This window comes from Ursus arctos, unplaced genomic scaffold (genome assembly GCF_023065955.2).
Source record: "Ursus arctos isolate Adak ecotype North America unplaced genomic scaffold, UrsArc2.0 scaffold_25, whole genome shotgun sequence".
NCBI lineage: Eukaryota > Metazoa > Chordata > Mammalia > Carnivora > Ursidae > Ursus > Ursus arctos.
In genome coordinates, this window is record NW_026622930.1 from 9,132,707 (window position 1) to 9,419,083 (window position 286,377).

Here is a 286,377-nt window from a genome sequence, read left to right on the forward strand (position 1 = left end):
AAAGAGTCTTGCCATCACACTATGTGAGCCATTGTCGACATTTGCAGGGGACAGTCTTCAGCTAATTCCAGCCCCAGCTGAATTCTGATGCGCAAACAGCGTGGAAGACCTGAAGCAAGAACCCAGCAGCTAAGCACAGACAAATCCCAAACCTCACGAAATACTGATGCATCCTTGTTTCAAGCTCAAAGCTGTGGATGGTTTGTTACATACAGCAATGGGTAACTGAAACACCTGTGGGTAAGCTTTCAAGGCTCTTTGGTTAAAGAGAAACTGGGATAAGAAAGGAATCAGGGCCCCTCCTCTGGGCTCCCAGGGCCCCAGTGTGATCACAAGCAGGGTATCTTGAACCCACATCATTTCTTTATTTGTCTGTCCCACGAGACTGCCATCCTGGAGGGAAGGGAATATGTGAGGATGCTGGGGTTGCCAGCAACAGAAACAAACACTGGTTTACTTAAGAAGAAACAGAATGGATCGGGAGAATTTGGGAGAGCTGGAAGAATTCCAATAAAAATCAAACACTGGATTCAGGAGAGAGTGAGGAGCCCTAGGGATCCAGGTATCAGGGACACAGGTAGGGTCTTTTTAGGTGCTATAGATAACAAAACACCCTATCAGATTCATGTCACTCTGTTCAATATTCAAATTCCAGGGGGAAAGTCTTGGACCACAGAAGGACATGCCCACCTGGATGACAGCCCCACCCAAGCCTTATCCATTGGGTGGGACTGTCCCCTAAACAAAATCAAAGGTAGTGACACCAAAAGAATGGGGAGTGGGTACTGAGCAGGCAAAGCTGGGTTATCACACTTCCCTTAGCAACCCTGGTACTTCACTCAATGGCCGGCACATAGTAGGTGCTCAGGAAATTCTTGTTTACTGATTAAACAGTCCAAGGAATAAACGTACATGAGTGGATGAATGAACAAGTGAATGAATGCCTGGACAATGACTGGGCAGCGTGCCAGCCTCTGGAGACACCTGCCGCATCGCATTTGAACTCTCCTCCACCCAGCCGACTCTTCTTTTCTTGACAGAGTTTCTAAGCCTGGACTCTGGAGTGGACAGAATTTTACCCCCTCACCCTCTCTCCTTGAGAACATTATACACTTCGAACAGGGCCTGTGATCCTTCCTAAAAACACTCCTGGAGCAGGGACTCCACAGCCCTGCTTGATTTTTAATGAAGTTTTCAGGGACAGGTGGTGAAGGAGACAGGTGTGAGAGGGAGTTGGCTCTGAGGCCAGAAGCTGGGAGGTCTGGTGTTTCCTGTGCTGAGTCCCCCAGCTGTAGCAGAAGACAGCTGGACGACGCTCAGTCCGCTGGAGGCTACACTTCCCCCAAGGCAGGTGAGTGTCCACACATCTGCCCAGAAGCTGCCCGTAAAGGACGTTAGACCCTGGTGCCTCAGCCCTTACACAGTCTGCTGAGAGTTAATGGTTGGACTCGACCAACCCCTGAGCAAGGTCCTGCTGCTTCTGTTGTTTGACATGCTCATGGACGCTCATCCTAAGTGTATAATACGAAGTAGAAGTGAAAGGCTGAGTTTTTGTAATATCGAGTAGAATCTTTGATGCCTTTACTATTCATTAAAACACACACAATTGGAGAAAAATGAAAAAGCAAATTGGCTCAGAGGGTATTGATACCTAGAACCATCCTAACTTAATTATCTGGTGGTAACTTAAGTCAACAGCTGCACCTTGGACAGGAAGGAGAGGGGATGGGGAGGGAAGGTCATTGGTGCTGAGCACCTACTATGTGCCAGATGCTGTGCAAGGCACTTACACCATACTGTGTCCTCTTATCCCTGCCACAAACTGGAGATTCGTATCCACCCCATTTTAGAGGGGAGGAAACTGGGTCCTGAGAGGTGATCACGCAAGGTCATGCAACAGCTAAGGGGCAGAGCCAGGCTTGGGTCATAGGTCAGACTAAGCAATCCATCTCCATTTTGCGGGGTCACACAACCTCCCAAGGAGTCAGCAAAGGAGGCTCTGGAGCAGAGATTCAGGAACTTTACTCACTGCTTACTCTTGGTTTTACACAGTCCTCACAAGTGTGATCGTCTGTTCTCCTGGTTCACAGACAGACATAGCAAATAAGTGGGAGGGACAGCTCCACGGGGAGGCACGCTGATCGTGACAAATAGTGAGACAAGGTTCCAGCTACAGTACACAGGGGTTCACTTTAATCAGACTCACTCTCCTGATTATCACAGTTAAAATCTCTGGACAACACATTCTTATTTATTTATTTTTAATTTCATGTATTTATTTTTAGAAAGAGAGAGAAAGTGCATGTTCACACATGCATGAGCAGGGTGGGGAGGGGCAAAGGGCAAGGGAGAGAGAGAATCTTAAGCAGGCTCCATGCCCAGTGCAGAGCCTGATGCAGAGCTTGATCTCATGACCCTGAGATGATGACCTGAGTCAAAATCAAGAGTCAGATGCTTAACTGAATGAACCACCCAGGCGCCCCAGACAACACATTTTTAAAAACATCTGAAGGGGGCGCCTGGGTGGAGCAGTCGTTTAAACATCTACCTTCGGCTCAGGTCATGATCTCAGGGTCTTGAGATAGAGCCCCCATGGAGCCCCACATCTGGCTCCGGGCTCAGTGGGGAGTCTGCTTATCCCTCTGCCCCTCCCCCCAGCGTGTGCTCTCTCTCTCTCTCAAATAAATAAATAAAATCTAAAAAAATAAAAATCTGAAAGCGCTGGAAAGCAACCGAAACCAGAGGAGAGCCAACTCTTGAAAAAATAGGAAGCACATCAGTTCATTGCTCTTCTCAAAGAAAAAACATTTGATTTCATTCTCTCTTCTCTTCAGTTTTCAACATCACTGATTTCTAATTTATTTCATTATTTCTTTCCTTTGACTTTGGGCTTAATTTTTCTCCCTGTTCTGGTTTCTTCAGGTGAGAGCCTAGGTCATGGCTTTCAGAACTTTCCTCTTTGCTAGCGGCAACTGGTGCTATAAATTTTCCACTAAGCACTGCTTTAGCTGCATCTTACAAATGTCGATCTGTCGCATTTTAATTTTCATTCAGTTCAAATAACTTTCTGGTTTCTCTTCTGATTTCCTCTTGGCCTATGGGTTAGTTAGAAGTGTATTATTTAGTTTCTGATATTGTGGAATTTTCCAGATGTCTTTTGGGTATTTCCAATTTAATTCCCCCAACACAGAACACACTTTATGTACCTGGAATCCATAGACATGTATGGTGACCTGGTCTGCAGCCCAGAATGCAGTCTGCCTTGGTGTGCGTTCCATGTGCATTTGAAAGGAGTGTGTATTCTGCCATCCATGAGTGAAGCGTCTGCAAACATCAAGTGTGTCATGCTGGGTGATAGTGTCCCATTTCTTTTTTGACTCCTTTTGGATTGTATTTTTTATAATTCCATTTTATCTCTTTTGATTTCTTAGCTATAGTTCTCTGTTTGCTTTAGTGGTTGCTTTAAGGTTATAGCATGCCTTTCTGACTCGTCACAGGCCCCCTGCATGTGATATTATAGCACTCCACATACTGTATGAGATCTTTAGAGCAGCAAACTCCCATGTCCTCTCTTTGTGTGCGAATGTGTCAGATGTTTTTACTTCTATATGTGTTATAAGCTGCATGCTATGTTGTTAAGTGTTTTTACTTTAAACAAGTATCTTTTGTTTTTTTTAAGTAGGCTGCATGCCCAATGTGGGGCTTAAACTCACAACCCCGAGATCAAGAGTGGCATGCTCTACCAACTGAGCCAGCCGGGCGCCCTGTAGTCCCGTTTAAAGGGCTTCTTTAAAAGAAGAAAAATTTATATTTACCCACATATTATCATTTCCAGTGCTTTTCATTCCTTTAAGAAGACGGACTATACCAAGTACTGCCAAGGGTGTGGAGCAACTGGAACTCTGCTCTGTTGGTGGGAATATAAAATGATATAACCATTTTGGAACACACTTTGGTGGTTTCAAGCTAAACACATACCTGTGTCTGATCCAGCCATTCTCCAGGGAATTTATGCACAAGAAATGCAAGTCTATTTCCACTCAAAGACCAATACATGAATGCTCACAGCAGGTCATTTTTTTTGTAATAGCCAAAAACTGAAAATAACTCATGTCCATTAATAGGTGAATGGGTAAACAAACTGTGGTATATCCATGTAACAGAATACAACTCAACAATAGAAAAGAGTGCATTATCGACCCCTGCAACACTGTGGACAAGGTGCAAAATAATTATGCCATAAGAAATAATCCAGGCAGAAACAACAACAACAACAGCAACAACAGTACATACTGCCCAATTCCGATTATATGAAATTCTAGAAAAAGCAAACTAATCTGTAGTGACAGAAAGCAGGTCAGTGGCTACCTGGGAATGGAGGGGGAGAGATGGGAATGGATTACAAAGAAGAACAAAGAAATCTGGGGGGTAATGAGTAAATCCATTTCTTTAACTATGGTGATGGTTTCATGATGGTTACCTATGGCAAATTCTTCAAAGCTTACATTTTAACTATGTGTCATTTATTATATGTCAATTACACGTCAATAAAGCTGTAAAAATGTATTGAATGGACTTAAGCAGATTGGACATAAGAGAAGAAATAATCAGTGAACTTGAAGAAAACACAATAGAAATTACCCAAACTGGATAGTTAGTAGGACCTAACAGCAGGCTATCACATGTTCTTCTGAAGTCTCATAAGAAGAGAACAATAAGGGACAGAAAAAATACAAGGAGAAACGATGGCCTCATTTTTTTCTTTTCAAATTTCCAACAAACTGCAAGTCCCGAAAAGGTCAACAAACCCCAAGCAGGAAAAAATATAAAGAAATCCACATCACAATCAAAATGTCTGAAAATGAAAGCTAGAGAAAATCTTAGAAGCATCCAGAATAAAAAAAAAAAAAGATACATTAAGTACAGGGCAACAATAATGGAAGTGACAGCTGCCTTCTCAGTAGAAACAGGATGACAGAAGATAATGGATTTACAGCTTCACAAGTGTGAAGGAAAGCGTCTGTCAACCTAGAATTCTGTAGCCAGTAAAAGTTTTCTTCAGAAATACAGGGAAATGAAGACATCCTCAGATAAACAAGAGCCAAGAGAATTCGCTGCTGGCAGATCCACACCACAAAGAATAGTAAAAGCAATTTTTCAGGCTAAAGGGAACAAAAAGATGGAAATACGAATCTCATGGAAGGAAAGAACAGTACTGGGAATGTTAAGTATGACGGCAAATATAATGACGGTTTTTTCTTAATTTCTTTAAAAGACACTTATACCCTTAAAGCAAAAACGTTTAAAGCGTTTTGTAGGGTTTATAACTTATGAAGAAGTAAAATATATGACAGGAAAAGCACAGAGGACAGGACAAGAGTAAACAGACGTCTGCCATCCATTGCAATGCTTGCATTTTACGTGAAATGGTGTAACATTAATTCACGGTGAGCTGTGATAAGTTTAGAGTGCATGTTAGAATACTTAAAGGAACCACTAAGAGGTAACGCAAATGCTAAAATGAAACACTAAAAGTATTCAGTTATCTCAAAAGAAAACCCAAAAGGAGAAATAAAGAAACAGAGGGAAAAAAGACAAAAAACAAAAACAAAAACAAAAACAGAAAAACAAGTAGAAAATGAAGACCTGCATCTGACCATATCAGTAATTTCTTCACGCATAAAATAAACACTCCAATTGAAAGATAGCAATTGTTGGACTGGATGAAAGAGTAAACAATAAAAAATTAAAGCAAGACCCAACTCTACATTGTTGACAGGAAAGAACTCTCAACTTGGGAAGAAAGCAGATGTGAAATTCAAATGATGGAAAGAATGCATAACATGGAAACACGAAGCACGAAAAGGCTGATGTGGATATATTCATACCAGACAAGGTTGAGTTCAAGACAAAGTATATTCCAAAGAAAAGAGGAACAATCCATAATGTTAAAAGGACCAATTCATTAAAAAAAGAAAAACCATAATAACCTTAAAGATATATGCTTAAAATATAACCTTAAAATTAAGTTTCAAAGCAGGTGAAGCAAAAATTCACAGAATTAAAGGGAGAAATAAGCAACCTCACAATCCCACTTGGAGATTTTAACGATCACTCCATCAATAACTGATAGAACCAGGGCCAGGATTAGGGTGAGGCAAGTGAGGCACTCATCTTGGGTGCAAAATGTGAAGGTTCACCAACAAACTCTGTCATCATAATAAATAATATTTTAAGGCAATAAATTGCCTTTTTAAAAAAATCAAAAAAAATAAATTTTTAAAAAAATGAAAATTAATGCAAAAAAAATCCATGAGGAATAAAACACCAAAATTTTAAATAATAGCAATATCAGTATTTCTGATTTTTCCCTTTACCTCAGGCTACAGTATGGATCTGAACAGCAACATTACTGATCCTTCTTTATTTAACATTTTTACATTTTCTTCAGCACTTCTACACATGAGTCACAGAAGAAACACCAAAGGAATTAGAAAATATTTCAACCTGAATCATAATGAAAAGATGACATAGTGAGATATGTAGGATGCAGTTAAAACACTTCTTAAGCAGAACATGTTTACCTTTTAATGTCTATATTATAAAAAGAATAAAGTTTTAAAGTCTGGGATCTATGCTTTCATGGTACGAGCTAGGAAAAAAAGAGCAGATGGAACCTGAACAAAGTTCATTAGAAAGATGCATAGAAATCAGTGAAACCAAAAGCAAACAGACAACAGCAAAAATCAGCAAGGTCGAAAGTTGTTTCTTTGAAATGACGAATTAAACATATAAATCCCCAGCTAAATTGACAAAGAAAAGATAAGGGGAAAAAACCAATACAGCTTACCAGGAATGAAAGATGGAGCATTGCCGCACATGCTACAAAGTTTCATGGATAATAATGAATAACTTTATGCTGGTACATTTGACAACTTGGATGAAACAGACGGATTAATTGCAAAGCACATCCTACTAAAGCTGACTCGAGAAGAAATAGAAAAATCTGAAATTATTTAGTCCTGCTCTCTGATAGAGTTGGCTTTGCCTCCAGATCCAGATAATTTTTCCAGCCCCTGTATATCTTGTATATCAGGGTTCCCTGGCACCTGGCTCCTAACCTGGGAAACATGGTAATTAAATGTTGTTATCATTTGCTATATTTTATTTTATAGCTTTGTGTCGCCCAGTATATATTCATTCTTTTATTAATTCAGCAAAGGTTTACTGAGCACCTACTAGGTGTCGGGCACTGTACTGAGGTATCAGGGACACGATGGCTAATTATATTGATTGATGGTGAATTAATTTTAATCATTTGTGTTCATTCTTACTAAAATTGGGCCTTGGGTCCCTGGTAAGGGACATAGGCCATCATTATGACACTTTCTATGGAAAAATCAGATTTGTTGGACGTTATTTCAATGCAGTACCTTTGCACTGGAAATCAAGTTTATTACCAACTTGAGGGCTTGTCTGTATTCTGTTGAGGAGGTAGGGACATGTGTACTATGATTTAGAAAGATTTTTAGGGGCGCCTGGGTAGCGCAGTCGTTAAGCGTCTGCCTTCGGCTCAGGGCGTGATCCCGGCGTTCCGGGATCGAGTCCCACATCGGGCTCCTCTGCTATGAGCCTGCTTCTTCCTCTCCCACTCCCCCTGCTGTGTGTTCCCTCTCTCGCTGGCTGTCTCTCTGTCGAATAAATAAATAAAATCTTTAAAAAAAAAAAAAAAAAAGAAAGAAAGATTTTTAACCCAAAAAGCCCTAAAAAGGGGTCAAGGTTTTAAAAGGAGTGTCAGCTATCCAAGAAATAAGTATCCATAGAGGCTGATTCTTGAATGAGACGCTCTGGACTGCCAGTATCATGTGCCCCACCAGCCCTGGCATCGTCCCTCACACAGTGACCCGGAGAGGCTGCTGTTGATGCTGGAAGATGGGGAGTAGGGGAAGGAGCCCAGGCCCTAAGGTGAGCAGGTTTAAAATCCCAGCTCTGCTCCTTACCAGCTGCATGGGTCTGGATGATCTCTCAGGATGCTCGCAGGTCCCAGCACCTGGCACAAAGCCCTGTCAGTTGGATCTGGCTGGGTGTGGCTTATGCTGACCCAGCCACCTTCTCCGAACTGGCTGGGGGACCAGAACAGCCAGCCACAAGGGTCCTGAGAATACCTCCCTACTGTGCTGTGGTCCTACACCCAAGGGCAGAATCCACTCACACCCACCCAAGAACCACAGTAAAATATCAAGAGGAGAAGGAGGTATTTGTAGGTATAAAAGAATATCCATGCCTCTGCCTGTCCACGTACTTGACCACTTGCGAAGCCCCACTTCTTACCTCACTTGGTTTTTACAACCATCTTCTAAGACCCTGGGTGGGGTACAAATTGCATGCCCATTTCACAGAAGAGAAAACTGTTATCAGAGGGACGTAGTGACTCGCCCAAGGACCCACGGTAATCTCACGGTTGGGCCTACAGACCTACCCAAGTCTTTGTCCTCCGCATCCTGGGCTGCACAGGGTTCCCTCGTTCCTGTCACTGAGGGAGGCTGATATGCAAAACTGTTGTGGATGCCGGAGACCCAGCTGGGGTGTTTTCTCCCTATAATGGACACTTGTAAATATCCCTGGAGCCAGGTGGGGCCAGTAAAATGTTAAACAAATAAGGCCTATTGTTTGGGATCTGTTAAGTTGCTTCCTGGAGTCAAGGCCAAGCAGGTGTGGTAGGGGGCGGGGCTACCCCCTTTGCTGTAAAGGGGCCCAAAGCAACCCTTGGGGGTGGTGAGCTTCTGGGCATGGACCCTTGGTTTACTCTCCAAACCTGTGTCAACATCTGAAGGGTGTCAAAAAGGCTAGAGCGGTGTTTCCCAGGGTGATACAACTAGACAGAGAAGGAACTGGAAGGCAACTTGTACCACGGGAAGGTGGTGCTGAGTAGCTGTTCTGGCCCAGGGTTTTCCCACCCTGTCATCTCCCCCAGCTTTTTCTCCCTACCTGCATGAAACTTGCTTCTTTTCAGAAGCAAAAATCTGGGCATCGTTCTGCAATCTGTCGTCTCTCCAGCCCTGCTCTGGGGTAAATTTCTGACCTTTGGCAGCTCCTGAATTCCACCTGGGATTTCCTTCTCAAGTGCAAGGTCTACATACGCAGATCTACCCCAGGACTGTTGCACTGCCTTGGGTCGCACCCAGGGGGAGCCGCAGAGGCAGCTCTGGTTGGGGGGCTTAACCATCTCCAGCCCTGATCTCCACCAGCCTCCTCTCTCCCAAGCCACTCCACGTAACGTCAAGGAAGATGGTGTGCTTGTCCTTGGAACGGGAAAAGCTCTAACCTCCTCCTCCGCTGGCAGGGAGACACGTCCGCCTGTCCTGTATCGGAATTCTGGAGCTGCCACAAGCCTCCCCTCACCTCCAATCTATCCTCTCAAAACCCTGTGCCTCAGCCCTGTGCCTCAGTTTCCTCATCTGTAGACTAATAAGAATAATAGGACCGACCTCACTGGACGCCGGGCTGGCCTGCCCCTGTTCCATCCCGTGGCAGGGTTTCAAGGTGAGGCTAGGAGGCCACTCCAGCATGCCTCCCACAGCCTCGTCCAGACCTGCTCTTGGGGGCCAGTTTCTGCCCCTTGATGAACTCTCGGGCAGTCCTCCTGGCTTGTCTGCTCACTCTGGGACAATATCACCGAAATAATAATAACAGTGGTCTCCTGTCTCATTTTAGTAAATATTGTGTTCCTTCAATATAATGATCAAAACTCCTCATGTCATTCAGAGTTAAAGCTTCTCCTCCCTCAGCCAGGAAGCAAAGGGCTAGAAGCATCGCAGTCCTGGGGAAACGCTTCTGCACCCTTTGTCCCGTTTTCAACACGAGGACCGTTGCACTGCCCCCTCTAGACTGCCAAAGCCACTCAGCAGCCTCTCAGAGCCCTTGAGACTTCTTAAAAGTGAGTCACACCCCAGCGCACTGTGTTTCTGAGGCTGTGGAAGACACGCGACAGGCTCTCCGAGGCTTGCTTCCTTGAAGTCCCTCCCAGCCTAGCCTCGGGGAGAAAAGCACCACCCACGTGCCCCCCACCCATTGGAGGGAGGATTAAGGGTGGGGATGGGGAAGTGCTCACCTACAGGGACCACTCCATGGAAGGAATCCCCCCATCTTCTGACCTCTCTTTTGTGTTCTGGGGCAGATAAGCAGACAGAGGTCCTGAGATCAGTGGTCGGCCACCTCCTTTGCAAGTTCCACCAAGGCGGTCGGGGACCCACTCTAGAACGTGGGAGTCTGTGCATCGGAGACTTTATCTCAGGGCCTGGATAGAAAAGGAGCATAAAATAGCTCTGCCTAAACACGACAGGATACACTGTTCCCTCCATGTAAAAGGGCCTGGCACACAGCAACCACGCAGTAAATGTTGCTATTCAACTAACTGAATAAGTGTTACCCAGCGCTATTGTTACTAATAGTAATTACTGTCATTACTTGCCCAGGCTCAGCTCTTGCAAGTCTCCTCTCCATTTACCGTCTAAGCTCTGCAACTGCTTGGCAGTTTCCTGCCTTCGTCTATGCTCCTCCATTCGCCCTGGATACCTCCCTCTCCCACTCCCTGTCTGGGGAACTTGACCGATTCCTTCAAGCCCCAGGCAGCCTGTGGCCTCACTGGCAGGTGGTTTCCACCTCCCAGATGAAGCTCTCCTCTCTCTTCTGCTGGTGCTCCCTGCGGCAACTATCCTGCTTCTGTCCTGGCACTAATCCCACCCATTGCATGGCCTTTATCTGCTGTCATGCCCTGACCCCCCAACATGACTTTGAACTAGGTCTTAGGCTGTTACAGAGCTCTAGTATGCCTGTCTTCAGCAAGGATTGTTGAATAAATTAAGTCCTAAGTGAATGAATGAATGAATGAATGAATGAATCAAAGAATCAAAAAACCAAGCAACAAGCCAACCAACCAACCAACCAATCAACATGCTAGTAGAGGAAGTGAAAGCCTCCTCAGTGAAACTTGCCCTAAACTATCACTCCTGCTGAGCATTTCGGTGGGGCCTTGAGGCTAAAATGGAGCTGGGGATTTGTTCTGCATTAAAAAAAAAAATCTAGATTTTTCTTCTGTATTCACCTAAAAATAAAGACTGGTGAGTGGTAGCAAGAATGTGGTTCACTTCAGGTCTTCACAGCCAACCACCTGAGTGCCCGGACCCTGACAAACCCCAAGTTTCTGAGGCCATTAAAACCAGTACTTAGAGTGACAGTGGTCCCCTCACGTTTCACTGGGGTCCCCATTCCTGCAATTCAAGAGGTGTGACGGACCTATCCCCTGTGGGGTGCTGGTAGCTATGATGACGAACACTGTGTCTGACCCTGACCAAGTCCTGCCCTTGACAGTTTGTGAAGGGATGCCATTTATCCAGTCTCACTTGGAGTCAATAGTCCTTAGACGTCCAGTTTGCCAAATCCAGTGGTGAACTTTCATCCTCATCTTCTTGGCAGCATTTGACATGATTGATTACAATTTCCTCCATCTTGAAACACTTTCTTCACACATTTCCTGGGCTACCACATCTTCCTGGTTTTCCTCCTACCGAGCTAACTGCTCTTTACAGATCCCGGCTTCCCCTGGTCTCCGCTCTCCCCTCCTTTCCTCCTCTCCTCCTGCAATCACTCCATTAGTGACCTGTCCATTCTCATGGCATTGAATATGACTTTACCTTGATGACTCTAAAATACCTATCCTTAGCCCTGTCCTCTCTTCTGAGCTGCAGATTCACAAACCCAACTGCCTGTCTGACACCCCACCCTTCTCTTGAACGTCTCAAACTTTAGGCTCTTGGTTCCCACGGCTCACCTCTTTGCATGTAAGCCTGTCCCAGCCCCCTGGCTTCATCCATCTCAGTAAATGACAGCATTGTTCATCCAGATGTTCAAACCAACACCTAGCATCATTGTTCTTGCCTCTTTTTTCTCTTCCTCATACCTCCCATTGGCAAATTCTATTGGCAGCCCCTTTGAAATACCTGTGAATTCTGAGTACTTCCTTCTTCTCTGCTCCTGCCCTGGTCCATGGCATGATCCTCTCTTGCCAGGATGAGCAACAGTCCCCTAACCAGCCCCATTACTGTCAAACTCTGCCCTGTTTGCTCTTCACACAGCCACCTGAGCCATTTTTCAAAGCAGCAAATCATATCATGCCATTCATCTGCTTGTAATTCTCAGATGCTATCCTAGCCAATGCAATAAAGCAAGAAAAAGAACTGTCGTAAGAGAAACAACCAACTTGGATTTTGTGTTCATGTCTTTCCAGTCTCTGCCAATCTGGAATGAATTCTCATTCTTTCCCTACCTTTCACGTCCTCAACAAATCTGTGGGATGACCCTCCACTCGGGCCAGTCTGTTGTGTATATTGACAGGATATCTGTATATTCAGCTTCAATAGAAGCCACCTGGGAGTTTTCCAAAAAGGTTGTATTTGATATGCACTCCAGCCAGGAGTCACTGCACATCCTTATCAACACTTGTTATTTTCCGTTTTGTTTCATTTTAGCCACTCTGGTGGGTGGGCAGTGGAATCTCGACTAGTTTGAATTTGCATTTCCCTGATGACTAATGATGTTGAACACCTTTTCATGTCCTTATTGGCCATTTAGACGTCCTCTTTTGTGAAGATCCTATTCAAGAATTTTACTCATTTAAAAAATTGGTTTGCCCTGGGGGCTCCTGGCTGGCTCAGTGGGTAGACCGTGTGACTCTTGTTCTCAGGGTTTTGAATTTGAGCCCCACGTTGGGTATACAGATTACTTAAAAGTATAATCTTTAAAAATTTTTTTCAAAAATAGGTCTGTCTTTTTCTTAATGATTTGTGTGGGTTCATTAGATATTTTCAATACAAGTTCTTAAATGTTAAAAATAATATAATAGAGCATGAAAAGAAAACATAGGGGAATATCTTTATGATTTTGTGTAAGCAAAGGTATCTTTAATTGAATACAAAGAACGCTAACGGCAAAGAAAAAGACTGATAAATTGGATTTTATTAAAATCAAAAACTTCCAGTCACCAAAAGACACTTTAAAAAGCACCAAAAGGCAAGTGCTTCCTGCCACCAAAAGGAAGTGGCAGACCCTTGTAGTACCTACGTCTAAAAATCACATCTTTGGCCATATCTACTAAAGTAGACTATACATACATCTAATGAATGTATATAGACATGTTCCTAGGCATGTATCTAACAGAAATGCTTACATGTATGTATCAAAAACATGAACAAAAATATTATTAGCAGGATTTTTATTAAGAGCCCCGAGCTGGAAACTACTCAAATGTCCATTAATAATAGCATGGATAAATAAATTAAGATATAGTAAATGGAATACTATATAGTGAAGGGAAAAAAAAGAACCAAATTGCTACATGAAAGGATACGGATGACTGTCACAGACAAATTTGATCAAAAGAAGACAGGCCCAAAGAAATATATATTGTCTAATTCCATTTATATACGGTTCAAAATAGGCAAAACTCACCTTTCACTATGTAGACATTTATCACTGATGTGACTACTTCATTTTTGTGTACTTTATTGTATGCAATATACTTTGATTAAAATTAAAACAAAGATAAATAGCTGCCCCGTGGCTTCTGGTCACACTCATTATCAAGGCCATATATGATATGGCCCTGCCCGGGTCATGGACCTGAAAGCCTACCTCTCTGCTTCTCATTCATTCTAGCCACACTGGCCTATGGCTGATACTCGAATGCCCAGAGCCGGTTCCCATCTGTAGTAAACAGCACCCTGTCCCCAGTTCTTCGCCCTTCCCTCTCTGTACTTTGCAGTTGTACCCACTGGAGGTAGAGTCTCCTTCTCTGCCCCACTGGTGTTAAGCTTGACCATGTGATGTGCTTTGGTCCGTGAAGCTTGGGTAGAAGCCCCAGTGCGCTAGCTCCAAGCCTAAGCTCCAAGGGAGCTCCCCTCTGCTTGTCCTATTCTCTCTTGCCTCCACGTTGAGAACATGTCCTCCCTAGCATGCTGGTCCAAAGAGGATGAGAGACACAGACTTGCAGCCTTTAGCCAAGCCTGGCTGAGGCCACCCTAGATCAGCCAACCACTGACTGATCTGCAGAGGCATCATCAAGAAGAAGTAATCATTGTCTTAAGCCACCAAGTTTGGGGATGTTTGTTACACGGCATTATTGTGGCAATAGCCGACCAATTCATCATCTCTGGATCACCACCTTCTGCTGGAAAAGCTTTCCCCCCCAAATACTCACATGGTTCACATCCTCATTGTCTTCTTGGTTCCCATGTCGCTTCTTCAGAGTCCTTGCCTAGCCATGCTATCCATAGAGCCCCACCCCATCCCCTCATTCCGCTTTATCCCCTTGCCCTGCTTTATATTTCTTCTTAGCCCTTGCTGCCATGGGCATTTTATGAACGATGTATGCGTTTGTTCGTGCCACGTTCCGTAAGAGAATATAAGCCCCGTGAGAGCAGGCTCTTCATCTTTTCATTACTGGATCTCCAGTGTCTAGCATGGGGTCTGGCACTAATTGGAACTCAGTAAATATTTGCTATGTCCTTGCCCTTGTCCCCACACACAGTGTTGCTGGCACAGGGAGGAAAAGACGGACCCAAAGGTCATCTCCTTTCCCGGGCTTACCAAGGCAGGGCTAGCCCAGAAACACAAAGTGACCAGCCATGGGACTGGTACAGGGAAAAGAAAACTGAAGCAGAGAATCTGCAAAACCCACAAGCTGTCACACCAGCCCCTGGGAAAACTTTTCCAGCTTGATGGTGATTGGGCGTGAACTAGTGGAGCCCCGGAGAGCACACGTGCTCACTTCATCCCTCAGGAGGCCTTTTTGGGGCCTCGTTGCAGGGGAACATGTCCCCGGCAGGAAGCAGCAACCCATGGGCGCGTCGCGGTGCCTCTGACAAGTGCCACCCCCACACCTGATGCTTCCAGAGTCACCCCACAGTCCACAGAGGGCCAACTATGTGTCCGGCTCTGCCCTCCGCCCTTTGTGGGCTTTATAACGTCAATCCTTCCAAGCCCAGGCCAGGGAAACATCATCCTCATTTCTATTTACCAAGGAAACCGCAGCCGGGCCCCTTAAGAAGCTTGCGCAAGTGGCTGGCAGCGCCAGGGTTTGAATCCCAAGCCTGCTGCCGCTGAAGCCCGGACGCTTTCCACCACGATACCCGGTGCCCCTGCACAGAGAGGGGGCATCCGGGGACACAGCTGACCCCACGGCGCCGTCAGCACCTTGAGTCTCACCACATGCTCCTGGGTCTGGAATTTGATTTTGTGGAAGCATCCCATTGAACTTGACCTGCTTGCTGCAAATTATTTTTGAGGTTACTTAGGTGGATCGACAGACAGCCCTTGCTTGGAGCTTTAGATCCCTTCCTCTCTCTGAAAAGCTGAAATAGAGGCAGAAGCAAGAGCACCTACATGTGACTATAAATACAGGTGTAGACATAGTTACAGAGATACATCATTATAAAAAGAAGGAGGAAGTGGCCACAGAAATATTTAGAGGGAATGGAAATAGAAGGAGGAACGGGCATAAAAATTGCTTAGCCTTCTACAAGGAAATAGCACAGCAGAATATGCAGGATTACGTATGCAGAAGCCTCTGGCAAGAGAGAAAGAAAAATTGTTAAATAACTTTTCCAACTGCAGTGCAAAGGTCTCTGGGTGTGTGCCCGGCAGCCCGGATGGCAGCAGCAGGCAGGGCGGGGGGAGGGGGGCCAAGGGCAGCACAAACCCACGGGAACGAGCCCTTCAGCCCAGCGTGGTGTTCACCCACCTAGAACACCTAGAAGATCAGTCCTGGAAGAATGAAATCCGCGTGTGATCTCTTTGCGGCTCTGCCAGCCTCCCAGGCTGGTGGCCTGGTGTCGTGGCTGAAAGCGGCAGGCCCTCGGGTGATAAGCAGATCTGGTACAAATCTTGGGACTGACCTTAGCTGGCGGGGACACGGGGAGCAAGTGGCTTCACCAACCTGGGCCTGGAAAATGTAGACAATAGTATGTACCTTGCAAGACCACGTGGAGAAGTGATGTCTTCACATAACATGAGTGGGACTCAGACCCCAGAAGCGGGGGGGGGGGGGGGTAGCGCTGAGCTGCTGCTGCTTTGGGTTTCTTGCAGTTGGAGGTGGACCTTCGCTAGTTCAAGCCGATATTAAAAGCGATCTGCATCTTCTGATCTTGCACCTGGTGGGTCAGGAAGAAGCCGGTGCCGGTGTTTACTTTTGCATACTAAATAATAGCACTCCTGCTGCACCCCAAGAGCCTCCTTGTTTGCATCCTTGCTACTTGTCTGTCGACCCCGCTGGCATACGTTTCATAAAGCGAGCAAGGCTGTTGAGTCCTAAGAACCTGCCCAGTGTCAGCACACCAGAAGGAGCGCACAAGAAGTTTGGCGGTGTGAACATGTCTGAACGTGTGCCCGCCCAGAAGCCGGGTTAGAGCCTTTGGTGGGATCAGCCTTCAGGAGACCCTCACCAGTGTGCCGCCCGCAGGCAGTGCTTGGCCAGTTTGCAGTCCATGACGACACTCTGGATGGATTCAGGGTTCAAAGCTTAGCCACCAACGACACCTCCTCCTGGAAGCCTCCCTGTGCTTCCATGGCTCACGCTATGGGCTTTTTCATTCCACGGATCACGGCGGTCCCTTTGCAGGGATTCCAGGCATGACGTCAATGACCCCATCGCAGCTCCCCGTGGGGGAATGAGAAGCAGCAGGGCAGTTGGAGCAGAAAAGCAACATTATCTGAATTAAGTATTTGCAGGATCCATCCAGCTGCTGGGCTGAGCCTGCAGGGCAGTGGGGGAGCAAGGGACAGATGGCAGGAGATTAGTTGGGACACGATTGCAATAATCTCCATGAGAGGTGATGGTGGCAGGGAGGGTGGAGTGAAATTGTTGGGGTGCAGAATTGTTTTTTTTAAGGTAACACTGACAGGATGTCCCAGAGAAGCCAAAGACAAAGATCTGGAAGACCGCAGGAGGAGCTGGTTTGGGAGGAACCCGACGTCAGTCTGGGACGCGGTGGATGGGAGGTGTCTGTTAGACATCCAGTGGAGACGTCGCATAGGCAGCTGGGTGTATGCGACAGAAATGTGGGAGGTGTCAGGCTATGCATGATGTCTTCAAGCCAAGAGCCTGGATGACATCCCTGAGAAGTGAGTGTAAGAGATAAAAGAAGACAAGGAACTCACCCTCTCGACTCCACTAGGCTGAGCGCTGGCACCATGGCTGGCTCTGTAGTGGGAGCTGGGGAGGCACGGATTCGAATGAGACCCGATTCCTGTCCTCAGGGAGCTCGGAGCCTGGTGGGGAAGGTGGAGCCAGCGTCTCGCCCACAGGTCTAAGGAGCTGGGCAATGTGGAAAGATCTCTGACCAGGGCCAGGCCGACCTGGGCTGGACCCCCACCTGCACCCCCACCCACCGGCCACGGCTTTTCTCTGAGCCTGTCAGCATCCTCCTCTGTCAAATGGGGATAATTGTATGTCCCAGCTGAGGCCACGCAAGGAGCTTTAGCGAGAAGAAACGTGCTGGCACAGAGATGCCTGGGAACCTGTGCTCTTTATTATTTGCTAGCACGTTCCACCCCCCACCCTTGCCCTGGAGTCCCGCTGTCACACATGTCAGCTGGGTTTCCAGGAAGGGAGCTGGGGACTCCCCTCACCTGTCTCCCAGCCTCCCTCTGTAGCTGCTGCTGCCTTGTGCAGGCTGGGGACATGCGGTGGCAAGGTCAAGGCCACATTGCCCCTTGCAGTAATTGGAGATGACAACAGCATTTTGTCTCTCGCGGAGAGGGGTAGAGATCAAAGCCGGCATAAAGGAGCGGCTGTGACAGGCAGGAATGCCCCGGCAAATGCCACCAATTACCGAAAATTGGCCGCAGTTAGGACTATTACCATCAAGGGCTGCCTGACTTCCCCCTTTCTGCCCCAGCAGCGCATTCCTGACGGCAGGGGTGAGAGCGTCCCACAGGGCTGGTGGGAGGGCAGACAGAGTTCCAAGGGTTCCCATGAACCATGACTCAGGCTTCAGCACGGATTACTGGCCAGGAGACAGGTGAAAGGGGAGTTTGGGAATGTTCTCTAGGCAAAGAAGAAGCAGGGGTCCTGGAAAAGTATGTGGGGAGAGAAAGTGAGCTCTAGAGACCAATAAGGAGAAGACCCGTGGGCCCTAGGCTCTCTCACACCGGCTACTACTGTGCCTTGGCAGAGAGGTAGGCATCAGCCCTCTGCCCTCTGGTCCTGAGCATGGGGCACAGCCGTGTGGTGTGCCAGCCGAAGGCCTCCTCTGGGCATGGGAACAAAGCAAAGACAGAATGCAGGACCCTGAGCCAAAGTACAGGGCCTGCTGGTGTCCGATGCCCATTCGCTGCCTTCTTGTCCCAGCAGCAAATTTGGGGAAAGAGTCCCGAGGAAGATGGGCAGCGAGAGAGTGACTCACAGAGCAACATAGGGCACATAGGAAAATTCCAGCAGGTTCCAGGGACGAGAGGAGGAAGTGGTGAAGGAACGAGTTATCCCTTCAAGAGTGATTGACATGTCGTGGAAAGACCACTGTCTTTCTAGCCGTGAAATATGGATCCGATCTCTGCCTCCAACTCTTAGGAGCTGTGTGACCTTAGACAAATTACTTAACCTCTCCGAGCCTCATAGTCCACGTCTGAAAGTGAGGAAAGTAATCCTGACATCAGCATCATAGAAGGTGGCACTTTGAAATGAGGCCTGACATTATTATTGCCGGTAATAAAGAGTCCAAGGCTAACTGCTGCTTGGCGCTGTGCGTGGGTACACGGCTGTCTCGCGCGCTCTCACTCAGCGGCTCTGCGGGGGCCCTAAAGCGTCATCCCAAGAGTAAAAAATACAGCAACTCTGCGTTAGGATGCTTCTGGCAGCAAGTAACAAGATGTCCACCTGACAGTGGCTTAACAACGAAGAGAATGAGCTCGGCCAACAGCTGCGGGGGGCTCTCCTGGGACTGGAGTAAGAGCTCAACTAATCGGGAACCCAGTTGCTTTCTCTCCTTCGTCTCTGCCACTGCGCCAACCTGTCCTCTCAGCCAGGACCAGCGACACAGCCTGCAAGGCCCAGCGTGAAGAAAACGAAGGGCCCGTTGTTTAAAAAGCGGGATGAAAGTGCTGTGAAAGGTGCTAAAATAGAAAACGTTTTTTTTTTCTCTTGTCTCTTTCTCCACCTGCCTCGGTGTTTTTATTTGCTATTTAATGATACACAGGTGGCCAGGGGCGTCCCACCCTGCAACTGGGCACGCCGGCTGCTGGGCCTCTCTCCTGCCAATCACGGGACTGACCTGCGGTGACCAGGCTGGGGTCTGGAGCTCCAGGAGGTGGGGAGCAGGCAGCCGAGACCCGTCCTGAAAGGTGGGGAGGCAGGGGGAGGCAGGACCACGGGTGAGCGAAGGCTCCGACACATGCTCCATTGTCCCATCAGACTTCACTTAGAAAACAAATTCATAGATAAGATTACTCAGAATTTTAAGACGGTGACCCCAGAGCATTAGATCGCAGGCGTGGGGCGCTTCCAAGGGACTGCACTGGCCGCACCCCCACACAGCCAGCCTCTGCCTTTGCTCGGCACAGTGGGTCACAGTGATGACGCCCGCAGGTGGGAAGAACGGGGCTTTATTCACAGCCCCTCACCTCTTTTTTAGGGGCCAGTGAGACACTTGTACTGTCATCTCATTGGTCAGGGCTGGGCATGTGTCCACGGATAGCCACAGAGGTGTCTGGGAAAGTGAGGATCTAGAACTTTCAGATCCCGCAGGAGGAGATCGGCAAGGAAGACAATCAGCGGCGTGGGCCGCAGGCTGTCCGGGAAGTGTTCAGAGCGGGCTGCTGCGACCTCGGGCCGCGCTGGGCTGCTGGATGACCGGATGTCAGGAGTTCAGATCCACCGACCTCCAAAGGGACGGGCACAGGAGACCAGATGGGGGCCACACAAACAGTCTCCTGGACACAGAGCACCCCCCTCTCACCCCAGCCTTCACAGGAAAGGGGTATTAATCCCACTTTCTGCAGATTAAGAAACCGACACAGTTTTCAGTCCATTGTCCTGGGTGACACAGGAAGTGAGTTCAGTGGAAGGGGGAGAACGTGAACCTGAGCGTACCTAGCTCTGAAGCCGCTGCCCCGGCACTGGCCCGACCCAGTGCTCGCCCCGGATGAGGGCATGGGGGTGACCTGCCCTGGGGGGCGGGGGGCAGGGGCAGGACTGCAGACCAGGCTCATGCTGGCCGTACTCTGGACTTCCTCAGGTCCTTGCAGCCGGGCTGGCTTCTCCCAGAAGGTCACGGCTGAGTCAACTTCGCACCGTTCATAGGAAAATGAGGAAAGCCCATCGAGAAAGATCTCCACTGTTGCCTGTGACTATTCCCAGTGAACTGGGGGCTTGAAGAGCAGACCACTTTGCTTGACAGGAGCGGTAAAGACATCCCACTAAATAGGACTGAAGAGGGTGAGTGGCCACCCCGCGCGCGTGGCTACAGAGTCCCTCGGGCTTCACGGGACGCCGTCAGAGCTCTGCTCCGGCACCTTCGCCTCCCAGCCAGCTCCACGGCCACGAGGCCGCATGAATCCGGCTAATTTGTGCAGAAAAGGCCAGGCCCGAGAGGGCCTCGAATTGAGAGGAAAGAGAAGGACCAGACTCTGAAGGTAGAATGAGGCTGCCTGGGGGTGACAGTGGGGCAAAGGAGGCGGCTAGGGGCGGCAGCAGGAACCAAGGAGGGAGGGGCTCCCCTCGCACGCTCCTGCACCCTCTTCCCCAGGACAAATGGGCCTCGGCCCTCTTTAGTGCCTTCATCCCGTGCATGAGCCTGAAACTCCGGAGATGAGAAACAGAGCCTCTGAAGGGTTGAGCGGGGTCCAAGACCCACTCCTTGGCCAGACGATGCGGGCCCCTCGATTGAGAATCCCACCAAGGAAGTCAGGGCACTGCTATCAGAAGGAGCGGGAATCAGTGTTGGACGGGGAGAATGAACACATCTCTACTACGTTGCCCCTACCAGGGGCTCGGGTTCCCATCCATATAATGGAAACTTCGCTCTCTCCACCTGACGGGAAGGTGCTGCTGATTCCACGCAGCTGTGTGCCGGCTCAGAGCACCCAGCAGCTGTTCTTACAGCCCACGGGGGTCCCGGGTGATCAAGACCACCCCTCTCGACAGTCGCACAGTCATGCCGTTGGAACTGAGAAAGGACTCGATGTTCACGGCTGCTCCTGGGAGTCCGGAGGGGGTTTTCCTCCACTAGGAAAAGGGGCGGGCCATACAGGCATCCAGTCTCTCATGTAATCCCCCAGCCAGCCCATTTTCCGGATGGGAGCTGAGTGTCGGAGAAGCGGGATCGCTTGCTGGGGGTGGGCACTGTTGAGTCTGGCTCAGGTCTAAGCGGCTCCGAAGTCACAATGACGGTCCCAGTTTGGGGGCTGTGCGGCACAGCCAAAGGGAGTAGTCTGAGTCACGGGCACCCACGGGACAAGTGGTTCCCTCCGGGAGGGCCTTGCGTGGGGTCCCTCGATGAGTTTTAGGCCCCCTGAGCTCCACGGATGGTTCTGCTTTGCCTTTGAAAGGGTATTACGTGGATTCACTTGGAGTCATTTTTGGGGTGAACGAGGTACCAGATGCTGGCATACGGCCGCCCCCTCACTCTTCCTGAGAGGTATGAAGCTTTAATTTTTGCTTTTCTTAAAAAATAATGATTCTGGGGGCAGGAGGACACGTAAAATGAATAGGAAATTATAGGCAACGTGCAGACAATGCTTGGTTTCCAGATGCATGTCAACCAACGTCAGGAAATAGGCCCTCCTCACAGGTAGGGCTGCCAGAAACCCTTTCCGGCTTCGGAACATCCCGCCAGAGAATTAGCGAGAACTAACTCTACCTTCTCACCTGGGACCCGTCACTATATTTAGCGGCATTTAAGAAACAATCCCCCCATCACTGCTGATTAAGAGAAACATCAATTTTAATGGAGAGGTGTTACCAAAGCCTGGCCGTGTGCCCGAACTGGAAAGGTTACCTTTCTCAGTGTCTGCGTTCCTTTCCTTCCCAAATTGGGCGCAGGTATGTGGGAGGGGGCCAGCCTTTTCTCCTGAGTGGCTGGCCTCTGTCACCTCCCAGGACCAGAGATCCCCCTGACAAAGATCTCTGGTGGCAAGTAGAGCCCACTTGTTTATACAAGGTTATGGGTCAGGAGTAGGGTTACAGATTTTTCTGGTACTGAGGCCTCACCTAGAAACTCTGGGAAACATGATAAGCCCTCCCGAGCCATCTTTTCCTGCGTGCTATTTCGCGCCTGTGAGCATTTCCAGCAACCCAGCAGGTGAAGTACAGGCAAAATGCAACTTGTCAAAGCAGGGAAGTTGGACGTTTGAATGGAGGCCCAGGTCCCTTGGGCTGCAGGGTCTCTGCCCAGCCTCTTCCCCAAAGATTCCCTGAGGCTGGGGGGAGACTGGGTGGGCTTCTAGCAAGCAAGGCGTGGAGAAGGAGAAAGGTCGTACGGAGCCCGTCGGTCTTGCTTAAGTTCCACGGAAAGCTTCGTGCAAGTCGACCTGATACTATTATATCTTATGGAGCAAAAAACAAGGTATCGATAAGAAGATTCATTCTATGGTCACAGCTGAACACCCATGCTGGCCATGGAGCCAAGCTGGGGTGGAGGGGGTGGGGATGGAAGGAGAAGTCCGATGCAGGAGATGTGCCTGGATTCCTTTGTTCACTCATTTTCCCCAACCAGTTTTAATTGGGGGAAACTCCCAAGTACCAGGCAGTGTTCTAAGTGTTGAAATCCAGTGATGAGCGGGACGGACCAGATCCCTGCCCCCACGGAGCCGTGCCTCCGGGGTGCAGCAACAGGGGAAGGGAGGGGAGGGAAGGAACAGAAGCAAGTAAGACAGACCAGCTTGTGAGAAGTGCTAATAAGGAAAGGCCGAGGCTGGTGGGAGAGTAACTGGCGCTTCTTCAACTTGCAGGTAAATGCACGTGGATGGCACAGGTACAGAGATACGCGTATACAGGATCCGGTGTTACTGAGGAAACGGGGCAGGAAGAACTCCCGGACAGTAAGTACCAGTTACTCCTATTACGTGGCAGAAGCTGTATCGAGTGCCTGGTGTGTGCTTGTTGTATCAGGAGGGAAACTTGATTGTCCTACTGCGTAGATGAGGAAAACCGCGGTTTCAGAGACGTTGAGGCTCCTGCTTGAGGTCACACAGCAACGTGAGGCCAGGTGAGGGTGGACCCCAGGCTAGGGTGTCCCAAGGGGTATAGGATGTCCGGGCTCACTGTCCTTGTAGAGGGGGTGAGGTCTGAGTGGAGTCCTTTCTTCTGAAGATTTCTTTCTTTATGTTGAGAGAGGGGGAGAGAGAGACAGCGAGCACAAGCAGGAGAGGCAGAGGAAGCGAGTGAGAGAATCCCAAGCAGACTCTGTGCTCAGCACAGAGCCCGAGCTGGGACTCGATCTCAGGACCCTGGGATCACTAGCTTGAGCCGAAACCAAGAGCTGGACGCCTAACCGACTGTGCCACCCAGGTGCCCCCTCCGAGTGGAGTCCGGAGAGAGAAGTCGGGGTTTACCTGGAGGGGGGTGGTGGAGGGGGAGGGAAGGGCAGCAGAGGGCGAGTCAAGTGAGCCAGGAGGCTGAGTGTGAAGCCACCTGGTGTGACTGGAGGGGGAGCTCGGTGGTACCAGGGAACGGAGAGATAAGGCTGGAGGGTCGGGCCTTGTCTTCCTGGTCCTGAGCAGGAGCCGTGGAGGGTACAAAGCAAGGGAGGGACACGTGTAGGCCCCTTCTGATGATCTCAACCACTTGTGCCCGATTTCCCATTGGCCTGCGGTTCCCCAGCTACAGGCCGCGCACTCAGACAGCACAACCTGGGTTCAAATCCCAGCCCCACCGCCTCCTCCCTGGGAGGCCTCTGTCAAGGGACTTACCCTCTGTATCCTAGGGTCCCAGTGAGGTTTTTTTAAAATAGACTGACGTTTTAAAAGCAGTTTTAGGTTCATGGCAAAATGAAGCAGGAAGCAGAGATCCCCCATATGCCCCCTGCCCCCCTCCGCACACACAGCCTCCCCCCATCAACGTCCCCCATCAGAGGGGTGAGTTTCTTATACTCAGTGAAACTGCATCCACACCTTGTCACCGAAGTCTGTAGTTTACATTCGGGCTCACCCTTGGCGTCGTACATTCTGTGTTTTGACAAAGGTGTAACGACACGGGTCCACCATCGCGGAGCAAACAGAATGACGTCACTGTCCTGACCATCCTCTGTGCTCTGCCTGTTCATCCCTCCTCACCAGGAACCCTTATCAACCGCTCATCTGTTTACTGTCTACATAGTTTTGCCTTTTCCAGAATGTTACACAGTTGAAACCCACAGTAGGCAGTCTTTCCAGATTTAAGATTCCCCCGTGGCTTTTTATGGATTGATACCACTTTCCTTTCCTTTTCTTTTTTTCCACCGAATAGTATTCCGTTGTATGGGCATACCACAGTTGATTCATTCCCTGACCATGGCAGGTTTTCAACAAGGCAACACATGAACGGCATCGAGAACTGTTCCTACCACGTGGTAGGCTCACGGCAAGGACCGCTTGCTGTCCTTTGGGGCATCTGATAAGCACCCTGAAGGCCCATGTTGCTTTAAGGCAAGGGCAACCCTCTTCCAAAATCAGGACCCCTAATGAAGGCAGGACCCCACGTGAAGACAGGGTCCCCAGGTCTCCAGTGGTCTCAGAGCCTATTCAGTGGTGACAAGGGTCCCGTTGGAGCTGTGGTGTGAGGTATGAGGCCCCGGGGCCCTCCCGGATCCTTGAACTTAGTTTACAGAGAAAGGAAGGGCTTGTGTGGCCTTGGTCACGGACCACATTTCCTGCATACAACTCCTTTTACCAATGAGAAAGCATTTGCAACATCTCCTACCGTAATTAGCCAAGCCCTTTGGTGCCAGTGTAGCAAAGCTGTATTTGAAGCTCTCTGTGCCGTGGGGTGGGATTCACGATTGCGTTACTTCAAACAGCAGCCCCTAGGATGTAGGTTACAGTTAACTAGCCACCCACACTCACCCTGCAGTTTCCACTGAAGCACCCTTCTAAAGATGGTCACAGACATGTGACGAAGGCTTATTATGGGCTGCTTCTCAGCCACTCCCCTTCCTTCCTGGGGCTCGGGAACCGGCCTTCTCAGTAACTAGTCTCATTCCCTTGGGTTGGTCACAGATCTGGCTGGAAGCTGGCTGTGGAGGTGGGAAGGGGGGTTGGGAAGGCAGTAAGGAAGGACAGGCTGTGACAAAAAGGACGCTGGCCTCAATTGGGAGCCCCAGGCTGCCCTAATTTGCAGTATAGGATTGGAAGTCCCTTCGTCTCTTGAGAATCGGGCTCATCTCTTCTCTGAGCCCGTGGGCTGGGCTCGTCCTGACCTTCCTTGGACACTGTGGCCATTGCCCACAGGAGCATTGCCCTGGCAGCTGTGGGTCTGCCCTGGGGCCCGATCATTCCAGGACAGCCCTGTGCTAGCCAGGAGAAGGCAGGTTCCTCCTTGTCCCCTTGGCTCCCCTCCATCTGCTATTGCCCAGAGGTCAGAACCCCAGATCCTCCAGCTCCAGCATCCATGAGGGCAAATCCTAGATTTCATATGGGGCTGGTGGGGTGTTCCCTTGCAACTGTGAAGGAACATGTGTTCACGACACTGTGGGCATTGAATGCCAGGGACAACCTTGGGCCACACAGACACCCAGGAGGAGGGGATGGAGGGGAAGCTTGCTGGAGTGGGATGGGTGAACTTTGAGCTGCCCATGGAAGGATCCAAGGGCTGAGCTAGCAGAAGAAAGAAGGTAGGAGAGCAGCCTAGTGGGAGGAACAGGGGGAGCTAAGATGAAAAAGCTAAAATAGGACTAGTGAATTTGGGAGGTGGTGGAGGATATGGGGGTACCTAGCCTCCCAGAGATGGCCCTGTCTGTCTTCCACCAAAGAAGTGCCACCATTTTTCTAGGACTTCTCCCACCTTCTCTCTTTTCCTCCTCCCCTTCTTTTTTCTTCTCTTCTTTAGACTTTCTTCATCAAATATTTTATTAGTACCCATCACATCCCAGCCACTGTTCTGGGCATGAGCTGCATGCCTCAGCCCTTGTACGAAGAGTTATAGAGAAGTGAAGGAGGAAGATGATGAACGACCCGCATTACAGTCAGTTACAGGGGGGCCATGGAGGGAAATCTCAGGGAGGGGTAACAGGGAAGTTGTTCTCTGCAAGGAGTTGGGGAGGGCAGCAGGGGTGGAATGTTTAGAGGACATAGCCATAAGAATTGCTCCTATCCAGAGGTAGAGTTCATTTCTTTGGCTCTTGAATCTGGGCTTGGCTGTGTACTCGCTTTGGCCGATGGACATTAACAAATGTGACACAAGCAGAGGCTTCAAGGAGCTTGAGCACTGAGGCTGGCCCTCTGTGATGGGCCGTGGAATCCTGAGCCCATGACGTGACAAGCCCAACTAGCCTGCTGGAGAGGCCCCATGGAGGAGGATCGAGGTGCCCCCACCGACACTGGACCAGCTGTCACACATGTGAGCCCATCCTAGAGCCATCTGGCCCAGCCAAGGTGCAGAGACATGAGCAAACCCAGATGAGACTCCCACAAGACCCCCCCCCCCAAACTGGCAACCATAGAGTCACCGGCCAGTTAATGACTGTTGCTGTAAGGCACTGCGTTTCCGGGTGGTCTGTTACACAGCCAAGACTGACTGATACAACAGGAAAAGGATTCCCCCAACAAAGGAAGACCTGAGCTAGACCTGAACAACGGGCAGGAGTTCACCAGGGAAAGGCTAAGAGAGGGGGGAGAATTCCAGGTGGAGCAAAGGGTGAGTGCAATTGGCAGGAGGCAGAACTGTGCTTTTATTTTGTAACACTTTATTAAACGTACCCAGAAAAAATGCACAAATTGGTGGGCTGGCCATGTAAGGAGTAAACACAGTGTAACCAGACCCATATAAGAAACAAGACATGACCGGCACCCCAGGGGACCCCCTTCTGCCCCTTCCCAGGACCACCTTCCTCCCAGGCTGACCACCCCTGACTTGTATCACCACAGAGAAGAGTGGTTTTGAACTTCATCGACTGTTCTTGAACTTTTTACTGGTGGAATCCTATAGGACCCATTCTTCTGTGCCTGGCTGCTTCTGTTCCACGCCATGGCTCTGAGACTCATCCACGTTGTTCTTTCATCCTCATGATGAATTCCATTATCCATCCATTCTCCTCCTGGTTGACATTTGGGTTATTTTAGCTACTAAGAAGAAACCTGCTATGAATGCTTTTGGACACATATTTTGGGGGATCTATGTGCTTTTGTGTTCAGTATAGACCAGCAACAGAGTTGCTGGGGAGTGAAGCTTGCATATAGAGCAATTCTTTTGAGGAAGTGAAAGGAACAGGTGGATTGCACAGGGCAGGGTTGCTTTATAGAAAGAGTGAGACCCTGCGGAGCACTGCAGACATAGGAAAGTGAACGTCGGACCCTAGCTACGAGCATGGATTTGGGGAGATCACCGAAAACGGACAGGACTTGCTGGCTTGGATAAGACTTCTGCCCTTTCTCCTTTGGAATCTGCATGTTCAAATCCAGCATTTCACAGAAACCTAAGAACTGGCCCTGCAGAGGGCAAAGGAGAGAGTATTTTTGTTCCTGCCCTGCCAGCAAAAACATGCTGCTGTGGTCTTGTTTCCTTTAGGCCAACAATGGGCTGGACTTTTTTTTTTTTTTTTTTTACAGTGAATGTCCAACATGAATGGTTCCACTTAGTGACCTGGGCTCCTTCCAAAAGGTCAACGGTTACTGACGTGAAGCCAAAAGTTCAGACTCGGTTTCTGCACAATATGTGGGGTCAAGTCCCTTCTCTGTTAACCTACGACCTGTGTGACCTTGGGGCTATTACTGAACTTCTTTTTATCCTTAGTTTCCATCAATAAAGAGGATGATAGGACCTCCTTCAAAGGGTTGTGGGATTAAATGAGATAAGGCAAAGCACTTGACACAACCGTTGGCAAATTGTGAGCTCTCGGCAACTGTAAGCTGCGTAGCAGAGAAGAGATAGACAATACCTTTGTTGAGATCTGCTTGCTTGTGCGGGGAACGTGGGCGTGAGGGGCTGGCCCAGGGATTTTCTTTTCACCAAACGTTGGCTTTTAAATCCCCCTTTTAGGGATTATCATCAACAAAGTTTGTTTTTGATTCCAAAATGTTAAAAAATTATATATGTTTCTGCAGTGTTGTTGCAAACAACACTATGGGGTGTTTTTCTCTGTCCATAACACCCTCCCTCTCCCCACATCTCCGCATGGCCAACATCTCACATGTTCCATTTGCTTTACTGGAAAATCAACTGTCCTTAAATAGTGTTCTAATGCCTGAAAAAAAAATTAGCAGCACTGTCTCCAGGGAAGCAGCCTTTGACTATTCAAACCTGGAAGAAATGAAGGGTTTTATTTGTGGAAATTGGGACATCCGGTGCTGTCTACTTAGGGAAGCAGGGTTTTTTTTTTTTAACCACCCATCGACACCTACACATACCCCCAAAATTAATAAAATCCCAGAGAACACATTAATATTTTACATTACAGGTAATCTCCCAAGTTCAGGGGCAATTTTTCTTCTGAGTGTGGTTCATTTTATGCCATAGAAATGATCTGAATCTTACTGAAGAATCTGGAATAATGAAAAATCTTACAGAAGCATCTCTTCTCTCTTTGCGTATCTTGGATCTTACAACAATCCTGCGCAGATAGGGACTCTGGGCCCCATCTTACAGATGAAAGCACAGAGGCCCAGAGACGTTAAGAACTTGCCTGAGGTCACACAGCTCAGACCATTACTGTCTGCCCACTGTCCACTGCCCTACACACCTTCCCTCCTTTTTGCTTGAGCCTGATTCCTTCCATGCCTCAGCATCTCTCTCTACCACCAGCCTTTGCGTCGTGTCCTGCAGGATTCCTGGGGGCAGGTAGCAATCAATGGGGAATATTTAGCAGGAAAAAATCAGCAGACAGGTAGACACCTGGCATTCCTAAGGCACAGAGGAGACCCTCTTTTGGGGAGCCCAGGGCTCAAAAAGTTTTAAGAATTATTGCTCGGAGGAGTTTCAATATAATTTGTTTACTCACACTCCTGAGCTCCTGACCACACCTCTGACCCTCCCTCCACACCACAACGAAGGGGACAAGCTGACCCGTTTTAGTCCTCTGAAGGGTTCTCCTGTGACAAAGTCCAAACCCCTGAGCGGGTTCCCCCTCCTCACAGGCAGATTCTGGGTCATGTCTACTGTTGGGTCCTAGTGCAGGGCCAGGCCATGAGTAGATACTCGACCAACGTTTGTTAAGTGAATAAATGAACCTGGGGGTGTTCACACTACAGGGCAGCCTTGTGACATCATAATGCAGACCCCCCCACCCAGGAAGCAGTCTTGGTCTTTTTGAAGAATTGTCATTGGTGAATCTAGCTAGGATCTTAACTAGACTTAATGAAATCCCCACCAGTTTTGTTTTTTTTTTTAAGATTTTATTTATTCATTTGAGAGACAGAGAGAGAGAGATAGCGAGAGAAAGCAGGAGCAGGGAGGAGAGAGAGAAGCAGACTCCCCGCTGAGCAGGAAGCCTGATTGGGGGCTCGATCCCAGGACCCTGAGATCATGACCTGAGCTGAAGGCAGACGCTTAACCGACTGAGCCACCCAGGTGCCCCTCCCCAACAATTTTTGCATGCTGATGAGCTAATTAAAAATGTCAAGTAAACAGGACAATACAGAAGTACATATGACTAATACCAAATCACTAAGTGTTTGGTCCACAGCATAAGTCCCGCCGCACTTGGGATGGATATGGGCAGGCAGTGAGAAGCACAGTTCGAAGTCTGCTTTTGCCTCACTCTGTGACCTCGGGCCGGTGTCCGAGCAGCTTTAAGCCCCACCTAGAAGTGGACCTGCTTTGTCGGCCTCATGAGATGAATGTGAAGACCGGCTGAGCACTGGCCGAAGGGCTGTCCACACCCCAAGTGCCATGCACAAATACAGGATCGTGACAATGACCAGAGCAGGCAGCTTCCCTCTGGCTGGGACCCTCACCACACCCCTCTCCTGCAAGGGGCTGGGGGGTACACTGGGCTTATCTTAGTTGTTCTTATTTTTCCCAAAGGGGGTCTGGGATGTGGACGTGCAAACCCTCCGTCCAGATCATCTGCGGAAGTCATCCGTCCCCACGAACAGAGGCAGGTGTTTCAGAGGACCTTACATAGGGAGGGATGTTGGACTTGATCTCTGAGGTCCTATCCAGGGAGTCTTTGAGATTCTCTGATTCCACGTCCTTTCCCTTGGCAGAAGTCGGTTGTAAACAATGGCACAGATTCCAGTGGAATTGGGAAATTTCTAGAAAATCCCTTTCTGGAAACTCCCGGGAAGCCAAGCCTTCAGGCAGAGTACTTTTCCTTCCCAAAAATAAAAGTGCGAAAGATAAATAGGACTCTTAATTCAGGCAAGAGGGCAAATAGCCTGAATCCCCATGGAAGTCCCATGCCCTTCTCTCCCCACCAGGCTTCTACACACCCAAAGAAAGTACAGCGTGGCCCTCGCTTGGGGCCTAACTTTACCCATGGCAGTCGGCAAACATTATTTTGACCGCCTCTTGGGCCCAGGACATGGGGATTAACTATTTGTCCTTTGGTCCTTGCTCTGTGAGTTCAGGCCTATGATGAGCCATTCATTCTCATCAGCCACTCAATGTCGAGGCCTCTCTCTGTGCCAGGCACTGGGCTAAGTGCTCAGATAGACGAATCCATGAGAGCCTTGTCCTCAAGCACTTCAGCTTCTGCGGGAAACCATCGAGAACACATCACGTAACGTGTTAAGATAGGGGTTCATGGGCTGCCACGAGCTTGCACTGAATATTATGGGAATTATAGAAGGTGGGTCCTCAGCTGGGCTTAGGGCATTTGGAGGGGCTTCTCTTGAGAGAATGTGAGTTAGCAGTGCTGTGCTAGGTAAAGGGGAAGTGCAGGGAACAGGGGAGGGGAAGGGCATTGCAAAGGGAACAGAGTGAGCAAAGGCCTAGAGGTGACTGGGGTGTGGCCAGGACCTGGAATTCCACATCCTGGGTGGAAAAGCATAAAACCAGGATTGATGGGCAAGGAGGTGGCACAGGGACCAGTCCGGGAGGGCCAAAGTTCATGGAGAATGAAGGAAAGAGGCATGATAATGACACAGTAGCTCGGTGACTATTCAAGGGCCTGTTAGGGGCTAGCCTTGTGGTTCGTGGCAGCTCACGTTCCTACACCATCTTGAAAAGCACCTAAAATTCTCTACACCTTGGTATAAAGAATTTCTGTACACCAACATTTAGTATACAGCTGGTGCTCAATCAATGGTGATCACGGCCCCTCTCGGCCAGGGAGTTGTTACTGCCTACACAGTGTTTCTCGAACGATGCAGCCTTCCATTCACGGGACAGACATCTTTGTATCCTGAAAAAGGGCCCATCCCTGCAGCTGACATCCTCCCACCTCATTGTTTAAAGCCTTCTGCTCCCTGAGACCCTGCTCTTGATGGAGAAGAAGCCTGATTTTCTTGGCTCTTTGCTTTGTAAAGAAAATGATTTTCAGCCTCACTCCCCTCTCCACAGCACTTATGAAAAATAAACTGAAGTGAAAAACGGGAGTTGGCGAGCAGATGGGGCAAAATGAAGTGATGCCCGCTACTAGCACCCTGCTCCGGACGACACAGCAGCAGACCTTGCTCCCTGGAGTGTGACATGAACACGTGCTTTCAGACCCGGTCAGGGAGAAGGCAGCTCCTGCCTCGAGCCCCCAGGCCTGGAGCCCGGCACCCAGGAGCCCCCTTTGGCTCCACTGGCCTCCACTGGGCGTCTCAGCCGGCAAAGAGCTTGGAAATACAGGGTCTTGAGAGGTTGAAGGAGAACCTGTTGGTTTTCTGCCTGATTATAAAAATATGTGCTCATGGTGAGAAACTTGGCAAACAGAACAAGAAGAAAGAAAAAGCAATCCAGAGCTTTGCACCCTGACATTATATTCCTGTTTATCCTCTGGTTAAACTTGCCCACTGCTATGGTCAGCTCACTGGGCCGCAGTGTCCGGTCCCTGATTATGCCCCTGGCATCTAGAAACAGGCCGGGCGGGACACAGGACGCCACCCCCGGCCTCCATCCACTGACCCTGCCCAAGTCACTTGAGAAGTGGTGGCTCCCTTCATCCTCTGGGTTCAGCAACGAGGTCGGTCCCCCGGAGATCTCCCTGGACCCTTTCCCCATCTCTACTACCTACCCCCCGTGGATTTTCTCTGTTCTGGAAGTCACTTCCGTTTACATTATTTTGTTTCTTGGTTGTCGTCCCCCGCCCCCTTCCCCAGGAGTCTGAGTCTGAGGGTCGATTCACTCACGTGAAGGCCCCACCTCAAGAGCACAGGGTCTGTTTACCAGTGGAGGCTGCGTAGTTATTAATTAATGAAGTAGCCCATCCACCTGGGTTCCTAGCAGCTCAGAAGCACCAACGCGCCAATGAGGAGCATAACCTACATTGAAATGTTCCTGGTGGGAGACCTGCCCGCCATTTTTTTTCTCTTGAATACCCCATCTATGAGCCATCCCTTTGTGTGTTGGGGGGGGGGGGCGCTCCTGTCCCAGCACTCAGGAAAGGGTCAAAGTACTGAGCCAGGGGCTTGGATCTCATGCCCCTAACTCATTCTTCCGCCTTGGGTAAATTCCTAGATCCCAGGACCTCACTTTTTCCGTGTTTGTGAAACCAGTTAAGAACTTTGTCTGATGTAGTAGTGAGCCTAAACAAGGTAAGACCCTGCGCCTCTCAAGAGTTAAAAGCAACAGTGAAGAACACCCCCAACACACACACACACCCCCGAAGGAAGGCCCATACTCATTTCAGTAAAGCCACAGAGAGGGTCACTTGGAGAGTCAGTGGCCCAGGACTGCACGGGGTGGGGGTGCAGAATCTGGGGTCATCTCTGGACGGGATCCCCAGGGAAAAGGTTTCCAATATCCAAACCCAGGAAAGAAGTCCTTCTCGCTATGGCTCCCCAATCTGGAGGGAGATGAGAGAGAGTCTCCCAACTCCATCTCTGCATTCCTTCCCCCCTACCCAGGTCCTCGCCGCTCCCCCATGTGCCCACAGGGGCGCCTGGCCTGGGCGCGGGTCCCTCCCCTCCGCGGGGGTGGCCTCTCAGAATCGTGCGGAGGCAGGGGATCTGAGGTGGAGGGGTGTCTGCGGGGGTCGTACCCGGGACAGGGGTGCGTGGAGGCGCCCGGAGCTGGGTGGGAGGAGGGCCCTCCCGGACCCGGCGCTGGGACCCGCGGGCTCACCCCGGCTGGCGTCGCCCCGCCCACCGCCCCCTGAGACATCACAATCTGGGGGCCTGGACCCCGCGCCTCATCACCGTCCGTTTGCAACCAAACAATCCACCCAACAAACGCCCCCGGGGGAAAAAAGAGAAACCGGCCGGAGCCCAGCCTCCCTCCCCCCGCCCCGCCCCTCGCCCCCCGGGGCCCCCGCCCCCGGATGGGGGAGTGAGCGCCAGCCGGGCGCCCCGCACCCGCCGCCCCGCGCCCGCCCGCTGCCCGCCCGCGGCGGGGGCGGCCCAACCGCGCGCCCGCCCCGCCCGCCGCCGCCCGCCGCCGCCGCCGCTCCGGCTCCGCGGCGCCCTCGCCCGCCAGGCTCTCCGCCCGCCGCCCGCGCCCGGCCCCGGCGCCCCGGCCCGCCGCCCGCGCTTCATGGCTGCGCACGAGTGGGACTGGTTCCAGCGCGAGGAGCTCATCGGGCAGATCAGCGACATCCGCGTCCAGAACCTACAAGGTAAGGCGCCCCAGCCCCCCGGGGAGGGACGCCCGGTCGGGTGGCCCCGGGAGCCCCGGCGCCGCTCCCGCCCGGACAGCGCCGCCCCGCGCCGCCCCCTGGCCCCGCCTGACCCCGCTCGGGTCGTCGGCCTGCGGTGGGGGGGCGGGGAAGGGGGCTGAGAAGGCGGCCCCCAGAGCCCCAGCCGGCGGCCCGGCCAGATTCGCAGTCGCCCAGGGGGTGGGGCGGCACGTGTGTGTGTGTGTGTGTGTGTGTTGGGGGGGTCCCGCTTTCTTTAGAGGGGACGTCACGACTCTCCTGCAGCCACTGCTGCGAGTTTGGCCAAGTTTGAACGTGTGGGCTCTTGGGGGCAGTGGCCCAGGTCAGGGAGGGAGGAGAAAGTGCGACTGCGTGTGTGTGTGTGTGTGTGTGTGTGTGTGTGTGTGTGTGTGTGTGTGTTTGCGCGCGCGTGTGCGCGCTGGTGAGCTTGCACACCTCCCGAGTACCTCTGAGGCTAGGGGAATGGAGTGGGGGGCGGCGCCTGAGGGGCTGGGCTGGGGACCGGCGGCCGGGGCGCGGATCCCGGAGGCTGGGAGGGCTCAGGCCGGGCCAGCCACTTGCCGCAGGGAGCAGCCCCTGCGCTGGCCCCGGGGCTCCACTGGGGAGGGGGCCTGTCGGCCGCGGGACACTGGGACGGACGGGCGGCTACCTTGAAACAAGGTGAAAGAGAAACTCGGGAGGCCAGCGCGTCTGACCAGGGCTAGGGTTGGCTCCCGCCACACACGAAGTGTATTAACCTTTCAAGAGTTTATTCATTGTGGAAACTTGGAAAGCACAACAATATTTACAGGGAAAAAGTCACCCACAAGCACCGTCTAACCCACCCACCCAAAGAAAGCTGCTTGTCCCGAAGGTGTATTTCTAGCCTCTCTCTTTTCCTACGTGGGCTTTGCAGAACTAGACAGAGTCCCACTTCCGGCCTCTCTCCAGGCACGGAGACCTCGCTGGCCAGGGGAAGTTTCTTGAGCAGTTTCCTGGGCAGGCTGGGGTTTCTAGAGATTCCAAGGTTGGGGGCACTGCATAGAGAGCTGGGAGACCCGGACAGAGAGAGAGATGGTGGGGTGGTGGGTGCCCTCCTACTGGGTACCTGCCTTTCCTGCTGGAGGGGAGGGAGTCCCAGCGGGGAGGGAGGGTGCAGTGGGGGGTGGGGAGGGTGGGGGTGGCCAGTCAGTCAAGTTTAAATATTATACCTGAGAGACTGTTTCCTGATAGTCCATGCGGGCCTGCTCCACCCCTAGGCTATGCAAGGACAGTGCAAGCAAAGGTGACCTCACATGGGGTGGGGGGAGCCTGGTTGCAGTGGACACTGGAAACTGAGTTTGCTCTGGGCTGCCCTGATGCCTTCTGGTTGTGATTTGTGTAAGAGGAGAGGAACAGGCTGGAGATGTTGTAAATGATCCCTTTTGATAATAAGCCTGGTATCTGGATCCTGTTGCCCCAGAACTGACATCCTATTTGGGGGCGGGAAGTAGCATCTCTTGCTGAGATGGCATGTGGTTTGGGCTGTCATGGTGTGTGTGTGTGTGTGCGTGTGTGTGCGCGCGTGTTAGGCGATCAGTGGGTGTTTAGTAAACACATGCTAACCAGTTCTCAATGCAGCAACTCCCTGCATTCCTCTCAGGTCAGCTCCCGGCGTAAAGGGGACCGACTTTTGTGAAGGGTTGTTCAGCCATAGGAGCAGTACACCTGGAGCTCTGAGACAGGGCTTCACTACATGGGGCAATTTGAGATGGGTCCTGCAGGTTCGGTAGGAGTTCACTGGATGGGCTCTCCCCCCAGCTCCCAGTGAACTTTTAGGCAATGCCAGGTACAATTTGAGCATCAATGGGCTTTACCATTTAAAGAGACAAGCTTTTACATTTGTGTCTGTATATTATGCGTACATCTTATGTATGGTTACGTATGTGTAGAAAGCATGCATTAATCTTTGGTGCCAGCCCAATGAATTTTAACCTGTGGATAACCCTGGTAACCGCCATCCAAATCAAGATGTAGATAATTTCCAGTGCCTGGATGGTTGTCTCGTCTCCTTTCCCAGGCGGGGACTCCCTCCCCTGCTACACACATGCACACACGCACACACACGCACACACGCACGCACACACGCATGCGCACACACACGGCAGCTACTACTCTGAGCTTTGTCACTGTAGTCTTGCCTCGAGAACGTCCTATGCAATGGAAGAGTACAATACATTCTCTTTTGAACTGACTTTCTTAGCTCCTCGTGATGTTGGTGCAATTTATCCACGTCCTTGCCTATATTTTTTGAGAGGTTTTATAGGCCGCTTTATTAAAGTATAATTTACGTATCATGAAATTCACCTGATTTAAGTTTACAATGCAATAATTTGTAGCAAGTCGACAGAATTGGGCAAACCTCCCAAGAGTCCAGTTTGGGCACGCTTTGACCACTTGACAGAGCTCCCTGGTTGTCGGCATAAATGCATGTCTCAGCCCTGGGCTCGGGCAACACGCGGGTCCTTGTTACTGTGAAAACAGTTCTGTCCCATGGCTGTACCCCTGTCTGTGGGGCTGCTCGTCGGTGAGGGACATTGAGGTTGTTTGCTGTTTGGGGCTATCATGAAGCTGTTTGTCCTGGGGCGGGGGGTGTTGGCACCGTGGAGGTGCCTGTCGTGGCTTTGTGGCTGTTCGGGGCAGGAATCCATCTACTGTCCATTTCTGCTTTGGCTTCCCTGTCTTTTGCCTGAATGCTCTGCAGAGATTTTCTCTCCTCGCCCCCGTGGTCCTCAGGAAATCCCAACCAAAGGGCCAAGTCCAGAAGGCGCTGCTCGCCGTGCTTTGAGCATCCGCCCAGACCAGCTGGTCGGTGTCGCTGGGCCTGGGCGCGTGCGCATGACCAGCTCTGCAGGCCGCGGACAGGGTGGGGGACCTCGTTCATCCAGACTCCGTGTAGGCGGTAGTTAAGGGAGGCAGGAGGAGTCCAGGCAGAAGGGCTGTGTTTTGAATAAGGCCACGTGCTTGCTTAGAGCACAGGTAGTCAGCAGTTGTCGTGGTGATGGGAGGCTGGGTGGTGTGGGATTTCATGAATCTGTAATCCTAGGGACCAAGGAGGATGTCCAGCCTCCCATCTGTAGGTGGGGGCCGCTGGCTGCTCTGGTGGCCAGGCAGTCCTGTGCTTCTCACAAAGCTTTGACTCTCGTGGTCCTGGGACCAGGTGCTTGCCCCAGAACATCAGGCTGGAGGACACTGCATTTCGGGGAAGAGCGGTTCAGGAGCATACCCGTGTGTTTGCATCTTTCTCCGTATCTGTATTTCGAGGTTGACTTGGAGGTATGTTGGCCTCTGCTCCTTTGCTCCTTGAAGCCTTTATCTGTGGTCCTGAATGGGGGTTTCTGGAGTCCAAACTGATATGATTGTGATGTCACCCGATCATCCCCTGCAGACCCCTGGAACGAAGACTTCCTGGCCTGTCTTCGGAGCCCGGGGTGAGCCAGGCAGAAAGCATGGTCTCTCCCAAGAGGCCTGCCCCTCAGCCTGCTGTAGCTGCCACGGGGGCAGATGAAGTCCTCATGGATACTTTGACTCTGATGGCTCATCACAGTGCTTGGAAATGAAGCGCTTGCTGGTGGAGAGCACAGGTGTCCGTCTGGACCGCGGCTGCCTCTGCCACCCTTACGGGCTCCCTTTCAGTAAAACAGACGTGGCCCAAGATGTTGACCTTTTTAGAGAGGAAAGGGCAGAGTTGCAGGGTGTTGGCGGCCTCTGCCTGGGGGCCCCACTTCCCTGCAGCTTCATGGGGTAGCACTGAGGTCAGAGGGGGTCAGTTAACTGTCTGTGCCTTCGTTCTCGGCCTGGCTGTGGGTGGCCGGGGCTCCGGTGCCTTGCCCGTGACAGGGCTACTTTGGCTGCCCCCTTTCCCTCTTTGACTTGGCCTCAGGGTCCAGCTGAGTGCTCCACGGGGTCTGACTGTTGGTCAAAGGTGGGAGGGGGGCATTGGGAGTTTGGAAGACACTCCTGTTCGGGGAGGAAGCCCCCACCATCCTCACAATTCCCAGTACTTTTCTGTTCAGTTCAATAAACGTGTGCAAAGCACATAGCAGGGTGCAGACCACAAGGAACGCAGTGGGTCCTTGTTCCTGCCTTCGGAGGGGCACGAAGCCAGACTGGGGCTCAGACGTTCTGCTTCTGGCCTCCTACCGCTCCAGCACCGGCTCTGTCTGACGCTGTGAACCTTGACCTTACTGCTTCAGAACAGCTTGGCTAAGACCTGGTCCCCAGGGCTGGAGACGGATGGAGTTCGTGGGCCCAGGCAGGCAGAAGGCCGTCCCCACTGCTGCTTTGGGGGGGAAGCCAGAGGGGAGCACCCGCCGCTGCCAGCTGGGCCCTGCTGGCTGGTCCTCCCTGAGCTGTGTCCCCACCGCTGCCTCAGCATCCCCCCTCAGTCAGAACGAGTTAGGAAGCCATACCGCTCAGGGCTGACAAACAGGAACGGCGATTTGGGGCCCTTGGAATTGACTGATAGACAGAGATGGTTCTAGGCACAGTGCAAACTGCCTCCTTAAGCTTTTCCACAAGCCCAGTCTGAGGTGGGGTGCTTGTTTCGAAAGTGGAGAAGTCAAACAACTTGCCCGAGGTCATGGGCTTCTAAGTGGAGCTGGGATGTGAACCCAGGTCCCACTGAGCCCACGCGTCCCGTCGTACTAGCTCTGTGAGTCAGTGTGCTGGGCGCCCAGGGAGACGAGCTGGGAGCCTCATGGCTGGGAGCTGGGTGGGCCTCTCAGAGGAGGGGTGTTGGAGTCAGGCCTTGAGGGCTGAGCAGAAATGGGACTGCGTGAAATCCCCGTTCCACGGTGTCAGAAGAAGGACAGTCGTCAGGAGAGCCTGAAGGCAGGCTCCGGGCAGGACAGTGCCTGTGTGGTTAAAGAGATCAGCCTTGCCGTGTTCTCCACCCCCTCCTCTGATTCCGCTGGCTCAGGTCCAGGAGCAGGCCTTCCCTGTGCTTGCCTGGACTCAGTGGTCACCTCTTTATGGCCCTGGGCCTTGCGTCACCTCTTCCCTGTATCCACCCGCTGAGCCATCCCACATGTGTCCCTGGTGAACCCTTCGGTGGGTCTCCATGACGAACCTGTGGGCTGAGGGCGGCACCTAGGTCCATCCCAGGACGGTAGCATCATGCTCCACAGACGTCACGATGTGAAAAATGCTGGGCCGCACTGGCTTACGGGATCAAGTCCAAGCCCCTTAGCCTGGCCTGTGAGATCCTCTTTGGTCTGGTTTGAGATGCCAACCAGCCTCCCCTCCCGCAAGTGCCTACTCACTCCCAGCCCCGGCACCCTCCCCTCCTGGCTCTTATCCCCATACCTGGAGAGCTCCTGTGCATACAGCAGAGGGATCGGGGATGTCACTGGTCCTCGGTTACCCAGCACCGACGAGGGATCGTTCCTGCTTCTGCCTCCCCCAGCTCCTGGAGGGCACAGCAAACATGCTGGAGGTTTCTGTGTGAAAACAAAGAAAATCAAATGCAGAGGTTTCCTGGCCTATAGGAACTTGCTGCCCATAAGGCCCCAGCCCAGGTCTGTGTGCTTGGTTCTAAAGGATAAATCCTCACGGAGAGCGTTTTTTTCTGGGCTTCCTGCTGGAGTCAGGCCACAGGCTTTGAGTTAACTCTGGATTTTGCCCCCCAAAGACCATGTTCCGGTCGTGGCTTCTTCCCTAACTTGGGTGTAGATTCTTCTCCAGGGGCCTTTCCGGGTGGAGCATTTTGTGCAGCTGGGGAAGGCATGGCCAGGACCCCGAGGCTGACACCGTGGGATTCTGGGGAATCTCTTCCCTGGCTGTGCTTCGGTTTCCTCACCGCAAAACAAGAGGGCTAAACCAGCGGGCTCAGACGGGCCCCCTGGGAGATGGCGTGAGGAGTGGCACGGCCTGAAAAAGCGTGCCCAGGTAAAGGCACTTGAGTTCCAGTCCCCGGCACGCTTGGGTGGCCCGCATGCCATAGCTGGTCACGCTCCTGGATTCTTTTCGCTCTTAAGTGCTGGACGCTCACCCCCACTGAGGGTCCCCTGTAGAAGAGGTTGCAGTCGCTACGTTCGTTATGGAAGCACACCCCAGTAAATGGTGTGCTCTCTTGGCCTGCTCTCGGCTGATCAGTTACGGCGTCTGTGAAAAGCCCAGGGAAGTTCTGGAACACCTGCTCTGAACCAGGTGGGCAGAGTTGAAGGTGCCCGGTGGGTGCAGGGACCTGTCCACAGGGCAAACAAACTAGGGGATCCTGCCTGCACCCCTGTTACATTGTGCAGATGGCCGCAGACCTAGGAAGAGGTGTCGCCCAGGGTTACTTAGAGGCCCCGGCTCCTGGTTGGCCCTGACTCCAGCAGAGCAGCCCAGAGCCACGCGGGAGCGGCAGAGCTTCTGACTAGCTTGAGTGCTCCGGGGAAGCGGCCCTTTGCCCACGAGGCCCAGATTGTATTAACTGCCCTCCCTGACCCGTGGAACACTCTGGCATTTAATTTTTGACTGGAACAGCTGAGGCCTAGGGCACAGTCCTCCCGCCCGACCAGTCAGAGGTCTCGCCTGCCCTGCTTCAGAGGGGGAAGTGAGAAAAATAAAGTAATTGTCTTTTTAGTGCTTGAACCATTAAAAGTGAACTCCCTGTTCCCATAGAAACCTTTTCGGATTTCTCCCACCCCCTCCCTGCATCTTTTTTTTTTTTTTTTCCGGTGGTAGATTGTGTCGGTCACAGAAGGAATTAGAGGCGGCGTCAAAAATCATAAGTGTGGCTTTGAAGAATCCTTGGTGGGTTTTTCCTCCTCACCGGCCTGTCTCCTTGTCTTTTGTTAATTGTTTTCTATGTGGGGGGACGGGGTGGCAAACTCTGGTTTGCAGGCGGAATCTGGCCCACTGCCTGTTTTTATGCATAAAGTTTTATTGGAACACAGCTGTGCTTGTAATTTGCATATCGTGCATGGCCGCTTCTGCCCTCCAAGGGCAGTCGAGTAGTCGTGACAAAGTACCCACGAAACCAGAAATACTTACTGTTTGGTTACTCCTTGGGATGTGGGAATCCAGAGGGCTTTCTGTGGGATGGCAGGGGCCTTAAACCCGGACTCGACCCTTGACCAGTCGGAGATGCTCCCGATGACCTCGGCGGATGATGCTGACTCCACGTATAACAGGCCCTGGCTTGTTTCTAGAAGGTGGATGCGCACCGAGGAGGGTTCCGGCCCTGCCTTCCAAAAGCACTTGCCATCTGGGAGCCCGGCGGTTCAGCCAAGCAGCAGTGGCTGAGTCCCCCTGCGATCCTGGGAGCCGGTGTGGAGGGGTGAAGGGGCCGCTGCAGGGGTCCCCAGGACACAGAGGACATGCGTGTCATGAGGCTAAGATGACGCATGTTAGGACTGAGGGTGCTCAGGGGGCTGCTGCAGGACCGGGGGGGGGGGTGAGGGGAGGCCCTGTCCAACCTTAAGAGTGGGGGTGCTGCGGGGATGGGGAAAACGTGTAACTGCAAATCTCTGTCTGCAGTGTGACACAGGGAGTAGGGGAGTATATGGTGGAGAGCAAGGCGGGGTGGGGGGTCTTGGGGAGGATTGTGGCCAGGGTTGGGGTGAGGGGCGTCCAGGGAAGGGGGTCCCAGAAGTAGCCTGGGCACCTGACAACTTCCTTTTCATCTTGCCCTTCTGGAGCACCGTGATCCGGAAGATTATAGCCCCAAGCCCTCCAGGACGAGGACGAGGACAAGCCAGGGAGGATCTTGGGGAATTTGCAGAAGCCCTAGAGTCACTTGTCGGGTCTTGCAGAACTGGAGGTCTCATCGGAAGGACCTTTAGGGCTCTGATGATGTCATGCCCCGCTCCTGCCTCCCTCTCCTGGGGGGCTGTCCATGCAGGCAGGAACCTTTGCGATATTTATATCCCTCTCCTCTTTTAAACTATTTTCAATCCTCTATGGTATGACATACTTAAAAAGCAGGCTTCTGAGGCCTTCTAGCTGGGAACTGGGACGGGGGGTGGGGAGGGGGCACAGAGATGACCTAGCCAGTTTGGTGGCACAGTAGCTTAGCCCGCCCAGGGCATCTTCTGCTCACCCCCCTCCCCGTGTCAGTCCCAGTCCCGAAGGGGCTCTTCCCTCTCGCCTTTCCGTTCCTGCCTGCTTTTGCCGACATCTTCCTCCTCAGTCTCCAGGACCACCGTTTTCCTGCCTCCGGCACCTCTGACCCCATTTCATCCCTGCAACCCGGAGATCTTTCTCTGTCTTGGTAGAAGACGCCAGGTGCTCTGGCCCCCTCACTTCTCCTGCCCTTCCTGGAATGAACCAGAGCCAGCTGCACCCCCCACAGGCCCTTCCTTCCTTGACCCTGTACCTTTGTGCGCCTGACTCCTGCAGAGAATGACCACCCGGCCTGGCTTAGAGCAGCCTCCCTGACTGAACCCCGCCTACACCTGCCTGGACGGAAATCACAGCCACCTCTGCACCCCCCGGGGACCCCCAGAGTAGGTCCCTGAGGGGAGTGCATGTATCTTTGTCCCATGAGCCCCTCAGATGGATGAGGTCTTCAGAACTGTCTGCTGAATTGTTGGAGGCTGAACCCGGGACCCTCAGAGATGGCCCCGTCCTGATCTCCGGAACCTGGAGTTGGTGATGTTGCTTCACGCCGTCAAGGGACTTTGCAGATGGAATTAAGTGAAAGATGTTGAGATGGGAGGTTACCCTGGATTTATCCAGCGAGGTCCAATTAATCTCCAGCATCCTTAGGGAGGCAGGAGGCTTGGAGAGAGAGAAAGGAGAGGTGACGGCAAAGCCGAGGGCATCGTGATGCCGTTGCTGGAAGGTCCATGAGCGGAAGAGAGCAGGCGGCTTCTGGAAGCTGGAGAAGAGAAGGAGATGGCTTTTCCCCCTAAGCGTCTCCAGAAGGAGCACAGTCCTGCCAGTAACTTTGATATTAGCCCTGCAAACCCATCTCGTGCTCCTGGTTCCCAGAAATGAAAGATAATAAATTTATGTTGTGTTGAGCCACTAAGTATGGGGTAACTTGTCACAGCAACAATAGGAAGCTAAGACACGAATTACAAGTGGCTGTCAAGCTTGGTGGACACCCAGGTGGTGGCATGGATCCCGAGCCGGGGGTGTAGAGACCGGTGCTCTGGCCACAAGGCTGCCACCACTTGGCTGAGGCTACCTGGCAGAGCGCAGAAGCAGGGTTTGAAGGGACAGGAGAGAGGGCTGGCCTGGGCCTGCAGGGTCTCCACCCAGGAGTCCACAGGCAGTGGTGTGATCTGAGATACACACAGGGCTGCGAATGACCCTGGGGACGACACGGAGAACGATCTCTGCTCTGGGGCCTGGGTGGTGTGGATGGCTGTGGCACGACTCACAGAGGGTGACATCACCACAGCCTCTAGGTGCCAACCCTGTCGGGTGGATGCTGGGATTCAACACGTTCTGGCAACTGTAACACCTCCCTTCTAATACTCGTGTTCTTTTATGGTCAAGATACACGAACCCTGGAAATGTTGTTAACGGAGAGCAGGTCCAGTCCCAGGCATTTGAAACGGTCTTCTACTTCATGTGAAATACCAAAGTCTTTTGAGAAGACAAGAGAACATCCTTAGGGTATTGGCTGATGGGCAGTTCTCAATTTTTGGTGGCATTAAAAGTCCAAGACTAGACATACAAGTTATGAGGACCTTAAATTCCCGGAGAATGGAAGAAAAATCCTAATCAAGCCTCACGGTTGGAGCATGGTTGAATGCCGCCATATTGTATTCTACCGTTTTACCCACTTTCCCCTTACTTCTTAGTTGAAGGGCACCCCCCGCCCAGCTTAAGTTACTCTGGTTCCATCATCTTCGTGGCATTAAGTATGAAACCAGTAGTAATCACTGATAATGGCACTTTCTTTTTCTCTGCTTCTACTTATTTTTATAAAACAAGGATGAAGTGCAATCAGCTGTTCCAGTAATTTCTGAAACATGGTACCATGAAGAAGGCAGTGTAGCTGAAGGGCTCCCCTGTGCTGTGGCTCGGCCCCTTCATTGTCAGGCTGACTTCGTGAAGACCTGACTTGATTAGCAGAGAATAATTTGGAATGTCATTGTTGTAAAGTGCATAATACAGAGTACAGGTTGTATCAAAATCACCCAAGTCAAGGAGTGTCTTAATCAGTTATAGGACATTGGTGTTGTGATTATGGGGAATATGGGAGGAGGTGGCCATTTGCTGGACGCTGTCCATGTCTTCCAAACAGCCCCTAGTGGGCATTATTATCTGTCCCCCAAACACTAAGGCTGAGCACGAATGCCAAGCTACTGAGCTAACAAGTAATAGAACCAGGAATCAGAAGTAAGTCTGGGAGGCTGGAATAAGTTGGGGGGAGAGAGTAAGAAGAGGAGGCACCAATGGGACTTGGGTTTGGGGGAGGGAGAGACTTGGCGAACACTGGCTCCAGGCCCAGTTGGCTATGGAGGGTGCAGTTGACTTTGAACCCAGGAAGAAAGCTGGATCAGGCTGAAGGATGCTGGGCAAGGAGGCAGCCAGCCTTGTGTATTAGCCTTATCCGAGGGGACTCAGCAACTCAGCTGTTTGTGGTCACATACCTATCAAGTTCTTCACACCGTGACAAAATCAAGTCTAATTTCCTAACTGATGATTCCCTGACTAGTGATTCCCAGGGGCAGAGCTGAGAAGAGTAGGGACAGGGATCCCATTTTAAGAGGCTGACAAAATGAAATCCCTGTAACCTTGAATTATGGCAGAACTGACTGGAGGCAGCCACGGGAAACCATCCCGTCGTCCTCATCAAAGGTTGTGATAAGGGCAGTGTGGGATTATAAAGCACGGTCACCTTTACTGTATCATTTAATTCTCCTGTAACCCCTGAGATTCGTGTTCTGTCCCCTCTACAGATGCAGACACTGAGGCCCAGAGGAGGTCAGTGTAGCTAGAAGCTCATACCTGAGCTTTCATGTCATACCGTGACCTCTGACACTTCCCCTGACCCTCCAGACCCACCAACACTTGCCAGGAGCCAGTCTGTACAAGGGATTCACTCTCCTTTCACATACACAAGGGACTGTGTGGAACTCTCCCTTGGAGAGCTGGTCTGGCCTTTGAGCTTGACTCTGATCTAGAACAAAACAAAAAGTGATATCTTCCAAATCAAAGCTGAGGGCCTTGGGCCCCAACGCCAGGGTGTTGGCAGGCCTGGGTGATGGCCTGTCAAGTTCCCAGCATTGCTGTGGCAAGTGCCACGAAATGGCGTGTGATGGCTTACCTGTGGGGGGATGTGGGGGACAAGGCGCCATGATGCCACAGGACTGATGATGAGCGAGCAGTGGAGGTGGCCAGGAATCAGTCAGGAGTTGCCTTTGATAGACTGTGTTTGCCCTGGGTGGGCACTGCTGTACTGGTAATTATTATTAGTGGGCCCTGGTAAACCAGAAGGTTCAGTGCGTTGGGCACTGGGGCCCGTCCTGGCCACCACCGTGTTCCAGGCGCTGACTTCCTGTTCGAGGCTCAGCGTGTGCTCAGTGTCTATCTGTTGGTTATATGAATGTAGACTCGGAAGTGTAGATTCCAGGGTCTGGCAGAGCTGGGTTTTTAGTTTTCGTGTCTTTTCTATCGACTAGCTATAGATATCTGAGCCTTACAACATCTTTTTGGAGAAAATCCCACCTTCTCTTGGTTGTTAGAACATTCGGTGACATCACATGTCTTCAACATGTTTCCCTTTCCCTTGCCTTTTCTAAATCATACATAACTATAGTTTCCCAAGGTTTGTATGAAAAACAGTGGTTCCCCTATTGCCCCCTTTCCCAGAAGCAGTCGCTTGCAGATTTTTTTAGCTGATGATTTTGGTATTTTCCTCGATGTCTCTGAATAACATGCATGTATTCCTTTGTCTTGATTTCCAACCTGAATTCCAACCCTGGGAGGTAAGGCTTTAGATCTCCTCTTTACCTCTTCTTTTTTTTTTTTTTTTTTTAAGATTTTATTTATTTATTTGAAAGAGAGCCAGCCAGCGAGAGAGGGAACACAAGCAGGGGGAGTGGGAGAGGAAGAAGCAGGCTCCCAGCAGAGGAGCCTGATGTGGGGCTCGATCCCAGAACGCCGGGCTCACGCCCTGAGCCGAAGGCAGACGCTTAACGACTGCGCCACCCAGGCGCCCCCTCTTTACCTCTTCTAACTTCAGATCTTTCCCGTCCTCTCAACTGCCTGATATGTTTTCATCATATTTTTGGTAAGATTAGTAGTTGGGGTTTACATCGTTCTGACCAGGCTGGCACTATTCAGAGCTGAGTCATGTAGTAACTTATGATCACTCTTCCTTTCCTGTTCTTTTGATTTCCTTGGAGTTAGAAACTGTGCGTTGTTATGGGCACGTGTGCTTATTAATTCATCCCCAAACTCTACTAGTGTTCTGCGTATCCCTTCAACTTGTTGGGTTGTATCAGATAAGTTCTCTGTTTCCTCTTCGTGAGCACATCAGGGTGCTTTGCCCTACTGCAGTCTGTACTCATTACCCTTCATACCTGAGACCTGGCTGTCACCTGGGCCCTCTGTCACTGTCCTCTGTGTCCTCTCTCACCTCTCTCCTGCATTCGATCTCCCATTTCTTGTCTTCCTCTTCTGGCTTAGTCTCTTGAATACCGGGGCACATCCTTCCCGAGAAAGTGTGCCTGAGTGGCCGGTTTTCCGAGAACTTGTCCATGGGAAAATAAATTTATTCTCTTCTGACTCTTGATTGCTAGTTTAGCCGGGTATCAAATTCAAGGTTGGAAATCATTTCTCTTTGGAGTATGGGAAGCCTTGCTCCATTGTCTTCTGGCTCCCAGGGTGACAGCTGAGAAGCGTGAAGCCATTGTCCATCCTTTGTGTGACCTGTTTTGTTCTCCCTGGAATCTTGTAGGATCCTCTTTTTGTCCCCAGTGCCCTGTGACTTCAGGTGGCCTGCCTGTGTGCTGGTCTCTCCGTGCTGATCACTTAGTGAGACATTTCCCTCTCGAGCTGTGTCCTTCTGTTCTGGGACATTTTCTTGTTGTCTTTTTTTTTAATCATGATTTCTGCTAATGGTTTTCTCTAATCTTCCAGAACTCCTTTTATTTGGATATTGGTCCTTTTGGACTAATCCTCTAATTTTCTATTTTCCATCCCCATTGCTTTTTGCTCTACTTTCTGGGAGATCTCCTCAGTTTTATATTCTGTATTTTAATCGACCACATTTTTAATTTACAAGAGTTCTTTCTTATTCTTTAGAGAAGTCTTATTTCGGGGCTGCGGTACCTTCTCCTACACGCTGGGAATATTCATGATGGACAGTGACAGCCGAGGTGGTGCTTTGAAAGGCAGGAGCTGGGAGCGCCGAGCCAAAGGGCCTGGTTCGAATCCCAGCTCCGCCACTCACCTGCTTTGCGAGTTTGGGCAAATTACTCCACCTCGCTATTCCTCAAGTACCTCGTCTGGGAAATGAGGTTAGAGCATTGGGATCTGCCTCGGTATTGGATGTGCTGTGTCTGTGTCACATCTGTTACATCTGCCCTTTTCTTTGTTTATGTGCGTTGGTTTGGTTTGGAACTTTTGCATTAGAGCCTTCTTTGTTTAGCTGGCTCCTAGTCCTTGATTGTTTTCTCATGTTTAAGAGCTGGGGACTGAAAAGTGTTCTGTAAGCTCGGAGCACGGGGGGCGGGCCTTCTTGGCGGGGAGTCTCTCTGTTGGTTGCCCTCCTGGGTTGCGTCATGGGGAGCCCCTGTGTCAGTATCCTGAGGTCTTCCCTCCTGGCTGGTCAGACTCAAAGAGTCTTACAGTCTTCTGTCCAGAGGGTCCAGGCCAGGGTGCTAGGGGTGAGGGGTGGGGGTCTGGGAGCTGGAGGGAGAAAGAGGGGCTAGGGGCGAGGAGCTTTTCTGCATCCAGTGTGCAGAAATCACTTAACTGTGCCATTTTTCAGCTCAATTCACACTCAGACCTTCTGTTTTATCCTCTTTAGAGAACAGACTTCCGGTCTTGTGCCTGAGGGAGGATGGGACCGTCACCTGCGAACAGATGTGGGGGAGGGGATAAAGGGACTCATCATCTTATTGCCTTCCCCCGCCCCATGTCCAGAAATACCTGCCACCTCTAATTCCCGAGAACCTTTGAGACTTCTGGGTGGTAACTTGGGCTGTTCTTGTCTTTTCTCGCTGCCACATTAAGGTGTGGATTCCTCGAGATGCTAATTAGTTACCACAGGTCTGTCTTCTCTCCACCCTTTGGGATTTTGCTGCTGTCCTCCCTCCTTCTGTTCTCCCCGTCCTTGGGGATTTATATTCTAAGCATACCACAAACAAGACCCCTGCAGCTTTTAGTAGGATTTCGAGATGGACTGAAATCAGAAGCCCGTGCTCAGTGTAAGCCTGACTCCTGTCCTGCAGGAGTCACTCCTTCGCCTCTCCAAGTGTCTCAGAGTAGCCGGGGAGGAAGCCGGCGAGGGCCCTATCCACCCCAGCCTTGAAGGTTTGAAGTGTGAGGACACTTGCTTGGCTGTGTTCCCTTCCATTTTGACTGTTTTCCAGAGACTGCTGCCGAATCCTGGTTACCAGGGGAGATCAGGGAAATTGCAGGGGGGTGTGGTCACCCCTGGTGGCTGTTTTCCCAGCCACACACTCTGGTTACCTGCAGTTTCGAGGTCTGGGAATCAGGGGTCCAGGTCGGGGTGCAGCTCTAGGGACGGAGGGACCTCTTCCGATGAACTTGCCCGTGACGTCCTCCCAGGTCTCAAATCCCCATCCAGCAGGCTAAAAGCTCCTTTCGGCTGGGCAGGTGGGGTTTTCACTGCCCCCCCCCCGTGCCAATCATCATACACTTGCAGGGGGCTGTAACACAGAGCCGTACAGTCTGTGCCGCCCACGGGGTGCACTGGCTCCCCAGGAGAGCAAAACCAACCAGGGAAGGAACGGGTTGTTTGGTTTCTACATTGTGTGATGTTGGAGCCCTGCCTGCTTTTACAAAACGTCCCGAGCCCAAAGCCACAGGCTACCTGGGGGAGAATCGGCTGGTGCCAAGCTTTGAAAGTTAAGCTATTCTTCATGGCAAGATTAAAGATTGTCCTGCCTGAGCTCCGTCAGACGCTGGCAGGCCGACTGCACTTGATCTTCTAAATTTTTGAGTGGGTTGGATTACCCGGAAGGAGGAGCACCGTGGAAGCACCTTGGAGATAACCAGGAAAGGCGGAATCAATACATGACCCTCCAGGCCCCCTGAGATGAGGCTTTTTTATCCTGCAGCCCTGATCGAGTAAACAGAATTGATGAATAGGAACAAAACCAGAAAAAGGAGAACCTGCCCGATCTCCAGGGGAAAGCAGTGTTTGAGGCCAGGTGTGAACCCGAATTTTTGCTCCTTTGCTTTGTGCCTGTGGAACTTCAGCCAAATCATGGGTCCCTATGGAATTTTGATCTTTTCTGTCTGTAATGTGACTTTAATAATAGTAATACCTTTCTAGGGTTGTTGGGAGGACTCAGTGAAGTCATGAATGCCCAGTGCCCAGTGCTCATCAGGACCTTTTAAATAAATGTTTCTTTCTTTAAAAGAGGAATTGGGGGGGGGGGTATGGGGATGGAGATTTTGATAGGGGTCCAACTGAACCATGTGAATGAATCAATTGCTTAGTCCATATTTCAAGGTCAGATTGAGTGTCTATACTTGGGATGATGTTGTGAAGACCACAGGGCACTTGCCGACACTAAGTGAGTGGTCCAGCTGGAGGCCTGGCATCCTTTGGGGATGGGAGAGATGATTGGGGTCGAGCCATCCAGCAAGATGCAGGTAGCAGCACCTTGTGTGGGGAGGGCATTTAGGACAGGTAGCTGGAGATGAGCCAGGATGACCCTCTAGGTGAGTGAGGAAGTTGGTGTGAGCCAAGGTGCAGAGGCAGGAATGTGCTGGAATGTTCAGAAGGGGAGCGGTCCAGCCTGGCTGAGAAAGGGGCCCAGAGTGGGGCAGTGTCTGTGGGTATGCATTAATCATCAAGTGACCTTTTTGACTCATCCCCCCCCCCCAACATTTCATCCTGGGGACATGGCCTAGGCTGGCTTGTGGCCAGCTTTCCTCGGTGAGTGAGCGGTAGGGGGGACACTGCTGGTTTTGGGAGCAAGATGGTCTTCCTCGGATGGGATGTTCGGGATGTTCCATATGTTACAGGTGGTTTAACATCCTCGAGTGAGCCCACAAAACGCTGATCAGGTGACCATCAGAATCTCCCTCCACATTTCTTCCCGGGAGTGGAGACCGCCCATTTAAGACTAATAGGGTACCAGGGATGCAAAGGAAGGGGGAAGCCGTGCTTCTCCAGAGCTGTCTCCACTTGTGTATGCAGAAGAGTCATAAATACATGTGCCCCTCACTCAAAAGCCTCTTTGACATGAAACTCCAACTCTGAGGCTCTTGGAAAATCAATAGTTGATGTCATAGTCCTTCTGTGAATTGTGTCCATTATAACCAAGCTCTCCTCGGCTGTTGGAAGAATCCAGCAAAGTGATGCAATAATGCATGACCCTTTTGGATTATTCCATGGAAAATTACTTACTGCATCAGATGCAGAAGCTGCAATTTTTATTTCTGTTTTCTAAAATATTGCCCGTTTTCTCTCCATGTCGGACCAAGCAGAGCCCTTCTGGTTCCTGGGTTAACTTTGTGCAAGGACAACATCCAGCAGATAGGTACCAAGTGTCTGCTCAGTGTCCGGCACCTTCCCAGGGCACCAGGGAGATACAGGCCTGTCTGTTCTGTGGCAGGGAGTCAGTCCCCAGGGTCCCATCGGGCTAGAATGATGACCGTGATGGGGAACTACTGTGAGTGCCTAACAAGGGAGCCCTGCCTAGGTGCCACGAAGGACTTTTGGACGAGGTCACATTTTCACTTGAAATGAGAAGAATAAATGGGAATTAGCCAGATGGAAGGGGGAGAGGAACATTCCATGCAGAGGGGACAACTCATCTGGAGGCTGAGGTGGGCAGGAGCATGGCTCAAAGACACAGCTCTACTGACTGGGGCCCACAGAGATTGCCAGAGGGCTGTGTTGGCTCTGGAGCACCTGTTGTGTGGAGCCCTTGAGCCCCACCCTGGGTGAAGATGGGCTTGTCTTCAGACCTGGAGGTAGAGCTTCAGGATTTTTTCCACACAGTGAAGCACATGGGGCATTGGGCCGTTATCAGAGGGATCCAAAGGTCTGTGATTCACTTCCTTTCAAACAGGCTCAGCTCTGAAGACCTGCTCCCCACCACCGAGAGTGCCCTGGCTGGCTCTGGCGCTGGGCCATGGAGCCGGGTGGCTTTTGTCTTACTCCTCTGTGTGCTTTGGGGTGAGCAAGCCCCGAGGGTCTTGTGCCCTGGGGGCGTGTCCTGTCCTCTCCCCCTGTCATCTCATTTCCTCTTCCTGCCCCTGTCCCAGGCCCGGCAGATCTGCCCCCCAGCCAGGAGGGGCTGCTCTGTTCTAGCGCCATTTTTCTGTGGTGGGAGGATTAGAGTGTAGATGGTGATGGCAGTATAGTCACCATCTGTGTCACCATTATGTCCCCATATCGACTCCCTGCTGTGTGCCAAGAACTCTATTGGGTATTTTATATTTAGTTCTCCATAAACTGTATGAGTAGGGGAAGTGCTCATTTTTTATCTAGGGTATTGAGGCTCAGAGAGGTCCAGTACAAAGTTCACGGTCACACAGCTCGTTAGAGTTGCAGGTTCAGAAATTGGCTTTGGATTTTCTTGCTCCAAACCTGTGCTCTTTCCACTAAGCCACACCAGTCCCCCACCAAAGCCAAGTTTGCAATGTGCTTTACAAGCCTGTGGCTCTGGCCACATTGAGTGCTCCGTTTTGACCTCAATGTTTGCGGTGAACACTGAGCGCCTCGATGTGCGCTGTCCCCTGTGGTCGCCACCACTCACCTGAGGCTCCTGGGGGGACTTGTGTCGAGTCCGTGTTGAGATGTACTAGGAGTGGGACGTATGTGCCACGTTTGTGGACCCGCTATGAAAAGAGAATGTAAAACATCTCTGTAGCGGTCTTTAAATATTGCTTACATGTTGAAATTGAAAATACTCTGGATATAGTTGGTTAAGTAAAGTATGCTGTTAAAGTGAATTTCACCTGACTCTCTCTGATACGGCTACTAGAAATTTCCAACATCACCTGTGTGGCTCGCATTCTATTTTGACTCAGCAGGACTTCGGTGAGACTGTGATTTCTAGACCTTTTAATGCTTCCAACTGCAAACTCGGTGCCTGTGTTTCTCCTCTTCCTGTGCAATGCCCTTGAGCCCCAAGCCCCCTTCTGAATTACTACCCCCCCCATGTTCCTGAGACTCTCCGGGGGGACTCCTCTCCTGCCTGACCTCTGACCCCATCACCGGAAATGCTCTTCCAGCATCCCCTGCCACCCTGGGCAAGTCATTCCACCCGCCTGAGTCTCAGATGCCTCGTCTATAAACTGAAAGTGACTCTTGCCCTCCTCGTGGGGTTGTTCAGATACGAGGAGATGCGTCAGGCCCTCACAGCGCGTAGGGGCCTTCTGTAGCTGACCCTTGTCACCCTCATGACAGACAGCAGGTGATGGAATGCTGGAGAGGCAGGTGAGGCGCCCCTGCACGCCGGGCAGATAGGAGGGGGCTGACCCGCCCTGTGTCCTGCAGGCCAGGCACGCGGGCTGGAGGCCTGGCTTTGCCATTGCGTACCTGGCGCAGGGAAATCAGAGAGGGGCCTCCGAGCAAATGGGTCAGGTGCCCACCATAATCCTGTCTCTAGCGGCCTTAGATTCCTCACTGGTCCATCTGTTCCCTCACCTGGGCTCAGATCTAAAGACCCTGGGGTCAAAGAGTTAAAACAGTGATTCACGGTCCTGGTGGGACCATCCTGGCTGGTGGCGGTGATGAGGGGACATGGGTGGAACAGAGGGCAGGGCAGAAGGAAGGGAAGGGTCAGCTCTGCCCTTAGGGGGTGTTCTGTCTGAAAACAGGGCCCTCATAGGCTGGAAAAGCCGCAGATTCCAGGGCGAGCCCCCCGACCTCCGCGGCCCGTTTCCTGGTCTGTACGTGGAGGACACCAGCACCTGCCTTATCAATAATGCCCGGGAAGCCCTTGGCACCGCGGGGTGCTGTGGTCTGCAGGGGGGTGTCCCCTGGGGTACTCGTCTGTGGCAGTTGCTGGTTTTGTTTTCACGTGGTTATACAAGTCCTATAACCACACTTTGGGGCCCCCCCCCTCACACTTCTGTGTCGTCCCTCTGGTCTTTCTCATGAGTTCCTGTTTCCACACTTGTATGCATTACCCTTTGGGGCCTGCTTTGTACTTTCCCATGTCCCGTCTCCTCCAGGGCCTTCTTCCATGCTGTTGGGGAGCCGCCCTGACACCCCGTGCTGGGTGAAGCCTCCTCTGCCCTTGGCACTCAGTCTCAGCTCTTGTCACTTCGTTGTCACGCCCCTGTGACTTGTGACGGGAGAGCCCTTTGCAGGGAAGGTCCGGTCTGAGCCGCCTCTGAGGGCCTGGCCTAGAGCCGGCCCAGCAGCGCCCATAGAGGGGACGTGCCATGGCCCACTGAGTGCCCCGGCTGGAATTTTCTTAACCAGCTCTCTCCTGAGAGACGTGCCGCTGCTTTTCACGTAGCGTGCCCCCTTGACCATCAAGCTCTGGACGGCTGTGTCGACTCCGGGGTGACGTTTTCTCAGGATAGATAGGCTCCCTGAAAATGGTGACCAGGTCCAACATTCTCTGACTCTCGATCAACATTTGTGGGGAGTTTTAAACTTGGGGCTGCTGCTGCGGCTTCTTTTTGGGAGTGGGCTTCCGGTTCCCCTTCAAGCTCCCTTCACTGGATACTTAGGCAGAAAAAAAACAATCGTGAAGCTGATCCCCACGGGAGTGAGTGGGAGCCAGGAATAAAGACAGAAGAGGCTAACTGCATCTTGGGCTCCCCTCAGCCCCTCCCTAGCTGGCACAGGTCGAGGGGAGAGCTGGGTGTGAAGGCAACTCCCCCAGTGTGGGCTGCATGGATGGAGCCTTGTGGGCCAGCTCTCTGAGGACGGGGCCTGTCCAGAGAGGAGAGGGAAGGAGGGGAGATGGCCAGCGAGGGCCAGGCCGTGCTGTGGGATGAGTGCAGAGCCCGGGGGCCTCCTCAAAACAGTTCCCCTGGAAACTGCTAGAGGGGAAGGCATCTGCTTCATGCAAACCTGAGGTCCCTCATCCTCAGTGCAGGGCGATTTTGCCCCCAGGAGACATCTGACAAGGTCTGGAGACATTTCTTATTGTCACAGCTGCGAGGATGCTCCTGGCCTCCGGTGGGGGTGACCCAGGGATGCTGTCAGCGTCCTACAAAGCACAGGACAGCCCCCAGCACAGAATGACCCAGGCCAGAATGTGCACCCCGCTGAGGCTGGGGAGCCCTGCCTTAGGCCGGTCTGAATTGCCTGGAGGGCTTGCTGAACCACAGGTGTCCAGCCCCACCCCACTAGGTCTGGTTGGGGCCGAAAATTTGCATGTCTGGCTGGTCTCCAGGTGCTACTGGTCCCTCAAGGTGGATCGGTGACCCCAGGGCTCATTCGCCCCCTCAGCTGCTAGCTAAGGCTGTTTCCAGGGCTTGCGAGAGCTTGCTGGGCGCTTTGTGAACAGATTACCTGCATATCACAACCGTCCTGGGAGAGACCTACTTTTGTCAACTCCCCCATTTTCCAGAGGAAGAAACTGAGGCTCACAAAATATGATTCGCACTAAGTACCTGCGTGCCTCGCCCCCAGCAGAGGGGTGAGGTCTCCCTCTGGAAGGGCCCAGGCCAGCCCAGTGGCAGCCTCCTGGTCCAGCAACTGCCAGGAGATGAGGTCGGCGTGCTCCTCCCCCTTTCTCCCTTCCCAGTCCAAGTTCTGCTCATTAGCTTCCCGGGGTGGGAGGGAAGGGTCCCTGGGCTTTGGTCCCGTGTCCTAGAGAAGAGTGGCAAGGGGAGGCTGCCCAGGACTGCCAGCTCTGGGGACCTGTCTCCCGCCCAGAAGTGGATGGGCAGGACCTCAGAACTCAGGTGGCGGAGTTAAGCCCCCTCATGCCCCTTCCCGCCTGTGGGACTCAGTGTGGGAGCTGAGGCCTGATGGGCCCACGGAGGGCAGGGGGAGACCCAGGTCTGTGGGATGGCTATGCTGGATGTTGGGCCCCAACACTCATGAAGCCGGGCCTTGAATCTTGGCTCCTCCCATGACTTCACACAAGGCCCCTTTTCACGAGAAATGGGGGAAATTCTCATATGCCCTTCAGAAATGTGGTGTGGGATAGCTGATGCCCGCCATATGGGTAATGCAGACCCAATGCACAGCAGCCCTTCCAGAACCAGCAGCCGCTGGTTCTAGGCTGCCGAGGAGCCACCAGACCCTGACCGGCTTCCAGTCCCGATCTCCTCACCCGAGAAGGGAGTTTGAACTGGCTGGCCTGTCTTCCACACAGTGGCAGAGAGGGTCCGATGAAGCCTGGGGGAGGAGTGCCCCTCCCTCCACTTCCCATCTGTCTGCCTTTGCCCCTCACCACCTCCAGGCAGCCTTCCTTGATTCTCCACCTCCTGTTTCCAGCACCCCAGCACTTAGCCCTCTGCCCCCTAACGAGCCTTGACAGCTCTGCTCTGTGAGTTGTGAGTTCCCACGGGCGTGGGCTCTGTTGTGGTCCCCTGTGTCCCCCGTGCCTGGTGCAGAGTGGGTGCTCAGCAAACACTGGAACGAATGCACAGAATGACTGTGTGCTCGGAGAGCTGTCTTGCTCCTGCTTTCAGAGCACCTCCCCTCTGATGTGGCTGTCGATGGGGGCTGGGTACCAAGAAACCCAGAATATTCTCTGTGGGCTCTGGGTTTCCCTGGCTGCTCACTCTGACTGGGCGAGCCTCTTTGGGCTGGGAGAGGGCCTGAGGGGGAAGCACGGGGAGGACCCTGGACAGCCCATGTCTCCTAGCGCCACCCACTGGCTCATTAGACCCTACGTCCTGCCAAGGCAGGATTTGGTCTGATTCGTTCATGGATGTGTCTGGAATGTGTCGTTCCAAATGTCTGGAATAGAGTCTGGCACATAGAGGGCACTCAATAAACATTTGCATGAATGAATGAATGAATTCTAGAAGGTGCTAGAAGGTTTTTTATGAGGCATTAAAATACCTGGAACCCATGCAGAGCCTTCAGAATCTGGCTTCCCCACTTAACACGTTTGTGCGATCCACCTGGGTCATATGTCCTTTCTCATGGTAACATAGGAGCTTTTAAAATAAGCTTCCTTCCAAAGATACGTTGGAGTCGGGAAAGCCCAGATGGACTCGCGAAGCGGCCCCTCTGGCTGTGTGACCTGAGGGGGTTATTATGCGTCTCTGGGCTCTGGATCCTCTTCCGCAGAGTGAGGGTGATGATGCCCCAGTCAGGGGGGGTTAGGTCAGTGTGCTTACTTTTATGTGGCCTGTTCCATTTTACGTGAGCCTGCGCCAAGCCCGCTGCCCCTCCCTGTGGAGACAGAGAGAGAGCGTGTACCAGTGCGAGTGGGGGGAGGGGCAGAAGGAGAGGGAGAGAGAGAATCCTCAAGCAGACTCCCCGCTGAGCCCAGAGCTTGATGCGGGGCTCGATCTCACGACCCTGAGATCACAACCTGAGCTGAAATCAAGAGCCGGACAGTCATCCGACTGAGCCACCCAGGCACCCCTTAAATGCACCTTTTTGAGTGAAACAGTGCCTGCTCCCGTTACGGATTCTCCTGGTTTACACTTGGCCCTGTGCTCAGGCCCGAGATCTCCTTAGCCTGGGCAGAAGCTTCTTTCTCCCTCATACAGACTGTGTGTTTTCGGGGAGGGGGCTGACAAGTGGGGGAGTCACATTGCTTTCTCCGAGGTTACCATCTCTTTGCACGACAGACCCTCCCCTGTCTGGGGCCCTTGGGCCAGTGGCCGTGTGGCCCCTTGAGCCATCTCTGCTTCCGTGGCCCAGCCTGACTCCAGGGGTGGCAGACAAGACGGTGGGAGAAGGTCTTGATGGCTAGAGGAGGGGGTCTCTGTGATGCAGGGGGTGCTGCCTGGGACAGGCTGAACAGAATGCATCAGCTCTCCCTCAGGCAGATCTTTCTTTCCATAATGATAAGAGAGAAGCTGGACAGGTGGTGGTGGTGGTGAGGTGGGCTGGGGCAGGGATGCTCACTGACGTCTATAACACTATGACTTTACGGCAGTTCTCGGCAAGGGCTGGCGAGGCGGGGAGCACCCGGAACGCCCTCGCTGCTGGCAGGGATGAAGGATGGTATCGCTACTTGGGAAAACTTCGGTGGTTTCTTATAAAGTGACATACACTCCCATTCGCCTCAGTCATTCCCCTCCTGGGTATTTTCCAGGAGAGATGGAAACATGTTCACACACACAACACTCTCTCTTTATATGTATATTCCCACATCATTGTGTGTGCTCTATTCCCAGTAGCCAGAAAGTGGAAACAAGCCACATGTCCCCGGGCTGGTGAATGGCTACCCAGACCGTGGTGCCTCCCACAGGGGTGTCCTGCTCAGCCATGAGAAAGGACATATGACCCAGGTGGATTGCACAAACGTGTTAAGTGGGGAAGCCAGATTCTGAAGGCTCTGCATGGGATTCCATTTATAGAACATTCTGGAAAAGCCAAAATTATAGAACAAAAAAATGGATCTGTATTTGTCAGGGGCCAAGGAGTAGGGAAGAGAATTGACTACAGTGGGGGCACAAAGGAACTTTTTGGGAGATAGACTATTCTGTATCTTGAATGTGGTGGTTACTCAACTTTATTCATCAAAACTCATAGAACTGTATACAAGAAAGGGTGAATTTTACATGTAAGTCATGCCTCAATAAATCTGACTTTGAAAGTGGGAGGAGGGAGAGAGAGAGATACCACTAACAAGCGGAGAGTCTCTTTATCACGGTTGTTTTCATGATGCTGACGTGTCCATTGGAATGGGACATTGCACAAAAGTGGCCTCTCTTGGTCTTGGGACCATTGATGTAAGTAAGCACTTTCTAAACTAATCTGAAATCTCTTCCTCGTAAAAGCCACGGGAACCCCACTGAGCCCCGGGTATAGATTTACCTTGTAAATGAGACTTCACAGACTTCTTCCAAGCCTAGTAAAGTGAGACTTTCAGGGAGAGCCACAGGTAGGAGTCTGGCAGCCACCCTTTCACTCTGGTCCCCAGCAGGCACCAAGCCCGGAGCCCTCCCTGGGACCACACTAACCTGCCTGCCTTTGCCTGCTCCACCTCCAAGAGAGGCAGACTTAGGGGTGATTCTGGATCAGTCTTGATTAGGTTACAGAGAGCCCCAAATAACGGTGTCATAAGCAGGTGTGCATTTCTGCACAGGCAATCCAACGCTGGTGTGGCAACTGTGCAGCACAAAATCTGAGGGACCCAGGCTCCGTCTAGGTCATTGCACTGCCATCTCCCGGTCTTGCTCTTGGCCTCATGATCCAACCTGGCTGCTAGAGCTCCAGCCATTACCTTTAGTGTTTCAGGAAACAGGGTGGAAGAAGAGACAATAAGGGTCAAGCAAGGGGTGAGTGCTAGATCTCTATTTAATGGAAGTTTCAAGAAGCTGTCTCTTGGCATTTCTGCTGACACCTCATTGGCCAGCACTTCGTCACATAGTTCCAGTGAATGGCAGGCCGGGAAGTAGAGTCTGTGGTCCCCACCCAAGAATGAGGTTCTAGGTCTACAGAGGGAGGAGAGAATGGATATTTGGGGTGGAAAAGACAACCCCTGGTTTCCATCACAGCTCCCAGCTCTGCCATGGTTTTGCTGTGGGGCCCTGGACCAGTGTCGAAGCTCTTTTAGGTCTTAGTTTTCCTGTCTGTCAAGTGAGCACAGCAAGTCCTTCTGCTCTTGCTTGTTACGGGAATTAAATAAGATGATGTATAATACCCCCCAGGACATCAGTTTCCCCATGGTAACCATGTTTATTACTCCTACTGTGTTTTCTCTAAATGGCCTCTGGTCATTAAGGGGACACTTCAGGGAATACCATAAAGAGAGCACACACTTTGAAGATACCCAAGATCCGGCCAGCCAAACTGATTTCCCCAGCAGTTAACTCTAATAGGCCGGCAGGGCCAAGCTCCTAGCTTTCTGGTATCACCAGGAGCCCTCCTCTGCAGCGCCCCGAGCCCAAGGCCTTTCTGTGAGCTGGAGTGATGCTGTGGTCATTCCTGTTGGGCCCGAGGCACTGAGAGGATCAGAGACCTGCCCAAGGTCTCATGGTCAGGGAGAGGGGGGCTGAGATTTGAGCCCAGGCAGCGTGGGGCAGGGCCTGGACTCCCTCGCTGAACCTCAGATGCCCACGGCCTCGTGCAGGGACACAGTGTGCACAGCGGGGAGGGACAGTGGGGCGGGATGGGCAGACACGTTACAGGGGGCGGGGGGATCCCTGAGATTAATGCCCCCTTGAAAGCACAGCAGCCCAGTAGAGAGATGGGCTGGCGGAGGGAGGGGGCTATGCCAGGCAGAGGGAAATGCTGGTCAAGGTGGAGAGTGGGCTGTGTCCATTGGGAATGATCTAGATGAGGTCATGGTGTGTATTCCGTTTGCACTTGAACTGTCTGTCTTCAGAGTAAGTACTGCACGTGCAGGGCCGGGGGGCGGGGGGCGGGGGCCGGGGGCCGGGGCTGCCGTTGACCCTGAGTTTACAGGCTGAGGTGAATCCCAGCCCTGCCACTTGCCAGCTGTGTCACCTCTCTGAGCTTCTGCTTTGTTTTTCCCCATATCATGGGCCTAACGCCAGGCCTGCTTGAGGAGACTGGACAGATCCAGTCAGGAGGCGCCTGGCACCTGTCCGCAGCGGCCTGTCCTCCCCTAGACCCGTCCTGACCGTGACCCTCACAGGCTCTGTGGCCTCCACTCACCCCAGCTGAGGGTCTGCTCTGCAGACCAGCCGCCCTTCGATGTCAGGACCCGTTGTGCCCTCTTCCTTGGGAGTGGAGGGAGCCCCCTGTCCTGCCTCCAGACAAGGTTGCCGTGCTTGGGTGGGGGTCAGCACCCCAGTGGTCCCGGTGGGAGGAGGGGCCCGAGCCCCTCACGATCACATCTGATTGGCACAGCTGCCTTTTCCCTTTGACTCCTGCGCTCAGCAGAAGGGAGGGGAGCAGGTGGCTGCCTTGAAAAGCCCCTGGCTGGACCCCAGGCCACGGACAGTGGCTCTCTCCCCGTGGCAGACCAGTGGGCGTCTGATGTTTTCCTCTCTTGGCTTTGCGTAGTCCCTAATTTTTCTACAAACAATATGTTGAGTTTTACTAATCAGAAAGTCGGTGTTGAAAGAATGAGCTTCCAAGCCTTCCGCCTGGTGCATGGGCGGCCCGCAGACATGCTTCCCAGCCCTGCCTTCCCCACAGACACCTCCACCCAGCTCGGGCTTTCTTTGTCTCCATTTCAACCCACTCGATGGCAATGGAACTTCTTAAAATTCATGAATAATTCACATTACAAAGGGAGTACTGGCTTGACAGCAGTCTGCTTTCGGGGTTCGTCATTTGACAGAGGCTGTCTGGGGAGACCTGAAAAGTTGGCCAGCCAAAGGCTGGAGCTGCCCGCTTCGTGTGTCTTCAAGGTCTTCCACGGTCCTTCTCTCCTGGGCCTGTTTCCTTACGCCGCGCCTGGCGCTTTGGTAGCGCAGCTACGGGAAACTTCTACAGGAGGGTTCATCTCTCTATGATCAGAGGGAGCCTCTGAGGGGATGAGCAATGAGAAGCAGCAGCGATACAAAGCTTTTTAGTGAAAAGTACTTTGGAAGGAGGAAACAGCAAGTGCAAAGGTCCTGGGGCAAGGATTTGTTTGTGGGTTGCTTTTCTGTCATGGCCAGCTGTCACTTTCAGTGACCTGGTCCTTTAGGCAACACGAGAAGCTGACTTCTGTCCCCCCCACCCCCCCAGGCCTCTCCTCTCCTTGTCTTTGCTCACGTGTCCCCTCTGCCTTGAGGGCTCCTGCAGCCCTGCAAACTCCAACACAGTCAAAGAGGCCCAGCCCAGTGTCACTTCTGAGAAGCCTCTCCTGATACGACCCCAATGCAGACTAACATCCCCTGCCACTTGCAGTCCCTGGCTCTGCCCATACTTAGCCCACTGTGCACCTGTCCCTTGTTTACACGTGTGTCACCTCTGCGGGGTCGTTTCTCAGGAGGAAAGGCTCCCAGTCGCCCACCGTCTTCAGCACCTGGTCCAGTGCCGGCCTGCAGGAGGCACGGTGTTTGTCAAGATGGCTCTGACCTCAGAAGGGATCGTAGCCTCCTGCTGAGCCTTTCCACCTGCCGACTCCTTACATGAGACTGAACTAACCCGCTTGTGAGCCTTGCAGCCCGAACCCGTTTCCCGCCCCCACCATGTCCCCCACCCTCCCATCATGACCAGATGGGTTGAGCTTGTCACAGGCCTTGATCAGCTGGGAGCCCAGCGGGGGATGCACGGAAGTGAGTGCAGGGTTGGAAGAAGGGCCGTTTCCGAGGCGGGGGCAGGAGGAGGCCCCTGCAGGGAACATGCAGCACTTGGGGGGCTCACAGCAGCAGGGAGCTGTTGCAGGCATGGAGAGGGGGTGAGGGGTCCCCCGACAGGAACTAGGGGCCGAGATGGATGAATGCAGCCCTGGCCACAACCACAGCTGGGGCGGTAAGGGTGGCGGCAGTGGGATCAGTCCTCTGCCCCCTCTGCCCAGCGGTCCTGCCAGCATCTCCTGTGGGCCGAACGCAGCGGGCGGCCAGAGGACAAGGGTGCCCCGTGATGCAGCCTGTGTAGGGCTTGGCCTCCTGGATGGGGGGTGAATTGGTGGGAGGGAATGTGCAAGTGGAGACGGAGCCCTACAGGGACTTATATTCTTCTCCACAGGGCACTTGAAAATAAGTGTCTTTCTGCGTGTTTTCACAGAGCGTGAAGTAACTTACGGGCTCACACTGCTTGGAAGGGACTGGTGAGGGAGAGGGAGCTGGGATGGGGACGCAGGTCTGTCTTCAGGCTCTTTCTGCCCTGCCTGATCGTTCCATCCAAAAGCTGGTCAGCTTGCATCAGCTTCCTGTAGGTCCCTGAGCACTGGCTATGTGCAGGGCTGACCCCGTGCATGCCGGCCAAGCACCCCAGCCCTTCTCCTTCCAGAGGCATTCTGGGGTTCTCTCTCCAGGAGCCTAGCTTTCTTCTCCTTTATGGCAACCATCACAGTAATTCCATGGTTGGGTTTCTTGATTCACGCCTGCTTCCCCGTGGCAAGCAGGGGCCATGCAGTTCGCTTATCACTGTAGCCTAGTCCGGGGCCTGGAACATCGGAAATGCTTAGCAGATACTTCTAGAAATAGGAGTGTCTCCTGCCTGTGCCTTTTCGGTTCTTCAGCAGGCAGGCTGACCACTCTCCTGGCCACGTGGGGAGGGGGTTGCCTGGAGAATTGCGTCCCCCTCAGCATCCCATCCCTCTGTTCCCAGGTAGGGTGTGGACAGCACCCACTTCCTCGCCTGCGGCCCACGCCCACCCCCCAGCCAGGCTGGGACTGGCTCCTTTGCTGTTGGCATTCTGCAGGCTTTAGCTGCGGCCTTAGGGGAGAGACTGAGGAGGGAATGGGCTTTTTCCTTTTTCTCTTTCCACTGCCTCCTTTCTAACCATTTCCAACACCAGGCCCAGTTTCTAGAGGCTGTAGGTTTGTCGCACGGCCCCAAGGAGGGACGGAGGGGCCTGGAGCCCACTCTCAGCCTCACAGGGAAAGCTCAGCCAGGGGATTTGCTGTTGCCACAGATTTATTTATTCATTTCACAAACCAGATAGGGCCACACTCGGGGCAGGGCACCAGCTTGGCTCTGCCCTTGTGCGCGGGTGCTGGGGTTTGTATGGCTGCCCCCGGCCTGCAAGGTCAGGCACTCAGAGCCCCCTGGACACTGCTCCTGGCCTTGGGGCCAAAAAGGACAGTGAAGACTGGCGCCTGGCCGACTTCCCAGGAGGGCTTCAGAAACACATATGTTTATTTGATTTGATTTAAAGACAAATTAAAGAAAACATGGGAGTATAGGGTGGGGGTAGAGAAAGAAAGACAAGTATCTTCCAGCCCCTTCACTGTGACATCATTATTGTCGGGGTACGTATTTGTTTATTTTGATCATCTCTCAAGTACATTTGTTTGTTCTCCCAGCCACGAAAGGCTACGTGCAAAACTGCCTTCTGTCCTGTGTCACTTACGTACCCCTTTTTCCTGCTCCTTCCTTGCCCCTCTTAGATCACGGTCGATGGCTGGTTGGGGTCGCTGGGGTTGAATTAGCCATGTCCTTGGAGCTGCACGGACTCCGGGCCTCCTGTCCTCACGGCCCCGCTGCTATCCTGTGCTCCCGCAGGCCTGTCCTTTCCCAGCCGTATCTTGCCCTCCCAAGCTTGCTCCTGTTAATCCTTGATTTCTCTCTAGCTCCCAGAGAAAATCCTGGCTCCTGGGAAAGCTGGTGTTTTTAGTGACCCCACTAAAGCTCGGTGACCCCACCCCCTGCCCTGCCACCAGCCCAGGAATCCAGAGAGCAGGTGTGAAGGGTCCCCCTACCCCCTGAGGGGGGCGAAAGGGGAGAGCTGTTCTCAGGCTCTTGACCTGAAGCTATTTCAAGTCAAGGGCACGGTCTCCCAGGAAGGAAAATCAATGTGTAAGACAGTAAGGCTTTTGCTCATACTGCCCAGGGGCAGGGGTGGGGGGAGCCCTGGGAGAGCAGATCTCACATTACTGGTCTTTGTTTGTGTTGTTATTTAAACCATTCTAGGGAAGGTTATGAAATCTCTGGAGCCTTTTAAAAATAGCGTGGTTTCTGATTTTAAACGTAGTCCTTGTGCACTGGATAAAATATGGAAAATACCCAGCCTATAAAGAACTTTGAAAATAAAAATCATCCCACATGGCAGCACCCAGAGAAGACTACCATTAATGTTCGGATACATGTACTCTTCAGGCTTTTTTCCCTGTAAATGTGTTGGTGGCTTTAACATAAATGTCATCACGCGCCGTATTCTGGATCTCCAATCTGGTCCCAAAGTCACTGCTTAGTGATCTTAGTAAGGCCTAGTGACGTTGAGCTAATGACGTATTCTCTCCGTGCCTCCACCCCTTCATCTGTGAAATGGGCCTGAGGCTGGACCTTCCTCCCAGGCTTGCGGCAAGGCTAACCGAAGTCCAGCCCCAGGCACGGGCCCCCACTGAGCTCCTGATAAATGCTTCTAGTCACCATTAGCCATTTCGGTCAATCGTATATACAATTTTGGACCCTACTCTTTTTCATGTTGTATTATGCTCTCAGAATGTTCCCAGGTCTGAAATGCCGGGTGGACAACGTCCTGTGGCTGCGGGAGAATTCTCCTTACGATGTCTTTAGCCACCGTCTACAATTCAGTTCTCTGCTTTTCCACTCCTTTCTGTGTAAGTCCTGTGATGAGGCATTTCCCTGCACGTTGATTCTCATCCCCGTTTCTGATGACCTTTTAGGACAGACACCGAGAGGCAGACGTGCTGGGTCACGGGCTATGGGAAAGGATTTCTGGGGCTGATTGCTTTGCAGAAGGGCGATAGCACCTTGCGTTCCCCACACCGGATTCTCTGGGGCCGCCTCCCCCCTCCCTCGCCGGCATTCTGGTTGGGTTGATGTTTATTTGCAAAAGCGATCAGTCCCGGCCATGCCTGTAACCAGGAGCCTCTGGGGGATGAGAGGCGGCTACTCTGGCCAGTGACATTTCCAGGGAGGACGTGGGTGGCCGGGTTTTGTGTTTCTGGCGTGGGCAGCCCGCGGTCCCAGTTGTCAGGCAGCTGGGAGAAGGGCAGGAGCTGCAGCATGCAGATCGGTGTGGGCGGGGGGAGGAATCTGTTGACAGAGCCATCGCTAGGCTGCTGGGCTCCCGCTGCACACGGGCCTGCGGCAGGTGGTTTCCTGGATGGCGAGCCAAGCCCCAGGCAGGCGGGAAAGCGTCACACCTCCAGCTCAACTTGGGAGTGTTTCATCAGTAACCAGGGACACCTTGGTCGCTCCGGTTCTGCTGGAGCCAGCTAAAGCCTTTGCCGTGGCCGTCTCTCTTTTAAGTTGTCCTGGTTCTTTGGGGGAGGAATAAAGTCCAAATTCGACCCCAGAGCTCAGTCAGGGCAGAGCCTAGCAGGTGGCCAGGAGGGTGGTGATACTGATGGGGACGACCACGGCCTCGGTCGCTGGTGGTTCAGAGAGCCACGCTCTTGCTGAGCGCCTGCTCACGTGATCCCGCTGCATCCAGGTGGGCTCCCGCCTTGTTTCCCTGCACCCCTGTTCCTGGGCCGCCCAGAGGAGGTGCCTGAAGGAGAAAGGGGTCCTCCCGCTCCAGGCTCTTTATCTTCGCACGTTTAGCTGCTGCGTATTTTATTTTATTATGACTTTTTTTTTTTTTTTTTGGAAAAGGAACTTTTTTATTTTGGAGCAAAACCTTTTTTTTAATGAAGTGCATAGAATTAATCTCTTTAAAGTGTACAAATCAGGGGCGCCTGGGTGGCGCAGTACAGAGTTAAGCATCCGAATCTTGGTTTTGGCTCAGGTCATGATCTCAGGGTCGTGGGATCGAGTCCCCCCCCCCCCCCCCCGTGTTGGGCTCTGCACTCAGCACGGGGTCTCTTTGGGACTCTCTCTTTCCCCCTTTGCCCCTTCCCCTGCTCATGTGCACGTGCTCTCTCTCAAATAAATACATAAATCTCTAAAGTGTACAAATCAGTGGCATTTAGCACGTTCGCAGTGTTGTCTGTCACCTCTCTCTAGTTCCAAAATATTTTCATCACCCTAAAAGGAGATCCCCACGCCCAGTAGCAGCTTATCCCCGGGCCTCCCCCAACGCCAATCCCAGTCAGCACTAATCTGCTTTCCGTCTCTATGGATTTACCTATTCCGGGTATTTCATTTCAGTGGAATCATACCATATGTGGCCTTTCGTGTCGGGCTTTTTCATTGTGCGTGATGTTGTCTGGGGCCATCCATGTGGTCGTGTGGGTCAGCCCTTCGTTCCTTTATATATGGACAGATAATGCTCTGTGACGTGGCTATTACCTTTCCCCTCTCGATTCTCCCACCTCACTCTCCGGGACTTCGTTAATTTAAAGTGAATCGCAGACATTGCACTGGTCCAACCATAAATATTTTAGTGTGTTTCTTGAAGAGAGAAGGACTCTTTAGACAGCATGGCTGCACGTAAACCAGCGAATGATAGTTTCTGAATAGCATCACACAGCCGGAGGAAGAAGTTTTTCAGCCTGGCCCTTGGCACCCGGGCCTGCCTCGTCTTCTCTCCTCCTCCTCCTCCCACCAATCGGAGAGCTCACGAAGACTGTAGCACGTGGTCCCACGTGGCTCGATTGTCAGTGGCTGTCTGGAGTGCTCAGCACGGAAGGATTTTGAGGTCCAGGCCGGGATGGGCGGGAAGGCGTGCGTGGTTCATTAGCAGCGTCCGCCGTGGGCGCGGATGGAGCCTCTTGCCTTAGGCTCAGGTCCCACAGATCGTCTCTGAATGTATTCAGGAACCCAGTCCCCTGTGCGGCTCTCCCTGACATTCCACCTGCCCCCAGATCCCGTCCTGTCGAATACCCGGCCCAAACGCGGGCTCTTCTGAAAGACCTTCTCAGTTCGTCCAGTCATTGTCAATCTTTCCCTCTGCTGGACTTCGTGGGTCCTGTCGTATGTCTCCAGAGGAGGAAGGCACATTCTGCAGGTCACTCCGTGTTTACCAGGCACTGTGTCAACAGCGCAGGGGAAGTAGTCCTGTTTCCCAGAAGCCCCAGCATTCCGATGTGGGCCCTGCCTCCCCGCGCTGATTCTCTCTCTCTCTCTCTCTCTCTCTCTCACACACACACACACACACACACTTGAATTTCATGCCCTCATTTCCTGGAGAGAAATCAGTGACCTGAAGGAATGATTCGAATGGGGATAATTTCAGGCACCCAGGGAGGACAGGTGGTTTTAGGGTTTAATTCTCCACCAAGTTCAAAATCAAACTCGGAAAGCCATGGCAACCTGCGACAAAACAGCCTGGGAGCCGAAGCTTCAAGAATTGCTCCAGCTCAGCTCCGCTCTGTGACCTTGGGTGACGTTGGGTGGGTCAGTGTCCCTCCCCGGGTCCTGCCTCGCCCTGTGTACACCAGGGGCGTGGGCTCCCTCATGGCTGATCCCTCTGCCGGCCCTGCGGCTGACGGCTCCCCTCCCGCTCCAGCAAAGAACAGGCCAGACCTGCTGAAGAGAGGACTTGAAGCAAAGAGGAAGCAGAGAGGTGGTTAGAAATTGCCGCTGTCGTACCTCTCAGGGCCCTGTTCTGGCTGCCCCCCGATCACGACGGTAACACTGCCAGTGGGCAGGCGGGAAATGTGTTGGAAGTCGGGTCTCAACTCTGCCCTGGGCTGGGATCTTGCCCGGTGCCTGCATTCTGGACTCAGCAGCCCATGTAAGCCTGGCCCACCTTACTCCCTGGTGCCTCCTGGTCAACTCTGAACAGATCATCGGCTCTTTCCTCAGATCTGACCCTTCCCACCTCACCCCCAGCTCCCGCCCTTGTTCAAGCCCCCAGCACGCGTGTTTGGATTAATCTTGGTTCCTTAGTGGCTCCTGTTCAGTCTCCTCTCCATATGCTGCCAGAGTAACGTTCGTAAAAATGAAGTCTGATCTGGCCATTCCCCATGGTTGGCTAGAAGTCCAAATCTCAGTGCAAGAAAAACGAGTCAAGATCTGGTATTTGCCTTCTGCCCATGCTCTGCTCCTGCAAAACCGTTCGTGCTTTTTTGCACATGCTGTTTCCTGGAGATTCTCTTCTCCAGCAACTGTGCCTGGTGAACTCCTATTCATCCTTCAGAACCCAGTTAACACTTCACTTCCCAGACAGCCGATGCTCTGAGGAAGACTGCTCACCATGATCAGGGAGGGACGTACAGCCAAGCCCAGAAGGTGCGGCCTGGAGCAGATGAGAATGGAGCCATTCTTTGGCAGATTGGGGGATGGTGGAGCAGGTGCCTACCCGCTTCTCTCTCTCCCTTCATCTGCCAGTGTTGGAGTGGCCCATCTCTGTGCAGGAATAACACATCGTCACAAAGGATCATGGGAGGTTGCCAGTCAGATTTTCTAAAACTTGCTTCCGACTTTCCGTACGTAGATGGCATTGATGGGATCATCTTCACCTCAAGCCAAGAAGTGTTGGCATAGCAGATTACAAGAAATGTCAGAACTGTTTCCCGGTGATGGACTTGATTCTGGCTCTGGGTACTAGAAGATTACACCTGTGGAAGCATGAAGTATCTGGCACCCTATGTCCCCCCACTCCTGATGGGGCACCTCTGAGCAGAGAGACTGCTTCGCCTTTGCAAGGCCAAGGGACCCCTGCATACAAAGGTCTCCCTGCATACAACAGTCTCCTACTGATGTTGGCCGTTTCACGCTGCCCCAGAACTCTGTCCAGGGAGTATGTACATACCCGTAGTGCCACCGGGCATCACCTCCTCAGGGAGCCCTCCTTGATACCCCCGCTCAAGGGGGTTAGGAGTTTGCCACCAGAGTTTATAGCTGGGGCTTATTCGCCTCTAGACCCCAAGCTCCTGGAGGGCAGGGATGGTGCATTTCATCCTACGATTTCTGCTGAGTGCAGAAGTGGTGCTTAGCGTTTGTTGAATGAATGAGTGAATGATCACCCACTGATGGATCATTCTGGATTCGGGGGAGACTGCCTGACTGTCTCCTACAACCTGCTTCTCTGGATTTTGCTCTCATTTCCCTGTTTCAGTTTTTCCTTTGTTTCTCTTCTCTCGATTAGCCTAACTTCTCTAGGCCCAGCCCTGAACAGCTGTTTCAGTGTCCACCGGCTTTATAATTGAAACATCAAAGGGAAGTGTGTTTACAGAGGTTTCCATCAAAAGGAGTTTGTTTGGATCATGAAGAGATAAGCTTTGGTTACCTAGAGCCTTCTCTGTCCCAGCGGCTGCCTAAATGAAGTGCCGCTCCTTGAAATGATTCCGAGGGGTCGCAGGTGGGCCGTGAGCTTGCACCCAAGTCTTTGGCTCCTGATGTGTTTGCATTGCCAGAAGGTAAACAAATCAGGAGTCTGATAGCTCGTCTTGGTTATCCTTCGGTCTGGCCGAGGTCCCCATCTGTAAGGTGTTCACGGTGGCCTGGGACGGGGAGAGGTTTCTGGGCACTTGGCAAAGGCTTCTGGGCACAAAGTCCATTTTATTCCGAGGCCACCTTGAAATGGGCTGCTCAAACGGCCAGCCCATGGTGAAGGACTCGCTCAGCTGGGAAGGGAACAATGGGTCCCGGCAGCAGGGGCCTCAGCCTGTGACGAGCTGCTCCCTCCTGTGGCCTTGTAGTCAGGGCACCAGAAGGACGGGGTCAGGACCCTGGGGTCGATGCCCTCACCGACTTCCACCTGCCAGGAGGGGACGATAAAATTGACCCCCCGGACCTTTTCTTACAGCTACTCTGTCGCTTCATTCCTCTTCATTTTAAAGACATGGCTATGGACTATCTCAAGCATTCAGCAACCGTAGAGAGGATGGGACAGTGACGCCCCCTGCCTCCTTCACGCTTCACCAGTGATGGAGCTGTGACCACTCTGTGTCACCGGTGACCCGCCTGCCCGCCCACCTGGGTTATTTTGCCACAGATCTCGGGCATCGTATCATTTTATCCACACGTATTATAGGGTAGACCTCTTAAGGAGAAATGCTTCTAAAAATTTAACTACAACCACATGATCACACCTGAAAACCAAACAAACCCCTTTAGTTCATTACCAGGTGCCATCAACGCTGCGCATTTCCCCGCTGTCTCAGCATCGGGTTTTGGGTTTTGCTTTTGCCCTTGTCGTTCACGTGGGGATCCAAACAAGGGCTGCACGTTGCACTCGGTTGCTCTGTCTTCCAGGTCTTTTTAGGTTAGAGGTGCTTTGTGGGGCGGGGGGTGGCTTGGAAATTCTCAGAGGGTTTCAGGCAACGGTGTCCCTGCTGCTGCCCCACCCGAGCTCCTGCTTCTGTCATTCCTTCCACCTTCCTCGACCAGCGCCTCCTTATTCCTGTGTTTATTTTACTGTGTCCTGAATGTCCCTCCCAGAGGTTGTCGTCTGAGCTAGACACCAGGGTGAAGAGCTGAGTGTCACCAAAAAGACGGAGGTGAGGTGCCTGGTATCTGTTAGAGTCTGTCTGCACGTGTGTGCGATGACAAATTGGGTGCTCCTTGCGTCCCTCGGGTCTCTACCCTAATGCTATCTTCTCAGTAAGGTCCTCCCAAGACACTGTATTTAAGTCAGGGTTTCTTGACCTCAGTGCTGAGGACGTGTTGGCTGGGGGATTCCCTGTCGTTGGCGGGGGGGGCTGCCTTGTACATTGTAGGATGTTGGGGGGCTTGCTGGCTTGTCCCCCCAGATGCCGATAGCTCCCTCCCCTCCATTGCAACCATCAAAACCACATCTAGGAATTGCCAAATGAGTTCTCAGATTGAGAACTAATTTAAATATAAATTGGGGAAAATAAAAATCACCTGTTGCTCACCCATTTCCACCCATTGCCCTGCCTCCACCCCTAATCTCCGTCCCCCCTGCCCTATTTTTTAATAGAATGTTCTCTTTAGCCCTTATCCCCTCCTAACAGAGTAGACATTTTACATATTTTTATGCCCTGGGTCGTTGGCTTCTCCATACCAGACCGTGAGTGCCACGTGTCTGGGACTTTTGTCTTTGTCGTCTGGAAGATACCCATCTTTATGGTCTCCTAGACCACCGCCTGGCCCGTAGGAGGGATCATAAATGTTGCATCAACAAGGGACCGTTCTGTAATGCTGCAGGACACACTCAGAAGGAAGCAGGCAGTCAGGGTCTCCCTGGTGAGGAGCCACACGAGGTTTGGAGCCTTCCTTCCGAGGCAGCGTGCTGAGTGTGACCAGCTCCCTGGGGGCTCGGGACCCATTTCCTTCCCAGGCAGCGGCCTGGGACACATGCCCAAGGTGCCCAGGAAGTGACGGGAAAGGCATCGGACCGCCGCTTGGGCAGGGGTGAGTGTGCTACTGACCACATGATGGCATGGTGACGGCTCATCGCGAGGCCACGAGTGCAAGGTGTGGGTAGGGGCGGCCATTAAAATACCAGCTGACTTCACGGTCCTGGGTGCCACGTAGCCCTGGGAAGTTTATCAGGTGCAGCTAGTGCAGTATGGGGTCTGATGGGGAAAAAGAAAGAAAACAGACATTGCCAAGCAGACCGGGGGAAAGAAAGAGCAGAGGAAGGAGGGAAAGCTCTGGATGTGCAGAAATCTGATGGCCAGCAGGCCAGGAGGAAGCGAGTTGGAACAGAAAAATTGCAACAGGGGGCAGGGGCTGGATAGCAAAATTTGGAAGACAAAATGATAGTAGTCAGGAAATGTGAGAATCACAACAAACAATAGCATGAAACTGATCGGTAAGTCAGATCCTAAATGATGAAACCCAGAGATGAAAGGGCAAGGCTCTTCCTTGCCTTCGTCTGCCACAAACACACAGCGAAGAAGTAAAACAGGTCCCAAACCATGTGGGTAAGCTGATCGTTCTCTAACGCCCAACGCAGGTACAGGGTTCCTGGTTGGACGGCGGAGTTCAGCGCGAGCCTGCGTCGTGAGGCTCTGATTGCAGATGTGCGTCCTGGGGCAGGTCCGAGAGGTTCGGGAGGATTGCTCGCGGTCATTGTATTGTAGGACCGGTTCTGAGGGACTGTGAGGACTCCAGACGTTATAGCTGTTTTATTGCTGTTGACCTAAGGTGTGTAGTCAGAGCGGAGATCAGGTGGGGGGGGGGGTGGAGGCAGTACGGGCAGAACCAGAGGTCAAATACACCTGCACATTTACCTGCCCTCCCTTCTCCACCTCCCCTGGTGGCGGGCTAAGACAGTCAAGGTCATGACATTCCCGAGACGCAGCCATGGGCATAGGGAGTTCAGGACAAGGGTGATTGTTATGGATCTGTCACAAAGACCCCTGAGCCTTTTGGGGCTGTTCCTGAATACGGCTCATTGCATTGGGAGTATTACTTGTTTAGGGGTGAGCTGACTTCAGATTGGGCTGCCAGGCCTGTCGGATGACAGAGCGGACCACGGGCAGCTCCTGGTTATAGGTGAACTATAGTCTCATAAATGCTGCCTCCCCCTCCTCCTCTCTGATAAGCACATGGCCCAACACCAGATGAGGAGTCCTCCCACGCAGGGGTGAGTCATGGAGAAGCTTGCCCAGATGTCCACAGGGTCTGGACGTCCTCTGGGGCTTTCCACCGGTTGGTCCTTCTTTCTGGAATGTTCTTCCCATTACCTTCTGCAAGGCTAACTCCTCCTCACCCTTCGGGGTCCAGTACTTTAGAGTCTGCTAAACTGGGAGGGAGGGAGGGTAGGAATGTGTATATATACATTTGTTTATAAAAGTCTAAAATATTTCCAGAAGAAATCACACACACCACGACTAAATTTTTTTGCTTTGGGGAAAGGAAATTGGCTGGAGAGAGAGGGAGCTCACATGTATTATCTTATTATTATTTATTATTTTATTATTCACTCTGGCTAACACGTTTGGAATTTTGAGCCATGTGAATGTTTATTCAAATTTACATTAAAACAAATAACGGAAGAGTTTCCCTCGGTTTTTACCTAGGGTTTTACCTCTGGAGCCCTGTGAACAACGTACAGTTGTTTTATTGATTAGGTTGAGTTTGACTTTTCATCTCTGTCCCTCTAGAATATGAACCCCTCGCAGGCAGGACCGTGTCAGCCTGGTTCTTTAGAATCAGGCATAGAGGGGCGCCTGGGTAGCGCAGTCGTTAAAGCGTCTGCCTTCGGCCCAGGGCGTGATCCTGGCATACTGGGATCCAGTCCCACATCGGGCTCCTCCGCTATGAGCCTGCTTCTTCCTCTCCCACTCCCTCTGCTGTGTCCCCTCTCTCGCTGGCTGTCTCTATCTCTGTCACATAAAAAAAAAAAAAAAAAAAAAGAATCAGGCACAGGGCTGGGCACACAGCCTGATTTCACTGTTTGGTAAATTGAGAGAGAATGAACTAGCCCAGAACATATGGCTGGTGACTGTAGTAGTGAACTTGAATTTGTACCGAACTCCACACTTTGAACGCTGCCCTCGATGTCAAGGAGGACACGGAGTCCGGTGAGGTTAGTGCCGAAATGCCTGAGTTTCCTGGCCCCCCAGCACAGGGCCTGGCACATAGTTGGTTGGCAGGAGAGACCCACTGAGTGACGCACGGATGGCTGACTGCCGTGGACTGAGTACCTCGCTCTACCCAAGGGTGATCCTTATTTGACGTTGTGGCATTTTCCTTTCCATACCTTTTTCCATTCAGATATTTATATTTTTCTTTAAGAGAGGACAGGGTTAATGTCCGTCAGCAGGAGAACGGATAAACCAACCGTGGATTAGTTATACAATAAAATAATACACAGCCGTAATAATTTTTAAAAAGACCACCGTATTGATTACACACAATAACATAGATGAATATAAGAAACATTAACGAAACAACAACAAAAGACACAAAGACCAGGTACCATGTGATTCATTATCTGAAGTTCAAGAATAAGCAAATTTAATCTACGGTGATGAAAGTCAGACTAGTACCTACCTTTGGCCAGGGCCAGGTGGCTATGAACTGAGAAGGGACACGGGAGAGCTCTCTGGGTAATGGAGATATTCTGTATCCTTGAGCTGGGTGGTGGTTATACAGATGGATACCTGTGCTAAAATTCATTGAGCCGTATGTACTTAACTTCTGCACGTTGGGGGAGATTGAGAAGAGGTTTGTGCTTGGTTTCCTGCTCTGTTCCCTGGTACTTGAGCTTGGTTTTTGGAGCATTCTGTTCTGCTGGAGATACGCATCATGATTTTAGCGGCTGCGTCGTCTTCCATTGCGTGGATGTCATTTGTATCCTCAGACCAGCTTTGTTCCCAAGTAGAACATCCTCTGGCAATGATGCAAGAGGAGAGGGGGTGCCCCATATCTGTGGTGTGGTCCTGTGCTTCTTGGGGATGTGGTCTCTGCAGACAGGGCAGGAGAACACGGCTAGAGTTCTGGGATTGAACGTCCAGAATAATTTAGTTCACCGGGATGAACTTACAAAGGGGAGACAGGTATCATCAGAATTAAAAACTTTTGTGCTCCAAAGGACACCATCAAGAGAGCAAAAGGAGAGCCCACAAAATGGAGAAAATATTTGCAAATCATATATCTGATAAGGGACTCGCATCCAGAAAGTATCAAGAACTCTTATAACTCGATAATAAAAAGACAAACAACCCCATTTTCAAAATGGGCAAAGGATTTGAATAGGTGGTTCTCCAAAGATGTACAAATGGTCAATAAGCACACGGAGAGACGGTCAACATCATTAGTTATTAGGGAAATGGCATAGAAACCACAGGGAACTACCACGCCACACCCACTAGCTGGCTAAAATAAAAACCCAGACAACAGCAAGTGTTGGCAAGAGTGTAGGAGAAATTGGAGTCTTCGTACACTGCTGGTGGGAATGTAGGATGGCGCAGCTGCTTTAGAAAACAGTTTGGCAGTTGCTCAAAATTTCAGTTACCATAAAAAATCCAGCAATTCCACTCCTGGGTATCTACCCAAAAGAAATGAAAGCATACATCCACACAAAACTTGCACATGCGTGTTCACAGCAGCCGAGCAGAATTATCCAAAAACAAAAACCACCCGGATGTCCATCAACTGACAAATGGGTAAACAACATGGTGTCCGTGGGATATTATTCAGCACTAAAAAGGAATGAAGCCCTGATTCATGCTCCAGCATGGATGAACCTTGAAAACATTATGTTGAAAGAAGCAAGTCACAAAAGGCCACCTATGATGACTCCACTGAGATGAGATATCCTAAATCAAGGGAGAGAGCGTATTAGTGTCTGCCCAGGGCTGGGGAGGGGCTGGGGATTGGGGAATGACTGCTAACGGGTGTAGAATTTTTGTTGCATGTCCTAAAATTAGATTGTGGTGATGTCTGGAGGACTCTATGTGCGTACTAAAAACCACTGACCTGTACTTTAAATAGGTAATGGCATGCGAATTATATTTTTAAAAAATGAGTAAGGCACTTGGCAGATATGATGGGGAATTATTTTTTATTAAAAACATTGAATTAGGTGATGATGATGGGAAGATGGCCAGTATAAACAGTGCTAACTGGACTGTGGCTTGACAGAGATGGGGCACGTCACATGGGGAGGGTGCGTCCTGGGCTCGGCCCTCGCCCTGCTGGCTGTTTGACCCTGGCCAAGTCATTCTATCTCCTGGGTTTTGTTTATTTTTTCATAAAACAGAAATCCGGTGCTGGGGGAAATGTAGCTGCCGTAACAGATGAACCTACACGTTGCAGTGGTTTAACATAGCAAAAGTTAAAAGTTAATTTTTCTTATTCTTAAAGTATAATCGCCATTCAATGTGAAATCAGTTTCAAGTTTACAACCTACCGATTTGAGAATTCTGTGCGTTACGCAGCGCTCACCGCGGTAAGTGTAGCTACCGCTGTCACCATGCAACGTTATTACATCGTTGACTATATTCCCTATGCTGTGCTTTCATCTCCGGGACTTACTTACTTACTTACTTACTTATTTATTTATTTATTTATTTATTTATTTATTTATTTTTTAAGATTTTATTTATTTATTCGACAGAGAGAGAGACAGCCAGCAAGAGAGGGAACACAAGAAGGGGGAGTGGGAGAGGAAGAAGCAGGCTCATAAAGGAAGAGCCTGACGTGGGGCTCGATCCCAGAACTCCGGGATCATGCCCTGAGCCGAAGGCAGACGCTTAACCGCTGTGCCACCCAGGCGCCCCGACTTATTTATTTTTTAACTGGAAGTTTGTCCTTCTTAACCCCTTTAATTTATTTCTCCCCTCCCCGCACCCTCCTCCCTTCTGGCAACCACTGGTTTGTTCTCTGTAATTAAGAGTCTGTTTTGTTTTGTTCTCTTTTTTAGATCCCACGTATAAGTGAAATCATATGGTATTTGTTTTTGTCTGACTGATTTCACTTAGCATAATACCCTCTAGGTCCACTCTTGTTGTCACAAATGGTAGGACCTCATTCTTTTTTATGGCTGAGTAGTATTCCATTGTAGAAATATACCACATCTTTATCCATTCATCTCTCGATGGACACTTGGGCTGCTTCCATATCTTGGCTATTGGAAATAATGCTGCAGTAAACATAGGGGTGCATGTATCTTTCTGAATTAGTGTTTTTGGTTTCCTTTGGTAAATATCCATTAGTGGAATTACCAGATCTATGGTATTTCTCTTTTTAATTTTTTGAGGAAGCTCCATACTGTTTTCCACAGTAGCTGCACCAATTTGCGTTCCCATCAACATGCAAGAGAGTTCCTTTTTCTCCACATCCCTGCCCGTACTTATTATTCCTTGTCTTTTGGTACTAGCCACTCTGACAGGTACAATAGATTATTGTGGTTTTGATTTGCATTTTCCTGGTGATTAATGATATGGAGGATCTTGTCATGTGTCTGTTGGCTGTATGTCTTTGGGAAAACGTCTGTTCAGGTCTTCTGCCATTTTAATCAGAGTATTTCTTTTGTTTGGTGTGTAGTTGTATATGTTCTTTATATATTTTGGCTACTAACCCCTTGTCAGGTTATACCATTTGCAGATATCTTCTCGTGTTCACTAGGCTGCCTTCACACAAGTTAATTTCTTTCTCATGCAAAGTCCACCTTACAGCCAGTGGATGGGATGGGAGAGCACATGGGAGTGTTACGGCCAAGTTAGATGTGACACACATCCTTCTACCCCATCCTGTTGACCAGAACTCTATCCCATGACCCTAGCTAGATGCAGGGGCCCAGAGATACTATTGCCTCCTGGGAATGTCTCCATATTTTGGAGGGAAAGCATGAACCTTTTTGGGCAGGCAGCGAGGCTCATGGATCCAGGAGGGAAGCCTGGCAGAGGCTCGGGCTGGCAGAGCCTTTTGACCGGTCAGGAGGCTGGCCAATTGACCATGAGAATAAACGCATTGATGAATTGGAAAGCAAGATAGAAACAGAAAGCACTCTAACCTTAATAATGGATTATGAGCTGGGATAAAACCCTTTGGGTTCTGAGGGTCAGACCATCTGACCACCTTTCAGATCAACCAATCAGAGGGGAAGCATGTTTTTACAAGAACACTTATAAAGCGCCGAACCAAAGGCCTGCAGCAGCTGGCCTACTCCCCCTTCGCTCTGGTCTACAGCTGAGGCCTCAATGCGACTCTTCCATACATGGCTCTGGTGTCTCGTGTGCCCGTGGCAGCTTCTCCCGTGGCAGCTTCTCCCATGGCCTGCGTGTGAGACGCGTTTCACCAGGAGTTGGCTGCTCACTGCTTGCAGCTGCCAAGAAACTTGTGTTGTGGGGCTGTTGCTATAGAGAAAATCTGATTATATTCAAACTCAAATTCGTTAAATCAGAATGTTCTTTTTCCTCGAGGCTGGAGAATGTCACAAGGAGGCCTTCTCTCCCTTCTGCCTACCCCAGGCTATTGGAAGGTATATGTTCAACAGCGTGTGTCTGAGCATGAAAGGAAGGCCTTGTTCCTTCTGATCCCAGCCACCAGCTCGAAGGATGATTCACTAAGTGAAAATGAGATGTGATGATTGCAAGTTATTGCAGATAGGAGGTCTGATACACAGGTCATGCCTTTCCGCTCCCCTTGCCCGTATTCCACATGCCACAGTTCATATCTGTGTGTATTAGTCAGGGTTCTCCGGAGGAAAAAGAACCAACAGGGCACGTATATAGAGAGATTTATTTTTAAAAAATTGACTAACATGGTTATGGAGACAGGTGAGTCCAAATCTGCAGGGTGGGCTGGCTGGTCAGAGACCAGGGAAGAGCTACACATCAAGTCCAGAGGCCGTCTGCTGGCCCCATCCCTTCTTGCTCAGAGGAGCTATTTTTAGTCTATTAAGTCCTTCAACTGATTGGGTGAGGCCCACCCACATCATGAAGCGTCATCAGCTTTACTCGGAGTCTACTAATTTAAATACCAATCTCATTCAGAAAACACCTTCACAGAAAACAATCCAGTTTAACCTTTGACTAGATATCTGGGTGCATGGCCTAATTACGTCAGCGCATAAAATTAACCATCACACTCTATTTAATCCAAACAGGCTGACAGAAGCAGCAGGCTGACCGGCAAAGTGCATGGATGCTGGGTAGCCAGGGTGTGAATCTTTCCAGCTGAACTTTCTAGGGATGTAACTTTAACCTCTCGGAGCCTCTTCAGCCTTGTAAAAATACTGGCCATTTATGGAGCCTGATGCAGTGGATTCGTGATTCTTCCCTGGTTTAAAGACGGGGCATTTTAAGAGACCGTCCTAACGCTATACTGCTTGGGGTGTGGAATCCAGGTCTGGCTCGGGGGTCATCGTCTTCCCACTGCCACGCACCACCCTGGGTGAGGATTAGTTCAGTAAGATGCAGGTGCGTGTGCAGAATACCAAGCAAAGGCTGGTGTCTGCCTGGCTCAGCAGTAAGTAACAGGTTTCTTTTCCAAAGGGCCCCGTGGGGGATGGTGGACGTGTGGAGTCTCGGGCCAGGTGATGATGATGACAAGGACAGTAACAACCGCCGCTCACTGGGCGTTTGCCGTGGCAGCCGTTTGCCCGAGCTCTCCGCGGCACTCGCTCGCTGAGTCGTCATGGCAGCCCCATGAGCTGGGGGTGCCGTTACCCCATCTTCCAGGAGATCGAGGCTCCGCTTATATGATTCGCTTTGAGTGTCCTCATTCATCCGGCACAGCCCCCTCATCACCCCGTCTCCATCAGCTTGGGCTGCTGCGATGGGGTACCACAGGCGGGGTGGCTTATACGCGGCAGAAACTCCTTTCGCCCGGTTCTGGACGCTGGAAGGTCCAATCCCAGTGTCTGGGGATGGCTCCCTCCTGGTGCCGTGTCCTCGTGAGGACGCTCTCTGGGGTCCCTTCTATAAGAGCACTAATCCCGTGCACGAGGAGTCCTCCCTCATGACCTCATTACCCCGCGGGGCCCCACCTCCTAACACCATCACATTAGGCGTTAGGGTTCAGCATAGGACTTCTGGGGAGACACAAATGTTCAGGCCTTCACACTGCCCCCCCCCCCCGCCATCCAACTCAGATATGCAATTCTTCCAAATGTGTGGTCCCCTTGCAAATAAATGTTACGGCTTCGTCGCTGAAATTCTGCATTTGAGAGATGCCTCCTCCTCCTGGGCCACGTAAGAGCCGTTTTTCTGGATGTCTGGGGCTGCACCATCCTCCCATCCGTAGCTGGGTCACTCGGTCCTGCTGGGTGCCTGGCCGCACTGAGCCACATGTCCACTGGGCTGTCGGTTTAGCCGCCAGAAGCTGGGCCTGAGGTGGCCCCCACCGCTTGCTGATTAAGGGTTGGACTCTGGGACTCAGCCCTGGCTTTGCACTCCACCTCCCCGAAGGGCAAGCTGTGCGGCCCTCAGACTCCCTAGGCCTGACCTCCTCATCTAGAAAAGGGAGCAAAGAGTAGCATCCACCTCGAGAACTTAGCAAGATTGGAGAAAGTACTTTCTCCAAGGCACAGGGCACAGTCCCTGCCAGGCACACAGCAAGCACTCCGGAAATGGCGTCTGTTTTTATTAGGCATTTAATAAATACCCAGCGGATATCTCTTGGCTGACCCTCTGCTTGTTCTAGATTGTTTTTGAAGCCGTAGCTTGCTGAGCTGTCCTCTGGTCGCTGGAATGTACTTGTTTGTCTTTTGTGGAGGGAGGTGGGGTTGGCCTTCTGGTGAGCAGAACAGCTGGAGAAAAGCTACGTGTCGAGTAGCCAGGCCAAAATCCCGGTTAACCACGGGGGCGGGTACCGGGCCCTGAGAAATGTCGACTTCCAGAGCGTCCCCCAGAGCCTGACTCTGAGAATGGCTTTAATGCCTTTGAACAGGTGATGACACTTGCTGGCTGGCACCCCACGTGACTCAGGGAGGCACGTGCAGAGGTCATGTTGAGTTTCAGGGATGTTTGGGGACGCAGATGCAGACGCTGGCCCAGCCTCGGCACCTGTCATCCGGGCTTTTGATGCCGGCTCTCCTGAGCCACAGGCCGCGCTGAGAAATTCCCAGAAAGGCATCTGGGAGCGGGAGCTACGTGCAGGTTGCCGGGATTTATTCCTTTCCAGAATGAAGTGGGGGGATGCCCTCGGAGGCCAGGGCCGTGGTGGCTTCCGCGGCCTTGCTGCAGGTGGGACTTGGGCAGCGGGGATCCTCGCAGGCCTTCGTGGGGGAGTCGGGGAGGAGCCAGCACGCCTGTAGATGCCACGGATGGCCAGGGTCAGAAGAGCCACCCAGCCCAACGGCCACTGTGTGCGCGCTCCCAGGTCCCTCTGCAGAGACACAGGTCTCGGGGACCTTGGCAACTCCAAGTTTTGAGAACAAGAAAGGGGATGCTGTTCATTCTGGGTGATGCTCCTTATTCATGCATCCCACATTTGCTGTTCACTCGCTAAGATTCTTTGTAACCCTAAAATCAGTAGCTGTGGCTCTTTCCTGGTCATTTGCAGACACGTGCACAGGGGCAAAAAGGTTGAGTCCCCTCTGGGGCACGTGGCCCCAGCGGAGTTTGAACAAAGTGGCAGGCTGTCTTCTCGTTTCGGCTCTCATCCCATAAACGAGTGTCTTTTTCGAGGTCTAGCTACTGTCACATCTGTAGCATTTTTGTGCTTTGCGTTGGTGATTTTGCCATTTGAAGTGCCCCCCCCCCATCGTGCTAAAAGGCTAGAAGGCTATGACCTACCTTATGGGAAAAAATGCTCGCATTACATAAGCTTCGTTCAGGTCAGAGTTATGGTGCCGGTGGCCGTGAGCTCAGTGTTAATGAGTCAACGATATACAGTTGACCCTTGAACAACACAGGAGTTGGGGGGCTGACGCCTCCTGCAGTCAAAAATCGAGTATAGCTTTTGACTCCCCACGCCCAACTTAACTACTCATCGCCTGCTGTGAACCGAAGCCTTACCAGCCACATAAACAGCCGATTAGCACGTGTATTGTTATGTTATGTGTTATATACTGTAATAATAAATAAGCTAGAGAGAAAATGTTATTCAGAAAGTCATAAGGAAGAGAAAATACCTTTTCAGGACTGTACTGGATCGACAAAAAAATCTGCCTGTAAGTGGGTCCTGCAGTTCAAACCTGTGTGTTCCGGAGTCAACTATGTGTTAAATAAGGTGTCCTTAGATAGAAATACACCTAAAACCAGGTATGTATTGATTGGTTGACAAAAATGTTGTGACCCGATGTTTGCGGGAAACTGACGCTGTCTTTCTCCTGGAGCGGTAGTTCCATATTTGCTAATTCAGTGTTCGTGGTGACTTCCTAGAGCAGAACTATTGTGAACAATGAGAACCAACTCTATTATCTTTGGTCAGTAGGGGTAAATTGGATCATGTGTCACTCTAGACCTGACACAAAGCCACCTCCTCCAGGAAGGCTCCCTTGGTCTCTCCAGCCTCCAGAGATTTTTCCCCTAGCCTGTTTCATCCCCCATAGGTTTTCTCATTGGTTTAGCACATGACAGACTGCAGGGTGTTAGTCATTTTCCCCACATATTTATCTTGCTGTGTGACAATAGCATGAGCTCCCTGAGGCTGGGAATGTGTCCTTTATAATTCTTTGGACCCTATGCATACTAGGCAATATACTAAGTGTTTGATTCTTTCTGCAAATATTTGATTCATTAATTTGATTTGTGGGTTCAGTTCCTTCTTTGAATGAATGACTACCTGCGGGACTGACTGAATGAAGGAAGGAAGGAACGATGCGCTCACTGAATGTCAGATACCCGCCAGAGGCAGTGAGGCTGTGGGGATGAGGAAACCATTAGTCACAGAATCTTGGGTGCTGCCGGAGTGGAGAACAGAGAGGAGGCACTCTCCCATCTAAGGATGGGCAGGGGAGAGGTCCGGGGAAATCGGACAGCTAGGTGGAGAAGTGCAGGCAGAAGGAACAATACGTGCAAAGGCCCTGAGGCCTGGCAAGCAGGTGTGTTAGGAAGCTACAAAGATGTGCAGCAGCGAAGGGGAGAGGGTCTGGGGGGGAGTGGGGAGAGGAAAGGATGGTGCAGCTGAACCAGCCGTGGGGCCGGGCCCCATGTGTTTGCACGGAGCAGCCCTGAGAGATAGAGAGCCTTTGAGGGGTTGAAGCACTCAGTGGTTTGCAGTCAGACATGCGACTTTTGTCCTTCATTAGTGCGTAATGCGGAGCAGGGATCTGCCCTGTGCTGGCCGGCGGGGGGCTCAAAGGCACAAGGCATCCCGTGGTCATCCGGGGGCTCACACCCAGGAGAGGGGCGACACGCAAGCTTCTTTCCCGGCCCCTCCAGCGAGGCATAAAAACAGGATCCCCAAACAGATCAAGATCTTGCTTTGCTGGCCCGCTCCCAGCGGCTCTGTGGGAACCGCAGCCATCTCGCTTCCTCTCACATGTTTCTTGAAACCCCAGGAGGGCCCGGGCAGGGGTGGGGGCGGGGTGACCTTCCCAGTCCTTGTGAAGTACACTTTCTGGCACCTGCCAGGCTTTTCCATGCAGCATTTCCTCCCTGCTCCTGTGCCTGAGGTCAAGCCCGGGGTGGGGGCAGCCACGATGGCCGATGGCGGGGGTCCAGCCGGCACTGGAGCTCTCCAGCTCCGCCCTGCATCCCCGCCCAACACACGCACGCAGGCAGGCACGCACGCACACACCCGCATGCATGCCGCCCGGCCCCCTCCTGCCCACAGCAGGCGCCGCTAGCCGCTCCCTCTGCTTTCCCTGCCCTGGCGGCCCACCCTCCTGGCTCCAGGCTCCAAGCCCCCCAGCGGCCCCTGAACACGCGCCACACACACACAACACACACAACACACCCCACACACAACCCCCACATGTACTATACACCTCCCCACACACATACCATACACACTCCACGTACTACACACTTCACACCCTACACACAAACACACGAGATGCCGTCCGTTTCCTGTGAGGGCCAGCTCCCATATGCTCCCTCTTTCCTCAGAGATATTTCCTTCAGCACCTTCTTTTCCAGGGCTCGCTGTGTTTATAGGGGCCGCCTAAGGAGTCTGGCCAGTACCTCTCATGTCAGCCACACGGACACCCCCTTGTACTTGAGCTCGACCTTCCCTCCACACTGGGCTCTTTGGGGGCGTCCAGTGAGCCATGCACACTTCCGTTCCCTCTTCTCTTGGGATGAGCCAGTACCTGGAAGTTTCTTTGTCCCTTGTGCATAGAGACCCAGTTGGCTTTAGTACAGCCCTTCAGATTAGAGCCGTCTTTTCAGGAAAGATGGAAACGTGTCACCTCCTTTGAACTGATGTTGTCAAGGAAGTCATGGGGTTCCTTGCAGGACTAGTGAAGGGCAGAGAAACTTCCTCAGCTCCTGGGGCAGCATCGTCCTTAGAGCATAAGTAGCCACCACTGAAGGCTTGCTGATGCTTGATGTCCACTTTTTAATTCTTACCACAACCCCCCACCCCCCACAGCACAGAGCTGTAGGTATTGTTTTAGTGATTCCACAGGTGGAAAGGAGGAACCTCAAAGAGTCTATTAGTTCTGTGGGGCTGCTGAAACACAGTGCCACAGACTGGTGCTTTACCTATAGACATTTATTTTCTCACAGGTCTGGAGGCCAGAGTCCAAGGTCAAAGTGCCCTCAGGGTTGGGTCCTTTTGAAGGCCATCAGGTCTGAATCTGTTCCAGGCCTTTCTCCTTGGATTGTAGACGGCTGTGTTCTCCTTTTGTCTTCACTGGGTCTTCCCTCTGTGTGTTTTAGGACACCAGTCCTATTGGATTAGGGCCCCCCCCCAATGACCTCATTTTAACATAACTACCTCTGTAAAGACCCTATCTCTTGTAGGATCAGTTCTGAGGTACTGAGGGTTAGGATTTCAACATATAAATTTTTGAGGGGACGTAATTCAGCCCATCATGGAGAGTTTACCCCTGATCACATAGCTGGGTGGCAGAGCTAAGAGAACAACCAACTTCTTTTGGCCTCCAAAGGCCACCCAATGGCAGCCATCTTGGAGAGGGCTTTGGGGGGTGGTTGGAGTTAGGGAGACCTAATGGGAAAAGATGGAGGAGAGCTGAGCCTGCCCATCCCTGCAGATACCTTTATATCCTTGACTCTGGGGCACCCCACCGTCTAACCAGAATGACCCATAATGTCAGTCATGGAGACCTGTTCCTCAGTTGGTTGGGCATCCCACTCTTGATGTCCACTCATGTCATGATCTTGAAGTCATGAGATCGAGCCCCATGTCAGGCTCTGCACAGAGTCTGCTTATCCCTCTCCCTCTGCTCCTCCCCTTGCTTTCTCTCACTCTCTCTCTCTTTCTCTCTCAAATAAATAAATAAATAAACAAAATCTTAAGAAAAAATTCCCTCTTATTCTCTAGACCAGCTTTTACCACTGAGTGGAAATATGGCCGCCATTAACCCCCAAGTTCAAATGACAGCTCCAGTCATGAGAGAGAGACATCCCTGGTGGTCTGTCGTCCCAAGTCCTAAGCTCCCAGGGAAGGAGCTCATTGGCTCAGCTGGGGTCCCATGTCCTCCAAGGCAATCTGTGACAGCAAGGGGCCAGGTTCTGAATGTGGCAGGGTCATGGCCTAGGATGTGAGGTCCCAGTAGAACATGCTAGCTCCATACCCCTCAGAGCCACGTGGCAGTGGCCGGGGAGCAAAGAGGCAGTGCCCAAAACATGAACACACTGGTGCTACAAGAATGAACCAAGATGGTGCTCACGAGCACTCTTAGCCAACTGCCTGCCTCTGGAATGTTAGTTCCCCGCTCCCTACCCCCCGCTTATGTAATGCAAGTCCATTGAAGGAGATTAATTTGAATTAATGAGGTGCAGTTAAAATATTTTTAATATTGAAGCACACAGTTATTCTGTTAACAAAATATTTTAAATGGCTGGTGCTGGGTCTTTGTCGATGAATAGACACCTTCATTTACGGTTGGCGTCCTTCACATCTGAGAGAATGACTTAAAATCCGTTCCTTATGGAGGATGAAGACAGAAAATGAATAAAAACAGTAGCGAATAGTTTCTCGTCTAGACGCACCTGGCAGCTGCTACTCGACTATTGTTTAATTGGATGAACAAAGTATAAATCATTCTCTTTTACTTTTGCCTCCTTTACCTCTGGTTTACCTCTCAAATTCTACCTAGTATCAACTGCAACCCAGAACGAAAGATCGCGCATTCTAATTTAAGGAACCCGGATGAAGAATGGCTTCATTGTATATTTGGTCCAAAGGAAGCCGTTGGGTGGCATTCAAGGCTCTCACCGAGCGCCCCTCCTCCCCTACCTGCCACGGAGCTGGGCTTAGCACGTCTCAGAAGCCACCATTCATCATTATTATCATCATTACTGTTACCCCACTTCCCTATCTGCTCAGGTCCCCCAGGACCTGCAAGTCCCTGCTCCAGCCTCACTTCCCACTGGGGACGTTCTTGCGGCTGGTGACCCGGTCCCCCAGCAGAGCCCTTCTCCTGCCATCCACGCTCTACCAGGGTCCCTGCCCAGCAGGGTGTGGACTGGGACCCTGTATTTGGCGGTGTTTCTCCCAGACCCGCAAGGACACACGTTGTGTCCAGTGCATTGTTCAGTCTCACCTTTAAATGAATAAATGAAGGGACATTTAGCCCCTGGTCATTTAAGTGTCTTAAGTGCGTGTTTAAGAGGTGGTTGGGAAGAGAGGTGCTGGGGGCTCGTGGAGGATCCTGCCAGCACAGGGCAAACGCCCGCCCCTGGGTGCAACAGGTGGGGCGTGCTCTCCAACACGGCCTCTTCTCAGGGAACGAAACAGTGTCCATAAAGACAGCGCTTTCTGTCGTAAGTGCTGCAGTCATCTAGTAAACCACAAAGCCACTGGTTGCAGTTTCCTCCGGCAAAGTCACCGTCTCACACAGAACCCAGAGTTCCTCCCCACTAAGCATGCAGAAACCTGTTCAAATTATGCTGTTTTGTGGATAAGATCGGGCTGAAAATGCTGTGGGGAGTATCATGCAGTCCTTCCCGGCTGGTGGCAGGGACTGGGTGGCGGGTGAGCTGCGGGAGGAAAGTGTGGGACATCGTGCCCTGTGTCCCCCCGTACAACCACTGAACATCCCGGTGTCGGGACCCTGGGACCCGGAGAGCCTGACCGCCTGGGATGGGACCACAGCAGCGCCCAGTTCTAGGGGTACAGCTCAAGGCAAGTTACTTGACCTCTCCTTGCCTTGGGCTTCTCGTTTGCAATCCGGGAGGATAACAGTATTTGCCTCACAGAGGTAAGAGAACTAAGATTGAAAGTATTAATTTAGGCGAAACGCTTCGAATAGTCCAACCAGAACTGGCTTTATGACGTGACCTGTGAGCTCCCCCAGATCACCATGCTAGTATCCACATGAGAAAAAGGGAAAATAGGCTGGAATCACGTGTCAGTATGTCCGGGCTGCTAGAATACAATGCCGCAGACCGGGTAGCTCGTAAGTAACCGGAATTTATCGCACGGTTTGGGAGGCTGGAAGGCCAAGGTTGAGGTGCTGGCAGATTTCGGGTCTGGCGGGAGCCTGCTTCTGGTTCACTGTTGGCCGTGTTCTCGCGTGCGTTCACCTGATGGAAGGGGTGACGGAGCTTTCTGGGGTTCCTTTTATCAGGGCACTAATCCCATTCATAGGGGCACCACCCTCTCGACCTAATCACCTCCCGGGGGCCCCACCTCCAAAGCCATCCCATTGGTGGTTAGGATTATATGATGTGAATTTGGAGGGACCCACAGCATCCCGTCTAGAGCAGAGCCCAAAACTCCAAAACTTGGCAGGGACACATTGAAAAAAGAGACGGAACCTCATAAAAACTTCAGCCCCCTTTTATACCTGGGAAATGGTTGTGAACGACATGAAGACCACGACAGGTGTGGCAGCCTACCTCGAGGAAGGCCTGAAGCTTGCTCGTGGGAGTGGGCACAGCACGGGTGTGGCTCGTGAGAGATGGCTAGCTGGTGGAAGGAGGGTGACCCGAGATTGGATGGAAAGCTGTGTGTCCGTCTGCTGCAGCCACCGTCACAGAACAGCTCGGGCTGCGTGGGGTGAACAACAGACATTTTTCGTCCCCCAGATCCCGGAGGCTGGAAGTCCAGGATCTAGGTGTTGGCTCGGTTGTTTCTCCTGAAGCCTCTCTCCTGGGCCTGCAGACAGACAGACAGCTTCTTGCTGGGTCCCCCCGTGGTCTTCCTTCTGCACATACGCTGCCCTCGTGTCTGTGTGTCCGAATCTCCTCTTTTTGTAAGGACACCGGTCATATTGGATTAGGGCCCAACCTAATGGCCTCATTTTAATTGAATAATTTCTTTAAAGATCCCGATCTCCAGCTATAGTCGCGTGCTAAGGCCCGGCGGGTGAGGACTCCTGCAGAGGAATTTGGGGAGGACGCTGGTCAGCCCATAGTAACTTGTAACATGAGGTGTGGATGGGCGTGGCTCGTCACACAGGCGGCAACAAGGGAGCTCGTAGATGTTTGCAGTGCACACGCGAGTGTGTGTGTGTGTGTGTGTGTGTGTGTGTGTGTTGTATCTTCCTGTGTGGATGTGTTTAGTTCCGATCTGCTGTGTGCTGCTGTCTGTATCCATCTAGTGTTTCTCAAAGACAAACCGTGTATCAGCAAATGCAAAATTCATGTTGTACTTAAATTGTTTCCTACCATGCCCGTTGCACTGGCAGGAATTGGTGTTTTTAGCAAGTGTCGTAGCAGGCCTGGCTCTCGTGCTGGACTGTACAGTGAGGGCCGCGTGCTGCCGCTCTCCAGGGCTGGCTGTGGCTCCTGGGTCGTGGTGCTGGGCCCGTCGCAAGCATGTCGTCCTCACAGCTTGTACCACGAAGGAGAAAGAGCAGCCATAACCATCACCCCCATTTGCACAGATGGCGACACAAAGGCCCAGGACCTGAGGCCTGCCCAACAGCAGTGCTGTCGGGGGCTAGGCGAGGGGGGGGGGGGACCCAGGCCCTTTTGGTCTTGATGGTGATTCTCAAACCTGCCCCTGTGAGAGGATCGGCCCCCAGGGCATATTGAACATGCAGATTCCCAGGTTCCTCTGCTGGGATGTGGCTCCTGTCAGGGCCTGGGCCGAGGAAGCTCCCCGGTGATCGTCATGACGTGACCAGGCAGTGTTAGGTGACCCTGTCCTCCATCGCCCAACATGTAGGAGAGACCTGATCCGTGTTTGTAATTGTGATGATTCAGATGTTTGAAATGACATTTTCCATGTGAGCGAGACCTGCCCGTGAGGTTGGGTCTGTCTCACCCCTGAGCTGCCCTCAACCCGCAGAGGTCGTGAGGCTGAGTGCAAAGTGCTGAGGCCGTGGAGGTGACCCGTGTGCTCTTGCTCCCCAGCTGTGAGACCTCAGGCAAGCCACAACCTGGAGAGGCGAGTGCACGCGGTGGGTCCCATTTTACAGATGGGTAGACTGAGGCGCCCAGGAGTTGGCCTCCGGGAAGCAGGTCACTTAGTGCCAGCCCAAGCTCCCTCTGTCCCCTCCTTTCCAGTTTGGGTGGTTGGGGGTGACAGCGGGCGGGAAGCTCAGGAGGGTTTGTGTTGTAGAAGTTGTCCCAGGGTCACCAAACTGCAGAGGTCACGGAAACGGTCTCTCCCTGGGACTGCTCAGATTTCTGACGCCAGTTACAAGTTCCAGGGGTTCCAGAAATCACCCTCTGGTTTGATAAATGGTTACAAAGACCCCGCACTCACTGAAAGCTGTCACACTCATGTCATCCTCGCATCCTTAGGGAGGATCGCTGAGCTGCCGCGCCCAGGGTTTTTCCTGAGGCGCAATGGATTGACTGACGGATTGCCCTCCTTGTGAAACTTGGTCTCCAGGCCCGCTGATCCTGGGTGACCAGCCTAAATCTCACGATTGGTCTTTCTGGCACGGCCGGCCCTACACAAAGATCCGGGGTGGGCAGCCCCTGCCTTAACCAGACACGCTCCTATTGCCTGGGACATAGATCGCCTCCCAGAAGCCCAGCGTGGAGGCCAGACCTCTCTTCGGACAGGGCCAAAGTCGGCCCTACTCAGAAGTCACGGTGGGAACTGGCTTTGCTGGTCTGGTGAAGGTCAGTGCGCTCGTGCGGGTGTAGGCCCGGGGCTGTCCCACGGCCGTGGGTCCGTTCTAAGCACTTTGCCAACACCAGCTCTCCTTTCATCCTCTCATGCCAACCACACGGTGCCGTAGACAACTCCCCCTACACACACACACACACATACACACACACGCACACGCACACACACATTACAGATGGGGACAGCGAGGGAGGCCCCTTGCCCCCATCACAGAGTAGTAAGCCGTAGACCCAGAATGCCTTGACCCCTTATCGTTGGCTGTTTTTCAACTTTAAAAAAAACATTAATAAGTTGCCGCCCTACTTCAGAGGCCCCGTCCAGCACCCCCGGCGTTCCTTTGGTAATTTCCGGCCCCTTGGAGAAGGACTAGACCACCCCGAGTCCCCCGGTCTCGGGGCCAGACTCAGCGAGCGCTGGAAGAGGCGCAAAGCTGTAAAGCAGCCTGGAGGGAAGTTATTTTTCAATCAAGTTGGGCTTTGCTTCGCTAATCCTTCCTTCTGCAGGGGCCAAGGGCAGAAAACTCTTCTCTGCGTGCAGGGACCCCGGGCCTGGCTCCGGCCCTCGGACCCCAGTGTAAAACCGGGGCCCTGCCGCTCTGAGAACAGCGAAAGGAAAGGAATGTGTGTCCGCAGACCACGCGGCCCGAAGAGCTCCAGCTGCTCCTTCTGAAGGAGAAGATTACCCGTGGGAGGAGACGCTTCCCGCGAAGGCCCCACGATGCTCTGCGAGTCCACGGCTCTGGGATCAGAGGGAATTCGCTCCCTGTAGTTCGCGTTTCTTCCTTCTTCCTGTGCGATCCCGAGCACGGAACTCCCTCCCTCTCTTTGCTCATCTGTACAAGGAAGGTCGTTGAACACCCACCTGCCGAGGGCCCAGCACAGCGCACACGACTTGATACAGGGAGGGTCCTGGTTTCTGCAAGCGAGGGAAAGAGATGCCCCTCGTGGTTTGGACACCGGGCCCTCCCTGCTCTGTAACACACGAGTTCAGTTTATAAACAGAAGGCGTTCAGAATGGCACAAGGAGGGAACCAGTGTGTTGGAAAGATTGCAGAGACCTCTTGGCTGGGAGATGAGCTGCTTTTGCTGGGTCCCATTTGCCAAATGAACACCAGGGGCAGAGGAGCGAAGCTCTGACAACATGCAAGATGGCGGGTGGTGGTCTTCGCGCCGCCATCTAAGACCTAGGAAGATGGACATTGCCTTTGGCTCTTCAACACCCCCCCCCCCACACGTGGGATCACTTGGTGCAGATGCCGAGAGCACATACCACTTGGGAAATAAAGAGTGTGTGCAGGAAACTCAGAGGTTAGAGGGGGTGATGTTTGGTTCCAGGTGGTTCCCCTGAGCAGATTTCCTGTATTGTCGTTAAAAGCCTAATGCTTTTTCAAGATCTCACAGTCTTTGCCACCTTTTCTAACACCTGTCCTTCCCAGTTTCCCCCGACTCCACCGGCTCACCCCTCAACACACAGAAACATTAGGCTCATCGCCTCTGAGACTGTTGTCCCTCCCCACCAACCCCCCCCCGCCCCCGCTCCACCGCCAGGTTGCTCAGGGGCCCCAGGCAGCACACTGTGTTTACAGATCCTTCATCATGCCTCAAAGTCTTGCATTTATTCAGTCTTTGCACCCTGTGGTGAGAGACAGGCTTCCTGGCTTGGCAGGGTGACCCCCAGTAGGGCTCATCTGTGGGGACAACACGTCCCTTAGCTCTTCGCCATTTGTAATTGTTTCTCGTTTCTCGAGTAGACTCAGCAGCCACGATTCACTGAAGTTGGATGGTTTTTTGAGCACGACTCAGATGGGGGGGAGCACGAAGGAGAGAAAAGACATCGTGGAGAGTCCACTGCCTGTCACGTGGCTGCTGAGCCGTTCTGTCGTGAATCATTTTCCTCTGCTGTGCTGGGGATGGGGTGTGTGCGACACAGGTTTGCGGGTTGTGAAGTGATGTAGAAATTAAGAACCCACCAGCGTTTATGCATAATAATACTTATTACTGAAGTATTTTTAGCGGCCACAAACATCACAGCTAGTCTAACTACCAACAAGGGGGATGTGGCTGAGTCCGCACTGATGGGTTTCTGATGAGTTTCGAGAAACAAGAGAACGTGTCTTGTACCAGTTAGGATTGTGTTTAGCTGCAAGTAACAAAAACCCAACTTACAGGACTTTATCCAAGAGGGTTCATCTATTCATACAACAGGAAGCCCAGAGCTCGGCAGCCGATGGCCGGTTCAGGACCCAGCGGGGCCATCAGGGAACCAGCTACTTCCGCCCACTGCTCAACCATCCTTAACACTGGCTCTCACGTTTCTAGTTCACGGCTCCATTATGGGAAGCCAGAGGGTCAGGAGAGAGGCAAAGAGGGCACACTCCAGCATTCTCCACTCCCTTCTACAGAGCACTCCTGGAAACCCCACCCCTAATGCCCTAATGTCCACCCCCAGTTCATTAGCCAGCCTCTGTCACATGATGACCCCTGACTGCCCGGGAGGCTGGGGAATGACCCTTTGTAAACTGGACAGATGGCTGACTCAAAATTAGGATCCTGGTAGTTGAGAAGAGCAAAATGGTCATAGGGGAGGCATTCAGCAGTGTCTACTCAGCCCACCCTAAGCCACCGGGCACCCACATACGCCTTCTTCCAAGGAGAAGCACCACAAGGTTTCAAACCCTTGTTGCAGCCAGGGCTCAAAATGCAGGATCGTGAAGGGCTGTGCCAGGTTGCCCACCCGGGCTGAACGTGTCTGGTTCCTTGTGCCTGTGAACGAAAACAGGTTGTCTGCCTGCCTCCCCCCACCCAGCCCCAGGGTGCAGTGATGGAGAAGAGAAGCAAGATAATAATAATAATAATAATAATAATAATAATAATAATAATGACAACAGTAACCATCATTTGGAAAAGGCGAGGAGCGATCCCGTCTCGGCACCCAGCAGCGCCTGCCACATGGATACCACGCCGCCCCCAAAATAGGGTCAAAAGTATGTTAAAACAAGCGAGCAAAAATGGAAACCCATGCAGAAGGCACGATGGAAGGAAAGAAGCTGTCTGGGAATAACTCAACCCATGTGACTTTTTTCTATTGACCTTTGCAGTTTTTCGCTATCATAGGTATCTTTTATGAACAGAAAATCCTTTTGTCGAATATTACGTTTGTAAATATTTCCCCCGATGGTCAGAGGACTTGAAAATAACACAACCCCCAGAATATGCATCCATCTGCAGAGGGGTCCGCCAAGGTGGCAGGCAGTGTGGCCGGAGGTGGTGACCTAGAATATTCTACTAATGATCTCCGTCCTGGTTTACTGGGAAGTCGGAGTAGGTCAGGGGCCAGGTCGGGAGGCAGTGTCATAGTTAGGACCATAGGCTTTGGGGTCAGACTTGGGTGTGAAACCCAGCTCCATTTTTTGCCGGATGGGGTGACCTCACTTGTCCCTGGCTTCATAGTGCATCTGTGAAATGGGAATCAGGGGTGTTCGCGGTGAGGGCTGCTTATTGTTGTTTTTGTTTTTGTTTTTAACATCTGTTGATTTATTTAAATTCCCTATTTCTTCTTTCTCTCATTTCGGCAGTCTCTGGTTTTCCAAGAATGTATTTTTTTTTTTAAGATTTTATTTATTTATTCGACAGAGATAGAGACAGCCAGCGAGAGAGGGAACACAAGCAGGGGGAGTGGGAGAGGAAGAAGCAGGCTCATAGCGGAGGAGCCTGATGTGGGGCTCGATCCCATAACGCCGGGATCACGCCCTGAGCCGAAGGCAGACGCTTAACCGCTGTGCCACCCAGGCGCCCCAACCAAGAATGTATTTTAGTTACGTTTTTGAACTTTCAGGACACCGTTATTGTATTTTGTTTTTCACAGTGTGTTTGAATTGAGATCCAGAGAAGGGCCCTGCATTGCCGTGGGCTGGCGTCTCCTAAGCCTTTAAACCTTTCTTAATCCGTAGGTTTTCCTTCATCTCTTTCTTCTTTGGGCTTTGTTTGTTGGAGAAATTAGTGAGGATGCTTTTAACTGTCACCAAGAATAACCCATGAGAACATGACGAAGCTAAAATACTGCATTAAGAAAAGCACAGCGGTCGCACCGAGTCCAAAAGGCTGGGTGTAAGCAGGGCCTCAGGAAAAGGCTGGAACGGGACTGTCCCTGGCACACTTTGCCCGGCTCCATCTTTCTCCTGATTGTGCTTTTTTTTGCCCTCCAGCCCGCAAGGCAGCTGATGGCATCTGTACCACCCGCTCCATTCAGGGACCAGCCAGACGGAGGGTGCATTCAGTCCACATCTAAGTTCCCAAGAAGGGGCTGTCATCCAGTGGCCCTGTCGTTGGCCTCCGGGGTCCCACTGCCCGTACACCTGAATCAATGGGCAGAGCACTCAGGGGGTACACACCACAATGTTAGTACCCGTCTCATGGGGTCGCTGGGTCAGCGGAAAGAGACAAGGCGTGCACAGTGTCGGCCCCAAATACACCAAACCTTTAGCCATAAGAAACAGACTGCCAAAAAGTCTTAGGAGTCATGAAGTTTCCTTTAAGCACAATGGGACTACATGGCATGGCACCCCGCTTCTTCCTGAGAGTGAGTCAGACCTAGCTCCTTCGTTGGCCATTCATTTAAGCCAAGTGCCAGATGGTAACGTGGGCCCGACGTGGCCCTTGGCCACTGCGTGCAGGTGGTGGGCTGTTACGCTGTCAAGCTTGTCCTCTCGGTTCCTGAACCCCTGCACCAAAAATGGTGGCCTGGGAGACATCCCTTCGTGGCAGCTCAGTGCCCCAAACAATCCCATGGACTTGGATTCCAGGTCAGACTCCCGCTGATAGAGCTGCAGGTGATCGACCCCATCGGGGCCAGCGCACTGCTGAGCTGGTCCCCACACTGATGCCTGAGAATCTTTCCCAGAACTTTCTGGGTTTCGTCCGGTGGGATCCACCTGAGATTGTGGCTCCCAGGAACAGCCCAAGCGTTACTGTGAACAGGGACCGTGGGAGTCGCAGGGGGCAGGCACAAAAAGGGAGAAGAAGTGTGGCTGGGAGGTTAGACGGACAGGCTAGAGGTCAAGGTTGCAGTTGGAAAGTGAGTGGTCCAGGCTGTATCAGAATGGGCGTGGTGGGTTCCGGAGGCCAGATGCAAGGCGCGGGCTGGTGGACGGGTTTTCCACTCACTCGACAAGCATCTGCCCTCCCGTACCAGGGGCAACAGTGACGGACGTACAGGACACTTTCGACTACTGGAGTTACTCATTCACGTGTCCGTGCATTCCCCGAGTCTACCCTACCTTCTTGAACAAAAACCTTTAAGGCGGCTTACCTGATCCATAAAACAGTTAAAAAGAAAATCAACAGAAAAGTCTGTATCAAATAATATTTCTGTAAAAATTGGGTGACAGTTAGTATCCAGATTTCGTGGGCCACGGTCCCATTCATCCGTGAAACTGGGACTTCAGGTTTAATAAAGAATTTCCCCGCAGCAGAGCAATAAAGGAAATTCGGCTGGCTATGAGATTTTTGTTGCCCCAACGAGGAAAATGTGAGTATTTGCAGCAGCCCCTGCATCTTTGTGTAAGGAGCTGTTAGGGATAGGATCTGTCCCTTCTTTGGGTGGACTTCTGTGGTTCTCCTGCGTAAAGGCACAAATTCTTTTTCAAATACAAATTCGCCCTGAAGACATCTGTGACTAGGAGAGTGGTCCTAGCACATCCAGAGGGAGGAATAATAGTTCTCAAGAGCAGTAAGGAAACCTTCCAGCTCACCAGCCTTTTCAGCAGCCTGAAAACCATTTCCCAGGGTTTCTATCAGAATCAGCTGCCGTAGAGTATCGGTGTGTTTTTAGTTTCTAAAATGCTAAGATTTGAAGGACTGGGAAATGTTTGACCTCTCCAGGTAGCCCGTTGTGCCTTTGGTCACCTCTGATGGCCTTGCCTTCCTGACGTCAAACTGAAGCCCGTTTATTTCCTCTTGCTTCCCTAACTGTTGTACCCCTACTGGATTTGCCCTTTTGTGAAAGACCACTTTAAGATCATGGAAGCCTGACTTTGGAGATGTGCTGAGCGTCTTGTCCTGAGAGGCATTCAAGTAGGCTCTGGATGACTGCCTTCATGCCAGTGCTGGAGGGAAGCTACGCTCAGTAATCTTATTTAAGAATGTCTCCAACCAGAACACCAGATTCCTGAATGGTCTGATGCGAAGAGTAAATCTGGGTTCCTCGTGGGGCTCAGGAAATGGGGAAGAAGATTACTGTCCTTGAACAAAATTTAAGTTTTGCCTACAAGTAGGAGGTAGCCTATTTGTTTTTGTGTTTTGTTTGTTTTTTGGTTTTTTGTTTTTTTTTTTACTTGTTTCTATTTAAACTTTACAGAAGAAGAGAAAAAAAATCAATGATGATTGGGGTTGTTTTTCCTCTTGCTCCCTTGGGTTCCTGAGACAAAGGGGACATTTAGTAGGGGTGAGGCGAGGAAGGACTAGGTGCTCTGACCGACTTGTCTTGGGAAAGGCCAGTTGCTGAACAGGGAAAGCAAAGGTAAGAATCACATCAAAGTCTGGTGGCCCAAATGTTATTTTTCTTACTGGTTTTGGTGACAGGAGGAGAGGAGACATTCTCTGAACTGCAGGCACCAAACACTCAGCTTTTCTTTTTTTTTTTCCTAAGATTTTATTTATTTGAGAGAAAGAGAGAGAGGAAGCGGAGGGTCAGAGGGAGAAAGAATCTGAAGCAGACTCCCCACTGAGAATGGAACCAACGCAGGGCTCGATCCCATGATTGTGAGATCATGACCTGAGCCATAAACCAAGAGTTGGATGGCTCAACCGACTGAGCCCCCCAGGACCCCTGCTTTTCTGCTTCTATTTCCCCCATGCCTGCCACTCCACCCAGCCCACGCACCCCACCACTATTTTATTTTCCTATGACAGTAAATAGAATGCAAACCAACCCCTGCGCTTGAAGCCCCGAAGTGAATTTTAAAAGTTGTGCTGTGAGGTCGGGCCACCAGTAAGACCTGGGATGGGGTCTTAAATCAGGTGACGGGGCCTGTGGAGTCTAGAGCAGGGCCTGGCAAACTGCAGCCCACTGCCTGTTCATATAAATAAAGTTTTATTGGAACACAGCCATGCCCATTTATGTACTGTCTTGGCTGCTCTCCCACCAGGACCGCAGAATTGACGAGTCGCTGGAGACCACGTGGCCTGCAAAGTCTAAAACATTTACCGTCTGGCCCTTGACAGGAAAGGTTGCCAACTCCCGGCCCAGAGCAGGGGCTCCCAGCTCTGGCTCAGTGTCAGAATCACCTGGGGAGCTTTAAAAATGCAGATGCCTGGGCCCTGCCCTCGGGGATTTGGATTCAATTAGTCTGGAGTGGAGCCCAGGCATCCCTGTATTTTAGGGCTTCCCCAGGTGACTGTCATGTGCAGCCAAGGTTGAGAATCACGTGTCTAGTTTCAGTGGGTGGTTTTTTTTAAGATTATAGACCTAGGATTTGCCATTCTGCAGGATTTGTACCCAGTGGCAATGATCCAACCTTGACCTCAATGTCAGAGTGCAGCCCTTGGGTCTAAACCATGTGTCTGTGGCATAAGGGAGATTTGTAATGATAAAATCCCTCCAGTGCCCCTGGGGACTACACGTGCCCAGAGAGGGTTGGAGGTGAACGGCGTTGGGGGAGGGGCGCACACACGGATGCGCGCGGGTGTGTCCATTTGGATGGCCCGCGTCAATAGGTAAGTTTTGTCTGCTTTCAAAAAATGCGCTTCTAAAAGGAACCTGTGTTGTGTGAAGCGTTCGTATTTGTCGCGTTGGCACAGCTCCGTCCCTGGACCCTGGCGCAGGCAGCCCGTCCTCTCTCCTGCTAATTAATGCGAATATGCTGGTGACACTTCCAGCCTGAGCAGAATGTGACACCGCCTGCCTCCCCCCACCTCGGGTTCTAGCCCTCCCTCTCCTGCTCAGAGTGGGAATGTAGAGTCCCCAGGCTGTCACTTTTTGTTGGCAGGTGAAAGCTGTAAATGGGGGTTTCACAGTTTGCTTTATCCCTTGCATTTAAAGCAAATATGAACCACCTTGCCTCTCGCTGTCTGTGTCTCCCATGGGGATCCCGGTGCCTTCCGCCCTGCTGGTCGCTGTCCCCTGGGGGCCTGCTGTCCTGGCTGCAGCTGTGTCTACCAGCCAGAATGACCAACTCATCCCAGTGTGCCGGAAACGCTCCCAGTTTTAGCACTGAACGTCCCGAGTCCTGGGGTCCCCCTCAGTCCTGGGCGAACCGGGACCATTGGTCACCCTAATACACGAGATTCTCGCGGCTGATTGGCCTTTGCTTGTACTTGAAAACATTGGTATGCGAGGGCAGGTGCGGGGTTTATTAGAGACAGATGCGCTTAAAAATGCAAATCAAGGTCATTTGTATGAAGTGGAATATTTTTAATCTCCTTTAAAAAAGAATAGCTGAACCCAAGCAGGGTTAAGATTTGTTTTGGGATGAAATACCAGGTCAGCCGTTATTCCGCAGGTGAGCTAACCTGGGCACGAAACAGTTTCTTCATGAAGGTTCTTCAGTAAAGTGTTAATTTGGAAGGGGTTTGACCAGCCCAGCGCCGAACTGCAGGGAGAGTCTTGGCTTATGGTGACCGTGCTAGAGTCTTCTCCCGGCCCTACCGCCAAGTCTCCGAGACGCAGTGTCCTCGTCCACGCAGGAAGCACTGTCGCTCCCCTGGGGGGGTGGCTGGGACAATGGATGGCGGGGGTCAGCTGATTCTCACCGTGCTGGGAACAGACTTGGTAAATGTGGGCTTCCTCCCTTCCTTCCTGAGGAGCCTGGCTCTCACTCATGACAGGTGTAAGCGAGGGGGAGCAATGCCCCAGCAACAACCCTGAGATGCCTGTGGCCTAACTCAGGGACGACGTGTTTCTGACTCACTCGGCGGTCTGACAGTGATCACGCCGCACCGCCAGGTGATCCTTGTCCGAGGGGAGACTCCGGGGTCCCTGCTCCTTCCTTCTTGCGGCTCTGTCATCCTCTGTATCCTTGGAATTGTCCCTGTGTAGTGGTCACAAAGCATGGTGGATTGTAAGGCCTCGTCTGAAAGTGGCATACCTTGGACCCACATACATGCCATCGGCCAGGACTCAGTCTGAGGCCCCCATCACCTGCAAAGGGGGGGGGGGGCGGGAAGTACAGTTTGGCTGTGTGCCCAAGAGGAAAAAGAGACAGGGTTTGGCAAACACGTGGTAGTCTCTGTCACAGGGTGTGTGGCTGCCCAGTTCATTGGCTGTGAGGACCCAGTGGAGACATCTGCTGTTAATGAACATCTCTGTATTTGCAAAGCAGGCGCCTACAACGAAGTTGTGATCAGTTTTACACAGAAGAGGGGTCTGGCTTCAAATGAACTCGGTTTAGACCAAGTTAAAAAAAAATTTTTTTTTATTGCAGGACTTATCAGAGCCTTTAATATACTGCTGTTTCCCAGAATTCTTGGACTCCTCTTTTGAGAGGCCTTTGAAAACTAGTAGTCTACAGAATATGGTTCAGAAAACACTGCTTTAGAAGCAACTCAGTATTCAGAAGACAGAATACTTTCAAGAAAACGCTCATGTAAAAAAATCACCAAAATCTGTGGGGAGTTCAATCCCCCAAAGATCTCAGTGTCAGGGGTCCATGAGGTGAGCCTTCATGGTGTGTGAAGAGAGCATTTTTCTACCTTTCCTTTTTTTTTTTCCTTCCCTTCTTCTCTGCCTCTCTCCACCCGTCCTTACAGAACCTGTCAGGGCAGGGTCCCCATCTTATTATCCGTGGCTGAGTGTAGTCATCGCTGTCTGCTACCTGGATGGGTATGGGAATGATCTGTGCGGGGCCACTTAAATCCCCACCTCGGTTTCAGCCGGACACGTCAGGGCAGTCCGCCTGGAGTGGTCATGTCGCCCCGGTCTGCCCATCTGGGTGGGTGTTAAAAATCCCCTTTCCTAAGCTTGGGTTTTTATGGCTGGCTGGCGTCATCTGTCATCATAAAAGTGGACTGAGGTTTAGCGCTGAGGTTAGACAGAATCACTCACAGAAAAAACTAGAGCGGGTTTATTTTTTATTTCTGTTACAGGCACCAGCCTAAATATATATATAGCTTAAAACTTAATTTGGTGTGTAATTGGGACTAGGTCTTTGGAGCCCTGGGTTATGTGTTTTGGAGCAGCTGAGAAGCAGGGGCACGGCGGGGCAGGACGTGGTATGTTAATTGGTGGCCTCTGGGACCTGTGAGAGAATTGGATTTGAGTCCCCAGTTAGAAGGAGCTTGGCAGTTTTATTTGAGTCTGTACGGGTGCGTACTGGGGAGACCACTGGTTTGCGCCGGCTCGAGCCGGTCACCCCGTGTCCGTCCGCGATGCCCCTGGGCGCATCCCCGGCCTACACGAGGGACAAAGGAGAGCAGGCAGCACCGGAGCCCGAGAGAGGGTGACCGAGCCCGGCCAGCTCTGGCCCGCCACTCGTCTGCACACTTAGGCGTAGTAAGTTGTGTGCTGCTCGGCCTGGGGTCCCAAGGAGGGTTTTGCATTTTATTACCAGAGTCTTGATAAAAGGAACGCAGGTCAGAGCACACATTCGGGGAGGAAAAACAAAGGAAATTAAATGCAAAATCACTGCGGGTGGAAACCACGCGGAGGCCTTGGCTTTAATACCACCGGAGCCGCTGGGGGGAAGCGGCCCCCAGGAGTCGGAACCAGGGAACGTTGGCCTGGTATTCCTGAAGCCTGGCCCCTCTCCTGTTTAAAAAGAAATTGCCGTTTAATTTGTTTCTGAGTTTTATTTCTCAAGTGAACCAGCATGGGGCCATGTAATGAGCTTGTGTTTCTGGGAGGTGTTGAAAGACGGGAAAGGAGCAAAACCACGGCCAGACGGGGTGGCCGAGGGTTCCCGGGGGTCCAGCAGCAGCAGGGCTGGAGGGGCAGGTGGGGGCTGCCAGAGCGCTTCTCTGGGTGCTGTCTGGGGGGGCAGGAGGTGCCCTGGTGTGAGCTGCTGGCGGTCCACCTGGAGACCAGAGAGAGGGAGCTGTCTGTCCATCTCTGTTTGAAGATCCCCGGGGCCAGCCTGAGCCGACGGAGGAAGGTGGCACGGCCGACGTGGGCCGAGGGGGACACTTCAAATGAGAGCGGGTCTGAGCCGTGGAGAAAAAGAAGAATATTTGGCCAGAATGGGAGAGTATATGTAAGCCTCTCAGGAGGCTGCTGGTGGAAGGATGGGCAGAGGCTTTCTGAACCAGGTTATTCTCAGAGGAAGCCCTAGAGATTGTCACCAGCGGGGGCTGTGGCTGTCCCCCGGAGCGGAGATGGCCCTCTGTCCAGTGCCTGCCTCCCAGGAAACAGTGCCTGGCGGATGGGAATGGGGGCATGCCAAGAGCTTGCACAAAACAGAAGAAACAGTGGAAAATGTGGTCCCCTCAACCACCCTGCCTGCCCCACCCTCCCTCCTGGACAGAGAGAGGTGGGTGACTCTCCCACTGGGGACAGGCAGAGCCCACCAGCCATAGCCAGGGTAGCAACACCCCTGCCCCCAATGACCTTGCCCTCCCAGTCCTGGGTACGTGACTTCCCCCTTTCCCTGCTGCCACTGCTGTCCCCTCCCAAGCAGTGACCCGACTGAGATGAGCAGCCTCCATGACCGCCAGGTCGACTTGTAAAAAGGAGCTTGTGTCCCGGAGGAGTCGCTAAAGGACTCAGGGCCACGCGTGTACCCATGAGGGGCCGGGAACGGTGAGGACGGGTAGGTCCGGCTCCTGAGCTGCGTCACGCACCTGCACGCACGGGCGTCACCGTGTCTGTTGAACAGGAAGGGTACCCCGCTAGCCTCAGAAACGTTCGGTAGCCGGTTGGAGGTGAGCAGTAATGTGACAGCTGTGTTTCTGTGGTGCCGCGTGCCCCGCTCGGTGCTGAGCTCTTGCTATGCTTTGCAGCATGGAAGGCCCATCGTCACCACCCCTGCCCCCTCTCTGTCCCCTGCCTGATGACTCGAAGAGTGACTGCCCTGTGCCACCCACTCCCCGCGCCACGGGGAAGCCCTTCTGCGACGGCTAAGGCCAGCTCGACTGCATCAGACTCTCACAACCCCATGATGTGGGTACTATGATCCCCATTGTACAGATGGATAAACAGAGTCCCTCAGGGAAGATAACGGTGACCTCTCATTTGCTGAAGCTTTTCTCTGTGTTCTCTGGCAGGAAGGCTGAGATGGGAGCCACATGGGTGATCCCATAGCCCCCCACCCCAGGGCTTCTCACCCTGGGCGCTGCTGACGTTCTGGGCCAGATAAATCCGTTCTGGGGTGGGGGCCGTCCTGTGCACGCTAGGGTGTGGAGCTGCGTCCCTGGCCTCCAGCCGCTAGGTGCCAGTCCAACCCTCCGCTCCGTGACAGTCGGAATTCCCGGATGCTGCCAGGTGCCCTGTGGGGGCAGAGGCACCCCTGCTTGAGCACCCCTGGCTGGGAGCCAGGCCTTGGGGGGCTCCAGCCCATACAGGGCCTTCCCAGCATGGGGAGTGGGGCCAGGGCCACCAGAAAGCTGGAGGACTTCCTGGAGGTGGATTTGGAGCATGGAGACTGCCAGCCCGGCCGATGAGGAGAGCGATGAGGCCTCAGCCCGCCTGTCTGCCTCCTGCCTCTGACACCGGAAAGAAACGCTCCCAGCTGACCCGTCGGAATGGACGCTGCAGAATGAAGGCCCCCTGCGGGAATTCTGGTCTGCAGTCCTTCTAGTAAATTCTGGTTCATTTCTCGGGGAGTCAGATGTATGAAGTCAGTGTCTAAAGCCACTCTCAGGAAGAGCCCTTTGGATGGCGAAGGAACAAGAAATGCCGTTTTTCTTGCCCGTTGCCAGTAGGCAAGCTGGGAGCCGTACCTGTGTCCCCGTCTTTGGTCTGTGGAGCAGCCTGTGCTCCGGGCTCTGGACGGCCTGCTCCTTCCATGCCGGGTGACCGGCCCGGTGCACTCTGCACGCAGCCTGAACGTAACCAAGAGTTGTGCCAATTGTCTCCTCCCAGTTAGGCCCAGGTTCTCAAAGTGTGCCGTGTTGTCACCCAGCAAGCTGCTTAAATGCAGGTTCCCAGGCCTTGGCCCCAGAAAGAGCGAGTCCGTAGGTCTTGGATGGGGTCCAGGAATGAGTGTGTGAACTGGCACCCCGAAAGCTCTTGGTGTGAGTGATCCGTGGGCCATACTTTGAGAAACACCGAGGCATTTGCTGATGCCATGAAAATTGTGTACATGAGTATCTTTGTTCTTTAGCGGAATGTGTGTGTGAGTGCGTGTGTGTGAGTGTGAGTGCGTGTGAGTGCGTGCACACGCCTGCTTCTAGAAGGACAGTCAGTAGATTATCAATAGTGGTGATCTCTGGGTGTAATGAGATTTCAACAGATTTTAGATCTATTTCTCTGTGCTTTCCTGTATTTTAATTTTTTTTTATTATGAGCATATGTTTATAGACAGATAAGCCGTCAAGCCTTCCTCATGGGTGGGAAGAGCAGAAATATCACAGAGGAAATGTTCTAGAGGAAGTAGGTTTCAGGGAAGTGTGGACATAGGAAAGAAGGTCACAGCGTAAATCAATCTATTTTAACTCCCGAGCCCGCGTCCCTCTCTCTGTGGCTCCCGACTCCTGAGCTGGCCACTGGTCGCCTGAGAAGGGAGGAAGGTCACATTTTGAAATTTGAAATTGCCTATTCTTTTTTTTTGGAGAGAGAAAGAGTGTGTGTGCACACCCACTCACATGAGTGGGGCGGGGGGCAGAGGGAGAGAGAGAATCTCAAGCGGGCTCTGCATCAGCACAGAACCTGATCCGGGGCTAAGTCTCATGACCTGAGCCTCAATCCAGATTTGGACACTTAACCGACTGAGCCACCCAGGCACTCCTGAAATTATCTCTTCTTGGCAAAACGGGGGCCAGAGTCATGCGGCAAGGGGTGGGGGGTGGATTCGAGATGGTGGCTTTGTGCCAAAATCCTGGGCCTCCCTTTCCGCCTGCATCCTTGGGTCCCAGGCCCGGCGAGCTGCTTCTCCTCCACCCTGCCCCGCGCTTGGGCACCCGCGCCAGCCAGGCAGGCCCAGGGATGGTGCTTTTACGGCACTGTTATTGCTCTGCTGTTGCCCAGCACACCCACTCCGGGCCCCACAAACACTCTGTGAGAAGGCCAGACCCTTCCAGAGAAATAGCTCCCTACACCTTTACAACGTGATAGGTGCAGAGGAAAAAAGGGGCCACGGGATTTATGGAAACTATATAAAGTTTATGGAGTCTTGGCAGGCCAGGAGTAGAAAGAGCCTGCAGGGTGGGGGTGGGTATTTCGAAATGGAGAAGGTCATGAAAGAACATCAGACCTTTGTGCCGAGACGGCAGACAAAATACGCCAGGTCCCGGGCACCCCGTGTAACCGTGAGGCCCGGGAAGGTGACCCTTGCCGCGCAGCTGTCGGGGAAGCCTGGTGGGGTGATGGCTTCGCCTCTTCACCACATGCCTGTGAGGAAGGCACAGGTCTCCTCCTCCCGTACGGGGGAGACTGAGGCAAGGGTGTGTTGGCAGTCATGAACTTGCCCAAGGTCGCGCAGCTCGTGGTGCGTGGCTCTCAGGTGGAAATTCTGGGGCAGGCTAAATTCTCAGTCTCTCTCTCTCTCTCTCTCCTGTGTATTGAGCAATGTGTCCCAGTTTCAGGTCCAGAAATTAGGGTCTCCATACCCTATTTCGGTTTGGGACTCATCTGTTATTCGTGGTTTAGTGTCACGGTCCCCTGGTGTCTTCAGTCATCATGTTGCCCTCCCACGGGTCAGCTTTGCTGTCAAAGCACATGTGTGCTCAGGTTCACCTGCAGGCCGTGGCTGGAATGGAAATGAAGCCTCCCAGAGGCTGGCTGTGGGGCAGGGCAGGGCTGGGATACTGCCCTTGCTTGCAGGAGCCCCTCCGGGTCCCACTTCTACTGTGGGATCCTCTTAGAGCCCCCGGAGGGGTACCCCCTGGGGTCTGAAATTACTTCCTCTCATCCCCATCAGCCCTGGGAATTTGTAATTTATTTCGCCTTGCCTATGTGCCTTGTAACACCCATGTCTTCTCTCCTGCTTGGCTGTGAATTCTTGGAGTGCGGATTCAATGAATGTGGTTTTTGTTTTTGTTTTTTTTTTTTTTAAGATTTTAATTATTTATTTGTGAGAGAGAAAGAGCGCACAAGCAGGGGGAGCGGCAGGCAGAGGGAGAAGCAGGCTCCCCGCTGAGCAAGGAGCCTGATGTGAGACTTGATCCCAGGATCCTGGGATCATGACCTGAGCCGAAGGCAGACACTTAACTGACTGAGCCACCCAGGCACCCACCATGAATGTGTTCTTGACGTTGATTTTCCCCACAGGATCTGGCATAGTTCCTGGCATGTAATGATCACTGACTAAATATTAGCTGGGAGGATGGAAACATGGATGGATGGATGCGTGGTAGCATGGAAAGATGAATGGATGCATGTGTGGCTGGATGAAAGGAAGGATGGATGCCTGCATGCATGCATAGGTGGAAGGATGGATGGATGGATGGATGGATGGATGGATGGATGGATGGATGGATAGATGGATACATGGTTGGGTGGAAGGATAGATGGATGAATGGTTGGATGGATGCATGGAAGGATGGAGCTCCATGGTCGGATGGATGGATGGATACATGGTTGGGTGGAAGGATGGATGAATGGATGGAAGGATGGATGGATGGATGGAAGGATGGATGGATGGATGGATACATGGATACATGGTTAGGTGGAAGGATAGATGGATGAATGGTTGGATGGATGCATGGAAGGATGGAGATCCATGGTCGGATGGATGGATGGATACATGGTTGGGTGGAAGGATAGATGGATGAATGGTTGGATGGATGCATGGAAGGATGGAGATCCATGGTCGGATGGATGGATGGATACATGGTTGGGTGGAAGGATAGATGGATGAATGGTTGGATGGATGCATGGAAGGATGGAGATCCATGGTCGGATGGATGGATGGATACATGGTTGGGTGGAAGGATGGATGAATGGATGGAAGGATGGATGGATGGATGGATGGATGGATACATGGATACATGGTTAGGTGGAAGGATAGATGGATGAATGGTTGGATGGATGCATGGAAGGATGGTCGGATGGATGGATGGATACATGGTTGGGTGGAAGGATGGATGAATGGATGGAAGGATGAAAGGATGGTTGGATGGATGGATACATGGTTAGATGGATGGATGAATGCAAGGATGGATGGATGGACAGACAGATGGGTGGCTGGTTGGATACATGAGGCATATATAGACTAACAGACACCCACTTCCTCTTTTGTACCCTTCCGCGTACTTAAACCAACAGTCCAAACCAGGTTCTCTCAGGCTTTCACTGAATGCACCTCTGTTTCAGGGGACGTACTTCGCTCTCTCTGAAGCCATATGGAGAGACCAGCCTGAGTGTTTGAATGTGTGTGTAAATACTTTACAATCCCATAAACTTGTTTAAAGACAGGTGGGGGTGAACGTATAAACCGAGGCAGCCTTTTGGGAGGGCAATTTGGAAGTAGCTATTAAAATTTTAAATGTGCCTACCACTAAGACCTGTAGTTCCACTTTGGGTTGTCAGGCATGAGACGTGCATTCATACACTCGTGCACAAAGAACCACTCAGCAGGGCACTTACGCAAGGATGCATGCTGCCACGGCTCGTCACCGTGAAACACCAGAAACCGCCAAGTGCCAGCAACAGAGGGGTGGCCACGGAGCTATGGGACACCCATACTATGACAACCACTGCAGAGGCAGAAGGGTGCCACGTGGGGCTGGGGGCAGGGCACTCCCCAGTCTTCTGGAAAGCTCCGAGACACTGTAGCTCATGGCCCTCAGCAAATGCTCCCCTCCCTCCCTCATTTCTATCAACTTTTTTTCCTTTCCTCCTCTTCTACCCACAAAGCACAGTTTACTGGAATTAGATCTTTAATTCCTACGACTGCTTGCTAAGTGACCTTTGCTTACAGAAAAGGAGGAAAATGAGAAAAAAGCAGTTATATTGCATAATTATTGTCTGCCGGCTCTTCAATTAAAAAGATTGAAAGCCACGATATTAAAATTTGATTTATGGGCACCACTATCTACCTAATAATGAGGCTGAGAGGGAAAAAGAACCATAGTCGTTACAGAAAACCGTAGCCCTGGGGCTCCCCCAGGAGATAAATTGCCTCCCATTTTCTTATTGCTAAAGAAATGTGGACTGGTTTTAAGCATATGTGGTATGTTCTTCCAATATGTTGAAATCCAGAACTTAGTAATTCAGGAATCATCTGGCTCAGACATCTCAAGGAAGCTTCCTGAGGGGCGTAGCAGCCTGAGCTGGGTGTGGGGGGCTGCTGCCACAGGCCAGCGAGCACGCAGACCCACGCGCTGGCACCTCCATCCGTGGTCAGGGCCCCAGGCCACCACCACACCAGCTAATGCCACAGAGCTCAGGAGCCAGCGGGAACACACGGAATCCAGCTCCCATGTCCCAGCTTGGCTGCGTATTGTCCCTCTGTTTCTTCATCGGTAAAATGGGAATAACCTTACCGATTGTGTGATGTTGGGCAGGTGTCCCCGTTTTCCGTCCAAAAGAACATGGTGTTCTGTGTGTCTGTGTGTCTGCGTTCATGGTTATTGATTCTCGTTAAGAGGCTGTGGGGTTGGGCTGGGGAAAATGGATACTAGGTGCCGTGCGAGGCATTGCCGACCCCCTTCTGGGAAGGGCTTCGCTTATACAGGGGACCCTCCGGGGTCCCTCCTGGGAAGAAGAGAGCAGCATTTTGCATGTTCACCCAGCTAACGGCATTTCTTTGTTTTCAGTCGAGAGGGAAAATGTGCAGAAGAGGACCTTTACGCGATGGGTAAATCTGCATCTAGAGAAGGTAAGCGGGGCACTTGGGTTTTTGTTAAGTGATCGATTCATCTGGGGGGGTGTGCAATTCAGGAGTGTGGCGAGGGGGAAGGGGTAGTCCGGTGTTTTCGGCTGTTACTTTTTTCATGCATTCGTTTAAACATCTGCGGAGTACATTTCACTGCCAAGTGTCCAGCTCTGTGTTGAGAACACGGACGTTAAGACAGGGTTCTGCCCTCATGGGGTGATCAGTCCAGCTGGGGAAGCAGACGGTCTGCCTTTAAATAGGAATCAGTGAGCAAATGTTAGAAGACAATCATTGTTGAACACCCCAAATACTTGCAGGGACACAGGGACTGGGATGGGGATAGGGCTGGGCTTCCAGTACTGGGAGGATGGTAGGAGCCATTTATAGGTATTTGGATTGATTTATGCAAGAACTCAACACCTTTTAACAAAGCCAGATTCCCTTGTTAATCACAGAACTTCGCTATTACCTGCCCCTTTGGGTGCATCCGGCTTAGCACATCACGCACCTTCAACCCCATGGCAACCGTCGTTACCCCTCCTGTTACCAATGAGGGAAGAGGCTTTGAGACCAAGTGGTTTTCCTGCAACCAAGAAGGAAGCTCTTCCAGTGGCTTCTCCTGTGTATTCAATTTGGCATTCAACTTCTCCCCCCCACCTTTTCTTTCTTTCTGACACTCTGGGGCCAGGCAATTTGTAATTGCATTTTTGTCTGCAGGCTTCTCACGCACACTCACCATAAAATGAAAGTGGCTGAACCGGCTTCTGAGAAGCAGACAGAAGGATGAGCACCAGAGGAGGGGGTGGGTTGTGGAGTGGATAAACAGCCCGGAGCGAGCAGAAATCTGAGCCCCCAAGATAGGGAACATTCAAATTGCTGCGGGCAGGGGGAAGAGATACGATTTTTCTCTTTAGAAGACAGCTGATTCATCAGGCTTCATTTCCCTCCCATCATTTCTTCTTAAATTCCACTTTGTGGTTCTTCGATAGATGCAGCCCGTCACACGTTTCCTTGTAAAGCTAGTAGTGTTCAAGCCCCCCCACCCCCGCCCTTCAGTGAAGTTAGGTGTGTGGATTTTCTTCTCTTCTGTCCTCCTAGAAGGTACAAAAGCAACTACTGACTGCCCGTAGAGTTAACCCAGAAGAAAGGGTCATAGAGGAAATCGATGAGATTGCCAAGAAAATAATTGTGGTTTTTTGGAAGTGCAGCTCTTGACCGAAATTCTAATTCGTGCACTTGGCCTTTGGGCCGATAATATTTCCCCGAGCAGGCCCTGACCACCCACACCTCTCTTCTGCACCTGCAAGATAGGGTCCCCTGGACCCAGGAGGGCTCCCGAACTGCCTGGGATACAGCATTATAAATCACTTGCCAGTTGTTTTGACTCTTGGTGCATTTTCGGCAGGGCTCATAAAGCGAAGTGTTATTTTTGGAAAAAAGGAAAACTGTTCCCCCAATCTGAGTTCACGGAACTCCTAAATTAATGCCTGATGTGTGTTAGGGTAGCTGGAAATTCCTCCTGGTGGATGGAGTGTAGCCATGGCAGATCCTTCTTTTTCTTTTCTTTTCTTTTCTTTTTTCTTTTCTTTTCTTTTTTCTTTTCTCTTCTCTTCTTTTCTTTTCTCTTCTTTTCTTTCTTTTTTCTTTTTGCTTTTCTTTTCTTTTCTTTTCTTTTCTTTTCTTTTCTTTTCCTTTCTTTCTTTCTTTCTTGAAAAATAAATACAGAGGACAGAGGATAATGCAGCAAATAGCCGCGCACTCCCTCACCAGCCTCGGAGCCCCCGTTCGTGCCTGTCGAATCAGGGATGGCCTCCTTAGCCAAGGCCCCTGTCCCTTCGTCGGGGCAGGTGGGTCACCCCTCTCTGAGAATAAATCAGATAGCACCTGAAACTGATGCCTAATAAACAGGGCGAAATTAACAGCCATGTTTCCAACCTGGAGACTTTCAAGACCAACCTTTCATGTCAAGGAAACCCAGGAACCGCTCAGGGACTTGGGCTTAACTACAATTTGAAGGCTGTCAGAGATATTTACGGAGTCTCGGGCTTCTGGAAAAATTCCTTCATTTACTGAAGGAGTTAGATCATGAAGAAAGCCCTGGGGGTGCTGTTTACTCGGTCATACCGATCTCATGAAGCCGGCGGAACGTTTGGGGCCCGGGCCGTGTTTTCACTGGAGCAAGTTCAATGTCTCCAGCTGCCGTCCCGCCGCGTGGCCTACGGCCAAGGCCCCGTTTGCTGCTGCCCGGGCTCTTCCAGACACTGTCGGTGGAAATTACTCTCCGGGTTCAACGCCCAAGCAAGGCTTGGCCACGGCCGGGGCTGGTACCTGGAAATTTCGCTAGTCCGTCTATCAGGGGGTGTTTTGTTCGGGCGTCACGTTTTTCTGCCTCGCGTTAGCTGGAACAACATTTCCGTGAGAGTCTCGGTAACCTGATGCCGTCCTGTTCCGAGAGGAATGTGCCCAGGGAGCTGTGGGGGTTTGCAAAGAAAATAATTTGCCTTTTGGTTCAAAGGCGCTGTTGCCCTAGAAGCAGATCCCTTTTCTGTGCGCCTGTGGGAGGAATCGGCCTGTATTTGGACTAACCGGGGGTCAGGGGGCTCGTATAAGGGCTAAGGAAATGCCACTTTCCTTAGTAAAAAAAGAACACACGGACCCTCCAAAGCTATCACGGGAAGGAGGCCTTCCTGGAGGGAGAGGGTGCCCAGACCACAGCTCCTCCGTATTTCCGAGACTCTCCTCGGACCCCTGAGTCTCTGGCTGGTTTACAACTACCAGCCCGCCCCCAATCCTGTCTCCTATGTGAACACCCCATGCATTGTACCCAGGAGCAGAGCCCACCTGTTCCAGTGTTGCCAAAAGCCCCACCAAACGTAAACCGAGAATTCATGCTGGGGTGAGGGCGTATGGCAAATGCGCGTTCCTGGACCCCGTTCGCTGAGACTCTGTACGGTCAGTTCTAATCCTGCATTGAAGGGGCTGTTATCAAGCTGGTTTGGCCAACAGCCACCTTTTTTCAGGCAAAGTGTTACCTCGAACCCTAAAGAAAGGCCAGTAAGAGCTGAGCCTCTCTGATCACAGGGGGAGGGGGAGGGGGATCGGACTCCTTCTCAGGACCCCTGCGTCCCCATGAGCCCTAAGGCTGCTCCGCTCCAGGCTGGGGTTCCAGAAAACACAGTTTGGAGATCCCTAGGCTGGAGCATCTGACGGACAGGTTCCAGGCAGCCCCGGGAGCTCCAGGCCACACATCCAGCCAGACTCCTGGTGGACACCGTTCACCTAGACAGTCGATCTCTCTGCGTCCAGGCCCAGAGAGGAAAGCCCGGGCAGCCTGCAGCTTTTCCCACCCTGGCCATCATGGCGTGGGTCTGGACAACGGCCATGGGCAGCTAGTGTGTCCTAATGAAGAAACAGGACTGATGGTACGAAAGAGCTGATCTGACCCCACACTGGGCATGTCACCTAGCCTCTTTGAGCCTCAGTTTCCCCAAATCTAAAGTGAAGGGCTTATCCTAAGTAATTTCCTGGGAGCCCTGCTGGAATTATTTTATTCTATTATTTTATTCTCCCCCTTAGGGAGAAGTGTGAATGTAATGTCATTTGGGAGTGGGGGGTCTCAGATCTCAGGGTCCCAGGGATCTCCAGGGTCACTTGTGCAATCAGCCCTCTGGTGCCAAGCATCCTCCACGGCTCGCCAGCACACCCTCTGCCCGGGCGTGCCCCGCCCCCCAGGGGCTGCCTGTAGACAGATCTGGATGCAGGCCGAGTCTTCTCGTGGGGAAGCCCTGCAGCTCGGGGACAGTTTGGTGGATTACACAGGCCACTAATCAGCTTCTTTGTCCCGCTTCCTCCACAGTGCGACCCACCTCTACAAGTCAAAGATTTATTCGTTGATATACAAGATGGCAAAATCCTAATGGCTTTGTTAGAAGTCCTGTCTGGGCGGAATCTGGTATGTATGTCACGGAAGGGTCAGGGAGACGTAAGCTGTGAAGGAAGACACTGCAGGTTTCTGTTCAGTACACACCTGTACGTAGGTACGCATACCTGGCCACGCGTGATCCTGTGACGAGAAGCTTGGAAGGGTGACATTCCTTTCTCAGTGACCAAGAGTGATATAATCATGTCTAACTAAGCAGTGTCCTTTTTTCTTTTTTTTTTTAAGTCGATACACTTTAGTAAGTAAATAAATAAATGTTCAGTGTTTTCCGGGAATCTGGTAAGGGTAAAGATTGAAACTAGATCGTTAAACTTTAGCTCTGCAGCCATTATATTAACTAGAACGATAGCCAAGAATCAGGAAGATTGAGGAGAAAGGCAGCTTACCAGCCGGATTCCATGGTCCACCTGAGGCTAAAACTACAACCGCTGGCTTCTGGAACCTTCTTCTAAGTGTAGGCATTCCCCCTTATCTACAGAGGATACGTGCCAAGACCCCCTGCAGATGCCTGAAACTGCGGACATCACGTCCCTGTGATGAAGTTTAATTTAGAAATCAGGCGCAGTAAGAGATTAACAAGGATAACTTATAATAAAATAGAACAATTGATTATATCACCACATACTGTCATAAAAATTATGTGAATGCGAAAAAAATAAAATTAAAATAAATAAATAAATTATGTGAATGTGGACTCTCCCCCTCTCAAAATACCTTACTCTACTGTCCTCACCCTTCTTGTGATGCTGTGAGATGCCATCATGCCCACGGGATGAGAGGCAGTGAGGGGAGTGACGTAGGCACGTGACGTAGCGTGAGGCCACTATGACCCTCTGAGCACATGTCAGCAGGAGGGTCCTCTGCTTCTGGACTGCAGCTGACGGAGGTCGCAGAAAGTGAAACCACGTATGGGGCGGCCACTATAGGACCACATACCGAAGCCGCTAAGCTTGAGGCTCATTCCACCTTGGATCTCCGCCCTACCTCTCCGTGTTGTGTATGCCTGCTGTGTGCAGGTCGGTCCTCTCTCTCCCCTTCCCGGAGCAGGCTTCTCAACCCCAACACTGTTGACATTTTGGGTCCTATAGTTCTTTGTCGTGGGGGCTGTCCTGGGCATTGCAGGATATGTAACAGCAGCGTTGGTCTGTCCCCACTGGATGCCAGTAGCACCCCCAGGTGTGACAGCCAAAAATGTCACTCGACATTGCCAGATGTCCACCGAGGGCGCACCATGACCTGACCAAAACGCCAGTGGTGTTGATGTTGAGAAACCGTGCTCTGGAGTCTAGTGTTTGATGTGGCCTCCGTGCCCCATTGCGGCAAAGACAAAAGTGCCGCCATGGGTCACAACCCGGCCGGCCCATAGCTCGGCCAGCGTGGACCTCTCCCGATCTGTTTTTAACTGTAGGTTTCAAGTCAAGAGCCCATCCTGCTTTCAGATCTCATGTAGCTGGAATCTCCTCAGACCCCTTAACCGTTCCCGTGTTCGCCTCCCAAAAGCAAAATGGGAGACTCCTGTTTGCTGCTCTAGGGGGGCTGTGCAGAGTCTCACAACGAACTCTCCCAAAGGGAGGACCCACTGCAGTAACAACAGTATCTGGTTCCTTAGAGGGCTGACAAGGAGCCAGCAGCACAGTCCTCATAGCTCCCTGAAAAAGTGTATCCTGCTTCCTTATCTGTGATCACAGCAACACAAGCTCCCACTTGGCAGCCAGGCCACTGGTTGGTAGATACCATGTCCTCGGTGGGCCTTTTGGGGGGGGGGGGGTCTTTGATTCTGGAGCCCAGCCAGCATGGGCAGTTCCCAGCTGGTGGAGCTGACAGCCACTGGCTCGCCGTGTAATGTAAACCACCCATCAGGTGGGGCTTCCTTGGGGTGTTCGACTGCCATTGTCAGAGTTCTAGCTCCTGCAAGCATCTCTCTCCCTCTCTGTCTCCATCTCTTTATCTCTTGTCTCTCTCAATCTTTCTCTTTCTGTCTCTTTCTATGTCTCCATCTCTGTCTCCCTCTCTGTGTCTCCATCTCTTTCTCTCTTTCTGCCTGTCTGTCTGTCTGCCTCTCTCTCCGACCTGGGACAACTGTCCACAAAGCTCCTGGCAGAAAGCAGAAACATCTGCTGTTGGCAGGAGGGACTTGCCGGCTGATTTAGCAGCTGTGGGGACGCCCCGGCTAATGCTCCCTGCCTGACAAAACCGTCAGCATGGCGAGGAGAACGCATCCCTGGAGGTGTCTGGAGGGGGAGGAATATCAAAGCCAGGAGCCGGGTCAGAGAGAACAATTTGACAAATCTGTCCCCGTTGAACCTGCCTAGGGCCCCCCCATTCACCAACTCAAGTGAGTTAAGTCCCAAGGCCCATAAATAAGGGGTGGGTTTCAGCTGCGAGCCCCTAACTTTCTCTTGGGATTAATGAGAAAGAGGTAAAGACAAAGGCCCGCCCCGCAGCACCCCTGCGCCTGGAGCGCCTCTGTTGGATTCACCTCTTGTTTGCTCTGTTCTCTGTTACAGCTGCATGAGTACAAATCCTCATCCCATCGTATTTTCCGGTTGAACAACATAGCAAAAGCACTTAAGTTTTTGGAAGATAGCAATGTAAGTATTTGAAACACATCTTGTTAACACAAGCTTTTCTTGTGACGAGAGGGACGAGTGCCTGTCTCAGGAGAAGCGTGAAAAGGGGACCCTGTTAAAATGGCAAAATTTAAGTTTAAATATAACGGGACTCCGTCAGGTCAGCCGTCAGCTGGAGAGATGGTCCCTGACTTCCTGCGTGCCAATCCCTGTCCATCCGATGCCAGCCCCGCCAGACACCCAGCCGCAGGAAGGGCAGACCAGCAGGCTGGCTCTCCAGCCTTTAGCGTTTCACATTTCCTCCTTTATCCCTTGGAAGCGTAGTGCGGCGAGCATGCCACAGTGGGACACTTGCTCTTCGCAAGGAGCTTTCTAGATTGAAGTTAGCTTTTTCTGTGTTTCGAGCTTGGCTTCATGTCCTTCTAAAGTGGGGAGGGCTGGTCCTGGAGGGATGAAATTTCCAGAGCTCCTCTTCCATCAAAGCGTCACCAGTTAGCCTGGGTAGAAGGCCCTCGGCTTGCCCAATGTGTCGGGGCGCGCAATAAAACTTCATTAAGTGTGATGCACTTGGGATTCTTAATGGTAAGCGACGGAAGCTGACCTTGGCTACTGTACGCGGGAAAGGAATGTTGAAGGGAGGCTGAGTGGTGCAAGAGTGCCTTGCTAGACTGAGGAGTCAGGGAGGGCATCCAGGGACATGAGGCACCAGGACCATGGCAGAGCCCACCTCCCTACCACATAAGGACCCGTGTGCCCATGTCACTATCCCCACTGCCTCTGGGAGGACACCCTGGCCCCACCACACCCCTGGAATGCACTGTCAGTGTCACACATGCAGATTTAAGGCCTGGGCCGCCATGCCTGGATCCCGCCTATGTCCCCGCTGCCATGGGGGAGGGAAAGCACTGTCAGCTTTTGAAGAAGGAGGTGGGCTCCGCCTCCCATTGTGTAGGGAAAGCTCCAGATCCAGGAGGGAGTTCTGGCTGGTGGCAGCCAGAAAGCACAGTACAGTTTACAGCAGCGTCATTCACCACAGCCACAAGGCAAAGGCAACTCGGGGCGCCTGGGTGGCTAAGCAGCCGACTCTTTATTTCAGCTCAGGTCATGAGCTCAGGGTCTTGGGATCAAGCTCCAAGTCAGGCTCCGCACTCAGCGTGGAGTCCGCTTGGAATTCTCTCTCTCCCTCTTCCCCTCCCACCCCCTTGTTCCCTCCCCCCTTTCTCTCTCTCAAATAAATAAATCTTTTTAAAAAATAAAAGGCGGAGGCAACCCAAGTGTCCTTCAGCAGATGAGTGGGTGAACAAAATGGGGTCTGTCCACAGTGTGGACTATAAGTCAGCCGTGAAAAAGAATGAAGTACAACATGGTTGAATCTCAGAAACATTATGCCATGTGAAGGAAGTCAGACACAAAGGACATTAGTCTTTGATTCCATTCCTATGAAAAGTCCAGCACTGGGAAATCTCAAGTCAGAAACTAGATTCGTGGCTGCTTAGGGTTGGGGTGGGGGTGTGAGAGTTAAAGGGGACAGAGTCTCTTTTTGAGGTGATGAAAATGTTATAAAATTATGATGACAGGTATATACACCCACGAGTATGCCAAAAACCATTGACTAATACACCTTAAATGGGTGGAGGGAATGGAATGTGAGTGAGTTATAGATCCATAAAACTGGGTTTTTTTACATTTTTTTAAAGATTTATTTATCTTAGAGAGGGCACATGCATGGGGGGAAGAGCAGAGGGAGAGGGGGACAATCTCAAGCAGGCTCCCTGCTGAGTATGGAGCCTGACCCGGGGCTCGATCTCGTGGCCCTGAGATCATGACCTGAGCGAAAGTCAAGAGTCAGATGCTTAACCAACTGAGCCACTCAGGCGCCCCAAGCTGTGTTTCTAAAAAGCACATCACATTGTCATGAGAACGGCTGGCCTGTCCTCGGCATCGACCTCACCTTGGCGTCCGAGCGCCTGTGGCGGTTCAGAGCACAGGTCCTGGAGCACAGCTGCTGGGCTTCCCACCCGGGAAAATGAAGCAGACTCTCAGAGCCTCGGTTCGCACATCTGTAAAATGGAAGTGATGAGAACACAGGCCTTGTTGAGGATTGAGCGTGCCCGGCCTGGTGGGGTCGAGCCGCGTGCTGGCCTGGGCCAGGGCTCTGTGCGCGCCTGCTCTACGTCCCTGTCCCCCTGCATCGCTGCTCCGACAAGGCAGTGCTGGGCGTGGCTCTCCTGAGCAGTGTCTCCCCCCATTCCCAAAGGGGTGTGGTTTTGTGATAACTTAGAGCCTTGGAACAGCTGCCTGGGAGATGCATTGCTCTTCCTTCCTGCTGGTCGACCCCTAAGCACTTCCCGGCTCTGTCCGCTGCCCCGCGCTGATGGGCCTGGAATGTAGGCAATGGAGATGGTGGGTTTGCTTCCAACTACCCTTCGGGGCTCATTGACCAAGTGTCTTCTGTGGGCCTGGGCTTGTGCTCAGTGTTGGGGACACACAACCGCATTATTAGAAGCACGGCTGCGCCTTCAGGGAGCTTAGAGTCTGCGGAAGAGGCCTCCCATGGCCAGCAAGCTGCATGTCGCACCAGGGGCACCCAGGGGAGCCGTGATCCCTTAGTGGTCAGCAGGGGGCAGCCGGGGCGGTGGGCTGCGCAGGTAGGACTGGCCCCCAGACAGGTGTGGCGCTGGGGAAGCCCACAGCTAACGCGGGAAGGCCTGGCCTCTGTCACCTTCTGGGCTGGTCCACCAGCCTACTCAGTGTCTCCCCACAAGGCAGCTCTGGCATTTTCTCGCTTTGGAGGGTTTCCCATAAAGCTCAGCACAGAGGGCCACACTCGCCTTCCCCCAGGTGGGAGTGAAGGCCGAGACTGTCCCATAGACTGCTTTGATCCCCCTGCACTGGGATGAGTGCAGGAAGCCACCGAATGGAGGGGGCTGTCAGAGCAGGGGGCAGGAGACAGCAGGCCTCGTATGCAGGGGACCCATCCCGTAGGACGAGGGCCGCCCCTGACGAGCGCGGAGGGAATACCGGATGTGAATTTGATCAGCCATTTTATTCGAAACATTGGCATCTTCCTTCCTGGCTCCCACCTGCCAGGCGTGAGCTCGCGCTGCCCGAGTCACGTACTCTCCACAAGCCAGACCTGAGCCGGGGCCTTGGGAGTCTCTCCCCCGATCAGGAAAGCCCGGCTCTCCTGACTGGGGTTGTCAGAACCCCTAACACACTGATAGGATCTGAGACCTGTGTGTACAGTTGTAAAAGGCCGGAGGGAGAGGGAGAAAGGAGTATCCGTGCGAGACGCTGTCCTCGTGCTTGCTTTCCAGCGTCTCCTGGCAGAATTTTGCAGGAGACCTTGACGGACTTCATTTCTCCTCTCTGCCCCCAAAGAATGGTTTCTACTTTTGTAAAGGAGTTGGGAAGAAAGAAGCAAATGTGCCTGAGGCCAGTGTGGTCCGCAAACGCTTATGCTTTTCTCCAGCCCTTTACCGAAGAAGTGTGCAGACGTCTGATCTGTGCACTCAGGTTCTGTCCGCAGGACAAAGTGACGTCCGCAAACCTGAGTGCGCCTCAGAACCGCCTGGAGCGCTGAGGCCAGTGCAGGTGGCTGGGCTCTGCTGTCGGACTTCCTGAGTCAGGAGGACAAGGAGAGAATTTTCATTCTAACCAAATCGCAGGCGATGCTGTTGCCCGCGGCCCAGGGACCACACTTTGAAAACCAGTGCCTTAGGGATTCACTAAAAGCAGCATCCTGTGGTCAGAACGTAGTTCAATATATGGGTTAAACCCCTAAGGGTTTCTATAGTAGATGCATTTTAACCAGGATATTTGGTAATGATGGAGACCCTCAGGGTGTAAGCCTTATTCCAACACACTGTTCCCTCCTTCCCTCCTTCCCTCCTTCCCTTCCTTCCTTCCCTTCCTTTTTTCCTTTCTTCCTTCCTCCCTCCTTCTTTCCTTTCTTTCTTTCTTTCTTTCTTTGTTTCTTTCTTTCTTTCTTTCTTTCTTTCTTTCTTTCTTTCTCCGGGGGGGGGGGGGCAGGGAGGGGATGGGGGGAGCAGAGGGAAAGAGAATCTTGAGCAGACTCCACGCCCAGTGTGGAGCCCGACACAGGGCTCGATCTCACGACCCTGAGATCACGACCGGAGCTGAAATGAAGAGTTGTACACCAACCGACTGAACCACCCAGGCACCCCCCCTCAACACTCTATTTCTGATTAGCAGTGCATAATTATCTTATCCATCGGTGGTCCATGATTGCTGATGTTGGTGCTCTGTGTTTGTCCAAAACCATGTCCAATCCGGAGGTTTGGTGGTGGTAGTGTAGCGTCCACACAGACCCAGCAGGTGCACTAACCGTCGCCCCTTGAGAAGAACGACCAAGACCTCTCCTGGCTGCGTGTCCCAGGCGCGTTCCATTTGGCCTCGGTGAGATTTCCTCGCCTGACACGTAGGGATAGTAGAAGTACCTGTGTTGTGGGGTTGTTGTGAGGTCGAACTGAGTTCACCCTTACGAGGAGCTTAGGATAGCGTCTACCCCTGGTCGGTACTATGGACACGTTTATTCAATTCATGTACGGATGTTTTGCACGCGGGGGTCCCCGAGCTGGCCTTGGGCAGCATTGAGTGATCAGATGAGAAGGAGCGAGAGGCCCACGAGGGCATCAGAAAATAACAGCTCGCACCCTTCTTGAGCGGCCCGTGTTAAGCTCATGCGTTGCTTCTCTACAGGTAAAGCTGGTTAGCATCGACGCGGCGGAAATAGCGGACGGCAACCCCTCCCTGGTTCTTGGGCTGATATGGAACATAATCCTCTTCTTCCAGGTAAAGTGGTTTCCGTGACACGCAGGAATGATCTCCTGGAGCCTGCTTACGGCCAGCAGGATGGGGGCGGGGAGGGTGCACGTCGACGGAGACCGTGAGATCTTATTTCTGACAGATTGTGCCTTTTCCGTGTCTTGAAAAAGAACCAGAGGCCATCTGGTTGCTGATGATTCGGGTCCCTGTGATTTTATAGGGAAATGGAGCTCTGTTCTCCAGAAGGGTAGAGCGACCCCCTTGGGACTTAGAGAGTTACGTATTTACTCCAGAAGATCATTTTGTGGCAAAGTGTTACAAGAACTGGGGAAATACTTCTGCCCCAAACTTGAGCTCGGAGGGACTTTCCTAAAAGGACTAGTGTGCAGCAGAGACAGTCAGGGAGCGGGGAGGAAAGATGGCTGTGGGCAGGGGCATGCGTGACAGGTGAGGCTCTGCTGTCCGTCCTTGGCAACGTCAGCCTCTATTTAGAAACGTGGATTTTATCGGGAAGGACAGGATCTGTGGCTGGGGTCTGAAAGTGGCATTTAAAACAAGCTCAAGTTCTTGCCCCTGAATAGGAGGGAGCAAGCTGACATTTCGTCTTCTAAAATCCCTTCTTCTGAAATAGAAAGTCATGGCTCATCATTGAATTCCCTGCCAAGAGTAACAGTGACCTGCCCGGAGGTGATTTGCTGGGGCTTCTGTCTTAATGCTTGCGTTGCTGAGAGGAATGTGCCCAAACAAGGTTTACGGACAACAGACCCAGTTCTGTGTGAGCCTTGAACTTAAAGAAACCAGAGGCTGTCTCTCTGAGCTTCAGTTTCCACATCTGTGAAATGGGAGCAGTGGTCAGCTCTGTGGGAAAGCCCTTTGTCAACGGTACAGTGTTAGATACAGGTCTCAGTTCCTAATGTCTCTTATTAAACTCTCCGATCGATGCTGGAAACATCCTGAAAATGTGTCAAAAGTCAAGGCCTTAAATCCACCCCAGATCTCCATTCGTTCATTCACTAAATGTCTGTGCCAGGCTCTGCACACACGAAGTCCTGCCCTTATGACACTCTGGGACCACAGACAAGGTGGTCCCAAATTACAGAGCTGTGTGGTCCAGGTTCTGATCAAGGTATGAGCAGAGTGTTGTTAAATGATCTCAGAGCGGGGAATGGAGTGAGGAAAAGACGCCAGAGCTGGGTTTTGAAGGATGAATAGGAGTGCGTTGGACCAGTTCTCAGACTTTGCTGTGCAGACAGATTGCCTGGGGGTGGTGTTGAAATGCAGAGTCTGATTCTGTAGGTCTGGGGCAAGGCCTGGGGTTCTGCATTTCTCACAAGAGCCACATGATAGGAGCCCTGTTTCGAGTAGCCAGGAATTTGGTGATGGAGGAAAGGAACATCTAGGCAGTGGGACCAGGATGAACATAGGCATGGGGCTTGAAACAGCATCATGCATCCTGGGGCCCGTAGGCCATGAGAGGAAAGGGGTAGGTGGAAGCAGGTCAGGAAGACCTTGCAGGCGTGCATGGCCAAAGCACCAAAAGAGAGAGACTCCAGGAAGAGATGAGCTTCCCTGGGAAGTGTCTGTGTGCACTGCAAGCCACATAAAACAGTCTGGCCATCATGGGTACTTTAGGAAGTGGCTGCTCCCTATTTGGAGAACCAGTTATGTGTGAGCTGGTCCCTCCAGCCAGGCTCCTTGTGGCCTGGGGTCAGGGAAGGGTTTGCCCTGGGACTGTCTCCGGGGCCTGACCTGCCGTTTTCCTTCCAGATTAAGGAGCTCACGGGCAATCTCAGCAGAAACTCTCCATCTTCCAGCCTGTCACCTGGCTCGGGGGGCACAGACTCAGACTCCTCCTTCCCACCCACGCCCACCACGGAGAGGAGCCTGGCGGTATCGGTGAAAGATCAGAGGAAAGCTATCAGGACCCTGCTGGCGTGGGTGCAGAGGAAGACGAGGAAGTAAGCCATCGCGCCTTGTCCCCACCCCCACGACATGCTCTTGTCAGGCAGGGGGAGGGGGGCTTCCCGGGGTGGGATGGGGGCAGAGGGAGGGGGCACCAGCATGTATTAAGTTATGCACCTGTCGCTTCCTGGAGGCTCTGAGAGCGAGGAACGCTGTGCATTTTCAGTCTCTGCACACGCAAAGCTGTATTTGCAGAATGTTTGGTTCGCAGAAAACTGATCGGAAGATTGGAATACAAATCAAAGGGGCTTCGCCCCATTTAATGCCAAAGAGAGAAGGACTGTTGGAGCCTCATAACATGGCCATAGTCTTTGTTAAGCTGCGGGAAATCGGGTACAGACTCTTCTGTACCCACTTAAACCCTAGGAACAATAAAGGCTGAATCATGCTCGTTAGATCTAGCCTTTCCAAAACCGAGACAGGTGACCCGGAGCAAAGGTCCCGGGCTACTGGGTGACCCCATGCCAGCAGGCCAGGGCTCCTTGCAATTTTTTATCGGGCCTTTTACTGGCAGCCAGCTGACAGCCCCTGGGGCCCCTGGGCCGTGGGCGGGGATGGCCGGAAAGTTAGGCCACGTGCAATGAGAGCCACACCACCACAGGGCCACCCAGCTCTGCCACACTCAGACGGGAGGGTCTTCCTGGCACATCACAGCCACGTCTGCAGGACGGTAACTTATTGGCCGCCTTCCAGGACAGTGAGGATTGAGTGAAGCGAGCTTGTGGAAGCACTTTGCACGGTCCCAGCTCTTAATAAGCACTTACTCGTTGGGTCCCTTCTCCCCGCTCTATGGAAATAAAAGAAAAAAGAGAAAAGAAGGGAGGAGAGAGTTGGCTCTTTGGGTTTGGACCGAGGGGTCGAGCAGGATAGAACTGATGAACGCAAACAACCCTTAGATGTGGTTTAAAAAGAAATCAACCGAAAGAGAGCTCGGGGCCAGGAGGTAGGGCGACCGTCAAGGAGAAGACGTGTCTGTGGGATCGTGGAACGGTTCTGTATTTCCCTCGTGGCGGCGGCTGCTGGTCTGTACTGGACAGAGTGGCGTGGTACCATACCCCACCCCACGGGAGTGCCACTGGAGGAATCCAGACGCGGTCGTGGCTCAGTGGTCTCGCACCCACGTCAGGGTCCTGCTTTTGGCGATACGCTCAGGTGAGAGACGATGCCCGAGGGAAACTGGACGAACGGTGTCGGAGCCCTCCGTACCGCTTTTCCAGCTGCTTCGGAATCTCGAATCATTTCTGAATAAAACTGTCTTGTAAGAGCGGTCAGTGACCACGGTTGGAAGATGGGTGACGTCTCTGGGGATGGATCCTGAAGGAAATTAGTGCCTGGCACGATTATCTATCATCCGTCACTTGTAAATTGTTAATGTTATTGATATGAATACTGCCATTGGCTGCCCCTGAGCCGGGGGCTTGTGTCTGCCACGTGGGCAAAACCTAACGCTTCCCCACAACAGGGTCGTAGTGAGATGGTCCTCATTTTACGACTGTGGAGCTTGAGGGCCGGAGAGGATACGGGACTTGCCGCAGCAAGGCCACAGCACTGGGAACGCACGGGGGGCGGCCAGGATGTGACCTTGGCTTTTGACGGCATGCCCTGATGGCCTGTTTTGACCTTCTCTGCAACGTGCAGTGTGGAGAGTCGCTCCTTTATGTGCCTGGGAATCTGGGAGCACAAGCTCCCGTTCTGCCTCTGGGTGCAAATTACACCTTTCTAGTCTATTGTTCTAGATTATTCTAACATTATTCTGTTCTCTGGAAATGGAGATGATGGGTGGTTTGGCACCGCTGTCCGGGGACCCAGGGCCTGGTGAGTTGGCAGCTCGGAGGCCCACGGGGCTGCCACGTGTGGGCTCCTCACCGGGGAGGGGCGTGTGTCTCCTGACCTGCGGCGTGGCCGCTGTGGCTGCTTTTTGCTGCAGGTATGGCGTGGCGGTGCAGGACTTCACGGGCAGCTGGAGAAGTGGGATGGCCTTCCTGGCCGTGATCAAGGCCATCGACCCCAGCCTGGTCGACATGAAGCAGGCCCTGGAAGACTCCATGCGGGAGAACCTAGAGAAGGCTTTCAGCATCGCACACGAGGCCCTTCACATCCCCAGGCTCCTGGAGCCAGAAGGTAGCGCTCCTTCTTTCTCTTTTTTGCTTGTTAATAATTTTTGGGATATAAGATGTAGAAAAATTTGGAAAATACTGAAAACTCTAATGAAGACGTGTTTATATCCCTGCCCCTTAGTATTCGTCTATGCATCTCATTACCATTTTTTTACATAATTGAGATCATTCGGTGCACGTATACAGTTGACCCTTGAGCAATGCAGGGGTGAGGGATGCTGACTGCCCCACCACACTTGGAAATCCACATACAACTTCTGACTCCCCAGAAACTTAACTACCAATAACCTGCTGTTGACCTTACTGATAACATGAGCAGTTAATGAACACACTCTGAGTGTTATGTGTATTATGCACTGTGTTCTTGCAGTAAAGTAATCTAGAGAAAAGAAAACGTTGTTAAGAAAATCATAAGGAAGAGAAAATACATTTACAGGACCGTACTGTATTTACTGAAAAGAAATCTGCGTATGAGCGGACCCGCCCACTTCAAACCTGCGTCACCCCAGGGTCAGCTCTGGTTTTGTATTTTACTTTTCGTTTCGAAGTTTTTTAATTCCAGGACAGTTACCATACAGTGTCCTGTTAGTTACAGGTGTACGACATAGTGATTCAGCAATTCCGAACTTTGTTCAGTGCTCCTCGTGGTAACTGTGCTCTTCATGCCCATCGCCTGTCTGTCCTTTGCTTTTTTTTATTTACCGTTGTAATCAGGACAGCAGCACTGTGCCTGTTGCTATATGTCCTTGTTGTGTATGTTTAATGGCTGCACAGTGGCCCGTTTCATGGGTGTACCAGCGTTCACTTAGGTCTCCCACCCTGGTGGACGCCCAGGTTGTTGAGGAAGCAGTCACGTCTGTATACACAGTCGCACAGTGACCGCCCCACATGATGTCCTTCGGGACCAGAGTGGGAAAGTGCACCCCTTTTTAAGGCGCTTGGGTGTCTATCCGATGGCTTTCCGCGGGGCTTGGGCTGATTCGTGACCCCCTCCAGCACTGAGGTGGGGGTCCCAATCAGCAGACTCGCTAAGGGGGCCCGCAGTGAGCTGGCTGCTCCCTGTGGGGAACTCAGCCAGGAATAACGGACAGCCTTGGGAATGAGGAATTCTGGATTCTGCATCCCAGCTCCGCTCTCCGTCAGCCAGATGTGAGACCGTAGTCAAGTGATTCATCCCCTCTGGGTCTAAATTTCCTAAAGTACAAAACAAAGAGAAAAAACATCAAAGGTCTGTGGGACCCTTCACCATCAAGCAAGCCCTGATCCTATTTAAAAATCATGCGTTTGCCGTCCTCCTAACTCCTGTGTCTCTCTCGACAGACATCATGGTTGACACGCCCGACGAGCAGTCCATCGTGACTTACGTGGCACAGTTTCTGGAACATTTCCCGGAGCTGGAAGCCGTATGTTTGTTCCCCTTACCTTTCATGCAGAAAGTGTGCATTTCCGTCTGCCGGCCATCACACGCAGCTGGGGTTCGGGCCGCGTTGTTCCGTGCAACGAGCAGTAATAATCAAAACTGGGTCTCAAGCCCTAGAGACATTTACTTTCAGAATCATAGATAAGGTGCCTTTGGCCAGCCAGCCATACCCCTTGCAGAGGTCTTCCCGTCCCAAACTTCATGGAGATTGTCAAAGCTGCTCGCTTTTTGTATGGATTGGCTACCTGATTCTCTGGGTGTCCGATGGAACATTTCAGCGGTTTACGAGATTTTATCAGAGTGTGCAAAATGATAACAGACGATGACCGTTCAGAAGCACGCCCTCTTATTTTCAGAATCCCTGACTATACTTGGAGCAGAGTCAGACCTTTCACAAGTTGTCACAGCTCCCCTGAACTTGCACCAACCCCGTGCCCAACCTTGAGACGATAGTAGAGATAGCAACAGCATAACAGCAGATCTCTGTTGAATTCATTGGTAATTTACAAAACACCCGGCACTCGCTCAGGGGGACCCAGCAGTAGCCTGGATGGATAAGGTCCCTGACCCCCTACGGCTTTGTTCTAATAGAGAAAACAGTTAACCAGTGAGCCAACACATTCTAGGCGTTCAGGTAGTGGTAAGTACTAGACAGAAGCAGAATAAGCATGAAGAGCTAATGCTCACGGGGCGGGGGGGGGGGGGGGTGGCGCAGGGCTGCGCTTGGAGCTGGAGGCTGGTCAGGTAAGCGCCCTGTGTATCTCCGGGCTGACTGCCCCCAGTCTGGCTGTGCGTCATTATCCTCATGTTACAGATGAGGATACAGATGGTCAGAGAAGCTTAAAGACCACTCCAGGATCACAGCTACTGAGAGACCCCGGGGCTCTGTGACTCCTCAGTTCTGGCTCTTAGATCCCTTACAACATGTGGCTGAAACTGAGGTCCCATTTTGTGCAGCTCCAAAGAGCCAGAGGGGTCCTCCTGTGTTGTGGCTTTCATTCCGTTCCCTTTCTGTGTGTGTGTGTGTGTGTGTGTGTGTGTGTGTGTGTGTCTCCTGCCTGTCCCTACACCATAGATCACTTCCCAGGGTGCTTTAAAAGCAGGAATTCCCTGGGCTGGAATGGCCATTCTGCCACTTAAAGCTGTGTGACCTTGAGCTGCTTACTCAACATCTCTGATATGTTGTCTGTATGAGGTGTCATCTGTGAAACGGAAATACCACCCGCATTTCGGAGTCGTATGAAGAATAAATCGATGCGTGAAGTACCCAGTCTTCTTCCTGCCACGACAGTTGATGCTCAGCCAAGGGTGCTGGTTGTGATTGTTTTGTAATTCAGTTTTCTCTGCCCATCGCTACATTCCGAGACACTAGGCACCACGGCCTTTATTAGCCCTGAGCTCTAAAGCTGCAGGCAGAGTTTGAAATCAACTGAATCTTACGGTATCTGTGTGAGTCAAGGTCGTAGCCAGGTTTCGGCAAATCTGATACTTGGACCTCCCCAGCGCTGGGGTCAGAGACTGGGGCTGGGAGGAGAGAGTGGATGAGGTAGGGTACCTGGAGACAGTGGTCCTGATTCACAGAACACAGTGCATCACGGCAGAACTTCCCAGGTACCTCCCCAAGGAACACAGATGGGAAGTCCCAGCTAATCTGGACACCCACTCAGCTGTTCCTTAACAATTCAGCTGAGTTGAGTTCATTTCACTAAACCTTTGGTAAGCCCTGGGCAGCCATGTGCCAGACGCCGTGCCTGGCTTTATGGCCCAACATATGGTTTATTTGGGTCAGTGCATCACGTACACTTGGAAAGAATAGGTCTTAGGTGGTGAAAAAATTGACATTTTAAAAATACTGATTAGATCGAGTTGGTTAATATGCTCTTCTCGTATTCTGTACACCGACTGATTTTTTTCCTACTCTTCCTATCAATTAGTGTGAGGGAAAAATGTTAAAAATCTCCACCTTAATGGTTGTGGTTGTGTTTCTCTTCTTAGTCCTGTTCGTTTTCGCTTTCTGACGTTGAAGCTATGCTGTAAACGCCTGCACATTTAGGATTGTCGTCTTTTCCTGATGGCTCGATCGTTGTGTTTTTCTGCAGGTTCAGTCTTTGTCTCGAAGTGTACTTTGAAAGGAATAGAGCCATACCAGCTTTCTTATTATTAGTGTTTACGTGATTTCTCTTTTTCCATATTTTCCTTCCAGTGTGCGTGTGCTTATATTTAAAGCAGGTGTCTTGTAAACCGTATACAGTTAGGTCTTGCTTTTTATCCCTTCTGACAAGAATTAGTGCATCATTTTAGTGGTGTATTTCTCAACTGTTGACACAGAGTTAATCTGCCGTCCTGATTATTGTGTTTCATTGGTCCCATCTCTTCTGTGCTCGTTTGTCCTTCCTTCCTAATTTTTTTTGGATTATATGATTATTTTTTGGTTTCCATTTTATCTCCTCTCTTGGTTTTTTGGCCACATCTCCTTGTTTTATCCTTGCAATAGCTTCTCTAGGGATTATAATACTCATCTCGACCCTACTTTAGTCTACCTTGAAGTGTTATACTGCTTTAAGTAAAATGCATGTTGTATGCATTTTTATGTATTAACAATGTAATTCCATGCGCTTCTCTGTTCCTTTGTGCTATGATTGTCATTTACTTTACTTCTATATGTGTTTTAACCCCCAGTGCTTTGTTATTATTATTACTTTAAATAGTCAATAGACTTTTTAAGAAAAGTATTTGAATAGTCTTTTATATTGACCATGTATTTATCATTTGGGGGTTCTTTTCATTCCCTCCTTCAGATCTGGGCTTCCATCTGTGGTCATTTCCCTTCGGCCTGGAGAGCTACGTTTGTATTTCTTGTAGTCTTGGTTACTTTTGGAGTCTTTTATTTGCTAGTTCTAACCCTGTATCATATTTGAGTCTACTTCTAATGATTGTTGTTTCTCTTGATTATGGGTCTCATTTTCCTGCTTCTCTGTGTCTTAAAATGTTTTGTTTTATGCCAGACCTGGTATATGTTAAAATGTTTTGTTTTATGCCAGACCTGGTATATGAAAGAAGAGTAGAGATTGAGATAGCCAACATTTTTACCCCAGAGAATGTAGCCTTTTCCCAAACAAGGACCTGATTGAGAAGCTGACTGTTTTGACCTTCTCAGGAGTCAATAACGGCTACGTTGCGGTTTTATTTAATGTCACCGCCTGGTTTCAAATGATTTTAGGATGAGGTCATTCAACTCTCTCCACCAATACACTGGGAGCCTAGCTTTGCAATACCACCAAGATTGCTCTCTGCTCTTCAGCCCTGCCCTCAGCTGCTGCTTACTTAGCCAAAGTCCCTGCGTGTGAGAATTAGTATATGAAGAGAACTGGTTTTGCATTTGGGGCCCTCCCATATTTAATCTCTCGCACTGACCTATACAGTCAATAAAGATTCTGCTGATCTTTCCTTAGCCTGGGTAGGTTTGCTCTCCTATCCACACTCATCCTAGGCAATGGCCCGCCAGTCCGAAGTAGCTGACACTCACTTAGGAAGGGCTCGTCCTTCTCTAGAGTTCAGTTCATTGAGATTTCTTTGCACCCATAGCTTTTAATACACATTATTTTTAACATATCTGGTGTCTTCACATTTCAGCAGGAACAACCATCTGCATCTTTTAATTAGAACACTTCGCATTAGTTCTGAAGTGGCTTTTTCCACATTGGTTTTTGTTTTATGAGCGGGAAATATACATCGTACGTCAACACTCCTCTGATTTTATGTTGCAGGAGGATTTCGTGGATTCCGACAAAGAAGCCCCTATTGAATCCACCTTTGTCCGCATCAAAGAAACTCCTTCTGAACAGGAGAGCACAGTCTTCCTTCTGACTGAAAACGGGGAGCGAGCCTATACCATTAACCATGAAGCCAGCCAACCACCGCCCTCCAAAGTCTTTGTCTGTGACAAGCCCGAGAGCGGGAAGGAATGCTTCCTCAGTGGTGTGTCCAGCAGTGCACTGTCAGACGGCTCCGCTGAGTTCATGCACCAGATCGTCGACCAGGCCCTCCAGCAGGTCCCAGGTAAGGCCAGCAGCACCAATGACCCATCTCCAGAATCTTCCATTTTGTCATCCAGAAAGGACAGCCGGAGGTCCAACTCTTTGCCAGTCAAGAAAACTGTGCACTTTGAGGCTGATACCTACAAGGACGCGTCCTGCAGTAAGGACCCTTTCTACAGTCAAGACCTTCGCTTTGAAGGGAGCCCGAGAGGGACAAAGGACTCATTGCTGAAGCAGGATGGGTACATCCTGGCAGTTGAGACTGCTGAGGAAAAGCCGAAACAGGAGGCCCCAAAGATTTCGGAAGCAGCCTCTGATGAGTCCCCAGGGGACATCTCTTTGGTGGATGGTAAGATCAGTCATTCACAGACTACCCAGAGTTCTCCCTCCTGGAATGGGGAGCCGGAGGGTGCGGCCAGCCCGGGGGAGGAGAGTCGTCCCCTTTCACCCCTTGGGGACGGCACTGTTATGGCTGATTCCTTGGAGATCAAGGTCAAGCTGCTGACCGTAGAAGCTATGGGTAAGGAAGACTATTTTGAAGGCATTCCTTTAAAAGCCTCTAAATTTAGCAGCGACCTAATAGATTTTGCCTCGACCAGCCAGGCTTTCAAGGGGGTTCCTTCGCCTCATGAGAAAAAACCAGTGGAGGATGAGGTTTTGGAGGACCAGGCTGAGAAACTGGGGAAGAGGAGAAGTAAGTCTGCGCACCAGAGGAAAGATTCGGATGAGTCCCCAGAGAGGCCCGACAAGCTTGAACCTCACAGGGACCCCAGGCAAGAAGACCAAGGCTATTCTCTGGCCCCAAGGGAGGCACCAGCAGATAAGAAGCCAGAGGTGTACGAGAAGCCCAAACGCAAGTCCACGCACTGCCGTCGGGGCAGGGACGAGGGGGAGGCTGCAGGGCCGCGGGGGGAGCTGCCCTCTGAGCCGCCGCCGAGCAGCAGCGTCAGCCTGGAGACCCTGCCCAGTCGCAGTGAGGAGGGCCTGGACTTCAAGCCCTCCCCGCCGCTGTCCAAGGTCTCCGTCATTCCCCACGACCTGTTCTACTACCCGCACTACGAGGTGCCCCTGGCCGCGGTTTTGGAGGCTTACGCGGAGGGCGCAGAGGATTTGAAAAACGAAGACCTGGATCTCGAGGAGCCGGAGAGCTATCTGTGTGACGTGGGGGCCAGGGATGAGGCCAAGGAGGCCGACGAGGCCGAGGAGGCCGAGGCCTCTCAGAGCAGCTGCAGCTTCTCAGGGCTGGCCGAGGACGTCCCCAAGGCCAGCATCCCCGTGGCACCATATCCTGACAGGGGTGTGGAGGACGCCAGACCAGCCTCAGAGCCCACCGACCCGTCCCCACCAGAGGACCGCCAGCGAGGGGAGGCCAAAGACAGTTCCCCTGTGGAGAGCCAGCAGGTACTTGATTGTGGGTTCGGGAACCCTGGGCCCTGCACAGGGACTCTGCTCTTCTCCCTCCATAAAATAGGGAAACAGAAGCTGCCCTCGCAGGCAGCCCAGGCCAGAATTTAAGGAGGCACTCGCCTGGGGACTCGGGCAAGGACAGAGCTGGCACCCCTCGGCACTCCTGAAATTTTGTACCTCGGGTGCCTCCGTGGCCTCCCCGCAGCCCTAGCCCTCCCCATGAGGGGGCCAAGAAGATGGAATGAGGTCATGCTTGAGGGCCCCAGGTAGTAGTAGCCGTAATCGTTGTCACTGCTACTCGTGGCCACATCTAGTGCCGCTTGGTGAGTCTTAGCCCCGCCTCCTGCAGCAGCCTGAGGACACCCGGTGAGCTCACATTTGACTCTGGCCTGGATTTTTGAAGGTTGCCTGTTGGTACAATTATCTGGCCCCTGTGCTTAGAAGTGGGGGACACGCACTTCCGAGTTCTGGCAGCTGGGCACATGCTCAGCCCGTACTTGGTGTTCCCATTTGCCTGGCCCAGCAGCTCGAGGAGCCACCGGAGTGGGCGGTGAGAGGGTGCAGGGGCCCCTGAGCTGCTGCTCCTCTCCGTCCTCTTCCTTCCCTCCCCTCCAGCCAGGCCGGCCTCCCCCCTGGCTGCCAGGCACTCCACACTCTGCTCTGCTCCCCTCACGCTTCACTTGGCAAGCACTGATGCCCCTTGAAAGCGCAGTGCCAATGACACCTCCTCCCAGGAGCCTTCCCAGCTTCTCCCCAGGCAAAACAGTTGCTTTCTCCTCGATAGCCGGTGACATGTGACAGCTCTCCACTCTCCTGCCAGCCTGGCGTGGTGGGTGGTGATTTTGTCTCCCAGCAGAGGAGTGAGCCTTCGTGTATGACTCTGGTGACTCTGGAGGGGAGCCTGGCATGGCTTACGGTGCAAGAATCAAAGGTGGCTGCATGGCATGGTGGCTTGGGGGTGTAAGGCGAACGCGTAGGGTAAATTAAAACACCAAGATAAAGGCGATGCTCTGGTTCACGGCAGGGGAGAGTCAAGGCTGAGGGAGGGGCTGAAAGGTGCTCAGGGGAATGAGAAATCCTTGCACCTGAAGGGTGCAAGAGAAAGGGACACTCTCCATAGCCTTCAAAGACATGTAGGATTTAGATAGGCCAGAAGTGGTGGCTTGGTCTTATGGGTTCGCCAATCCCAGAGAACATGCTGGATGGAGCAGAATTCTCAGACAGTGACAGCCTAGAAACAGGCGTAGCAGGACCAATGCTATGTCCATCTTTGGATGAAGAAGAGAGTGGGATAGTTCTGCAGGTGCCAGGACCCACCTGCCATCTGCCCCTTTCGCCCCCAGAAAGAGGAACCCGGTCGCGGGCCCCCACCCCCTCCCACCTGCCGTCTGCTCACTTGTTGGAAGCCAGCCCAGCCAAGCAGGCTCTCCCAGCAGGGGACCCCAAGATCCAGCGGGGTAGATCTGGCCCTCAGTGAGATCAGGTCTCTGGGGTCCCCAGGTTGGGGAACCATGACAACAACTATAGCAATTCTTGGGACTGTTAAGGGACAGAAGATCTTTTAGGACAAAAGAAAGGGGACTGAGGTCTGGCAAGAAGAAAGACTAAGAAAGAAAAATGGCTTGATAGCAGCTCGCTTCCTCTGCCTGGGGCTGACTGAAGGCAGCCTACAGACATGCGGGCATGTCACTTTATTGTCCTCTGCTTTAGAAAGAGAAAAGTCATTTGCCAGAAGCAGGTGGTGTGAGTGCGTGTGCCCAGCATGTGGACAGGTGATCTGGGGTATAGCTGGACAAGTGCTGGGCTGGGAATGGCACGGGAGATGTAGATTTGAATCTAGCCTACGCCGAGCTAAGTATGAGCCCTTGCAGAGAGCCTCTATTCCTGGGTAAAGCATGCCACCATTTGCATCTCGGGGCTCTGACCTGCCCCCTCTGGCCCTCGCCCATCCAATGAGCAGGCAGCCACCACTCCCAAGCACACCCGGTCATTGGCTCCCACATGGAGCCCTGGTAGTCCTGTGGGGAGCAGAGGGGCTGGCTTGTGGCCCAGGATGACAGGTGAGGTGTGGGAGTCTCGCCTCCCGGCAGACAAGACGACACGGGAGCATTTCTCGGATACCTGGCCCTCCTTAAAAAAAAAAAAGAAACGAAATTAAAAGGAAAGTCTTCCAACAGGACTAGAAAATGGAAAGTTTCTTCTTCTAGTCTTTAAAAAAAAAAGTCCTCTTCTCATTTCACCTTTCGGAAAAGGTAGCATTGGCCCATGGATGGCAGGGGAGAGACTGGCATTTCAGAGTGCTAGGAGCGTTTTTAATTCCTGCAAGGACCTTTGTTCTCCTGGGGTGCAGGGGACCGGCCCCTCCAATCCTGTTGAGCAGGCTCCTCAGCCCCTGAAGGGACCCTTGGGCAGTGGCTCTGACAATCCCCATGCTTCTCGGCTGCTTTTTTTTTTTTTTTTAAGATTTTATTTATTTATTTGAGAGAGAGGGAGCGCGCGCACATGCGCGCAAGCAGAGGGGAGAGGGAGAGGGAGAAGCAGACACCCCACTGAGCAGGGAGCCCATGATCGTGACCTGAGCCAAAGGCAGACGCTTCACCAACTGAGCCCCCCAGGCGCCCCTGCTTCTCAGTGTCTTAATTTCACTCGGGAGCATTGCCGATGGGCTTCAGAGTGTCCGGTGTGGACAGTGGTCAAAGAATCTTCCTCGTCAAATAAACGCTAGACATGTTGCACTGTGAGCCACCAAAGGCACAATGAAGCTGTCATCCCACCAGCTCTATGTTTGCCTCTGTGTGGACCTCTCCCAGCTCAGGGGCCCCCTTTGCACCTGTTGGCCCACCTGGCTTCCAGGATTCACTCCTGTGTTTAAGCGGATGGTGGTTGTGGAAGAGCCCCGCCTTGGCCCACTATACGGGGCATCCTTTACGGGAAACACGGTGGTGTAGTGAGAAAAGACTAGATAATTATTATACCCATTTGATGGACAAGGAGACTAAGGGTTGGAGAGATAAAGTCAGTTGGGTAAGGTAACTAAGCCAGGATTTGAAAGCAGAGCTTGGTGACTCTGAAACCCATGCTGTTTTTACAGTCGGTGGCCTTTGCACTCTGCCCAGGGAGCCCGAGTGCGGGTGGGCTTGTCTTCCACGGCAGGCCGTGCCGGAAGGCCTCCCCGGCAGGGGCAGAACTGGAGGGGACGCCCTAGCTTCCTGGACTTCAGGTGGAGTGGGGCGCTGCGGGGGGGGCGTCACGCGCGGGGCCTCGCAACTTGAAATGCTGACTTGTGTTCGGTTGTCTTGTCCTTAAGTCCCAGGAACTCGGAAACTCGGAAAACTTAGCAAACTCTTTAGAAGAAAGGGTAATGGGAGAATCAATCAGCAGTAAGAAAAAGGAGAAAAGGAAGCATGTGGACCACGTAGAAAGTTCAGTATTTATAGCACCCGGCACCGTCCGGTCCTCAGACGACCTAGAAGATGACACTGGCGACCACAAAGTCCTCTCCAGGTATTTTGTTACTATCTTCTTACCCTAGGGCCCGAGCTAGAGACTACTGCCTGAACTCATTCCATTCTTGGTTTCTGATTTGAGGACTGGGGGGACACAGAGGGGTGGGACCGGACAGCAAGGGAAACACAGGTTCGTACAAAAGTCATCAGGCCAATTGGTCATTCATCCTCAACCTTCCCACCCAGGCTCCCCCGCCCTGCCCAGACCCGCTCGCACGCAGCAGAGCTAGGAGGACACGAGGCCTGCCTTCTCCCCACTCTGAGTACCTTTGGGTGGAAACCGGCCGTGGGCAGCGGGATGGCGGAAGCAGGGTAGGGGTGGGGGGTGGAATGTCACAGACCCAGAGGCTCTGCGGCCGCCCCAGCCCCCGATAGCCACCGGGTAGAGAGCACGCCGAGCCGTTTACGAGCAGCTCACCGAATTTGAAGGAATGTGCTACGTATGCACCGAGGGGACCTGTCATCGCCATCCACGGAAGCCGGACATTAATAATGAGGCTTCACCCAGGAGCTGGGGTCCAAGGGAGCAAGGATGGTTGATTTATCTCAGGCGAGGAGGAAGCGGGGAGGATCACGGGCTCTAACTGATGTCCAGGAAGCTTCTAGTGCACGTGGGCTCTGTCACTCCCAAGGGCACCGGGTGAGTCGATTTGTCCCAGGGAGGACATTTAGCTGCTGAATGGCAGATCCTGGATTCTCCCCATTGTCGCTCATGGCCACAACGGTCACTGTTGAAGCTGCCCTGATGCGTTTGAGCATTTCCCGTATGTTCCCTCGTTGGTTCTTGCAGCAGCGCCCAAGGCAGGGAGGAGGGACTACGCATCACCACGGTGGGCTCCGGGGGCACCTCCCAGCCCAGGGGACGGCAGAGCTGGGGTCTCGGACTCAGACCCGTCAGACTTCATGGCCCACGTTCTCCCCATGACCCCTCCTTGCCTGTGGTGGGTGAGCCACACTGGCTGCCAAAGGGAAATTGTCGAGATCGGCATTTGGGGAGCGAGTGGGGAGAAGCCAGTGCAGGATACCCGGCGGAAGAGCTGGCGGGGCCCAGCTTTCATCTGCCCTCCGCTCTGCTCTGCGCCTGCGCTACAGGGGACTAAAGGAGACTAGAGGGGAGCCCAGGTGAGGGGCAAGGCATGACAGAACACTGCCGCCCACTTTGCCCATGACTCCCGGAGCCCCTCTCCCTGCAGAGACCTGGTCGTGACCTTCCAGCCGACATCCAGGCTCGCGTCTCCTCCCCCCAAGCTCAGGGAGGGGCCTGTGGTCACTTAGGGACAACTAAGCATGTCGGCTGCCAGTGCTCCCTGACCACTCACTCCGGGAAGAGGTCAGCCGCTGCGGTGACGCGGGCACGGCCCCGGCCCCCAGGGGCTCGGGCAAGCGGGAGGGAAGGCATGCGATGTCGTGTGAGCTCAACACGGAGGGATAGTGGGGTTTGGAGTTGGGAGCGGGAGAGAAGGCATCGGGGTAGAAGAGACAGCCTGAGACACAGCAGGCCCCTCAGGACACGTTGGCCAGATGGGAGGGGGTCGGGGAGAAGCAGAGGGGTGTGGGGGGATCGAGCGTCTCGGATGCCAGCTGCATCCAGCCGTGCCCGCAGAACCCGTCCCAATGAAGATAGCCACAGCTGGTAGATGTTGACAAGGGAACGTCAGCGCGGCGTGTGTGGGAAGGAGGCCCGGTTGACTTGTCCCGGCAAAGGTCGGACTTGATCTGCACACGGGTGTGCGTAGAGCAGGCAGCGTCCCCCCTCCTGCGGCATCCCCGTCCCCCCCGGGCAAAGCTGGAAATATCGCGCAGCATGTTAGCTGCGGTCAGCGGGGGCCAACTGTGAAGCAGGTGGTACAGAGGTGCGCTCCTCGGAGGAGTGAGTGGGGACCCCTGGAGCCCCTCCCCTGCGCCACGTCACCTCCCCTGCTCCCGGCACTTAGCAGGTGCCACGCCCCCTTTGATGACCGAGAAAGTGAGTTCAGAAAAGTCAGTGCCTGGCCCAAAGCTATTGAAGGGGACTGAGCCCCGGGCACCTCCCCGCCAGACGTAGCCTGTTTTCCTGGCCGTACCTTGACTCGGTCACCCCTGGAGCTTCCCATTGGTCTAGGCAGAAAGGCCCATTGTTCCAGAGCCTGCAGGACCCCTCACGGCCTGTCTCTGCAGGCTCATCCGTGTCCACTCTTGGTCACCTCTGCCCTCCTCCCTAGCCTGCCAAGCCCCTTGGCCCTCGTGGAGATCTTTCAGTGCCCCCCAAGTTCCTTTGCCTTTGATGACCCTCTCTCCCCTGCCTGTTCCCTGTCTTGCTTCCCTGGGTTTCAGCTGCACTACCACTTCCTCCAGGCAGCCCTCTTAGATTTCTCTGGGCTATTTTTGATCCCCCTTTATATGTTCTCACGGTCCTACTCTTTTTGTTCACAGCATTTCTCAAAACAGTCATTTCTCTGATCATTTGCGTAAGGCTGTATTTATCATCTGCTGTCACCTGAGATGGTGAGGTAGATCTCTGGGGGCAGGGAGGGCCCGCGTTCAGCCCAGCGTTTAGCACCACGCCCGCCGTGCTGCCGGCCTTTAATAAAAACTCTTCGAGGGGCTGAATCAATGAATGAATTGCTCTCTCAGGCTGTGGTGGGTGGGCTCCGGAGGAGCTGGACCCTCAGCGCCGAGCCCCGGGCCTGCACACATCAGGCTCTTGGTAATGCCTGCTGAAAGAATGAAGTCCAGGAGGGAAACCTGGATACGTCTCCTATGGATGGTTCTAGAACACAAAACCACCTACAAGAAAGTATACTGAAAAAGAGAGGGAGGGAGAAGAACTGGTGCCCTTCCTGATGCAGATGTGCTTTTTACTAGAAAATACTATAAGCAGGTGGGGGTTACCTGTGTCTCCACATACTCCCAGGAATTGGGACAGTGCTGGGTCCCACACACCTGAGGCTTTTTTTCCTTTGTGGTGCATTTTGTTTCGTTTCTGTGCTGTGATACCTGCTGGGGAAACTTAACACCGGTTTTGGACTGAGGTCAAGCACCCAGCGCCTGGCACGTAGTAGGTACTCAATACCTATGAGCCGGAAATGTGCCCAAGGCAGGGGAAGAGATTGGTGGGGTTTCGGGAGGGCAGCGGGCAGGAAGACCGAGGCTGAATTCCCTGGGAATACACTCGTGGGTCGGATGCCTTTTTCTTGGGTCCCCAGGTGCCACATGGTAGCTTTGCCTTAAGGAAACGGAGATGACTATCTCTGACGCCCAACACCTAGTTCTCCTGTTGAGCGGCAAGACGGGGCCCCTGGGACCTGGAGAATACTGTTCTTACCACCAGCACCGCAGCTCCGTGAAGTAGCTGGGGTAGGAATGAGGACCCATTTTACAGATGAGGAAAACTGATCAGAGACCTAAACTACGTGGCTAACGTGGCGAGTTAATCTGGAGCCCAGGCTCCTGGCTGGGGATCTTTTGCCTCAGCTCTGCACAAACCAGCTGTAGGAGATGATCAGAGATTCGTTCCCCCTCAGCCTCAAAGATGTGGTCAGAAAATTAACCTCGTGCATGAAAGGAAAAGAGGTGCCACACCCGAGAGCTAGACAGTCAGACAGCAGCATCGTGCACAGAAAGGAGCACTAGAAAGGGAGTCCAGATAGCTGGTCTCAGCCCAGATCTGATAGTAACATGCAGAGGACCTCCCGCAATTCCCAGATCTTGGGATGCTTGGAGAAGGACCTCCCTTCCTTCCCTGAAACCCTGGGACTTTGAAAAATATGTGGTCTGCTTTCTATTTAAAATTCTTTCTCACCTTTTTTTTTTTTCTTGTAGATGAGGCCACAGTGTGTCTCTAAGACCCATCCCACTATTTGTAAGCACACCCCAACCCAACGGGGCATACTGGATAAAACTTCTCCTTCCGTTGCCGGGTCTGAAACCATAGCTTGCCTAGATCCACATGTGGGGGACTCGGGGTGGGGGTGACCGTACGGCTGAGCCACGAAGAGCTCTCGGTGGCAACCCATTCGAAACGTGTGTTTGTTTTTCAGGACTAGTCACAGTGACTCCAGCATTTACATTCGACGACATACTAACAGGTCTTTGGAATCGGTTAGTATGTGAATTTCTTCTTCTCCTGCATGGCCCCTGCTAATCAGTTCATTTCCGCCCTTCCTCCTCCTCAGCCCTGAGCTTTGAAATTACTGATGTACAACCAATATACTTTTGGATAGAAGACAAGCAAATTGAAACCTTGTCGTTAAGCGTAGTCCAATTGGATGTGCAATCTGGGCAGCTGGGGTTGTAAATAAAGTGATGATCGTAAAGCCCAAAGGCCTGTCTTTGCCGTAAAAAAAAAAAAAAAGTGCACCCAACACCCCCAACCCCACCCTGGCGCACGCACCCAGAAGGACCGCCCTCAAAGATAGCAGTGCAGCCCTTGACATTAGCAACTACTTAGCGCTGGGTGTGTTGGACCCAAAGCACCATGGTCAGCAGCCCAGTTGGCGGGGGGGGGGGGGGGGGGGGGGGGGCGGTGGCACCTCTCTGGTGCACTAGGCGCGGGTTGGGGGAGAGGGTAGAATACTGTAGAATATTAGTTAGCAATTTGATTTGGGAACTAAATGTTTGCAATGTTGAGAAAAGCGCGGCATGCTTGGCTTTGTATGTTTAAAATCATTTTATTTTCTGTTTCAGAGATTTCATCTTTACTAATTGGGTTGCGGGGGTTTTGTTTATAAATTTCACTGTAGGACCATTTTAGCTATGTTCAGTTGAGGAACGCAGCAGATCTGGATGACAGAAGAAACCGGACGTTAACCAGGTCAGTGGCTTTCCTCCCAAGTTTTGTGGGGCTTACATTTTTTTTTCTTTTTTAATTATGCAGCCTATCTGGTGGGGGTCGCTCTTCTCCAGCTCTCCTTGGTTGATGGCCCTGGCGACCATCTGCGATCATGCAAGGAGTGACCTGCTTCAGATCATATGCATGGAGACTGAATATAAGCAGGAGGGAGAGTGGAAATTGATGGACACCGGTGGGCGGGGCGTGGTTCAGAAAATGCTTCCGTTTAAAGCCGGATCCAGGTCATGAGCCTGCAGCTGCATTTACGCCTTGGGGGTAGAGCCAGGCAGGAGAGATGCGGGGCTGGGTGTGGTCCCCCCCCCAAGCAGTGGCCCCTGACCACGTGTTCCTTCTGTGTCGCCCCTGCAGGTATAATACTCAGAAGCTCACTGAGCTGATTTTACAGTTTTATGGCATCAGAGCAGACATGAAGAGGGAGTGCAAACATGCCAGGATGTCTATGAAAGTATTTCTTGCTGTTCGAGAACTAGATGGCCTAGTCTGATATTGCTGAATCGTTACACAACTGCCCATGCAGAACACAGGAGCCCCGAGACATCTCACCAGCTGACATTCCTGAGATGCCCCATCCCTGTTCAAGTTCCCGAATCACTTGTCTTGATTTTGGTTTGTTTTTTTTTTAAATATTTGCCACGGATTTCAGTTGGCTTGGAAGGACTTAGATTATGGGAGTGGAAAAGCCTCTCAGAATATCGCCCAACACCCGTGAGTGTGATCCTTAGAAACCCACCCTTCTGGCTTTTAAGAAAGAGGCAAGACCTGTTTTCCTCCCCTGCCATAGAATGGAAATATTAATTCACGCTGTCCACCAGGCGTGACGGACTCCCTAGGGAAGTAACACTTTTCACTTTTATGAGATAGAGACTTTGACAGTTTAACCTAGAAGGTTGAGAAATGCAGTCGTGCTTTCCATGGTTTTGAGCATTTATTATGTTTGTAATAAATAGAGTGTAAGGTTTTTTTGAAAAGTTTTGAGAAAGAAAAATTCTATCCGTTGTCATGCGTGAATCAGTCTCGAGACCCAAAGGCAGACGTTTAATCCCCTGTTGACCTCGCCTCTGTCTGCATCAGGAGACCGTTCTGGGATGAGGCGGTTTTCACTGCTCGTAATCCCCACCGCACGCCCCAGATGACCCCGAGAAGTTTACGCTCTAGGCTTTGAGCAGAGGCCCCCAACCCCTTTCCAATCAGGTGATGGCCCCAACCCTTTCCTTGGTGGGAATCGGGAGCTGTGGTTGCTCCCCACCGCACCCTTCTGGGCCCCCACCGAGCCGAAGCGAAACGTCACTTAGACACCACCTTCTGTCACACAAAAGAAGGAAGCTAAGTCTGGCCAAAGTCAAATCTAGTCGTTCTCTTCAAGGTTCTGTTCCAAAGCCAAAAACAAAAGCTTGGTGGTGGGGGCGGGGCAAGCCTTTGTCTCCGAGAGCTGTTTTTCAATGATCTGGAATCAGGGAACTCTGTTCCTTTAGATGACTTACCACGTCCCCTCTGTTAGTGACAGATGGCAGAGTGCCATCAGCGTCCAGTTCTGCATTAAGGACACTGTGGCATAAAGGAAGGTGTCCTGGACAGAGGGGGTTAGTCATTGTATGGCCTTGAGCAAGCCACCGTACCCCGTGGGTCTCAGTATGCCCATCTGCAGAATGGGCTGACTGCTTTTCCCTCCTACGGTTGTGCGGATGCCCTGAGCAAGTATAAAAGCGCAGAGCTCTCTCGGGACCCCACCCCCCCTTCGGGTCGGCGCATGCCCTTGGGGGCCTCTTGACCAGCTTGCTGGGGAGCCCTCTGCTCTCCAGTTGGGCAATGAGGCTACAGGCTGGGGAGGCCGGGGGGTCCATCCGCCCAGGGACCCGCTTGTAACTGCCTTGCCTGTGTGTTCCCTCCTGCAGGAAGGCCAACAACTCTGGCGAAGCCACATTGCCCGAGAGGCAGAGCCCCCAGAGCGACGCTCTGACGCAGTTTGCCCAGCAGCCGGATATGATGTATTTTATTCTCTTCCTCTGGCTCCTGGTCTACTGCCTGCTGCTCTTCCCCCAGCTGGACGTCCACAGACTCTGATGCGCGTGTCTGCATAATAAAAACCGCCAGGCCCCTGGCCAGGGGGCGGGAGCTCTTTCTACTTCACTTTATTCGGGTTTGGAGGGGGGCACTTGTGCCGACGGTGGAGGGCCTCAGGGAAACAGCCCCCTCTCCCTGCTTCTCCATGTTTCCTTTCTGTCGTGTAAGTGCTGAGCATGCTGTTCTCCTCACCTGTGTCCTCGACGCCCAGGTGTGGGGGGGCTGGATCGTAGGTGGAGCTCGTTCCTGCGTGCCCTGCTTTGTCAGGTAGGAAGCAGCCTTGTTAATATGTAGCCATAATCTGGGTCCTCGCTCGTCCCCCATGCAGGTGTTTAAGGTCCGGATGGACTCGAGCAACCTGCCTCTCAGAGGGGCGATGCCCCACGCAGGACCTCCACTGGGAAGAAACCCGCCCCGTGTTCCTCCCAGAGCGGGGTTTGAGTGAAGGTGCTGGGTGTCTCTGCACCTGTCGTGGTCTGGCGGTGGGTCTGAGCAGCACTGAGCTGCCGGCTTCAGGAACGCGCGTCCGGGAATGGCAAACCCCGAGGAGGAAAGCGGGGGCTGTGTCCTGAGCTGCGAGCTGCGGTGCACTCTGTCACCCTAGTGTTTGGAGGGAGCAGGGGAGCAGAGAACGTAAATTCAGTTTTGCGTTGATTGGATTGAGGTTAAAGCTGTGATTTTCAAATGTTTTCCCCATGTAATCCTTTCAAGTGACTTTTTAGCCAGGGGAGAATCTAGATGGTACAGTAAAAGCCTCTGTGATCTCCAGGGCCCCACAGGGCACTGCCCAAAGCTCCTTAAAAGCCCGGAAGGGGAGCCCAGGGGTGGCTGGGCTCGCAGTAAGTCCCGGCTGACGTTGGACCTGGGACTTCAGCATTGGCACCCTTCGTGGTCGCTCATGATGGGATTCTTGAAAAGACTTCCTGGAAGGTACCCCGAGAAGTAGACCAGAGCGGGCAGTTTGTGACGAGACCTCCACCCACCCTCCCATCTTCCTTCTGCCCCGCGCCACCCCCATACCCCCGTTTCCCGCCAAGATGCAGGCCCTGGGGCCCTGGTATTGCTTCCTGCTTCCATTGCCCTCCCAGCAGTACCTGTAAAATCACAGACCAGTAGGTCGGGAGGGGCCCTCAGACAGCCTCTTGTCTGCTGAACCCAGAGATGCAGAGCAGGCTGGCCAAGGTCACACAGCCAACCAGGAACAGACTTGCAGGGGCACCCATGCCGCCTGATGCTTGGTCCAGAGCTGTCCCCTCTTTTATGAAACTTGTTTTGGGCCCGTGAGTGTCCTGAAAAAGAAAAAAAAGATTAAATGATTAGATAAAAATGTCCTCATTTAAACAAAACCAAAACTTGGGGCCAGCTACAGCCTTTGCTTTGAGCTCTTATTTTCCCCATGAGGAAGATGCATTCGCTTTCACGCTTGTCCCCTGTGACCTCTGGAGTGCCCTTGACCGCTGGGACAGCTCGTAGGCTGTTCCTCCTCCAGAGATCACGGCTCTCCGAGCAAGCCACGAGGCTTGCTTATTTCAGGCAGTGGGTTTCAAGTTTACAGAATTCCAGCATGGCCAAAAGAATTTACATAGCACATTTTAATCGATGACAGCCCAAATCCCATTCTGGTTATGGCCTGCCTTCTCTCCTTCTTAGTTCTTAGAACAAATCTGAGCATTCCACACCGAAAGCTGTCGGGAGCTTGGAGCGGTTCCATCTTGAAGGCCAAGCGTCCCATGGAGAATGGGCTAATTAGTGAGCTCCCGGGCATCATTGAAAGCTCAGAGGTACAGAGAGTAAAGATGACTTGGGTGATATTTTATAACCCTGAACACCACGGGGTCCTTGCCTAAACTAGATGCTGGAGGAGCCAGGGAGCAGCCGACCCAAACACGAATCATCTCATTTTACGGGGCTAGACCTTGTTCAGAAAAATCTCTGCGGGCTGCTTCTCTCACCCATTACAACGTGTAATATTGTTTAAAACCACCCAGTGGCAAGATGCCTAAAAATCGTTGGGTTCCAGTTGGCTGTAAACAGATTTCTTCTTTAAAGGCAAAAAAAATTCCCCTTTGAGTATAGCCTTCTCTGCAAGAGGAAGTTGGATATAAAAGGCGGATAGAGGAGCCTACAGGACAGACCACCCCCTGGCTTTGAATTGTTTTTTAAGAATTGATTTTTAATTCCTATCCAAGTAATACATAGTCATAGTTTATGAAGAAACAAATACCATATGGCTTTTAATGAAAACTAGCAGTCCCCTAAGTCTGGTTCCGTAGGAGCAACACTTTCAGCCCTTTTAGCTATTGCTTGTTATTGACTTTCGCATTGCTACATAACATGCTTATGCTTATTTTCCTTTTTTAAATTAGAAACACCTGCAACCTGCTATTACGGTAGATGGGCGTCTTGCCCTTCCCCACCCCCCACTTTGTTTCCCTGATGTGTTTACATCTCGTTATTTCATGCATGTCTATTCAGTGTAGGGGCATAAGGACCGTTCACTCCTGAGCCAAGGACTGAACTGTTGTAACATGCCCTTTCTTGCCAAATTTTCCCCCTGGGTTTGATCATCTTTGTTTGGTTTTTTGAGCTGTTTTGGTTTTTTTTTATTTTTATTTTTTGGTGTGGCACGTTCTTTAGTAACTTCCCGAGGAAAGGAACATGGGAGGTAAATCTTGTAAATTTCTTGAGATTTTTGCGTACCCTAAAATGTCTCGATTCTGCTGGGTGTAGGATTGCTGGTGGAGAGTAGCTCCCTCCTACTGCTCCCCCAGCCTAGTTGTTGAGGGCTCCATTGGAATTCCCAAGCCTCTACATGTGACTTGGGTTTCTCCCCATCTCCCCCGAAACATTCAGGATCCCTTTCTTCGTAGTGTTTCGAGCTGTCCTGATGGTGGCGTGTCCTCGATGCTGTGAACGTCATGCTGGGTTTCATGGGAAACTTCGTAAATTTTTTTTTTTAAGATTTTATGTATTTGAGAGAGAGAGCAAGCAAGCACAGAGGGAGAGGGAGAAGCAGACTCTCCACTGAGCAGGGAGCCCGACATGGGGCTCTATCCCAGGACCCTGGGATCATGACCTGAGCCGAAGGCAGGTGCTTAACTGACTGAGCCACCAGGTGCCCCATAAATGTTCTTAAAATGGTTACCATCCTTTCTGAACCACCCATTATTCCAGTGTTGGACCTTTCAGGCTGTACTCCTTTAAGATTTTTTATCTTTTCTGTGGTTAGTCTTGTTATTCTGGGGATCTGACCTCAGGGAGGGGCCTTCAGCTTCATCTTCTTGGGTACCTGGTGGATGTCTAATGCTTCATTTCCAGACTGGTTTGTTGCTGTTCTCTTGTTCCTGTTTTGTCGTATTCTGTTCTTGTTTCATGAATGCAGCTCCTCTCTCTCTTGGTGGATGTTCATGAGAATGGCTTTGGGGAAGCTCTTTTCTGCTCCCTATACTGGCTTTGTCTCCTCCAAGTGCCCTTTCTCCTGGTTAGTCTCAGGCTCTGTCTTTCATGCCACAGGCTGGTGGTTCTGTGGCTCTGCTCATATGGAAGAGTGACCCATCAGAAAACAAAGTGGAAACTCGTGTCCCCGCCAGTGGGCCTTTCTGTAGGGTCACAGGGTTGGCATTGACACTCTCTGTGGAAGAAGCCCACCTGTCAATTACAGGTCTTTCCTCTAGGCCTCACTGTGTTTCTTTCAAGGTACTTTCACTTGTCTCCTGCCTGGGAAAGAGGGACATACACAGAGCTGCTACTGGCCTATGCCATGTCCTCATACAGTTTCCAAAAAAAAAGCATTCCCTCTGTGTGGCTGACTTAGAGAAAGATGCCCCCTCTGGGCAGAAGCCATCCATGGGCACTTGGCTTGACTGGCAGGTGGACTCTCTTGCCCCTTTCTCCAGCGAGATGTAGACCTGGAGTAGGACGAAGCTTGAGGAGCAGAGCAAGGACTAGATTTTTACTCCCAACTGTTCCCTTAGCCAAGCGCCTTCGTGCAGTGCGCAGACTGTAGAGCTGTACGTGGAGATCCTAGCACACATGTGAGTGCTTATGTCCTGACCTGAGCAGGCAGGTTCATCACGGTCTGTACTTAGACTCATTGAATTGCTCCTGCCTTGCTGTGCCCGGCGTCCCCGGGATGGAGCTCCTCTGATTCCCCCATGCAGTAGGACCGCGGCTGTGGCTGCTCCGTGGTGTACCTCTGCCTGTGTGCGGTGGTCGGGTCCTCTGCCCCGCTCACTTCTCCAGCAGCTCTGCCCTGCTACACATGGGTTGGCATCTCTCGCCTACTCTCATCCCCCCTTATCCCATTGTCTTCCTTCCTTTGCTCTTATTTTCGTGGGCTTTCACGAGGGATGAAAGGAGCCCATGCGTTCACACCATCTTGAACCGCAGATCCCACTTGAGCCTTCTCGCCGCTTGGCTGGGTGGCTCGCTGCTCCGTGCACCTGGCTGTGAACCCGGCCGTGGCTGGGGCCATCCTGCTGAGCTGTGACCGGCCAGGTGCCTTCGCATCCCTCCGTGCCAGCTGCCGGAGAGGGTTGAAAGGCATGCGGAAGCTCAGCTGGGGGGCCCCAAATAAGAAGTGGTCCTCCTTCCTTTCCTCTTTGTCCACCCCCTGTCCCCAGACACTCAGATCTCCCACCTCCCCACAAGCTCTAGTCTGAGGTGTCTGGCAGTTCCCAGGTTTCCCTCACCACGCTCGCGTCACATAGGAAGCAAGTAGCCCACGCTCGTGTTGCCGGCATGAACGGGGTCTTCTCTCTGCTGGCCAGAACTTGGGGAGCATCGCTTCCTGTCCTGGCCAGCGCAGGCCTCTGGAGGGAGATGGGTTCCCGCCAGGACGTGGAGCCCTCACTGCCCAGGACAGCCGCCCAAACACATGCTGCTGCTCCCTTTCTGGGGTGCAGCTAGTTTCCACCAGCTCTTTCCCCCCGCACAGTGCATGCCTGCTCCTTGGAAGGCGAGAGCGTTTGAGAAGTTTTAGAAAGCAGAAGCATTTAGAGGCTGCCTCATCGGTCCATCTTTGTAAGTCATAGAATATTCCATAGCCTTAGGGATCTCAGAAGGGTCTATCACTTCATCTGAGCAACAAGAACACTGAAGGTCAGGAAGGGGACGTGACTCATCAGTGAGGTCCTCTTGATTCCCAATGACGTTTTCTACGAAACTCCACCCTCCTGCCCCTGCAACCTACCCTGCTCCGCCCTCCTTGGCAAGGACTCAGAACGTCATGAAGCTAATCTCTCAAACACAAATCGGAGTAAACAAGTGAAGAATGTACCTTACTGAAGATCAGAATTCATCAAAGCTGCTTTGGTAAGAACGATTCTCTTCCCGTGGTGACGTCACTGGGGAGCAGTCCCATGATTGGACGCTTTTCACGCAAGCTCACTTTTTCTTGAATCTTGAAGGCCCTCTGGAGCTTTGAGACGGGGCCTCTCTCTCTATCTCTGCTTAGAGACCTTCCTTGGGGGTTTCTGCCGAATTCCCCACCTGTACTCAGCTTCACATCCTGAAGTCCCCAGAGTGGGTGGCGTTGGAGTTTCAAGCCAGCTTGCTTCTCAGAACCTTCTCGGTGATGCTCTTGCCAGGAAGTGAGCCCATAAAGCTCTCCAGGTCCAGCTGTGTTCTTTCTCTTTCCCCAGCCTTGCATAATCGCTGCTGAAACCGCCTTTAGGGGAAGATTTAACGTCCTGGGCCTGCAGCTGCCATGGGGAGCCCCCGCTGAATAGCAGGTTACGCGCCGGGCCCTTCCAGCTGGCGAGCGGGGCGGCTCCGATGACGAGGGCCAGGAGCCGGGGCGAGACACTGGAGGCTGAGCGCTGATCGTGCTTGTTTGCTGAAAATTTCTGCAGAGGTTGCCTTCACAGTTAGCCAAGGGAGGGAGCCAAGAAAGGAGATGTCGCTTCTTTGCCGGACGCTGAGTCCACAGATCTTTCGAGTCTGCCTTGTCAGGCATTTCCTTGAGGAGGGACAGCAGTTCAGAGAAGTGAGCCTGGTGCCCGAGAAGCATGGGCTTGGGGTGTGTTGGGCCCCACATCTTCCATTTCCGTCGCGGGCCGACTGCCAGCTTCAGGCTCTATGTGGGCGCTCTGCCCTCCTTGCTCTGATTTTTCGGAGCTCCGCACTGACCGTCAGGCCTTGTCGTTTCTCCTGTGTGGGCTTGGGGTGAGCTTGGTCGAGTAATTGGGCAAAGGCTTAGAGACTCGGAGTTCGTGCTTCTCCGAGAGGTGGCAGAGGGCCATCCGAGTTCCTGTGCACCCCGGCCCGTCCTGCGATCAGCAGACCCCGTCGAGCCGGGGAGACGGACTTATTTGTGTTTGTAATTTGCTCTGAGAAGCCTGACGAAGACACATCAGGCGCGCAGTTCTTGCCAGCCCAGGGCTGTCGCATCAACAAGCCAGAAAACATTCGTGTGTATGGGGAAGAGACAACCAGTGTTTTGTGCTGTGTGACCACGTTGTTCTTAAAAACACTACTCAACCATCCGTGGGCTGACCCCGCTGCTAACTTTGTAAATTCCTGGCACCCAGAAGCCAAGTTGAGCTTTCATCCCGCAGGGGTCTGTGTAACTGAACCCATTTTCCTTACATCATGACTCCCTTCCTTCCCCGCCGGGAGGTGTCCTGGGATCCGGAGAGCGCAGGTTTGGGAATCAGCCAGATCTAGGTCTGAGTCCCTGCTCTGTCACCTGGTACCTGGATGACCATTAAGCTCTCCCGAGTGTCTTCTGTGCAGAGCAGATCCTACGAACATACTCGTTGAATGAATAATGCTTCCTTGCAAGTTTGCCACGAAGCTGTAAAGCGTCCGGCAGCTCCTTGCTCTGAATTCCCCTCCTGTCCAAGCTCTGCAGATGCCTCCTTTCCTCGTGTTCCATTGACCAGAGCTTTCTGCAGCCTCTCCAGCCCACCTTCGTCCTGCCAGCTACTCTGTCTCAAATCTAAACCAGACCTCTTAAAGGGGAAGTTGAGGGGCGCCTGGGTGGCTCAGGGAGTGGAGCATCAAACTCGGTTTCAGCTCGGGTCTTGATCTCAGGGTCGTGAGTTCAGGCCCCACATTGGGCTCCATACTGATCTCAAATGCTGATTTTCACCCTGGACTTCACTGCTTAGAAGATAAAGTCACACCCTTTGGAGGTTCTGATTCTTGATGACTTTGGCCAAGTTGGCATCTGTGGGTGGAGATCCCCAGAGCTGGGAAGGTGGTGAACTTGGTTTTGTCAGGTTACGGTTCCCCCCCCCCCCCACACGTCCTTCTGCCCCCTCCCAAATTTCTGCACCCCACATCCAACTCCCTACCAAAACCAATCAGATGTCTCCTTCATGCTGGCATAAAGATGACTGAAAATGACCCAGATTCATGTTTTTGCCTATGGTTGCAAATTTGCAACCAAAATGGCTGCCTCTAAAGAACCTCTACCAGTAAAATTTCGGCATCTAACCTCAAAAACTTCAGCCACCAGTGAACTACCCATCTTGCCTCAGCTAATCACTTCTCTACTCCCAACACATGCTTTTCTTTAAAAAAGAAGATTTATATATTTCTTTGAAAAAGAGAGCACGTAGGAGTGGGGGGAAGGATAGAGAGAGAGAATGAATCTCAAGCAAATTCCTCACTGAGCTTGGAGCCTGATGCGGGGCTTGATCTCATGACCTGAATGGAAGCCAAGAGTTGGATGCCCAGCTGACTAAGCCACCCAGGCGCCCTCCAACACACGCTTTTTCAGGGCAGGAAATGAGGCTCTCTCCTTCAAAACAAATACATTTCATCGGGCTGGGCAGAGTACAATTAAGATAGGGATGGAGGACGTGGATTACTTGGATGAAGCCGTAATTGGTTGGTCTGTGAGATAGGAATACTTACTGCTCCTTTGTTTTAAGTTTAAAAGTTGTGATTTTTGCAAAAAGAGAAATATCTTTTGATTGGTTTGTTGCCTTTGCGGTGGCTACCACTTGTTTTAGCCCCACCCGAGGTCAGTAAAAGCATATCCTCTGCAAGACTGTGCTGTGAGGAGAAACAGCCACAAAGGCCCGTATTCCTAAATGTCATGCGAGGATCGGGCCACCTCTTTAAAGGAAACTCTGGGCGTTTCTGTAACCTAGGGAGCTGACATTGTTCCAAAGTAGAACAAGGCTGACCTGAGCATGGGGAACCCACATCCTGGCCTTGGCTCACCTGCTGTGATACCTTGAATAATTCATTAACCTCTCTGGGTCAGAAGTTGGAAGGTCTTTTATAAAGTCCTTCCTAGGTTTAAAAATCCAAAAGTTAACAAGGTAGATTTTTTTTTTTAAATCTCAGGAAGTGACCTATTTGCTTAAAAGAAATGCATCTCTGTATTTCTAAGTGAAATCCACAGCTTAGAACATTGCTTCCAGCTTTCGTATCTGATCAAGGTGCCTTCGGAAAGGGTTTGGTAAAACAAAGCGTCATCTGTTAGAGGTGTGGGGATCAGAGTTGGAGTAGAATGGGGGAGATCGGCTTCCTAGGGCTCCCGGACCTACACTGGTCTCCTTAAATGAAGTCAGTGTCGGACGCAGTTGGCCAGGGACGTCTGTCCCAAAGGCCAAAGTTCAGGAATAGGAACAAAGAACCATAAACAGGACCTTCCTACCTTTCCTGTCTCTTCCCCCCTTCCCCTAGTGGACTCAAAATGAACAGGTACGGAAATCCCACCCGAGTTGGGCTGTTTGCATTGTAACATTGGATCCCTGCAGTCGAAGGCTGGAACGTTTGGGGAGTGGGCATTGCACCTGCTGGGCGGGGTGCCGCGAGGAGGAGGCCAGCCTTTTGCGCTTGAAATTGCACCATAAGATAGTCCCTGCATCCCTTGCTTTGCTGCCAAAGACAAATAGGAGAAATGGTTGTTCCCTCCCGTGTGTCGTCTGGACAGATGACTAAGCCTGGCAATGGCTCTTCAGAGCCTGTGCTGTTGGGTGGTGATAGGAGTTTGTTTCGAGGTCTGTAATATGTTTAACAGATTCAATGCCACGGTTCCGTTTAAGGTCATGGCAGAGCTGCCGGGACAATGTCTGAACATTTTTATTGAGAGCGCTAAGAGAACTGTGGGGAAAAAAAAGCAAAATGTTATTTTGTAGAACGAGGATTATTTTGTCTATTTCGTCTATATATAGCCGTAGCTTTGTAAAAAGGGATCTTTGTAAAAAGAAAAATTGTATTAATGTGCCCTCTTATTTATTGATTATTGTAAATGAAGATATAAATGACTATTTGCATAATTTATACCTGTGGGAAATTAACTGGAGTATTTGCTATTTGACCGTTTTCTATTAAGGAATAGTAGGCTCGGTGCTCTGATGAATGGTCTTGGAAAATCACATGTATTCTTAAGAAAATTTTTGAGTATAAATTTCACGAACTATCCATGTCCTTGATAAGTTTTATTTCCCTGCGTGTCCGTGTCTTTACCAGACAGACATTGCACCGTCTTTCCCATGTCCCAACCAAGAGGACTGTGGTCCGGGTAAAAGTGAAGCCAGGCGGCTTTCGAGCTGTCGAGATTGCTGGCACTGTGCCCCTTCTGACGGAGAACTCGCCTTGAGCCTCGGCGTGTGAAGCCCCAGAAGGCAGCAGCATAGCAATCGCTCCATGGCTCTATAGTTACACTGTCGGAACTTGGATCTGTCTCTCACCAGCTCCCCAGCCCGCAGCAAGGGACGCTAGTAGCCTGGGCTCCCCAGAAAACAGAGCCCGAGGAAAGCTTATGTGCTAACGCCCTGTCGAGGGGCTGAGTGCAGTCCCAGGGCAGCAAGAGTGAGGCAAGGCAAAGACGGAAAGCAAGGTAAAGGCGGTGCGGCGTTTCTATCGCACGTCTGGTAGGTATCAGGTGCTCTTCTGGTTGCTGAGAATCTAGCAGTAAATGAAACCAAGGTCTTGTACTCATGGGGCTTGTCCTCATGGGGCTTACATTCTTCTTCTTCTTTTTTTTTTTTTTAAGATTTATTTATTTTAGAGAGAGTGATGGAGCAAGCAGGGGGAGGGGCAGAGAGAGAGAATCCTGAAGCAGACTCTCTGATGAGTGAGGAATCCAACGTGGGGCTCGATCTCATGACCCTGAGATCATGACCTGAGCCGACGTCAAGAGTCGGCTGCTTAACCGACTGAGTCATGCAGATGTCCCTGGAGTTTCCATCCTAAGTCGGGGGAGGGAGACCTGAACAAAATAAGTGAAATATGCAGCATGTCACGTACGAATCGGTGAGGGCTAGAAGAAAGTCAGGGGAGGGGGATCAGGTTGGGAGCAGGTGGGGAGCTGAACAGTATGAAGAGTCAAGAAGGCCTCTTTGAGGGACCGACATTTGACTAAAGGCCCAAAGGAGATGCAGGGACAAGACCCTCAAACGTCTGGGGAAGCGCTTTCCAAGCAGAGGGAACAGCGGTTACAAAGACACGGAGTTGGGTCCAGGGCCGGTGTTCTTAAGGGACACTTTGAGTCCCTCGGGGCCAAAGCAGTGAGTCAGGGGTGGGAGGGGAGATCGGAGCCCACTGCATCAGGTCAGGCAGGGCCTTGTAGGATGTCCTAAGGACTTTGGCTTTTGCTCTGAGTGAGCTGGGACCCACTGGAAGGTTTGAGCACATGGGACTTACGTTTTAGCAGGCTGGCCTGCCACCGTGAGTAGATGCTGGGGGACAAGAGCAGAGCGCAGAGGCAGCTCAGAGGCCTTTGCGGCAGGGAAGGAAAGAGAGGACACTGCTACGGACCACGCTGGTGTGCAGCACCTGAATTTGGATGTATTTTGGAAGCAGACCCTCTGGAGTTGCTAATGGACTGAGTGTGGCGTGCGAGAGAAGAGGGTCAAGAAAGGCTCTGAGGTTTGGCCTGAGCGGCTGGAACAGGGGGGCGCTGTGCACCAAGGTTGGGGGATGTGGAAGGGGCAGGTTTGGAGCATGTGAACTTGGGATGCCTGCTGGATATACTCCTTTCTTTCTCCTTGCCCAAGGGTCCTCCGCCCAGTGTGGGGGGAATGCCCCGGGGTCACCCATCATCGGTCAAGCTGGGTAGGGCCCCGCCCTGACAGCCCCTTCCCTGCTCTGCCACTGTCCCACCTTGGGGCTGGGGAATCTCTAATGGGGTTTGGATCCCAGGTCCCCAGCGCACCATCCAGTCATGCCTGCCGGCATCGCAGAGCCTCCACCTCGGCGCCCCCCTGCTCCCCACGTGGGCATTCCCTCCTCACATCTTGCTGTCTTTGCATTTTTTTTTTTTTTAAATTTATTTATTTGACAGAGATAAGAGACAGCCAGCGAGAGAGGGAACACAAGCAGGGGGAGTGGGAGAGGAAGAAGCAGGCTCATAGCGGAGGAGCCTGATGTGGGGCTCGATCCCATAACGCCGGGATCACGCCCTGAGCTGAAGGCAGACGCCCAACCGCTGTGCCACCCAGGTGCCCCTGTCTTTGCATTTTTAATCCTCTGAACACGGTTTAATCTCTGATCTCCTTGGCACCATGCGGAGCCTGCTCCCTGCTTGAACGGAGGCAAGGAGCAAATGCAGGGTGAAAACGCATCCAACTATCTGGCCACGTTAAAAAGCAGAACATGCCAGAAAGATAGATCGTGCGCTTGGCTCGCCAAAGCCTATAACCAGCTGCACGTAATCATGTTTCAACTTGACGTTTCTACCTTATTTTGGACAGCGTGACTGTGCCATGAAAAGGTCAAATGTGAAGACGGGGTGACATTTTCCTTCCCGTGAATGGCTGTAACGTTTAGGATTAATTTCAGTTGCCTCTGACAGAAAGCCTGCAAAGGCACTGGCTTAAACACCATCCACGTTTTAAGGTTGTCTTTTTTAGGGGAGAGGCCATCAATGCAGGCTTGGCTCGGCAGCTTCCCTGTCCTCACTGCTCCCAGCGCTCTCGCTGCCTCGTCCCTGGACTGCCATCCTTGTCCTCACGCTTCAAAATGCTGTCCATCCCACCCCACAAAGGATGCAGGCATGTTCTGGGCTGTAGGATGGCAGAAGGGGCAGAAGTCGGCCACCCTGCTTTTAGGACTCCCTGGGAGAACCAGACGACATCACCGAGCTCGGTCACGAGCACAGCTGCTAGGGCGTCAGGAGAGGTGTCCTTGGACTGAACACTCTGCTAATTGGACTTCTAACAGGAGGGGGATGTAGGTGGGGACAGGCAACTAGCAGCCTCGGCGACGCTTGCCTAAGTCCTGGCTGTCAGGCTGGGCCGCCTGGGTGCAACTTCTCCATTCAGCGTGCTATGGAAGGCGTCCTGGGTGCCCGGGCTCCGTGTTGGTGATGAGCGCAGGAGTAAGGTAAAGCCCAGCCCCTGAAGGACCCAGCAAGTAGCTGGAGAGCAAAGCAGTGTCTGTGGCCACCACTGGCTACCATTTCTTGAGCGCTCTCCCAGGGCCATAGGGACCCTTGACACCATCCTCAAACTCACAACAGCCCAGGAGCGGGGAGGCCCTGTCCTGCCCGCGTGAAGGTTGAGGTTCGATAAAATAAGTTCACCTACGCGCTGGCCAGTGGGGTTAGAATAAGAACTTGGAGCCACGAGACTTTGTCCACTGTATCAGCCTGCCTTCCATGCCCCCAGCTGTGCCCCCCACGCCCCCAACAAGAGGACGTGACCTGAGGCCTGGGATCCATGGCTGCTGCCAGAAAGAACAGCCCCCAGGATTCCGGTCTGAAGCCGACAGCCTGCCACAGCCTGCCATGGGCAAGAAAACTGGATAGGAGAGCTTCGCCCGCTGCCCTGTGCCAGGAGTCGCTTCTCCTAGAGACCTCAGGGAAGTCTCTAACTTTCCCAGGCCTCAGATCCTTCCGATGCTAAATGGAAATAGCAAAGCCCTACTGTGAAGATTGAAACGGGCGACTGTCTATGAAAATCCCCCAGAAATGACCCAACGACAGATGTTCATATTATTAGAATAGCGTCCTTATTTCTTTCCCTCCTAAACAACAGAGTCAAAGCTCCAACTGTATTTTCTTAGGACTCAACCCCCTCCTAGCCAATATTCATCATTTGCAGACTTTGTGTCCCATTGCTGTAACCCTTGGGATGTCCTGACAGCCATGACTATTCTAGACAGACAGCAGTACTTCTGTCTGGCCCAGGCAGTGATGCCCCAGCTACTGAAATTGGTGCGAAAGGGCAGAATTAATTCACATGGGGGCTCACCTCTGCCGAAGGATGGAGAATCCCTGTGGGACGTCCTCCAGCCTTCCTGGGGGAAAGACTGGCCTGGCTGTACCGACCACAGGGAAAGCTGGAGGCTGCGTATTGTTCTTAATCTCCTCCTTCTAATAGTCTATTGGGAGTTGGGGCTTAGGTAAAGTTAGCTTTCAAATCACATAGGTGCCATTTTAGGCAAAATTACTTGCTAAGAAGCCTTAGCTCGGTCCCTGGAGATCCTCGGAGGATCCCACGTGGCACTCCTTGGGGGAATGTGCATCCTAGGACCGCGGGCTGGAGCCTTGCCCAGCCGGGGACAGAGTTCCCTAAAGTCAAAGTCCATGGGCAAAAACTCTCAACGCTGTCTTCCAAACTACTTGGGAAAAGGACATTAAAAAAAAAAATGTATTTCCAATCTGTCATAGAGTGACTTTTGTACCATATGGTATAAATTAATAGCCGAAAAGTGAAATTTTAAAAAGACATAAAAAACAGAAGCCCCAGTTTTGTGCTACTAGATTCAGTGGACATAACAGTTATGCTGTCACATCCCTAAAAAGTATCTCGATGCTCTCAGCTTCTGAACGCACCTCACAGAGGCCCAAGGGCATGCAGCAAGCCAGGGCCTACTCTTTGAGTCGCATCGCCTTCAACCACCTGTATCTTGCACCTTCAAAAGGGACATGGTAGTCTTTGTTTTTGTCTATGCAACCACAGTCATGATTAACTAAATAGGTACTGCTTACCTCAACTTCCACATCACGGTTCTTGGTGTATTTCCTAGAATTTTTCAGTTTGCTCGCAGAGGGTACAAGGGACTTGCCAGCACGTGGTCTAGTTTCATGTTCGTGGTATCCCTCTATGCGTCCTAAAGGCATGTGGCATTTCTTATGTTACCGAGGGTGTAACTGGACTGAGAAGGGCCATTTGGTGATAAGGAGAAGGGGAAGAGGCAGCCCCACTGTGGCACACTTGAGGTGGCTGACACCCACCAGGCCATCCCTGCCGTGCGGGGCTGCCCATGTGCCCTGGAAAGTGGCTGGTGAAAGAATTTCAGGCCGCCCCAAAATGTGCCTATTGGGTATTTTAAATAAAAGTCACTTAAGGGACAGCCAGTGCAAGGAGGACACTCAGAACGTCCTCCTTCCTCTTGAAAGCTGGAAATGTCTCATGTGAATGATCCTCTCCTTGTACCAGGAGGTAAAGAGATATCCTTATCACCCAAGGTGGGAGATTTAGAGCCAGGAAGGCTGTATAGACAACCCTTGTTACTTTTTACTAATTTACTACCCCAGCCCAAATTCTGTTTAGAATTCCTTACGAAAGGAACCTCCCAAAGTTAAGTTTTCTTTGTCCCATCAGTTCCTCACAGACATATTGTCTTTGTCTAAAAAGTATAAAAATTGCCTGCCTAGGTCATTTCTTTAGGTCCCAATTTCATTATTGGGCCTCTGTGTGCAAGCAATTATACTTCGGGGTTTTTTTCCTCTTAATTTGTTTCATGTAAGAATCTTGAAGGGTAGGAAGAAATTTCTCCTCCCCCACAGAATCCATAAAAGCTTTCTCCCAACTGGCCTTGATCAGTTCCACTTCAAGCCTCCATCATTGAGCACAGCCCTTGGCAGGTAGGCCCACCTGCGACTAGAAGAATACTCCAGCCAAGGAAAGACACCATCTAGGGCCTGTGGCTGCCAGGGGTTCAGGAGGTCTTGTCCAGCTGTCGTCATGTGGACACAGGTGAGTACCTGGCTTCACTAAGCCTGTATCCTCCAACATTGTCAAAACACCAGACAGGACTGAACCAAATCAGACTTCTCCCTCTCTTTCAAACACTCCAGAAGCCCTGGACACCAACTGGTGAGGGTGAGGGGGCAAATCTCCAAATGTCCTCCTATGTACAGCATGTGAAATAGTGGCTGACCCTGCATTCCTGGGACCAATGAGACCTCAAACCAGAGAGAGACACCCCATCACATAGGTGCTATGGAAAATGTTCAGCTTTTCTAAATTTATATACAAAAAATAAGAGGTTTCACTTTTACTATGTGTAAGTGGGGTAAGAGTCTAGGCTGCCCTTCCTCCCCAGCACAGTCTATAACTTGTGGTTTAAAGTCGTTACTAAAGTTAATCCACTTCTGTTGATCTGTGGGCCGGGTAGGTGGGGTCTCCACATCAGTTAGGGTATCCATTCAGCTGCACGTTACGGAAACCTGGCCACAGGAGCTCACCACGTAGGCTTTAATTTCTCCCATAGGCCATCGAAGTAGGTGGTCCTGAGGAGCAATGGCTCCATGATTTATTCTGTTCTGCCAGTCTTAGCATGTGGCTTTTGCCCTCATGGTCTCTTTTGGTCAAAAGACAGTCTCTACAGCCCCAGGCTCCCATCTCTGTGCCAGGACAGCAGAAGGAATTCCCAAGGAGAAAGTAGAACAGTCCTGGTAGCCTTCCATGTAAGTCCCGTTGGCTGACACTGTGGGACACAACCAGCCCTGGGCAGCAAGGGAGGTTGGGAAATGTAGTTCTGCAGTTAAGACTGTTGCTTCCTGTGCAAAAGAAGGACCTGTCTGTTAATGGAGAAGGAGAGAATGAACACTGGGGAGGCAGCTGGTTGTTTCTGCTCCAGCCTCCCCTTGCTCGTCCATCTTGGGGAATGGGGTTACTTCATTCTTTTCCAATGGAACACCAAATAATAAGGACTGCTTGTTAAGTATCTATTATGAGCTAGGAAGTTTGTCAGACCCTTGGTGTTCTTTTTCAATCTTTGCAATAACCCTGAAGGTAGATTATTATCATCCCTTTTTATTTTATTTTATTTTATTTTATTTTATTTTATTTTATTATCAAAGATTTATTTATTTATTAGAGAGAGAGAGAGAATGGGGAGGGAGCAGAGGGAGAGACAGAATCCCAAGCAGACTCCCCACTGAGCTTGGAGCCTGATGCGGGGCTTGATCCCAGGACCCTGAGATCATGACTAGAGCTGAAATCAAGAGTCGCTTAACCAACTGAGCTACCCATGCACCCCTCTCACCCCCATTTTATAGATGAAGAAATGGAAGCTGAGAAATGTCAAGGGTCTTGTTCAAGGCATCACCCAGGCAATAAACGAGAAGATCTAAGTTGTAACGCTGAGGTCTCCTTAAAATCGAACTTTCCGCTATAGCCCAACATACATGTTGATTGTTGCCTCAGAGGAAGGGCTGGTGCTGAGAGAGCTTCACGCTGAAGATCATTCTTCTAATTCAGCATCTTTCGTTTTCTGTTTGTTCCTCTGCTGCCTGTCCCATGGGTTCACTCACTGATATAAATAATCTGCTATCTGGTCTCAGATGGCCATCTGAATTATTTTTGGTTCCCGTGAATATTTTTGTAGCAAAACTCCTGTAAACACAAGTGCTTGGAAGTTCGCCTCTGTTTCTTGGAGTCTAAGGGAGCCTGGGTCTTAAGGAAATTGATCAGTCAAAATGCTTCGTTCCAAGCAAAAGCCAAGTGACTCTGGACGATGAAGCAGAAAGAAATAAATGGAAAGGACAGAGGTGGGGTAGTTAATACTGATGAAGGGGTTTGTTTGTTTATTGTTGTATAATCAAAGGCTATGCATTCTCCCAGATCGACTAAATAGTAAATAAAAGGATATGGGCTCACCCACAGGGTTGTTGGCAGAGGGAGAGAAGGGAATTTGAAGATACAGTTTTGAGAACAATGCCTGTCGGATGAGAAAATCTCTGCACTTGTGCTGCCCCTTCAAGCCCCGGGGAAAAGCACCAGCGATACCCCTCTGATGCCCTTTCAGCACCAGGAGCTCAACTTTGCAAACTTCTACTGCCGCTGCCTCCCCCAAAGCCAGGTGCCCGCCACCCCCACATCTCATACTGGGAGACAGGACTTCATGTGCAGGGATTTCTCTAAGTCCAGAAGACTGTTCAGAAGATGAGGGACTGGCAGCACGAAGGACTCTTGTGTTGATGGAGATGTTCCGTATGAGACTGTATCGATGTCACCATCCTGGCTGTGATATATTACTATACATTTGCAGGATGGTACTGGTGGGGAAACTGATGGGTACAGAGGATCTCTGTATTATTTTGAAGAGAAAGAAAAGTTCTCCTCTATCCTCAAGGTCTTCTAACTAGACGAAGAATTACATTTACATGAGACCTATTAACAGGAGAAAAGAACCCGAAGTTTTATTATGTGCTCACGGAGGCCCAATAATGAAATTGGGAGCTAAAGAAATGACCAAGGGAGGCAGTCTTTATACGTTTTAGACATAGACAATACATCTGTGAGGAATTGACGGGACAAAGAAAACTTTGACAGCTCTAATTAGTAGGGAATTCTAGTTTGGGCTGGGTAGTAAAGTAGTAAAAAGTAACAAGGGTTGTCTATTCAGCCTTCCTGGCTCTAAATTTCCCACCTCGGGTGATAAGGATGTCTCTCTACCTCCTGGTACAAGGAGGGTACCTTTCACATGGGACATTTATTTCCTGTTTTCAAGAGGATGGAGGAAGTTCTGAGTGTCCTTGCACTGGCTGTCTCTTAAGTGACTTTTATTTGAAATAACCAGTCTGCCAAAGTGGCCCATTTGGGGGCAGACTGCTCTCGGCCCCTACAATGTCTTGCAACTACGTGTGAATCTATAATTATCTCAAAATAAAAAGTTTAACTGTGAAAGAGTGTTAAGGGAATAAAAAGACAGGCCACAGACTGGGAGAAAATATTTGAAAGCCATATCTGAAAAAAAAGGACATGTATCCAAAATATACCCCCCCAAATAAACAAACAAAACCCTACAACCCCAAACCAAAAAACAAACCCTCTTAAAACTCAATAAGAAAACAACCCAATTAAAAAGTAAGAAAAAGATCTGAACAGATACCCCACCAACAGAAATCTACAGATGGCGAGTAGGTATTTAGTAGGATGCTCAACATCGTAAGTCATTAGGGAATTGCAAATTAAAACAAAGAGACGGCACTTCACGTCTATCAGGATGGCCGGTGTCCAGAACACTGCCAACCCCAAATACCAGCGAAGACACACAGCAACAGGAACTCATTTGTTGCTGTTGGGAATGCAAAACGGTATCGCCACCTTGGAAGACAGTTTCGCAGTTTCCCACCCAGCTAAGCATAGTGTTAAAAACACACACACACACAAAATTCAACTGAGTAAATTTGAAGGTCTTATTGGTTTTACTAAGCAACTCAAGAATCGGGCAGCTGCCCATGAAGCAAGTAGAGAGATGCTCAGAGGACTTGCACCAAATGGAAGGTTTTCACAGGCGGGAGGGTGATGCAAGAAGTTATTAGCAAAAGAAAAGAAAGGATTGTTACAGCCTGCACATCTTCATTTGTTGGGGGAGGGGATGGAAGGGCAGGGTTTGTATCACAGGGATGATCTCACTACTGCTGATCCGAAATGTCCTGGGGGGACTTTTAAAAAGGTCAAGTTCTTGGAAGCGGTTGAAACTGTAGTTAAATCTTCATTTGCTATCAAGGGGGGCAAAAGACTCCAATTTGGGCGTGTTCTTTCTTTTTTAACCATTGTTTTACCAAATGATCCAGCAATCATGCTCCTTGGTCTTTACCCAAATGAGTTGAAGCTTCTGTCCATGCAAAACCTGTACACAGATGTTTATAGCAGCTTTATTCATAACTGCCAAACCTTGGAAGCAACCAAGATATCCTTCAACAGGTGAGTAGATAAACAAACCGTGATACATTTATACAATGAGATGTTATTCAGCGATACAAAGAAATGAGCTATCAAGTCATGAAAATACATGGAGGACCCTTTAAATGCAAATCGGTAAACGAAGACCCAGCGTATAGGTTACACACCTTACGGTCCAGCTACAGCACATGACATTCCGAAGAAGGCAAAACTCTGGAGACAGTAAAAAGATCCGTGGTTTCCTAGGTTCACAGGGGAGAGTGGCATGAATTGGCAGAGCACGGGATTTTTAGCGAAACTCTTCTGTACGATTCTGTAATTGTGGGTGCATGTCATTATGCATTTGTCAAAACCCCCAGCCCTACCCAACACAGTGAACCCCACCATAAAGTATGGATTTGGGGTGATGATGATGTGTCCATGCAAGTTAGCCCATTGTAACAAACGTACCACACAAATGCAAGATGTTAAAAATAGGAAAACTGTAGGGGGGGGGCGGGTAGCACACACGGGAACACTCTGTACTTTCCGCTCAATTTTTCCTTAAGCCTAAAATTGCCCTACACAATGAAGTCTATTCAATTTCTTTTTAGCTTAATGAAAAAAAAAAAGATGAATGATAACCACGATTATAACAGGAAGTTATTGCAGAATCGCCTCGAGGGGTTAGAAGTACACTGCTGGCCCCCGGGGGGGGGGGGGGGGAGATCTCAATCGTCCAGTTCGTAAGACAAAGAAGAAATCTTAAAGCAACACATGGGGGGAAATGACAACTAAAGAAATGTAAGTTAAAAGTACTACTTTACACATTTTAAATTAACAGAATGCAAATCCAGGCGCTATTGTACACACGCTAAATCAGCGTACAATTCCAAATGCCACCTGGCGTTGCCAAAGCCGTGAGGAGTGTGATAGGAAAATTCCCCACACGTGGGAGTCTCCTTGATAAACACTTCCGCTGGCTCGTGTGCTGAGCAAGATGCTCGTGCGTTTTCACCACAAATTCTAGAAATTTATTCTAAGGCATGTTTCCTGAGAACCCAATTCTACAGAAGTTAAAAACCTATTGAGCAAGGGGCGCCTGGGTGGCACAGCGGTTAAGTGTCTGCCTTTGACTCAGGGCGTGATGCCGGCGTTCCGGGATCGAGCCCCACATCAGGCTCCTCCGCTATGAGCCTGCTTCTTCCTCTCCCACTCCCCTGCTTGTGTTCCCTCTCTCGCTGGCTATCTCTATCTCTGTCAAATAAATAAATAAAATCTTTAAAAAAAAAAAAAAAACCTATTGAGCAATATTATCGTTCGGGAAAAATGCCCTGGTGTCTCCAATCAATTGATGACATTTTAAGAAGTGGGTGGGGGGAGATGTTAGAGCATAGAGTAGACTGAGAAGGCATAAGAGCCAAATGCAATGTATGGATTTTGTCTGGACTCTGATTTGAATGAATCGTAAAAAGGTTCTTTTTAGACCTATGGAGAAATTTTAATATGGACTGGAAATGAGGTGATATTGACAAATTGTTAATTTTGTTCTGTAAAAAGTGGCAGATGATTATGTTTTAAAAAGTCATGATCAGAGAGGCATTTTGAAGGATTTATAGGTAAAATGTCATGCTAAAAATAATCCAACTTTTATGGTATGTTTATTTTACCACGATTTTCTAAAATCCATAAATATATGTAGTGGTGGGGAAGAGGGGTGTCGGAATGAAATAAGCTTGATAAATGTTGACAGTGGCTGAAGATTAATGATGGTACATAGATATTTATTACACATTTTTATATGCTTAGAATTTTCCATAATAAAAAGTTTTAAACGATCCCATTACAGCAGACAATTAGTTGTACCTTACTACGTGTTCTAGATAGTTAGCCGGGCACCTAGTTGCTTGGTAAAGACTCCATTTCCCAGACTTCCTCGTGGCTAGGTGTGGCCATGTGATGAAGTTCTGACCAATAAGATGCAAGAAAAAGTGACATGTGACACGTGCTAGTCATAGGTCTTGCTCTTTAAAAAAACTCCATGTACACTTGTTCCCCTGATCTTTGCCATTTCCCACACCTATGCTGGGAAAGTCAGAAGGAGCCAAGGAATCCTGACCCTTTTGTTGTCCCCTCCTCTTCATTGCATAAAGATAAGAGTGAAGGATACTTTGTTTCCCTGGATTTCAGGACCAATTTTTAGGACTACATCAAGTGGTACTCCTTCGGAAGTCACTCATTAAACCCACTCTCACCAGTTTAGTTTAGGTGCAGTAAATCACAGGGCATCCATGACCTTCACAGACACAAGCTAGGAACTTCTAGGGTCAGCTTTATTTAGGGATCTTCTTTGCCACTTGCTTAGTGAATACAGATTATGGAAAATTTGTAGGCAGTGTCTACTATGTGCCAAGCACTGTGAAAGTCTGAAGAAAACATTAATAAGGGATTAATTCTCCCTCTTTTAAAGATTGGTGTTGTCTGGTGATTTAATTTATACGAGATTAAAGACAGAAATATGTGCACTATTGATGGAAAATAGATCTTTCCAAGACTAAGCACAATGCTATTATTTCTGATTAGATGTAAAATTCTGAATCTCAGCAAATCTCTTCTTGCTTCAATCTAGCTGTGAAAGAATGGAGTTACTATACAGAAGTTTTTTTAACTGCAAAAACATTGTAACAACAACAAAAATATTTTAAAGGAGACAATCCCACTGGTAATCACCTAATACACAGACTATTTAAATTCCATTTACTTAGGTACTTGTTTATATTTATGTACAATTTTTAGAAAGCCTAACCGGAGCATTATATATAAGATTATACTTGGACATATTTGGTTCAACCCTCCTTTCTCTCAAGCATTTTTCATGTTTTTATATGGACTGCATACATATTTTGATGGCTGCAGAATATTCCATTGTTCTGATAGCATAATTTGCTGAGTTGCTATCTTTTAATGTTTGTTATTCAGGTTGTTTTGAATAGTTTACTATGATAAAGAAAAAAAATGCTGTAATAAACAACTTCGTGAATTTAACCTTTTCCTTTAGGAGTATTTCTTAGCAAAAGTTCCCAGGAATGTAATCACGAGTTCAAGGAGTGATTATTTTTATGTTTTCTGCCAAGTTGATTTCCAAAAGAAGTGCACCAATTATTTTTGCTAGGAATACAGTTTTAACAGAATGTCACCACATTTGGCATTTTCATATACATTTTTGATTAACTTAGGAAATACCTTTTAGAAATACATTTATAGGGGCGCCTGGGTGGCACAGTCGTTAAGCGTCTATCTTCAGCTCAGGGCGTGATCCCAGCATTCTGGGATCGAGCCCCACGTCAGGCTCCTCCGCTGGGAGCCTGCTTCTTCCTCTCCCACTCCCCCTGCTTGTGTTCCCTCTCTCGCTGGCTGTCTCTCTCTGTCGAATAAATAAAATCTTTAAAAAAAAGAAAGAAATACATTTATAAAAGTATGTCTTTTTTCTTTTTCTTTCTTTTCTTTTTTTTTTACTTTTTTAAGGTTACAAATGGGGTTGACCTCTTTATTTGAAAGCTGACCGCCCTTCGATGAAATGTAACTGTTCTCTGCACATGTTATCTATCGGGGTCCTGAAGCTGTCGCTGTATCTCCGGCTTTTTCTTTTTCAGGCTTTATTTGTTTAGGGCAGTTTTAGGATCACAGCAAAATTGAGAGGAAAGTACAGAGATTTCCCACATACCCCCTGCCTCCCCCCCACAGTTAACCTTCCCATTATCAACGTCCCCCACCAGAGTGGGACATTTGTTACAACTGATGAACCTACAGAGACACATCGTAATCTCCCAAAGTTCACAGTTTGCATTAGGCTTTATCTCTGGCTTTTAATAATGTCTATTACTTGTACCAATTGCTTTGAGTCACGGTACAACTTTCAGGGAAACTCTTTAATTAAACATTTTCTGACAATATATAGCTAACGAGGATAACCAGAGCAAGTGAGTCCCATGGCTTTTTAATATAGTTAAACAAAAAGTATGAATTGATTAATAGATGCCAAAATGTTAATAATTTCACATGATACGTGAAATACAGAAAAAATCACCGTGAAATATATAGCTCCATCTACTGTAAGTATTTTGAATTGGACATCTCTGGGTTTCGTCGATTATGGACCTCACTTTATTTTCATCCTGAATTTAATTTGGGAGTTCTGTAAGCCTTGTCAGGCTCAGAGCGTTTTGCTAGACTGAAGGGATTTAAATGTAACTGACAAAAGGGTGCTTCTCGTCGGATCTCCAAGCTGAACGGCTGGTTTGTTTGGTTTGGTTTGGTTTGGTTTTTAAGATTTTGTTTATTTATTTGAGAGAGAGAGAAAAGAGAGCACTCCTGCAGACAAGTAGGGGGGAGGGGCAGAGGGAGAGCGAGAAGCAGGTTCCCCACTGAGCAGGGAGCTCCATGCAGGGCTTAATCCCAGGACCCCAGGATCTTGACCTGAGCCAAAGGCAGACGCTTAACGGACTGAGCCCCCAGGTGCCCCATCCTAGCTGAACGGTGGGTTTTAAGGCCGCCCTTAACTCAGGCTGACATCTGGTGACCTGCTGACCCTGTCCTGCCTTGGAAGGACTGAGATTTTAGGGTTTAAGAGGAATTACTCTGCTTTACCCAAAGCTGTGATCATTGGAGGGGAGTGGAGTTAAGTGACAAGAGGGGAAAGGACTTCTGGAAAGGGTTGGAGAGGTGGGTAGGGAGATGGAGGGCCAGGGGCAAGGACAAAGAGAGGCCAGTGGTATTCTCACTTATCCCCAGCTGACCAGCATTTCAAGCCAGTGAAAGGACACAGTCAGAGGTGACAGTTGCACGACGGAGCAGGTCATTCGTTCAGAGCAGGTGTGCCTTGCACAGGCCAGACAGCATGTTCCGGATGGAAGAACCCTCGAGCAACTGCTATGTAGTAGGTGAAAAGGTGCTCGAGTAAGAACCACGCCCGGTGGAGGGTGTCGAGATAAGCATACGTGTTTGCAATGTGCCCTGACAAGCAGGGAGCAGGCAGACCCTCGCTTTGCCGCAGGGAGCACCGCAGGAGCAGTGGGGCACCAGGTGTCGCACGGGTGACCTCACAAAGGAGGAAGCAGGTGAGACAAACACAGAACGGTAGGATTTCTAAGGGCACGGAAAGGGAGCAAGGGCATTTGGGGCAAAGGGAACAGCGCGGACACCTGCATAGAGGTGTGAAATTTCGTCATGTCTTTAGGACACAGGGTAGCCTGGTGTGGCTAAAGCTTCGTAAGATGTCAGGGCAAGAAGTTACATACGTGGGGACAAGCTTCTGAGGACCTTAAACTCCAGGGCGAAAAATCTACAGATACTGAGAGCTTTGAGGCAGGGCAGAGACAAGAGAACAATCATTCCGAAGCAAAGCAGAGTGAATCATCATGGGTTACGACTTGGAGACCAGAGAGGCTGGTTAGGAAGCTACTGGAACGAGTTCAGAAGAGAAATGGAAGATCAGAACCAGGGCAGTGGCGGTATAAAGAGGAGGAAACGGAATCACAAGGGGAAGTTCAAATTCACCTTTGGAATGGACAGTACGGGGCCACCAACTGGACTTGTGTGGCATTTCTAACCAAGACAGGACATTGGAGAAGGGCTGATCCAGCATTTGGTTACTGTCCACCCACAGACACACCGAATGGCACATAAAAAGTGTTCCATTCATGTTATTTATTATTATTACTATTGTTACTATTGCAGATCTCAAAAACGGAGTCATCATTTGCTGACTTTCTTCAAACACTCATTTTCATAGATAATTTTTAGAAAAGTTTCATAACTGGATTTCTTCGTATTAAGCAAAATACCAGAGATTACTAGAAAAACTTATTGCATTTAAGCTCATTAACCCTTAAATCAGAACCTTTGTAATGTCGTCTACTCAATGTTGCTTGGAAAGCAGCTGCAAAGCGTTAAGATCTCCCCACACCTGCTTCACCTCTGTCTCCTGCCCTCTCACCGGAGACACTGGCTTCTTGGCCATTATGTCCCCACGCTCTAGGGGAATCTCAGAACACAGTCATGGCCAGTGTTCCGAAAACCTCTGTTGAAGAACAAAGGAAGAAATGCAGGAAAGAATGGGTGAGGAAACAAAAGAAGGAAATCCTGGGGAAAGAAATCCCTTCTTTTGGACTAAATATAATGTGTATCATACTTGGGAGCTGCCCAAATGACCCAGGCAAGGGATGAGTAGAAGGAACTCCTGGCAGACACACCGAGCCACAATGGAACCCACGGTGAACAAGGGCCGGTTCGCTTCCCACCCAGAGGCAGCTGAAGTCCAGCCACCCACATCCTCCCTCTCCATAACCGTTTTCCTGCTAAATAGACTCGTCGAAGAGGGCAGGTTTTAGGCCAAATCATTTGTATTCGGCTTCTAGTATCGTTCAGACTTTCTGCAGACTTCATAGACTTTTTTTCTGCAGGGATATTGTTTCAGGTACAAACCTCCAAATACTAGTGATTTAAACAAGGTCATGTTTCTCACCTAAGAGTTTTAGGCTCTTACGGTGGCTCCAAGCTTTTAGGATTCTAAGTTCTATCTCGTAGCTCTTGCCTGATCTACAGGCAGCTTCCGGTACCTCGTCTGACATGACGGATCCAGCTCCCCACCACCGTGTCCTTATTCCAGCCCCAGGAATAGAGAATAGAGAATAGAGGGGAGGAGGACATCTTCATTTTCAGGGCATGACCCGGAAGTTGCATGCATTGCATTAGCCAAAATGAGTCTCGTGGCCACGCTGGCTCCAAAGCACGCTGGGAAATGAAGCATCTAGCTCCCCAAGCAGACTCCCCGATGAGCCTGGAGCCCAACTCGGGGCTCGATCCCAAGACCCCAAGATCATGACCTGAGCAGAAATCAAGAGTTGGCTGCTTAACCGACTGAGCCACCCAGGCACCCCACCCAACCATGTGAATTTTTTGGGTGAAGAGTCTAGAAACTCCTCCACCTAAAAGATTCTTATTTCCGTCTTTTATTCCCTGCTCCCTTGTTCCGCAACTTCAGACACATATCTTAGCTCCAGGCTTTCTCAATACTGCAAATAGTACCATTTGTGATTTTTTCCTTTTGGAGTTAAAATCATTGCGATTTCTGAAATCTTTTTCAGCTACTAATACATACCCCTGAGAGAGATGATAAACCATTATTACCTGTTAACACTTTACGATGTCTTCTTTACTCCCTGCTTTTAATAAGCTGTCCGCAAATGGGGCCCTGAGGAGATAAGTCCCAAACACCTAAGTGTGGGTCAAAAACACATTCAGCTTGCCTGGGACAATTCTAATTTATGTGTCCCAATATTATTATTTTTAAAGATTTTATTTATTTATTTATTTATTTATTTATTTATTTATTTATTTGAGAGAGAGAGAGGGGAGAGAGAGTGAGAGGACCAGTGGGGGGGGGGGAGGGGGAGGCAGAGGGAAAGGGAGAAGCAGACTCTCCACTGAGCAGGGAGCTCGACCCAGGGCTTGATCCCAGGACCCTGGGATCATGACCTGAGCTGAAGGCAGATGCTTAACTGACTGGGCCACCCAGGCACCCCCCAATATTATTTTAATAGTGTCCTATTTCCCTATTGCCTAGGTTTAGACAATAATCAGTCACTTAACTACGTGGGATGGGTCTGGAGCATGTGCTTTCATTGGGGGGAGGGAAATCTGGAGGATGGATTGAATTTACTGGGAAGCAGTAGGACGTATTGCGAAACAGCTGTCAGAGAAGAGAAAATGCCATAGAGAGTGTTGCAGACAAGATTTGCTGACTCTAGAATCGGCCTTAACAAATCTCCCAGTGTGTATTAGGCTCTCACCTGTCAGTGCACCTGGAAATAGTACAGGCTGGCTTTTTGGGAGCATAGCCTAGCAATACAAACCTAGTGACACAGGCCTGAAGTCAGTCAGTCAGTCTTGGATTTAAATCCCAGATTCACTACTAACTGGTATGAGACTGTGTCCCTTATCTACTGAGGCTTCCATTGATAATCTCTGTCCCTTCTCTTTGAGTCTTAATTTCTTTATTTGTAAAATGGAGATAACTGTACCACTCACTCTTCGAGCAGCACTAAAGACTAAATACATATTAATGTATGTAGGGTATAATGCTCGGGGCACAGCAGTCACTCGAGTTCATCGGGTGATATCAGTAGTGGGTATTTCACGGATAGTTTGTCCAGCTGTCCTTCTCTGAAAACTTCCTGCCCCACTGTAGTAGGCCGAATAAAGGTGGCCCTCAAAGATATCCGTATCAGATCCCTGGAATCTGCGAAGGTTATCTTACGTGGCAAAAGGGACTTTGCAGATGAGATTAAGTTAAGGATCCTGAGATGTGAAGATTATCTGGATCATCCAGGTAAATGCTAGGGGTAATTACCAGTGTCCTTATAAGAGAAAGGCAGAGAGAGATTTGATTCCAGAAGAGTAGAAGACTTAGTGTTGGAAGCAGAATGTTGTGCTTTGAAGATGGAGGAAGGGACCTCAAGCCAAAGAACACAGACAGCCACTAGAAGCGGAAAAAGGCAAGGAAATGGATTCTCCCCTCAGAGCCTCCGGAAGAAAGCCGCCGTTCCAGTACCTTGGCTTGAAGCCCAATGAAACTGATTTCAGACTTCTGACCTCCAGAACTGTAACAGAATACATTTCTGTTGTTCAAAACCACTGTCTGCGGTAATTTGTTACAGAAAGAACAGGAAAGGAAGACACTCGCCCATAGTGGCAGTCTCTGGACCGCCATATTTCTTTCTTTTTTTTAATTGACATGTAATTGACATGTAGCATTACAGTAGTTTCAGGGGCACAACCTAATGACTTGGTATTTGTATACATTGCAAAAGGATCACTACAGTAAGTCGTTCACTTCCACACCATCCATACCTAAAAATGTTTTTTTCTGCGATGAGAACTTGTAAGATCTACTCTCTTAGCCACTTTCCAATGTGCAATAGTGTATTATTAACTATAGTCACCATGCTGTACATTACATCTCCATGATTTATTTCAACAGCCTTATTTCTTTCACTTGGTCTAAGACTTGATACGTGACCTAAGCTGGGCCAATCGGATTCTTCTCCTCCCAGGCATTTGGAATTTTCATCTAGACTGATCGGTGTTGAGACACATCATGGAGAAGGCCAGCGAGATGGTCCATGAGCTTCACACCTGTCCTGCTTCGTGCCCTCCCCTTAGATTATTCAACTCCCCCTCAGATTCTAACAGGGAGATCTACTGTAGGATTTAACAGTATCCTTCCAACAAAATCCCTTTATCAATTAAGGTAACTAGCTTTGGTTTTGGTTAATTGTCACCCCAAGAAATTCATCAATACAGACAAGCTGTAATCAACAATCAATTAAGAAAACTGCATGGTCTGCAACGAGCCCCTGGACTGCAGCCTTTGTGGCAGCAGCATTCGGGCTTTTGTGGCTTTAAAGCAGACCGCCCGGTCCCTGAGAAGATACTGCGCAGGACAATTGAACGGTGCACCGACGAAGCACCAGGGCTGCCGAGAAGACAGCTCACCCTGGCCTGGCACGGTCAAAGGTGAGGCAGCTCATTTTGGGGGGAAGCCTCAAAGAAATGTCATTCCGAGTTGAGCTGCACGTTCTTGACATGTTCCTGGATTTTTACTAAGAGGTTGTGGTCAGGGGGGAAACTGAAGAAGCATTCCCACCACCCAGTTGCCAAACGGTGGGGGGGAAATCCAAAACATGGATAGTTCAGTCTGAAAAACTCACGCTTACTTCAGCGTGTGATCGAACTCTGGGAAGTGTGGACACTTTAAGAGAGAACGTTGTAGCTGAAACCTGGGGCGGGAGTGAGTTTGTTTCTGTAACTAGCCTATTCTATATTCTTTGGCGTCTGTTCAAAAGCCAGTTCAGTGACAGTGACTTCCAAAGAACAGGTGTCTTTTACTTTAGGGCTCATTCATCCAGCAGACTTTTATTGAACTACTGCTTTGCGCCTGGAATGGGGCAAAGTGCCTGCGGTACAAAGAGGATCTGGCATGTTTCCGGCTCTCATGGGCCAATCGCTGAGGTGGGAGACACACAGAAACAGGCTGCTTCTCTAGGAAGCATCTCGAATTTTGAAAATCCCCTCACCTAGGGGATTGTCAGCTCTAGAGGGCACAGACCATGAGCAATCCTCTCATTTCCTGGGGTGCCCAGCACAGGATTATGAGGGTAGAGAATCCTCATTCTTAAGATGTACTCAAGTATGTGTTGCTGCTTCTATTTAATTGATTTCAATGATTCTTCCCACGTGTCTCTAATATTCATGATAACTACAACCTGTGGAATGTCGATTATGTGCTAATCACTTTACATACAATATTTCATTGAATTCTCTCAACCCCAAGTCATGGGTAGTATTACTATTTACGCTTTATGAAAGACAGAACTGTAGCTTAGTAAGGTGATCGAGTAAGAGACAGAGCTGGATTCCAATCTAGATTATCTGGAGACAGAGCCTGACCTCTCTCTCACTATAGATGCTGTCCTCTGACCACATTTTATGGAAAATTTGCCAAGGATCAATGAAAATTCAAGCTTACTATTTTTCATAGTCATTTTGCTTGCAAGGACAGAGATGCAATTCGAATCGCTTTAAAAGTATTGGGGGCAAGATGGGATGAAGCTGGCTTTAAGGATATCTTACAATGTCTCTGTCTCTGTTTCTCCTCCCTCCTCCACTCCCTGTCTCCATCTCTCATCTCAGTTTTTCTGTTTTGTTTGTTTGTTTGTTTTGTTTTCTGGTGACATTTGCTTCCCCTGAAATGGGCTCTCTCCACACTTGGGGAACACTTGGGTGCCAGCAGCTTCCAGGATCACACACTTAGAACACATTGACTAGTGAGGCAAAGATTCATCGTCACCAACTCCAGGCAGCAAAATTCTAGAGAAGGTTTCTGATTGGTCAGGGTGTGTCATGTGGCCTGGAGAAACGTGAACAGTGATTGGTCCAGCCCTCACACGTCCCGCCCTGGGATTAGGGGGTAGAGTCCGTGGCTGGCCGTCTGGGAGAGCTACACTGTTGGAGGTGGGATCTCGGGAGGGCGGGGGGAAGGAATTCCTATTTAAGAGAGCGTGTGCCGCACCAGGACAGACAAAACAGCGTGTTTGCTACATAACGAGGGCCACGGCCTCCTGCCGAAGCTACTGTGGGTGTAAGTTGCCTTGAAACTGCATGGAGAAGGTATGTTTTGCTAAACTTTAAACGGACGACGGGATCTTCGCACTGGTGGTGTGATAAGCGATTATATGTTGCAATCATGGGGAATCACGCAGTCTTCGGTTTTGTTCTCTCTCTCCCTCTCTTACTTCTTCCTCCCCCACTCTCTTTCTTCCTTTTTACGTTTGCCCTATGCGCACGGTGGAGACATAAGAGATGGGTATGACACAGACACCACTATTCGTGCCTAGCGGGGATGTGGCCCGGGCGTGAAGGCAGGGAGGCAGAGCGAAGACAAAACGTAATGTCATCAGTGCTGTATACTCAGGGGTGAAGTTGCCGTGAGAAAACCAAGGGTGGACATTAACTCTATTTGCGGGAGAGTCAGGGGCGGCGGCGTGATGAAGTGGTATTTGAATTAAGCGGGAAGGACAAGGAGCACCGCTGACGAGGCCAAGAGGAGGCTTTCCAGCCCATAGCTGTAAAATAACCATGTCACAAGCTCAAGTCAAAACAGAGGGGCCGGGACATCCTGCCTCTGGAAAGGAGAGTGTTTTCATGGCAGCCCAGGAGGTCGGTGTGCCCAGAGCACGCAGAGACAGCAGAGCCCCAAGCAGGATCTGAGGTCGGAAACCTTGGGAGAGGCTGGGTTCCAGGGGAACTTGAGCGCCACACTCAAGTTTGGGTGAGGAGTGGTGGAAGATTTTGAGCAGTGGAATGATCCAGTCTGAGAGATTCACACCTAATAGCCTGTCAGTTTCCTCTGAATTATTAGGTAAGGGAGAAGGTCATAAATGGACAGTGAAACAAGCAAGGATGGTGGGTGGCACCAGCGTGCAGCTTGGGATGACACTGCGGGCGTCTGAGATCCCGGGGACAGCAGAAGCCCTCTGGAGTGCTATGGGCTGTGTTGTGTCCCCACAGAATTCATATGTCGAAGCCCCATTGCCAACCTCAGAATGTGACTGTATGTGGAGAAAAGGCCTTTAAAAAGGTGATTAAGGTAAAAAGAGGTCGTATAGGTGCGTCCTAGTCCAGTGTGTCCTTGTAAGAAGAGGAAATGTGGATGCACGAAAAGACACCTGGGATGAGTGTGAAGAGGGAAGACCACGTGACGACAGAGGGGAAGATGGCGTCTACAAGCCAAGGAACTGGGCCAGAAGAAACTAACCCTGCTGCCACCTTGATCGACCTCCAGCCTCCAGAACTGGGAGAAAATTAATTTCTGTTGTCCCCCCTCCCCCCGCACCCGCCAATCTGTGGTATTTTGTTACCGCAGCTTAGTGAGCTAACACGTCGTGTCCAAGTGCTCCAGGTGCTGGGTGTGCGTAGGGAGTGTCTCAGTCTGTTCAGGCTGTTATAACAGAATACCACAAACCCGTATTAGTAGTTGAAATTTATTTCTCCCAGTTCTGGAGGTTGGAAGCCCAAAAGCAGGGTGTCAGCATGGCCAGCTTCTGGTGAAGGCCCTCTTCCAGGTTGTAGACCGCTGACTCCATTGCTGTGTCCTCACATGGTGGAAGGGGCGAGCAGTTCTCTGGGGTTCCTTTTACAAGGGCACCAATCCCATGGGTGGGGGTGCCTCCCTCATGACCTAATCCACCTCCCGGAGGCCCCACCTCCTATACCATCATCTTGGGAGTTAGAGTTTCAGCATCTGAATTTGGGGGACCCAAATCGTCAGGCCATAGCAGGGAGGGACCCCGTGCAGTTGCCTTTTTCTGATCTGCTTGGCTCATATCGCATGAGAAAGCTGAACCCACGATAAGTTTGCTTTGTCTAGGAAAACAGGTAAGCGAATGGTAGTGGAGAGAAGGAATGAACAATAAGTCTACCTAAAATCAATGTTCAAGTCTATAGTTCTGTTTAAGTAAGCTCAGCATTAAGAAAAAAATCTGGGTATACCTGATTTTATCATTCTAAGCTCTTTTAAAAATTGCTTTAGGGGCGCCTGGGTGGCACAGCAGTTAAGCATCTGCCTTCAGCTCAGGGCGTGATCCCGGCATTCTGGGATCGAGCCCCACATCAGGCTCTTCTGCTATGAGCCTGCTTCTTCCTCTCCCACTCCCCCTGCTTGTGTTCTCTCTCTCGCTGGCTGTCTCTATCTCTGTCAAATAAATAAATAAAAAATCTTTTAAAAAAATTGCTTTATACAAGTTCTTTTTTAAAAATAATTTTTATTTTATTGTATTAGTCACCATACAGTACATCCCCAGTTTTTGATGCAATGTTCCATGATTCATTAGTTGCGTATAACACCCAGTGCACCATGCGATATGTGCCCTCCTTAATACCCATCACCAGCCTATCCCAATCCCCAACCCCCATCTCCCCTCTGAAGGCCTCAGTTTGTTTCCCAGAGTCCACAGTCTCTCATGGTTCATTCGCCCTTCTGTTTACCCCCCCCTTCATTCTTCCCTTCCTTCTCCTACCGATCTTCCTATTTCTTATGTTCTTATGCTCTATGTTTCTTATGTTAACTGAGTGAAACCATATGATAATTGTCTTTCTCTGCTTGACTTATTTCACTTAACATAATCTCCTCCAGTGCCGTCCACGTTGCTGCAAATGTTGTGTAATCGTTCTTTCTGATGGCTGAGTAATATTCCATTGTATATATGGACCACATCTTCTTAATCCAGTCATCTGCTGAAGGGCATCTCGGCTCCTTCCACAATTTAGCTATTGTGGACAATGCTACTATGAACATTGGGGTGCATATGGCCCTTCTCTTCACTATGTCTGTATCTTTGGGGTAAATAACCAGTAGTGCAATTGCTGGATCATAGGGTAGCTCAATTTTCTAATGCTGCATGAATGTTGTTTACTGAGTAATGATTCAATACAAATTAAGAGTATACTTCACATTTTTTTCCAGAGGATAAAGTGCTAATGCCAAGATATGGGAAAATTATTGTCATCCAATGGGGGGAGGGGAAGTCAATCGAATACTGTGAAACGGATAGGGTAACCACATGGCTGTAATCTTTCTGTTGTTTTATTTTCCCCTGTCAGAGTGAAAAGATACTGAAACTCAATTGGGGAGCTATTCGGGGTGCTGGGAAAAGTGGCAGGTAGTTTTGGGTAACTTTTCCTGATAAAATACTGAATAGTATGAAGGTTGGAGTTCTTACCTTCTAAATGAAACAAGCTACAGGGATTCAGTACTGATGTGAGGGCAAAAGATGTGATTGAGCAAAAGTCATCCCAAAAAAGGAGAAGCCAAGAGAAATTGACTTCATTTTACTCGAGTCATTTTACTTGAGTCTGAAGAGAGGCCTGATACAACGATGATCTGGGAGGGTGGAAAAAGGTACGGAGTGTGCGTGACCGGCGTATTTTTCTCTACATTGTGTTTTAACTGAAAATTCTACTTGACTAGATGAAGGTTCCCATTTAGCTGTTTTCATTATTTTGATAAAAACAAAGCAAAAGAATGATGGAAGTTTAACGTTGTGGTAAAGACTGTTAATCTTAATCCCATTTAACAAGCCCCTTTGTTCAGATCCCAAAGGTCTGAAGCCCAGCAGTGCTCTGTCCGAATCACCCCTTCTAATTCCCAGAAAATAGACTCTTGGCGAGCTTGAAACCACCACTATAAAAGAGGAGAGGAAAACACACATGTTTTTACCTTGCAAATAGCTCTAATTCAGCTACATTTCCCCCCCCCCCCCCCCAGAACTATCCTGGTCAAAGCCATCACGTCTTGGGGCGCCTGGGTGGCACAGCCGTTAAGCATCTGCCTTCGGCTCAGGTCATGATTCCAGGGTCCTGGAATCGAGCCCTGCATCAGGCTCCCTGCTCAGCGGGAAGCCTGCTTCTCCCTCTCCCACTCCCCCTGCTTGTGTTCCCTCTCTCTCGCTGTGTCTCTCTCTGTCAAATAAATAAAATCTTAAAAAAAAAAAAAAAGCCATCACGTCTTTTACACGATTGCAAATGAACTCTCCAATTTTATTCTTCTTCATTTTCTACACTGGCTGGAGTTAACACTAAACAATATATATCTGATCTGATCACCTTTGGCTTGAAAACCTCTCTATGGCTTCTCCATCTTTGAGATGAAGCACAAATCCTTAACATAATACACAAGTTCCTTTGTGTTCTGGTGCTGTTTTCTTGCCTTTCCTCATCTCTTGCTCTATGTGTGGATCAATACTGGACTTCTTTCAGTTTCTGGAATGAGCCATACCTCCTTGCCTTTGGGTTTGGGCATCCTGTTCCTTCTACCTAGAAATCCCCCTACTCTTTACCTGGCTGCTAGTACTCCAGGTCACAGCTCGTAAGAAGATTTCTTACTTAGGAAGAACGTCCTTGACTTCACGGACTAAGTTAGGCTCCCCTATTGTATGGCCTCATACCCATATGCTTTTGCCATTAGAAGCAATCATCAAAGTTTATTGATAGTATTTGCTATTCTCTCCTGGAGTGTAAGATTCCATGAGAATTGGAACCGTCTCTACCTTTTTCAACTCCGTAGCTCTAGCACCAAAATAGTGTCTTCTACAAAGGAAGTGCTCAATGAATATTTAGTGAATAAATGAGTGTTTTTAATAAAGTGAGAAAAAATATTGTATCAGCAGCTGATACTCAGAATTCCTCTTTGGAAAGGAACTCGCTTCCAGTGCGGGGGGCAATACTCTGATGAAGCTGATGCGGTTGGGTGAGCCCTTGCTACTTATGAATGTCAGCAAGCACTAAGACCTGTTTGAGGAAGGGGCCACCTCTCACTATTTGAATCACAGAGCTGAATTTCTTGTTTGCATGAGAGGCGGAGAGCTGTATTTGGCACAGTCTTTCCGATCAGAGCAAGCTGCTGATCTTAAACAGGCTTTGGGAAGTGTGGAGTTCAGAGATTGGGGGACTTTCAGAAACCAGAGTGTCCAGGGATTGATGGATCATTAGCTCTGGAGACGTGGTTATGGGACTGAGGCTCATTGACTTTCAGAAAGTAGGGGCTGTCACTGGCTGGTTTTCAGGAGCACGTGTATTCATGTGGAGTAGATCAATTTAGACTGTTTCTGGGAGTCACATGTGATACCAGAGAAAGAGCAATCAGTTGTACTGAGAGGGCGGAGGGTGAGATATAGTTTTATTCTCAGACTCCAAGAGATGAACAGAAACGCCACCAAAGAGGAGACAGGGAAAGAGTTGAACAGGGCGAAGACGTAAAGGAACTCTACAGTGATGGGGTGTTCAGAAGTTATTTTGAGGATGACAATGCCTTCTGTTCAACTGAAGTTGTTTTCACTGGTAAGAGGCAAAGCCTCCTCCTTTGCCCCATCCCGCCTCCCTCCCTGCCGCCTAACACCATTGTGCATTTTGGGTCATAACGCTTGATAGCGAATGAGCTTGTTGGAGAAATGGAGGCAAGGCTGGGTTTCATGTCTGAGGCAAGGTGGTATGAGGCAAAGATGGTGTGTGCGTTAGTTGCCTAGAGCCTATGGTGACCATGAAGATGTAAGTGAGATCGACTGTGGAGTCCTAGATTTTGGTTTAAAGTTAGGTTTATTGAGGTCTAATTTGAATTCAGTAAAATTAAGTGTATAATTCAATGAGTTTTGTCAAGTGTATACAGTGTATTATCACCACCGTGGTTAGGAGATCAGCCATTTCCATTTCCCCTAAAAATTCTCTGGTACCTTTATGTAATCAATCCCTTCCCTTCATCCTTTGCCCTAGCAACGACTGATTTGATTTCTTCCTGTATGTTGTAATTTTGTCTTTTCCAGAATGTTATGTAAATGGAATCCCCTACGGCATGAAACCTTTCATGTCTGGCTTCTTTCACTTGGCGTAATACTTTTGAGGTTCACAGTGTTGGTGCTTAGATCAGTAGTTCACTCCTTTTTATTGTTGTGTAGTATTCCACTGTGTGGATGAACTGCAATTGGTTTCTCCATTCACCAACTGATGACACTTGGGTTGTTTCGGGTTTTGGGCGATTGCGAAGAGAGTTGCTGTAAACATTCATGTAAAGGTCTTTGTGTGGACATTTGTTTATATTTCTTAAAGGTAAATATCTAGGATTGAGATTGTTAGTTTATAAAGAAAGTATATATTTAACTTTATAAGAAACGGCCAAAGTATTTTCCAGCGTGGTTATTTGCATTCCTATTAGCAATGCATGAGAGTTCTAATTGCTCTATGCCCAAGTCAGCGCTCTATAAGCTCAATCTTTGTGGCCATTCTAGAAGGTATGCACTGTAGCTTTAATTTGCATTTTTTAAACAACTAATGATATTGAGGGAACTTTTACATGTTTAATTGCTATCTATGTATGTTCACTGGTAAGACATCTGTTCAAATCTGTTACTCATATTTAAAAATTGGGTTGTTTTGGGGCACCTGGAAGGCACAGTCAGTTGAGTGTCCAACTCTTGGTTTTGGCTCAGGTCGTGATCTCAGGGTCATGAGATCGAGCCCATGTTGGGTTCTGCACGCAGAGCAGAGTCTGCTTGAGTCTCTTGCTCCCTCTCCCTCTGCCCCTCCCCCCACTCTCAAATAAATAAAATCCTTTTAAAAATTGGGTTGTGTTTTTATGTTGAGTTGTGAGTTCTTTATAAATTCTGGATACAGAAATTAATCAGATATAGATTTTGAAAGTATCATCTACCAGTCTGTGCTTTTCATTTTCTTAGCAGTGTTTTTTTCAAAGAGCAGAAATTTTAAATTTTGAGAAGTCTAAATTAAATTTATCAATTAAAAAAAATTTCTAGTTCATATTTTTTGTTCCTATCAAAGATATCTTTGCCTAACTTGAGTTTACAAAGATTTTCTCCTAGAGTTTTTCTAGAAGTCTTACATTTTTAGGTTTTACATTTAGGGTTATGATCCATTTTGAGTTAATTGTATGAATACAGGGTATGATTTGAGGTTGTTCTCCTCCTTCTCCTTCTTCTGCACATCAGTATCTAATTGTTCTAGCATCACTGTTGAAAAGACTATCCTTTCTCCATCCTTGCCATCTTTGGCAGAAAACCAATTGACCATATGTGCATGAATAGATTTTTTTTGATATTATATTATTTTCCACTGATCTGTGTTTGTCCTTACATTGGTACCATTCCATCTGGATTATTGCAGCTTTATAGTAAATCTCAAAGTCAGGTAGTTACATCTTCCAACTCGTCAACTTGGAAGTTTCTACCAAGAAAGTCTGCTGGGATTTTGATTGGAATTGCATAGAATCTATAGGTCAATTTGTGGAGAACTGACATCTTTAAAATACTGAGTCATTATTCCATGAGCATAGTATACCTCTTGATTTATTTAGGTCTTCTTTACTTTCTCTCATCAATGTTTTCTAGTTTTCAATGTAAAATTATTGTGTATATTTTGTTAAATTTATCCCAAATATTTCATGTCTTTTGATGCCATTATATTTTAGAATTCCAATTGCTGTTTATTATTTATTTATAGAAATAGAAATGATTTTTCCATATTTACCCGTATCCAGTGATCTTGGTAAACTCATATATTAGTTCCAGTAGGCCTTTTGCAGATTCTTTAGAATTTTCTACAGTGTTACTTCTTTTTCTTGTTTTTAATTTCACTTTTTATTTGAAAATAATTCCAAAATAAAGGTTGCAAGAAAGTTGTGATGGTTACTTTTATGTCTCAGCATATTGGCCTAAGGGATGCCCAGATAACTGGTAAAAGATTGTTTCTGGCTATTCCTGTGAGGATGTTTCTGGAAGAGACTAGCACTTGATTCAGTAGACCGAGTAAAAAATTCACCAATCTCACCAACGTGTATGGACATTATCCAATCCACTGGGGGCATGAATGGAACAAAAAGGCAAAGGAACTGTAAATTCTCTCTCTTTTCTTGAGTTGGGATGTCCATTTTCTGCCCTGGGACACCAGAGCTTCTGCTTGTCAGGCCTGTGGTCTCTGAGGGTTACACCAATGGTCCCTGGTCAGGCTTTTGGACTCAGACGGAATTACAACCCCAGCGTTCCTGGTTCTGCAGATGGAAGACTGTGAGACTTTGGCCTCTATAAGAGGATGAACTAATTCCCGTAAAAAATCTCCTCTTGGGGTGCCTGGGTGGCTCAGTTGGTTGAGTGACTCTTAGTTTTGGCTCAGGTCATGATCTCAGGGTTGTGGAATCGAGCCCCGCATCGGGCTCCTCACTCAGTGGGGAGTCTGCTTGGGGATTTTCCCCCTCTACCCCTTCCCGTGAGTATATACACACTCTTTCTCTAATACATCTAAAAAAAATATCTCCTCTTATAGTTTATATCCTACTGATTTTATTTCCCTGGAGAACCCTGACTAATACAAAAGTACAAAGAACTTCCATGTGTCCTTTACCCTGAAACTCCATTCACTTCTCACCAGCTAGACCAAGGATATCTGTTAGGGCAACAAGATCCAAACCAAACCAGGATTACGCATTGCATTTCCTTGTCATATACCTTCAGTTTCCTTCATTCTGAAACTGTTCTTTAACCTTCATAATCTTAAAAATTTTCCAGATTATAGGCCAGTCATTTTGTAGACGTCCCTCAACTCGGGTTTGTCTGATGTTTCCTCATAAGATTCAAGACACCCATTTCCGGCAGAAAGATTACAGAAGTGATGCTGTAGCACCTGACGTGAATTTATCGCATTACTGGCGATGAGACTGATGAGAGACAAACCTCTATGGCCCTAGAAGCTCATTTCCTTCCCTCTTTTGGTAACAGAGCTAAGAGCTTGTTAAGCTGGACTGAGCAGGTCTATGAAGGGACAAGACCTTGGGCCAGGGTCAGTGTTCCTGGTGAGCAAGGCCGTTTCCAGGGCCCTCTGAGCAGAACTTGGTCCTTGGTATGCTTGCTCCCTAGCACCATATCTGGGGTTTTCCATGATATATTTCTTACTAACCGGAGAAACTAGGAATTTTCCAGCCCCAACTAGGCTAACATATAAACACATAATGCAGGGTGGAATAGGGCCCACTTTCTGTCTTGGACCATGGCTCTGTTTTATTCCTGGCCTCTGGACGAAGCAGGCCTCAACCTGTAGGAACCTTCGACATGGTACACACACAATAGTCATGCTCGGCCTGTTCTGTGTCATGACGACAGTTCAGGGGATAGCGTGTATGTGTGTGCATGTAAGTGTCCCCCAATAAAGCCCATATTATAGTTGCACCATGTAGCACTAGTGGGATGTGTCTATGACCTTTTGCGTGACGGTTAACATTGAACATTTGAATAAGGTGATATCTGCTAGATTCTCTTTTGTGATGTTCTTGTTTTTTAAATGAGAATTTTATTTATTTATTTATTTATTTATTTATTAATTATTATTTTTTAAAGATTTATTTATTCATTTGACAGAGACAGACAGCCAGCGAGAGAGAACACAAGCAGGGGGAGTGGGAGAGGAAGAAGCAGGCTTCCAGCGGAGGAGCCTGATGTGGGGCTCGATCCCAGAATGCCGGGATCACGCCCTGAGCCGAAGGCAGACGCTTAACGAGTGCACCACCCAGGTGCCCCTAAAATGAGAATTTTGAGGGGAGATGCTTTGAACCTATATAACTATCTCATTCCTTGTCCAACTTTTACCCACTAGATTTAGTAAACCCTGATAGTTCTTGTCTGATGATTGGCAAATGGTGATTTTTTTTTTCAAATTTTTATTTAAATTCTAGTCAGTTAACATATAGTGCAATATTGATTTCAGAAGTACAATTCAGTGATTCATCACTTCCCGACAACACCCAGTGCTCTTCACAACCAGCACCCTCCTTAATGCCCATCCCCCACCCACCTCCCTCTGTCAACCCTCAGTTTGTATTCTGTCTTTAAGAGTGTATTATGGTTTTTCCCTTTCCCTCCTCCCATATGTTCATCCGTTTTGTTTCTTAAGTTCCCCTTAAGAGTGAAATCCTATGGTATTTGTCTTTCTCTGACTTACTTATTTCACTTAGCATAATACACTCTAGCTCTACCCACATCATTTTGAATGCTAAGATTTCGTTTTTTGATGGCTGAGTAATATTCCATTATATATATACCACATCTTCTTTATCTGTTCATCAGTTGATGGACATCTGGGCTCTTTCCATAGTTTGGTTATTGTTGATAGTGCTGCTATAAACATTGGGGTGCAGGTACCCCTTCGAATCTGCGTTTTTGTATCCTTTGGGTAAATACCTAGTAGTGCAATTGTTAGACTGTAGGGTATTTTTTTTTTTTAATGATTTTTTTATTATATTATGTTAGTCACCATACAGTACATTCCTGGTTTCCGATGTAAGGCTCGATGATTCATTAGTTGTGTATAACACCCAGTGCACCATGCAATACGTGCCCTCCTTACTACCCATCACCGGTCTATCCCATTCCCCCACTCCCCTCCCCTCTGAAGTCCTCAGTTTGTTTCTCATAGTCCATAGTCTCTCATGTTTCATTCCCCCTTCTGATTACCCCCCCTTTCTTTATCCCTCTCTTCCCCTACCGATCATCCTAGTTCTTATGTTCCATAGATGAGAGAAATCATATGATAGTTGTCTTTCTCTGCTTGACTTATTTCACTTAGCATTATCTCCTCCAGTGCTGTCCATGTTGTAGCAAATGTTGAGAACTCGTTCTTTCTGATAGCTGAGTAATATTCCATCATATATATGGACCACAACTTCTTAATCCATAGACTGTAGGGTATTTCTATTTTTAACTTTCTGAGGAACCTCCATTCTGTTTTCCAGAGTGGCTGCACCAGCTTCCATTCCCCAAATGGTGATTTTCTAATTCCATTATTCCTTCTAAATTTATTAGTTGCATTCTAGTATAAGGACGAGCCGTCTCTTCCCCTCATTAATTTACTCATTAAAACAACAACAGCAGCAACATCAGCGAGGACTCATGGATTCTGCTTTCCTCCGTGGGACATAATTCCCTACTATCAGTACTTATTTTCATGTTCCACTTTCCCAGATTTGGCCCGTGGGAGCCCCTTCAAGCTGACTCCTATGTCCTTTTGAAATGTCTCCCTCACTCTTTGGGGATTTTCATATTTTCTGGCCCAATAAGAAGTTCCGGGCTCATCTATACCTTCTCTGTCCTGACCCGGAAATCAGATCTTTCTTCAAGAAGCCCTGGCTCCTTTTGGTGGAAAATGAGGTTTAGATCCGGGTGTGAGGTGTTCTGGTTGTGACGGTGCTGCTGCTCCAAAGCTATATATGCATATATATACTTTAAAAAAATATATTTTATTTATTTGTGAGAGAGACAACGAACGAGTGCACAAGCAGGGGGAGCGGCAGGCGGAGGGAGAAGCAGGCTCCCTGCCGAGCCCGGAGCCCGATGCAGCACTCCATCCCAGGATCGTGGGATCATGACCTGAGCCGAAGGCAGATGCTTCACCGACTGAGCCCAGGAGTCCCATATATATACTTTTATATGTATACTGAAAGCCTTAGGTTCACATCAATACCTCCAATTCCAATCTGACCACTCAAGAAGGCTTGAGCGGCTTGTCCGCTTTCTGTATTTGTAACCCCCTTCTCCAACAGTGAGAAATCTGGCTTCCATTATCCTCAATATACTTTTTAATTTGTGTAGTCCCCTTGTGTATATAATCAGCCACCTAACTTTGCAGGTCTGCACCCCACCTTCCTTTCTTTGGGCTCTGACCTCCACAGTGGGCTGACTTCCCAGCTGAATAGGGGAATGGCTATATTCTTCTGTGTCGATGGAAAAGCAGAGAGAACCAGTTAGTAGAGAAAGATACACAGATAAGCAAAGACAGAGAAAAAAATCACAGTAGAAGGACACAGAAAGTACCTTTAAGTTTCTGAAAGCTTTCCAACTCCTGGGTCTAGTTCTTTGCTATAGCTGTATTCCTGCTCCTGGCTTTTGTGGGAAGCTCCCATAACCTTATGATAAAATTCTTCCCTTTTGGTTAAGCTACTTCAGGTTGGTTTCTGTTACTTGCAAACAGAGAGTCTTAAACAAAGGTATATTTATATCCTGGCTTGTCCTACAAAAAAAGTAAATAAATAAATAAAGCAAATTATGGAAATAATCAGGGCAAAGGGAAAATAAAAATTAGCCCACAGAAAATGCATACCACATGGTACTGTACCGTTGCTTAACATGGCCTGAAATATTAGCTCTAAGATTTCTAGTGATCCAAACAAAGTGTGAAACTCTATCCCATACATGAGTTGAGGTCTCCTGATTTAAAAACAAACCAGCAACTGGTGCATGAATAGATAGATCATTGGAACAAAATGCAGAGTGTAGAAGTGAACTCTTCAACAAATGGCCAAGAAGTGGCAAACTGTGTAGCCATCTGGAAAAAAAAATAATTTGGATCCATCCGTCATCCCATATACTGAATCAGTTCCAAATGGATCAGTGTTTAATTGCAAAAGACTGGAAGTTTAAATGTCCACCAATAGAGAATTGGTTAAATAAATTATGGCACATCCCAGCAATAAATGTTATGGGGATTGAAAAAAAAAAAAAAAGCAAAGAGCTCTGTATAAATTGCTATATTTCCTGGATATATTATGTAAAAAAAGCAAGGTATGTGTAGCACGTTACCATTTTTTGTAAATGAGGAAGTCTTGGCTTATATATGCATAAAAAAATTCTGCAGAAGAACAGGAAACACTGGTTACCTGTCTGGAGATAGATTTGGGAGAGAGATTCTTTCTACCGTATACATTTTTATGCTGTTTGATGGGTGAACCGTATGTATGTACCACTTATTTTTAAAATTTAAAAAATTGGTGAAAATCAGACAAACCTGCTGATGGAGAAGCTCAGCTAGTCTTGACAGATTGAAAAGACAGCAGGAGGGGCTAAAAGTTTTACATGCCCACAAATTCCCACTGCTAGTGGATCCCAGCCTATCTTCACCCTGAGAAGCCATCCTTCTTGCAAAGGATTATCTCCGTAAAGCCTTAACGTGTGTTACTGAGGAGGTCTTTTGCCCACAGTGTTTAACACATAAGAGATGCTTTTATGGAGGTTGGCTCAAAGCATTCTATTGCCTAATTTTGCCCATGAACATTCTATGCTTCAGTGAAACTTCAAGCCAATTTATGGTAGATGTCTGATCAGAAAAAAATTTTTTTAAATTATTTATTTGACAGAGAGAGAGAGTGCACAAGCGGGTGCACAAGCAGGGGGAGCTGGGAGGGAGAGGGAGAAGCAGCTCCCCCCACCCCCAGCAGACAGCCAGATATGGGGCTCCATCTCAGGACCCTGGGATCATGACCTGAGCGAAAGGCAGATGCTTAACTGATTGAGCCACCCAGGTGCCCCTATGATCAAAATTTGAGCACAGTAGTGAATGACAGCACACCAGTCCCAAAGCCAGACTACCTGGGGTTCTCATCTCGGTTGTTCACTTACTAGCTGCTTACTTGCTGGAGGTTAGTCAGTTCCTTCAGCTGCTAAAATGGGGGCAGTTACAACGCCCATCCCACAGGGTCCACATTCATATCACAGGCCTGTGAATCATAAAGCAGCCTGTCCAATAGCAGTAAAATGTGGGCCACACAAGACATTAAAATTCTTCCAAGACTACTCACATTCAAAAAAGAAAAAGAAGCAAGTGAAACTTTATCCCAACATATAAGAATATTACAACTAATCAATACATGATTAGTGTGAGGTCTTACATTCTGTTTTTGTAAAGAACACATTGCTCTGAGTTCCAACCAGCACATCGCAATTGGGAGTAGCCACTTTTTAAGTGCCCAGGAGCCACATGGGGCTGGTGGCTGTCCTATGGAACCGTGTCTCTAGCACGTAGTAGGTGCTAAGTGCTAACGCTTAAGATTTGAAGCTTGGTCTCTGTCACCATACGTCCTCCGGTGTATCAGGGGGAGTCCTCTGCAAGAGATGCCTACATTTTGGGAAAAATTAATAGGATTGTCTTTAAGCCAATCACGTACTTCACCTCCACCCATACTTTAATTCACAGCCACGAGGGTTGGCAGAGGGTTGCGACCTATGCAAATGATCAATTTACATAAATGGGGCTGCCATCTCCATCCCATTATCCGGTTATCCCAGTTCCGGGGCGGGGGCGGGGGTGGGGTCTGTTGTCTCCCCAAATGTGGAGTGCCCTGCACCACCACGGCGGGGAAGCAGGCGCGTGGGAAGGCCCTTTAAAAAGGGGAGGCAGTGGTAAGAGGAGCGCTGAGCCTCGGGAGAACAATTCCGGCCATGGGGCAGGGCCACGTTTAGGGGGCGGTGGGTGCCAGAGGGGCAACAATGGAGGCTGACGAATTCCGAGAGCCGGGAGGTTCTGCCGAGCTGAGCGAGCGCCCGCAGTCTCGGCGCCCGGGCCCGGGAGGGCGGCGAAGGCGCGGGGCTACAGGCGGTGGATCGCCCCGGTCCACTCCCGGCGCTGGGCCGCAAACGCCGCCTGGCTTCCGCCTCCCGCGTCCGCTGTCTCCCGGCTCCTGAGTGGCTGCGGGGCCAGGATTAACCTTTCACCGCCGCACCCTGTCCAATCACAGGCTCGCTCTCATGCCGGCACGGGGCGAGCAAGGCGAGCGGAGCGTGGGGGCGCGGAGGGGGCGGCGCGGGCGCCGGTGGGATTCTCCAAGCGGCTGTGCGCCGTTGCCGCGGGCCGTGCGCGGGCTGCGGGCGAGCCGGGCTCTGCGCAGTCTCCGCAGGCGCCGGCGGGAGGGGTCGAGGCGGCGGCGCGGCGCAGGCTGCTCCAGGCCCAGGTGAATGGAGTAACCTGACAGCGGGGACGAGGCGACGGCGAGCGGGAGGAAATGGCGGCGGCGGCGGCGCTAGGCGGCACCCGGAGGCCTGGGCTGTGACGCGCGTGCCGGAGCGGGGTCCGATGGTTCTCGAAGGCCCGCGGCGCCCCGTGCTGCAGGTGAGGCGGGCTCCCGCGGAGCCGCTTTGTGTGCGGGGCGGGGAACGGCTCCGCCCGGCCCCCGCGCCCGCCTCCGCGGCGAGGCCCGCGTGGGCTCCCGGGCCCGGACCCTCCGGGGAAGGGAGCCGGCGCGGCCAGATGGCGCGGCCTCGCCTGGTGCCGGGCGGCGCGGCCTGCGGGCCGGGCGTCCCCCGCGCCGGGCTCCGCGCTGCCCCGACCTCTGCGCCTTGGAGGGACTCGGTGTGGTCGGGCTGGCGGCGGCCGGGGCCGTGGGCGCCTCCGCAGCGGGCGTGGAGCCCGTCTTGCCGCCCGCCGGGCCCGTGGAGAGCAGCCTTTGACAGGTCCGGTTACGCACGCGGGAGCGGTGCGGGACCCGCGCCGGCGTCGGGGGAGCATCCTCGGGACCTGCGGCGGCCGGGCATCCCCCCTCCCCGCCCCCCGCGTCGGGCCTCCTCGGAGGGCAGGAAGGCTGGCTGTCGGGGCTGGCGGGGAAGCGCGAGCCTTCGGGTCCCGCCCGGGGAGGATTGTTAGCGTTTACTGGCAGGTGACCAGTTCTGGGTCCCCCGGGGCGGGTGGCCGAGGCCATCTTTTCGCCCCTCCCCTCCGCTGTTTTTGTTGCCAGAACGCCGGAACCCTGCAAAGGAGCCTTTCGTGAGGGTTTTTAATCTTCGGGAAGTCAGTGTATGTTTTAGGTTAGCACATCAGATTTAAGTGAATTGTCTCGAAAAGCTGAGCTGCCCCGAAGGCTCTGCCCGCGGCAGAGCTGAACAAACCACGTAATGTATCTCTAATAGCATAGAGATTTGTAAAAACAGGGATGAGTGAGGAGTCCTTTGCTCTGTAGTGTTCAGTCAGTGCTTTTGTGAAGGAAGTCATTCTTTGGCGACCCGTTCCTGATCCATATGAAAAGTCTAAACACTCTGAGGACTATCACACTTAAAAAGCATTCATCTTATTAAAGAGTAATTACGTTCAAGTCTGTGCTGCCTGGAGGTGCTTCTGGTTTTGAGTTTTCCGAATCTTTGCAATCCCGATTTTCAGTTGCTTGTTTGTCAAGTTGCAACACACTCAGTGAACGGAAAGGGCAGGAGTGAGGAGTTAAGTAACTTCGAAAATATGTATTTTAAAATGTGCTGTAATAAAAGGTTCACTAAATTGAAATTGTGTTGCTGCAAACGTTAAGCTTCCTAAATATGAGTATGCATCTTAACCTAGAGTTCCAGTAATTTATTAGAGGGTAGATGATGGTACAGGATTCTGAATGAGACTGCTAGGGATAGTGATTTTAGCACTATTAATATTTGGGGGAATATTATTACTATCTAGGCTCTGAAATAATCCGTTTATTTTGCATAGTGTTGTCTTTAGAGCCAGCTACTACCTGTGACACATGTGTATCCTATGGAGCATATGCTACACACACACACACACACACACACACACACGTGCATGTAACTGTTCTAGAACTTCATTTTAGGCCATATCAAACTTACTCTGTTTATAGGTTAGCAGTACTATAAAGATTGTCTTTAATACGGTCACTGTGGACATTTAAATGGTAACATGGGTTAATGGATTTATTCATGGCATCAACATGCTGTTTTAAGAAAAGATGTATTAGTTTAATTTGGGGAGAAAAGGTCTTCTTTTGCTGCCATTATTTTAGGTTTATGCTATCATCTCATCATTAAAGGTTAAGACCATCTACTGTATTTTGCCTGTGGCTCTTGTATGAGTTGTATAGTGAGGTTTGGCCGTTGCTAAGTTTTCTTGTCTTTGTTTTAGAAGACATTTTATTTTGATGTGGCTCTTGATTCATATTTGATAGTGATTTTGCGGTGTTTCATAGTTGGAGTTCTTTTGGTGTTGCGCTGCCTTCTAGGAAGGATGACTTTTATGGCATTGAGATGATTTATTCCCTGCTACTGTCTGACAAGTGAGCTGCCGGTTTCATTTGAGAAAGTAGATATTTCATAGAGGATCTCTCACTCATGACCTTAACATCCTGTGGTCATTACTTGTGGCAAGGGAAAGAAGGGACACATTTATTAATAAAAAGTGCCTCCTTATTCTGTGCCAAGATGTTTCAGTTGCCTTTATATACATTCTCATTTAATCCTCACTGCAACCCTGAGGCAAACTCAATATTGTCTTTATTTTACATGCAAGGAAACGAAGACTCAGATTATTGACCTGGGTTATGAATCTAGAAGTGGCAGTCGGTACAATCATGGTTTGATTGGCCTGTGTGTAGGCCCTTTTGCACTGCATTGCACTGCATCGTTGTATCAAGTGGATTTTAGGAGAAAAACCTGCATAACAGGTCCTTAGTTAATATCTGTTGAATGAATGAAACTCTTTCTAGCCTTAAAGTCCTCAGTTAATATCTGTTGAATGAATGAAACTCTTTCTAGCCTTAAACACTCTGGTGGCTTCTGATTATCTGAATAATTCAGATTTTTTCCGGGGTGGTGATGGTTACAAAACAACATGCACATACTTAATGTCACCAAACTGCACACTTACTAATGGTTAAAATGGTAAATTTTGTGATGCATATTTTACTTTTCATCATCTTCAGCTGAAATTCTGCCTGCACTAAACACTAACTCCCCATTCCATCCTCCTCTCAGACCTGGCACCCACCATTCTTCTGTCTCTGTGGATCGGACTGCTCTAGGAACCTCCTGTCGTTGGAGTCCTGCAGTATTTGTCCTTTTGTGACTGGCTTATTTCACCTAGCATGGTCTTCGGCGTTCATTCACGCTGTGGCACGTGTCAGCATTTCCTTCTTTTTTAAGGCCGAATAGTATTCAGTACATACGCACACAAATTTTGTGTATCTGTTTTTCTGTGGATGGACACGTGGGGTGCTTCTGCCTTTTGGCTTTGTGAGTAATGCTGCTCTGAGCGTAGATGTACAGGTATCCGTTGAGTCCCTGCCTCCACTTCTTTTGGGTATATACTCAGAAGTGGGCAGGCTGTTTCTCAGTCGTCAAAACACTAGATTCAGAATTTATTGCAATATGAGTTTTCTGAGGGTTGTTCCAGGCAGTTACACTATCCTATAAAAAATTCCTCTGTGTTAATAAAAGACTTTAATCTCCTTGAGGCCCAGGATTTACTCATTTTTATGATCTTGCTTCCTACCACTGGCAGGTGGGTGTTCAAGGAACTGAGGTCATTCAGGTGCTTCGTCCTGGGGCTTTGTCGTGCTCTGGTGGGTGCTAGAGGAAGAGACTGGCAAGGCCCGTGTTTAACTCGTGTAAATATGAAGTTGAAGCCAGGTGATTTATCTTGTTTACCTTGTGCTTTGCTTTTTGGACGTTCAAGAGTTTACTTCAGAAACCCCAGTGGATGGATATGTATTATACTAGCTCTTATTCACAGGTTTCTTTGCAGTATTTTTTCTGTCATGCACTTATGACTTGCCAAAGTAGACAAGAATCTCAGGAGGCAGCATTCTCTCTTTGGGAGTCTACCTCCTTAGCCTGGGAGGTGGGTCTTTCAGTCCTTATTTTCTGATTCTTTGATGCTTACCAAATCTTCTGCATGATCCAGGCTGATTTTTAGTTATAACTAATTTCTACTAAAGCAATTCTAGTATTAGTACAGCGATGTAGAGACAACTGTTTATTACTTATCTACTTGAGAAAGGATTTGAGATTGTCTTACAATTATAAGTTTGAGAAGACTGAAAATAATGGCAGAGCTTCAGGGGTAGAGTATGGAAGTTGCTAGAGGGAATTTAGAGAAGATGGCTTAGGGCAAGGATGGCTCAGCATCTGTGTGTAACTAAAGAGGTTTTGTTTTGTTTTAATTTGTATTAGTCAAAGCAAAAGAGGAAGCAAAACTAATTATAGTTGGCATTGATTAATGAGAAGACATATACCAGACTTTTCTCTTGTATGGAGAATAATCATTTGGATTCTTGGATAAAATGACATTAAGTATATATGGAGAAAATGTTTTACATTTTACAAATGATAGGGAAACATTTTTCACATGCCATTTTAGAGAAAGTGGATAAAAGCCTCAGACATAATAGAAAAGCTTTAGTAATATAGGTGTGCATCGTTCTGGTAATGTGATTCATTAGAGTTTAGTTAATTTATCTTTAAGCTGATGTCCCTGAAATATCAATTGTCTCATTCAGGCTTTTGACAGATGCTGAATAACAATCCATTCGCAAATAAGCTCTTTTCTGGACAGTATAGGCAGTCAGGATTTTTTCTGCCCCTCTTTAGGAATGTGTGTTGGTCGCCTTTCTTATGTGGTGGTGTATACTCCGTGAATGACTACAGAGAGAAAAGCAGTATTTTTGAGGCCAAGCTGATGAAATTTAAATTTTCAGTCATGTAAAAAGGCCTTTGTTAAAGTAAATCCTGAGTACAAAGTGGCTTTCCTGTTTATCTGAAATTGTCAATGAATTGTTGGTACTCTTTTAAAATACCAAGTTGCTTTACATTTAAAATAAGTGACTAAGAGGTGCCACAAGAAAACATTGTCTGAGGATGTCAGTAAGACTGTTACTAGAAAGTAATTACATTTTGGCCATAGTGTTTTCATTTTTGAGGCTCCTGGTGATATTAAGTGTCTTGGCTGTGTAAAGGTTTATGAGAGTAAGGATGGAAGAGTGCTGGGCATAGTAGAAGATGCTCAGATTTGTTGAATGAATAGATTAGTTTATATTTAATTTCTTAAAGTACTTAGAAGCTAACGTAGATTTATGGAGAATAATATTACTTGTATAGTAAGGCTTTTAAAAAGATCATTACTCTTCTGATTTTGGACCAGGTATGCTGTCTGATTCTTGGTTCTCCTCTATTTGTGATGTCCATATGACTAGGTGCGTAGAAACATTGTAGACCGAGAGAAGTGTTAAATATCATAGAAAAAATGTGCTGGGGCCCCTGGGTGGCTCAGTCAGTTAAGCGTCTGCCTTCGGCTCAGGTCCTGGGATCGAGTGCTGCCATCGGGCTCCTTGCTCAGTGGGGAGTGTGCTCCCTCTCCATCTCCTTCTGTCCCTCCCCCTACCTGTGCTAGTTTGCTCTCTCTCTAAAATAAATAAAATCAAGAAAGGAAGGGAGGGAGGGAGGGAGGGAGGAAAGACGAGGAAGAAAGAAAGAAAGAAAGAAAGAAAGAAAGAAAGAAAGAAAGAAAGAAAGAAAGAAAAAGAGAAAGAAAGAAAAAGAGAAAAGTGCTCTAAGAATTGGGGGTTTTGCTGGTATTGGAAGCTTTCTCAGTGGTGAAGCAGCCCCACTCTGGTAGTTGTGGCCGTGCTCCTTTAGCTAACAACTCAATGTATACAATAAAGTAGCGATTTAAAAAACACATTTGAAAAGTCTTCTGGGAATGAGAAAATGTCAGCAAACCAGTTCAGAATTTTAAAAATAACGTACTTAAAGAACTCAAATAATGAGAGAAGGATCTCAATTCAAAAATTGATCTTGGAAATGTTAGAAGGTTCTTTGACTAAGGAGTTAGATCAGTACCTGTTTTTTAAGGGGCAAAGAAAGTCTACTGACTTGTCTAATACTTTGAGATTTCAGGATTTTTGTCCTTTGTTGGTAACAGCCCAGGAAGGCAAAGTTAACATGACGAATCCAGAGGTTTGAATGGCTTGGCCTCCTGTTACACACCGTGCTGCACAGCTGTCGCTCATGAGGAGCTCTGATCGGTGGTATTTTAAGCTTTTTCCACCTTGCAAAATTAAATATTAGTATTATATCAGAGCATTGTAGGGCTGGTGAAGAGCAAGTGTTTGATGTCAGAGAGACCAGGGTTCAAATGCTGATTCCTCCGGTTTGTAGCTGAGGAGCCCAGGGCATATGGCAACCTTTCTGAGTGTCAGCTTCCTCATTGGTAAACTGGTCATAATATTACCTACTTGACGTTGTGAGGAAAAAATGAGTTTCTTAAACTCTCAGCCCACTTCTGGCACATGACTACTATTTGATAACATTTAGCTGATACTATTTTTCCTTTATCTGCATTAGAGAAAATCTTGCTTATGTTCCTAATGTGATTATATTGTGATTTTCCCCCAAAATTATTACTATAGAGATGTATGTCCAATACATTCGTAATAGAAGATGAAAGAGAGGAGGGCTTGAGAGCAATATTTCAAAGGCGAAGTTCTACACTAAAAATTGTCTACATTGTATCAAATGGTTCAGCTGTCTTGGTTCTCTGTAATAGTGATATCAAGTGTAATAGTGCCTTAATATTGCTAGCTCTCCCTAAATAGCCATTATTCTTCTATTAGGCATGAATACATACACTGTCCTTGTATCTGTATTTCAAACCGACATGAACTTTTTATATATCTATCACATGCCCTTGGTGTAGGCCAGTGGTTTCTGGTCTTTGGAGACTACTGATTTGATGAAAGATGTGAATCTTATTCCCAGAAAGATGTACGTGCTCATAATTTTACATAAAATTATAGCAGGTGCAGGGACCCTTCCTGAATCCTATCTGTAGATGCTCGATTAGGCTATGTCTACGCCTGTAAAGACAAGTAATAGGTTAACTAAGGAAGTGACAATTCTGGATGATCGAGGCACAGGTTCCACATGATTGATGGAATGGAATGAATAGCGCAAGGTAACGTGTGGTTAAGAAACCTCTGTTCTAGTTTGTCTTTACTTCTAAATAATTAGCTGCATGTTAAGGACAGGTCACGTTGGCCTTGCTAGACTTAGCTTTAATTTTCTCACTAGTAAAATTGAGAACATTTACAAGTCTCTAAATATCTTAGAGTCAGTCATCTTTGAAGCAGCCATATAATTCTGGGACCTCTCCGTTTCAAGCTGAGAATCTTAACTAAATATGAGGCATGGAAAAGAGAGGCTGCATTTTTTTGCGTAATAAGATTTGTGCACAGTGACCATGAGAAAGAAGACGATGGCCTTGTGAGCTGTTCTGAGAGAGGAACGTAAGATGAAAACCCCTGCGAAATCGCCTTGAAAAGTAGAGAGAGCCAGATTTTACGTTGAACGGATGGCACAGCAGAGACAGTGGAGTCTTTTCATGTTCTGTCTCTGCTCCTAGTACAGCTTATTAAATGCTTGTTAATGAGGGAAAATCTAACAAACTGTTGAAAGCCTTCTCTCTGATCAGTATGGTGAAAAGCAGGTAACCCATGGAGAGGCCTCTGGTACTGTGAATGAGGGGACAAGTGTCTAGGAGACACTCTGCTTTTTTAATCTAAAAGCTTTTATTTTGTGCATAACACTGCTGAGATTACCTAACTTTTCTGTCTTGTATAGCTAAGTATTAAAGAGGAGAGATCTCTGACTTATAAATCTTTGTATGTACCTGCTACATCCAATAAACTGTTGATTAGTCTTTTTTTTTTTTTTAAGATTTTGTTTATTTATTTGACAGAGAGAGACACAGCGAGAGAGGGAACACAAGCAGGGGGAGTGGGGGAGGAAGAAGCAGGCTCCCAGCGGAGAAGCCTGATGTGGGGCTCGATCCCAGGACCCCGGGATCACGCCCTGAGCCAAAGGCAGACACTTAATGACTGAGCCACCCAGGTGCCCCTATTAGTCTTAGACCAAACATAATTTTGGGTGTTTTAAGGAAAAGACAGGCTTTTGTTGATAAAAAATATGTGAACAAATGATGAAACAACCTAAATTAAGCATTTGAATGCAGTTTGTAAATTGAACGGGAGTTAAGACAAGGTATAATTTCTTGTCTAAATGCAATTAGTATCTTCAAAGGGATCATTCTTTTTTGCTTATCAAATATATGGCCTTTAGTTTTCAGCCCTTCTTCAATAAAATGTGTGAAAACAGGTATTGCCAAACAGTGCTTTTCTTTTGGGATATGTTTGTAAAAGATCTCCACTGACATGATGCAGTTCTGAAGGTGAATATCGTTTTTACACTCAGTCTTTGCAAACACCTAGCTTTTGTGTTGCTAAACATTGGGAGAATTCTGGGAAGTTTTTGTTTTTTTTTTTAGTTGTGAGTTGGCTCTGTACTTTGGCCAAGAATAGGGAAATAAGTAATTTTCTTGAAGCCTTTTTAACCCGTGTGCACATACATGCACACACATACATGCATACATATGCACACTTGTGCGTATATGCACATACATACACGTCTATACATGTGTGAAGTCTGTAGTATTTGTGTATCTGCGGCAGATACTCGGCTAAACTGCTTACTTGTGTTGTCTGTATTGAGCGAAGACAAAATTACACAGCGCGTTGTAGTTTCTAAAATATTAATTTATCTAGTTTATTTCACCATGTCCGAACCCCCTTTATGATAGTAATCTCTTTTAAGGTAGTACTTTTCGTTTCACTGAAGGAGTCATTATGTAGTATTTGTAGCAGGTAGTACATCACGTTTAGTCATCAGCTGAACGGAATAGAGAGACTAGGAAATATGGTGAGATATAGTCAGTTATTGTGTGTTTATTGAGCACCTACGTTCCTAGGCTAGAAGGGGCAAGGGAAATGTCAGCGGACAGGGCTGATTTTGGTTGCCACAGGTTTTAAAATTAAGGCAGTAATTATTTATATGTGTGTGCAGATTCTGCTAAAATTAAAATATTAGTTTGCTTCTGTTAATTTTAAGTTGCATTTACTCTTTTTCACCCCCCTGGGGAGATCAAAAGGAACATCCAGAAGCAGCTTATTTTTACTGGCAAATCAGTGTGAATAGACACCTCCTCCGAGACCGTAGTGTAATTGTGGATTATGGAAATAAGCTTGGAGTCGGAATTTTTTTTTTTTTTTTTTTTTTAAAGATTTTATTTATTTATTTGACAGAGATAGAGACAGCCAGCGAGAGAGGGAACACAGCAGGGGGAGTGGGAGAGGAAGAAGCAGGCTCCCAGCGGAGGAGCCCGATGCGGGACTCGATCCTGGAACGCCAGGACCACGCCCTGAGCCGAAGGCAGACGCTTTAACGACTGCGCTACCCAGGCGCCCCATGGAGTCGGAATTTAAGTAGAATTTCACCTCTCCCATTTATTGGGCAAATGGCCTTGGGAAAGTTATTTCACATCCCTGTAAAATGGCGATGATCCTTGTTTCAGGGTTGTTTTGAGGATGAAATTAGATAATAGAATTCGAGTGCTCAGTAAATCTTCTCCCTCCCATCTCACGTATGCACATGGCCAATGAAGAAGTTTTACATATTGTATTAAGGATTGTGTACTTCTCTTTCAAAATAAACTTTCAGTGGCATCAGTTTCAGCTGATAAACAGGAAAGTGCATAAATCACAAGGATATACAGAGTGTATCCAGGCAATTACACCCTCCACCCCCCGGCCAAAAACACCATACTGACTTGTCCTGATTTTGAAGTCTGTGTAGTGGAAGCTGTGTGGTATGATTTCTGTGTTGGGTTTCTTCACTGCACATCTTAAGTGGGTGAGGTTCATTCCATTGCACCCTCTGGTGATGCGGATTATTCTGTTACATGACTATGTCAGTATTTACTTGTCTGTTACATTGCTGATGGACATTGGGCTTGGTTTTGGGTTGGGCTGTTAGGGATAGTGCATTCTTGTGCATGTTTTTTGGTGAATATATGTGTATATTTCAGTCAGGTATACACATAGAAGGGAATTATTTGGGTTTTAGAGTCTGTGTATATTCAGAGCGGATACTCCCAGTTGGCAGTTCTGCCGGCCGTGTATGAAAGTTCTCGCAGCTCCACATCCTTTCTCACACTTGGTTTTGTGTGTCCTCTTCATGTTGGCCATTTTGATGGGTGTGGTAGTGGTTCATTGTGGTTTAATGTGCATCCTTCTAATTGCTTATGAAGATTATTGACCATTTGATATCCTTTGTGGTGAAGTCCTTTGCCCACTGTTCATTTACTTGTCTGCCTGTTTCTTATCGATTTGTAGAGATTGTTTATGTATCTCCTACCCTGGCTTGCCTTTTCACTCTCGTAATCAGATCATGCGATAAACAGATATTTTAAATTTTAATCTAGTCCAGTTTGTCAATTTTTTCCCTTAATGATTAGTGCTTTTAACGTCTTGTCTAAGAAGTTTTTGCTCATTCCAGGGACATGGAGGTATTCTCTTATGTTGTTTCCTTTTTTTTTTTTTTTTTTAACTTTTTTTCAAGATTCTATTTATTTGAGAGAGAGAGAGAGAAAGAGAGAGCATGAGCAGGGGGAGGGGCAGTGGGAGAAGCAGACTCCCGGCTAAGCAGGGAGCCCGATGTGGGGATGTGGGACTCAATGCCGGGATTCTGGGATCATGAGCTGAGCCGAAGGCAGATGCTTAACTGACTGAGCCACCCAGGCGCCCCTCTTACGTTGTTTTCTAAAGACTTTGAAGTTTTACTTTGCTCATTTAGACCTACAATCCAACTGGCATTGATTTTTGTGTACGACTTGAGGAAGGAGTCAAAACTCACTTTTTCCATCTGGATACACAGTTAACCCAGTTGTTACTTGAAGAAACCATCCTTTTCTGTACTACAGTGCAGTATTGTTTTTGTCACTAATTAAATAGCCTTACATGGGTGGGTCGTTTCCATAGTCTGTTCTGTTGCATTGTCTTTTCTTGTGTCATTACCCACCCTGTCTTAAGTAGTGATGCTTTATACTAAATAGTAATACATCAATTGACTTCTGCATGTTAAGCCATCCTTGCATTGCTGTGATAAACCACAACTGGTCGTGATGCAGTATCCTTTTTATATATTCCTGGATTCAGTTTGCTTATATTTTGGTTAGTATTTTTACATTCTGAGTTTGAGAGGTAGGTCTCTAATTTTCCTTTACTGTGGTGTCCTTGTTGGGTTTTGGTGTCACGTTTATGCTGGCCTCACGGAAAGAGGTAGAAAGTATTCCCCTCATTTCAGTCCTCCTGAAGGGTTTGTTTTTAAGATTGTAGTTCTTTCTTTAGATGCGTAGAAGAATTCCCTCTAGTGAGGCCGTCTGGGCTTGGGAGTGTGTAAGAATCTGTTTTCTTTAAAAGCCTCTTCAAATGTTCTGTTTCTTTGGATGTTAATTTTGGTAGGTTATGTTTTTCAAGGAATTTGCCCACTTCTAAAATACTTTCTTGAGTGGCTACTAAGAAGTCATTGATACTAAAAATAGAAATAACCAGATAAAACTTTGCTCCATTTGGAAAACTACAATTTTTTTAGAGATTGTTAAGTGATTTAATATAAAGAATACTCTTTGTTGTGGTTTGTGGGAGAATAAACAGTGGTTGATGCTACTCGAATTAGGTTTTTTATACTAGTGTGATTTATATGGACAAAGTTAGTTCCCTGAAAACAAATTATATTCAAAGGCTATTGGTATGTGAAATCTGTAATTAGATTTGGAACTAATTTTTTTTAAATTAGGGGATGGAGGGGCAGAGAGAGAGGGAGAGAGAGAATCTTAAGCAGGCTTTATACCCAGCACAGAGTCCCACACGGGGCTCAATCTCGCAACCCTGAGGTCATGACCTGAGCTGAAACCAAGAGTTGGACGCTTAACCAACTGAGCCACCCAGGTGCCCCTTGGAGCTAAGTTTTTAACTTTGCTCCGTTTTGGATTAATTTTGGATTAATTTTAGATTCATTGTTTTCTAAAGATTTGGATTCATTTTGGATTAATTTGACTAGTGAATTATAATTTAACATGTTCTTGGTTCTTTGCAGGATTGTTTCTAAGGGATAGTGAAAATAAAAAGTGGTTAAAGTATGAGATAATAGTATCTTAACTCTTTGGGAGTGGGGCAGTCAGTATTCAGTTAATCTCTATCTAAGTATTGCTTATTAGGAGTGAGAATTGTCAGCATTTATTCACTTACTCAGAAGCATCCTGCTTGTGCCTGGCACCCCAGTTGGTTCTGGACGTACAGATTTACTGTCTTTTCACTGAAACTGTTGACTTTCTGAAAAAGTGGCACTGATGATGAGACCTACAGGTTGGGGGGCAGCTAGCGGGGGGGTGGTATGTGCAAAGGCTCTGGGGTAAGAAAGAGTTGGTGGAGGTGCTGAGAGTTCCTCATGGCTGCGGGGAGGTGACAGAGTCACACAAGCCCCAGTTAGAGAGAGATGCAGGGCCATACATAGTAAGGATTTTGCATTTTAGCCTGAGTGCCAGGGGAATCCATTGAAGGTTTTGAGCCGTCTTGCTATACCGGTTTGATTCATGTTCCCCATACCTAATTACACACTGCCTTGAGATCCATTAGTACTCTTCTTTTGTTTTTAATCACTTTCTTTTTTTTTTTCTGGGACTGGTGCTTGTTGGTAGTCCTGGGCAAGAGCTTGGGTCTGGCAAATGACAAATATTTACTTACGCTTTTAGCGTTCATATTGTGTGTATCACATTGTCCATGGTCATTCAGATGGTTTACTTACCGTGTAGGTCCCTTGCAGGTGCCAGACTTGATCCATGCGATGAGGTGTAAGCAGATGTGGAAAATTCTGGAACATACTGGGTGTCCCAGTGGCTTTGCTCGTGTTCAGGCAGTGTAGGATGTTAACAGCACGCCGGCTTTGCAGGATATGGTAGCTGCCAGTTTGGGCCTTTGGTCTAGTGTGGATTCTTTCCTGTGTTTTTTCTTTTTCTTTTAATTTCTTTTTTTTTTTTTTAAGAGGGTTATGAATACTCTGGAAGATATGAGCCTCTGGTTGTAGTTTTGGTTCCTGCTCCTTTCCCATTCTTTGTAGTCCCAGAATATGGTAGTAATGTCCCGTGCTCTTAATTGTCCTTGACGCCGAGTGTTCTTTAGCGGGGCTCTGGCAGCGTCTCACCCCTTCCCGCCAGGACACGAAGTTCCCTTTTTCACACCCAGTGTCAGACCTGTCTTTTTAGTGATTTGCATATTTGACTTAGCTAATGAATTCAGTGTGTATGTTACGGGATTGTGTAGGGGAGGAAGGAGAGCCGGAGTCCACCATCTTCGCAGGTCCTATGGTAGAGATGAGGCTGGCGGAAAGGCAGACAAGGTCATTTGCCCAAGATTCTTGTAGCTCACAGAAGGATTCCATCAGCACTCCCGACTTTGGAGCCCCCTTCTTTTCCTCTCTCGCCTGGATTCTTTATGTAATGTGTGTGTACTGGGTTTGATTGTGACATAATTGAGCGAAACAAGGGTGGTTACCTTAGGCCGCATTTATTCTGATTCTGCTTCTCTTTTTTGAAACATCTAATTCCTGTCATGGATATATTTTTTGAAATTATATTTAGCAGTAATGAATCTTCATCTTTCTTATTAGATTAGTTCAGTTTTTGGAATAGCCCGAAGTTCCCTTGATAGCTAAGTGTGGATCTGTCTCCAAGTGGAAATGTGCGATCGGTGGCCAAGGATAGAGAATCATAGCTGGAGGTAGGATAACCAGCCATCCTGGTTCCTCTAGGGTTGGGGTAAGTGAGTGGATAGTGCCTGGGACAGGGGACTTTCAATGTGCAAACAGGGGAAGTTCCGGTATAATCCAATCATTATAACCAGGAAGAGGAATGTCTTCTTTAGTGGAGAGAGGAAACTTCAGAAGTCTCTTGTATCGTCTTGCACTGTTCCTGTCTCTGGGCCTTGTGTAGATATTTGTTCTTGGCTGAGATGAACTAAGGGAGAGCCCTTGGTGTATGCTGAGAATAGAAAAGCAGAGGCCCAGATCTTCGGATCCCTGTGGAGCTGTATGTTAAGGTCCTTTAGGATGGAGCTCTGGCTTATCTTAACCGGTTGCACTATTTCACCACTCTCGTGTGGGACGAGTGCATTGGCACACTGCTTGTAATTTCTGCAACTTGACTCGCATGGTTTCCCTATAGTGCTTCTCCACATGCTGACTCCTCACCCCTATGATGCCCTGTCACTGTCCCCTCCCTGACGGGGGGCTGTTACTGCTCATTTGCCGAACTGACCTCCACCCAGTTCTTGTCTTCTCCAGAATACAGGTTTGTAGTACGTATGTTTTGCTCAATAAATACTTGTTGAATGAATAAATCATTTAAGGAGCAGGACTTAAAGGTCTTTTAAGGGGAAAAAAATCATCTTAAATATTACTTTTTAGACTACCACAAAATAGAATTGGACAATTTCCATTTTTCTGGGTACTGGTAGTCAAACGTATGTATCAGTTTTTAGTAGAGTTTTACTTTTGACTTTGTTTTAAAATATTTTTAAACTTCTGAGTTGTAGGAATAGTATAAAGAACTCCCATCTCGATACCTATATTTACCAATAGTTAACATTTTGCCACATTTGTGTGTTCTTTCTCTTTCCTCTCTCTCTCCCTGCATGTCGTTATTTTTCTGAATCTTTTTAAAGTAGCAGGCATTATGCTCTTCACTACTGAATAATTCCCAAGAATGAGAGCATTCTCTTACATGATCACAATATAGTTATTGAGTTCAGAGAATTTAGCATTCATCGATGATGATAGTTAAATTTCACTAGTGTTCCTGTCGGGGGAGGAAAAAAGGTTTTCCTCTGTGCTCTTAGTGAGTAGAGCCTATGAATTAAATCAACAACAGATGCACAAGAGAAAAGATTTATTTTGCGTGCACGCTGGAGATTCATCCGGACCCAAGGAAGTATTACACTCGAGAGTTTATATACCCTTTTTAATAAAGGGCCATATATTGTGGACAAGTGACAAGACAAAGGAACAGGGGAGTTTGGGCTTCTAGGGGTGGTAAATTGTGGGAATAGATGATGGAAAACCATAGGGATTATTTTAGCAAGGTTTGCTTGTGCGGATGCAAGTCAGTGCCATCTTTAGTGATAATTATCATCTCCTCTTCCTGGTACTGGAGTGGGGCGGAGGGACACTCACAAAGCGACATTTATGTCCTGCTTTTAGGCAGGAAGGGAAAGGGCAAAGAATTCCTCCTGTATCTGCTATTTCTCTGTTGCCTTCAGCTCAGAATAATCCTTATGCCAAGGCAGCATATTTTCAGGTGGCCTCTTCTGATCGCTTCATGCCGGTCTTGTCCTTCATAGTGGTGTGCCTTCTCTGAGACAGGATTCAGTCCAGGAGGGTCATTGTGTGTAGTTGTCGTGTTTGTTTACTCTTGTAATCTGGAATCGCTTCTCAGCTTTTAGCCTCTGTGATACCTGACCTTTTTGAGGAGCATGAGCCAGTTGTTTTGTGAAATGCATCTCAGATTTGGTTTTTATGCTAACTCATGATTGGATCCAGGGTTCTCACTGTTGTCAGGACAGCTGCGTAACTGGTACTTCCTTCTCAGTGTATCACGTTTAGGAGATGCATGTCAGTTTGTCCCGGTATTGGTGAGGTCACTTTGGTGGAGGGTGGTATCTGTCAGGTTTTCCCAGTGTGAATGTATCAGTTTTTGTGAGGATTTGTAGGGAATCTGCAGAGATACTTTGAGCTGATGTAAATATTCTTTTGTAAACCAATAGTTTTAGCATCCATTAATGACTCTTGCCTTCATTACTAATGTGATGGTTAAAAATGGTGATTTTTCTGTCATTCCTCCTACATTTATTGGTTGACTGTTTCTAAAATAAGTCCTTGGGTTTTCCCAGTTATATTGTAACTTTAGAACTGTACATGTTGCTGAAACATTCTCAAGGTTTGTATCGGATCAGATTGCATTAATGTGGAAGACGATTTTGCAGAGGTTGGGAGTTCTGGGAGGATGAGGCTGGAGGGATGGATATAGCTGGGATGCTGTCAGAATTATCATCATGCAGTGGATGCCTGTCTAGCTTTGCTGTTTTCAGATCAACCCAGAACTTTTGTTTGTTGGAGAAGGGGGCAACCATGGGGGTCTTAAACTTGTTAAAATAATCTGGGTTGTTTCAGATCTTTGAAAAGTAAGAAGTATCTAAATTGAATTTTTTATTTGACGTACAAAAAAGATACATATTAATTTAAGGGTAAATCAATAAGGTTTATACTGAACATAGAATAAATATATTTGTGGGTATTTCCAGCTTTCCTTCAGTTCCGTGTTAAGTCAAATATGAGCTTATCTTTCCTTTGAAAAATCTTACAGTTTGGGGGGGGGGAATAGCAGTAGCAATAATATCTAATATGGGACAGAAGATACAGATAAGCCCTGATTTGGGTGGTACAGATGGCCCCTGTGTATTGCATGAAAGGGGAGTGAAATAATAGAGGATTTTAGGTTCCTTGGGGAAAGGGGTAAGTGGCAGGTGGGAGCCCAGAAGCAGAGGCTCATGTGAAGGTTGGGATATACTTGTCACAGTGCTCTAGGGAAAGCAGATAACTTGAGTGGTTCGGTATCTTGCACATAGCTACAATGTGGCACTTTACCCTTTGCCTGGAACTTTTAATATGTTTGCTTTCCAGGCTCATCATATTCAGCAGTCTCTCAGACTCATTTTGTCTCGACTAACCTCTCTTTAGTATTAAAAGATACATGCATTATATTGTATTAAAACAGCTTAATACAGAAAATTGTGGCCTTTTTTCCCTTCATGGATGTTCTTATAGGGTCTATAAAAGATAGGCAAGAAGGTGGTCGTGAATTGAGTACATTCTGGCATTTGTTGTACAATGTTTTTATTGAGTAAAGTACAGAAACTTGGAATCAAACATTAACCTTAAAACTCATCTTGAAAGTTAGTGGTGTATTCAGTGTTTGCCTCTCTTGAAACAAAACGGAGGGTAAATGCCACTGTAGGTAACTTGAAGGGGAGGGATGGTTCTGGGTGCCATTTTGATGTGTTGGAATGTTGTCTTTTTAAGAAGTATTCCAAGTACGTGGGCCATTGGCTGGCAGCCTAAAGATACTTTTTATATGGAGATTTTGATGGATGATACTTCTTAAAATGCTGTTTGACCTGTATTCAATTTCAGTTTTGGATAAATCTAATTTTAGGCATAATGACATTGAAATATAAACATAATATGTTTGTTATAGATTTATAGAAACCCAGAAATTTATTTGGTTCATAGAGTAGTGCAAGAAAAGAAGGCTAGTGAATTTGTGGTTTAAGTCCTAGAAACTGGGATGAGTTTTAACCACATTTAATGGCTTAAGGGAGAAGTTTAAAAAAAAAATTTTTTTTTTTGCTTTGTTTTTGTTGGTTTGTTTTTAACCTAAAACAGAATCATTTCTCTCTAGATTTATTTATTTATTTCTACACCCAACATGGGGCTCAAAGTCATGACCCTGAGATCAAGAGTCGTATGTTCCACCGACTGAGCTGGCCAGGTGCCCCCAGAATCATTTCTTGCTAAACGATTGTCTTTCTACAAGTCATCCTCAGTCCGAAAGTTTGTTTTCCAATTCTAAATGTAGTAAATTGTTCAAATTGTAGGAAATTTTAGAATGTAGAAAAGTTTTAAGGAAAAAATTGCTCATGGCAATAATCCAAACCCATCCTCAATTTTAGAGTGAATTTTCTCTCTCTCCATTCCTCTTTTTCTTTAGTTTTTAACTTGACTTAGTTATGGTCTTCCTATAAATAATAATGCTCTGCTTTTTTTTCATTGTATGCCATACCCTAAGCGTTTTTGTTCATTATAAGCTGTCATCATTTTTAATGGCTCAGTTGAATTGTGTCATGTAAAATGAACCACAGTTGACGACACTGTTCCCTCATTCAGTGTTAGACATGGAGCATTTTTGCTATTTATAAATGGTAATGATGAAAGGAGCGTTTCTGTATGAGTTTTGTGTGTGTGTGTGTGTGTGTGTATTAATATTTTAAGATAGATTAATATGCAAGAATTTTAAATTAATAATGACAGATGTAACTGTCAGGGAGTAAGAATTCCTGTCCTCTCTAAGGTCCTTCTAGCTGGGCTGAGATTCAAACTGACTGAAAGAGATTAACGGGAGAAGATCAAATGTAATAGTGTGTACATACGGGGGATCCACGCAGACGTGGACATTCCAAAGACAGGAAGGCATAGTGAGAGGTTATAGGTCATCCAGAACTAAGGGGAGAGGCGAGGGGTCCCAGACTGCAGAGGAAAGGAAAGCACTTCACAGGGCCCTAAGGAGAAGAGCAGATGTTTAGTAATTAGATGTTTGTCCTGCCATATAGATGGGTCACTTAAATAAAATTGATCCCTGCTAATAACCCTTATTCCGGGAAAGACCCTTGGTTTAGATTTTTTTAGGTGCTTAATGGAAGGGCAGAAGTTTCTTTTGAGCCCACACAGGGCCTCGATTGTCTTTAGCTCAAAAGAATCTCCATGCCAAAGTGGCCCATCTTGGGGTGGCCTGTCCTTGGCCCCTACCTAACAATTAAAAGTAAAAATGGAAATATTTCTCTTGTGCTGTGTATTTCATTTTGAAGATACCAGTGTTTAAATTCTTGAAATTATTATCCCTTTTCTTTTCTCTTTGGTCTTTCAATCTTTTGTTCCACCTTAGTCTTTTCATAATCTATGTTCACCAAATGGTAGTTGAGAAGTCCTTGAAATACTTATTTTATATACTATAGATATTTTGGTTATTTCATATCTTTTTGGGTATTTTTGTATTCTCAGACTTTATCCATTTGATGATGATAACTTCTTGCGCATCGTGTACCATTTTGTTGCCTAAGAAATAGTTAAGTGAAGTAATGTTTTCAGTGATGTTTGTGGAGCCAAACAGAAGTAGCGTATAGTATTTTTTGGTTTTTGCTTTTAAAGAGAACTAGTAGACACAAAGCTATTTAATTTTATTTCACATTGTATACCCTATTTTGTGATTTAAATGTTTGATTTTCATTCTACTGTAAATTCATGATGGCTAGGTAGTTCATGGTTTGTGGTTTTCAGGTTCCCCTGGATATAAATACTATATAAAATCTTGTATACTTTAAATGTATATGATAATTAGTTATCTATGCCAAATCCTAGGATTAATAGAGTGTTTTAGATTTTCTTAAAGAAGTTTCTTGAAGTCTTACGAATTGTTTGAAAACAAAGGTTCTATATAGAGATAGGAGTGTGGTTTTGTAAATACTACCATATATTGAGCATTTTCTGTGTTGTGAGAACTTTTTTTCTACCAAGCTTAACATACGTGGTCTTACTGAATTCTCATAGTAGCCCGGGGTTATTTTACAGTCAAGGAAGCCACCTTAGAGGTAGCCTGTTAAGCCGTGGTCTTGACACTGGACCCCTTGCTGGTTTTCAGATGATTTTTAAATGAAAGATACTTAACAAAAAAAAAAAGAGTTTGCTTTCGATCCTGGGTGGCCTTCCTCTCTGCCCCTCCTACGTGGCAGGCCTCTGTGAGGGGTGACTGTGTGTGAGAAAGTATTAAGGGATGAGGGCATCACCTTGGCTTCTGAAGGTAAAACAGCTGAGACTCCTCCCGCTCCAACTTTAATTTAGAAAAGGAAGGCTGGTGGGAGTAGTTTGGAAACAACTTGGATCCTTTCTGTGTGCAGATTCCTTTTTAACGTAGTTAAGTGTTTGCACACTTAGCTCTGTCTTCGTTTTAAAAGCTCGTCTCCCTAATGTAGTTGGGCAGCGTATTTTAAGATTTCTCCAGTGTTTAAATTCCAAGAAATGGAGATGTGTTATTTGGCGTGAATATTATTTGAGGATGTATTTTATGTCTTTTTTTTTTTTTAAGCCAGTCTTGAGGAAATATAATTAAAAACAAAATCTCCTCCCCACCCAAAAACTGATCCACAAAGGTAGAGGAAAGAAAACAGTTTTGTTACTGGGTAAGCATTAAACCAGAGTGTGATGTACATCACGGGCTGTCCACAGAAGAGACTCCGAAGACAGAAAAAACCCCTACTCTTTTTATAGCTAATTGGTTAGACCCTCAACATCCATATTTTTCAAGGTAGAATCGCTCATTTCCTCGCGTCTTTATGACTGGAGGTAGGTTTTGCGGTTTGGAGTCAAGTGACAAATGAGGCCCAGCTCTTCCTAGGAAACTGGGAGATTGGGCATTGTCTTTCTTGATGCTTATGTTTCAGGGATGGCTTTCAGGTCCTTAGGGAGACATTCCTGAGATGTGAGACTGGCTAGAGGCTATTTAGCTTTTAAAAAGATTCACTTACATTTGGAGAGGATTGAGAAATTGTGAACAAAAGGGAGGGGGAAGGAGGCTTTTCCCTTTATTATCGACTGGGAGAATTAAGCCTCTTAATTTGCCTTAATGCCAATAATCATATAAACCTGTTTGCATCTATAGCCAAAAACTCCCTTAGTGATTTTAGGCTTGGTTGGTTAAAATGATGCCCTAGATCTCCATAGCGTATTCGTTACCAGGAACTGAAGGCTTTTCAAGCCTTTCTTAGTTTGTTAGCTTACAGAAGTAGTTTTGACACTGTTTTAATATCACAGTGTTACTTTTGTGTGTGTCCGTGTGTGTGTTTTGTCTTTCGTTCACTATGGGGACTTCGTGGTAGTCCTCTTGGGCTTCATGAGAGTAGGAAGGAAATCTGGACAGTGATACATGTAAAGTTAAAGTATCAGCATCTGTGACACGTTATAATACAATGACCAAGTTGGGAGTTTTTTTTGCCAGTTTTGGAAATGTGTACGAAGATGCTCTCGATGCTTTTAGACTTCAGATGAGCAGGGTTAAGGGGCCTGTTGTTTTAAGCCTTTGTCTGAAGGTCTACAGCCGAATACTGGATTTAGTGCTAATGTGAGTGACGTTTGTTGGTTTGTACTAAAACTGGGCTGAGTGTCTGGGATGTGGCACATCTTTTTCAGTTATCGTAAAGGGGCTTATCAAACGGGAGTGTGCATGTTTGTAATCTAAGTCATGATCGTCAGTTAAAATGAGAAAACTTGACCTATTGGTTCTGTGTTCATGAACATAAAACAAGTTGTCATTGTACTTGGCATGTTAACTCTCTGACGTATCTCTATACAGAATAGGGAAATAATTTGGATAACCCAGCACTTTTGTAATAGTGGAATTCCATTGAAGTTTAAAGGATTATCAGTGTTCTTATTTTAGTTATGGTGTTTCGAGAAAAGACGTGAACATGAATTCCAACAGTCTAGGGCATGACGCATCAGGCCACGTTGGTGTCTTGAGTTTGCATCTGACTAGGTGGCGGTACAGAATGGAATTAAGCGTCATAGTGTGAGGTAGGTTTAGAAACACGGACTGACACTGGGAGAGGGAAGATCGGCTCTCGTGGAGCGTGGTGTACTGACTTCCTGCGGGAAGATGTAACTTACTTTCAACAGTTCTCCCTTATATCTCATTGGATTGTACTAACAACTTTCAAATATTTTCACTTGTATTAGAACATAATGAATACTAATTTTAAAGGCAGCTCTTTGAGGCATGTACTGTTTTCTTGACTTTCAGTAGAAAAATATGTTATCGGGAATCTTATTCTGATAAGTGTGAACATTTTGTCAAATAGGAATTTTATTGAAGTTGATTTTTTTAAAATGAGTTTTATGTTCTAAAATACTCTCTCTGATTGCTTTTAGGTTACCTTGGGTATGAATTAATACAGACTTGGAAACTGAAAGAACTTAGAATCAGCATTTTGAGGTAAATATGTACATACTGAAATAGTGCTAAGGTTTCCCCATTCTGCTTTGTTAACCTTTTAGCAAACCAGACTTGTCTCTGAAATGAGAAAGTGTGACCTGTGCTTGCATGCCCTTGCGCCAACTAGACGAGACAGACGTGCGTGACGATTGCTGTCCCCGAGCTGCTGGTAGTGAAGGCACTGCTACCACTCGTCCTGAGCACAAGCAGAGAGTCGGGGTCAAATCGAACCAGGTCAACATGTGGTGATTAAATTAAGCTTTCCGTCTCAATACTTGACACGCCTCCCTCATTTTTGATTTATAATCTTTGAGGAGAACCACACTAAATTTATATTTCTTTATAACAGTGTTGTTGAACTGTGTTCTGAATTCTTTCATTCATGAATGAATTCTGTAAAAGACTTTATAGTGTGGATTTAACTGGTGTTTTTAATTCCATTTGAGAAATTGGAATTGCTGACCTATTGCATACATGCATCAAGGTGATTTGGATTTCTCAGCGAAGTACACCGGTGATCTTTGTTTCTTTTGTGTACGTGAATTTAGGAAGTAACACATACTTGTTGTCTTCTTTTTTCCCCCCATTATCCTAGTCACCGTCTTTAGATTTTCTTGTATTCATTTTGAAATCTTTCCTTGGACTTGCCTCGAACTTTTTCTTTCCCCCAGATCTCTGGCAATTAGGCATGCTATTGTTACAGCTCATTCTCTTGTCCTTTGTTCTAGAGAGTGCAGACTTCGTATCCTAAAATAACCCAGATGTCTTTTGTTTAAAATTTAATACAAAATAATGGTCTTTTATTTAACTCTTCATATCAATAGGGCTTTCTTGTAGATGTGTTTATATTCTGTTTAAGTGCAGGAATCTTACATTTGGCTGTTTTTGCATTTATTTTTAGAGCAGAAGCTTGGGCATGCTGTGATTTTCCAATACACTGCTATCACAATGTCAAAATGCAGTTCAGACAACAGCAACACAGAGATCTCAAACATTAAAACGGTAAATCTGTGATTTATCATATGTGGAAAGAGAAAGAGAGTTTATTCGTGTGTTTTACTCCAGTATTTCTGAATGAATATATGGAAGTTGTGAAACAGTCTCACCAATTTCATGAATGTAAATTGTCTGGCCAGAAATTTAAAATCTGTGATTGAAAAACAGTCACGGGGAGTTGTCTGTTGGCTCTGCGAAAGCAGCTAACCAATTAGTCAGTTCATCTGTGAGATGACGGGACTTCTCCTGACCAGCAGGGATTCGGAACTTTTCATTAAGACCAAGTTAAGGGAAAAAAAATCTATTTAAACATGTCAAAGAAAATAAAAATTGGCAAAATTATAGATTTTTCTGTTTTCACATTATCGATTACCTCTTAAATTTTTCATCTTGGCTTTGTGTTCCCTAAATAGAAAGTGTATCTCTGGGGCCAGCCACTGTATATGAAATGAAGGAGGATTAATTGAGCAGTTATGACGTTACGGAGAAGTTCTTTGAGAGGGTTCAGTCGCCGTCCTCCATTTCCTTGCAGGTCCTCTGCTGCCCATCGCCCCCCACCCCCCACCCTCATCGCGAGTAGAAACGGAGAGGGCGTGGATTTCCAAAACGTAGAGAAATGGCTTTTGAACTGTGACGATTCTGTTCTGTACGTTGTTGTGTGACAGTCATGAATCTCTTGTTGGGTTTATCAGATATTTACGTAAACGTTGTAGCAGGAAGTTGAAGAGCTGCAGAAAGTGAGACCTGCGTTTGCTCTTAGGGAGCATGTGTGCTGGTGAAGAATAAGGTGTGTACGAGTGTGTCTCTGCACGTATGCGTAAGATGATGTAAAATTTGAAAGGCAGGCAGAAGTTGTTGAGAGCCTTTTTTTTTTTTTTAAGATTTTGTTTGAAAGAGCGAGAGAGAACGAGCAGGGGGGGCAGAGGGAGAGGGAGAAGCAGGCTCCCCGCTGTGCAGGAGCCCAGTGTGGGGCTCATTCCAGGACCCCGAGATCATGACCTGAGCCAAAGGCAGACGCTTAGCCGACTGAGCCACCCGGGCGCCCCCCTGTTGGAAGGTTTTTATGACCGTTTTCGTTCTCCAGAGCTGCACTGCTTGTTTGTCATGTTCTGGGTGTGGTTTGGTAAGCAGGTGACCCAGGTGTGTGAGACCTACAGCTCCTGTATGCAGGGAAATCCCAGTCCAACCAGTCATTTTTATTTATTTCCTTTTTAAAAGTCTTTATTTGGAAACGATTTCAAACATATGGCAAAGTGACAAGAGCAAGCGTAGGACAAAGAATACTTGCTTTGCCCCGTCTGCTTTACTGGTTGCACACTTCTCTACATGTATGTGGTTTCTTTTTCTGACTCATTCGAGAATAAGCTGCATACGTGTCGTGGCACTTTACCCCTAGATGCTTTGGGGTATATTTCTTAGGAATAAGGATCTTTCCTTAAACAGCCATAGTGCATTGTCAGCTTCAGTGACTTGCACAGTTTTCTCAGGGGCTCCGTGACGCCCTTTATGGCATTGTCCTGCAGCACAGGACTCAGTCTGAGACGACTCACTGCATTTAGCTGTTGTGTCTCTTTGTAGTCTTCTTTATTTTTTTTATTTACTTTTTTTTAAAGATTTTATTTATTTATTCGACAGAGATAGAGACAGCCAGCGGGAGATGGAACACAAGCAGGGGGAGTGGGAGAGGAAGAAGCAGGCTCATAGCGGAGGAGCCTGATGTGGGGCTCGATCCCATAACGCCGGGATCACGCCCTGAGCCGAAGGCAGATGCTTAACCGCTGTGCCACCCAGGCGCCCCTGTAGTCTTCTTTAATCTGCAACATTCCTGTAGTTTTTCCTTGAATTTTATGTGTTTTTGAAGACTGTAGATTCCATTTTAAGAAACAGATGTTCTTCTCATTCTTTTAGATTGTCTTTCTGGAGTTATTGTTATTATTATTATTATCCTTATGAGAAGAACTAGTGACAGCAGTGACAATGGCAGGAGGAGGCGTGCTGCAGGTTCCTAGCTGTACGTGGTGTTTGGAGGTAGAGGAAGAGGTATTTGGGGATTTACATTGCTGCCTTCTTCCTGTTCTGCTCTCTTCAGCTACCAGGATTTAGGCTTACTTCCTGACACCTTTCGCCATGTTTTGGATTGCTCTTGGATTAGCATTTGGCTTGGATGAAAAGTGAGTGGGTCAGGCTTGGGCATAAATAATTCCAGACAGTAGGCAGCCTGTAGTAACGAAGATGTCAAGAGGTATCACAAAGACGGTAGTCAGGTGGCAAGTGCCACGGTGTCAGCCGTGGATCTCCAGAGCGTAGGTCAAGTGGGTTTGACTTTGGGTTCTGGGCTGCCGAATGGAGTTAAAAAGCTTGAGTGGTGAACCTGAGGGTGTGCGACCAGTGGGCCTGAGGAGTTGAGCAAAGTGAATGCCAAGTGTGGGGTGAAAAGATGGCTGTCGGGGCTTTGGTTGAGTAGAGAAAGAACACATTGTGTTGCATGAACGGAGTTGGTAGTTGTCAGAGTGGACTCTGGAATCCTTGGCTTGCCGTCTTCCTCTGAGAAGGATGAGAATGGTTATGCGGTCTGGTCCGGCGGCAGCCGCCCTGCTGAGGTCCTGGGCTGCTACAGCCCTGTGCCCCTGCCGCTGACATGAGATCGCACTGCTGTTAGCTGGATGCTGAGTGGTTGTCAGCCGAGCTAATCTCTGAAGTCAGGACTGCTGCTGTGCCTGTGCCTGAAAGAGGCTACACTTCAGACTCCTTGTTGGATTAGGTGGGACAGCTTAAGTCACTGTGCTGTATCCTGGTGGTACATTTCACGTGTTGGGAGATTCGAAGGTTCTTGTCAAGGAACAAAGAGTGGGCTTCTTTCTTCCCAGTTTCATAGAGTGACAACAGTGAACACTCTGAAGCAGCACGAGGGTGAAAACTTCCTTGGGGGCCAAGTCAGTTCTGCTGGCAGTCAGAAAGCCGGTGGACTTTGATGGTGAGGTTGGAGATCCTAACTCTCTGTCTGCAGGTTAGGTGGTTTTTTAAAAAGACTCATGTTCAGCCTGTCATTTTATAGAATCAAATTTATTTTCGGGAAAGCAAACATGAAACACAGAAAAGTACTTATGTACCATGAAAATCTCACAGAATGGTGCACTATCTTATTTATCTAGGATGTGTGTAATTTTAAAAATACATATTTAAAATGTATTTTAATACATTGGTCAGCTGTGCCATTGTGATAGGTAGTCAATTGAGAAAAAGACCTTGTGTGTTTATGGTCTGTTGATAAAATGACAAAATGTTGGCAGGCATTTGAATCTTGCTTCTGTGCAGGCGCAGTGCTAAGCGCCTTCCTTCCATTATCTCATAAGTTTATCAATAATGGCATCAAAGAATTGACAAAGAATGTTTGAAATATATGCACATGTCGACGTGTTTCGTGTATACATATATATTTAAAAAGGCATCATGTTTGTATTTTAAAGGTGCATGAGAAAAGGCATAGTTCTGTATCACTAAATATGGATATGGATTTTCTTCATGGGTTCAGAGTATTCCATTGTATAACTATACCATAATTTATGTAGCTCATGTTTTTATTAATACATTCGAAAGGTGTTTCTTGCTTTCAAGTAATAATGCAGCAGTACGTATATCTTCGTGTAGTCGCCTAGTTCTTTTAGGTAAGTTTCTAGGTATAGAATTGCTGGGTTGGAGAGTGTAGAACACTTGACTTTTTAAAATGATCCTCTTAGATCAAGAAAAAGCTAACAATTATAGGAAGAGTTTGAAAGGTTCCATAGGAATGGTATTGTGATGTTTCTCTTGTCTCTGTGCTCTCTTGTTCTTAGCCCCGCACGCTGGTGTAACGGTATTCCTTTTCCCTTTTGTAGTAAAGCTGTGCTAGAGCAGAATGCAATGAAAGAAGCACTGGATGAATGACAAGCCCTGCTTCGCAGCCCCTCAGCATGGCAGGCCTGCAGCTCATGACCCCTGCCTCCTCACCAATGGGTCCTTTCTTTGGACTGCCATGGCAACAAGAAGCAATTCATGATAACATTTATACGCCAAGAAAATATCAGGTACTAATGAGAACACTAATACTGGAGCATTTTCACTAAAATGGAATTAGCATATAGTTGACATGACTTATATAAAACCCATTTACCTTTTCAAGCTCTCCTCTTCTGATTAATTTTCTCATTCTAAATACTTTTGTTCTTAATAGTCCTTTTCTTTTCTAACATCTGCCGGGTAATTGATTTGATAGTTTTATTTGTGAAGCTCCTTATTTTTTTTTCCCCCTCTGAAAACCTCCACTGCTCCTTAATACCCACTTGGGTGTGTCTGTCCTCATGAGCAGAGTAGGAGTTGACATTGGTTTGAACAACCATGAACCGGCAGGCCCGGTTGTTGTCAACTCGGTCATCCAGATTCTTCTTGAGAAGCTTTGCGTCCCCTACAAAAATAATTCTTTTTTTTTTTTTTAAAGATTTTATTTATTTATTTGACAGAGATAGAGACAGCCCGCAAGAGAGGGAACACAAGCAGGGGGAGTGGGAGAGGAAGAAGCAGGCTCCCAGCAGAGGAACCTGATGCGGGGCTCGATCCCAGACCGCTGGGATCACGCCCTGAGCCGAAGGCAGATGCTTAACGTCTGAGCCACCCAGGCGCCCCTCTACAGAAATAATTCTTAAAGAAATTGTAAATGCATATTTACAATTTAACTAATTTAATTTAATTTAATTAATAAATATGCATCCAGGCATATTTACACAACACAGCCATACAATAACAGGCATTTTAATGCCTGTGATGATGATGATTCTTATGGAAAGATCTAGAAAGTCTGTTTTTTGGCAGATTTATCAGAGGGAGATGGTAGAAAACAGTGAAATTTCCTGGATTAAAACAAAACCCAATTTTCCCAGCTTTGTCCCTAGATGAGAAGTGTATAATCTTTTCTCTCCACTGTATTTCCAGGTGGAACTGCTTGAAGCAGCTCTGGATCATAATACCATAGTCTGTTTAAACACTGGCTCAGGGAAGACGTTTATTGCAGTACTACTCACTAAAGAGCTGTCCTATCAGATCAGGGGAGACTTCAGCAGAAATGGAAAAAGGACGGTGTTCTTGGTCAACTCTGGTAATAAAAAAAATATTTTATGAAATTGCGTGGAGGAAATTGGATGAGATTTTATGATGAAGCACATTTTCTCTGTGGGCATTAAGTTAGATTATTGAAAGGATAGAGAGTTTGAGAAATAATGTGTTTTTTGAAATTCTGGTAGCAGAAAAATCATTTTGACTTATTTCTTAACTTTATAGTATGCCTCTTTTAAGTGTCAGCCATTTTATTCCACAGAGGTTAAACTTCAGCTTTTTCCTTAATTGTAATTGCATTTAATTCTGATTCTGTGAACCTCAGCTGCTAGGGCACTCGTATAACCCTGGCACTGCTCTCTCTCTCTTTTTTTTAAGATTGTTTCAGCTGGTGATGTTCTCATGTACTTTAAATACATATGAAACGGTCTTATTTCTTGGTGAAACAATCTGATTTTATTGAAGAAACCAGGAGGGGTGGATCTGGAGTAGTTCCCATTCTAGCCTAGAAGTTATATTCTTAGGTTGGGGAAAATCAGCTATAAAGAAGGAAGGTGGCATAAGGTTCTCTGAAGGGAATGACAGAGGGTAGGACCTTGAGTCTAGTAAATGCATTCAGGGGGATACCCTTGGAAATAGGATTTTAAATTGGCTACCTGAAAAATTGGGGGTTAGGTATGATCCATAATAATCAAGATTTCTGTAGCTGTCTTAATCACTGGTCACCCGGAGAGCCAACTAGGAAAGCTTTGTTATATTTACGTGGAGTATTCCATTTGTAATTAGCAAACCAGGTTGCTCAGCAAGTGTCCGCTGTCAGAACTCATTCAGATCTCAAGGTCGGGGAATACTCAAACCTCGAAGTAAACGCATCTTGGACAAAAGAGAAATGGAACCAGGAGTTTATGAAGCACCAGGTAAGACTTTCACTTTTTAGAGAAATTTTACTTTTTAAATCCCTACACGTCCTTGGCTTCGTTCGTGAGATCACCTGTAGCCTTGAAAACTCTACTTCCCTGTACTTGGTCCTCCTAGAAACTAGCCCTTACGTCCTCTTTCTCACTGGAGGGCTCACACCAAAACCAAATAAAGAGTCACGTATATGGCTGTCTTACTGCATAGAAGAGAATCGGCTCTATACTCTGATTTCCTTGCTTGAAAAACACAAAATCTGATGACCTGTTTCCAACTTGTAGGTAACCTGCTTCTTAGAAAATTTATGTTGAAGGTCTTGAAACTGGAGACATTTCTTGGTTGAGATCTTTGGGTCTTTGAGAGACGTCCTCTAACTGAGCCGTTTCTGTGGAGGCGGCTCGTGCTGAGGGTGGCGGTGGGAAGTGGTTAAGAGGTGCTTCCTCCTAAAGCTGGAGCGGTCCGCAGTGACGAGTGGGTCTCTCTTGTGGGGTTGAGTCCTCATCAGCGAAGCACTTCAGTGTCCACACAGTGACGAGTGATGGCACTATAAAAGAATATTGAGTCTTCCAAAAAACCTTGTCAGTTTAATGGGGAAAGAGAGGAAAACAGTGTGAATTGTTTTGTGAGTTGATTAAACTGATAGATCTCATCAGTCAAAATATGGCTATAGGAGCCTGAAAACCTCAAGTACATTTAGTAGATTTATCATAAAAACATGGTCTCTATTATCAAGGATTTTTTTTTCTCATAATCTCTTTCCATATTTTCCTAATTCTGCTTCTTGGTTCCAAAGTCTAAGCTTCCATACATTTAAAATTTTTGTTTTAATTTGACTAATGAATTTCTTAATTCTCACCCATAATATAATGTTTCCATAATCTGATTTAGTGCGTAAGTGTATCCAGGCAGGTGAAAGGCAGGCACATTTGTATACTGATGCCAGTTTTCTTTTAGGTTCTCGTTATGACTTGTTATGTCGCCTTGAATGTTTTGAAAAATGGTTACTTATCACTGTCCGACATTAACCTTTTGGTGTTTGATGAGTGTCATCTTGCGATCCTAGACCACCCCTACCGAGAAATTATGAAGGTAAATTTCTAGATTTTATCAGTCTTAATTCAAGTCAAATTACTGAGAGTGAGCGGTGTTTTTATAAAAAGCAGTGATATTAGTTACTGATTTTGGGAACTTGGTTCCATGTATGAATGAATGAATATGAAATTAATTTTCACTTAAATCTGTGGTAACTATCGTAAGTAACCTACAGTAAATCTAAACCTAGAATAAAATTTTAAAAGCGATACAAATAGACAGTACATAGTCTGTGATAAGTTGATGATGAGCTCTTATAGCATATTTCAATGTGCCTTTTTGATAAACAGGTCTTTTAAACAAGCTACAGTAATTCCATAAGTCACATTTTTAGTATCCGTCCGTCTTCTCGACCGGTGTTAACTTGGCAGTGTCTCTTTTGTTCCGGCCTGGCAGAACGAAGTCCTTACTGTCAGTATCTTTTATTGTGTTAGCTCTGTGAGAATTGTCCATCGTGTCCTCGTATTTTGGGACTAACTGCTTCCATTTTAAATGGGAAATGCGATCCTGAGGAATTGGAAGAAAAGATTCAGAAACTGGAGAAGATTCTGAAGAGTAACGCTGAGACTGCAACTGACCTGGTGGTGTTGGACAGGTAGGCGCTGGGGCCCGGCGGCTCTTGCGCGGCCAGCTCCCCCGAGGTGCGGCCTTGGTACCTTCCGAGGGCTCTCCCGGCGGGCGCCCGTTCAAGTGGACGCACGGCTGCCGCAAGAAATGAGCGAGGGGGGGAGTTCTGTCAGGACAGTTGCCCACGAGGGCAAGGATCTAACCTTGTCTCCACAGAGAGCAGCAGATGGAGGGGTTTCTTCAGTCCGAGAGCAGATTGCAGAAGCGCGGGCCCGCCTGGGCGCGGATATTGACGAGGACTAGGAACTCGGACAGGAAATGTGTGTTCTTTTCCGTCCGTGTGTGCTTGGTTGTTCCGACCTAAGTGTCCCATGGGGCACTTTGAAAGAGCACTCATTTATTGACAGAATTCAGTATTTTACAGTATGTTTTAAAATGATTGGAAACACCTTGTAGTTTTGGAAACGGGTGTGTCTGAGAAAGTCGTGTATGCTTTCCAGGTTTGTGTCTTTTTGAGAAGGTGGCTGTTTTGTGTTTCAGTAAACCGTGCACACATACACACTTTTGATTTGAGTTGGTGGAAGGGAGCTTAAATAAATTAGGCTTTTAAATAAATACAATTCCGTTCATATTAAAGTATCTTTATATCCTTCTTAGATATAGTCTTTAGCAGGGCTAGAGATTATCAAGTGGTGGTTCTTGGAACAGTTATAATAACTAGAGAAGCTGATTTCTCAGGGTGTGGAGCTAAACCAGGCGGGTTTTGACATGTCGGCTCCACTAGCTAGCAGCTGTGTAACTTCAGGTGAGTCGCGTGCTCTCCCGGATCCTGAAAAATGGCCTTGATGGTGGTTTTAGGAGATTCCTCGGCGATCATCATCACGTCGATACGTGGAAAACATCTTGCAGCGCGCCTGCCATTTAATAGGACCTTGGGGAAAGTTGTCTTTGTAGAATGAGAGGAAAACATGATGCTTCAGATTCATGGAACTTAAGGATTCAAATGCCATATGAAGTACAAACCTCAGGACCTCATGGACATGTTGTTCTGACTCTTGAGCCTAAACGGTCTGAGGTGGAAGAAAAAGGCTTTGCTTCCATTTTTCCCTGCCCCGAATTAGCTTGGTAGGCTCGCACGCTTGAAGTGTTCGGAAGTAGAGGTGTTAGAGCATTAAAGTAAAACTGATAAGTGATCTGTTGAATCGGATAATTTCTAGTTCTCTAAGCGTGGCTTTCTGGTTAAGTATAAGTTCTGATTCAGAATAATGAGAACTGTCTTTAGTATATTTCTTTTCCTTAATCATTGTTAGTACTTTTAGAATACTAGTGCTGTTCTGGTTGTCATATTTTATGAAAGGCTTAAGAGAGCCAAGGATGATACCATAATTGCTTGAAAGTTAGGTGAGCTTTCCTTACAAGGATACGTTAAAAATTTTTGCAAATGCTAAAAATGTCAAATAGTACGGAAGTGGATAGATTAAATAATACTTTCCCTCTAGGATCTGCCCCCCCATCCGTTTCTGCTCCTGAGAAGTAATCATTATTGAGTTGTTTGAGTATCTTAATGCCCAAGGAGGCAAAAGTTGAAAGTCTAAACTTAAAAACCAAAACAAAAATCCTGACATCATAAGGTAATGGCAAGAGTCACAACATTCTCTGCATGTCGGCCTTAGGCAGTCGTTCCTCGAGCCCTTCCAAGCAAGCACAGGCACAGATAAAAGTGTTCCCTGTTAGGAAGACCCCTGCGAGCCTGCCTGTGACCCCAAGGTGTAGATACGTCATAATGGATCATCGTGCTGTAGTGAGTTTCTGGTGGCAGTTACTACTTCTGTTTCCCCTGTTAAAGATACACTTCTCAACCGTGTGAGATCGTGGTAGACTGTGGGCCATTCACGGACAGAAGTGGCCTCTATGGCAGACTGCTGTTGGAGCTAGAGGAAGCACTTAACTTTATCAACGACTGTAACATACCTGTGCATTCGAAAGAGAGAGATTCTACTTTAATTTCTAAACAGGTAAGCGTGTACACATAAGTAGAGAAAGCGTAATAAAAGGCTTCTGTTTATTTTTAATATCGAAACAAAAACTTGTTTCTGATGAGGCTATTGTATGTTTTAGTTTAAGGCCTTATCTTCTTATCTCCTTGGACATTTTTCATTAAACACATCGTGTTGGCTTGAGGTTATGGTTACCCAACAGATAATTAAATGTAGAGATCCCTGATTTAAGGAGGTGGGTTGGGCTTCATGGCATAAGTCCCTGCTCGAACCCTCGGACTGAGCGAATCCTTCTGCTGTTACCATGTGTGTAACTGGATATGAGCCTGTCGTTCTGAGTGCTACAGCTTTGGGAGGAGATCCCTTAGATCAGTGGTCCTCAAAGTGTGGACTCCAGTTCAGCAGTGTCCGAGTTGCAACTTGTTGGAAAAGCCGATCAGGCATCCCGTCCTTCACCTGCTAAAGCCCTGGTGGAGGGGTCCAACTGTCCGAGATTTGACAAGTTCTCCAGTTATCCCGACTCCTTAAAATTTGAGACCTGTCGTCCTAGGATTTTGCAGCCATTTGTGAATAATGCTGTCGAATCTGAGTCTCAGTTTCTCTCCTGCTGATTTGCTTTGGAGCAGCAATGCCTAGACTCTTCTCAATCCTTCATTTCTCATTAAGTCTGTGTTCCACCCAATTTGTCTTTTATTTGCCTGCGGAGCGCACAGTTCCTCGGTTACAGCCTCCATGTGGATATACATCCTGCTCGGAGCTGGGGTTGTAAGATGTGGCACTCCGTGTTTAAGGTGCAAGGAAAATCGTCTTGCTCTTCTTACGTGCCTCAAATAAAATTACTGTGTAATTCCTTGCATGTTTACCTGGAAGTAAATGACTCCGTTCTACTTGTAACTAATGACAGACCCGAAATTAAATTTTATTAACCTTATACAGTTGCATCTTTTATTTTCTGTTACTTTTTCTGGGGGGAAAAGAAAGGATGCTTCTGGGCATATTTATATAGGAAAAAGATTGAAAAGACCCCTGGCCATTCCCCCTCCCCCGCCAAACTTGAGGAATTGACCTCGGTGTTCATATTAGTGGGGAAAATTTGTTTTGAAGTTGCGGATTGAAGACAACTTAAATCCCGGTTAAACCTCATATGAAAATGCTACTGTTCAGCATTTGGTTCTTTCCATTTTTGTGTAGATCCTCTCAGACTGTCGTGCGGTATTGGTGGTTCTGGGCCCCTGGTGTGCGGATAAAGTAGCCGGAATGATGGTGAGAGAACTGCAGAAATACATCAAACACGAGCAAGAGGAGCTGCACAGGAAATTTCTATTGTTTACAGACACCTTCCTAAGGAAAATACATGCACTGTGTGAAGAGCACTTCTCTCCTGCCTCACTTGACCTGAAATTTGTGACTCCTAAAGTAATAAAACTGCTTGAAATCTTACGCAAATACAAACCGTACGAGCGACAGCAGTTTGAAAGTGTTGAGTGGTATAATAATAGGAATCAGGATAATTATGTGTCTTGGAGTGATTCTGAGGATGACGATGAGGATGAAGAAATTGAAGAAAAAGAAAAGCCGGAGACAAATTTTCCTTCTCCGTTTACCAATATTTTATGTGGAATCATTTTCGTGGAAAGAAGATACACGGCCGTTGTCTTAAACAGGTAAATCTCTAAAATTAAGGAACACCCTTTCCCATAGCGCACCGGGCAGCTTTTGGTTTCGTGAAGTATGGTGCTGTAATTACAGCTCTGAGGCTGGCAGAAGGCTTCGGTGAGCGTCCTCCGTGTGGTACCATCGTAATTCATGCGTGATGCTGCGCTGGGAGCGACAAGGAGGACGTTGGCGGCGACTGTAGCTTTCCTGAGAGGCTGGATTTGACAGGACCTGGGATATTTTTTTTCTTGGGAGGATGCGATCTGTTCTAATCCATTTAAAATAGAGAGTGTAGAAAGATGAAGTTACGTTAAGGTAAAGCATGTTTTGTTTTGTTTTGCATTTCGTTGTTAGATTCAACTCAGATACGGTTCATCTGCGACTGTGTATTAGGCCCTGTCTTGAGCATTTCACACCAAGCTTTCTCCTTCAGGTAATCTGAGGCTCAACTGTACCCAGGAGTTACTGGGGCTATCTTGATTCAAGTTTGCAAGTTCAAAGTGGAAAAAGTTCAGAACAGTTGGATTTGCAATTTGGACTGGTTCATAGAATATATATTTAAATTTTCGGAATCAGAAGACTATAAGAACGTTAGGGAAAAATTCAGAGGTTATTGGCAAAAGATGACAGTCATGCTTGTTAGGATGTGGCTTCCCGTGTCCACCCACTTCTTTAGTAGAGGTTGATTTTTCTTGAATGTAGACTCGGCCAAGGAGCTGTACTCCAAACCCAAATGGTCACAGAATGTATGCTTCCTTTGGTGTGTGTACCGACGCTGCAGTATACAGGGGCCGGAAAGGGTCCTTAGTTTGTACTGCAGACCGTGATCTCTTTCTCTGTGAGATCCATTAATTGGCCAGAGTTGATCTCTAAGAGCCAGTTGTGCAAGTAGTCATCTCTGAGGAGAAATTGAGCTTTGGTTCCTGTGGTAATTTGGGATTTTTTTTTTTCTTCTCCTAAACTGCTTCTGACTGTTTTGGGGCTTTGAAAACTTACTGGAGTAATGAGAAATTGGACTCTGGGGTAGTCATCTGGCAGTTTTTAGTCTGGTAATTTTCATAGTCATTGGGCCTGATCTCTATGATGAATACAAAGTAAAATAACTTTAGGTAGTGAATTACATTGGAATCAGAAGTTTAAGGTTGGAAAGGGACTCATCGACTATCTAATCCAGCCCACTTATTTTTATAAAAAAAAAAAAGAGAAAGGGCCTCAGGAGGAAAAGTGATTTGCTCTGAGTTAAATTGCTAGGCAGTGGCAGAGACAATTCTAGAATCCTGATATCCTACCTCCTAGTTTCCAGTTCCTTCTGCAGTCATAATGCCCCTGGGCGTCAGAGAACACTGAAAATCCATGCAGAAGACAGCCAGGAGACAGACCAGGGAGAGCCTGACCATCAGGATTATTTCTTAGAATGCGGGAAAAAGGCATTTCAGGGGTCAGAAAAGCTTAATATCAGCACAGTTCCAAGCCTTGTTTTAGACATGCTCCCTGCCCCTGTACAGGATGGTTTAAGAGTTAAATACATTTTATGGCACTTGGAAAGAAGAAATGGCATATTTTCTTCTTTTCCCTCTTCTCTGCATGAATTCTTAAATGTAGAGATGTGCCAGTTTTCATGGCAGGAATATTAGCCTGAAAAGGTTTATCAAAAATCAGTTATTTCATATTGACTTTGAGGATCAGATTAATTGTGATCAACTTTCATAAAATGGGGCTGGAATTTACTGTCGGATGATGAATCAAGAGCGGTTTGAGGGTTGACTTTATGGGCAGCTAATTAAATATACAATAGAGGTCTTGTTCCAGTAAGCTTTTTAATAAGCTTAGAAAAACTTCCTGAAATCCAGATTCTTTCCTTCCATCAGTTTAATAGGAGGAAAACCCTCAGTGAACAGTTTCATGGGAGTCTCAGCTATTGGGATACATGGGCAGTTTTGTCCTCTCCTAATTAAAAAAATAAATCATAGCTACTTCTGTAGATAATCTCTGCGTACAGTCTTAGGTTTATAGATTTCCTTTTTGCCTTATGTATGTAGGGCTTTATGGTTTATAACTTGCCTTTAGGTATCTTTTTAAGTTTTACAACTCCACGAGGGAGGTATAGATGTTTTCACTATATTATAGATGAGGAAGCCAAAGACTCAGTTTGTGACCCTCCCCACATCACACAGATATCAAGAGGCAGAAAAGGGCTTCCGGTCTCCCAAGTCTGGTGCTCTTTTAACTGTGTGATTTACTAGTCTTGTGTGACACTGGCGTCCGTTTGACAAGCCTGGGTTCACGGCCTCTACCACTCCCCCTCCATTTCCCTCCTAACTTTTTTTTTTTTTTTTAAAGATTTTGTTTATTTATTTGCCCTCCTAACTTTGTTTTCAGAAAAGTTACAAAGAGCATACAGAGCTCCCCTTTCCCCCACCTGTTAACATTGTATGTTGCTATGTACCTTCTCACAACCAGGAGACTAACTTGAGTGTGTTACTATTAACCAGACTTCAGACTGTATTTTCATTTACCACTTTTCCCAGTAATCCAAAGTACCATATTGGGTCTAGTTGTTGCGTGTCCCTGATCTCCTCTGGTCTCCTGTATTTTCTGTTTTTCCTTGGTTTTGATGACCTTGACAGTCTTGAGGAGTACTGGTCAGGTATTTTGTAGAATGGCTCTCAATTTGAATCTGTCTGATGTTTTTCTCAGGATTAAAAGAGGGTTTTAGGATTTGGAAGAACACCGCAGAGTTGAAGTGCCCTTCCCGTCACATTGTATGGGGGGGGGCGGGGGACTCGTGGTATGGACATGAGACATCACTGGTGATGGGAAACTTCATCACATGGTTATGACAGTGTTTGCCAGGCTTCTCCACTGTGACACTATTAGTGTTTTATTCCTCACTTCTTCTCTGGAAGCAAGTCACCCAGTCTAGCTCATCCTGGGAGGGAGGGCTTGAACCCCATTCCTGGAGAGGGGTGTATTTATGTTTATTATTGGAATTCTTCTGTAAGGACAACCACCTCTTTGAACCTGTTTATTAATATTATTGACTTATGTTCTTTTATCACTGTGGATTCATGTTTGTTTATTGTACACTTGGGGTTATAATCTGATAGTAGGTGATTTATGTTATTGTTTAGATTGTTCCACTGTGGGCCACGGGGAGGGTGGGGGTGCTCTTTGAGGTTAGCCCTATGTTCCTTGGACAGGCCCTCAGCCTGGGGTTTTTAGGTTTTTTGTTTTTGTTTTTGTTTTTGTTGTTTTTTGTTTTTTAAGCACTTCCTGACTTTCTGGCCCTACAAAATAATCCAGGCTCTTGTATTTTTGCTGCCCCAGCCGTAGAATCAACCATTTCTCAAAGGAGCCCTGGTTCATTTCTACCCACTTATTTAGATGTATATTTTGTGAAAGTTTTTTTAACTTTTTAAAGCTTTAAATAAATAGAAATTTTTCTCTGTCAGCCTCTTCATTTGAAAAATAGTAGTAGTCTGTCTCTTTAACGTATATAAAAATTTATCACCTGATACAGTAGGTGCTATTTTCTTTTGGGCTTTATGTACACATTTGGGCATATAGGATCTGTGTACTGTAACTGTTATAGTTTTTGTTGTTGTTGTTAAGATCACAGAGGAATTACATTTGATTTTCTCACATTGATAAGGAAATAAAAGAAGTAAGGATACTATTAAAAGCTCTTGTTGATAACATGCTTTAGTACTTGGCAGACATTGCAAATGATGTGTTTGTGTCTTTGAATGTTTTTCCCCTTATGGTTGTCTGTGTAAATTAGCGCATTTAGTCAAATCCCAGCTCCCTCTGATACATCTACTAGTTCAGCGTCCGTATCTGCTGTTTCTGGCCGTGCTGCTTCCAGCGTTACTGGGGAGGCGGTGTGTGCACGCAGAGCACGCGATCTGTGCGCGCCCATCGGCTGAGTGAGCGAGGGACCAGAGGGAGGGTGAACATCTCGAAGCTCGTAGTTTTGACAGCAAGTTATGTCCTCTGAATATAATACAATTGGCTCTTGAATTTGCATGTTTTTAAGTTTATTTTCTTTGTAAATTTTCATGGAATTTTATAAAAATGCTGGTCTCTGGTGGATTTGAAATTAGGAAAAAAAACTGCTTCTTAGCTGCTGATAGTTTCAGAAGCTCTGTGCACAAGAGATCAGCTGGGTTTGTCGGATCGCTTGCTTGTAGAGCAGCTCACATAAACTCAGTGTAAAAATCAGAAGAAACAAGTAAGACTTTGTCTTATTGGTTCATGGTACCGTGAAATCTATAGGCAGTTTGTGTTACTCACTTGTAATCCCCTTACCACTGTAGACCTTGTTGTTTCTCTGGAAGCCTATAGTTTTGTCTGAGGAATGTGGTTAGACAACCCTTAATTTATCGGAAAAAGACATTTTTCTCTCTAAACATCATCAGCATGGATATATAGCATTTAGTTACTGCTTATAAGAGATTTGATTTGTTAATGTGGGTATTTTCTCTTCTGTTCTCTGCAGTATTGATGTGTGTTTCGTTAAGGAGAAATGCATTTACTCTTAGTGCTTCTGCTTCTTAGTTAACTGAAATGGGCTGGACTGATCATTTTGGCAAAGTAAAATACATTCTTTGCCTAATTAATTAATTTGCCTAATGCCTGCCATGAAATGCATTTTTTTTAAGCCTCTATTACATTCACATCGATGCTTATTTACGTGAACTAACATTTGGAAGTACATATTTCAAAGATAATTAATTTCATAATTTAGACTTCGGGGCTTGCGATTTGTTTGCGTGTAACATTGCTTTCTGCTACTGACATCATAAGTTTATTCTAATAACTAAACAAAGCTTGGAACATATTAAGGAAGTTCCTGATTCTGAACATTTTAAGTATTTGAATGTAAAGCAGACTCTTAAACTAACCTAGACATGCAAGTGTTTGGCTGATTTGGAGGCAGGAAGATATTCTAGATGGCCACTCAAGGTTTCTTCCAGCTCTTTGATATTAGTCTGTTTCATGTATTTAAAAAAAATGGTTTGACTTAAAAACGCAATTTTCTATTAGGAATTTATACTATGTGTATGACTTCAGAAGAACCATCTGGAATCACTTATGTCAGGTGTGGAACCATTTATCCTGTGTGCTGAGTTTTTGAATGTGGATATTTCCAAAATAGCTGTAATGGCAACACTAACTGTTAACCTTCTGTCCCCGTGTAATGTGATCCCATCCTTGTAGCTCTTTTCCACTGCTTTGCTAGAAGGGCCAGCTTGAGGTTACTAGCGTTCTGGATTAATACAGAGGAACAGGCAGGAAGAGGGACGAGCGGGGAAGCCTCTCTCTTTCTTGACAGGGTGGGATGGGGACTCTGGCGCTGCCGGGCAGTGCAGAACTCTGGTCGGCGGCCTGGGGGCAGGGAAGTGTTGGGAATGGAGGTGCTCCTCAGCAGACGGGCATTTCTTGCCCCAGAGCTCTGCTTCCATGATAAAAAGGGTATTGGGGTAAGACTAAAAGAAATAACCATGCTATTTTCCACACACAGCAGGAGCTCTCTTCGTCTGAGTAGCAGGAGAAGAAGGTTCCCTTGCTGTAAACTCGCCCCTTGGCATCGGGTGTTGGTACTCACTGTGTCTAAGCCCGGCCGTGGAGACAAGGGCGGGACGGCCACCACAAGTTGTGTGCGCGTGCGGGAAAGTGCACTGAGCTTTCAGAGAAGTGTGCGTGGCTTTTTCATCATAGGTCCTGGCCTGAAGCCAAGGCTTATGAGGATTCCGTGTTTCTCTCTGCCTAGCTCTGTCCCCTACCGGGCCACGTTTCTAGTAAATCATCACAGCCAAATTAGAAAGTTTGAAGTACCAGGACCATTTTGTTCGTCAGTATAAATCAGCCTTGTATCTGGTGTTGTAAAGTGTTTGGTCCACAGATCTACACGGGGAAGAGTGGCAGTGATTTCTGTTTAAGCCAGTTGAAAAAAAGCACCAAGACCATTTTGTTAGGTATATTGGCAAAACATACGTGTATTTCCATTTTCAGGGAGACCTTACAAACAAAAGTGTAAATTTTTTTCACTCAGCAATGCTTAACTTCCAAATGTATATAATTTTCTTAGATTGATAAAGGAAGCGGGCAAACAAGATCCAGAGCTGGCTTACATCAGCAGCAATTTTATAACTGGACATGGCATTGGAAAGAATCAGCCTCGGAACAAACAGATGGAAGCAGAATTCAGAAAACAGGAAGAGGTAAGTTAAGTTGAAATAATTGTACAATAACAGTTTTCAGAATATATATAAACTCTGCTCATAGAACTCCCTTTCTGCATAGTTGCTCGGCATTTTTTTTGTAATATAGAATATTTGCTCGTAGATAGACCAGCTGTCTCCTATGAAGTAGCTATATAGTGATTCATATGTTCAGAATTAGAAGAGCTGTCTGGTAAATCAATTTTCTCTTAATTGCCATTGACCTTTTCATTTTCCTTTATTGGACTGATGGCATTTCATAGAAAAATAAACCATGTATAACCATAACTCCTGTTGACTCCGTATGACTGAGCAACAAAATGAATTTTTTTTCCTAGAAAGTGTTTTGTTTTCCATTTAAAGTCCTGCCTTGGTTGAATATGTTAAAGATTCTGGCTTAATTTTTTTCATGCATTTTAAGATTTTAATACAGGAGACAGCATTGTAAAGATGTGAAACCTAATATAGTGTTCTGGCTGGCAAACAAAAACTTTTTATTTGAAGTTTGTTATTTAACTTAAAGGTAGAATAAGTCACGTTGAAGTTCATTTTCTATGTTATAGCTTTTTGATACTATTCCAAGTTTGGGGAGTCCAATAGCCAGCCAGTGTGATAGATCTGCTTAAAAGCCAGCTTACTTTACTTATCCTGGATTGAGAAATGATGTTATTTTAAATTTAGTATGAAAAAATTTTCACTTAATATTTTAATCAGTAGTTCTGATTCCTTAAGTTGCGAATGTCCCAAGATGCCAGAAAATAAGTAATGCCTTACTTGTAATTTTTAAGTTACAAGCATTTTAGGGTTTTTAGTAAAAGAGTTTTGATGTCTTTGGAGGGATGTTGGCACAGTCTCACAGACATAAGACACTACCACGGAGGGTCAGAGTATCAGCAGGATTCCAGAAGTGGATTCATTTGGTCATTTTGTTGGTTAGATTCTTTTGTGGCCATTGAAGAAGCCAGCCTCTTCAACCCGAAGGCTTTCTGTGGTTTGTACATACTTATGTATGGTAAAAAGTCACTTTGATTTTTTAAGTCCTATTCAGTTGAAAACTGTCATTAAATCAGAGTCTCTTTGCCCATGTATTCACGCATCTTGAATTTTGTATATAGTGTTGTCATTTTCTTTAGCCTGTGCTGAAAGATTTAGTGTATCCAGAGTATGTGTCAGAAATGACAGTTGTGGGACTCCTGCGTGGCTCAGTCGGTAAAGCATCTGCCTTCCGCTCAGGTCATGATCCCAGGGTTCTGTGATCGAGTCCCACATCAGGCTCTTTGCTCAGCGGGGAGCCTGCCTCTGCCTGCAGCTCTCCCTGATTGTGCTTTCTCTCTCTCTGACAAATAAATAAATAAAATCTTAAAAAAAAAAAAAAAAAAAAAGAAATGACAGTTGTCACTTATTTGTACTATGCTGTTCCTTTGGAAATTTCTTAGAATTGCTTTTCGTGGTGGATTTTTTTCAGGTCCTTAGGAAATTTCGAGCACATGAGACCAACCTCCTCATTGCAACAAGTATTGTGGAAGAGGGTGTTGATATACCAAAGTGCAACTTGGTGGTTCGATTTGATTTGCCCACAGAGTATCGATCCTATGTTCAGTCTAAGGGAAGAGCAAGGGCACCGATCTCTAATTATATAATGTTAGCAGATACAGACAAAATAAAAAGTTTTGAAGAAGACCTTAAAACATACAAAGCTATTGAAAAGGTAAGGTCCAAAAGTCAATATGGTATTTCTAAGTTATATTTTATGTGCAGAGAAATAAACAGCTTTTTATTTGCGGAGAACAGTCTCAGCAGGGGTGCCCAGTGTGTACATTATAAGAAAGTCAAGTAATTACAGAGCCAGCAGTATTTTACAAAGTGTTTGAAAGCTCACAGTGAAAATGGTCATGTGGGTTATGGGGGGAGAAGCGTGGAAAATGTCCTGTTAGTGTGGACAGTGTAGTCACAGTTGAGTGTCCGAGTTGTGGAGTGATTGGAGGGTGATGACTTAGTCCCTGTGTGCATGTATGCTCACGTACGTGTGTGGGTGTGTGGGTGCGTGTAGGTACGGTACCGTGCAGATCTTGTGCGCATATAGCAAGTGTCTCTACATGATTGGAGCTGGGGGACTGCTTTGAGAGGGAGTTTCTGCATCAGGGGACTTGGAGTAGTAAAGTGTGTTTAGGAGAGAGAGCGGTTTTGTGTAGGGAGAGCTTTTTCTGTAGGTACAGAGGCAGATTCCTGACATGTGGCAAAGAAAATACTGTTCTCATCATAAAATCTGTTTCTACAACGTTCAGATCTTGAGAAACAAGTGTTCCAAGTCAGTTGACACTGGAGAGCCTGACGTTGAACCTGTCGTGGATGATGACGATGTGTTCCCACCATACGTGTTGAGGCCCGATGATGGTGGTCCACGAGTCACAATCAACACGGCCATTGGACACATCAATAGGTATGATATGAAATCACTTGCATGGAAAAACCTAGGAGTATTGCAAGATTTAAGTCTAAACCTGTGAGTATTGTAGTGTTTACCTTTTGCAAATATTCACCAGTCTTTCTGTTTATGGCTTGTACTATTTTGATGGGAGAAAGAAAAGAAGTTGCTTTTTTCCATTCGTTCTTCTTTTTGATCAGAAGGCAAAAACAGTATTATGCAGCAATAAATGTTTAGTTTTTGTTGGCAAGGCTGGCTTAAGGCATGCTTATTTTAATTAGATTTTACATAATTTTGTAGTGCTCACTAATTTTTTTTTATTCTGAAATCTGTTGTTTTTTGCCATGAATGTTAAAGGATGTTGAATTTTCCATTAGCTATGATAAAAGATTATGATAAATTAACTCACTTTTTAAATTATGTTCTAATTTACTTTGTCCTGAATTGGTAATAACATTTCCAAGACCGAAGAAAAGCAGATACATACCTAGATTGTGTGTCAGGATAAATTTCGTGCAGAGGCAAAATAAAGGAGCAACTGATGTAAGATTTTCTTTTTTTTTTTTACTTTTTATTTTGAAATAATTTCAAACTTTAAAATGTGGCAGGAATACTGCAGAGAACTCCCATTTACCTGTAACTCACCTGCAGAGACCCATTCAGGTTTCACGAGAATGTTTTCTTGTAGTGAAAGGATTCCAAGCCAGGATCAAGGGTTATATGAGTTTTTCTCTCTCTCTAGTCTCCTTCAACCTGGAACCATTCTTGTCGTTCCCTGACCTGAATGACCTTGCAACTTTTGAAGATTTATAGGCCGATCATTTTGTAGTCTGTCTCTCAGTTTGGCTTTATCTGATATTTGCTGATAATTAGCTGCAGGTTATGCACTGGGGGCTACGTATCACAGAAGTGATGCCGACTTCTTCTCATCCATCCTCCTGGGTGCACTTGATGTTGGTTTGTGCTCTTACTCGTGGTGGTGGTGGCGGCTCTGATCACTTACGAAAGGTCTGCCAGCTTTCTCTGCTGTCAAGTTGCTTTTTCTCCATTTGTAATGAGTGTGTTATTTCATGAGGCGGTAGTTTGAGACAGTATAACATTTATTCCTCTTCCCAGTGTCACCCATTACTTCGAGTATCCATTGGTATATCTTGCATTAATTGATTATTGCTGTAGTGTCTGCAAAAAGGTGATCTTCTAATTCTATTATTCTTTCTGTTTGTTGGCATTCTGCTGGAACGAAGAGCTTTTCTCTTTTCTCCACTTATTCTCTTTATTTTTGTATATAGTATGAACTGATGGAGTTCTGTTTTATTCAATGGGTTATAGTCTGGCTACTGTCATTTATTATTTTGATGTTAAAATTATGTCAGATTTGGCCAATGGGAGCCCCTTCAAGCTTGTCTTTTTACGTCACCATTATTCTCGATCACTTCCCTATTTTATGGCATACTAAGATTACTAGCCTCAACTTCTATTTTCCCTGCCCCAGCCTTGGCTATTTCTCCAAAAGGTTCTGGTTTCTTGGAGTGGCAAATGACTGGTGTTTAGAAACCAAAATCTGGGCGCTGAGCGCTGGGTGTGCTCATTGCCCCTGGTGTATTGCTGCTGCCAGCCTCCTTAGACAGAGCTAGAAGCTACATTTGTGTGTGTGCGTGTGCGTGTGTGTGCGCACGCGTGTGTGTGCGCACACGTGTGTGTGCGTGTGTGTGCGTATTCACATACAGCTTTATTTATTTCTGTGTCTGACTACCTATGTCGTCTTCCCTTCACTTTTACTGTCGCACCACAGGGTTCATTCTAGCTTTCCTCTCTTTCGTCTTTATTTCTGGCTTCTTAAATAGTGAGATAGGACTCCCGTTGTCCTCAGAATCGTTACTTTTATGTCCAATGTCCCTGAATGTAGCCAGTCTCCTTCTCTGCAGGGCTCCCACTGTGTTTGGGTGCCCTTACTGCGCAGGTCCTGACCTTACAGGGCGGCTGCTCATTCCAGTGCCCTCCTTGTGCGCGTCCTGCCCCCACCGATGACCTTCCTGTTCCAGCACACTCCTTGCTCAGTCTCAGTACCCTTGAAGCTAGCCTTCTGCACTGCCCTGCTATTGCTAGCACCTTCTCCTGCTGTGGGGATGTGGTGGGGGAGCGGGGGTGGTCTTCTTCTGATGCCTTCAGTTGTGTCAGCACTGGGCTGTCCTTCCAGCCTCTTCTGATGCCTTCCTTGAACGGGCCCTGAGAGTTTGTGGCTGCATAGACGCTAGTAAGGAACAAACAGTGGTGACGTGTTCTCTTAGTGGATTCTGAACAGTATTTTCTGTACTCTGTGGTCGCATAGGACATATGTATCTACTTAAATTCAAGTTTTAATTTTAATTAAAAGTAAATAAAATTTAAAAATTAGTTTCCTAGCTCCCTCACCTCATTCCAAGGGCTCAGTGGCAGTGTAGACACGGAACATCATTGCAGAGGATTCTGTGGGACAACACTGTTCCATCTTATTGAAAGTTCAAAGTGGTGAAGCTCAAACTTCACGTATAAAAACCAGTCCAGTAGAGGGGAAGAGGGACATGCGAAATTAAACTTGAGGCTGTGAATATCAATACAGATTTTTTTCCTCCCTTTCTCAGGTGTAGATTTAGCATCAGAATTTCTTTTTCTTCACAGATACTGTGCTAGATTACCAAGTGATCCGTTTACTCATCTAGCTCCTAAATGTAGGACCCGAGAGTTGCCTGATGGTACATTTTATTCAACTCTTTATCTGCCAATTAACTCACCTCTCCGAGCGTCCATTGTTGTAAGTTTAGAAAAAGAACCGATTGTGCTTTTAAAGTATGTCATTAATGGATTGTTTTTCAGCTTCTCTACGCCAGCCCAAGTTATAGGGAAATTTAGCTTTAAATCTGTTCTCAAGCATTGGTTTATAAATCTCTTTTGTGGTCCACTACATGTTCAGACCTTCCGTAGACTGTATGAGTAGATAATCTGAAGTTCCCTCTAGGATCTTACTGATATCAACATTCAGCTGTGGCTTAGACACTTACAGGGACAGAATTTATTTATTAAATATATTTGGGCTTCTCTAGCTGTTTTGTTGTTCAGTCGAAAATCTGCCTTTGCGTAACTGCCGTCCTTGGTCCCAGTACTGATTCCGAGATATTCCAAGATGACTAATTTCTGTTGCACATGAAAATTTGTGAGTGCTATTAACGTGTATGTTACAGCCACGTTTTGACACATCTTTGTTTTTTTCTTATTTGTAGATTAGTGAAAATAAGCTACATTAAAATCTTACTGAAATTTGTATACATTAAAATTGTCAGATCTTCATTATAAGTTACCTAGGTTTTGCTGGGCAGGACTTTTAAAAATGGCTATTTCAACTGTGGAGAATAGGGTTTTGGCAAACTTGCTGGCATTTTTCAAAATAAACCACTTTGCTCTCATAAAATTCAGGTTTAAAGATACTGGTTTCATAGAAATGTTGTGTGTTAATGATAGATAGCTATGCGCACGTACAGTGGACATGTTTTTTGTTACTTTCAGGGTCCACCAATGAGCTGTGTCCGATTGGCCGAAAGAGTTGTAGCTCTCATTTGCTGTGAAAAACTGCACAAAATTGGTAAGAATGTTTGAAAAGCACATGCAGATAAGAATAAAGTTGAAAACATTGTCTAACAAAAGGGTATCAAGGACTTGATAGGTCCCTGAGGATTTTGTGGCGTTGTGAACTTTGTTCTCGCTGTGCGGTGGTGAAGACGGCTGGAGATCTGATGTAACCCGAAGGTCCTGTGACACGGACCAGCTCTCCAATCGCCGCAGGTCACTGCAAACAGCTGCGGTGTATTTGCTCCCTTTACTGACCCCTCGTCAATACAGAGAGGTCTTCCTGTCACTGCTGAATCACAGACACTTGTGTTTCACTGGGTCAGGCTCTCAAATTGGTTTACAGATTCATCCATTTTTTTAAATAGAAGTCTTCCTTTCTGTAGACTTTGTAAAACAATGGTTATGTGCTGCTTTTCTGTTTCAGTATTATTTAAGAAACTTTCCTTATTGGAGTAGAGTTGACACACAGTGTACCGTGGTTTCCGGTGTCCCGCAGAGTCTGCGTGATACTCTGCTCACCAGACGTGCAGCCCCCCCCCCCCGACGTCAGCGTACGGCGCTGTCCCGGTACCCTGCGCTGCAGTCCCCGTGCTGTGCCTTGTGTAGACGCAACGTTTGCGTCGTAGAACAGAATTCGTGGCCCTGCTCACACTGAATATGTGGACGCCAAAGTCGACTGCCTGACGCATGACGTCCGATCAGTTTGTGATGTGAAAAGTATAGAGGCTTTAGCTTTGGTTGCCCTTCCCGTGCTTTCTAACGTACTGCTGCTCTGGACTCTTCAGGAATGAGAGAGGCAACATCTGGATTGTTTATGTTCACTGTCTACATTCCTTAGGTGAACTGGATGACCATTTGATGCCAGTTGGGAAAGAGACTGTTAAGTACGAAGAAGAGCTCGATTTACATGATGAAGAGGAGACCAGCGTTCCAGGAAGGCCGGGTTCCACCAAGCGAAGACAGTGCTACCCAAAAGCGGTTCGTATCGGTTAGCACCGAATACAAAGCTAGCCTTTCTGACTTTTTATTTCCTGCCACATCAAATCCACATTCCTCTGCTTGCCTTCCCAGACCTTGTAATCTGGCCCACTTGGGCTCTCCGCTCACTTCCTCCCATGACCGCTTCTCTCCGATCAGCCAGCCCCCCTTCCCACGTGCTCTGTGTGCACTTTCCCACTTAGGACGCTGCTTTCGTTTTTCTTCTCAAAAGGAGTGCGGACCCTTGTCACATTCTATCTAGAATGAGTCTATTTTTTTTTGCTTCATTCACTTTAGTGGTAAGATTTTTGCTTTCCTTATGTTCGGGGCTAAGACAAAAGAGGATTTGTATGATAAAATAGGCGAGCGAAAGGGTGCCCACTGCACATGTGGGCAGCCCGGCTGACGGTGACGGCAAGGATTTGTCCGGAGCTAGGCCGTGGCCCGCCAGCAGTCAGACCCGTCCTGTCAGCGTGCTGTCTGGCTCCGTGTGTCGCATCCTGGCAGGATTCGTGCACTACGACGTCCCCGAGTCGGATTTCTAGTTAGAGCCCTACCAGGTTGAAGGACTCATTTTAAAAATATTTGCTCGTATTTGTCCCCCATAAGAATCTCAAACAAAAGCAAAAATTTTGCTGTGTATTTTCATCTTAGCCTAAAAGTGCGGTTCTTTTGTTTCATTTTCGCAGTTGCATTGAGTTTCTACTTTTAAAAAAGTTTTCACTCAGTTTCACTTGAGCATTTTCAAGATTCAAAATCATGTCGTTCGTTTAAAAATTATGACTGTGGCCCGTTCCCTGAAATGCTTGTTTCCCACCCTTCCTCCTCTCACATTTACCCCAAAGACCACCAGACTTGTTTCGTAGGGCAGAAGTCATCATTAATAATAAGTGTTTTAATTAACAAATACATTTTGGATTATCTGATATTCTGTTACTGTAACCATCTCCTAGCCGGCTTTTCTATGCCTTTTAACTACAGATGCAATCATTAATGTCCCTGTGGCTCAGAAACTGCACGACTCTCCTGCATGGGGTTGTATGAATATTGAAAGTTTAGAAACAGTCTCAGATTCATTAAATTATGGTTTACCCATATGATTAGATAACCATTAAAAATGATACAGACAAGAAAGATATTCTCATTGTAGTAACTGGAGAGAAAAATCAGGTGACAGCAGTCTTCGTTGTACCATTCCATACGTAATGGAAAAAACACACACGTGTATATGTTTATCTACATTTATACGCAGGAGAAGGTCTGCAGGACGCCGCAGTGTATCAGAAGTTAATCCAGGTTATCTTTATACAATCACGTAGGACTTCTGAAATTTTGCATTTGTTTTCTGATACTCTGCAGTGTTAAAAGACTAAAAATCGAGAAGGAAAAGAGTTCTCTAATCAAAAGAAATAAATGAATAGTGTTTCAAGACGAGACCCTACGGGGTTTGATTGTTTCATATAATTTTGGTGTTAGTTTTCTCGTCAGCAGTGCAGCATGAGGTAGGTGACCGCGGGCCACCTTGCAGCCCAGACCTGAGAAGTGTTGGCTCTGCAGCGGGGTTAAGTAATTCAGTCTCCCTTCCTGGGTATTTCTTACCTTTTTCTCATCAGCTTTTAGTAAAGCTAGGAAGAAATTTGTTTTCTTGCTGGTATCTGGGAAAGAGGCTGTTACACGTGATCTCGATGCTTAGGTTTTCTTTCCAATTCTAGATTCCGGAATGTTTGAGGGATAGCTACCCCAAACCCGATCAGCCCTGTTACCTGTACGTGATAGGAATGGTTCTGACGACACCCTTACCCGATGAGCTCAACTTTAGAAGGCGGAAGCTCTATCCCCCTGAGGACACCACAAGATGCTTTGGAATACTGACAGCCAAACCCATACCTCAGGTAGCCGGCTCCTTATGACTCTGATAAAAATGCCTTGTTGTTAAAGTTGTTGTGTTTAAGGGAACAGCTATTTATGAGTAACTATTTTTTGTTACCTCAGAATGTTTAGTATTTAAAAATCAAGGTGTCCCTTCTGTTTCCTGGATTGAAAGCGTCGTTCCTCCTCTGAAGTTAAATATTTCTAACGGAATAAAATACCTGTTGACTTTGGGGATGCTTTGTCTGTCTTTTTGCTAAGATCCCGCACTTCCCTGTGTACACGCGCTCTGGAGAGGTGACCATATCCATTGAGTTGAAGAAGTCTGGTTTCACGTTGTCTCTGCAAATGCTTGAGTTGATTACAAGACTTCACCAGTATATATTCTCACATATTCTTCGGCTTGAGAAACCTGCACTAGAATTTAAACCCACAGACGCTGATTCAGCATACTGTGTTCTACCTCTTAATGTTGGTAAGAAGGGCCCAGACTCTAAAGTGTCCACTGATAGTAGCTCAGAAAAGGGACGTTTGCTCACCGTTAGTTTGTCGTGGATGCTAGAGAACTCCCTTACTGGGGACAGCTCTATCTTAGACACATACATGAATATATGGCTTAGGTGAGAATCTTCTCTGTTGTACATTTTAACCAGCTAAAGAGTCTTTTCCTTCCCTAAGTGAATGACTCCAGCACTTTGGACATTGACTTCAAATTCATGGAAGATATTGAGAAGTCTGAAGCTCGCATAGGCATTCCCAGTACAAAGTATTCAAAAGAAACACCCTTTGTTTTTAAATTAGAAGATTACCAGGATGCAGTTATCATTCCAAGGTGGGTATTGAAGTGGAAAGCAAAGGGTTGGTGGTATTTTGTTTCATGAGATTTACTGGTTCGTGTGGAAACGTCAGTGGGCTCTGGCGTTGAGGTCCCTAGTAGGAAGTTGGGGTGTCTCTTCCTGAGTTCCTCTTGTAAGAAACAACACTTGGAAGGAACACTTGTTGGTGGAGGGGTTTTACCTTGGGAAGCTCGGATCACCTAAGTGATGTTGAAAGGCTTTCTTAAAATCTTCATCCTGTTAATCCCCTCTTAAAGGGTCGGACTGTAAATAATAGCTTCCTAAACCTTTAATAAGGAGTAATGAATTGTATTAAGTGCAATGAAGTAGTAAATCAGAATGCTTTTTTTCCTTATTTCATAAAAATTTAGGGGATAAATTTTTTGAGCAATAAATTTATAGGAACTTTTCATAAAAGTAGAGTACTGGCTATAATTCAGTCTTTCTCTTTTTTCGTCTTTGTTGAGGCCATATTTTAAATGTTAGCTCTCATCAAACTAGTAATCCCGGAAGTGGTGGGTGCCTCAGTGTATTTATGTGGCCGGTGCCTTTCACATATACCTATTAGTAATGCAGGGTTCTTGCTTAGTTGGTGGGACACTGAAAGCTTTCTACCCTGTTCATACTGGTGAAATGCAGATATATAAAGTGCTGTTAGCGTTGAGGTGTTAGCAAAGCACGGTTATTTAGAATGCGGCTAATAGTCGAGAATCGTTTTCACTTAATATAAATGTACTTTTTGTCTTACACCCACTTGAAATATATTATTTGGAATTGAAATTTTCAATTATTTGTGCTACTTATTTTTAACCTTTGAACTTGCTTTAAAATCATCATTTGCATTTTCATATGGAAAACATTTGTTGAGAATAGTTGTCTTTAAGTGTATTGTTTTTCTTTTTTAGATACCGTAATTTCGATCAGCCTCATCGATTTTATGTAGCTGATGTGTACACTGATCTCACCCCGCTGAGTAAATTTCCTTCCCCTGAGTATGAAACTTTCGCAGAATATTATAAAACAAAGTACAACCTTGACCTGACCAATCTCAACCAGCCACTGCTGGATGTGGACCACACATCTTCAAGGTGAGGGGCTTCAGAAATGACATCTGAAATTCTGCTCGAGGCATTCTTTACAGGGTCAGCAGACACTAACGGGTTCACTGTCCCCATTGCCCACCTGTAGACTCTCTGAAATCAGGAGACTCTTTGCACGCGAAACTGCCCAGGGTGGGGCCCAGGAAGGAGTCTGCACACTGAAGGTGTGGAACCACTGTGAAGAATGTACCTATTTGAATTTCCGTTTGATAAAATTATTTTGAAATTCTTACAGACTTAATCTTTTGACACCTCGCCATTTGAATCAGAAGGGGAAAGCTCTTCCTCTAAGCAGTGCTGAAAAGAGAAAAGCCAAGTGGGAAAGTCTGCAGAATAAACAGGTAATGTGTTAATTGTTACTAGATAATATTTTGAAAGATAAGTTTGGCTTTCATATTATCAAGTGAACTGAGTGACGTACGAATTTTTTGGAAGTTTCCCAACCCTTAGGTTTTGTTATGTTTTAGGTAATACTGTGTGTTAACTTGTTTTCGGATGCCTTTTTGGAAGTATGAGAGGTTTGCTTTTATACTTCGTCCATTGGTAAAATTCATCCTTATAAATCCTAGGATAAATCCCATTTGGCCTTAAAGGATTATTTTTAAAAGTTAAATTTTTACTGGTATTTATGATTATTGTCTTTATCCATTAGTGAAATTGGCCTGAAATTTGATTTTTTTTTCTTTTGTGTGTTTGCTTTGTATTTATCCACATTTTTCCTCCTTCAAAGATACTGGTTCCAGAGCTCTGTGCTATACATCCGATTCCAGCGTCACTGTGGAGAAAAGCAGTCTGTCTCCCTAGTATACTCTATCGCCTTCACTGCCTTTTGACTGCAGAGGAGCTAAGAGCCCAGACGGCCAGCGATGCTGGCGTGGGAGTCCGATCCCTTCCCGTGGATTTTAGGTACGCCTATGCTGTCAGCCGGAAAGAACATGGGTCGTGAAATCCTGTTTGCAAAAGAACTGAATTCAGTTCAAGTTTTAATTTTATATAAAATAATTCTTAAGAGGTTAAAAAGGAAGCGCGGATGTCTAATACATGCAATAAACGCATCCTTTGACCCCTGTGTCCTTGTAAAGTCACAGAGGGCAGTCAGTGAAACGGAAACAGTTCTTTGTAACCACGCTGACCTTTTAAGGCTGCTTCCTCTTTTAGAAATATATATTAAATGGCAATTGCCTCAATGTGTTCTTTGGCTTTTTCATTTTCTTCCCACTAGGAGAGTGGCCGCATCCTCAGGAAATGATTGGCTTAACCTCTCTGATTAATTTTGGTTGTCCAGTTGTCAAGACCACAATGGCTCTAGGGATTAAGGAATGTGATAATGTAATAGTAATAGTCACAACTGCATTTGTTGAGTACTTACTGTAGTGTCCAACACTGATTTAAATGCTGGAGCCTTTTTTATTAGGTCGCTTAATCATTTAGGGCACCCCTATGAAGTAGGAGTCGTCAGCCCCTCTTCCAAGTGTGAGAAGCCAGGGCACAGAGGGGTTCCATAAATGACCATCTGGTTAGCTGGAGGGCCTGGGATTCTAGCCCACACAGGCCCCGGGGGCCAACCCCAAACCTCACCACCACACCGTGCTTGCCGTGGGGCAGCCGATGAAAGCAGCCTCGTGAACCATGTCCCACTCCCTGATCGACGCTGCGGAAGTCCAGTACTGTTGATTTCTGCCTTGGGAACTTGTTTCTCTTCTGAAGTGGGAGCTGATTTATAGGGATCTTTATTTTATTTATTTTATTCACATTGTTCTTGCTCTAAGCCTCGCCCTTCTGAAGGATCTGATGAAGTCATGAAAATGTCTTTGCAGATACCCCAACCTAGACTTCGGGTGGAAAAAATCTATTGACAGCAAATCTTTCATCTCAATTGCTAACTCCTCTTCAGCTGACAATGATAATTACTGTAAGCACAGCACAATTGTAGTCCCTGAAAATGCTGCACGTCAAGGTGCTAATAGGACCTCCTCTCTAGAAAATCATGACCAAATGTCTGTGAACTGCAGAGCGTTGTTCAGTGAGTCACCTGGTAAGCTCCAAATTGAAGTTTCAACCGATCTTACAGCCATTAATGGTCTTTCTTACAATAAAAATCTTGCCAATGGCAGTTACGATTTAGCTAACAGAGACTTTTGCCAAGGAAATCAGCTGAATTACTACAAGCAGGAAATACCTGTACAACCAACTACCTCATATCCCATTCAGAATTTCTACAATTATGAGAACCAGCCCAAGCCCAGCGATGAATGTACTCTACTGAGTAATAAATACCTTGATGGAAATGCTAACAAATCTACCTCAGATGCAAGTCCCATGACAGCCACGACGCCTGGTACTACCGAAGCTGTTCGAGCGCTCAAGGACAGGACGGGTTCTGAGCAGAGCCCGTGTCCCGGGTACTCCTCGAGGACCCTCGGCCCCAATCCTGGACTTATTCTGCAGGCTTTGACCCTTTCCAATGCTAGTGATGGATTTAACCTGGAGCGGCTTGAAATGCTTGGTGACTCCTTTTTAAAGCACGCCATCACCACGTATCTATTTTGCACTTACCCTGATGCTCACGAGGGCCGCCTTTCATATATGAGAAGCAAAAAGGTAAGAGAGACGGTTTTTATCTGGAACAGTTCGAGTAACTATTCAGTGTGCCTAAGAGTGGCCTCAGGTGTTGGACGGTTTTAGAGGATGAGGGATTGTTTAAGGGCCTGTGGTGCAGCCCGCCCCGGGGTTGACCGAAATCTATTTTTCACTGATGCACCACCACTCAGGTTTGGGGTGGGTGTTAGCTGATCCGTATGTGCCTTAGTTATTGGTAGGAATTCAGTTCTCCCAGGACCGTTTGTGAGAATTGCGTGCTTACTGAAGCCTGAGGGGAATATAAAGAAATAACGTGGCGTAGTTACTCGGGCGGCTCGTGCTTTAATTTCATCCAGTTTAACATTTACTTGGGAGAGTGCTGTCTTAGCACACGACGCATAGAGACGCGGCTAAAACACAGGTCTTGCATGGAGGAGCTCATCTTCAAGCTTTTGGAGCGTGAGGAAGGGAAAGGGTGCACTCCCCCAGCTCAGGGACTCTGCAGTGTCAAAGTGCAGGGTGCACTCCCCCAGCTCAGGGACTCTGCAGTGTCAAGGTGCAGGGTGCACTCCCCCAGCTCAGGGACTCTGCAGTGTCAAAGGGGTGATGCCGGAGCTCCGAGCAGGCGGCGCTTGAGAGCCCAAAGGGAGGGCGTGTTCTGAAACCAGTGCGGAATTAGGATTTCAGGAGGAAAAGCAACAAAGTTAGAATGTTTAAATGACGCTAAAAGAGGTATCACAAGCCACATGTACCTGCTTGAAAATAACTCCTAAAGCTGCTAATTGCCCTAAACACTCAGAAGGAAGGAATATGGCTTGTGATCAGAAGGCGTTAATGGAAGCGGTGCGCTCATAGCGGATAAACACAGTGAACGAATGGCAGAGCGTGTCCGCACCCGGTGAATAGATTGTGGCAGGCGTCAGAAGTGTGGAAATACCTGAGAAAAGGTTAAAAAGGCAGGCGGGCAAAGCTCTCTTGTGGAAGATCTTCAGTGCTAGGTGGAGGGGTTTGCACTTACTTTGAACGTCGAAGATACAATTTGCACCAGGGACTCTTTTTTTTTTTTGGAGGGGGGGGGTGAGCACGGCGGGGGAGGGGCAGAGGGAGAGAATCCCCACAGGCTTCACGCCTAGCGCCGAGCCCAACTCGGGGCTCGATCTCAATAACCCTGAGATCATGACCTGAGCTGAAAGCAAGAGTTGGACGCTCAACCCACTGAGGCCCCCGGGCGCCCCCCCTCCCATAAGGGTCTCTTCATGCTCACGATCCGGTAGTTGCAGGCGATGGCTCTGGTGGCAGAGCGCAGCCTGAGTTGAAAAGCAAAACCAAACCAAGCTGAGCGATCAGTTGGGCCTTCGAGGAAGTTCAAGCAAGCGGAAAATGGTACAGTTGGAGAGTTGTGGCAGTGAAAAAAGGGCTGAGGTGATAGTATTGCAGAGGGAATAGGAGCTGTGGCTCACAGCCGGACGCTACTCCCGCCACCTCATTTAGTTGTGTATACTTTCATTTATTTTGTCATTTTATTTATAATTGCGTATACCTAGCGTGTCCCTAGTTTACAGATGAAGTTACTGGGGCAGGAGACGCTCACTTGCCCCAGGTCACATGGCACTCCGTGGCAGAGCCCAGATAGTCTGGCTTTAGAGACCTTGCTCTTCACCATCACAACTCCCCTACCTCCGATGTCACTCTCCCCTACCTCCGAAGTCACTCTGTAACACCAGACACTACCCCGAGCACTTCACAGCCTTCATTTATGCTTCTCAGCGAGCCCCTGGGGGGTAGATAACGTGGCCCCATTTTGCAGATGGGGAAAGTTTATTAGTTTAGAGAGTTTATTGGTTTAGAGAATTGGTTCGTGTAAGGTCACCTAACTGACCAGAGAGTCAGGGAGGTGTTGGAGGTGCGAGCCTGTACTCACCACCCCTCTTGCTGCCTGTCAGTGTGATTAGGGGCAGAGAAACCTGGGATGCTGGGGTGACCGTGTGTAAGCTGCAGAAGTTGGGGCGATGGTGGTGCTCGTGGTGACATAGGCACAAAGGTAGGAATCAGGGTCAGGTGTAGCGTTTTCAGACCTCCTGGAAAATGAAGTGGAATATTCAGTGAAATGTTCAGGTAACTGAGAATTTAGGACTGAGATCTGGTTTGGGGAATAGTCTTCGTAAGAGTGATAATCAAAGCTGTCAGAACAAATGAGATTGCCACAAGGTGGTTGTAGGAAGAAAATGTCAGAGACTGAGGATGAGTAGGAAGCAATAGTACTCTGTTACGTAAGAAAGAAATTCGTGTACATTTAAAAAATGTCATCTGTTTGTCTGCCGGGAAAGCTTTGACTCCGTATGTCCTGTAGGAATCGTTGTCCTCTCAGCCCGGTGTCGAAAGACAGCCTTCTCTGTGCCCACGCCCTGGACACGTCCTGTGTGCTGACCAGGCCTGGCCCCTCGCTGGTCTTCCTACGAGCTCCATGCACACGCACACCCACTTTGTTCCTCTCTCAGTGCTCTCCCTGCTTCCGAGTGTCCAGTTCTGCTGGGCCCACGTTGCACCTCAGGAGCCCTGAGCTCGCTCTTTCCATCCCGTCCTGCCCACCGTGCCGTCCGACTGTGAATGCGATTGCCATCTTCCTCCTCTCGATGCCATCTGCGGTGATGCTGTGATCTCCTCATAGGCACAGGGATACTAGCATTGATCTAAGCTGTGCCATTTCCGACAGCGTATGCTGCACGCAGTGCCGCGACTAGACACCTGTCCCTCCCAGCTGTGTTGTCCGCAGGGACTGCTCCTCAGTCTTGCTGACAGTGTTCTCTCAGGGATGGCCGGCCAGGTGCCTCTCCCCGGGTGGGTACCTGTTCAGTGGTATCGAGTTCCCCGGAAAAGGGGCTCATGAAGTACTTCCATAAAAAGGAACCCAGTTTACAGAAAATGAAAATGAGGGGCGCCTGGGTGGCACAGCGGTTAAGCGTCTGCCTTCGGCTCAGGGCGTGATCCTGGCGTTATGGGATCGAGCCCCACATCAGGCTCCTCTGCTGGGAACCTGCTCTCCCTCTCCCACTCCCCCTGCTTGTGTTCCCTCTCTCGCTGGCTGTCTCTATCTCTGTCAAATAAATAAATAAAATCTTTAAAAAAAAAAATGAAAATGAGATTGACACTGCTAGATCCTGGTTTCCAAGTTTTTACTAGACATTTCTGGTTAGAAACGTTATGATTTGAGTGAGTTCCGGAGGACATGGAGTCCTTAGGAAAAACAGACGAGAAGGTAAACAGTGAAGCCATTTTATTGATGTGAATAAACATGGAGTTATTACCTTTTGCTCTGTTTTAAAATGGTTGAACAAAAATATCTTGAAATGCCATCCAAAACAAAGGAATGATATTTGAGAAAACATACAATTAAAATTGTATTTGTGGCTTAGATTCTAGGAGTATGAAATTCTTTTAGCTCTGTTCAGTGCCAATTTCCACTTTATAGCTAGAGTTTGTGGCATTTCCCCCCATTTATTTCATTGAGAATATTGTGGCGTCTTAGATTTTTTGTGTGGGTTCTTTCCTATTCTGATCGTCCCAGTTGGCAGTTTACATTTGATATCATCAGGTTGTGTTTTCAAAAGTTTGAAATTGTACGAACTGTTTGTTCTGACTTTATAAGGAATTTGCATATCAGTTTTTTCTGATCTCCTTTTAAAATCAGAAATTCTCATTGAACTACACTCAAGGATATAGACCATATGGGAATATAATATTTGCTGTCATGAATAATTGATGGCCAGTTGTAGTAATATGGAGAACATTTAGCTAAAAATATGTTTATTTGCCTGGTATGAATTCCAGCAGTGGTCATTTGCAGATGAGTATCTTATAAATTTTTTCTGCTAAAGGTCAGCAACTGTAATCTGTATCGGCTTGGAAAAAAGAAGGGACTGCCCAGCCGCATGGTGGTATCAATATTTGATCCCCCTGTGAATTGGCTTCCTCCTGGTTATGTAGTAAACCAAGACAAAAGTAACACAGATAAGTGGGAAAAAGATGAAATGGTAAGTTTTTAGTAACTGGAAGCATTTGTTTTTTGGTGAATGGGAGAATTTTGTGTTATTAATTTTTGTGTTTCCTTTCCATGGTTTATTTATAATAGAGTAGGTATTTGGTATATTGAAATAATTCCTTTACCTAGACTGTCTCTCTTCATTGAATTTAGAAATGGTGCTTAATTTTGATGGGGGTCAATTCTGTCATCTTTTTTTCAGAGGCAGATGTATATCTGATGTCGTGACCCAAAAAAGGGGGGGGGAAAAAGCAAAACTCCATAACTTTTCATTTTACTATTATGTGTAACAGTTCATGCTCCCTCGATCCTTAGCTCTGTTCAATGACTTTTCAATGAACTATGATCTCCAGTCTATGAAAGAATTAATTTCACTAAGGCCTTGCTTTGCAGGTCAGGGTTTTTTCGGTTAGGACTTGGCCTTCTCTAGTGACCTTAAAAAAAAAAGTCATAAAGGTTATAGTTTTCTGGAAATAGTTTAAATCTGGCCGATGGCTTCAGGCCAGATACTAGCTGCAGCGGCTTCATTTTGTCTGTCTTGAAGGCCACCAGAGGGCACCTCGGAGGGCCTCGGAGCTGGAAAAGCCATCTGTCTGGAGGTGGGCGCCTCTCTCTCACAGCTGAAGGCGATCTCTCGGCCACTTTCATTTCACAGCCGTTTATTTTGCATTAATGAGAGACTGGATCAGTGTTACTTAATTTCTACCTCAGGCCAACAGTGAGAATATGGTTTCTTTTCGCAGGTCATGCTTTCAAAGTAGGCAGGCTTCCGTGTCCTCTTCCTGACACGTCTATGCTGGTTCTCCGTCTCAAGTTTTCCCAGGTCCATCACTCTGTGCCCCGATTTTGATTTTTACCACTTTCTGGAGTAAATTTTTAACTCATGCAGTATTCGATGTTTTACAGAAATTGAACTTCTCCAGAAAATCATTAAGAGAATATTTTAATGCAGGCTGGGTTACAAGAATTACATTTGCTATTAACTTAGACATAGGTAACCTTAGAGGACAATGTATAGACTTTGAGAACGTTAGAAAAAATACTGCATATCTATGAAAAACATTCCAGTAATAATTATTCTGCCTTTTCGTTCCATAAATGGCTTTTTAAAAAATTAGCATAAAAGTGACATGACAAGTCCTTTTGATTAAAAAAGAATTTTTAAAAATACAACAGAAATTTCTTGTTTTCCTTAACATTTCAGATGACGTGGCACTTTGGTTTTGGGGACTACATTAAACATACCATTCATATTTTCACATAGTGGTTTATACTTATTGAAATAGGCCCTGATACCGGAAAGAGGGTGTGCCTACGTTCCTGTTCTGCCCCCCTCGCTCCTCAGCAGATAGGTTTCAGAGAAACTTTGCATACGAATGCCGAAGTGGTAGTAACTCAGGTAGAAAGTTGATTTGAACGTTAGGAGAAAAGAGTTTTATGGCAGTGTTTTTTTGGTTTTTTTTTAGGAGCGTGAAGTGTTCTCAGGAACCATTTAGTGAGGTAGAGTCCTGCTATTTTGCAGATAGAAAAACTGAAACCCAGAGGCATTAAAGAACTTTGTCCAAGATCACATAGCTTATCTGTGATAAAACCTACTCGTGAGAGTGTGTGTGTGTGTGTGTATCCTGCCAATTTTAGACTATGGTAGCATCTTACTAAAGATGTGTAAGGATTTTTTTTAATTAAAAAATTATTCACTCTGATTTTTTCTTTTTTTTAAGTTGCAGTTTCCCTTTTTTAATGTTAAGGACCAAACAGTAGTCCAAAACATCTCATGTTACCTTGGGAAGGTGTAGGGTTTTTAACAGGAAATAGTTCCTAGAGATCTGCCACTATAGTCTCATTTCACGTTCTTCCACATTCTTGGAAAAGTTTTATAAACCTTTTTTCATAAACCCACACAAATCCATAAAGGTCCGTAGTTGTAGATACATGGCCTGGTTCACTGCTCTTCTTTACTTTCAAACAAATACACTATGACTTTCGAGTCTGGCTTAACATGAAGTATTGCAGTATTTAAAAAATACTTGACCAAGTTTGAAAACTTTTTTGTCAGGAAATCTCTGGAAAGTTGTCACTATCAGAATTGAAGCACACCCTCCTGTCTTTTCCCCCCCAAAGTCAAGTCTTTTTTATTTTTTTATTTTTTAGTTTTTTATTTCTTGCGCAACAGAAATTTGGCATCTTTTCGCATTGCAAAAAAGTTACATCATTACTGAATCCTAGCCCATTATTAAGGTTGTCATTCACAAATAAGCTTTTGCCAAAGAAATTGGAATTAGCAAAGATCTTCTGACAGAAATTGGATTGTTGTGTTTCATGTTAGTCTAAATTTTCTTCTATTTTTGTCAGTTATGCTATAATCTGTTCCTCTGATTACTGTAGCATAGTGGAGGGGAAAGCATAATTTCCCAGATTCGTAGCTTAGTTCAGTGATCACTTTTAGTTTTCAAGCAGAGCAATCTAGTTTTACATTGTAGCAAATGTACTTTGATTTGAAGTGGAAATGGGGACAAAACCTTTATAGCATGAAACCCTATTGCCTATTTTTAATATTCTACAGATTTTTAAGGTAATTTATCTTTTTCCCTATTTATGCTCTTTATTGCACAGATGATGCTTTTCTGCATCTGGAATTTACTTTTATTAATTTGAAAATCTTTTTGAAGTGTTTTAAAACTTTGTCAGCCAAATTGAAGATCTCTGTGACTGGCATGTGAGTGCTTTCATTGTGTGTCTGCTGGAGTAAGACTTCTTAGCTAAAGTTTTGCCTCGTGGACATTAATTTTAACTTTATATCCATGTTCAAAATCCTTAACTTAAAGCTTCATACTGGATAAAGGTCATTTTATAACTTAGAAAATGAACATTCAAAGAACATGTTTTACTTTGTTTATATGATTAAATAACTTATTTTATGTTAATTGAAAACAAATGGCCATGATTTTAAAGTTGCCTTTTAGTATTTGTGGTTGTCATTTGAAATTATCCATAACCCTTGCTTTTATTGAGTTTCAAACCCTTTTAAGAGCAGCAGCTATGTCTCCCCTCCTTCCCCATTCCTCCTCGTTTCAGACAAAAGACTGCATGTTGGCTAATGGCAAGCTGGACGAGGACTTTGAGGAGGACGACGAGGAGGAGGAGGAGCTGACGTGGAGGGCTCCGAAGGAGGACGCCGACGACGAAGACGATTTCCTGGAGTATGATCAGGAACATATCAAATTTATAGATAACATGTTAATGGGGTCAGGAGCGTTTGTAAAGAAAATTTCTCTTTCTCCTTTTTCAACCACTGATTCTGCATACGAATGGAAAATGCCCAAAAAATCCCCGTTAGGTAGTATGCCATTCTCATCAGATTTTGAGGATTTTGACTATAGCTCTTGGGATGCAATGTGCTATCTGGATCCTAGCAAAGCTGTTGAAGAGGATGACTTTGTGGTGGGGTTCTGGAATCCATCCGAGGAAAACTGTGGTGTTGACACAGGGAAGCAGTCCATTTCCTACGACTTGCACACGGAGCAGTGCATCGCGGACAAGAGCATAGCCGACTGCGTGGAGGCCCTGCTGGGCTGCTATCTAACCAGCTGCGGCGAGAGGGCTGCGCAGCTTTTCCTCTGCTCGCTGGGGCTCAAGGTGCTCCCGGTGATCAAAAGGACTGACCGGGAAAAGGCCGTGTGCCCTGCTAGGGAGAATTTCAGCAGCCAACAAAAGAACCTTTCAGGGAGCCGTGCTCCTGCCTCTGCGGCCGGCTCGCGCTCCTCCGTGTTGAAGGACTTGGAGTACGGTTGTTTGAAGATTCCACCAAGATGTATGTTTGATCATCCAGACGCAGATAAAACACTGAATCACCTTATATCGGGTTTTGAGAATTTCGAAAAGAAAATCAACTACAGATTCAAGAATAAGGCGTACCTGCTACAGGCTTTTACCCACGCGTCCTACCACTACAACACCATTACTGGTAAGGAGCCCCACACCGAACTCCGCTGCTCTGACACTGCGAGCTCGTGTTTGTTAACTGCGCTATTCTTGCCTTGTTAAAAAAAAAAAAAAGCGACCTGTGCATGTCTAGAGTTGGTGGTTAATATGCACGGTGGAGGGAGGGAGCAAAAGGAAAAAGAAGGCAGCTTTATTTCCTTCCTCCTTCTGGGAGCACGCACGGCTCCTCGCCGCTGAGAGCTGGCAGCGGCCACCTTACCTACTCGCAGAGAGGTCATCTCATGGGCTGCGCAGCTGGGGACATTGGGGCCTCCCTGTTTTGTTGTGTTTTTCCCATTTTTGTCCTCCCCCGGTGTCTTTCTGATGTCCGTTTAGCACTGTTTATGGTTCTTGACTTCGCATATTCTGGGTGTATCTCCACGGCCTTTTATCGTTCTTCCCGAACAGAAAGGCCCGTCTCTTAAGGTCGTTTTAAATCTGAGTGGGCTTAAAGAAACTTCTTCGGGGGAGGTTTCGGTGCCCTTGCTCTGACGCTGCTGCCCTCTTCCACTTGGTTTTGTGCTCCAAGGTCTTCTCCTCCTTCACGGAGTGGCGGCCAGTCCGTGAGATGAGAAGGGAGGTGAGGCGCCTGGAACTGGAGTCAGCTTCAGCTTGTGAAAAGCCTGTGTACTTTTTTCTCTATCAGAGGAAGAATAAGTGCTGGAGTCTAGAATACCACAGCAGAGTATAAAGTTTGTATAAGAAAAACGAGAAAGGTTAAGATGATCAGAAGAGTGTAAAACCGAAAAGTGAAAACCGATCCGGCTCTGGACTAGAAGGGCTGGCAGCCCGGAGCGCTGTTTGTCTTTGCGGAGAAGCCGCGAGGCATGGTTCCTGCTCTCTGCCGAGTGAGGCCCCTGCCTCGGAGCTCTGGGCGTCCGGGACGCACCACTTGGGCCGTCCCTGCGCCAGCCTCCTGGCCTGAATGGGCTCTGCTCGGCACGGTGAGGAGATGGGGCGCTGGCCCGCACGGGCGCCTTCTCCCCCGTGCGCAGCCGACCCGTGCGGGCTCAGGTCTTTGCGCACAGCCACAACCTCCTTTCTCAGGCCCTTGTTCGTGTCCAGTTCAACAGTTCTCACTCAGGGGAAGAAGAGAGTTTTCTCGTACTTACTGGGCGGGTGGCAGCTGTGACCCAGGAGTGGTGACCCAGGGTGGCCCCAGCGCATACTCCCTAGCGGGGGTGAGGTGACACGCAGAGGCAGCGGCAGAGCGTGGGGGCCGTGCGTGAGGGCAGAGTGCGGGGTCCAATGGGCTGCGGGGGGGGCAGAGTGTAGGGCCAGAGCCTGGAGTGCATGGGGTGCATGGGGCCAGAGCATGGGGTGCATGGGCTGTGGGGGGGCAGAGGGCGGGGTGCGTGTGCAGCGTCTGGCCCCTGACCGCCGGCATGTGAGCGAGGCTGTGGCTTCGGCGGTGCCCAGCACCTGCTTGGCCAGCACTGTGCTGGAGGGAAGGGTCTGACCTGATGAGACCCCCCGGCCAGTGTCTGGTCTGCAGGAGCAGTAGCCTTTGGGCCACCAAAGGCTTTTATGACCTCAGTTTATACATAAGAAATAGGCTTAATTTGCTATTCAAATTGAGTTTGCAGAGGCCTTAGTAAGTGTGACATGTCACATGGTTTGTCATTGAAGAATATACACGAGAACGAAGCCCAGCACCATTCTCGGCAGTGGGTCTGGGGCCGGACCCCACGGTGGGTTGCTGTGTGGGGGGAGCGGGTTTTGCGCGAGCTGACGCCTGCGCCCTGGGCCGCCCGCAGATTGTTACCAGCGCCTGGAGTTCCTGGGAGATGCGATTTTGGACTACCTCATAACCAAGCACCTTTACGAAGACCCGCGGCAGCACTCCCCGGGCGTCCTGACCGACCTGCGGTCCGCGCTGGTCAACAACACCATCTTCGCGTCGCTGGCGGTCAAGTACGACTACCACAAGTACTTCAAAGCCGTCTCCCCTGAGCTCTTCCACGTCATCGACGACTTCGTGCAGTTCCAGCTGGAGAAGAACGAGATGCAGGGCATGGACTCCGAGGTGAGTGCTGCAGGAGACCACGGCCGGTGCACGGGGTCCTGCCGCTTTTCCTCCGGGCTGGGGCGGAGGGACGGTGGTGCTCTCCAGGTCGGGCCCTTTAAAAACTTGACTGCCCCCGGAGGGTGCCTGCGGCCCTTCCCGGGCGAGTGGGGGCCAGGGGTTGTGGGCTCTTTTCTGTTCCCCCACGACTCCTGATCGGCGGCCGGAGAAGTCCTGCCTGGCCCGGCCCCCGGGGGCGCTTGAACCTTAGTGAGGGCTCCCTGCGGTTTGTTCTGCCTTTCTTTCTGTTGAAATGGGTCAGAAAACATTCGCTGATATGATCTCAGGTAAGCCTCAACAAATGTATTTTCTGCTTCTACTTGAAAATAAAATCTCATTTAAAACCAACTTTCTAAAATTTTAACCATTGAAATTTGAGAGGCTTCTGTCATAAGTTCAGCCAGAGGTTCTTTGGTGATGGAGCTAATTTTAACGTGTTTGTGAGCTATTTTGGAGTTTTGTAGCGGAGAATTTCACTTAGATCTTTCCACTCACCTCTCGTCCTTCGCTGCCATCCATCTGCATACCTGTGTCCCGGAGAGCACCCTCGGTCCCGTTCTCCCCGTTCGGATTCCCTTGTTTCCCTTACTTGTGGAGATGTCTTCTAAGGAGTCAGGGAATTTGTTCTCAAATCTGGTGGCCGTTTTAATCGCTCTTTGTTTAATTTGTACCTTCCCTTTTTTAAAAATTGCACTGAACCGTGGCTGGGGACTAGTGCATTTCCTTGACTTGCTGTGAGAGGCGTTTGAGGCATAGCTGCGAGGGGAAGCAGCCCACCCTGTAAACGGTACTGCACAGGTGCCGAAGGAGGATCCGCTTCCCCCGGTGCACACTCCTCCGAGGCGTCGGACGGAGGTCGGCGTCGGAGCACAGCTAGCAGTGGGACTAGGAACTAGAACTATCTCCTGCGTACTCGTATGAGTTCCGGTCTTGTTCTTTAGAAGTGTTTAAGCTTAGAATTTGAGGAATTAGTTAAAATTAGATTTAAGTTCTCTTTTGATAACGGTGGGACATGCTGGTTCTGTTAATTTTTGTTCATTCTTTTGCTTCCTTTGTTTATATAAACAGAAGTTACAAAAACTGATTGGAAATGTCAGTGGTCTGGCTTTTCTAACTTCCTGGTGAATCTTAAGCAAGTCTCTCCACCTCTCTGGGCCTCAGTTTCTTCATCTGTGAAAGGAGAGAATTAAATTTGATAAGTTTTAAAATTCCTCTCTACTTTAAAACTGTGATGTACAAACAAGAAGTATCTTTTTCCCGGTAGCCAGCACTACACGTGTTTGATATAGAGCTCTGTGCGGCTGAACGATCCATTTAGAAATGCTTAAAAAAAAAACCCAAATGCCCCCTTCTCTTTTTTTTTTTTTCTCTTTCACAGGTAATTTGTGTTTGTTTTAGAAAATACAAATAAGCAAAAAGAAAATTAAAGTTCTGCAAATATGCTACCTTAGAAATAACCAAAATGAACATTTGTGGTGTTTTATTGCTAATGTAGAGAAACATGAGCGTACATAACACATAAAATGGAATTTCATTATGCAGAAAATACCGTCATGTGTGTTTTTCACCTGCTGTGTTGAGGACAACTTTCTGTGTATCAGTTGGCCTTTTGACTTTCAGTGGCCGCACGCTGTCAATATATACCTGTAATGGAAGGTGTTTAAACAGTCCTTTGCGGCTAGATATTTACATTGTTTTTACTTAGGGCTTTTAATAAGCATGGGTATGGTAAATCTATCCAGTATCTCCTTAAGATAAATTCCTAGAGACGGGATTGTTGCATCAAAGAATTAGGAACTTTTAAAAGGCATTTGCTACATATCTAAGTTTTTCGTTACATTAGTTTGAGTACCTCTTGTGTGTCAGGTTCTCTCTTATAGTCAGTGTGTATCAAGTTGTTTAATAAAAAGGGAACTCGGAGGCATCTGTCGTCGAGTAGAATTTCCCTGGCAGAACGTGGCAGTTACACTTGCCAAAGCAGTGTGTACGCGCCTGTCACAGCCGCACTAACTGGTATTCAGCCTAATCCTTGCCAAACCGCCAGGGGGTAGAACTGTTTTAAGATGCAGTTCTTTGATTACAAGTGGATTTGGAATTTTTTTTTCGGACATTTATTAACTATTTCTAATTTTGTGTGTGTTTTGTTTTTTTTTTTTTTTTTTCATTTAGAAGTACTCTTTATTTTTCCCCTTTGCTGAGTATAGAATAATACTGACTGGGGAAGGGATTTTTTTTTTTAATCCCTTGAGAAGTTGGAAAAAATTTTTTTTAGATGTTTGTGAAGAAGCTATTACAATGTAGTAGGTGATTGCCATAAATGGCTGGTATTATTACCCTCGCTTAAGGGTATAATAAAAGTCCCATCCAAGAAAGGAAACTCACCGCTGTGGAATGCCTTTAAATATGGCCTTGTTGCTTACAAATCCCTTTTCCCTGTGTAAATAGCTTAGGAGGTCTGAGGAGGATGAAGAGAAGGAGGAGGACATCGAAGTTCCAAAGGCAATGGGGGACATTTTTGAGTCGCTTGCTGGTGCCATTTACATGGACAGCGGGATGTCCCTGGAGACGGTGTGGCAGGTGTACTATCCTATGATGCGACCGCTAATAGGTACTGTCCGTTCCCTTTGAAAGAAACACAGTCATAATTAAAAACAACTATAAGGATGTCATTCACATCACCCTTTCATTTTGATTGCAGAAAAGTTTTCTGCAAACGTGCCCCGTTCCCCTGTGCGAGAATTGCTCGAAATGGAACCAGAAACTGCCAAATTTAGGTAAGCAAAGCCGTGCATGGAAAAAATTAAGTTCCTTAAAAACAAGAGGGGCAAGAATTGTCAAAGATGCCATAAACTAATGATTCTGAGAAATATTTACACTGGGGCATGCACTCTGCACTCTCCGTTTGTAGTCGGATTGACTTTCCCTTTCGCTTTGATAAAGTAACGCTGAGTTAAAGAAGAGCCTCAGCCCCGTCCGCCGGCGGCCCCGCCGCCGTGTCATGCACGTTTCCTTTGTGTGCCTTCAGCCCGGGCCCCGGCCCCTCCGCCTCAGAGCGCGTGCTCCGTGCTGATTGACAATAATAATAAATAGTTCTGACTTCTGATTCAAGCTGTTTGGCTTTTTTATAGCCCGGCTGAGAGGACGTATGACGGCAAGGTCAGAGTCACGGTGGAAGTGGTGGGGAAGGGGAAGTTTAAAGGCGTCGGCCGGAGCTACAGGATCGCCAAGTCTGCAGCAGCAAGAAGAGCCCTACGCAGCCTCAAAGCCAATCAACCTCAGGTTCCCAACAGCTGAAACCCCTTTTTACAGCAACAACAAAAAAGCAGAATTAAGGGGAAAACTATTTAAAATGAGAAGGATGATTTAAAGTCCATAGGGAGTGGAATGAATCGAAGGCAGAATTTAAAGTTTGTTTGATAACAAGATAGATTACAGAATAAAACATTTAACATATGTATAAAAATTTTGGAACTAATTGTAGTTTTAGTTTTTTGCGCAAACACAATCTTGTCTTCTTTCCTCACTTCTGCTTTGTTTAAATCACGAGAGTGCTTTAATGATGACATTTAGCAAGTGTTCAAGAGAATTATTGAGAGTTGTTTTGTTTTGTTTTGGGGTTTTGTTTTTGTTTTTTAGTTTCATTTCCATCAGCTTTGCTTAGCGTTAGGAGGCCAAGGAGCTTACAGCTGAGACAGCCCCTAGATTCTGGGGAGCGCCCTCCCGCCCTCAGCGTGGGCGCTGGCACCGGTCCCGCCGTGGCCGGGGCACCCAGGACAATGGTGTGGTTTGCAAGAGAAGCGTGCCCGTGCCGTCTTTTCTTTCCACGTCCTGTTGCGTAAGAGGATGTCTCCTGGTCGCCATTGCACTTAATATAGTAGTAAGGGACAGGTTTTTAATGAACATTGGCTGGCATGTTGGTGAATCAAATTTTCGTTTTCTCATGCCACGTAGTCTTGCGTACAAAAGGTTCTTGCCTTAAAATTAAAACCCTCATAGATGTTCTTTAATTTCTGATCTTTTTGGAACAAACTGTTCTACATTCCCTTCCTTTTATTATGCATTTAGATGTTGAGACAGTGTGATATTTGCAACTCACTAGTGTAGTTGTGACTTAACTTATTACAGGATTATATTAGAGTTTCTGTCATATGTGTCCTGGAGGCATTTTAAAAACCAGAATATTATATATGTAGTCTATGGATTTTTTTTAAGCACCGTAATAAAAATGATCTTTGGCTAAATACCCAATTTTACTAAAAACCTCCTGCCAGGTAGTTCCACTGATAGAAATTGTTTGTGGCAAACAGTTTCGCCCTGTAGGCTGTTGCTCTAACAAGATAAACTCTAGACATATCACACCTAAAATATGCTGCAGATTTTATAATTGATTGGTTACTTATTTAAAGAAGCAAAACAGAGCACCTTTACCCTTAGTCTTCTCACTTTAACGTCTTACTGTACTTGTCACAGTGTCGCGTGCATTCTTCACCTACCAAAGCTGCGCTCTTAGTGCCGCGGAAGCGTAACCTTCGCGACAAACTGCCGTCATTTTGATACATCTGTGATTTAGGTCTTTAATTTAGGAAAACAAGCTCATGATTTCCGTCTTCGAAAAAGAAAAAAAAAGACATTTTCAGGCATTTGCCAACGTTTCTTTAATTAGACTTGTAGGCACTCTTCACTTAAATACCTCAGTTCTTCTTTTCTTTTGCATGCATTTCCCCCCGTTTGGTGCTATGTTTATGTATTATGCTTGAAATTTTAATTTTTTTTTTTTTTTTTTTGCACTGTAACTATAATACCTCTTAATTTACCTTTTTAAAAGCTGTGGGTCGGTCTTGCACTCCCACCAACATACCAGTAGAGGTTTGCTGCAATTTGCCCCATTAATTATGCTTGAAGTTTAAGAAAGCCGAGCAGAGGTGTCTAATGTTTTCCAGCACATCATTCTGAACTCGATGCTTCATGTAATGCTGCATTTTTTGTTTTCAGTTACAGTTGAATACTGTACTTCTTGCTTTATCTGCACCACCCACCCCCAGAGAAACACCTCTGCACGTGTGCACAGAGAAAACTGTCAGCTCCGCTTTCTAAGGAGACCTGAGTGAAGGGGGTGTTAAGCTTCTCCAACGTTATTTGTTGTCTCCAATCTTACATTTAAATTGCGATCTAAATTATTAAATGAGTTTTTGAGCAAATTAATTTGGGTAGACTCATTTTTAAAATATTTATTTCTGATTGGAAACCTTAGATTTCTGTTGGGGTTTTTTGTTTTTTTGTTTTTTGTTTTAAAAACCTCAACGTAAGATCTCCTAGCAAGTTAAAACCAAGCAATTCTTGAATTATATTAACTGTAAACGTGTACAATTAACAAGTAAGGCTGGATGTGAATTTTACTTGTGAGGGTGATTTGTGATCAAGATAGGTTGCAAATCTCTTCTTAATTTATAAACTACCTGATGCCAGGAGCTTAGGGCTTTGCATTGTGTCTAATGCACTAATCCCAGTGTTAAGGGATTCTCTCGCCTCCTGGCACCAAAACCAGATTGTTTCACAGTTACAATTCCCGTTGGGAGAAAAATGCCTCAATATATTTTGTAACCTTAAGAAGAGTATTTTTTGTTAATACGAAAAAGTTCAGACTTGGATATGATTAGGTCATACATTCTCAGGGGTTCAAATTTCCTGCTACCATTCAAAATGTTTTATCAAAGGCAAACTTTAGCTATTTCATTTTTTTGTTGTTGGAGAAAGATAGCTCATTTTAATTTGTGACTCACACTTGGACACATTCTGTGATCCCCTGGTTCCTAAGTTAAAAAATAAAAATAAAAACTCTGAGCGAGACATACGAGATGATTATGAACGCTTTCGTGCTGCTGATTTTTAAATGCTGTGGAGTTCCCCCAGTTTAGCTTGTTGAAATGTTTTGCATCCATTTACTAAGGAAGGAAATCAGTCTGTGTGTGTGTCATCCTTGTGTTCCTGTGATTACAGCGTGAGACCGAATGTAATACGGAGGCCCTGCTGGTGGGAGGTGTGGTGGTGCCTGCGGGCACGGGTGTGGACTGGGGAAGTGTGTCTGGAAGAAGCAACTACAGAGTTCCTTAGGATGATTGTGTGGAGGTTAGTCGGCATGAACCTTCGTTATAAAGAGTTTCGATTTCTTTGATAATATACTTTCAACAGTCCTAACTATGCTGCGTTGTGTGATAGCTTTGTCCCCCTCTGTTCTGTTCGTGTAGCACAGATAAGCATTGCACTTGTACCACGCTTTACCTCATTTCAAGGAAAATATGCTTAACGGAGAGAAAAAAAAATGTGGTTTGGCCTCGCTGCTGTTTTGATTTACCGGATTTGAAAAAGATAATTATAATGCCTGCAATGTGTCATATACTTGCACAACTTAAATAGGTCATTTTTGTCTGTGGCATTTTTACTGTTTGTGAAAGTATGACAAAGACTTGTTAACCGAACTCTTAATTATGTTTTTTTTTAAATATGTTTTGTTACTTTTTTCTTTCTTTTACGTCATGTGAAGTGATTAAATTTAGAACGACCTCTAACACTCCTGTAATGATCTCTTAAAATACTAATATTTTAACGTTCTTCATAATGGCTCGCCCTCGGAACGATTCAGACTGCCCTCCTTAACTGCCGAGAGGCCCGACGCTGCTCTGCGGCTGGTAAGCACGGCCCCTCACCCAGCACCGCGCCCTTCCAGGTCGTTCCCAGTCCGCCGGGGACCGGGGTGCGGGGAGTGCCCGACACCCAGCCCTGGCACAGTGCGGCTGAGGGCCCGGCCAGTGGCAGACGCGCCATCTTCCTCTCTTAGGCTGTTTAATCCTTGTGTCACACGAGATCTAAGCCACCAAACGGAGGCCCGGATATCTTTACTGAAGCCGCAGCCGGGATTCCGTCCCAGCCCTCGCCCTGCTCGCATTCCTGGCGGTCGGTGCCTATAGGCTCAGTTGAATTGCATTTCTCTAGGTATATTTTTTCAACCACTGATTACTTTTTCAGGAGTTTAATTATTTCCAAATAAATTTCTTTATTTTCTATTGTACATGAAAGCTTTTAAGATATGTTTAAGACCAAGCATATTAAAGCGATTTTACCAGGTGTCGGAGCCGCCAGGAGCGATCTCGCAGGAACTTGCATTGAGACTTGCATTGCTGTTTTCCACTAGCAGTGAAAATGGTCTTTCAAAACTAACTTGTAAATATATTTCAGTCATTAAGTGGTTTTTTTTTCTCCTGGTCCATTTTTATTTGGACATCAACCACAGACAATTTAAATTTTATAGATGCACTCAGAATTCACTGCATCAGCAGGTTACCTAGCAAAAACGCAAAGGTGAGCAGCAAGTAAACTTCTGGCTTTTCTGCTGTAAATAGAGTGAAGGAAAATGACTAAAATCAAGAAAAACTAACACAATTTGATTGACAGTAACCTACTTACCATCACATGCTGCAGCTGTTCTAAGGGACGTACTGTAACCATTCATACAGTAATTGTGCTGCGGGAACGTGCCGCCCGCACCTTACGGGCCCCAATTACCTTTAGTTGTTTGTTTTGTAATAATTGTAGCAGAGTCAAGCTCCAATAAAGTTATGGTCTGTTCATTTTGTGTCCTTCTATCTTTTTCTTTTCTCATTTTGGTTCCGTTCAAGCGGGTGATAACGCTGAAATGGTTGTAGCAGACATGATCTTTCAAGTGTTCGAATTCCACGGTCCTACGAAAATGCCTATTTTAGTACGATAAAAGTTGTGCTGGCCGAGTTCTGCTTCACGTTTACTGGTAGAGTTGTGTAGTAGCAGTCCCTTTTTCTTTTCGAGATTTAAATAATACCAGTGTGTTTTTCTGAAATCCTGCCACATTGACTGATGTGTTCCAGGTCCTGGATTATACACGATATATTTGACACATTCCTTAAGTGAATTTGGTTATTCTAAAATCAAATGGACAGAATGTTGAGCTTCCAGGTTTTTAGGATATACTCCTAATGTTGGTTAAGTAAGAATTTTGTCTTTCAAGATTTGACCTAATCTTTTTGTGGCTTAGTAAACTAAGGACTAGTAGAAATGACTTGGCTGTAGGAACAAGATGGTAAGTATGAGTCTTTTAGAAGGAGAAAAAAATTTTTAGTTTTCTTCTGTTATGAGTCCAAATTAATCCCTTCCTTTTCCTCCCTTCCAACATTTTCTCTAAACTGAAGGAGAAAAAGTCTATGTATTTTAATCCTGAGGAATTTGGCCCAGCACCACAGGCTTGTGCGTGCTGGTGTTACGGCCCAGAAGTCCCCTGACAGTGCAGGCCGAGCGTCAGTGCCCCAGCGCCTTCCTGCCCCCGTGCCCCTGCCCTCCCCTGGCCAGCGACAGAGCAGCCGGCCAAGCAGATGAGTGTGTACATCACGATGTGCATGGAAAGAATCCAGATGGAAGTGAAGTGTTTTCTTTGTGCAGCTCCATAGCATAACGTAAGGCGTGCTTTAGATGGGATGGTAGATGCGGGTTCACAACCGGCCGGGCTGCGAGCGGACTCGTGGTCCATGCGAAGACTCTGGGAGCAAGGGCGTGCACTCACGGTGGACGGGCAGGCCAGGAGCTTGCTGTTCAAGCTGCTTGCAAGGCGATGTGTGGAGAACCCTTCGATCTTTTTCTTTCTCTTTCTTTGTTTTGTGGTCAGTTATACATAAAACTTAACGTTTTGGCCATTTTTCAGCATACAGTTTAGTACTGTTAAACACGTCCACGTTGTGCAGCCAACATCACCGTCCATTCCCAGAACTTTTTCTTCATCCCAAACTGAAACCTTGCGTCCGCGAAACACTGACTTCCCTTGCCTCCCTCCCCGAGCTCCTGGCAGCCACCCTCCTGCTTTCGGTCTCTGTGAATTCCACTACTCTAGCTCCCCGATGCAAGTAGAATCAGACAGCATCTGTCCTTTGACATCGGACTTATTTCACTCGGCATGAGGGCCTCAGGGTCCATCTATACTGAAGCAGCTGTCAGAATTTCCTTCCTTTTCTAGGCTGAGCAGTACTCCGACGTGTATATACACCACATTTTGTTTGCCCGTCTGTCTGCCTGTGGATGCCGGGTGCTTCCACCTTCTGGCGGTTGCGAAGAGCATTGCTTTGAACATCGGTGTGCACACACCTGCTTGAATCCCGCTTTCAGTCCTTCAGCGTCCAAATCCAGAAGTAGAGTTGCTGGGTCATACGGGAATTGTATCCGTGATTTTTTTGGGGAGCCGCCATCCTGCTTTCCAGCATCCCGCGCCATTTGACGTGCTGGTCGGCGGTGGAGAAGGGTTCCAGGTTCTCCACATCCTCACCGACTCTTGTTTTCAGTTTGCTGGTTTTCTGTCATGTCTATGCTCAGGGGTAAGAGGTGGCATCCCGTAGTTTCGATTTGCCTTTCCCTAATTATCAGTAATGAGGTGCATCTTTTCATGGGCTTATCGGCCATCCGCATATTTTCTTTGGAGAAATGTCTCTTCAGGTCCTTTGTCAATTTTTGAGTTGTTTTTTTTTTTTTTTTTTTTTTTTTTTGGTGGTGGTGAGTTGTGAGAGTTCCCTATGTATTCTGGATATTAAGCCCTTACCAGATTTGTGATTTGCAAGTGTATTCTCCCATCCTGTGGGTTGCCTTTTACTCTGTTGAAACATTCTGAATTGCAAAACACGTTGACCTCAAGGCTTGTGGAGCTTGTGGGCCCGTGGTAGCCCCGGCTTATTGATCATGTACCCGGTGCCTGATCGTTGCTGAATGTTATACACGTTTGTCATTTACTCCCACCGCAAGTATGGAAATGACTCCTTTTGGAGGTTCACACTGAGAACTGGAGTCAGCCCATCTGGTTTTCCCGCACTGTGTGACCTTTGGTAAGTCGTCAACCTCTCTTGGCCTCGTGTCCTTGCCTCTACAGTGAGGAACCGTATCATTCGGATTCAGTGACAGTTCGTGTCCAGTGCTCGGCGCAGTGCCCCGCATGTCATGAGCCCGTAATAGATGCTAATTGTTACTGCTGCAATCTCCCCTTTTACAGATGGGGAAAGCGAGGCACAGAGGAGTGAAGTTAGCCTCCCTCGGAGGGGTGCACCTTGCCCATCTCAGGTTGATGGACATTATCTTCCCTATAAGCCCAAGTCTGCAGCTTTTAGAGAGGCCTTTCTCGGTGTTGAGTCTGCCTAAAACTATCCTGGTGCTCCCCACCTCCTTATACCCAACACTACCCAATCCTTGCAGACAGAGCTGGGCACCTAGCCCCCCCGGGATGCTTCCTTCCCACCACCTTGCAGCCTGTGCCCATCCTTTGGTCCCCACCACTTCTCCCCATGTCTGTGAGCTACTGGAATGCAGCCACCACCCCATGGCCCAAGTCCCCAAAGCTTCTGGACTACAGTAGATGCTGATCTCAGTTCAGTGCCACGCTGTTCTTGATCTGCCGTCCGTAGACGTCAGTGATTCTTCAGGGCACGGATGTAGTGTGGGCTCGGGAGGGACGTGGGAGCGGGGGAGTGGTACCAGCACCACAGGGGGGAAATCCCTGCTTTTTACCATGTTTTCCCCAAGGAGAATAGGACCTGGGTCTCCTTTTTTTTTTTTTTTTAAGATTTTATTTATTTTAGAGTGAGTGTGCAAGTGAGCACAAGTGGGGGAGAGACAGGAGAGGGAGAGAGAATCTCAAGGAGATTTGGGGAGCCTGACACGGGGCTCCATCTCATGACCCTGAGATCATGACCTGAGCCGAAAGCAAGAGTTGGTCGCTTAACCGACTGAGCCACCCGGGTGCCCCAGACCAGGGTCTCTCCTAAATATTGTGTCATAGTCTTGGGTGAGGGCTGGGCCTCTTGGTCACTCGGACACATTTGGTTTCACGTAGAGTTGAAGACCCAGTAGAGAAATACCTGGCAGAGCCTGCACTTTTCCTGAAGATTCAGTTTATATGGACACGGGACGTTGTAGCTGAACTTTCCCCTATTTGCTTGGACTGCTGGGCCACTCCGAGCCAGGTTTCTGGTGGATGTCCAGTGCATGTGTTCACTCATTTATCCAGCACCTTCTGTGTGGAGGCACTCTCCTGGGTGCTGGGAGCAGAGCAATGAAGAGTATGAAGCTTTTGCCTCGTTACGGGCAGTTACATTCTGGTGGATCCTCGTGGGAAGCCAGGCCATGGCCAGGTCCCCCACAGTTGTCTGGGGACAAATCCCAGTGTGCGCAGCTTCTCCCCAGCGCCTCCACCCTGTCGTGTAACAGCATCTGTACCATCACTCTTGTTCTGTTGCTGCAGATCCTTTGGGGAACGAGATGGGCCCTAACGAACACCTCGGCACTCCTTGGTCCCGAATATACTTAGGAAGCAGCTACTAAGTACTGGGTGTGGGGCCGACCTAGATGAGTAAGGTGGTTCTCGAGGATGCAGAGAGCATTCAAGTCACAGCTTTGAACTCGGCGCTGGCTTTTGCTGCCGAGGCCAGCCAGCCAGCGTGATAAATGGGTAGGGCCACACTTCATAGCGACTCGGGCGGGGGGCAGGGGGGTGGCGTGGCGCTCTTTGTTTTCTCCCTTTGAGAGCCCAGGCTCCGATGTGGGCAGACACAGTGGGACAGAAGTTGCTTTTATGGGAAAGCGTGTTTGAGCTTTAAGTTCTCTTAAGAGCCGTAAGGCCACTTTGGGTTTTGTTTGGTGGTTAGTTATTTTTACTTGTATTTACCTATTTGGGAATAAAGGGCTGAATCAGTCCTCTTAACAAGCCAGAATTCCAACTTGAGGTTATGTTTATAAATAGAAAATCTAGGCTTTCCAGAAGCTAGGCTCACTAAAACCAATTTTGTTGACAAAGGGGAGGTACTGTCGACTAGTGGTCTGAGCATTTCGAGGCATCTGGCATTCCTGAGTCCCAGACACGCCCCCCAGGGCGAGCCAGCTTTAACCCTCCTGTACCAGGGATGCCCGGAGGAGCCAGGCGGCCAGTGTCCAGGAGCTGGCACCGCAGCATGGCCGCCCTGGGTCTGTCACTCCCTGGCCAAGTTATTAGCCTCCCATGGCTTCTCTCTCCTCCTATGTGGTAAAGGAGTTGGCCCACGGGATCTGCTAACGGTTGATACTCAAAGCCACAAACATTTAATTTGCAAATGCAGAAGCAATAGAGATGTGAATCATGGCTGGTTAAGACCGTGGATTCCTAGAAGCCGAGCTCATGTCCTCGCTCTTTTGCTCGACACATCATTTGTGCATCCATCCGTGAACATTGATTCAGCACCCCCTGCGGTCGGGGCCCACTGGGCACCGTGAAGTGAGTGAGGTCCTGTCAGACAAGTCCCTCACGTTCATGGTCACGGAAGCTTACATTCCAGGGGGGTGGGAGACAGATCGTAATCAAAGAAAGCTGATCGTTTTGGAGAATGGTACTTGCTGGGGAGACAATAAAACACGGTAATGTAATTGAGTGCAAGGCGGAGCGGCATGGCCGAGTTTAATAATAGTGATGGGTAACATTTGTTGAGTGCTTCCTGTCCCTGCGCACTTCCCCTGGGTCTCACGCGAGAGTACGTGCTACTGCCGTTCTCATTTTACGGATGAGCAGAGAAAAGCGGGGATGCCAGAGACACCCTTGAAAACGAACAAAGCACAGGGCCTGTGTTCAGGGCTCAAGTTATGGTGGTGACAAGTGTGTATAACCAGATCATTTCACTCCAGTGTCCCCTCCGATAAAGGGTTGACCAGGCACGGTAGAAGAAGGCCGGATGATTAAGGGATGGTTTACTGGGAGGGTAAACTGGGTGTTGAGGGACGAGTAGAAGCTCTTGCAGGATATCTACATAGAACCAACCGTTCTTGGTCCACGGTGCCGAGGACACATGAAGTCTTTCAGGAAACCACGTTATTCTTTGCCATCCCTGTTATTTGCCTGCATCATAAAGCCCTGCATGCTTTTGAGGAATTATTTAAGGTAAGCGATCACTATAAATCTTCAAAATGAACTCACATTTTAACCCAAATTTACAGTTTCAGCGCGGATGATGACATCCCCGCACACATTCCGAGAGCAGGCTTTATTTTTCTGGGCTGTAGTTTTCAATCTTGACTTCCTTAAGCACATCTCTTCTGCTCTGAGTCTCAGGTTCCTCAGACACGAGGCGGGGTTTCAGCCAGACTGGCACATCTGAGTTAGAATCGCAGCAAAGTCAGAATCTCCGGGGTGAGGCCCAGGCGGGTCCTGACGTGTAGCCAGCGTGAGGAGCTGCGGGAGTGGAAACGGTCTCCCACTGTGTGCTGCAGATGGCTGGTGGGGCCGGGGTCTCCTTTCTTCCCACCGCAGCCAGTGCCGTTCCAGGTTTATCTGTTTTAGTTATAGCACTCTCTTACAACATCGTGTTGGAAGAAGGGGTTCTACTGCCAAAAACTAATGTTTGAAACCCCCTGGGACAGCCCGCTAGGACCCTCCGACCACATTTGTGGTTCCCCAGGCACGCCCCCCGCCCCGGTCTGGATCCCGGTACCGTTTCTGCACTCCGTAAAGCGGCCGCTGCTTCCACCCCAGATCTGGCTACCTTTCTTTGATAGGTGAGCTAATCCCCAAATGTGGCAGCGGCGGTCTTACAGTGAGGGTTTCTGTTACCTCGTTATGAATTACGGCGGAGTGCCCTGGTGAAGGGTCGAAGGTATTTGAGATCTTTTGGGATCAAATGCAAGATATTACTAAAACGAGACTCCATTTAATAGGTGATAAATCTTGATATTGTAAGTTTAATATAGTTTGATGGTTGTAAATCCTGTGAATCTACTGGAGGAATTTGCTGTGTGTTGCATTTATGAAATATTTAGTCAGGTGTTTTTAAAGGTACGACTTTTCTCATAAGGTACTAATTTTTATGGGCTTACCAGGAAAATTTCATATTGGTGTCAAGTACGCTGCTGTTTGTGGGACTTTGAAATGAAATAGGCAACGGTATTATAGGCTCTTTTTTTGCATTATAAGACAGCCCTTACACAATTTCATAGTAATCGCCAAATCAAGAAGTAGATTTTAGTATATTTAAGAATGTATTTTAGGATTAGAAAAGAGAATACAAGCTACTTAAAAGGAAGCTTATATTCGATGTTTAGACTGCAAATATTAGAAAGGAGTATACATATGGGGTTGAAATGTGGCCACGGTGTGGCTGTTGGGGCATGTCTACTAGGTTGGTGGCCAGGAGGCCCCGAGTGTATTACAAGTCGTGTGGACTTGTTTTCTATTGCTGGGTGACAGATGAACATATATTTGATGGCTCAAAACGGTATGCGTTTGTTACCCTCAGGTTTCTGTGGGCCCGGAGTCTAGGCACAGCTGAGCTGGGTTCCCTGCTCAGAGCCTCATAAGGTCATGATCAAGGTGTTGGCTGGGCTGTGTTGTCATCCGGACTTGGGATTCTTCCAAGCTCACATGGTTGTTGGCAGAATTCATCTCCTTCAGGTGCAGAACTTCTAGGAGCTTGTTTCTTCGAGGCTGGCAGGAGAGCTGCTTTCCCACTTCAGTCTCCTTCAGGGAAGGCTTGGATCCATTTGTTGTTGTTGTTGTTGTTGTTGTTGTTGTTGTTGTTGTTGTTTAAGAGCTCACCTGATTGGGTCAGGCCCTCCTAGGATAATGTGTGATTTGATTAATTTAAGGTCAACTGATTAGGGACCTTAATTACATCTGTAAAATCATTTCACCTTTGTCATCTAACATAACCTATGACAGTGACATCCCATCAAGTTGCCCACGCTCAAGGGGAGGGTGTTACATACAGCGTGTACATCGAGAGGTGGGAATCGTCAGGGCCGTCTTGGAATTCTGCCTGCCACACCACAGATGTGACCTTAGACACACTGCATGGTTTTGGGCTTTCCCTTCCATGGCTGTCGGATGGGAAGAGTAAGTCCTACCTGTCTTGGAAGGATCTTGATGGCCTCGATGAGATAATGTGTGGGAAATCTGGGGGTCGCTGGGAAGCCTCGGACGGGCAGGAGGTACCTGAGTGAAGAGTCGTCCTGCAGACGTGGGGAGTGCTCTGAATCTCCAGTTCTACTTCGGGCTGAAGACACCAGCAAATACCCCGAGTGCTTGTAAAAGTGAAGACACCACAGGCAAATCTTCCATCCCCTTTGATTTGCTCAGTGACCCGAGCGGGCACTGGAATTGCTTACAGTTCACTTTTCAAAACAGTTGCCTTTCCAAATCCCTGCACTCTTAATAATGGCCACTGACATCTTTTTCGGATTAGGAATAGGACGCAGGGTCCCATCATTGACTTTGATTCTGATCTCCTCCCAGCCCTTCGTCGGGATCAGAAAGATACGGTGATCAACAACCCCGTGATTTCCCACATGAGGTCCATTCGGTGCCACGACCCCCTCCTTCCCGCCTACCCTCTGGCTTCCCAGTACCCCTCCCCCACCAAAGTCCCGTTGATCACTTTCCATTTCACAACTAACGGAGAAGCCAACAGGAGGCAGATAGGGAAAGACGTTTTTACACAGTTGCTGTGGCTCCAATATTTGGAGCACAGATAACTGCTTTTGCCATTGTAACCAAAGGCGCGCCCCGCGCAGCCGTAATTACAAATGCAGGGAAATGGAGGGAAAATCCATCTTATTTAAAAGTGTTTTAGTGTCAGCAAACACATTGCGATGCCATTAAGAAAGTTTTTGTTAAGGACACGTTCGACTTGAGGTTTTTAATTTGTTTGAAGTATTTTGCTAAAACAGAATTATGTTGGAGTTTACATAAAAGTAGAGAATGACATGAAAAGTTTTAACTTAAGCAGCAAAATATAAAGGCTAATCTTATTTAAAAGTAATATGTATGTCTTGATTGAGTGCCCAGATACGCTCAACTGGGACTTTTTAGTGGAATCGGGTCTAAGCTGTTACACTGAGTTATACCGAGAAGGTTTTCCTGAGCTTATATTGCCAGACCTGAAATACTCTTGTGGCTGCATTTAATAAAGAAACGAAAGTCTTGAGTAAGGGGATATGATTTTTTATGACAGAAGGAATGCAAATAACTTTTAGTCTCATTGCCTTGACCGGGTTTGGTTTGATTTGATGGAGTTTAATAGTGACTTATAGCCTGTGCTGACAATACGCAGGCCCGCACAACGTCACCTAACTCATTTATTCTGCTTGCTGTAAAAACAAAGAGATGGCAAATAAATATATGGAACGTTCATTGTTTGTCAGAGGACCCAAGCCAAGAGTTTTCAGTGACCTTTTAAAATATGGTCCCAGGCTAGTACTAAAATGTCTGTCACTCAGCACACACACTTGCATGCTTTGACCTTTTAGCCCGTGCATCTTGTGTTTTTCTCTTTCAAATGGGTGTATGAATTTCCAATCAGCTGCAGCGGTTTCGACGTTCGCATCGGAGGATTACTGTAAATTGCAGCCTGACAATTACAATCCGCAGGGCACCGGCGAGTTATTAATGGGCTCGCCTACTGATGGCCTTTCAGCGCAGCCTCGGACCTGCTGAGCCTCAGCCTAATTAGATCCAGGGGTAGCGGCCCCTGCCGAGGAGGCGAGTGGGGAGGGGGCTCCCCGAGACCCCGCCTCCAGCAGAGGAAGATATCAATTGATTATGGATGGCTCCTGTCCGCCATGTCGGATCTCTAATTCACCTCCTCCTTAATGACTTGTATTGGCTTAAGGAGCTCTGCGTGATTTGACAGCGTCAAGCTCAGCTGACAAAGACCAGCAGGTGACTTTAATTGAGGACTTCTATTGCAAGAGATTTTATGCAAGACAGAGCAACAGTTCAACAGACACAAAAGAGGCCTGTAAAAAAAAAAAAAAAAAAAAGTCTGCAGCAGTTCTAGAAGGAGACTGGGAACAGACCTGGAGTTAGCTACTTTACTTTCGTTTCGTTTACACTTTTTTCACCTCTCCGGTGGTGGGATCAGGAAGGGAGACCCCCTTTCCTACCCGCCTGCCCCTGGAAATTCTGCAGCCGTCTCTCCTCTCTTGGGTTTCAATATTTATCTTTAGGGATGAATTATGTCCAGGCATAAATTATGTTTGACACATCTCGATGCTGGGGGAAAAAATTAAATTTTTCACTGCTCTGAAAAACATTCCCCAGAACATATCACGCGTCCTGAAAGAACTGAGCACGCTGTTTAGTTTTACGAAATTAAACGGACAGCCTGTCTGAAGCTTCGGAAGGGCGAGGATAATGATCAGTGAGCGAATGAATGAGGGAAAAAAAAAAATGCCAACCTGATGGTTGATAGGTTGGCAGCCTTGGAGCCCGGGGAAAGGAGGGGAGGGGGAGGGCTAAGCTGGGTCCGGCCGGAAAGCTCCTCATGGTGGGGTCCGTTAGAAAAGCCTGTAGGAGATGCCTCAGTGTTTCTGCAGGATTTTGTCACCTGAAGGAGTGTGTCATCCGGGTGGGTGAGCAGCCCGCATCTGCTGATGGCCTCCCACGTGCGCTGCGTTCTCGGGGCTGGGAGGGACTCTGTTTACCTTCTTGGACACTATATGAGCGGAATTCCATGTCCTCTGCAGCCAGCCCCACCCACTGCACCCCCACGCACCTCCTTTTTACCTCACCCAACTTCCCACCATGATCCGAACATGCCTCCAGCCTCTGCTTGTGCTTTCTCTGCCTGAATTCCCCTTGCTCATCCCTCCCTCGTCTCACTACCTCCTCATTAGCCTTCAGAGAGTGTGGTCACCTCCTCTGGGAAACCATCCAGCTCCTCTGCCCCCTCCCCAGGCATTCTGCCTCCAGAGCCTGTGCGACCAGCCAGTCCGCTGTCCTCTCCTACAGAGGGGGGAGGAAGCATTTGAATATCCCCCTGACTGACCAGAACACGGTTTGCACCCCAAGGAAGGGACCAAGGGAGTCACAAAGTTACTGCGAAGGGAGTGGTGGGTCCTGGGGGAGGTGGGTAGAGGTGGAATCAGGGGGGTACCTTGGAAGGGAAGTAGCCCCTGAGGCTGGGCAGGGCTCTGGGACAGCGGTGGCAGCAAGGTTTCCCCGGCAGAGCTTGGACTCCAGAAGTCTGTTGGGCACCAGTGCCGGATGGGTTAAGGGCTGGGAATGCTGCCCAGAAGGACTCCTGATTTGAAATGATGATATGATTAGGAAACTCCAGGATCCCATCGGCCTAACAGCCTAGCCTGGTCCATGAGCTATGAACAGGTTGGTAGTTGCCCCCCAGCTCCCAAAGAAGCAAATTCATACACTCTAGCCTCCCCACACACACCCACTGTCATGGCCTCAATCTCCCTGCCCCAGCTCTGCTGAACCACCTTCTCTCTCCACGTGGCCCGCCCTGCCCAGCATTCAAGGCAACCCCTCCTCTGGAAAGCCTTCCTGCATTCCCCATCTTGGTAGAACTGTTTCCTGAGTTTGCCTACCATATACATCTGCCCCGTGTTATCAGTCTTACTCTGCATTCCTGGAGACCTACTGTGAGCCACTTGGGGGCTGAGCTCAGGATCATCTCTGATTCCCCTGGGGTGGCCACAGTCTGTTGAATGAATGAGAAAGCAGAATGGAGGAACAGATCCCAAAGTTTCATCCACAAGTTTCAAAAGTTAGGTTGCTTGATTTTTACTTTTAATTAGAACTTGGTGTGGTTTAATGATTATTTGACAATGAGTATCTTTATTAAATAACTGATCAGTGTAGTAATCAAGCATACCTTATTTGGTTGCTGGACATCTGCTGCACAATGGATCCCACGGGGGTTGGTGGCTCCTGTGATGGAGGCGATGCCAGTCCAGCTGGGGGAGTGATGCACTGAGGCAAACAGAACAATGCAGTGAAAAGAAACTCACACCTGGACCAAAGAGATGGAGGTGATGGTGGTAATGACAATGATTATGTTGACGACAGTGGAGCTAGTCTTGATGGTGATGATGATGACCATGGTGGTGATAGTGATTGTAAGGATGGCAGTGGTGATGGTGGTGATGATGATGGTGATGATGGTGGTGATGATGATGGTAATGACGGTGATGGTGGTGGTAGTGATGGTGGTGGTGATGGTAATGACGGTGACAGTGGTGGTGGTGATGATGGTAATGACGGTGATGGTGGTGGTGGTGATGGTGGTGATGATGATGGTGATGGTGGGGGTGATGATGGTAATGACGGTGACAGTGGTGGTGGTGATGGTGGTGGTGGTGATGATGGTAATGACGGTGACGGTGGTGGTAGTGATGGTGGTGGTGATGATGGTAGTGACGGTGGTGGTGATGATGATGGTGATGATGGTGGTGATGATGGTAATGACGGTGACGGTGGTGGTGATGGTGGTGGTGGTGATGATGGTAATGACGGTGATGGTGGTGGTAGTGATGATGGTGGTGATGATGGTGATGATGGTGGTGGTGATGATGGTAATGACGGTGATGGTGGTGGTGGTGATGATGGTAATGATGGTGACGGTGGTGGTGGTGATGATCATGGTGATGATGGTGGTGATGATGATGGGGATGATGGTAATGACAGTGATGGTGACGATGGTGATGATGGTAGTGGGGAAGGCAGCCTGGCTGCCTGTGTTGTCAGACTCGCTCTGCCAGGCATGGGGGCCCTTGGATGACTTGAAGCCATCTGTGTCCCTTCGCTTGTCACCCTGGCGGGGGCAGTGCACGCAGCCTTCTTCCTTGCTGGGAGGCTCTTGGAGGAGGGTTTGTGAATTTCATTCTCCTTCCAAAGGCACAGCTGTGATGGATAGAATATTTTCTGGCCAAACCCAGCCAAAGTTGCACCCACATTTCAAAGTGTCAGGCTGCAAATGGCAAGGCAGTGGGGGTGGGGGGGGATAGAGGATGGGGAAGAGGACATGGCAAGGGGGCTGTGGACTGGAAGAGGGGAGGCTGGGGAATTATGTACACAGGAGCTTGCCCAGGAGAGCACGCCCTGAAGGGGGCACTGCCAGCGTGACTGTCCCGGCAGAGATCAGGGCACTGGGACCTTGCATGCGTGAGCCTGCCGGACTCCACCTAAGAGGCTCCAGTGAGAGGCATCTGGAAGAAGGGGTGGCCTGTCAGAAGAGTTGGCAGCTAAAACCCTAATCCCCCAGTGGGACTTGGAGATGCAGCCCAGGCTCTGGGATTGGCCAGATTTTAGGGGCTGGGGGTGTGATGAGTGTTTCCTCTGCTCTCTTCAGGGAATGTCCAGCTAGACCTTCCTCCCTCCTCTCTCCCTAATCCTCATGCTCTTGCAACCTTGCAGTGTGGCAGCCATGTAGGGCATTCAGACCTTCCAGCATAATCTTTCCTTCCCTCCCTCAGATGTTTTGTTTTCTTTCCTTCCTTCCTTCCTTCCTTCCTTCCTTCCTTCCTTCCTTCCTTCCTTCCTTCCTTCCTTCCTTCCTTCCTTCCCGAGAGGAGCAGGCGCCCGCACGAGTTGGGGGAGGGGCATCCTGGATCTAATCAGAGGAAGGAGAAGGTGAGGAACCTCTTCGCCTTCATCCCTGGTGCTTGGGATGGGGGCAGTCTGAACTCCTGCCATGCAAGGACCATTACAAAAATCATTGCCTCCCTGAGTGTCTAGTCTGGAGCCCGAAACCGGAGGTTTTCAGTACGTATTTATTTAATGAATGAATAACGTTGCCGAGTGGATCCCGAATGGACATTCCAGCTCTGACTTTGAGCCCTGACTGATTTTCCCCACACCGACCCAGCTTTTCCCAAGCCCAGCCCGGGCACAGCAGACGCATTGTTTCCTCTGCTTCTCTTTGCTGGCTTGATGCCCTTGTTTTTCTCCTCTCGAAATGTCAGGACCCTTCCTCCTCCTCCCTTCTGCTCACCTCTCCCTTAGAATTGCCTCTCCTCGCCATCCCTGCATGACCATCATCCGACTTCTGCCTCCCCTCCTGGCCTGCCTGGACCTTTCTCATGGCCCCTAGGTGGCAGCCCCATATCTAGCCTTCTTGTCCTGCCAATCCCGTTCTGTGCAGCTGTCAGGCAAACATAGCTCAGACCGTGCCCAGCCCTCAGATGGCTTTGTCCTTCTCCCTTTCTCTCCTCCCCCCCCCCCCACACCCTCCTCGCTTGGCTCCTCAGCTGGCCCATCGGAGCTGTCACCTGGCTCCAGCCCTCTTCCTTCACCCCATCTTCCACCTCCCTCCGGTTCAAAGACCTGAGAAACGCAGGGAAGGGAGTTCCTACCACATCCTCTTTTATTTCATCGTTTGGCTTTTGCATCAGTTGGTGAAGTCTTGGTGAGTCAGGCAGAGCTGGGTTTGAACCCGGACTGTGCCTAAACTTAGCAGCTGTATGACCTTCTCACAAAAAAGTCCCCATGGCCACAGCACGGTTGGATTCTTCTGTTTCTTAGCACAGGGCCAGACACACCCTGGTGGGGCAGAAGGAGAGGGAGAGAATCTCAAGTAGATTCCATGCCCAGCACAGAAGCCCTTCCAGGGAGCAGTCGTGAGGAGGTGAGGCCATGACAATGATGACATCCAGGGGACTGGCTAAGTCATGGAACGAGTGGCCTCACCATGCCTTGCGATGCCAGGGTCCAGCAATCAATCCCCAGCCTGGCCTGGTGATTCCCGACTACTCTGGCGTTCATGCCTCCAAGATCTGAATTTCCTTTCAAAAAAGGAATAATGGGCGTGCAGCCAAGAGCAGCACCCTTTCCCCTCACTCCGGGTGGGGCCTAGCTGGTAGCAGATGTGTAATTGTCTTCAAGACATGGATGGGACTTAGGCAGTAAAAGGCCTGTTTGTTGGTGGTGGTGGTGGTGGTGATGATGGTGGTGATGGTGATGATGGGGGTGGTAATGATGGTGATGGTGATGATAGTAATGATGATGATGGCAGTGGTGATGGTGGTGGTGGTGGTGATGTTGGTGACGATGGTATTGGTGGTGGTGGTGGTGGCGGTGGTGATGGTGATGGTATGGTAATGGTGACGATGGTGGCTGTGATCATGGTGATGATGGTGGTAATGATAGTGACGATGTTGATGTCAGTGGTGGTGATAATGATGGTGGTGGTGATATCGTTGGTGATGGTGATGAGGGTGATGGTAATGATGGTGGTAGTGATGATGGTGGTGGTGGTGGTGGTAATGATAGTGATTATGTTGATGGCAGTGGTGAGGTCGGTGATGATGGTGATGAAGATAATGATGGTGGTCTTGATTATGTTGATGGTGGTGATGGTGGTGGTGATGGTGGCGATGGTGATAATGGTGATGGTGATGGTGGTGGTGATGGTGGTGGTGGTGGTGGAGATGACAATAACAATAGTGAGGATGATAATGATGCCATTAACTCACTGCATGACCTTGGGTAAGACTTTTCTCTTCACTGGGTCTCAGTTTCTCCATTAATAAAACAAAGAGGTGGAACTTCATCCTTCTTCCTTCTGTGAGATTCTGTGATCCGATGAGAGGATCAGAGGATGTAGGAAGATCTTTTAGGAAAGAAAGAAAAGGGATTGGAGGAAGACACACCAATTGGGAGCAAACCAGGGCAGAGGGAAGTGTGTTTTCAGTCACCAGACAGAAGAGAGACCTCTCCTGAAGTCTCTCTCCCCCCTGGCCTGGGAGGGCTGCTCCTTTGCCTCTGGGGGACTGGGAGTCGCTCTCGCTGGAATGAAGCTGGGTGCACGGCCTAGCCCACTGTGTGCTGACTGTACCTTATTTCCCAGCCTGGCGAGCCCTCACCTGCTAATTACATCTACCAGGCCTGCCTCCACCGAATTTGGCCTCACGAATCTCTGCCCCACCCCCAAAGGGTCTGGAGCAAATCATTAAAATATCAGGTTTCCAGCCCCTGGGGGACGAGTAGGTGCTAAAAAGAGGCCAAGCTGGATTTGTCAAAAACCAATCAACTCTCACACACCAAATATCCCTGCTTGGTGCAGGCCACCAGCCTGGTGTGCCGGGGTTCGAGAGGCAGTGGGAGGGGTACAGAGGGGGCTCTGGGAAAGCGCTTAACCCCAGGGCACCAATTAGTTGCCCTCAGGGCCAGACAGAGCCATGGGGAGCCAGGGAGGAGAAATTACCTCGTGAAGAACCTACAAGTTCAGTTCTCCACCAATTGCGGAAGTTTTTGACGGCTCATTCTTTCGACCTATAGCATGGGGTCAGTCTTGCTCGCCTCTTACAAGGGTCACATGGGTCCAGAGCTGTGGTAGAACTTTGCAAGCTGCAAAGCACTAAGGAAATGCAATTCCTTCATGCACTCCTTCAGTCAGGAAAGTCTTCTCAGAGCACCCCTTGTGAGCCAGCCCCAGGGAGGCGACAGGATCCTACCAGCCTGCCCTTGGCCGCCATGTCTGCCTTTCTCAGAGGTTCTTCCCTTGGCCTCTGTGACCACAGCTTAGTCTCCTGCACTGGCTCTTCCTCTGCCTGACCCTGGCTGTGAGGGTTCTTTGAGCTCTGCCCTGGCTGCTGCTCTCCCTCCTCCCCTCTCCTCATTCTCTCTGGGCGACAACTTCTACCCCCATGGCCTTGACTGCTCTCGCAGCAGACGGCTCGCTCCCCAGATCTAAATCTCCAGTCCGGACCAGTCGTGCTCACTTCTGGTCTCAGGTATCTGTCTGGCCCTGACTCCCCCTCGGATGACCCTTAGCATCAACTTGTTGAGAACAGATCATCTTCCTGTGCTCTCCGAAGCCACTCCTTCTCCCGTGAGTCCTGTCTTAGTCAAGGGCACCACCTTCCGCCCAGTTGCCCAGATCAGAAACCTGGGAGTCATGCTCTCCCCTCCCTCCCTATCTCCTCACCTGCCTCCCAATGAACCCTGGTCCTGCCAATTCTTCTTCTGTTAGAGCTGCTGGCTTTGGTTGTCTTCCTCAGCCCCACCAGGGCACAACCCAGCAGCCTCGCCGCTGCTCTCCTGCCCTCACTTCAGCCTTTCCCGACTCCTCTGCATGTTGCCACGAAGATCTTGCTGAAATGCAAATCTGCTTCCACCCCCCCCCTCATTTCCAGGAGACCTGTGGTCCTATAGGCTATTTCCCTGCATAAGGCCCATAGGGGAGCCCCTCTGAAGCCCGGGCTCCAGGGGGTCTCGCTGCTGAAGGGCCGCCTTCCAGTGGTTCTCACCTACTTACCAGTCTAGGCCGAAGCAAGTCACTTAGCACCTTAGGCCTTCATTTCCTGGTCTGCGAAATGGGGACAATATGTGCTTTGTGCACAGGATTGTTGGGAGGTTTGAAGTCAAGAAGGTTCAATTTCACCAACACGGTCATGGTCATCTCAGTGTGTGTGTGTGTGTGTGTGTGTGTGTGTGTACGCTAGGGAGTACAAAGAATTGCAGAGTAAACATGAGGCACATTCTTATAATATTACTTTTACTCAATTCTTAAGGCCCAATGTCTGTCTGTCTATCTGTCTATTTTTCTAATATATTTTTTATATTAAAACAAACATGGACATATCATGGAATCAAACGCAGATTTTGCATCCATGTAAAAGAGAAACATGAGCTCTGGCAGACGCCATTAGTGGCCTGCCCACATCTCCTCATCCAGACAACTTCAGGTCTCATGCTTACGTCCCAGACGCTGGCACCAGCATTTCTGTGGTTGGAGAAGCTCACCCCTACCCCATGCGGGCCAGAGGGCCGGGAGGGGAACAGCCTCTGCTGACAGCCCTCAGCCAATGAGTGACTAGAGTTGGTATATCAATGCTGCAGCTCCCATGTTCGTAGCGGTAGGGGTAGGGTGGTTGGATAGCTCTGAGGTGTGTGGGCTGTAAGAATACATGGGCTCCGTGGTGTGTAAGCTCTGAGATGTGTAGACTCTGAGGTGTGTAAGCTCTGAGAATGCATAGGCTCTGAGGTGTGTAAGCTCTGAGGCATGTGGGCTCTGAGGTGCGTGGGCTCTGAGGTGTGTGGACTCTGAGGTGTATAAGCTCTGAGAATCCATAGGCTCTGAGGTGTGTAAGCTCTGAGGTATGTGGGTTCTGAGGTGTGTAAGCACTGAGGTGTGTAAGCTCTGAGGCATGTGGGTTCTGAGGTATGTGGGCTCTATGGTATGTGGACTCTGAGGTGTATAAGCTCTGAGAATGCATAGGCTCTGAGGTGTGTAAGCTCTGAGGTGTGTAAGCTCTGAGGCATGTGCGTTCTGAGGTGTGTAAGCTCTGAGGTGTGTAGGCTCTGAGGTGTGTAAGCTCTGAGGTGTGTAAGCTCTGAGGCCTGTGAGCTCTGAGGTGCATGGCTCTGAGGTGTACGGGCTCTGAGGTGCGTAAGCTCTGAGGTGTATAAAGCTCTGAGCCACATGGGCTCCAAGGTGTGTAAGTTCTGAGGTGTGTGGGCTGCCTTGGCTCCAGAGCCCCCAGCAGGATTGGGGGGCAGTTGCCCACAGTGGTAACAGGCTTGCCCACATTCACTTTTCCAGCTACCCTTCCCTTCCTTGTCGCATTTTCCCAGCTCCCTGCTGGTGTGTCCTGGGGTCCTTCCTCTCCCACAGACGAACCTCCACACTGTCTCCTGGCCTCAGAGTCTGTTTCTGGGAGAATGAAACTGAGACATGAGACACCTACCAACAGCAGCAGCAAGAGAAACAACCATAACGATAATAAAACTAGATTCCAATTAGCGCACTAATCGTTTTTCACGCATCATCCTCACTCAACCTTTCCTTCCCCAGCAGGAGCTCCAGTTCCAGATGAGGGTCCTGAGGCTGAGGGAGGTTACCCGCTTGCCCAGGCCTCACAGCTCATGAGCGCAGCGCTGAAATTCCAGTTCTGGAAAAGTCTGGCACCCGTGCTCTAACCTCTAGGCAGGTAGTCATGTTAGCTGGTGCCCTTTGGTGGAACCGTCCAGAAGCTTGTTGCTGGGGAAAGCACTGGTGGACTGTAATCAGGAGGTCTGGGTGGTCCAGGCAGCTGCCGAGGAGTCCGACGAGCCCAACAAATCTCTAGGCCGTCGTCCCTCATGTCTCACTGCTTTTTTTTTTTCAATGTTATTGAGCTTTATTTTCTTAGAATCAGTTATTTTTATAACACAAACGATAAAATCCCTTCAGGCAAAGCAAATAATTACATTCAACAAACATCCGTAGCTTCAACAACTGCGAGCGTTCTGAAAGAAAGCAGAAATATAAATCTTTCCATGCACTAACACATCTGATATTTGCGTGTTTATGTTTATTTATGTGTTTATTATTAGTTTCAGAGTAGAATTTAGTGATTCATCAGTTGCACGTAACACCCTCGCTCATCACATCACGCGCCCTCCTTCACGCCCGTCCCCCGGTTTCCCCAGCCCCTCATCCCCCGCCCCTCCAGTAACCCTCAGTTTGTTCCCTACAGTTAAGAGTCTCTTCTGGGGGGCGCCTGGGGGGCGCAGCGGTTAGGCCTCTGCCTTCGGTTCAGGGCGTGATCCCGGCGTTCTGGGATCGAGCCCCACATCAGGCTCCTCCGCTATGAGCCTGCTTCTTCCTCTCCCACTCCCCCTGCTTGTGTTCCCTCTCTCGCTGGCTGTCGCTATCTCTCTGTCCAATAAATAAATAAAATCTTTAAAAAAAAAAAAAAAGTCTCTTCTGGTTTGCCTCCCTCTCAATTTTCATCTTATTTGTCCTTCCCTTCCCCTACGCTCATCTGTCCTGTTTCTTAAATCCCGCATGTCTCACCGCTCTTTTTGAAACACTTTGCCTTTTTAATTGAGCTCTCATCTTCCCACTGGCTAAATATTGAGCACAAGAGCCAGCTCACCGCCTCTCAGCTTTCTAGAAGGAGACAGCAGCCCAAGAATGAATGCTTGTGGCCTCCCTCCCAGAAGACGTCGGCTCCATGCTGCCACGTGGGCTTTTCAAGGACGGCTCAAAATCCAGATCTCTCTATGGCATTTCCCCACCTTCAGATATGGGCCGCTACGTACACACACTGGAAATCCACCCTTTGGGGGGGGCGCCCAGTTAACCCCATGCGGAGACTGGAGTTTGCCTGCTGGCCAGGCTGTGAAGCGATACCCGCTGGAAGCGACAAGGGGAAACGGGCCGTCTGTCTTTTCCACAGGGGAACCAAGGTCCCCCGACTTCCATTACGGTAAAGGGCGGGACCCGTCCTGGGCCCAGGCGGCCCGAGGGGTTGAAGTCTTTCCACCGAAATACCCCGGCCTAAGGAGCTGAGCTGGATCTCCCTCTACAGCCCGGGGAAACGGAGGCTGACAGGGGAGAGAGTGTGCCGAGTTCCCACCCTCCAGACAGCCTCCGAGCCGGGAACCCACCCCTCCCTGGCCTCCTGGGCTTTTTGGCCCCGGCAGGGCGGTGGGCGGTGCCCTGGTTTGGGCCGCAGCCGCGGGGACGTCCTTGCAGGCCTCTGTGGGTGGCTCTGCCCACCGGTTAGTTTTCAGAGGCTGGGGCCGCGCAGTTTGCGGACAACTGCCAAAGCCCAGGGTGAGCGGTAAGCCACCAGACTTCAGAAGGACTGTGGCTGTTTATTTAAAACCTTGCAAACAGTTTACAGCCAATGGAGCACAGTTTACAGGCAGAGAGCTCAGCGCCCAGCGGCCCGGGGAGGGCGCAGAGAGGGCGGGCAGCCCGTCGCTCCCCACACGCTGGGAGCTGTTGGGGGGTGCGCTCGCCAAGGGGCCCACCTCGCTGGGCAGCACTGGGGGAGGCTGCTGGCTCCTGCCTCGCTGTACGTACGCGCTGTTTCCCCCATGGGTGCGCGTCCCCTAGGAGACATGCTGAAGTCCTCAACCAGACACCTGGGAATGTGACCTTCCTTGGAAATCGGGTCTTTGCAGATGGAATCAAGATGAGGTCATGAGGATGGGCCCTAATCAATTATGACGGGTGTCCCCATAGGAAGGCCATAGGAAGACCCAGACACACACGCAGAGGAGAGAGGCCCATGTGACCGTGGACACAGAGTTGGGGTCGTGCCGTCCCAAGCCAAGGGCTGCCGTGATCTCCGGGAGCCCCCAGGAGCCAGAAGAGGTAAGGAAGTACTCCTTCCTAAAGCCATCAGAGCGTGGCCCAGTGACACCCGACTCTGGACTTCTAGCCTCCGGTACTGTGAGGGGCTACATTTCTGTCCTACCAAGCTGCCCCGCTTGTGGTTTGATTGTGGCCTCCCCAGGAAACGAACGCACCCGTCCTTCCCCAGGGCCTCTGCTAGGATCCATTCATCGCACACTCCCACCCGAGGCTCTTTGGGCTTCAGACCCACGTATACCTGAGTGCCACTTGGATGTGTCCCCCTGGCCGTCCCCTGGGCCCCTCCAGCTCAGCTTCCCTGAGCAGGGCCTGGCCGTGCCCTTGCAGTGGCCTGGCAGAAACCACTGGATCCTGGAGCCGGTGAGCCCAAAAATGGCAGATACCACCTGGGGGCCGAGAGAACACAGTCCTGAGGAGGTAAGTGACAACAGGACCCTTGAGAGAGTCGAGGATGGCACAGAGGAAGAGAAGCCGAGATCCCACCTTTGAGGGTGGGACGGGCGAGAGGTCCTCCCCCAGGCATGCAGCCATCAAGTCTCTGACCCGAGCCCGGGCAGAGTCTCCGTAAGCCCCTGCTACTTGGTTGGCCGTGGACCAGCGGCCTGTGAGACTGCAGATTTGGGGACCTTCCCCAGACCTGCATGGTGAGAACCTGCCTTTGACCAAGGTGCCTGGTGACTCACATGTGCGTTGGTGGGGAGCGTGACGGGGGGCTGGGCTTGCTTTCTGTGCCGCTGGGCTCCGCTGGCCTTTCCACAGGAGCTGGGCAAGCGCTCCGAGCCTGGGGCCTGCGGGTGCCGGTGTCAAGGAAAGAAGAGGACAGTCTGGACTTTAGGGGCTCCCGGACGTGTCTTCTTCCACTGCTGTCAGCCAGGGGCTCCAGGCAGAAACCCAGTGTCACCCGGAATCCTTCCCTCTCGTGACCCTCCTCCCTGGCCTGGTCACCCAGCCCAGGAAGGCAGGAGGCCTCTCGTCACTCCACCCCCATGGCCAGTCTCTTCTGCCTCGAGCCTGGACAGCTCTGAGGGGCCCTAAAGCTTTCCCGTCCGCTCCCAGACCGGCCTCCTCTAAGCCTCTCTCCACCTGGCTGCCGGACTGACGGTAAATGCCCGTAACTCCCAGCAAGTCAGGCTCTGGCTTAACCCTCAGAGCCCCCAGCCCTCTGGCCTCAACTTCACAGGAGGCCCCAAATCCTTTCCGAGGCCTGGAGGCCTGGCCCGGGTCGGCCGGCCCCACCGGTTCCCACTCGCTCCTCGGCGGGCCCTAGCTTCCCCTGGTTCGTGCCCCTTCCCTCCCCGCACCCTTGTCCATGCGGTCTCCTCCACCAGGCACACCCTCCCCACACACCCCTTTCTCCTGCTCGGCTGCTACCTCACCCCTGAGATGCTGCCTCCCCCGGGAGGCCGCCACCCACCCCAGATAAGTCCAGGCTTCCCTGACATCTGCGCCCCGGGCCCCGCGCTTTTTCTCCTCGGCACCTGTCGCTGTGGTGATCGTGGGCACAGGGCCGCGTGCGCGTGCCGGAGGGCGGGGGCCAGGTGTCCCGCATCGCTCAGTCAACTATCAGGGCTGGCATTTTGTACAGAAGGAGCTCTCCATCGGTTCTCTACTCCGGGGCCCGGCCTTTACTCCCGGATGCCTTGTGGCTGATCAAAGGCCACAGGCACAGGAGAGAGGCCTTTGCCTGGGAACACGTGAGGACAGCGGCTTCGTCTGGTGCCTCTGCTGGGAGCCGACCTCGCCGAACATCTTGGGTGGCTAAGTTTTGGCCAGGGCAGCCGCCCGAGACTTCTGGGTGAGCTGGCTGCAGCCGCGTCCAACTCTTGCCCGAGGAGTTCCCTGATTGCAGGCTGCCTGGGAGCGGCCCGCGGGCAGAGGGCGGGGGGTCTCCTCCCGCTGACCCGTGTCCCTCCCGCCCCTCCAGCCACCCCTCCCCTGGCGCCAGAATGGTTCTGCGGGCATGCCAGCCTGAGGGGGCCTGCGCCTGCGCGGACTCCCTCCGTGGGCCCCTGGACGGCCGAGGGGGTGAAGGGACGGCTGAGTTACCAACGCATCTACGCGGTTCTTCCGCCTGGAAGCGAGGGGAGCGAGCTGTGCACTGTCACACCCACCAAGACGAGAAGCAAGGGCTCCCTCTGCCTTACCCACGGCATGTGAACCAGACAGCGTCCTTCCATGAGACGGGCACGCCTGGCATCCTCATTTTGGTTAACTTCGGTTGCGTCGAGGCCTCGTGCATGTATATTAACGTGCACGGCACTTTGGGGTGCAGCCGTGGGCACCAGGGAACCAGCACCCGGACCCAGCGGTGAGCTGTCTGCAGCCGCCGGTGGGCTCCCTCGTGCCCCCATCGCAGCCCCTCCCCCACCGCAGAGACAAACACTGTTCTGGCCTCTTGCCCCGGGCCTTCCGTCGGCTCCTGGACCCACCCAGAGATCGCTTCTCCGCCTGGCACCTTCCGTTCCTCTCCATCCCTGGCAGTATTCCCTGGCCCGACCGGTCATCTTACAGCGGACGAAGGTGGAACGTAGGGACATTTCCTGGGATGTCCAACGTTGCACAGTTAATAGATGGCCGTGCTGAGATCCCGAGTTCTGCCAACCCAGTGCTCGTTCCTCAACTTCCCTCTACCTTTCCGGAACAAAGTACGTTGCCTGGAGAGCACTCACCTAGGGCAGGCCAAAGCCTTCCCAGGAGCCTTTTCTCTCCAGTTAAGGAATCTGGAGCCCTGACGCCTGATGACCTTGGTCATGCCAGCCAACCTCTCCAAACCTCATATTTGCCTCCTGTCGAAACGGGGATGGAATGGCTTCCTGAAAGAATTGGGGTGCATTCAACAAGTAATAGCAAATATCTAAACACACTAACAGGCGAGCAAACACACTTGTGCAGTCAGAGCTTGGGCCGGTCCCCTTGCCACTGCGGGCGGTCACCTCCTCTGAGCAGTGAGGTGTGGGTGGCGCCCCGGGGTCCCGGCCGCCCCCCAGGCTGCCGGGCTCTGGGCTCAGTGGCCTCCCGGACAAGTGACAAGTTGGTCGGGTGACCCGGGCTGAGATTCTGCCGCTCTGCCCGGGCGGGGCAGGGGGCACGCTGGGGGCGGGTGAGGGCTGTGACTGATTTGAGTCCAACCCCCGGCGTCCGCAAATTCACTTTTGTTTATTTTCCTGAAAAGCTAAGTAAGCCAGTGAGAGCAGCCCCACACCAGACGTGCGTTTTCATTGTAAAAATATTTTTGCGGGTCAGAAAATTGCACCAAAATGTTTTCACAGGCAAAACGCTGCTGTGTGCTGCACAGCCCCGTGACCGGCGGCCACCAGGGATGGGGCTGCGGAGCTGCACCCCGGGCACCCATTTCAATAATAATAGTAACAGACATGTAGCAAGCACTTACTATGTGGCATTTTGCCAGTAAGTTCTATGTGATGTTTTCACCCTCACCCCTCCCTGTGTGGTCAGTGTGATGGTCATCAGTTCCGTTTTGCTGATGAAGGACATGAAGCCCAGAGAGGTTGAGTGACTTCCCCAAGATCACACAGCTTGCCAGGGGCAGAGCCAGGAGCAGAACCCAGGTCTGTCTGGCTTCCGAGTCTGGGTTCTTGCCTAGAATGGTGCACCTCTGAGGCCCTAATTCAGGTGTGGAGCACGCCCTGGGGTCTCCCCTCAACCTTCTTTGTGTCACTATGGTTTCCAGCAGTTTTCTAAGATGAAGTCATCTGTGCAAAGTTTCACAACTACAGCTTGTTGCCAATCTAGAGGGAGCCCAGAACATTCCATGCGTAGAGGACTGTTCGAGGCAGAGAGGCTTTGAAGATGACCCCTGGCCGCTGCTCCTGTGTCAGTGTAGACGAGGCAAGGGACGTGGCCGCCCCCGAGCTGCACGCCGTCCTCGTTGCCCGGCCCTGTGAGGCCAGATGTTTTACATGAACGGAGCCCATGGGGCTTTGCTGTGCAGCTGAAGTCCCTGACCCACACATTTATGCACAAAAACACGGCAGGACGTGTCACAGAGCCGCGCAGGACCGCATCCCCGGTCACGGAACTTGTCCCTCTGAGCCACGATCTGGGGACTCATCTTCTGTTCATACTCAACTGTATGCAGCCAGTGGGAACACCTGAGCACGCAAGTTAAATGATTCAGGGGATTCCTCCCTCCCTCCCCCAGGCCCACGGACGATGCCTGTGGCCGAGCTAGGGCCGCCACCAACCTTGCCTCCGCTCCGGCTCCCAGGACCCGCAGACGCATCGCATCTTTTTCCTCCGATGTGGCTCCAGACGCCTGCCAACTCGGTGGCCTGGTGCTCAGGTGGGGAAGTGTGAGCCGCTGGGGCGCCAGTAGGGAATGGGCCGGGCCGGGCCGGGCTTGCTGGGGGGCAGTGGTGAGCCCCAGGCCGGTAGGGGCACCCCGAGGGCCCGGGAGGGAGGGGGGGTGTATATGTGGGCTCTCGTGACTCTTGTCATCTGTGCTGTTGTAGCCTCTAGCCGTGGGAGGGCGAGATCCACGGTGTGGGTTTACCAGTCTCCTCCTGGAGGACAGGGCCATGGTGGTTCCGCTCGGTGTCCCCGGGCCTGGCACAGATTCGCCGCTCGTGGGTGCTCGGTGGCAGATGGCATGGAGCTAGGGTCCTGCTGCCCGCAGAGCGATGGAGCCCTGCCTCTGGCTCTGTGCAGAAGTATTCTGGGGGTCACAGACCTCGCCTGGAGCTCCCAGCGACAGTGGGGACAGGGGAGGACAGCCCGTGGGGCCTGTCCCGGGGGCAGCTCACAGCTGGGACAACGACATCTTCAGCTGGAAGCTGTCGGAGGGGTCGGTCAAGCCCCCAGCACACCCGGGGGCGGGGGGCTCAGTAACCGTGGAATGAAGGAACGTGCTCGGCTGTCAGCCCCTTGTCTGTGCCAGGCACCCAGCTGCCCCTCAGCCACCTCGTGCCTGCAGTTGACACCACGACGCCCAGAAGAACATGTCACATTTCTCACTATGTCTCTGTTTCCCCAGAGCACGGCACAGTGCTGGACACCGAGGGGGTAAACAATGTTTGAACGGAAGTGTTCAGGACTTAGGACCATGTCGTCCGGGATGATGTCCCTCTGAGAGGTCAGCGCGGACACAAAGAGCATTTAATGCACCAGACATTTTCTTTTACAAATCAGAGGAGCTGCCCAATCCTGGAATGTATATGTATATATGTCAGGAGGGGGTGTGTGTGTGTGTGTGTGTGTGTGTGTGTTGGGGTACATGTGTGTACGTTGGGGTGCATGATGCATGTGTGTGTTGGGGTACGTGTGTGTGTGTTGGGTGCATCGGTGAGCGTGTGCGTGTGTCTGTGCATTCACGTGCAGGGGTGGGGGATGGAGATCAGCGCTTGGGGGGCTGCGCTGGCAGCCACAGGGACAGATGCTCAGGAGGGGTCCAAGGGCCCGGCTGAGTCAGAAGCTGGTGGTCGGAGCAGAGGGCAGTGAGTGGAGACGGCAGGCAGCGGCCCGACTGCTTCCAAAAAGGAGGGCAGGCGAGTGTCTGCAGCAGAGGGACGGGGTGCAGGGGGAGGGCACACCCTCAGCGAGGCAGCCAGTGGGGCCAGACCGCCGCTGCTGGCACAGAAGAGCATGTCCCCGCCAGTCCTGCACGCTGGCCTCCCCGCTGAGCCCTCACAGTCACCGGCCTGTTCAGTCCGGGCCCCAGCCTCAAGGGGCAGGACTTTGACTCCCGCGGTCAGCAGAGGGCATGACCCCAGACACCCGAGGGGACTTGTCCGAGGTCCTGCAGCTGGTGAAGGGCGGAGCTGCCCGCAGCCCCTCTGCTCCAGCTGCTGTGCTGAGGACCCAAGGGGCTGCGTGGGGCATGGACGTCTTCAGCTCCGAGATGGTTAATTTACATCTCAACTTGGCTGGACAACAATGTCGGATATGTGGTCCAACATGATTCTGGGATGTTTCTGTGATGGTGTGTTCGCATGAGATTAACATTCAAATCGATAGATTTTGAGGAAAGCAAATGGCCCTCCATCAGTTGATGGGCCTCTTGCAATCAGTTGATGGGCCTCTTGCAATCAGTTGATGGGCCTCTTGCAATCAGTTGATGGGCCCAAAGAGAACAGGAGACTGACCTCCGTGGAGCGAGAGGGAATTCTGCCGGCAGACGGACTTGAACCAGCCCGCCCTGCACACTTGGCACTTGCCAGTTTCTCCATAACCATGGGAGCCAATTCTTTAAAACAAATCTCTTTATGGTCCAGTTTCAATGGAGGACCTTGACTAATACACTTTCTCAGGAGTGGACGTCAGTAGAAGAGTCTAGGACTGGACAACCAGAAATTAATGCGAGTGGAAACTTCTAGGCATGCCAGGTGGCCCAGGCGGGGGGTCAAGCCAGCGAGCTCTGCAGGGCGAGGTGGGTTCTAGAGCAGGAAGGAGCGGAGCAGGGAAACAGGGGTGGTGGTGAGGGGCCAGGACGCCCGATCCCAGCCCCCCACCCCTGGCTCCATGACCAGGGCCAAGCCTTCTCCTGCCCAAGTGCTTGCCGCCCGCCCAGGCTGCCTGGGGAGCAGAGCCCCTCATCTCCTGCTGCCGGGTTCCAGCCCCGCGGCCGCACCTCCTCGGCCGCGGCCCCGCACCCCGGACTCCCACTACATCATGTGTCGTCCCCTTGGCGGTGGCCTCCGTGTAATCAAACAGCCCTGAGTCAGATGCAGAATTAACAATCCTCCATGTGGTATAAACAGAGTCTAAATCGAATGCCAGCGAAAGGATATTGCCTTTTAAATAGACCCTGACAGCTGTGGAAAATATTATGCCCAAATAGAATCCTTACATACGACAGACATTAATTCTCAGAGAACCCCTAAACGGGTCCTCTGGATCGTTTGTAAGATTTTATTTTATTATGGATTGGATGTATTGAAGTAAGACTATAATCTTATTGTGCTCTGACCTCTGTTTTTATAGCTCTGTATAAACAGCAGTCCCCGTGTTAGAAGGAGAGATGTTTACAGATGGAGAAATAAAAACACCGCCGCTTTACTGTGTTCTAGAAACCTGAAACCGACCCGGGGCAGGGCCTGGGTTTTGTACGTCAGAGGCCCCGTCCTGATGGGAGCAGACAGCTTTGATGGGCAGGCACGCAGAGCAGGGCACGGTCCCTCAGGGTGGGGAGGACACAAGCCCGTGGCTCCACAGTGGCAAGTCCCTGCCACCACCCTCCTTCTGAAGGCTCTGAGCTTCAGGCCGGCGGGGTCCCCAGGCTGGACGTGGCCGAGAAGCAGGCGCTCAGCCCCAGAGGGTGGGCTGTGCGTCTTGCATGTCTGCTGCCCCCTGGACACCGAGGCTGTGCAGGGAGAGGTGACAGGCTCTGCAGCAGGGCGGACTTGGGGCTGGTCCTGGCTCAGGGCTTACTGATGCTGTGACCTTGACTGAGACCCTCTGACCCTCAGCTTTCGCCTCTGGAACACGGGAGTGGAAACACCTGTCCCCTAGGTTCTGGTGAGGAGCCCCTGAGATAGTAGAAGGCGCCGGGCGCCTGAGAAAGTTCCTTTCCTTCACCCGCCCCTTTCCTTGAAAAAGCCCGTTACAGTTGTGTGATGGTGGACCTCAGGGCTCTCAGGGAGTGGTCTTCTCAGGCTGACCACGGGCCACTTTATGGAGCCCGCTTAGCCTCCCCAGGGGAGAGAGCCATGCCCTCGGCTCCTTGCTTCCTCGCTCAAGATGCGAGGAATGCCAGCTAGGACAGGTGCCGGGAGAAAACCACACAAAAGAGGGAAATGGGCTGCTGGGAGAGGGGACGTTAAAGTTTTAGGAAAGGGCAGCCAAGGAAAGTTTCAGTGAGAAATTAACCTTTGAGTAAAAACCCAGAGTTGTTTTCCCCGTAAACTCCATGTAAGCGTTCGGGAGAAAAGGGCCCCAGACAAGGGGACCAGCCCAGTCAGAGCTGCTTGAGGCTGGCGGGAGGGGACGGTGATAGGGATGAGGTCAGAGACATGGCGAGGTCAGACAGGGGCAGCTGGGGGTGTGGCTGGTCACATCCACCCGCTGGGGGCAGCGCAGGGCTGGCCACCAGCGTCCCAGGGGCTCTCAATGCGCAGGCGGCTAGAAGCATTTAGAGGGTGTTATGGACTGAATGTTTGTGTCCCCCCCGCCCCCCAAATCCGTAAGTTGAAGCCCTAACCCCAAGGTGATGTGTTAGGAGGTGGGGCTTGTGAGAGGTAACAGGTTTAGAGGAGGTGATCGGGTTGGAGCCCCCATGATGGGATTAGTGCCGTTCTAAGAAGAGGAAGAGACAGCAGAGCCCCCTCTGTGCTCACACACGAAGAGGTCATGTGAGGACACGGTGAGAAATTTCCCGCCTACAAGATAGGAAGAGGCCTCACCAGGACCCACATGTGCGGGCACCTTGATCTTGGACTTCCAGCCCCCAGAACTGTGAGGAATTCAAAATAACTGTGTTGTTTGAGCCCCCGTCTGTGGTATTCCATTACAGTAGCCCGGATGGACTAAGACCAGGGGCTCCCCACATCAAATCACGGCTCAGACGGCGATGTCCTTGAGTTAGTGATGGCCCAGTCATTGCTGAAAGCCAACTGCCTGTCGGGGACTTGTTAGAACGGATGGTTGAGTACCTTCTGCTATAATTCATATCATCTGGTTTGTATACACATGTGCATGTTGGAATAAATGAAATAGTTCGCAAAGTTGTCTTTACGTATTGATTAGCGTATCCATTTATAGGAGCGTAGTAGTTGGTAAATCTATTACCACGTCCACGTAGGGTGGCTGATGTAACCTCTAAGTCTGCTGCCAACTCGAGTGTTTACTCATTTCTCCTGCCCTGGTGTCTCCAGCCCTGAGCACCCCGGTTCTACGTGGCTGGTCTACTTGCCCCGGTCCTCACCACTCGGGCTCCCTGGGGTCTTCAAGCCTCAGGCGGGGTCGTCCGTTTTCAGCCGGCAACCTTCCAGCAGCCGTTCCCTCCGGTGAAGGCTGGCGGCCCCGCGTTCCTGCAGCCAAGTGTGTTGTGCCTCTGCTTGGTGCGGCCCTGCCGAGCTGCTGGGCAGACAGCCGTGAACAGGGCGAAGACCCCACCTCACGCAGCTGACATCAAAGGGACGCCTGACCACGAGGGAGGTGCAGAAACGTGATGTCCGCTCCGTGTCAGGTGACAGTGAGTGCTAAGGAGACAGGTGGGGCCAGCATGGTTCAGGAAGGGGCCCCCCTTCTCAGAGCCTAATGTGGGTCATCTGCTCCCCTTCCCTTTCTGTCCCCCCATTGGTGGATACTTGTCCTCCACGGGTGTGCTGCTGGAGAAGAGAAGGGAAATCCTGGTTCTCTTCAAATAGCCAATGACCTGGAACACAGGGAAGGCCCAGCCCAGTTCTAGATCGTTCCAAACAGCAGCAGACCCTGTAGCTCAAACCAAAGAGAACTTTTGAATGAGGAGCGCCGTCCTAGAGAGAAGGACCCTGCTCCAGAGCTCCCAAAGCAGGAGGCCCTGGAACAGACATAGGGGACAGTCTGATGGAGGAGGGGTACGGGGGCTTCTTCCATCAGGTCAGAGTCCGGACCACTCGTTCCTCCCTCATCTGAGTGTTGTGAGTCTAGGGGCTGATCTTACCCCCAGGGGACATTTGGCGACGTCTGGAGACATTTTTGGTGGTTATGTTGCGTGTGGGGGCTGGGGCACTCCTCCTGGCATCTAGCGGGGCGAGGCCAGGCCTGCTGCCAAACACCTAGAAAGCTCACTCCAGCCCCCACAATGCAGAATTATCGGGCTCGAAGCGCTCACGGAACAGTGGTTGAGAAAGCCTGGTGCAGATATATGAAGACCTCCGAAGTCGGGAAACCGAAGTAGATGGGCTTGTGGTCATCTCCCTAAACGTCTCTTCCGAGCTGTAGGGGCAAGGTGCTGGGCCTGGGGTGTGAGCCACACTGATCAGAGCAGCGGCCTTCTCCCCCCTTTCCTTGAGGCCCAGGGAAGGGAAGGGTCTCACATGGTGGTGAATCAGGGCAGAGCCAGGATGAGGATCCCATGGACTCCTCAGCCAGTGCTCATTTCCCTAGCCCAGGCCCATTCAGTCACCTGGTTCACCTTGGAGACCCCGGGTCGCTTCCAGCCCTTTGCCTGTGTAGACAGTCAGTGCTCAGGGTTAGCCAAGGGTTAAGACGACACTGTGCCCACAGCCTTGTTTTAAGGAAGACACAGTTCCTGCTCGCTGTGTGGCTGCAAGACGGGAACTTTCTTTCCTTCTTTTTCTTTCTTTTTTTTCCTTTTTGCTTTCTCCACCAGAATCTGGACGGCACTCTGAGTAGACTTGCCATCCCATTCCTGAGCTGCAAACCCGCGCAGGCCTCCTGGTGCGTCTATCTTATGGTCTAACACTGGCAAGGTTTCCACCCTTAACGAAAACCAGAGGCTCTTCTGCTTGCGGCCTGTGGCCTGACTGACAGATGAAATTGTCCTCTTTGGGACAGAATGGCACAAGGAAAGATTCCTCCTCGCAGATGGCTGCGGATGGCTCCACAAGGAAGGGCTCCGGCGTCAAGTCTCCAAGAGCCATCTCCCCACACGCTACTCTCTTGCGAGGCCGTGCGTGTGAGCGACAACGGTTCCAGGTAGCATTTTCTCTTATTATAGCACGGATCACACTG

The 286,377-nt window shown here is 48.8% G+C and overlaps 2 protein-coding genes across 5 annotated transcripts; both read left to right on the forward strand.

Annotated features, from left to right (window-relative positions):
* Positions 1-33,736: 33,736 nt before the first annotated feature.
* CLMN (calmin) lies at positions 33,737-148,957 on the forward strand. 4 transcript variants are annotated; one of them, XR_007190227.2, is made up of 14 exons: positions 33,744-33,878; positions 106,875-106,936; positions 110,790-110,885; positions 113,381-113,464; positions 118,166-118,258; positions 119,999-120,189; positions 122,121-122,314; positions 123,631-123,713; positions 127,498-129,168; positions 132,482-132,678; positions 136,700-136,760; positions 137,402-137,472; positions 137,860-138,216; positions 139,404-139,489. XR_007190227.2 is itself a non-coding variant. In XM_048219977.2 (13 exons), the coding sequence occupies exons 1-13, from the start codon at positions 33,797-33,799 to the stop codon at positions 139,570-139,572; spliced, it is 3,054 nt and encodes a 1,017-aa protein (XP_048075934.2). In that variant the 5' UTR covers positions 33,737-33,796; the 3' UTR covers positions 139,573-148,957. The 4 variants fall into 4 exon arrangements, 3 of the variants coding, with proteins under 3 accessions (XP_048075934.2, XP_057174557.1, XP_048075935.2); XM_048219977.2 differs by lacking the exon at positions 137,860-138,216 and having other exon boundaries at positions 33,737-33,878; positions 139,404-148,957; XM_057318574.1 differs by having other exon boundaries at positions 137,860-148,957.
* A 61,793-nt stretch (positions 148,958-210,750) lies between these two features.
* DICER1 (dicer 1, ribonuclease III) lies at positions 210,751-255,471 on the forward strand. Its single transcript, XM_026515365.4, is given in 27 exon segments — positions 210,751-210,777; positions 210,779-210,898; positions 211,800-211,962; positions 212,706-212,836; positions 213,789-213,923; positions 214,361-214,521; positions 216,340-216,508; positions 217,682-218,154; positions 224,238-224,370; positions 225,836-226,078; positions 226,656-226,810; positions 229,454-229,586; positions 230,336-230,411; positions 231,237-231,376; positions 233,089-233,268; positions 233,507-233,720; positions 233,924-234,077; positions 234,987-235,169; positions 235,417-235,522; positions 235,912-236,087; positions 236,999-237,782; positions 241,637-241,792; positions 244,876-245,764; positions 247,539-247,807; positions 250,292-250,454; positions 250,545-250,620; positions 250,975-255,471. Coding segments are annotated over 27 exon segments (5,775 nt in total). The 3' UTR covers positions 251,141-255,471.
* Positions 255,472-286,377: the final 30,906 nt, after the last annotated feature.

Coding starts and splice junctions, on each gene's coding strand:
- CLMN (XM_048219977.2), top strand. CDS start 33,797: ATGGCTGCGCACGAGTGGGACTGGTTCCAGCGCGAGGAGCTCATCGGG. Junction 113,465..118,165: donor AGTTTTTGGAAGATAGCAAT/GTAAGTATTTGA, acceptor GCTTCTCTACAG/GTAAAGCTGGTTAGCATCGA. Junction 122,315..123,630: donor CAGGCTCCTGGAGCCAGAAG/GTAGCGCTCCTT, acceptor CTCTCTCGACAG/ACATCATGGTTGACACGCCC.